Genomic DNA, 288,358 nt, shown 5'->3' on the forward strand with positions numbered 1-288,358 from the left:
TCTTTATAATCCTCTTTCTTAGTCCACTTTTCCCGTCTACGTCTTGCTCTCTGTCTCTCTCTGCCTCTATCATAGTCTCGTGCTCTCTCGTCCTCTCCCTTATTCCTTCTCTTTTTCCATCTCACTGTTTCCATTGTCTCTCAATCTCTTTCTCTTGGTTTCTTTGTTCTCTTTCCTCATTCTGGAGATCCCTGTCCATTCATCTCTCACAATCAGCAAACATCCTCACTGTGGCCATACAGCAGCACCTAGTAGTTCACTTTTAAGAGTGGAAACTTAAAGACACCAGTGCTGTGAACACACAGAGATGCCCACAACTCTGATGCATGCACTAATATAAACATATGATAGAGAGATGGAGCCCAAGATCAAGAAAGAGACTGACATGCAAATTAAAAGGCATGCTTCTTTATTGGAGAGAAGAAGCTACTCGAATTTCCCGGAGTATAGTCAGGTAGGTGAAATTATCCAGATCTCTCTGTCTGGAATCTACAAAGAGGACGATATGCAAACGGTCCTGAAGCCCCTGCTGCTGCACAACTAGAAGAGAGGTGTGGAGTGATCCCGCAGCTTCGAACAACAACAAAAAAAACACCGGGCACCAGCTCCTTTCCAACAATAGTGACTGGAAGCAAATCAGGCAACTTGAACGTGGCCTCTTTGTCTAGTTCAGTTTGCCTGGAATGCAATTCTGATGAGGCCAAGTTCACAAACTTGCTTGTTCTCTCCTGTTTTGTTTCTTTTTCTTTTTTTCATTTCTCAAATAACCTTTAGAAATAACCAAGCGATGCACATTTATGGGAAAACAATAAAACCAAAACTATGGGCAAACAAAATCAGCTTCAATCCTAGCATTCATAATCGTAGGCAAGCATTTTGAACCATACCTTCCCTCTATTTCTATTACAGAAGTGAAATTTTATATAATATTTTGTAAAGTATTGAGCCACTTCTAAGTATATTTCTAGGGTCTTGGGATATATAAGGGAACAACACAGTCATTAAAAAGAAGAAACACTTTGTGGGGCCTACATCTGTTGTTGTTGTTTAGTCACTAAGTTGTGTCCGACTCTTTTGCAACCCCATGGACTGTAGCCCACCAGTCTCCTCTGCCCATGGGATTTCTCAGGCAAGAATACTGGAGTGGGTTGCCATTTCCTCCTCCAGGGGATCTTCCCGACCCAAGGATTGAACCTGCATTTCCTGCAATGGCAGGAGGATGCTTTACCACTGAGTCACCTGGGACGCACTTACATCTGTACTATTTTTTTAATTTTATTTTTACATATTCGTTTATTTCCCCTTTCTTATATTTTGTGGAAGGTTTATATATATATATTTTGTGGAAGGTTCATATATATATATATATATATATGAGACACATAAGCAATCTTTTAATGGCTGAATATTCTAAAACACTCATATGGAAGGTCATGAGTTGTCTCTTCTAGGTGAAAGCCAGTTTTCCCATGGAAATATCAAAAACAGTAAATATTTAGTAAGCTAGTTGTGATGTCATGATTCATAATAAAACTATATTATTTTGCCTCAGTCCCCATTTCTGACACAGAACTTCTAAAACTCCTGGATTTTCCTGTGATGAGATATCAATGAGGTGACTTTGGACCACAACAAAGGGTATAGGCTGATTGCCAAAATACTAACCATGTGATTAGAGGGTTGAAACTTTCAGTCCAACCCCCATGACCTCTGGGGAGGGGAGGAGGGCAGAAGTTTGAATCAATGCCCAGTGGCCAATGATTTAATTGCTCCTGTGTAAAGAGGAGCAATTAGAGATAAAAACTCAAGACAGGGTTCCAAGAGCTTCTGGATTGGTGAATAGTTGGAGATCAAGGAGGGTGGTGCACTCAGCACAGGAAGGCCCCACACCCTTCCCCCATGCCTTGTCCTGGGCATCTCTTCCATCTACTGTCCCTGAGTTATATTCATTTATGATAAACTGGTGATCTAGTACGTAAAAAGCTTCTCTGAGTTCTGGGAGCCACTCTAACAAATTAAACAAACATAAAGAGGAAGTTGTTGAAGCCTCCCATCTATAACCTGTCAGCCCGAAGTGCAGGTGGTCAACTGGATTGGGGCTGACCTTGGAAGTGGGAAGTGCGGGGCATGGTCTTGTGGGACTGAGTCCTCAACCTGTGAACTCTGATGTGACCTCTGGGTAGACAGTGTCAGTATTAAAGCATTGGACATGCAACTGGTGTCAGAGAAACACTTATTGGTGTATAAACTACCAACCTCCCACTCACACACTGGAGACTTGGTCTGGAACCCTACAATGACTATCATGTGCAAATAGTTAGAGATGATGAAAGGCATGACAAAAAGAGTAGACGAGAGTCCTGGCATCATCATAAGAAAATGGAACCGGAATTAAAAAAAAACAACAAAAACATGAATGGAGAAACAGAAGCAATGAGCAACATATTACAAACATCTCTTAGTAAGTCATACTCAAGCATTATTAGTAACAGTAGTAATACTAACAAAATAATGATGATAACAACAATAATAATAGGTAACCTTTATTGATTTCTTGCTATACGGCAGATGCCACTTTCAGCATTTTCATAACTGTTGTCTCTTTTACCCATCAGAATACCATAGAGAAAGGACACCACTATGACTCCCATTAAACACATGAGGCAGCTAAGACACAAAGTTACAAAGCTAACCACCAGAGTTCAGGTATCTAGGAAAGGGAGTTCAAACCAATCATTAAATGTTATGTCATATTTACAACAATATACTCTTTTAGCCACTTGTTTTGCCCAAGGACATATGGACATCCAGGAAAGATAACTGCATAGGATAGACTCAATGACAAACATCACCATCTGCATAAAGGCACCATCTTTCTCTGCCTGGGGCACCTGTGCTGTGCCATTTTCTCTCTCTTTTTCTCTTACAGAGCCTTCCAGCAGGCTCTCACCACTGGGGACATAATTTTCATTGAGCAGGTGATTAAAATGTTGGGCTTCAGCTCTCCTTGCAGAAAAGGAAAGCGTACTGACCTAAGATTGTGCAGACAACGGAAGGGGTTCATAGACCCCAAAACTCACACACAAATTTTAGGAAAATTATTTTCAAACTTTAGTGTTCCTATGGGTATTGAGAAATCTATGTTGAAAAACATAGATTCCCAGCCCCCACCAGCAGATTCAAAAGCAGGTCCCAAAAAGATGAATTGAAAAACGCTGCCCTAGGTGCCAAAGGAGGGAGCCCATGGCCGCTCAGTTAAGAAATCCTCTGTCAATTCAGCAAAATGCATGGCAGGGTAAACAGGGCTGCAGATAGGTTTCTAAGCAAAGTGACAACCGTGCCTAAAATAGCTTTTTCTCCCCTTTAGTGATTTTAATCAACAGTGCATTTTGGAATGGGCAGAGATAGGGAAAGACCTTTTGCTTTTCACCTCCCCCTACAGGCTCTGGAGTAGGATCCACGGCCCACAGTTTTGTGCCTCAATAGCCTCTGCAAGTCTGATTAGGGGAAGACTACTGCAGGCATCAATTCACTGGCTTCAGGGCACAACATGATTAGTTGGTTGTCTGAAAACCTGATTCTTATTAGCACCTCCCTTAAAGACTGTTCAAGTTGTCCACACTGTCACTCGTGGGTCATCAGCCAGCAGGGAGAAACCAATCAGCACATCCACACATCCTCCCAGATAACAAGGTAACACATATTAATAACCCCAGACAAGCCACTCCTGGGGACAGGATAAGTGGAGGGGAGGGCTTTGATCAAGCTCCATCATGGAGCAGGTTATTTCCAAGTAAAATATATCAGGTCACAGACCTCAGATCGGGGTGACATGAAAGGAAGCATCCCAAAGTGGGGCACTCGTGCCAAGAGTTCTCCCACAGTTCTCTGCACTGACTTATGGAATTATCTCTAAAAGAAACTTGGAGGTAAACCCTGATGAAGGGACAGCATGATCAAACAGAAAAGGTTCTGGAGCCAGAAAGGGCAAAAATCAAATTCTATCACTGCCACCAGCTTCGAGCTGGGTGAACTTGGGCCAAATCGTTAAGCCTTGACTTCCTCAGCTTTAGAACAAGGATAATGATATCTAGTGTGTAAGACTGGTGTGAGGATGAAGTGAAATAACATGGTGATGCTCCAGAGTGTACTTCCAGGGAATCTGGTCACTAAATTGGTGGTTATTTATGCTATTATTGTTAAGAGTGATTTCTGTTATAATCAATACAGCTTATCTGGCTGCAGAGAGTCTCCCTCAGATAAGATCAGATCAGATCAGTCGCTCAGTCGTGTCTGACTCTTTGAGACCCCATGAATCGCAGCATGCCAGGCCTCCCTGTCCATCACCAACTCCCGGAGTTCACTGAGACTCACGTCCATAGAGTCAGTGATGCCATCCAGCCATCTCATCCTCTGTCGTCCCCTTCTCCTCCTGCCCCCAATCCCTCCCAGCATCTGAGTCTTTTCAAATGAGTCAACTCTTCGCATGAGGTGGCCAAAGTACTGGAGTTTCAGCTTTACCATCATCCCTTCCAAAGAAATCCCAGGACTGATCTCCTTCAGAATGGACTGGTTGGATCTCCTTGCAGTCCAAAGGACTCTCGAGAGTCTTCTCCAACACCACAGTTCAAAGGCATCAATTCTTCGGCACTCAGCCTTCTTCACAGTCCAACTCTCACATCCATACATGACCACAGGGAAAACCATAGCCTTGACTAGATGAACCTTTGCTGGCAAAGTAATGTCTCTGCTTTTGAATATGCTATCTAGGTTGGTCATAACTTTCCTTCCAAGAGTAAGTGTCTTTTAATTTCATGGCTGCAGTCACCATCTGTAGTGATTTTGGAACCCAGAAAAATAAAGTCGGACACTGTTTCCACTGTTTCCCCATCTATTTCCCATGAAGTGATGGGACCGGATGCCATGATCTTTGTTTTCTGAATGTTGAGCTTTAAGCCAACTTTTTCACTCTCCACTTTCACTTTCATCAAGAGGCTTTTGAGTTCCTCTTCACTTTCTGCCATAAGGGTGGTGTCATCTGCATATCTGAGGTTATTGATATTTCTCCCAGCAATCTCCCTAGTATGTGGCAAACTCTCCTCTGCTCCCTTCTCCCACCTCAACCTCATCCCCACACCCAAAAGTTAGAAGAAGTAGAAAAGGCAATAATAGCTGGTAACTCTATTATAATCCTTGAGCAAATAAAATCCATTGGAGTCAACAAGGCATCCCTTCAGTTTGACTACCGCTGCTCCCCAAAGTTGAAGCTCTAGATTCCTTTGAGCGAGACCATACTTAGTATTATTTTCAACTAGTTTCATAGGCATAAGGCAATTAAAGAGGCAGAAGAGATGGCTCTCCCCCTTTTATCTGCAAGTGCCTGCTGCAATAAGCCTCATCTCTGAAGATCATTAGCACTGGAACACGCATGGTAGACCATTATTGCTGAAGGTTATTGCTGGAGACCTTACTTGCAGAAAAGTCCCATCATCTTCCTCTAGGGTCCCTTTTAAAAGATTTAAACAATGCCAAGAGCATGACTTTTGACCAGGCCACTTGCTCTGAAGCTCAGGCCAAATAACTCAAATAGCTGTGCCTAGAACTCAGGAGCTCCATGGCCAATCCATACTTCACCCCGGGATGGCAACCACTACAGACACAGGTGCATGGGCTTGAGGCAAGCTGGGAAGCTAGAATGCAGCTGCGTCCTAACTCCTGGCTGTGGAAAGCCAGTGGCGTTCCAAGCCGAGAATCAGTCGTGCTGTGTGACAAAACATTTTTGACCCTCCCCTTCCACTAACAGACCCGCTTAATACCAACTTTCCCTCTTTGAGAAATGCGGATGATATTTGTCTTTTCTATGTCCTAGGACTGTTGCAAGAATGAAAACTGAAGTCATCGAAGTAATGTTCCCATCTTTGAAAACTGAGGCATTTTGCAAGGGAAAAGGGCTATCACCAATCTAAAGTGGTATAACAACATTCAGGAGTGCTATAGAAATAGACACAATATCTTTCATACACATGCAAAATTTCATGTAGGAGTTCCTGCAGAGCATTGATGTCTTTTTTCCCCTCACCTATATTTTAGAATAGGCTCTCTTTTTCCTTGTAAACCGTGCACAGTAAGAGTCCAGCTTTGTTTCTCACCAACCCTGTGACTGTTCCATCCATCCCATAGGAGCGGAATGCACACTCCTCCTCGGGAGTAACCACTGCCCTTTCATGGAGCCTGGTTCCACCTCACACTGACCACACCTATTCTCTGCCATCCCTTTGGCCACTTCAGGGATACCGTTTGGCTAGTTTCCCCTCTAGGACACACAGATGCATTCACCAACCTTTCCAGCCAGAGATATACGACAGTAATTGAGACATACACAATGACAGGACAAATATTTTACATACATTTAGTTAACAGAAGCTGTCAGGAAGCCCAATTAATTTATCTTCCAGGCAGCCCAGCCAGTGATATTTCTAATCAAGAACTTAAAACAAACAAACAAAAGTCTGTTGGTGAAAACTGCATGTGAAAAATGTCAGGGTAAAAATGAAACAATGATGAATCCAGCTGATTTAATGTGCAAATAAGGGTAGTTATGCCCTCAAGTGACCATACAGGTTTTTATTAATATTTTCTATTTGGGCTTGGAATACAGCCAAATTCACTAGGAGATGAGTGTGTATATGCTTAAATCATATTTTTGAAACTATTTCTAAGATTAAAATCGTAAACATAGTTTACATTTAACGTAGGTTAATTTCCTTGATATAAATAGGAATTTTTACATCTCCACTCTCAAATTTACTCATGCCATCCGTTCAGCTCAAAATATCCTTGTAATAATATCAGTCTTTCAATTAAAAATTTCTCTGCATTTTAAGGTTCGGCTGAAGCACCTACTTTGCAATAAAGTTTGGAGATCACCCAAGACAAAAGATGCCTGCCTAACCTGTCTATGAACTCCTACAGCATCTGACACCCCAGAGGACACTTACCTTCTGCTGCTGCTTCAGGGCATTCTTTGGGTAGCAGACTGAAAGCTCTTTGAGGGCAGGTATCATTTTTTCTCATCCTTATGCATCAATCCACATATGTTCCTACTATCAGTGCCTGACAAATATTAGGATTCAATGCATATTCATAGAATTAAAAGTAATTCAATGCATATTCATAGAATTAAAAGTAAATATGATACTTTGTATAATTTGTGTAAGCTTCTTACCTTAATGCTGCCATATGACAAGCCCACCTTAAATATGAGCAACTACTATTCTCTGAAATAAATAAGAAAATTGCATCAACTTCTCTACCCTAGCTTATGAGTTTCTGGGATCCTTCTTTAAAAGGATGTGGACATAATTTTCAAAGTCAACACTGATGTCAATTTACTCTAAAAAAAATCCCATTAAAACATCTTAAGGGATCTTTACTTTCCAATTTCACAATAGGTTGCAATTTTTTTGTTCAAAGATACTGGTGGCTCAGATGGTAAAGAATCCACCTGCCGTGCAGGAGACCCAGATTTGATCCCTGGGTTGGAAAGACAAGGGAATGGCTACCCACCCTAGTATTCATCCTGGAGGATTCCATGGACAGAGGAGCCTGGCATACTACAGTCCATGGATCACAAAGAGTCGGACACAGCTGCGTGACTAACACTTTTACTTTCACCAAGGGTCTTAACCTGAAGACATGATTTAATAAACCTCATAAACTATATTTTGCTGCAAATCTACATTGAAATGAATGCCTGCTTGGGTCTCAAATGCCTTAATTTCCTATTAAAGATATGCATATAAACCACAGAAAGGAAGAATCTTGTGAAATGAAAGGCTTGCTCATTCATAGGTCAAGAGTATAGGTCAGTGCATCATTTCTGAATCTTGAATGCTCCCAGTGCACTTTATTTAGATGTAGAAGGTGCAAAATACCTACAGGTTGACAAATTTTTTTAACTGGATTACAGTCTGTAAGGGATTTCCGTGATGTTATGGTATATTCATGTCATTTTACAGAGGGTAAAATTGAGGCTACAAAAGTTCGATAGACTATCAGGACATATCTAACTTTTGTGTATAGCCAAGACTATAACCCAGGGGTCTTAATTACCAGGAGAGATGTATTTCTGCTACACAAAATAAGAAGTACCATTTATTGAGCACTTGCTATGTACCGCCTCTTTGTATATGTGATGTCAAATCTTCAGGAAAAAAAAAAAAAAGATGTGCCCTCCCCATATTATAATTGAGAAAACAGAAGCTCAAAGAATTTAAGGGTCTTGCTCAAAGCAGCATGCTGGGTAACTGGACAGCTAACATTCAAAGTCAACTGTGCTTCCAAACCCATTGCCTTCCATGTCACACTACATTAACACCCATTAACAGAATAAAGCACTGATGAGAAAAGAAGGTATTATGTGGCTTGCTAGAGAAATCTAAAATCCTTTATCATTTCACTCTAGAAAAAGTTTAAAAAATTACATCAAAGTATATAGTCAAATGAAGTATTCATAGGCAACCTCTTTATAAAATCAGATTTGTAATTAACTTAGAAAAGGAATCTATTCCTGAAGAACACCAGATCTGAAAGCTGAATGATGGCACATTACCTCGTGCTCAATGAATCACCAGGTGCGGATCCCATGTCTCAGTAAAGATGAAGATGTGGGTGGATAAAAGAACAGCCAAATCACTACTTTAAGGTAAAGAATGCAATGTGACAGGCACATGTTATACAGTCCTTGCTTTCCTACAAAGAGATGGAGTTTCCAGCTAAGACTATGCCTTCCTCCACCATCATATGAAATCTGTCCCAGACAGGAGTCATTAAAATACAGATCTCCAAGGGTCTGGGTTTTTCTACACCATCTTAACGTCTCTAAGACAAGTCATTCTGTGGGGTTTTGAAGTCAGATCACCTGGGGGTCAGTGTCTGTTTTGCCCCTGAACTGTTATATCTTCTTGGCAAATCATTTAACTTTCTGAAGCCTCAGTTTCCTCATTAATGCAATGGAGATAATAACACCTACTCATAAAATTTTGTGAAAATTAAATGAAATGATGAATGTCAGGCATCTACCCCAAAACCTGACTCAAGTTGGGACTCAGTTTATTCACTAAGGATGGATAGTAAATGTCAAGTCTCAGAACCACAAAAGGCAAAAAAGTACATAAAAACCAACCAGATCATCATTCACTATGATAAATGCAGTATTAAAAATATCATAATAGCAAAATATGTCAAGTAAAAGCCTCTATTAACAAATCTTGTAACACTATTTTTAGCGAGAAAGGGACAAGAGAGTGAACTGAAATATTCAAATTGACTCCAGCATAAAAATATGAAAAAGAGATATTAACACTTGACACCTGCTCAGGGATATCGTAAGGATTAATGAGTATATAACTTTGAAATTCCTTGGATTTAAAGAATAAACACATCCCCACCATACATATGTACAGATAAATATATATTTTAACAAACTAAGAACTACTCTATAAATTTAGATCAGGGCACAGCATGCCTTGGATGAGTAGGGTAGGAACAATATGTTCTTGCTTACGACACCAAGCTCATGACAAATGATTCATACCCAGCACCTTTCATGCCAAAAGATCCCCCCAGGTGTTCTACCAACTTCATCAACACTTTTCATCAAGCTAGACTGCAGCTCAGAGGAATCACATCACACCCACAGATGAGGCAAAACAGTCATATCTTTACCCAACTGCACAAGTCCAACAGAGGAGGGGGCAGGAAGGAGAAGGGAAAGAGTTGCGAGAAGGATCCAGAATTCTTCACAAGTTTGACAGGCAGCCTATAATTACCATACATTTACACCTTTAATGCAGGTGTTATTGTCATCAGAAGCCCTACTTAGCAAAGACTTTTAGCTAAAGGTGAGACAGGTTCAGAGGATGTGTATTGCCTCTGGCCCTGCATGGGTTGCAGGTGGATCAATAAGGGATGGCAGTTAAAGAAGAAGAAAATGAGAGCCCCCCTCTCCCACTCACTGCTGTCCTTAGAGTTAGGTTAGTGGATTTCTTGCTCTGGGGGAACATGCAGAGCCATGAGATGAGAATTACAAAGATGTATATACTACAGTCACGACGCCCTCTTAAGTATATCCTGGCACATAATTCTCAGTAATGAATCTGACAGGTATCCTCCCCTCCTGTTTTAGACATGAGGGAATCCACACTCAGGCAATCAGCTTGTCAGGATCAAACCACAAAAAGGCTGAACTAGGACTTGGGTCTCCCCTCTGCTTTTCACATCACAAAGTTGCCCAGAAAAGTTTCTTTCCACCTTCCTTACTTTCAAAAATATTTTAAACTTTCTCTCTCCTATAAATCTGGGATGGCTTTGTGGCAGATCCTGATCAAACACTGTTTCTCTTCCTCTACTACCTATATGCATACACTGAGAAAAAAACTACAACAATTTGCATGTAAGTGGGCAGGGATGGAAGGTGTGACCTTGTAGAATGAAGACTTAGGATAGAGATCTCATTAGTGTACATGATTTCAATGCTCCAACTTTTAGCACTTTGATTATTTCCTACATCATCTCCAACTTCTTTACATGTCACCCATCCAAGCCCTGACCCATAAGCCTGGCTGGGTTTATAAGAACCATTTAAAAAGGGCCAGCAGGGCTTGGCAGCATTTCTTAAATGGAGTCTAAAATTTGCCAAAGATGTACTCTCCTTTTCTTGCTCTTTCCAAGATCTTTCAAGAGGTGAACTAAAGTAGAGGTCTAATGAGTGAGTGATATTTTACAGCTTGAATTACATTAAAAGCCAGAAATATTTTGAGTCCAAGGTCCTTTACTTCTTGATACAAGATCTAATATGTCTGATGTGTTTAAAATCTGGTCTTAAAGCTGAGGGCTTTGAGTTAATCACTTAAAACAGAGCAAAAGTTATTTAATCAGTTTAAGAAGATTCAAGTTCAAATTGGGGGATTGATTTTAGTGATTATGATATGAAAGATATGACAGTTAAGGTAAGGAATGAGGGCAAGGGTCTCCAGAACTTGAATGAAAAGAATTTCAGTTTCAATTATTTGATTAAACCAGTCCTGGGCACCATAGCTTTGGTCATAAAGGCTAAACTGTAGGGAAAGCCATGCTGATATTCTCAGAGATATGATACAAAATATTATTTATCACAATTTGATTTAATACAATTTATGTCTATGTACCCAAGGAATCCATAATGATAGGCTCTTATTTTAAAATGTTCACAACTCTCATTAATAAAGCTGACAATGAACACAATTTACTAAAGTGGCACTTCCCTGGGAAGGTTTCTGGCAATTACATCACAACTGAAAACATTTTGAAATGTACCAGGGTGCACAGCTTGTGCATAGTACAAATACGACAATCTCGGTAATCCAATAGAAGCTGAGACTTTGATTTTTCTTTTTCATTTTACCGTCCTTGGTTTCTATGTTCTTGTCTGCTTAACAGCAACATGGAGAAGTTTCCATACTTTTAAATCACCTACAGTTATTACCACCAAAGCTCTTTCTTAACTATTTCAGCTCCTTGAAGTTTCTAGGTGCAGTTTAAGTTGGAATAGCTCCCTCAGATTCCAGACATTCAGGTTTTTCAAAAAATCTAAGACCTTCCCGGACTTGGCCGCAGCTCATGGACTTGCAACCATGCTCCCCTCCCAAGTATCAGCCTCCTGGAAATCCAGCAATCCCTCTCCTTCTTTAATAAAGCAAGAGTGAAGTCTTTATTCGAGCTCTTCACTACAGGAGGTCAGGCAATGGAGGAGAACAGGGAGTTGTTGTCACAGAGATATATCTGATCTTCCTGGGACCGATCAAGTCGGAGAACAACCACTCATTCACAGGCTGGAAAGCCCCAGCTCTCCAAACACACTGGCTGATGCTGTTAGAAGATGCTGGAGAGTTCCCGTCCTGAAACTTGCATCCACTTGGTCCCCAGAAACAGAATGCATTAAGGGCAGCTCATTATCCACTGAATTTCTCCTCTGTGCTAGCAAGAAGGGGTTAGGAGCTCTACACAAAAATAAAATTAAAAGGCTACAAATAAAGACTTTAAAAAAAAATCTTACTTGCTCTCAACCTTAAGTCGAGCAAGTAAAAGGAAAGTCACTTGAGGGAACAGGAGGCTTCCTGAAATTTAACCCTTTCATTTCTGCATTCAGAATACTTTAACCCCCTCTTGTTTGCCTGGTCTTGGCTCCATCCTACACCAATGAGACCAAAGAAGCAGGAAAGAGGGATCTGCCTGCCCTGTAAGAAGCTTTGTTAGAGGTTTGGAGAGGGCTCCGGTGTTGCTGGGAAAGGGGTGGGGGTAATCACCTAGTCGGTGGCATTTAACTCCTTGGGGAGAAGGGCAGGGAAGACTAATTTGCAGCATCTTTCAAGTCCCCAAACCCCATTTCCCCAAATTCTCCATCAGATCACACAGATGACTTTAACCCTTTCCATCTTTCACCCCTTCGCCCTCAGTCCCATTTTACTCACGCTGCTGTTGTGGCCAGACCAGTGGACCATGGCTTGGTTGTGTGCTGAGTCGCCCGTCAGCGCGAACGTGGTGCTGGTCAGTTTCAGCTCCTCCAGCCGGAAGCGAGTGGCTTTGTCCGGGTCCCGCTCCAAAGTCCCAGGCTCGAGCTGCCCTCTGTCCCTTAGCACTCCCCGAGGGCTTCTACTCGTCCCCTCTCCTCGCTCAGCCTTCTCTTGATCCTCTCCACTCCGTCTCTTCCGGCCAGAGCGTGGAGCAACCGCCACCGACGCCCCAGTGCCCGGGGCCCGCTCCAGGGACAGCGCTCGGTCTCCGGGGGCCACTGCGAACAGGGGGCGTCCGAGTTGGGGCAGGGGCGTAGCAGGAGCTCTGCCTCGCGGTCCCTGGTGAGGAAGCCCCCCTGGGGTCGGAGCCCAGCGTGGAGCCGCGCTGGGATGCCGCGGGGGACAACAGGAGCCGCCGCCGCAGGAGCCCGGAGCGCAGAGGACCAAGAGCCCAGCGCCCGCGAGGAGCGCGCTCAGCCCGGCTGGGGAGACGCCGCCGGCGCCAACTTTTCCCATCGCGGGAGCGGAGAGGAGCGGAGAAGGGGTCCCGGACCAGAGGCGGCGGTGCAGGGCTCTCAGCTGGCCGGCTGCGAGGGGCAGGCGCTCAGGACCCCAACTCCATCCAAGTTGGGCCGCGGTGGGGGCGGGCCGTGGCGGCGCTAGGCAGGTGGCGGCCGCTTGCCCGGGCTGGGTTGGTGCCGAGCACGGGTTCGGACAGAGTGAGCCGCCGCCACGCGGGGGTGGAGCCGAACTGAAGTCGCGGGCGGAGCGGGCGCTGGCGCGCGACGCGGGAGGAAGGGTGGGCGCTGCCGGGGCTCTGAGCGCTGCGTCCCGCTCCCGAGCTGCGCTGCGCGCGGGTGGCTGCGGGGACTGGATGAGCCACCGACCCTCCCCTTGGGCTCGCCCGCGCCGCCGCCGCCCGCTCCTCGCCTCCGCGCGCTCTGCGCGCCGGCAGCCGCCTGGCTCTGCGCTGAGCCCGAGTGCCCCTCCCGTGGGGGTGGCCAGCGGAGTGGTCACTGTGTTGGGGATTTCCTATTCCTGTTTTATTGTTTCTATCAGTCTCTGTGGCTGTTTCTTTCTTTTTTAAATCCCCCCCTCTGGTCATTTTCAATTTGGAGAATAGGAATGAGTTGGCTTCTCCTCTTCTTAGTCTCAGCGAGTTGGCATCTTGACCTTACCTTGGGAACTGTGTGTGTCCCAGCATCAGCAGAGAATGATGTAATTAAAATATCGCGGGTATGTGTGTGTGTGTGTGTGTGTGTGTGTGTGTGTGTGTAGTCTGAGGGATTTTTTTAATCGTTTATCACTCTTAGATTCCTTCCTTGACCTCCTACAGCACTCACTGTATTTGAACCCAATCTTACTGTATTTTATGGACTATACCTTGGTTTCCTTAAAAGACTGCACACTCATTGAGGACAAGAAGACTATGTTGTGAGCAACTTGGAAGAAGTATCCCGTTCGTTGTTGCCTTTTATCCTTAGTACTTGACACTGTCCTACATGGTAGGAAATCTGTCAGTCATTAATTCAATAAATACTTATTGTAAGATAGATTTCCCAGGTGGCTCAGTGGTAAAGAATCTTCCTGCCAATGCACCAGACACAGGTTATATTCTTAGGTGGGGAAGATCCCCTGGAGAAGAGAGTGGCAACCGACTCCAGGGTTCCTGCCTGGAAAATCCCGTAGACAGAGGAGCCTGGCAGGCTACAGTCCATGTGGTCACGAAGAGTCACACATGACTGAGCACATTTACTGTAAGTCTATTATATACAGTTCTGTGTGCAAATGCATACAGGAAAGGAAGCATGGTGCTCCGTTTTTCCTGTGGCATGAGTGCCTAACCCCGAGCTATTAACACAGGCCTTTAGATTCCTAATAGCAAACTTCATGTGGATGCTGGATGCTCTGCCATTAGTTTGCTGTGGAATCTCAAACAAGCAGTAGTCTCTCAGCTTCCCAGGTTTAAAACAAAGTTGTTGCATTAGATGACCTTTAAAAATCCTTTCACTCCTAAAATTCCATAATTGTATGATTATATGGTCTGCCCGGCCTAGCTCCCCTGCTACTATTCAAAAGTTCATATGAAGATTTATAGTAGGTGAATGGGCTTTGAAAATTACAAAGAATTTCTCAAAAATCCAGGCCACTTTCAAACAGAAAGTTGCTTCTAAGGGTTGAAATACCTTCTCATGTCTTTGTAGTCTTCATGAGCCCAATAATACTTTCTTATCACATGGTAGCTATTAAATTATTCCATGAATATTTACTGATTGAATAAATTAATCCCACAACAAAACAGTACAATTTTCAATTTCTCATTATATGTTTGTTCATTTTCATATTTGCAAAGGTAACCTCACTTTAAAATCTGAATCCTGGGTTTGTGATGGGGAAACCAAATTTGAAAGTAACAGAATGATCATTATTCTTCAATTAATAATACACTTTAATTCTGTCCAAGCAGAATTTCTCTTCTTCTAAGCCAGAGGTGTGCTACAAAACTGTTCAAGTGATTGTTCTCATGATCAATCCAAGAAATGTGCCAATGCAAAATGTACAGTTTCCTCAGCCATTAAAATCGCATACTTAAAAGAACAAAAGAGTGTTCTGTTTGCCACAGGAGACACAGGCTGTTCTTCCAAAAGGACCACCGCTACCCAAACCTCAGTTCAGTTCAGTTCAGTCACTCAGTCGTGTCCAACTCTTTGCGACCCCATGAATTGCAGTACGCCAGGCCTCCCTGTCCATCACCAACTCCCAGAGTTCACTCAGACTCACGTCCATCGAGTCAGTGATGCCATCCAGAATCCTCCTAAAAAAGGACTCCTGGTGGATTGAGTCTTCTAGATGGAGGAGAAGTGAGCCACAGGTTCTCCTACCTCTTAAATTGCAAGTGTTGTTTTTCAAAACCCAGAGCAGTTGTTTTCCTCTCCTCAGAAAGGTTTTCAAAGTTTTGCAGGATCCTTGGCTTAATACCTTCTTTCTATGCCCTGCTAATCTCCTTTCCAATCTGTGAGAATTCCTCCAAGAGAGAAAAACCAGATTAAAGCCTCAGAACCCAAATGAACTCCCATCCAAATATAGGACTGGAAAAAGCAAAATAAATTAGTGAATTCACATTTTCTGGTTTTAGTCTATTATTACCCTACCAAAATTTAGATTGTTTCGGTTTCAAAAGGAAGTTCTTCCTGTCAAGTAGAGCTGACATTTTGTCCTCAAGGAGTTTACAGTGCTCATCTTTTCAGACACCTACTACAGTAATCCCTTTAATGTGAGAGCATTTTAATTCATTTGCTGAGAATTTATAGAGACAGGCACTTTTTTAATGCCTGATTTTAATCATCCATTTGTTAAAAACTTTACACAGATGTAGAAGAAACTGACTTTAACTATTCTTTTTTATAAATTCATTCTCTTATGGCTCTGATCATCGGGGACTTTTGTCAACAAGCAGAAAAGGAAAGTACCAGTAACTCCCTAAACTATCGCGCCTTTCTAGAGGACTCAAGAAATAGGCTACTCATGGAGGAAAGTGGGCTAGTCTACTTCAAAGTGTTTGCAACCCAGCAACCCAACAGGTTTTATTAATATGATCCACTAAGAATGGGTCACTTATTAGGAAAATAGTTGATATCAAAGGCCAGTAGAGAGTGTAGAGCTATAATTCCAACTAGGAGTCTTTTTCATTATGCATATGAAAAATATGCCATCACCTACTGTAGGTTACCATCATTGGTGACTACCCTGGGCTAGTCCAATAGTCTCCATGTTAGTCTCCCTACTCGAAGATTTCTTTGCTCCATCTTTTCTCTACAACAGTTATCTCCAAAGTGGGGTAGAAGTACTAAAACGGCACCACAAGGTGATTCATTTGTGTGCAGGAAGCAGACTAGTTAAATTTAATTACTGATTAACATAAATATTTATGTTATTTATATATTCCTATCTCTATCTAGCTATTGAAAGAGAGAATATGAACATAAACATTTTGGAGTCACATGCTGATTGGTGTGCATGATCAAAAAATTTAGATGCCTTGCCCTACAAAGCAGCAAAGGAGGTCTTTCAAAGCATTAAAAAAATGTATCATTCATTGCCAGTATGTAAAACCTTTCAGTGACCTACTTTTTCAAACAGACTACCTACACTCCTAGTCATGGTCCACCTGGCTAGCAGGAGCTGGGTTCTGCCCATTCGTCAGTCATATTAGACAGCACTCTTCCTCCATATGATTAAGCCATTCTGGAAATCCCTTCCTCCCATGTGCCGAAGTGTTTAGTGTTTTTTTAACTCATGACCTTTACAAATGCTGTTCCACCTACCTGAGAGTAATGTCCACCATTACCCTCATTCACATGGCTGACTCCTTTGAAAACTTCACTTTACCTGTACTTCCTTAGACTTTCCCTGACGCCCTAAACTAAGAAGAAATCCCTTCCACATTTTCTGCATCAATACATTCTTAGTTCCTTCTTAGCATGTTGCAGGCTTCAGTTATTTTACTTGAGTGTTTCTTTGTTAATACTTCCACCAAAAGCTACAGATGGATACGGGCCATGTCTCCCCTATTCCTCTTTCTTTTCCCAAAGCCTCCTTTGGTGCCTGGCTCATGGAAGTGTGCAGTAAATAACTGGCTAGCAAAACAGCAACTAATATAACAGCCTTAGTTTCACAACGACTAAGAGTTAACATTCTGTAGATCAGGTGCATCCATGTACTGGAGACCATGTTAAGGATTTTACATGTACCTTTCTATTTGGTTTTCTACAAAATTTGTCTCAGCTGAGTGAGTAATATTATTGTTTCCACTTTAAGGGTTATGTTAAATAACTATATGCAGTCACATGACAATTTCATGCAAGGCAAGGCTTCAACCCAGGAATCTTATTCTTAATGTGTTCCTGACTCTAATTTTCATGAAGAGATCTCTAGTCTTTCCCATTCTATTATTTTCCTCTATTTCTTTGCATTGATCACTGAGAAAGGCTTTCTTATCTCTCCTTACTATTCTTTGGAACTCTGCATTCAGATGGGTATATCTTTCCTTTTCTCGGTATATCTCTCTAAATAAACTTACTTAGTCAGAGTCAACAGTCCACATTCCATGTTTTCTTTATTTCACATTTAGTATGACTATTTAAATGGGAATATATATATGGATATATGAGTTCACACAATGACAGTGATATTATTTCATGCATTTTGTTCTTACTCCAAATCCAAATAATAACAGGTAACATTTATTGGGGCTTCCCTGGTGGCAATTTACTATTTGTCAGGCACTCTAATTAGCACTTTGAATAATTTTTTAGTAATGTTGAACAATTAGTTTTGAAAACAAGTGAGTGAGTTTATTTAGGCTGAAAGGAAAATGTGTATTCTCCAATTTATATCATCTTTTATTTGGTTAAGGGGTAGGGGTAATGTTATGTATCACATGGTCACAGCCACATACACCTGATATGAATACAGTGGTATATTCACTATAACAGAACCTACTTCACTGACTTCAGTAACTGTTACATTGGTTTCTCTTTTTCCCTTTTCCTAGGTCTCTGTGTCTGATGGATACCTTGGCTTTGGGCCGCACTAAATCACATTATATGTCTCATCATTAGAACAATGTGTTTTAATAGCTCTCAAAATACTTGGCTCCCCTTGGATACCATTGAGACAAGGTGTCTTACATTTCAGATCAATTTCATGTAAGAACCACAGAAAGAAAACTGGGGAGGATAATATGCAGACTCTCCTAGTTGCTTGCCAAGGGGATGGTGGGCTTTTTTTTATATCTGCCCTTTAAAATATATTCAGGTAACAACAAGTACTAGCATAGCTCTGAATTCAGTAATTGTATTTCTTCTCATATACCCAATCTAGTGGCTGTAACAGAAGAGCTTAAGCCCTCTTATCTGTAAAAATAGGTCTAAGATTATCTACTTGACTCATAAGGGTGCTGTGAAATTTAATTCAAATTCTTACACCTCTTGGAGATAACAATACCACCTTGTATTTATATAACACTTATCAGACTTCTAAACAGTTTTTTTTTTTTTTCTCCTAGTTTAATAAATCTTGCAGCAGCTCCAAAAGATAGGTAGGGGGCAGTTTTTGCCTGCATCTTACAGAATATAAAGAAATCTATCCAAGGTCATAGAGTTAGAGAAAAAAAAAATTAGAACTAAATTTTGTTATCCTTTTTCCCTTGATTTAGTCTAAAACCTCCCCCAATTTGTATATATATATGAATTAAAATTATACATTATTTTGTTTAGCAATTATGCACATTTCTTACACAATCATTTCAGGTTTCAAAAAACAGCTTGTATAGTTAAAGAAGAAGAGAAATGCATGAAATAATATCACTGTCATTATGGGAACTCACGTATGCATAGACATTTTTTCCCATTTAAATAGTCATACTAAATGTGAAATAAAGAAAATGTGGAAAGTGGACTATGGACTATGACAAAGTAAGTTTATTTAGAGTGATATACTGAGAAAAGGAAAGATATCCATTTGAATGCAGAGTTCCAAAGAATAGCAAGGAGAGATAAGAAAGCCTTCCTCAGTGATCAATGGAAAGAAGTAGAGGAAAATAATAGAATGGGAAAGACTAGAGATCTCTCCAAGAAAATTAGAGATACCAAAGAAACATTTCATGCAAAATGGGCACAATAAAGAAATGGCATGCACCTAACAGAAGCAGAAGATACTAAGAAGAGGCGGCAATAAAACACAGAAGAACTGTACAAAAAAGATCTTCATGACCCAGATAATCATGATTGTGTGATCACTCACCTAGAGTCAGACATCCTGGAATGTGAAGTTAAGTAGGCCTTAGGAAGCATCACTCTGAACAAAGCTAGTGGAGGGGATGGAATTCCAGTTGAGCTATTTCATATCCTAAAAGATGATGCTGTGAAAGTGCTGCACTCAATATGCCAGCAAATTTGGAAAACTCAGCCAGGGCCACAGGAGTGGAAAAGGTCAGTTTTCATTCCAATCCCAAAGAAAGGCAATGCCAAAGAACGTTCAACTACTGCACAATTGCACTCATCTCACGTGTTAGCAAAGTAACGTTTGAAATTCTCCAAGCCAGGCTTCAATAGTACATGAACCAAGAATTTCAAGATGCTCAAGCTGGATTTAGAAAAGGCAGAGGAACCAGAGTTCAAATTGCCAACATCCGTTGGATCATCGAAAAAGCAAGAGAGTTCCAGAAAATATCTACTTCTTCTTTATTGACTATGGCAAAGCCTTTGACTGTGTGGATCACAACAAACTGTGGAAAATTCTGAAAGAGATGGGAATACCAGACCACTTGACCTGCCTCCTGAGACATCTGTATGCAGGTCAAGAAGCAACATAACTGGACATGGAACAACAGACTGGTTCCAAATTGGGAAAGGAGTATGTCAAGGCTGTATATTGTCACCCTGCTTATTTAAGTTGTATGCAGAGTACATCATATGAAATGCTGGCCTGGATGAAGCACAAGCTGGAATCAAGATTGCTGGGAGAAATATCAGTAACCTAAAATAAAGAGATGACACCACCCTTATGGCAGAAAGTGAAGAAGAACTAAAGAGCCTCTTGATGAAAGTGAAAGAGGAGAGTGAAAAAGTTGACTTAAAACTGGAAATTCAGAAAACTAAGATCATGGCATCCAGTCCCATAACTTTATGGCAAATATGGGGAAACAATAGCAACAGTGAGAGACTTTATTTTGGGGGGCTCCAAAATCACTGCAGATGGTGACTGCAGCCATGAAATTAAAAGATGCTTGCTTCTTGGAAGAAAAGTTATGACCAACTTAGAGAACATGGACATTTCTTTGCCAACAAAGGTCCATCTAGTCCAAGCTATGGTTTTTCCACTAATCATTATGGATATGAGAGTTGGACTATAAAGAAAGCTGAGTGCCAAGGAATTGACGCTTTTGAACTGTGGTGTTGGAGAAGACTCTTGAGAGTCCCTTGGGCTGCAAGGAGATCCAACCAGTCCATCCTAAAGGAAATAAGTCATGAATATTCATTGGAAGGACTGATGCTGGAGCTGAAACTCCAATATTTTGGCCACCTGATACAAAGAATTGATTCATTGGAAAAGACGCTGATGCTGGGAAAGGTTGATGATGGGAGGATAAGCGGACAACAGAGGATGAAATGGCTGAATGGCATTGCTGACTTGATGGACATGAGCTTGAGTAAGCTCTCAGAGTTGATGATGGACAGGGAAGCCTGGCGTGCTGCATGCCATGGGGTGGCAAAGAGTCGGACATGACTGAGCTACTGAACTGAACTGAACCCTGAGCAAGGACTTCCCTGTAGCTCACATGGTAAAGAATCTAACTGCAGTGCAGGAGACCTGAGTTCAGTCCCTGGGTTGGGCAGATCCTCTGGAGAAGGGAATGGCAATCCACTCCAGTATTCTTGCCTGGAGAATCCCATGGACAGAGAAACCTGGCAGACTACAGTCAGTGAGGTTGCAAAGAGTCAGACAGGACTGAGCGTTATGTGCCAAATACCATTATTACAAATTCTTAGAATGTCTTTTTAAAAAATCCATTATAGTCTTAAAATGATCTGGAAATTGTAACTTCCACAATTCTGTCTCTCTTCTGCCCTCTCACCTGTTTCTCCAACATTAAAAGGCTTTGACAGAGTAAATCACAGAACCAGCTTTGTAATACTTTTTCTATTCCAGCCTCCTTGAAGGTACAAATAGGAAGAAATGAACTCAGGGGGAGCTACACTTCACTTCTGTTTCTTTGGGAGTGCTAACTAGAGAAGAGAAGACAAGAAAAATGGAAAGCTTCCCTTCAAATTCTTTCAGGGCCACTGAGATGATAACCCAAAACTTCCCATATTACAAGAAGAAGTCTCATTATTTTTGTCTTTTTTCCAAGGAACTGATCCAAAGATGAATGGAGTTAACACTGAAGCCAAAATCAGTAGATTTCTAGGGCAAAATATTCCAGCAGAATACAACTCTATAAAATGTACAGGAGCCATTGAAAATAAGATCTTTGGGAAACTTCTCTCAGAGCACAAGCAGAGCATGCAAAGAGGAGGAAACAAAGCAAAGAATAAGTAGCACAGTTGGGCATGCTCTGACTACTGTGTGCTGCTTCCCATTTCTCTGTTCCATCTGGATAAAGCACAGACATGCTCCAGCCCTCACGAGTCCAGGTATCCTGACAGTGTGTTAGTCTCTGGTAGCAGTGCGGAAGTACACTGACAAGGCAGGCAGAGAAGTGGCCAAAGCTGGAAGTTACTGTGTCTATCTGTCTCTGGTGCTTGGAGACAGTACAGAGTGTGGATTACAATCCTATACTTTGAAGTCAAGTTTCCAGTTTTAAATCCCATGGAGGCCACTCTGTAGCTGTATATCATCTGAGTTTCTGAAGCTCTGTTGCCTAATCTGCAAAATGGAACTATATCACTTCCCTTGTGTAAAGCTGTTCTATGCTCAATACCTGTTAGTTGTTGTTAAAAGTATTTCACATTGTGAATACCAGTTTCCATTTGGGACCATTCCCTAGGTGGCAGACAAGAAGTTAAAATCCACTCAATTAAATAAAAATGAATTTATTTCCTGCTGTATATAAAACAAAAATTAAAGACCACTGTACTCTATAATACATGACAAGAGAAGCAGATAGCAGAGTGAAACTCAGAAGTTTTGCTTTGGAGGCAAATTGGTTCATGCCAAACCAATCATCATGTGAATCGTGGTACAAGGAATCTGCACCTGAGCTTTACAAGCTTCTAGGAGGTCAGCAGTAATCTGGGGGGCAGACTGAACTTTTGACCATGGACTTGAGTTAGTCTTTGCAACATGAAAATTTAACTTTAGAAAAGGTCAAAGGAATCCCTTATTTAATATATCATGGGGTAAATACATGCCACTTATCATAGAGCTATTACAAAGTCTGAAGACATGAACAAGCTTAGATAAAAGCCCAGATGCCCAGATGCAGAATCAGGAGTGTTTGCCATAAAAAACAAAAATACAAAAAACAACTATTAGGAAATGCTCAACTACCTTTAACTACTCAGTATCACCAGGTATGATTGTTTGAGTCATGTTGTGGGCTGAGGTGTATCCATTTTCTAGTCAGCTATGGTTTCTAACACAGCTGACTAGGTCCTGGAGGTCTAATGAGTCCCTACCTATTAATAAGAAGGTTCATTGTTAAGCTGTTTTATGTCTGCTAGCCAAATGCTGGATTTCTGCAGAGGCTCTATATCAAAATTGTTTATTCCATTCCCCATCTTCTAGACCAATTTCCTGATATTTCTAAATTTTGGTTCTCTGAATTGATAACCTCATGGTGCTTACAAACCATCCTTTGTAGCCTAGTTTGATTGCTGTCTGCATATCCTATGTCATCACACCCTAGATCTTGTCATTTCATTAGGGAATGTTTGAAATTTATCCATAGCTTTTTAAGGGTTCTTATTATGGAAATTATCTTATATATTTCAGTACTATTGTTTTAGTGCTAAGCATGTAACCACTATTTCTTTTCTATGTGCTCTTGGCACCTGGTATCTGTTCTGACACTATTTTTATTATTTTGATCATCTGTCTTACTCATTTATCTCCTCCATTAGACTGCAATCTCCTCTAGGTTATGGGTTCTTTATGTCTGATATATTTATCTCTTTGCCTTAGTATCTAAACCAATGCCGAAACAGAAGACATTCGGTAAATGTTTGTTGAATGAATAAATGACAAAGCTCGTTCTCATTTCTTTGGTAGAATTTCTTAATATCATCAGTTAATAATAACTGGAATGAATCACAGACGTCCACTATCGGTATCACATAATGCTATATTGACACCAAAGACAAAAGTTGAATTAGTGAATAAAGTAAATTAAAACAACATGGACTGAAAAAAATCATATTTTTCCAGCATATTGCTCTTAGCTGCAGTTTGTAAAGAACTCTACTCAATAACAATGACAATGCTTTTAGCATTTAAAAAATTTTAAATTGCTTTGAAATTTAACCTGTATCCATAAGAATATCAAAGTATTAACTAAATTTTTCAGTCATTTTATTTTTATACACACATGCACACACACACACACACTCCCTGGCAGTCAGTAACACCAAAGCATATACACTCGATGAAGAAGGCCTATTCTGACTTCTATAACTATAGATTAATTGTGCTTTTTTTGAGTGTATTTAACAAAATCGATCAGTATATATCTTGTGTTTGGCTGTTATCATTCAATATTATATTTGTGAGATTTTTTTTACCCATGTAATGTGTTCTAGAAATTGGTCCATTTTATTCTTGTGCAGTATTCCATAGCATGCACATGTAACTCTTTATTTATTCCTTACACTGTTGATAGACATTTAAGTAGTGTCTACTTTTGGTTATTAGGAACACAGTGCCATAAGCATCCTTGTGCATGTCATTTGATAGACATAAACTAAATATGCTCTAGGATATATTTTGGGGCTGGGAATCAATGAGTTTTAAGGTGTATGCTTACTTTTACTGTATGGTGCCAGTTTTTCAAAGTGTTTGTTCCAAATAGGAATGTATGAAAATTTCAGTTATTTCACATCTTCACCAACACTTTTTTTTTTTGTTGGCCATTTGGGTGAGTGTAGCGGTATCACATAGTCATTTAATTTTCATTTTCCTGAAGAATAATGATGCTGAGTACTTTTTAAAGTATTTACTGGCCTTTGAATATTCTGTTTTCTGAAGCACTTTTTCCAGGCTTTTGGTCAGTTTTAAAAATATTGGATGATCAGTCTTTTTCATATTGATTTGTAGGCATTTTTTCTGGTGGCTCAGATGGTAAAGAATCTGGTTGCAATGTGGGAGACCTGGGTTCGATCCCTGGTTTGGGAAGATCCCCTGGAGAAGAGAATGGTTACCCACTCCAATATTCTTGCCTGGAGAAGTTCATGGACAGAGGAGTGCAGTGATCTACAGTCCATTGGGTTGCAAAGAGACATGATTGAAGAGACTTAACACACAATCTAAACACAAATTCTTTTCCACACATATTTTAATAGATAAGAGCAGTAATTTCACATATAAAGTTCCAAATTTTGGATTTTTAATATGTCAATTTTTGATGAATAGAAGTGCTTAATATTTATGTAATTCAATTTATCAATTCAAAACTTTTTTGTATGGCTAATGCTTATTATTTTCTGCATAAGAAATATTTTCTTACCCCACGTTCATGAATGTATTCTATTTTCTCTATAAGTTATATTGTTTACTTATCATATTTATTTCTATAATCCATATGTGATTAATTTTGTATGTATGGTATAAAGTAAAGCTGAAAGTTCATGTTGTTTTATATGGATACCAATTAACCCATGACTGTTAGTTAAAAAGACCATTCTTTCCCCACTTTTCTGTTTTGACATACTTATTGTATATCCAGGTGACTATATGTGTCCATTTGTGTTTCTGAACTTTCTCTTCTGCTTAACTGATCAGTTTGTAAAACTGTGCTAATAAAAAATATTTCTTAATTAAAACTTCCGTGATAGCTCAGTTGGTAAAGAATCTACCTGCAATGCAGGAAACACCAGTTCGATTCCTGGGTCAGGAGGATCCCCTGGAGAAGGGATAGGCTACCCACTATATGTGTGTATTTGTGTTTCTGAATTTTCTCATCTCATAATTGATCCACTTATAAAACTCTGTGCTAATAAAATAAATTTCTTAATTACTATAACTTTTTATGATAAATCTTGATATTGGGTGTGAACCCCTCTACTTAGTCCTTCCAGATTGTTTTAGAATTACCTTGTCACTTAAAAAAAATGCTAGACATTTTAGTGGGACTGCAATGTGTCTATAGATCAATTAAGAAGAAATTAACATCTTAAAAATACTGTCTTCCAGTTCATAAATATATTCTTTCTTTTTATTTATCTAGATAGTCTTCCAGTCCTCTCAGCAATATTTATTAGTTTTTAGTGTAGAAATCCTGTACATCTTTTAATAAATTTATTCCCAATATTGGAGGTATTTTGTGGCATTGTGAATATTATGCCTTAATTTTCAAACTAATTATTTCTATTATATTGAAACAGAATTAATTCTTACATTAATTTTGTGTCTAATGACCTTGTTAATTTTACTTATTGAGTCTAATAATTTTTATATTATTTTCAAATTTCTATGTGCCTAATGATATCATATGCAAAGCAAAATTTACTTCTTTCCCTCAAATATTTCTATCATGTGCTTATTAATTTATGTATACAATCATGGATAGAAATGGTGGCAGTGGGCTCAGAAATCACTAGGTAGAATGTTGTTTACTGGGGATTGTTCTCTAAGTGACATGATCATGTTAAATAAACTTATTTTATTCTCAGTTTGCTGACTTTTTAAAAACTATGACTGGGCTTTAAATTTTCTAACATGCTTTTCATGCATCTTTTGAAATGGTTATATATTTTCCTCCTTTGTTTTGATGCTGTAAATTGATTATAGAATGTTTAACTAATCTGGTATTCCTAGAACATTCTCCACTTTAACATAATTTATCATTTTATTGTATTAGTGATTCTGATCTGTTTATATTTTGTTTAGGATTTTAAAAAATTATATTCATGAGATATCTTGTTCCTTAATTTTTCTTTTGTGTAGTGTCCATACCAGATTTTGGAATTAAGATTATGTTGGCTTCATAAAATAAATTGATATGTATTCCCACTTTCTCTACATTCTAGAGGAATGAATGAAATTAGTTTCATTTTTTCCTTATTTGTTTAGGGGAAATAACCATTGTAGTAATCTGGGCCTGGAGTTTACTTTATCGGAAAATTTTATTTACATATACAATTTCTAATACATATCATATATAAAATTTATTTTTGCATTAATTTTGATACATTGTGATTTTCAAATAATTTATACACTGAATCTGAATTTTAAGGCTATCAACATAAATTTGTTTCTATTATCCAATCATACTACTCATTGTTTTATCTACTAGATTTATATTAATATACTCTTGATTCTATAATTGGCAATTTTTGTTTTCTTTCATTTGTATTGATCCATCTTACCAGAAGCTTATCAATTTTGTGAATTTTTAAAAACAACATTTTACTATACCAATTTTGTCTATTTTACTTTATTTCTACTTTAATCTAATAATTTCCTTCCTTTCTTACCTCAGGCTTAATTTCTTATTATATTTCTTTTCTTTTGGTGTAGTTCAGTTCAGTTCAGTTCAGTTGCTCAGTTGTGTCCGACTCTTTGAGACCCCATGAACCGCAGTACGCCAGGCCTCCCTGTCCATCACCAACTCCCGGAGTCCACCCAAACCCACATCCATTGAGTCAGTGATGCCATCCAACCATCTCATGCTCTCTCATCCCCTTCTCCTCCAGCCTTCAATCTTTCCCTGCATCAGGGTCTTTTCATGAGTCAGCTCTTCTCATCAGGTGGCCAGAGTACTGGAGTTTCAGCTTCAGCATCAGTCCTTTCAGTAAATATTCAGGGCTGATGGACTGGTTGGATCTCCTTGCAGTCCAAGGGACTCTCAAGAGTCTTCTCCAACACCACAGTTCAAAAGCATCAATTCCTAGGTGCTCAGCCTTCTTCACAGTCCAACTCTCACATCCATACACGACCACTGGAAAAGCCATAGCCTTGACTAGACAGACCTTTGTTGGCAAAGTAATGTCTCTGCTTTTGAATATGCTATCTAGGTTGGATATGCTATCTAGGTTGAATATGCTATCTAAGTTTATTAACTTGACATAATCAATTCTTCACATCATGTGGCCAAGTTTATTAACTATATTTTTCAAATATCCCATGATATTTGATTTTATTTTTGTATTGTACTTAGTTTTACTTACTAAAAGAAGCAGTCCTGGGATCTCAAAAAAAAAAAAAAAAAAAAAAAAACAACAAAAACCTGTGGAAAGGATCACTCAACTTTAATGGGTCTTGAACTTTTGTTTCCCCAGAACTATATGGTGGCTGAAATCACTCTTTAGTTCAGTTCAGTTCAGTTCAGTCACTCAGTCATGTTCGTCTCTTTGTGACCCCATGGACTGCAGCACGCCAGGCTTTCCTGTCCATCACCAACTCCTAGAGCTGGCTCAAATTCATGTCCATCTCATCAGTGATGCCATCCAACCATCTCATCCTCTGTTGTCCCCTTCTCCTCTCACCTTCAATCTGTCCCAGCATCAGGGTCTTTTTCAATGAATCAATTCTTCACATCAGGTGGCCAAAATATCAGAGCTTCAGCTCCACCATCATTCCTTCCAATGAATATTCAGGACTGATTTTCTTTAGGATGGACTGGTTGGATCTCCTTGCAATCCAAGGGACTCTCAAGAGTCTTCTCCAACACCACAGTTCAAAAGCATCAATTCTTCTGCACTCAGCTTCCTTTATAGTCCAACTTTCACAACTTTCACATTCATACGTGACTCCTGGAAAAACCATAGCTTTGATTAGATGGACTTTTGCTGGCAAAGTAATGTCTCTGCTTTTTAATAAGCTATCTAGGTTGGTCAAAGCTTTTCTTACAAGGAGCAAGCATCTTTTAATTTCATGGCTGTAGTCACTATCTGCAGTGATTTTGGAACCCAAAAAAATAAAGTTTCTCACTATTTCCATTGTTTCCCCATCTATTTGCCATGAAGTGATGGGACTGGATGCCATGATCTTTGTTTTCTGAATGTTGAGCTTTAAGTCAACTTTTTCACTCTCTTCTTTCACTTTCATCAAGAGGCTCTTTAGTTCTTCTTTGCTTTCTGCCATAACCGTGGTTTCATCTGTTTATCTTAGGTCATTGATATTTCTCCTGGCAATCTTGATTCCAGCTTGTGCTTCATCCAGCTTGGCATTTTGCATGATGTACTCTGCATATAATTTAAATAAACAGGGTGACAATATACAGCCTTGACATATTCCTTTCCCAATTTGGAACCAGTCTGTTGTTTCATGTCCAGTTCTAACTGTTGCTTCTTGACCTGCATACAGATTTCTCAGGAGGCAGGTCAGGTGGTCTGGTATTCCCATCTCTTTCAGAATTTTCCACCGTTTATTGTGACCCACACAGTCAAAGGCTTTGACATAGTCAATAAAGCAGATGTTTTTCTGGAACTCTCTTGGTTTTTTGATGATCCAACGGATCACTGTGCAGTTCAGTTTTTTAATGTTTAAGCTGCTGTATATTTCTGCTGATTTTCCTGAAGTTTTATCCTGCAATGTGCAAATCATGAATTGCTCAAAAGGAGGTAACATGCATATTTTTTTTAACTTACTTTATGTGTATCATTTCTGTGTAGTATCTTCCTTTAATGTCCCAGTTTTTTGTTTTGTTTTGTTTTGTTTTTTTGGTCCACCCTAATCCAACTGTTTGTCTCCTTGACCCAGGGTGACTTATTTTAGGAAAAATTCCCCAAGCATGAATTGGCAAATGGATTCAGAAATAAAATCTGGAAATATGGAGTTCAACTCATTGGGTGAGTTATAGCCTTTTTGTCCTCTATCCACAGTTTATTTCTAAGAACTTCTAAAATAATAATTTTTGTTATTGCCTGTTTTACACTTGTTTTCAATGATGGGGTGGGTATTCTTATACCTTGGCTACAATCAGAACTCTAAGATATCATAGTACTCTCTTGTTCTGTGTACCACTGGAACCTTTTAAATACACCACTGGATTTTAATCATTTCCAACAAGAACATAACATTTTTAGGTGAGGATTCATTTTTATTAACTAGATAAGAGGAATTCTTGCCCATCATTGTCAGCTACAGCCCTTCACTTGATTTTCAAAAAGCTAATTGGGAGAAAGATAATAATGAGAAAAAAGAGAACACTGCAAATACAATGACCTGTGAACTATATTTGTAGCTTTTCATCATCAAAGGTGGCATGTTCTGTGCTGCTAAAATAAGCCTTTTTCTTTAGTTGGCAAATAATCTCAAATAATTTACATGGAGACTTTCACTTTTTAAAAAATATACTATTTTTCCTTAAAAAAAAAAAAACTGGAAAGAGCAAGTAGAAATGCTTACTTAACATTTCAAGACAATTTAGAAGTGTCTATTGACATTTGCTTAGTAATGACTGGAAATCTGTTGGAGATGTAAATTCTCATGCCTCACCCCGGACCTACCAGATTAGAAACTCTGGGGGTGGAGCTCAGCCATCTGTGTTTTAGAAAACCCTCCAGGTGATTCTGATTCATGCAAAAGAATCCCTGCTCCATGCCTGCAGTCCAGAGGTCACACTTTGAAAAAGTGATACAATATGTGGTACATACAGGTGATCAATAGACAAATTTATTGAATAGTTAAATAAATAGCAAATCGATAAACAAAATCAATTATGCTGCTGTATAAATTCATTTACAATTTGGAAACAAAGTTCCTAACTTTGAATATAACACTACAATCAACAAAGATGGTAGGAAGGGTTACTTTTGTTAAATCTTTTATATACAGAAATTTTATACTTGTGACTTTTCTATATGTCTCAAATGTTAACTCCCAAGCAGGACCAGAGCAGAGATACATAGGCATCCTCTTATGCTATAGCAGAGAGTGGGACTCAATGTGTGGTCCCCAAAAATACCTGGGAACTTTAAGAAATGTAACTTATTTGTCCTCACCTGACTCACTGAATTAGAAGTAGAAAGTTTACAAAATTTACAGGGGATTCGAATGCACACAAAACTCTCAGAACCACTGATCCAGGATATGGATTTTAATAAGTTGGCAATGAATCACATGGAAAAGTTAATTAAAGGTGGTATTTCAACTAAGTACCTAGGTAAACAGATGGAAAATTCCAAAGTACCTCTCCAAATTGATATATGCAAATGTTCAAAGGAGAGTCTTTAGTTCTACAACTCTTGAATCTTTCAACTAGATAATATATACATAAGGGCTTCCCTGGTAGCTAAGTTGGTAAAGAATCTGCCTGCAGTGCAGGAGACTTGGGTTTGATCCCTGGGTTGCAAAGGTCTTCAGGAGAAGGAAATGGCAACCCACTCCAGTATTCTTGCCTGGAAAACCCCACGGACAGAGGAGCCTCTGGTTACAGTGCACAGGGTCACAAGAGTCAGACAAAACTTAGCAACTGAACCACCACCACCAGGTGTGTATGTATTCTTGAGACCATAGGAAGCCTAATATATGATGTCTGTGATCAAAGATTTCAGTCTCTCTTACCAGTGAAATCCTATAATCCTGGAAGAACTGTTTTGTGTTTTTTTTACAAGTAACCTGCACCCCAAGAATAGATCAGTACAAAGGTCTTTTGGCCCAAAGGTGGGTCATGTGGGAGAAAAACATCTAACCTGGAGTCATCTTAGATCCAGTTTAGAAGTGCCACCAAGACAGCTCGGGAAAAAGTTTCAAAGCCCTGTAGCAAAAAAACCAAGAAGTAACCATGGTTATTTAGGGTTACTGAAATTAGGGCAAGTCCCCGCCCGCAATATGATGCCCAGGGTATTTGAGATCTAGGACAGAGGGACCCAGTAAAGAAACTCTAAACTCTAACAGCATTCAGAGAGAAAAGATCCACTCTAAACAGTTGTCAAGCCTGGGGAGCAGAAAACCAGCTCATGAAACTACCGTTTAAACAAAAATTTCATTTTTCTTTTTCACTCCACCCTCACCCTGCTCCAACTGTGTAGGAGTCAAAACTATCTAGTGAGGTGGAGTGAGGGCAGTGAAAGCACAAGGTAAGGAAATGCAAAAGAAGTCAACCTTGCTCTTCTTTCCTACTGTAGACTTCCCGGAGACACAGGCTTCTGCAGGCTGGGAAGGTGAGACCATTGTAATGCTAAGTCAAATCCAAAGTTTGTATTAATAGCTTGAACTGGGCATTCTGATTTCTGAATTAGGGCCAGTTTGCTTCTTAAAATAGCTCTGGGATATTTTAACCAAAAGAAGCAAGCAAAAATGTCATGGACTTGAAGTTTTCAACCAAAAGCAGAGAAACATTATCACAACTGAACACATTTTAGAAGGATGGTGAGAGACAAAAATAAAGTTGTGTTTTGATTATGTCAGGAGTCGTGCTTGCTCAACATATTGGTTACACACAGACTGAGTCTTAAACAATTTGGTTCAAGTCCAAAAATGCTAAAAAAAAAAAAAAAAGAATGAAACATTCGGGCCTGAGCCAGTTCTGTGCACGTGAAGCCTATTCTATAGCAAGTCCACATGTGGACATGTGCCCAGATGCCCAAAGAAATGTTGGCTGTGAATTTTATGTTTAAAATAGTTTATAAAGATACCAAGCAACTTTGTATGGTCAAATTGGTGTAATAAATACAGATTTTTTGCTTTTCTTTCTGGCACTTTCTTGAAGTACTAGGTCCAACACACATTACTATGTGATATATATAGAGTAAGGCACTAATTCTTTAGGCTTCTGTTTCCTCACCTGTGTTTTAGAGAACTGGGCTTTGTAATTCTAAATGTTGACAGTTATGATCCATGACATCATTACAAAAAACAAATTAATGTGTGAAATTTACATACATGTTCAGCTCTTGAAATTAGCTTGAAATGTGATATTGAGTAGATTTCCGAATTTGTCTATGTTAGGATAACTTTACCCATAAAATACTTGCCTTGCCTTCCTATGAGATGACTATAAAGCTCAAAAAGGCAGTAAGTGTTTTTGTGGTCAGAATAATGACACCCAAAGATGTCCTTGTTCTAATCCCTAGAAACTGTGAATATACTAATTTGCATTGGAAAAGGGACTCTGCACAAGTGATGAACACAAGGACCTAGAAATATAGATTATCCAGGCCTATGTAATCTAATCACAAGAGTCCTTAAAGTTGACCACATGTGGTCAGTGGGAGCAAGGACTATATAGAACAGTCAATGAGATACAAAGTTGCTGGCTTCTAAGATGGAGAAAGAGAGTCCCAAGCCAAGGAATGTGGTGGTCTCTAGAGCTAAAGATGACAAGAACATTTCTTTCCCTGCAGAGCCCCTGGCAAGGAACACAGTCAGGCCAATGCCCTGATTTTAGTCTAGTGAGAACCACTCAGACTTTTGACTTCCTAATAAAGTTGTACTGCTTATGCCACTAAATCTGTGATAATCTGTTATGTCAGCCACAGAAAACCATTACATGTATGAACCTTTTTAAAAAAGTTTCAAGCCCTATGCAAACGCAGGTCCTGCTAGTGATAAGGACAGATATTTAAAAAATGATGTGAAATCAAAATTGATCTTTAGAAAAACATACCAAAATGCTAGCAAGAGTGGGGAGGGAATTCTAAAGGTCATCCAGAGAACCTGCTCCTTCCTCCATATCTCATTCTCCTTATCCAGATGGCATATTCCTTTCTTAAATATCTCATCCACAGAAATGTCATCAATTCCAGAATCTCATAATTTTATTACCATAAAATTCATATCATTTTAATTAGGATGAGTTTTTTAAAAGCACATAATTATTTTATTCTCAGTTATGCTATCATAAAGAAAAAACAAAATCCTCCTTACACATTAATAATGGAAGCTATCTTCAGATTAACGAAGCTTTGAGTTCCTGCCCAAGTATACCTTTTTATTCTTGTTTTTAGGTAACACCTGTGGTTTGCTTTGATATTGGGATTATTTGAATTCAGCATATGGGGATTATCAAGGTAGTACATATCACCTACTCAATGGACATGAGTTTGAGCAAACTCCCAGAGATAGTAGAGGACAGAGGAGCCTGGCAGGCTGCAGTCCATGGGGTTGCAAAGAGTGGGACATGACTGAGTGACTGAACAACCTCTCCCTTTAAAACCTGCCCCCCCCTTTTTCTTTTTAATTTTATTTTATTTTTAAACTTTACAATATTGTATTGGTTTTGCCAAATATCAAAATGAATCCGCCACAGGTATACATGTGTTCCCCATCCTGAACCCTCCTCCCTCCTCCCTCCCCATACCATCCCTCTGGGTCGTCCCAGGGCACCAGCCCCAAGCATCCAGTATCGTGCATCGAACCTGGACTGGTGACTCGTTCCATATATGATATTATACGTATTTCGATGCCATTCTCCCAAATCTTCCCACCCTCTCCCTCTCCCACAGAGTCCCTTTTATACTCTGTAGAGCTAGGCCTGGGGCTGTGCGAATTACAACTCTCTTTTGACTGCTGTTTGCTGGGCTCAGCCAACAGGGGGAGCTAGATGGAGTCTGTGAGAGGAGAATCATGAATGAACTTGCTGCTTAACTATTTGTGTCACCACAGAAACAATTCATCCTCACTGTGGTAGCTGGTTTTGATATCAGTGGTTAATTCCAGTTTGCTTATTTCCGCCCCCCCCACCCCCACTACAAAATTATGCCTCGAGTGCCCGAAAATATCTTGGAGGTGTCCTTGGAGTTCCATCTTGAAGGGCGTGCTTCACTGAGATTCTGAGACACCAGGTGCAGGCTGGTCTACCTCCTCCTCAGAAGACTGAGTCCCAGCTGTGTGGGACCCCTTTTCTCTCATCTTCCTCTGCTTTCCTAGGGGTGTTAGCTGCTTATTTAAGCGAAAACTTCAGTCATACTTCAGAGATCTCTTTTTGCTGTTTCAGTTATCTGAATTGTTTTATATCTTGACTAGAACCTGAACAATACAGAAATTGGTGAAAATGGTCCCAGAAAACAAATCCTGGAAGATGGGAATTTGGGATTTGTTCATCTATGTCGTTGGGCTTGAATACAGTGTTGTGTATTCAACAGGTCTCCTGCATTGCAGGCAGATTCTTTACCAACTGAGCTATCAGGGAAGGATACTTCTGGTGGGCCCTTACTCTTTTAAATAAGACTTACTGGGGTTATGGGCTTCCCAAATGACTCTAGTGGTAAAGAACCCACCTGCCAATGCAGGAGACATGAGACATGGGTTTGATCCCTGGGTTGGGACGATCCTCTGGAGAAGGGAATGGCAACTCACTCCAGTATTCTTGCATGGAAAATCCCATGGACAGAGGAGCCTGGTGGGCAGAGTCAGACACAGTGGAGTGACTTAGCACATATTGGGATAGCACTGGTTTATAACATTATATGTTTCATGTATACAACCTTATATTTCTACATCTGTACACAGGGGAGTGTGTTCACCCCCCAAAATTTAGTTTCCATCTATCACCATGCAAGTAACCCTCTTTACCCATTTCGCCCTTCCCTTAATCCTTCTACTCCAGGAATCATGGCTCTGGTTCCCTGGAACTACATGTTTGTTTCTGTTTGGTTTGGTTATTTACTTTTTTATTTTTATGCTTTCTATATTCCACATGAGAGTGAAAGTATGTAGTACCTGTCATTCTCCACCTGACTTATTTCACTTGGCAGAATACCCGTCCCAAATGGCCATATTTCATCTTTTTTGATGAAAAAAGTGGCTGTGTAGTATTCTATTATATACATATATAAACATATGTGGAGAAGGAAATGGCAACACACTCCAGTATTCTTCTTGGAAAATCCCAGGGACAGAGGAGCCTGGTGGGCTGTCGTCTGTGGGGTCACACAGATTCAGACACAATTGAAGCGATTTAGCAGCAGCAGCAGAAGGCAATGGCACCCCACTCCAGTATTCTTGCCTGGAAAATCCCATGGACAGAGGAGCCTGGTAGGCTGCAGTCCATGGGGTCACTAAGAGTCGGACACGACTGAGAGACTTCATTTTCACTTTTCACTTTCATGCATTAGAGAAGGAAATGGCAACCCACTCCAGTGTTCATGCCTGGAGAATCCCAGGGACAGGGGAGCCTGGTGGGCTTCCGTCTATGGGGTCGCACAGAGTTGGACACGACTGAAGTGACTTAGCAGCAGCAGCAGCATGTATATATATATATATATATATATATATATATATATATATATAATTTTTTAAGGTATATTAAATACAGTTTGATTTAAAATATTTTCAAGTTGCAGTGAGTTTATCAAGCTTAAAGTTCTCTTTTTCCAATGGAAGCAGCCTACCCTCTTGTGTCTGTGTAGTCTGGCTGTCTCTTGTGTGAAGCCCTAGTTTATCTTGAGAGTTGACCTATGGGGGAACGCTTATTATCTTGAAGTTCTACCATATACTTATCTATTACTGCCACTGGACAGTTCAGTTCAGTCGCTCAGTAGTGTCTGACTCTTTGCGACCCCATGAACCGCAGCACACCAGGCCTCCCTGTCCATCACCAACTCCCGGAGTCCACCCAAACCCATGTCCATTGAGTCAGTGATGCCATCCAACCATCTCATCCTCTGTCATCCCCTTCTCCTCCTGCCCTCAATCTTTCCCAGCATAAGGGTCTTTTCAAATGAGTTAGCTCTTCACATCAGGTGGCCAAAGTATTGGAGTTTCAGCTTCAACATCAGTCCTTCCAATGAACACCCAGGACTGACCTCCTTTAGGATGGACTGGTTGGATCTCCTTGCAGTCCAAGGGACTCTCAAGAGTCTTCTCCAACACCATTGTTCAAAAGCATCAATTCTTCAGCGCTCAGCTTTCTTAATAGTCCAACTCTCACATCCATATATGACTACTGGAAAAACCATAGCCTTGACTAGACGAACCTTTGTTGGCAAAGTAATGTCTCTGCTTTTGAATATGCTGTCTAGGTTGGTCATAACTTTCCTTCCAAGGAGTAAGTGTCTTTAATTTCATGGCTGCAATCACCATCTGCAGTGATTTTGGAGCCCAGAAAAATAAAGTCATCCACTGTTTCCCCATCTACTTGCCATGAAGTGATGGGACTGGATGCCATGATCTTAGTTTTCTGAATGTTGAGCTTTAAGCCAACTTTTTCACTCTCCTCTTTCACTTTCATCAGAGGCTTTTTAGTTCTTCTTCACTTTCTGCCATAAAGATGGTGTCATCTGCATATCTGAGGTTATTGATATTTCTGCCAGCAATTTTGATTTCAGTTTGTGCTTCCTCCAGCCCAGCGTTTCTCATGATGTACTCTGCAGGTAAGTTAAATAAGCAGGGTGACAATATACAGCCTTGGCGTACTCCTTTTCCTATTTGGAACCAGTCTGTTGTTCCATGTCCAGTTCTAACTGTTGCTTCCTGACCTGCATACAGGTTTCTCAAGAGGCAGGTCAGGTGGTCTGGTATTCCCATCTCTTTCAGAACTGTCCACAGTTTGTTGTGATCCACACAGTCAAAGGCTTTGGCATAGTCAATAAGGCAGAAATAGACATTTTTCTGGAACTCTCTTGCTTTTTCTATGATCCAGCAGATGTTGGCAAGTTGTCTCTGGTTCCTCTGCCTTTTCTAAAACCAGCCTGAACATCTGGAAGTTCACGGTTCATGTGGTTTACTGTCACTAGTGTCATGAATTAGAATCCTAATGAATTAGAATTCTAGGGTCATAGCTTGGAATCGTCTAGAACAAGCTCGACATCAGATGCAGAAGAAAATAGCTAATACTTAAAAAAAAAAAAAAGATATTGATACATTATACAAGCAGAAACCTGGGGAATATGAGAGTGGATGATTCTAACAGCTTCCGTGGTAGCCCCTTAAGGATAAAGCAGGATAGGGAATTCCCTTGTGGTCGAGGTTATGACTCCTGCTTTCATTGCCGTGGCCTGGGTTCAATCCTTGGTTTTGAAACTAAAATCCTGCAAGCCACTGGCATGGTGCAGACAAGAAAAAAAAAAGCGAGAGACAAAGCAGGACATATTTTATATATGTATATATATATACATATATATATGCAGAAGTTGATAACAGTTCTGATGGTTGATTAAACTTGCACCTAATGTTCTCCCTCATTTAATGTTACCAATAGGCTAGAACTTCTATGGAATCATGTAAAGGAAGGAACACAAAGTTTAGGGATATAGAAATGTGGAATAGAATCAACATTGAAGGCTTGCATTTTATCATTTTCCCACTACATTCCCCAAGAGTACTTAGAAGGTAACAGTTTCAGTAAGGCACTGAGAAATACATTAATGATGAGAGCATTTGTATCCTTGGTAGGCTCTATGGTAGCTTCACTATCTAGAATGCATATAAGGATGGGAAATAACTCCCTTATTTCAAAAGGTATGATAGGATCCCAGGGAGACAAAGGATAATGGATAGCATAATATCACCATGGACAACATCAGGGTATTTACCATAACAAACAGCAAGGATGCAGTAGAAATTAGACTGTTTGGACCTATAGTGAGGTTGCTAACAAATTTTGATGCCTCTAGGAATATAACAGATAGTTGTCCTAATTGTGATTAATTCATCCACTTTTTTTTTAAAGTGAAAACTCCAGTCCTGGTGATTTTTCAACACCATCATGGAGAATCATGGCTATTCACTCTGAATTCAGATCATGCCAGTTAAAAAACCTTCACTGACCAATGGGGGTATCTCTTCTCCTTAACAATAGGTCCTGCTCTTCTGACACAAGTGTGTATATAGATATGACTGCATACCTTCTCCAGAGGACAAGAGATCCTTTAATAAAGGGAAATGGGAAAAGTTAGCACTTATCAAGATCAGTAGACATTATATTTGATCTGGCAATAATTTTGGGGAATCCCAAATGTGACAGCAGTCTATCAGTTAATTAGGGGCAAATAAAATTTAGGCAATAAATGGAGTTTTGGCTCATTTTTTAATGAAAGTAGGCTCAATAGTTTTATCAATAAATCCTATGCATATTTTCTCACTTTTTGAATGATTAATTGTAATAGATATAACAAATACAAGAACCCACATATTGTCTCTGACCCATTGACTGAGGGCTACTGTGAAAGAAAGAACTAAATGGAAGCCCCTGGAACTTCCTTTCTTTTATTAGAATAATAAAAGAAAAAAACCGTATTGTATTCCTAGGAAAATCGCATAGTTCAAGGGCACCAACCAGAACTCAAAATATTCATGAGTGCTGATATCTACCACACCCCATTTAGTTTTCCTAATTAGCCTATGCTAAAGGGAGAAGGATCTCCAATACCTTCTGCGATTATCATAAACTTAATTAGGTGACAACTCCAAATGGTACTACTATTTCAGATGTGGAAAGGTAAATTTAGGAGCTAATCAACACATTTTCTGGTACCTAGAATGCAGCCACGTACCTAGCAAATGCTTTTTACGCCTCTGTTCCAGTTTTCAAAGTTTCTTCATTAAAGGCAGCTTAATTTTACCCCACAATTTATTTCCTAAACTTGCATCATTGCAATATGAATTCTCTTATTGCCGCTCATAATATATTTTTCAGATATCTTGAGAGTGTCCACTACACTTATGACATTGTGCCAATCAGACGAGAGGAACAGGAAACAGCAATGAAAAAAGCGTAATTGAAAAAGGCATATGTACCCCAATGTTAACAGCAGCACTATTTATAATAGCGAGGACATGGGAGCAATCTAGATGTTCATCCACAGGTGCATGGATACAGAAGTTTGGGTACGTATATACAGTGGGATATTACTCAGCCATAATAGGGAACATATTTGAGTCAGTTCTAGTAAGGTGGATGAAGCTAGAGGCTATTATAGAGTGAAGTAAGTCAGAAAAAGAAAAACAAATTTCATATATTAACGCATATATAGGGAATCTAGAAAAATGGTACTGATGAACCTATCTTCAGGGCAGGAATGGAGACACAGAAATAGAGAACAGACTTTGGACATAGTGGGGGAAGGAGAGGGTGGGACAAATTGAGAAAGTAACATTCACATATACACACTACCATGAGTGAAATAGATAGCCAGTGGGAAGATGCTGTATGGGCACAGGAAGCTCAACCTGGTGCTCTGTGACAACCTAGATGGGTAGGATGTGGTGAAGAGTGGAAGGGAAAGTGCAGGAGGGAGGGGAAGTATGTGTACTTATGGCAGATTTATGCCATTATTTGGCAGAAGCTAACACAATACTGTAAAGTGATTATCTTCCAATTAAAAATAAATTAAAAAAAATAAGACACATGTAGACCAGCTGGTAGAAGATTAACTTCATGAATGTTCAGGGACACACTATCTTTGTGGAATGTCTTAATTTCCAATTGTCTGAAGCATGTAAGATATGCAAGATAAGAGACATGTTGCTTCATCATGAAAGTGAAAGTGAAGTCGCTCAGTCATGTCCGACTCTTTGTGACCCCATGGACTGTAGCCTACCAGGCTCCTCTGTCCATGGGATTTTCCAGGCAATAGTACTGGAGTGGATTGCCATTTCCTTCTCCAGGGGATCTTCCCAACCCAGGGATTGAACCTGGGTCTCCTGCATTGTAGACAGATGCTTTACTTGATATTATTAAATAGGAGTAACAGTGAGAGCAATTGTGTCTTGCAGGTAATTTACATATAATGGAATGTGTCACTCTAAGTCTTTCACTGAAAAACTCTTGCTACCAAGTCCAAGCTCATACACCTCACTGCAGGACAGGCCAATAAATTAAGAAAGGAAGTGCTGGAGCAAGGAATAGTGTCTTTATTTGGAAACTAAGCAGAGTGAGAAGATGGAAGACCAGTTACACAAGAACCATCTTGCTTTGTTCAGTGGCTCAGTTGTGCCTGACTCCTCACGGTCCCATGAACTAGAGCACACCAGGTTTCCCTGTCCTTCACTATCTCCCTGAGTTTGCTTAAACTCATGTACTTTGAGTCAGTGATGCCATCCAACCATCTCATCCTCTGTTGTCCCCTTCTCCTCCTGCCCTCAATCTTTTCTAGCATCAGTGTCTTTTCCAGTGAATCAGTTCTTCGCATCAGGTGGCCAAAGTATTGGAGCTTCAGCTTCAGCATTAGTCTTTCCAGTGAATATTCAGGACTGATTTTATTTAGGATTGACCAATTTGATCTCCTTGCTGTCCAAGGGACTCTCAAGAATCTTCTCTAGCACTATAATTTGAAAGCATCAATTTTTCAGCACTCAGCCTTCTTTATGGTCCAATTCTCACATCCATACATGAAAACTGGAAAACCTCAGCTGATAAAGAATCCGCCTGCAATGCAGGAGACCTGGCTTCGATCCCTGGGTTGGGAAGATCCCCTGGAGAAGGGAAAGGCTACCCACTCCAGGATTCTGGCCTGGAGAATTCCATGGACTGCATAGTCCATGGGGTCACAAAGAGTCAGACACGACTGAGCAACTTTCACTTTCATAGCTTTAATTATACAGACCTTTGTCGGCAAAGTGATATCTGCTTTTTAATACGCTGTCTAGGCTTGTCATAGCTTTTCTTCCAAGGAGCAAGCATCTTTTAATTTCCTGGCTGGAGTCACCACCTGCAGTGATTTTGGAGCCCAATAAAATAAAATCTGTCACTGTTTCCACTTTTTAGCCATCTTTTTGCCATGAAATATTGGGATTAGATGACATGATCTTAGAGTTTTTGAATGTTGAGTTTTAAGCCAGCTTTTTCACTCTCCTCTTCACCCTCCTCTTACATGAGGTAGAATTTAGGCTTCTTCTATACTAAAAGATTAGTGGGGTGGTGTGGCTGGTTGTTGCAGACCTGTTGGTAGTGGCCAGATATGGAAGGGGATATGACAATTCTTTGTTCTTTCAACTGTCTGATCTAGTCACAATGTTCCTACAAACCTTCAATAAGACAAGTGCTAGTGTTTGTTCTGCAACTTTTTTTTTTTTCTCAGCATGAACAAAAAATGGTAAAATCTTTAAACGTCAAGTCTGGGAGGCAGAGCTTTGAGAAAGGGTAATTGTGTATATTTCAGGTTATAGGTAACAATTCTTTACAAAGGGGAAGAGCCAGCATGGCTAAGCACAGACAACTGAAAACAAAAGTTAGAGCTAAAGGAATAGATCCAATATGGAATCAGGTTTCTACTCTGTTACACCATGAGACATCAGCTGTTCAACCCCTACTCCTTACTAGTTTGAGTTTCAGCTTCAGGAGAGTTCACCTCCAAGTACTTTTGCTATGATTTTAGTCTAGAAGCAACTGTAAGTAGATAAAGTAGGAGGTCTCCCAAGAAAGTAAACCAGGCATGACTTTGTTCACATAAGAGAAGCCTAAAGCCATTTGCCTAAAGCCATATTGTGATCTAAGCCTGACCATAATGCTTGCCCTTGAACAATAAATAATGATCTTAAGGGGACAAAATAATGCAGAAATGCTATTGGGCAAGAGAAGCAACAATAGCAAAGATAATACACCAGTTGTAAAGACTCATAGTTCTATTTCAGTGATAAAGATTAGTCTGAAATGCTCAACCACCAGATCAACTGGAACCTAAGGGATGATGGTAACCTTTTCTGACCCTTGTGATTTCAATCAACTAAAGCTTGGACTGTGTCAACTGACCAAGTCCCTTAATAAAAATGCATGTTTGTTGTTGTTGTTCAGTCCCTCAGTCAACAGCCATCTCTTTGTGACCCCATGTATTTCAGCACGCCAGGCTTCCCTGTCCTTCATTATCTCCCTGAGTTTGTTCAAACTCAAGTCCATTAAGTTGATGATGCCATCCAGTCATCTCATCCTCTGTCACCCCCTTCTCCTCTTGTCCTCAATCTTTCCCAGCATCAGGGTCTTTTCCAATGAGTCAGTTCTTCACATCAGGTGGCCAAAGTATTAGAGCTTCAACTTTCGCATTAGTCTTTCCAATGAATAATCAGGGTTGATTTCCTTTAGGATTGACAAGTTTGGTACCCTTGCTGTTTAAGGGACTCTCAAGAGTCTTCTCCAGCACCACAGTTCAAAAGTATCAATTCTTTGGTGCTCAGTCTTGTCCAACTCTCACATCCATACATAACTACCATAACTTTGACTATATAGACCTTTGTTGGCAAAGTGATATCTCTGCTTTTTAACATGTTGTCTAGGTTTATCATTGCTTTTCTTCCAAGGGGAAAGCATCTTTTAATTTCTTAACACCATTTTTTGGGTAGTACAACCATTCACCAATGGTCTTAGTCCCACCTCTACAGGGACCTGTTTTGAGGGACAAGGAGTCATCAGACAGTATGTCTTCCTCAAAGACCTGACTTCAGCCACTTCTCCAAGCCTGTACATTCAACAATCCCAGCTTCTTTCTTCCCTTTGTTCACTCAACACTAGGAATAATAGTTGTTTCCTCTATCACAGTGTCTGTCATACCTCAGATTCCTCTCTGCACTGCATTCAGTTCTCTAATATTTATATTACATTAAATATTTTCTATTAAAATAAGTCATGTTTCAGCCTTCTTGTTGGAACTTGATTGAGTTTTAAATGCAAATATATTTGTCAACCTGGTGGTTCAGATGGTAAAGTGTCTGCCTACAATGAGGGAGACCCAGGTTCAATGCCTGGGTCAGGAAGATCTCCTGGAGAAGGAAATGGCAACCCACTCCAGTATTCTTGCCTGGAAAAATCCCATGGATGGAGGAGCCTGGTAGACTACAGTCCATGGAATTCCAAAGAGCTGGACATGACTGAGCGACTTCACTTTAATTTTGCTAAATGGTTTCTTGACCATTCTTATTCAGAAATGAAAGTAGGAAAATGCTTGCAAAGAACAAAATGAGATGATTCACTATTCAAAATGTTAAAAAAACTCAAACCAATTAATAATGATACCATGTGTACAAAATATTCTCACCTAACATCTCCAATGATACATACATATATATATATATATATATATATATATATATATATATTCATAAGCCCACAAAAGTACAGCTAATTCACTCACATTTTTATTTGAGCCTATCTTTTGCTATGAAGTCCATTTAAATCATCCCTGAGTTTAAAAATCTGAATATTCTCCAGAATTTTGACACAACTGGATCTTCTTTCTCCCTTGTATCTTGTATCTGTGACTTCAGATTCCTTGAGTCAGTAAGCAGTAATATCTTCATCATCTGAATTGTTCCCTTGTAGTTTCAGGCTACAAAAATAAAATATACTAGTGAATGCATTGACTTTTATGCCTTAGACCATCTGTCAGAAGGTCTTAGGTCTGATCTAATCTCAAGATGTTTTAGATTTGGAAGAGTTAATGATGGTGATTTTACATTGGTAAAACAACAGAAGTAATTAATTTCAGGGTGGATTTGACATATCTGTGTAGTATAAGGGGCTTCCCTGATAGCTCAGTTGGTAAAGAATCCGCCTGCAATGCAGGAGACCCCAGTTCAATTCCTGGGTCAGGAAGATCCACTGGAGAAGGGATAGGCTACCCACTCCAGTATTCTTGGGCTTCCTTGGTGGCTCAGCTGGTAAAGAATCTGTCTGCAATGTGGGAGACCTGGGTTGGATCCCTGGGTTGGGAAGACCCCTGAAGAAGGGGAAGGCTACCCACTCCAGTATTCTGGCCTAGAGAATTCCACGGACTGTATAGTCCATGGGGTCGCAGAGTTGGACATGACTGAGCAACTTTCACTTCACAAAGTATACTACTGTTAGGATTATTGTTTGTTTAGTGTTCTCAATACTATGATCTAAAAAATATGAGGATATGCCTGGAATCCTACCTTTCAACTTTCTTTTTCTTCCTAGCAAGATTCTCATGCCTGTTCTCACGGAAAGAAGATGATGCTGCCTATGAAAGGCATGAAATTGTCAGAGATGTAGCATTTCCCAAGATTTTTCTTGCAGACCTGGGCCTCCATGATGAGGACAGTATTCTGTTCATTTCTCTTTCCCTCCACTTCTGAAACTGCTGGCAGTAATTCCAAGAAACACACCCAGAAAATTCAGAGACTATAATTACAACACTGGGGACCACCTGTTTCATGGGATTAATATTTTAAAGGGAAGAGTGTCAAATGAGGCACATAGTTTCTTTAAGAATAAGTCTTAAATACTCAGAAATGCCCACAGATTACTATCATTTAAAAGAATGAGGAACATTATTTTGTAAAGTGTGGAAATGCTACTTTTCAAAACAAAATAGCTAAGAGTTCCAGAGAAACCCAGATGGTAACAGGGAGACAGACTACTACATAGTCTAGTAGAATCATTTTACACACTTTCCACACACATTTTTTTCATTCAATTTGTTGGAAGTGTGTCTGTGACTGAGACTTTGGCTGATTTAGAGCAATAAAAAAAAAAAAAAAGCAAAGTGAGTTAAGTTTGAAGTTAAATTGGAGTTACTTAAACTATGGAAATATGCAACTCCCCTAATATACGTGCACAAGAGTGAGCAATGATGGAGAATGCTTTCCACAGCTTATTATTTAGAAAAATGGAATTTGATGGTTAAATATATAAGCTTTAGAATCAGACAGACAAAGGCTCTAATTTCAGTACAAATTCTCCAAGCATGGTCCCTTTATAATAGTTTCTTCAAGGTTATATTTTGTTATGATAACTGTTAAGATGATGATAAAAAAAATACATTAGAGGAAGCCCTGTCCTGCCCCAAGACTACGCCATTCCCTTTCCTTAAGAACTTATTTTTATTGCACAGGTCAACTCTGATAATGTGAGAGTAGTTAAGTCAATTTTCTGATCTTGAGATCCAAAAAGAAAAAAATCCTCATGTTATAACTGGTTTACTTGTCCAGAAAGTGGAGATTGTACTAGTTTTGGTGTTATGAGATTTATGTGAGAATTAATGGTGTTGATTTTTAAATTCATGATGTACTAACAGTGACATGCCTGGTACATAGTCAGATCTCAATAAACCATCAGTATTATTATTTGTACAGAAAAAGATTTGTCTAATCCTTGTCTGACATGGGCCAACAGAAAGCACTGATGCTTGGAGTCCCCAGATTAATAGTGGGCACAAAATCTTATCCACTGGACTAATTATATTTTTAAATTTTCAATATCTTATGATTATTATACTTTTTAACATTTTGCAGTCCCTTGTTTAGTGGGGAGAGACTGCCCCTCTAGCTACTTCTTAGAGATGGTAAACAGCTTTTATATCAGCCTATTTTTCATATACAAACCAACCACTCCTGAGTCTATACCCCACTCCCAACCAAGTCTTTTATCTTACTTTCATACATAAAGCCAACATTTTCCCTACCCTAAATCAACACAGGGACAGATATCAAACAATTAGGAACCAACCCTATGTCCCAAAGCCCACCTGAATTATTCAAACTAGCTCGTCGTACAGTGTTTACCCTGCCTTCCTTCTTACTCACAGAAACCCCAATAAAGGTGGTGCCCATACCTTTCTCTCAATCCTCTGTGCCCTTGACTGACTGTTTTTCCCTTCTGTACCAGTGTGGTGTGCCTTCCCTCTCATTTCTAGAGGAACTGTGAGTAACATTACATTTGACTTTCAACAGCAGTGGCCTTTGGAGAAGGCACTGGCACCCCACTCCAGTGCTCTTGCCTGGAAAATCCCATGGGTGGAGGAGCCTGGTGGGCTGCAGTCCATGGGGTCGCTAAGAGTTGGACACGACTGAGCAACTTCACTTTGACTTTTCACTTTCATGCATTGGAGAAGGAAACGGCAACCCACTCCAGTGTTCTTACCTGGAGAATCCCAGGGACGGGGGAGCCTGGTGGACTTGTCTATGGGGTTGCACAGACTCAGACAAGATTGAAGTGACTTAGCAGCAGCAGCAGCAGCAGCAGCAGCACTGGCCTTTCCACATCATCATTCAGTCATCTATAAAATAAAACCCCATGAGTCTACTTTGAGATGCTCACATCTTTCATTAACAGGTGCACTCAAATCCTCTCCGATATTTATTCAGGCTTGGCCATATTGGCCCTTCCCTGTTAGTAGGCTACCTTGAGATCCTCAAACTAAATGGAAGCTGATCTATCTAAGAACAATGAGACACTTGCACTTTGTAGAGAAGAACTGAGGCATCCCAGCAAACAGGCAACATATGTGACAGATGAGTGAGTGACGTCATTTTAGAGCCACCAGTCTTTCAGGCCATATCTGACTTCAACTGCACCAGTGAGCCCAGTGATCTGCAAGTGAAATCAGCAGAAGAATTGCCCAGAAATCCACAGAATAGCAAATGAGAAATCACTGTTATTTTAATTAACCAAGTTATGGACTGTGAAGAAGGCTGAGTGCTGAAGAATTGATGCTTTTGAACTGTGGTGTTGGAGAAGACTCTTGAGAGTCCCTTGGACTGCAAGGAGATCCAACCAGTCCATTCTGAAGGAGATCAGCCCTGGGATTTCTTTGGAAGGAATGATGCTAAAGCTGAAACTCCAGTACTTTGGCCACCTCATGCAAAGAGTTGACTCATTGGAAAAGACTCTGATGCTGGGAGGGATTGGGGGCAAAAGGAGAAGGGGACGACAGAGGATGAGATGGCTGGATGGCATCACTGACTCGATGGACGTGAGTCTGAGTGAACTCCGGGAGTTGGTGATGGACAGGGAGGCCTGGCATGCTGCGATTCATGGGGTTACAAAGAGTCGGACACAACTGAACGACTGATCTGATCTGATCTGATCTGATGGAGTAGTTTGCTATACAGCCATCCAAAAGCGAGGACACAAAAGAAGCATGAGGGTAATTATATGTGTTATCAAGTTCTCTGTACACACATTCATGGCAAACACACACACACACGTTTCTACATACTGACCAGCTAATATGCAATAAGAGACAAATTGTGAAATGTTCCAAAGATGTATATATATAAGATATACATATATCTATATCTATATATAAAGACCAATGGTCTCTTTACTAGCAGCATAATTTTGGTTAGTAAAATTCCGGGAAGGGATTAATCCAGTTGAGTACCAGAGAGCCTTGTGTAAGATCTTATGGCATTATAACATTACTTTCCCTCATAGGGTTATTTTGATGCTTAAATGAGGTAAAATGCAGACAGCATATAATGCGGTATCCAGCATGTGTTAAATACTGAAATACAGTAGCCATTACTGATACCACTTTACCTGAGATATAAATATGATGACATTTCTATAAATCAATAAGAAAACAACCCGAATAAAACACATGGAAAAACAAATTGAATAGACGTTTCACAAAAGAGGTGTCCGTCAGCTTAGGCTGTCATAGCAAAACAAACAAACAAAAATTGCAAAACAATAACAAATACACCACAGACAACAGGAATTTTTTCTCACATTGTTCTGAGAAGAAACTTTTTCTCACAGTGTTCTCAACAAATACACCACAGACAACAGGAATTTTTTCTCACATTGTTCTGAGAAGAAACTTTTTCTCACAGTGTTCTCAAACCAGAAGTTTGAGACCAAAGGTGCCAGCAGGGCTGAGGTCTGGTGAGGGCTTTCCCCTTGGGTTGCGGTTAATTATCATCTCACTGCTTGCTCACATGACCTTCCCTCAGTGCCTGCCTGTGCAGAGAGGAATAAGGAGAGAGAGAGAGAGAGAGAGAGAGAGAGATGACAAGAGAGAGTGCCTTAGTGTCTTCTCTTACAAGGACTCTAATCTTACCCTAACAGCATTTCACTTTTATGACTTCATTTAACCTTAATTACTTTCTTACAGGCTCATCTCCAAATATAGCCAAGTGAGGGGCAGAGACTCAACGTATGAATTTTGGGGAGACATGCTCAGTCCATAACAATATTCTTGAGAACAGTAAGTTTGTGAAATAACACTGAACATCATATTTGTAGGTAAATGCAAATGAAACCCTCAAAGATACAGCACGCCATAAGACTGGGATGACAAAAACAAACAAACAAAAATGTCTTGAAACGCTAGATGTTGACCTTCAGGCAGTGCAACTAGCATCTTGTTCACTGGTGGTAGTAGTGAAAATGGAAACATATTTGAAAATTTTTTATTAAGGTAAACATGAATATGTACCAAGGTACTTTTCCAAGATAAATGAAAATTAATATACATAAAAACGTGGTGCAAGAATATGTGTTGTAATGGAAAACATATTCAGCAAAATGGAATGATTCTGAGCAGTAAAGAAGCATTGATATTGCTCTACACAACAGCATGATAAACTTTAAAATGTTATATTAAGCAAAAGAAGCCAGACACAATAAAGTATATTCAATATTATTTTATTTATATGGCATCCTAAAACAGGATATATATATATATATATATATATATATATATATATATATATATATATACACATACACATATCACCAACCTAGATAGCATATTAAAAAGCAGAGATATTACTTTGCCAACAAAGGTTCGTCTAGGCAAGGCTATGGTTTTTCCTGCGGTCATGTATGGATGTGAGAGTTGGACTGTGAAGAAAGCTGAGTGCCGAAGAATTGATGCTTTTGAACTGTGGTGTTGGAGAAGACTCTTGAGAGTCCCCTGTACTACAAGGAGGTCCAACCAGTCCAACCATTCCATCCTAAGGGAGATCAGTCCTGGATATTCATTGGAAGGACTGATGCTGAGGCTGAAACTCCTATACTTTGACTACCTCATGCAAAGAGTTGACTCACTGGAAAAGACTCTGATGCTGGGAGGGATTGGGGGCAGGAGGAGAAGGGGACGACAGAGGATGAGATGGCTGGATGGCATCACCGACTCGATGGACGTGAGTTTGAGTGAACTCCGGGAGTTGGTGATGGACAGGGAAGCCTGGCGTGCTGTGATTCATAGGATCTCAAGGAGTCGGACACAACTGAGTGACTGAACTGAACTGAACTGAACAAAAATATATAAAGAAATATTTTGTGTGGGTTGGGGCATAACTGAGTGATAAGGGACACAAGTCAAGTTTCTGGCATGACAAAAATTTAAGCATTTTGAAAATATTGAATTTTATAGGCTTCCCTTGTGGCTCACTGGTAAAGAACCCGCCTGTAATTCAGGAGATGCAGGTTCAGTCTCTGGGTTGGGAAGATCCCCTGGAGAAGGAAATGGCAACCCACTCCATTATTCTTGCCTGGGAAATCCCATGGCCAGAGGAGCCTGGCAGGCTACAGTCCATGGGGTTGCAGAGTCAGACACGACTTAGCAAATAAGCATGCATGCACGCATTGAATTTTACACTTAGTATGTATGAATTTCATTGTATAATTGCAAATGTTTTACCAAAAAGGAGGGAAAAAGAATCACAAGTAGAGAACTCTAGTAGGTTTATTTCTTATCAATGGTATGTTTCCTGTTACGAGACCACCTTCATGTATTCTAAGACTGTGCAAATAAGTAAATATATAGAATGTAATGGGGAGCCGTGGTTCTCATTGCTGGAAAAAGGAGCTGTAAACATGGAAGAGGAAAAAGAATACCTCAATGTACCATATTATTTTGGATTGGAATCCAAAATGTCATTATATATAATAGATATGTTTGTATAAATGCTTATATGTATATACACATATACATAGACATACACATGTGTCTGTGAATGTGCACACATACACACAAAGATACCTAGTAGAATCTGCCCAGCACGAGCCAGAATGTAACCACTCTGAAACACTGCAGCCTAAGCTTTGCGACAACTATTAAACAGCTTTCTAGAAATAGAAGCCAACTATCTAAGGAGCAGTCTTCAAGGTGCCTACCTATGACCTAGGTGACCCTACAGATCTTCAAGCTGCCATATAGCCTAAATGCTTTGATTTCCTCCTATCTCTGGTCTATTTACTGCAAATCCAAACCACTTCAGCCTGGTCAAATCAGGAACCTTCTCTGCTATCCACTGGGCTGAAACATACCTTCTCCAATGAGATCTGAACTCCTTCCAAGTTTATACTTGCGTAAGTACTCTCCTTCAGCTCTAGAGTACCAGACAGATTTTCCTTACATCTTACAGTTACTCTCTTACAACAACTAATAATTCTTTGTGTTAAAACTCTCATGTTTAATCCTCTGGCATTTTACATCTTCTGATCAAGGTCACACTTCTATTAATGTATTATCAAAACTAACACATATCATATAATATGAAAAGCTCTTCATATCAACTACTAGAAAGAAAGATTTTCTTATGCAGGTAATGAAACCAACCAAGCAACCAACCAACCAACAAAAGCAAGCCTTGCTTATCTTATCATGTCTTCTATAAGAAGAATTAAAAATTAACCTCTTAAAAAGTAGAAATGAAAAAAAAATTCCCTTATACAGACCAATTGACATTCCTTGTTATTTTTGGCTCATTTCACACATTTTAACACTTGAGATTGGAATCATTTCAGCTAAAAAGCTTCTCTCAGTTGAGAAGCCTAGATTCATATTTATTATTAGCTTGGCAGCAATGAAACCTGGCCCAGCTTTAACATGAGAAACATCTTTTCCCACAGTCAAGGCAACGTGGGAGGACATTGCCTCAAGTTAGGTATGTCAGGGACTCTCCTGAAATCTGTTAAGCTCGATATATTGAATACCTACAATGTGCTGTACTAGATACTTCTGGTGGGGATGGGGAGGGGGGAAATCTCTGCTTTTAACTAACTTAACAGTGAAAATGTATTAATGGTTTTTAGAAGGTAATACAGAAAGTAACATGTGATATAATTCAAATGAGACAGAGAAAGATTTGAGGAGACAGAGAAAGATTTGAGGAGACAGAGAAAGATTTGAGGATTCAGAGAAAACAGCCATTAGAGTCACCTCAAAATCCATATTCAACAAAAACTCAATGGGTATGGTATTGTAGCATGACCTTGAGGTCTGGGTGGGATTTCAACTGAAAAAAAGGACAAAGAAAAGATAATGAGTTGCATTTGGATTCATGGATATGATAGGACTGGCAAATAATGAGACTCCATTCTCAGGAGACAGTCTGTTCAGTTTAATTAGGAAGACAGAAATTAAGAGTAATAGACTCAAATATTTAATTAGAATGCCTTTGGTATATAGAGAGTACTTACAACTAATTATAATCCAAACATCCACCTCATAAGCCATGAAAAAGTGATTAAAATCATCAGTAGGTAAGATTTTTGCTTGCTTTACTAAGTTCTAAATAGTCCATAACTATATTATAGATAGTTCTGTAGTTTGAACTAGAAACTCAGATTTATATTGGGTGTCATTGGCAGTAATGACCTAGATGGTCAGCAAATGCACTATTCATTCTTTATAAAAATAATACCATTGACCTATGCTCAATAAGTCATACGATATGAGACTCTGCAGGAGTTGTGGCACCCTGCCAGCTGGTCCTCTTTTAACAAAGACCCGCATTCACATCACGGTCATCATAGGAGGGAGTCTGGAACCTAACAGAAACTGGTTAACCCATGAGGCCATGGGACTGGTCCACAGGCTGGCCTTTGTGCTCTAGTATCCAGCTCATGCTGAATGAAATAACTAATGGCCACCAACATAAGCATCATGTTTTCAAGTATCTGGTCACATAATGATGACCTTTACTCCATTATTTTTCTTCTTTGTTATTTTCACTGAAAAGATAATACCTCTGAAGGCCAAAGGCCAATGAGAGATCAGGATGACAAAGATAACCTGGAATTGATTCAAAGTGGACTTTCATTCTTAGGATCAGATATGATGATTTAATGAAATGGTTGGCACACAGGAAGAGAGAATTAAATGAGTATGAATATTATTATCCTCCTTTACTTAATATTTCCCTATGTCCATGAAGTCCCTATGCATTTCTTCCTTCCTACACTCTGGTCTTCAAAAAATTCCACATTGATTTGGAATGTGTCTCACCCCTTAAAGTCCTTCAGTGGATTCACATGTAATATGGACTCAGGCCTCTATAATCTTATGTTGCCCATCCTCTACATATACTGTCATCATAGTGATCCTGTTCCACAGCCCTCCTCTCAGCCCCTGGCAGCTGTCCACATAGGCCTAAGCATGTGGCCATTCCCACCTTTGGACCTCTTAGCTTTTCTCTTCACCACCTGACCATCCCCATTTATCCTTCAGGTCTCAGCTAAAGAACATATTCTCAGGGAAACTCTCCCTGATCTTCCTTCCTGTTATCGTAAACCCTTATGTCACCACCTGCCTCTTCTTCATGAAGTCGCTCAGTCGTGTCCAACTCTTTGTGACCCCATAGACTGTAGCCCACCAGGCTCCTCCATCCATGGAATTTTCTAGGCAAGAGTACTGGAGTGGGTTGCTATTTAACTCATTAAAATTGTAAATCTCTACTTCTGTGATCACTTGACTAATACCTGTCTTCCTTATCAGACTATAAATTCCCTAAGGGCAGGGACAATGCCATTTTTTTTCAATATTATATCCCAGAACCTGGTACAGTTTTGGTATGTTGTAGGTTTCACAAATATTGCTCTGTCCCTTGCAGAACATTACAGAATAGGGAAATGCAAATGTATTTAATATAAAAGTTAATAAAACAGTTTAAATCTTCCACAAAGGAAAGTTCTCTTGTATGACTCATTTTCTTACAAAAATTATTACAAAATTCTAGTTTCCCAGGGACTACAAACTTCTTTATTTAGCCAGAACTGCTTTTGAGACACCAAAACAGTAGTGGAGAGTTGTCCAGCCTTCTAGGAAAATCAACTTAGGGAAATAATTATATCTGTCTCTCTATATCTCTCAATATAGAGAGATAGCTATAGATACATGTGTGTGTTTGCATGCTTAGTCACTCAGTCATGTTCGACTCTTTGTGACCCCATGGACTGTAGCCCACCAGGCTCCTCTGTCCATGGGATTTTCTAGGCAAGAATACTGGAGTGGGTTGCCATTTCCTTCTCCATTATTTTGTGTTGGAGTATAGCTGATTAACAATGTTGTGATGTTTCAGGTGAAGAGTAAAAATACTCAACCATACACATTGCTGCTGCTAAGTCGCTTCAGTCGTGTCCGACTCTGCGACCCCATAGACGGCAGCCCACCAGGCTCCTCTGTCCCTGGGATTCTCCAGGCAAGAATACTGGAGTGGGTTGCCATTTCCTTCTCCAATGCATGAAAGTGAAAAGTGAAAAGTGAAAATGAAGTCCCTCAGTCGTGCCTGACTCTTAGCGACCCCATGGACTGCAGCCTACCAGGCTCCTCCATCCATGGGATTTTCCAGGCAAGAGTACTGGAGTGGGTTGCCATTGCCTTCTCCAACCATACATATTAGTTATACATAATTTAAAGATGCCTATTTAAATTATGTGTCATGGCATAGCTATTCCATATCTGGTAAAGAAAAGCTACCCCATTGACTGTAGCCTGCCAGGCTCCTCTGTCCATGGGATTCTCCAGGCAATAATACTGAAATGAGTTGCCATTTCCTTCTCCAGGGGATCTTCCTGACCCAAGGATTGAACCCACATCTTCTGTGTCACCTGCATTGGCAGGCATATTCTTAACTCCTGAGCCACCTGGGAAGCCCCTATGAAATTTTACTTATACAGAAATAATAGAGCCAAAAGATCAAATGTTAGCTGAAATAGAAGTTTGTAAGCTAGGTTTATTTATGTCGTTTTGGAAGTGTCTAGAAAACAGTATGATTTAGAATGAAAAATAAATAATTGCAAATAAAATATTTTAAGAAAAGGTTTGTTTTCATTAACATGCTTGAAATCATCAATTTGAGTGCTTATATTAATAATTTGTTGAACTGTGGAACATGGAACAACAATACTATAGGACATCTACCTTGGGCATGGAGTTGTAAATATTTCATAGCTTTATAAATGTATGATGATTAAGTGTTCTTCAGTGGTCAACTGAAAATGCTTTACAGCATCAAAATAAAAGTTTCTTCTTTGTCTTTACCTGGAAACTTTAAAATATATTTAAAAGTTTATTTATTTATGTATTAAGACCAAACCTAAAATTTTCCTTAATACCAAAGAGGTAGAGTCCTGGAGTCGCAATCCACAGTTCTTCCTTATTATAGAAGAAAATGCTGCAAAATTTTTGATTACTAATTCTCAACTAGGCTACACCTTTGTTTTGATACTTATGAAAGAATGGTGTCCCCCAAAGAGGTTCATATCCAAATCCTTGAACCTGTTTTACATGACATGCCAAAATGACTTTGCAGATGTAATTGCATGAAAAATCTTGAGATGGCATTTGATGATGGGAACGGGGTGGTAATTAGAGAGACAAGTTGGAAGATGATTTGATGCTAGCTGGAAAATGGAGGGAGAAGACAAGATAATAAATGAAGGTAGCCTCTAGAAGTTAGAAAAGTCAGGAAAGAGATTCTCCTTGCAAGCCTATGGAAGGAATACAGCCCTGCTAGCACCTTGATTTTAGTCCGTATAGAACTATTTCAGACATTGACCACCAGAATCACAGAATATTGTTTATTTTAAGCTACTATTTGTAGTAAATAGTGACAAGAGTAGTAGGACATTGACACAGTAATAAATGATGCAAATTTGGTAATCAGAGTTGCTATTAGTCTATTAATATTGAATGAAGTAATTTTTAATGTTAAAGTAACTTCAAAATTCAAACACACAAAAAACCCTCTATAAATATCTTTAAACATATTATTTTTAGTCTTCTTAGTGGTCAAACATACCTATTTAATCAGTAAGTCACTTAGTCTTCTGGGACTGTGTAAGTGAACTAAGCGAAAGTCACTCAGTCATGTCCGACTCTTTGAGACTCCATGGGCTGTAGTCAATGGAATTCTCCAGGCCAGAATAGTGGAGTGGGTAGCCTTTCCCTTCTCCAGGGGATCTTCCTAACCCAGGGATCCAACCCAGGTCTCCCGCATTGCAGGCGGATTCTCTACCAGCTGAGCCACAAGAAAAGCCCAAGAATACTGGAGTGGGTAGCCTATCCCTTCTCCATTGGATCTTCCTGACCCAGGAATCGAACTGGGGTCTCCTGCATTGCAGGCAGATTCTATACCAACTGTGTTATCAGGGAAGTCCTAGGGACACAGCCCTGGGACTATGTAAATATAGATAAATTCACCTTGTACACCTAATTCCATATATTCATACTAAAGGAGTCTGATTCCCTCTGCTCTTCAACAAATATAGCTGTTTAATACAGGTGATAAGGCACATTCAGAAAAGATTATAATGCAGAAGAGAAGTAATATGGCTACAAATACAAGTAGGGTATTCAGAGAAAGAGAGAGACAGAGAAAGTGCGCTACTGACCAATTATGGAAACCCAGAAGTGATTCTTAGAAGGATGGCAATTGTAAAGGTGAAGACAACTAAAGACAAAAGAAATAGTTTGAATAAAAACGTGATGTTAGAAAATCATGGAGCAAAAACAGAAAACTTGTAGTTCTGAGATAAGAATGGCAAGAAAAAAATAAATAAATAGAAGACCCTAAAAAGCCAAGTTCAGAATTTTGATTTTATTCTACGGGCAATGGAGAAATCCCCCAAATTATATCACATAAAATCTTTTCCTTGTCATCTTACACTAATGTTCAAAGAAGCACTTCTGTTTCTATGACAGAGTTTGGAAAGGAGAGAAAATAAACTCGTTTCCAAGTGCTCTTCCCAACATCTCACAATTTGGAAGAACCTACAGGAGCAGGGAATTGTCAGCTCTGTGATGGAGAAGTTACACACGTGCTTGGGGTTGTGAGAAATTAGCTGGCTTCTTTGTAAAAATGAAGACCTAAAGGGGTAGAGATAATTCTGCAGTACTTCATGCTTTACTCCATCCTTGGTAGGAAGTGCAAGACCACGGTGAAGAAGAATGTGGGCTGGTATGACTGTCACACACAGTTTGCCATTAGATGTAGCCAAGGACTGAGTTTTAGTCAGGGGATTTAAACAAAGTGATCAGGCCATTTCCAGAAACAGCTCACACCAGAAATTCACATGCTTACTCCTACATCAACTTTATTTACCTCTGAGTGAATCAGACCCACAAAACCACAACAATGATCTGGAAAGCTATATACTGAATGTGAGAGAGGTTCCCAAGAAGGAGATGTGGACTTGTATTTGGTAATCACCAGGGCATCTATGATACAGAGAATAAAGTAATAGTTGTCATTTCCAACTAGAATGCCCCAGTATCTTTTGCTGAATAAGGTATTTGAAGGTGCAGAGGCCTGGGGTTAATCCACTTATTACTGGGTGCCCTACAATGATTAGTTTCATTTTTATCAAGTAGCATATTTTCCTCTATGTTATGCCAAAAGAACAAAATTGTGGGAATGAAATGTTCAGCATGACATCTGCTACATTGCTGTTCTTGTTCAGTCAGGTAAGTCCTGTCTGACTCTGTGACCCCATGGACTGTAGCACACCAGGATTCCCTTTCTTTACTATCTCCGGGAGTTTGCTCAAACTCATGTCCATCGAATCAGTGATGTCAGTCAACCATCTCATCTTCTGTTGCCGTCTTCTCTTTAGTCCTCAATCTTTCCCAGCATCAGGGTCTTTTCCAATGAGTAAGCTCTTTGCCTCAGGTGGCCAAAGAATTGGAGATTCAGCTTCAGCATTAGTCCTTCCAATGAATATTCAGGGCTGATTTCCTTTAGGATTGACTGCTTTGATCTCCTTGCTGTCCAAGGGACTCTCAAGAGTTCTCTCCGGCACCACAGTTCGAAAGGCACTCAGCCTTTTTTATGGTCCAACTCTCATATTTGTATATGACTAATGGAAAAACCAGACCTTTGACATATTATATGGATCTTTGTCAGCAAAGTGATGTCTCTGATTTTTAATATGCTGTCTAGGTTTATCATAGTTTTTCTTCCAAGGAGCAAGTGTGTTTTAATTTCCTGGCTGCAGTCACTGTCCAAGTGATTTTGGAGGCCAAGAAAATACAGTTTGTCACTGCTTCCACTTTTTTCCACATCTATATGCCATGAAATGATGGGACCAGATGTTATGATCTTCGTTTTCTGATTGTTGAATTTTAAGCCAGCTTTTTCACTCTCTTCTTTCATCCCCCTCAAGAGGTTATTTAGTTCCTATTCTATTTTTCCCATTAGAGTGGTAGCATCCCCATATTTGAGGTTGTTTATATTTCTCCCTGCAATCTTGATTCCAGCTTGTAAGTCATCCAACTCATCATTTCACATGATGTACCCTGCATATAAATTAAATAAGCAGGGTGATAATATACAACCTTTATATACTCCATTCACAGATTTGAACCAGTCCACAGTTCCTTGTCCAGTTCTAACTGTTGCTTCTTGACCTGCACACAGGTTTCACAGGAGACAGATCAGGTGGTCTGGTACTCCCATCTCTTTAAAAATTTTCCACTGTTTCTTGTGATCCACACAAAGTTTTTAGGGTAGTCAAGGAAGCAGAAGTAGATTTTTTTTTTGAACTCTCTTTCTCTTTCTATGATCCAATGGATATTGGCAATTTGATTGCTTTGTTCCTCTGCCTTTTCTAAATCCAGCTTGCACATCTAGAAGTGCTTGGTTCACATACTGTTGAAGCCTAGCTTGAAGGATTTTGAGCATTACTTGCTACATGTGAAATGAGTGCAACTGAATGGTAGTTTGAACATTTTCTGGCATTGCCCTTCATTGGGAATGGAATGAAAACTGGTCTTTTCCAGTCCTGTGGCCAATGCTGAGTTTTCTATTTCTTCCTGGTTCAGTTTTGGAAGATTATATTTTTCTTAGAGTTCATCCATTTCTTCAAAGTTGTCCATTTTATTGTCATATAGTTGCTGATGGTAGTCTCTTATGATCCTTTGTATTTCTGTGTTGTCTGTTGTGATTTCTCCATTTTCATTTCTAATTTTGTTGATTTTATTCTTCTCCCTTTTTTATTGATGAGTTTGGCTAATGGTTTGTCTATTTTATTTATCTTTTCAAAGAACCACCTTTTAGCTTTGTTGATTTTTGCTATAGTCTCCTTTGCTTCTTTTTCATTTATTTCTGCTCTAATTTTTATGATTTCTTCCCTTCTACCAACTCTGGAGTTTTTCATTTCTTCTTTTTCTAGTTTCTTTGGATGTAAAGTTTTTTATTTTTCTCTCTTTCTTTTTTTAAGTAGAGCTAAATAAAGTATGGTTTGTTAACACAAGGAAAGGCACTATTTGCTTCAAGATTCTTTTTATATTTTTAAATTTATTTATTTTAATTGGTGGCTACTTATTTTACAATATTGTAGTGGTTTTGCCATACATTGACATGAATCAGCCATGGGTGTACATGTGTTTTCTTGTTTCCTGAGGTAAGCTTGTATTGCTATGAACCTTCCTCTTAGCACTGCTTTTACTGAATCCCACAGGTTTTGGGTGGTCATATTTTCATTTTTGTTTGTTTCTATGTATATTTTGTTTTCTTCTGTGATTTGTTGGTTATTTAGAAGTGTATTGTTTAGCCTCCACATGTTTGTATTTTTAATAGTTTTTTTTCTGTAGTTGACATCTAATCTTACTGCATTGTGATCAGAAAATATGCTTGAAATAATTTCAATTTTTTTTGAAATTTCCAAGGCTAGATTTATGGCCCAGGATGTGATCTATCCTGGAGAATGTTCCGTGTGCACTTGAAAAAAAGGTGAAATTCATTGTTTTGGGGTGAAATGTCCTATAGATACCAATAAGGTCTAACTGGTCCATTGTATCATTTGGAGTTTGTGTTTCCTTGCTGATTTTCTGTTTGGTTGATCTATCCATAAATGTAAGTGGGGTATTAAAGTCTCCCACTATTACTGTGTACTGTTAATTTCCCCTTTCATACTTGTTAGCACTTGCCTTACATGTTGTGTGTATATATATGCTCCTGTGTTGGGTGCATATATATTTATAATTGTTATATATTCTTCTTGGATTGATCCTTTGATCATTATGTAGTGTCCTTCTTTGTCTCTTTTCATAGCCTTTATTTCGAAGTATAGTTTATCTGATATGAGTATTGTTATTCCTGCTTTCTTTTGGTATCCATTTGCATGAAATATCTTTTTCCAGACGTTCACTTTCAGTCTGTAGGTGTCCCTTGGTTTGAGGTGGTTCTCTTGTAGATAGCACATATAGGGATGCAAGGATTCTTCAATATTCACAAATCAATTAATGTGATATACCACATTAACAAATTGAAAGATAAAAACCATATGATTATCTCAATAGATGCAGAGAAAACTTTTGACAAATTTCAACATCCATTTATGATAAAAACCCTCCAGAAAGCAGGCATATAAGGAACATATCTCAACATAATAAAAGCCATATATGATAAACCCACAGCAAATATTATCCTCGATGGTGGAAAATTGAAAGCATTTCCCCTAAGGTCAGGAACAAGACAAGGGTGCCCATTCTCACCACTACTATTCAACATAGTTTTGGAAGTTGTAGCCATAGCAATCAGGGAAGAAAAAGAAATAAAAGGAATCCAGGTTGGAAAAGAAGTACAACTCTCACTCTTTGCAGATGACATGATCCTCTACATGAAAAACCCTAAAGACACCACCAGAAAATTACTAGAGCTAATCAATGAGTATAATAAAGTTGCAAGAATTAACACACAGAAATCTCTTGCATTCCTATACACTAATAATGAGAAAACAAAAAGAGAAATTAAGGAAACAATTCAATTCACCATTGTGATGAAAAGAATTAAATACTTAGGAATAACTCTACCTAAAGGAACAAAAGACCTATATATAGAAAACTATAAAACACTGATGAAAGAAATCAAAGATGACACAAATAGATGGAGAAATACACCATGTTCATGGATTGGAAGAATCAATATAGTGAAAATGAGTATACTACCCAAAACAATCTATAGATTCAATGCAATCCCTATCGAGCTACCAATGGTATTTTTCACAGAACTAGAACAAATAATTTCACAATTTGTAAGGAAATACAAAATACTTTGAATAGCCAAAGCAATTTTGAGAAAAAAAGAATGGAACTGGAGGAATCAACCTACCTGACTTCAGACTATACTACAAAGCTACAGTCATCAAGACAGTATGGTACTGGCACAAAGACAGAAATATAGATCAATGAAACAATATAGAAAGCCCCGAGATAAATCAATGAACCTATGGACAACTTATATTTGACGAAGGAGGCAAGAATATACAATAGAGAAAAGACAATCTCTTTAACAAGTAGTGCTGTGAAAATTGGTCAACCACCTGTAAAAGAATGAAATTAGAGCACTTTCTAACACCATATACAAAAATAAACTCAAAACAGACTAAAGATCTAAATATAAGATCAGAAACTATAAAACTCCTAGAGGAAAACATAGCCAAAACACTCTGACATAAATTACAGCAGGATCCTCTATGACCAATCTCCCAGAATACTGGAAAGAAAAGCAAAAGTAAAAAAGTGGGACCTAATTAACCTAAAAGCTTTTGCATAACGAAGGAAACTATATAAGCAAGGTGAAAAAGCCTTCAGAATGGGAGAAAATAATAGCAAACAAAGCAACTGACAAATAATGAATCTCAAAAATATACAAGGAGCTCATGCAGCTCACTACCAGAAAGATAAATGACTCAATCAAAAAATGGGCCAAAGAACTAAACAGACATTTCTCCAAAGAAGACATAAAGATAGCTAACAAACACATTAAAAGATGCTCAACATCACTCATTATCAGAGAAATGCAAATCAAAACCATAAAGAGGTACCATCTCACACCAGTCAGAATGATTGCTATCAAAAAGTCTAAAAACAATAAATGTTGGAGAGGGTACAGAGAAAAGGGAACCTGCTTACACTGTTGGTGGGAATTCAAACTAGTACAGCCACTAAGGAGATCAGTGTGGAGATTCCTTACAAAACTGGAAATAGAACTGCTAAATGACCCAGAAATCCCATTGCTGGGCATACACACGGAGGAAACCAGAATTGAAACAGACATGTGTACCCCAATGTTCATCGCAGCACTATTTACAATAGCTAGGACATGGAATCAGCCTAGATGTCCATCATCAGACAAATGGATAAGAAAGCTGTGGTACATATACACAATGGAATATTACTCAGCTTTTAAAAAACACATTTGAATCAGCTCTAATGAGGTGGATGAAACTAGAGCCTATTATACAGAGTGAAGTAAGTCAGAAAGAAAAACACCAAACTAGTATATTAACACATATATATGGAATTTAAAAAGATGGTAATGATGACCCTATATGTGAGACAGAAAAAGAGACACAGATATAAAGAACAGATTTTTGGATTCCATGGGAGAAGGCAAGGGTGGGATGATTTGAGAGAATCGCATTGAAACATGTATATTACCATATGTGAAATAGATCACCAGTCCAAGTTAGATGCATGAAACAAGGCACTCAAAGATGGTGCCTTCAGGACAACCCTGAAGGATGGACTGGGGAGGGAGGTGAGAAGGGGGTTCAGCAAGGGGGACATATATACCCATGGTTGATTCATGTCAATGTATGGCAAAACCACTACAATATTGTAAAGTAATTAGCCTCCAATTAAAATAAATTAATTTTAAAAAGTAGTTTTAGTCCAACACAGAGCCATTTCACTAAATACTTTGCTTCCCCACTTCCCTTTTACTTGGGTATTGTCAGGAGACTAAATGAACTATTTCTGTTTTACTTGAAAGTTCAATTAAAAATAGGGTTTGCATTTTCTTCATTGAATAGCAGTTTAGGAGAGTAGAAAAGTCACATGATGAGAAGTTATGAGGTCTAGAACCAGATTCACCAACTTTTAGCCAGTTGTGAGATTTTTTTTTTCCTAGACTAGCATCAGTTCACTCAATTGTAAATTTACAATAATGATATTTACTCTGAATTCTCCTTAAGGTTATGAATGGTTAAGTGGTGTGGTTAGATATTTTGTAAGTTATTAAGAATTACAGATCTAAGACCATTTTTATGGTTTTTATAAAGTATTCAGTGCTGTCATTTCACATACTAGGGGAAAAAAATGAACTGAAACCAAACCAAAAAAATCTCTGAGCCCTGTGGAGTTGAATGATTTGCTCAAGGTCATAAGACCAGTTGGACTATAGAGAAAGCTGAGCACCGAAGAATTGATGCTTTTGAACTGTGGTGTTGGAGAAGACACTTGAGAGTCCCTTGGACTGCAAAGAGATCCAACCAGTCCATCCTAAAGGAAATCAGTCCTGAATATTCATTGGAAGGACTGATGCTGAAGCTGAAACTCCAATATTTTGGCTACGTGATGCAAAGAACCGACTCATTGGAAAAGATCCTGATGATGGGAAAGATTGAAGGTGGGAGGAGAAGGGGACGACAGAGGATAAGATGGTTGTATGGCATCACCGATTCAATGGACATGAGTTTGAGTAGGCTCCAGGAGTTGGTGACGGACAGGGAAGCCTGGTGTGCTACAGTCCATGGATTGCAAAGAGTTGGACATGACTGAGCGACTGAACTGAACTGAAAACCCTCTAGATCTCCTGATTTAGGACTGGCACTTTCAACAACATCAACCTAAGTTTATATCCTGAGACTCAATGAAAACCTTTGTCCTTTCTCTTCTTACCACCGTAAAACAAACAACAGTGAAAAGGGAGTCATTCATTGAGTCAGCAGAACTCAAATTTATCTCCAAGGTCTGACTACTCTTCAACCTTTCCTGAATTCCATTCTCCAGGTGAGGGAGGGAAGCCTGTACTTCTGTAGTCCTACTGGTTAGTATCACTGAGAATTTATTTATTTGTATTTCTGTGAAGTTGGAGAAGGCAATGGCACCCCACTCCAGTACTCTTGCCTGGAGGATCCCATGGATGGAGGAGCCTGGTGGGCTGCAGTCCATAGGGTCACGAAGAGTCAGACACAACTGAGCGACTTCACTTTCACTTCTCACTTTCATGCATTGGAGAAGGAAATGGCAACCCACTCCAGTATTCTTGCCTGGAGAATCCCAGGGACGGTGGAACCTGGTGGGCTGCCGTCTATGGGGTCGCACAGAGTCGGACACAACTGAGGCGACTTAGCAGCAACAGCAGCAGCAATGTCAGTTTTAATGCACAAATTCTGCATTTAGGGTAATGACCGGCCTGAAATTTATGAAACAAAAAAAGATTGATATTGGCTTCATAGTGAGTGAGTGAGTGAGTGAGTCACTCAGTCGTGTCTGACTCTTTGTGACATCATGGACTATACAGTCCATGGAATTCTCCAGGCCAGAATCCTGGAGTGGGTAGCCTTTCCCTTCTCCAGGGGATCTTCCCAACCCAGGGATCGAACCCAGATCTGCACTGTGGGTAGATTCTTTACCACCGAAGCCATGAAGCTTCATAAAACCCAGGCCAAAGCAGTATGTTTTATATATCTTGTTATGCTTGCAATTCTAGAAAAATTTACTTGATGGCTACTGAAAAATGTTATAGTTAGTATTTGTGAGGGCAAAAGTAATTTAAAAAAAACAATTAAAAATTCTTTCAAGAGCTATCATTTTTGTTAATAGTCTGAAACTTTTTATGTGACAAAGAAGGATATACTTACTCAAGGTTACAAGTATATTTTCTCCTTTTTGAAGAAAGTGAAAGCTTCTGAGTACATGGCTTAAATGTCAATATGTTGTTTAAAAATTACCTCACTTGTTTATGAATTGGAGACTTGGAGAGCTGAAATTCTTATACATATTCTCCATTCCCCACTGTTTATTAAAATGCTACTGACTCCAAGCAGCGCTTTCTAATGCCCAGAGGAAAAATTTATTAGTATCCCTATTGTGCCTTTAATCAGCTCTAAAGAAGGATTTTGCCAGTATTAGCTCTACCTATTTTATATGTGTTTCAGTTGTATTTCAATAACTTGCACATATCCAACAAATCTCCATTATTATTATTCAGTCCTTAAGTTGTGTCTCACACTTTGTGACCCCATGGACTACAGCACACCAGGCTTCCCTATCCTTCACTGTCTCCCAGAGTTTGCTCAAATGGACTCATGTCTATTGAGTTGGGATGCCAGCCAACCATCTCATCCTCTGTCATCCCCTTCTCCTTTTGCCCTCAGTTTTTCCCAGCGTCAGAGTCTTTTCCAATGAGTTGGCTCTTCCCATCATTTGGTTAAAATATTGGAGCTTCAGCTTCAGCATCAGTCTTTCCAGTGAATATTTCGGGTTGATTTCCTTTAGGATTTACTGGATTGAACTTCTCACTGTCCAAGGGATACTCAAGAGTCTTCTCCAGCACCACAATTCAAAAACATCAATTCTCTGGCACTCAGCCTTTTTTATGGTCCAACTCTCACATCCATACATGACTACTAGAAAAACCATAGCTTTGACTATATGGATGTTTGTCAGCAAATTAATATCTCTGGTTTTTAATATGCTGTCTAGGTTTATCATAGTTTTTCTTCAAGGAGCAAGTGTCTTTTAATTTCCTGGCTGCAGTCACTGTCTGCAGTGATTTTGGAGCCCAAGTAAATAAAGTCTGGCATTGTTTCCAATTTGTCCTATCTATTTGCCATGAAGTGATGGGACCAGATGTCATGGTCTTAGTTTTCTGAATATTGAGTTTTAAGCCAGCTTTTTCACTCTCCTCTTTGCCCCTCATCAAGAGGCCCTTTAGTTCATCTTCCCTTTCTCCCATTAGAGTGGTATCACACCTGCATATCTTAGATGGTTTAAATTTCTCTTGGCAATTATGATCTCAGCTTGTGACTCATCCAGCCCAGCATTTCACATGATGTACTCTGCAGGTAAGTTAAATAAGCAGAGTGACAATATGCTGACTTGATGTTGTTGCTGTTGTCCAATCATCCAGTCACGTCCGACTCTTTGTGACCCTATGACATGCAGCATGCCAGGCCTCTCTGTCCCTTACCCCACCTCCTGAAGTTTGCCCAAGTTCATGTCCATTGCATCAGTGATGCCATCCATCAGTCTCATCCTCTGATACCCTCTTCTCCTTCTGCCCTCAATCTTTGCTGGCATCAGGGATTTTCCCAATGAGCTGGCTGTTCACATCAGATCACCAAAATACTGGAGCTTCAGCTTCAGCATCAGTCCTTCCACTGAGTATTCAGGGTTGATTTCCGTTAACATTGACTAGTTTGATGTCCTTGCTATCCAGGGGACTTTCAGGAGTCTTCTCCAGCAACACAGTTCAAAGGCCTCAATTCTTTGGCATTCTGCCTTCTTTTTTTTTTTTAATTTTATTTTTAAACTTTACATAACTGTATTAGTTTTGCCAAATATCAAAATGAATCCGCCACAGGTATACATGTGTGGTCCAGCTCTCAGAAGCATATGTGACCATTAGGAAAACCATAGCCTTGACTCTACAGACCTTTGTCATCAGAGTAATGTCTCTGCTTTTCAACACATTGTCTAGGTTTATCATAGCTTTCCTGCCTAGAAGAAATCATCTTCTAATTCCATGCTGCAGTCACCATCCACAGTGATTTTAAAGCCCAAGAAGAAGAAATCTGTCACTACTTCCACCTTATCTCCTTCTATTTGCCATGAAGTAAAGGGCTGGATGCCATGATCTTAGTTTTCTTAATATTTAGTTTTAAGCCAGCTCTTTCACCCTCCTCCTTCACCCTCATCAAGAGGCTCTTTAGTTCCTCTTTGCTCTCTGCCATTAGAGTGGTATCATCTGCATATCTGAGGTTGTTGCTGATTCTACTGCCTATCCTGAGTCCAGCTTGTAAATCATCCAGCCCGGCATTTCTCATGATGTGCTCAGTGTACAGGTTAAACAAACAGGGTGACATCATACAGCCCTGTTGTACTCCTTTCTCAATATTGAACCAATCAGTGGTTCCATACAGAGGTTCCAGCGGTTTCTTCTTGACCCACATACAGGTTTCTCAGGAGACAGGTAAGATGGTCTGGTATTCCCGTCTCTTTAAGAGCTTTCCACTGTTTGTTATGATCCACACAGTGAAAGGCTTCAGCATAGTTGATGAAACAGAGGTAGATGTTTTCCTGGAATTATCTTGCTTTCTCTATGATCCAGCAAATGCTGGCAATTTGATCTCTGGTTCCTCTGCCTTTTCTAAACCCAGCTTGAACATCTGGAAGTTTATGCTTTGCATAATGTTGAAGCCTAGCATGCAAGATTTTAGGCATGACCTTACTAGGATGGGAGATGAGTGCAACTGTCTGATGGTTAGAACATTCTTTAGTACTAACCTTCTTGTAATTGGGATTAGGATTGACATTTTCCAGTCCTGTGGCCACTGCTGGGTCTTCCAGATTTGCTGAAATATTGAATGTAGCACCTTGATGCCATCTTGTGATTAATTCAGCCCAGCATTTCATATGATGTATTCTGCATATAATTAAGCAGTATGGCAATATATAGTCTTGACATACTACTTTCCCAAATTTGAACCAATCCATTGTTCCATATGCAGTTCTAACTGTTGCTTCTTGAACTAAATACAGGTTTCTCAGAAGACAGGTAAGGTGGTCTGGTATTCTCATCTGTTTAAGAATTTTCCAGTTTGTTGTGATCCACACAGCCAAAAATTTTAGCATGGTCAAGGTAGCAGAAGTATATGGTTTTCTGGAATCCTTTGCTTTTTCTATGATCCAATGGATGTTGGCAATTTGATCTCTGCTTCTTCTGCCTTTTCTAAATCTTCTATTACCAATTCAATTTGCTTTCTCCAAACTCAAATACAATTTCATCAGGTTTGGTTTGGTCTCAAAAACATTTCTCTAAATTTATTAAGTTGCCATGACTTCTTTTGTTACATATTTTGTTATTGACCACTTTCAGGTTAACTAATGGCATAACTTACTTTCAGTCATATTCTAATATCCATTATCATGTACCTAAAACATGCAGACCAGAAAGATAGCTTAAAATCCATCTCAAACACCAAGTCACAACTCTGGATGCAGGTTTAGATTAAAAAGACATTACTGAAATGCAGCGGGAAAAAAAATGGTCTTTTATATGTTCTGGTCCAATTAGATATCCATATTGAAAGAAAGAAACTTTGACTTTAAGCCTTACCATAAACAAAATTTAAAGGCCTAAATATGAAGAACCAATTTAACAGCTTCAGGAAGAAAGCATAGCAGGAAGCTTTCATAATATTGAAGTAGGCAAAAAAATTCTTAAACATAACCAGAAAAGTACTGCCCTAAGATAAAAGATTTATGATTTAGATATTAAAGTAGACATAGAGATGTGACTCCCAGATGGCCCTTCAAGGAAGGATCTGTTGCCCCAGATACTGAGAGGGCTGTCAGTGGACAGTGCTCAGCTGTCATCTACTTCAGGGACAGCCTCTAGTACAGAGAGCCACCCTGTCCATGGTCATGCTCTTCCAGGGTCAGCTACAATCAATGACTGATCCAGTGAAAAAAGTGAAAGTTTTAGTTGCTGAGTTGTGTTGGACTCTTTGTGACCCCATGGACTTCAGCCTGCCAGGCTCTTCTATCTTTGGCATTCTCCAGGCAAGGCAAGAATATTGCAATGGGTAGCCATTCCCTTCTCCAAGGGATATTCCTGACCCAGAGATCAAACCTGGATCTCCCACATTGCAGGCAGATTGTTTACCATCTGAGCCACCAGGGAAGCCCAACTCATTCAAACAGATATATACAAGCTCTGTCATTTTGTCCCAACACCGGACAACTCTAAGAGGTAATATACACTCCAGAGCTCCCCATGCATTTATTATTAACAGATATCTCTTGTTGTCTCCTCCTTCCCATGAGTGTTGGTCCAATGGACAGTATATAAACAACTTGAACAGTAGGCTTTCTCAGAGCCTGCTTTCTAGAGAACCCAAACACTGTCAGCAGTCACTCAACTTAAAAACTTTTGTTCATTGAAAGATGCCATTAAAATGGTGAAAAAGCAAGCTACTGCCTGAGTGAAAATATTTTCTATCCATATATCTGAAAACTGTCTTGCATCAAGGATAGATGAAGAACTTCTACAAATCTATGAGAAGATGACAATTATTAAAAATGGAGAAAGAACTCAACAGTCCTTCACAAAGAGGATATGCATATTGGTGGTTTAGTTGCTAAGTCCTGCCTGACTTGTTACCCCATGGAGTGTGGCCTGCCAGGCTTCTCTGTCCACAGGATTCTCCAGCAAGGATACTGAAGTGGGTTGCCATTTCTTTCTCCAGGAGATCTTCCTGACCTAGGAATCAAACCTGGGTCTCCTGCACTGCAGACAGATTCTTCACCAACTGAGAGGGAAGCAGTACATAATAGTCTATAAGTCTATTAGTTTATAAATCTATATGCATAATAGTCTGCAAGTTTAGATAAAGGTGCTCAATTCTCCAGTCATTAATGAAATTACAAACAAGCCAACCAAAAGCCCGAAACAAACAACAAAACAATGTAATACAACTACACTCACTTGAAGGCTTAAAACTACAAAGACTGACAATACCAAATATTTATAAAAAGGTGAAAAACTGGGTAACTAATGTATTGCTCCTTGGAAGGAAAGTTATGACCAACCTAGACAGCATATTCAAAAGCAGAGACATTACTTTGCTAACAAAGGTCAGTCTAGCCAAGGCTATGGTCTTTCCAGTGGTCATGTTTGGATGTGAGAGTTGGACTGTGAAGAAAGCTGAGCACCGAAGAATTGATGCTTTTGAATTGTGGTGTTGGAGAAGACTCTTGAGAGTCCCTTGGACTGCAAGGAGATCCAACCAGTCCATTTTAAAGGAGATCAGCCCTGGGTGTTCTTTGGAAGGAAAGATGCTAAAGTTGAAACCTCAGTACTTTGGCCACCTCGTGCAAAGAGTTGACTCATTGGAAAAGACTCTGATGCTGGGAGGGATTGGGGGCAGGAGGAAAAGGGAACGACAGAGGATTATGGCTGGATGGCATCACTGACTCAATGGACGTGAGTTTGAGTGAACTCCGGGAGTTGGTGATGGACAGGGAGGCCTGGCGTGTTGCGATTCATGGGGTCACAAAGAGTTGGACACGACTGAGCGACTGAACTGAACTGAACTGAATGTATTGCTGACAGATGGATTCTAATTTTCATCTGACCCACCAGGGAAGCCCCATGGATACGCTGTACATGCTTAATACTGAGTGAAAGAAACCAATCAGAAAAGAAGATAAACTGTTTGATTCCAGTTATATTAAATTCAGAGACTAGTAAAACTGATCTATGGAGATGAAAATCAGCATCGTGGTTACCTTGCTGGGGAGTATTAACTGGAAGAGAAGCTGGGTGTTCTGGAGTAGTGAATGTGTGTGTGTGTGTGTGTGTGTGTGTGTTAGTCATTCATTTGTGTCTGATTCTTTGCGACCCCATGGACTGTAGCCCACCAGGCTCCTATTTCTATGGGATTCTCCAGGTAAGAATACTGGAGTGGGCTGCCTTTCTCTTCTCCAGAAGGAGTAGTGGAATAGTTCTATTATATTTTTGATTCCGGAGGTAATTATACGAGGTAAAATTCATTGAACTATACACTTTAGATCTGTTTGCTTTTTTGCACATAGGTAATACCAGAGAAGGAAATGGCTACCCATTAGTATTCTTGGCTGTAGAATCCTATGGAAAGAGGAGCCTGGTGGGCTATGGTCCATGGGGTTATAAAAGAGTCCAATATGTTGCTGCTGCTGCTGCTGCTAAGTCACTTCAGTCATGTCTGACTCTGTGTGACCCCATAGACGAAAGCCCAACAGGCTCCCCCATCCCTGGGATTCTCCAGGCAAGAACACTGGAGTGGGTTGCCATTTCCTTCTCCAATGCATGAAAGTGAAGGTGAAAGCGAAGTCGCTCAGTCATATCCAACTCGTAGCGACCCCATGGACTGCAGCCTACCAGGCTTCTCTGTCCATGGAATTTTCCAGGCAAGAGTACTGGAGTGGGGTGCCATTGCCTTCTCCGAGTCCAACATGACTCAGCGACTAAACAACAAAAATATCTCAACAATAGAAACAGAAATCACGTGGCCATATAAATATCTCCAGACTCCACCCTCCAGTGAATGATTTAATTTGTCTGCCTTGCCTGGGGCCTTGTGATATTTTACTTTGTCAATCATCCCTGGTTATTCAACTCTGCAGCCAGTGTTAAGAACCACAGATAAGATCAAACTTTCTCAGTCTATCAATTACAAGTAAAGAAACTCAGCCCTGAGAGTCAAGCAACCTACCCAAGGGGACATACAACAAATCTTATCATTGCCAGAGCTGGCTCCGGGACCATGCGCATCTCAGGGTTTGTATTGCACTTTTGACCATGACCACCTTGTACTGCCTTTTCCTCTTGTTACCAAGTAACAAGTTAATGCTTTCTGAACTCCTTAAATCGCTACTTCACATGAGCGCAAGTATACCCTCCTGAGCCTCTCATCCTGGTTACATTAATTCCATCCTGATGTGCTTTAGGTTTGAGGGACATGATTTGTTTTCCAGCGGAATTAAACTTCATTTCACAACAGAGATGTTTTCATTTGTCCACATTCAATTATCAGCTGACTGTAATCCCAGAGATAGCCACATTGGAAAATCTTTACAAGGACAAACCTTTACTGATCTGGCTTCCTCTCTGGGTTTTATGAGAATTGAAGAGGGCAATGCACATAAAGCTTTAGCACAGCATATATTTAACAAATGGTAATGATCATGATGATAATAATAATTATTCTACTATGTCCAAGGTAAGAGAAACCCAAGTAAGATGGTAGGTGTTGCAAGAGGGCATCAGAGGGCAGACACACTGAAACCATAATCACAGAAAACTATAGTCAATCTAATCACACGGACCACAGCCTTGTCTCTCAATGAAACTAAGCCATGCCCTGTGGGGCCACCCTAGATGGGCAGGATATGGTGGAGAGGGCTGACAGAATGTGGTCCACTGGAGAAGGGAATAGCAAACCACTTCAGTATTCTTGCTTTGAGAACCCCATGAACAGTATGATAAGGCAAAATGATAGGCTACTGAAAGAGGAACTCCCCAGGTCAGTAGGTGACCAATATGCTACTCGAGATCAGTGGAGAAATAACTCCAGAAAGAATGAAGGGATGGAGCCAAAGCAAAAACAATACTCAGTTGTGGATGTGACTGGTGACAGAAGCAAGGTCCGAAGCTGTAAAGAGCAATATTGCATAGGAACCTGGAATGTTAGGTCCATGAATCAAGGCAAATTGGAAGTGGTCAAACAGGAGATGGCAAGAGTGAACATCGACATTCTAGGAATCAGCGAATTCAAATGGACTGGAATGGGTGAATTTAACTCAGATGACCATTATATCTACTACTGCGGGCAAGAATCCATTAGAAGAAATGGAGTAGCCATCATGGTCAACAAAAGAGTCCGAAATGCAGTACTTGGATGCAATCTCAAGAACGACAGAATGATCTCTGTTCATTTCCAAGGCAAACCATTCAATATCACAGTAATCCAAGTCTATGCCCCAACCAGTAATGCTGAAGAAGCTGAAGTTGAACAGTTCTATGAAGATGTACAGGATCTTTTAGAACTAACACCCAAAAAAGATGTCCTTTTCATTATAGGGGACTGGAATGCAAAAGTAGGAAGTCAAGAAACACCTGGAGTAACCGGCAAATTTGGCCTTGGAATACGGAATGAAGCAGGGCAAAGGCTAATAGAGTTTTGCCAAGAGAACGCAGTGGTCATAGCAAACACCCTCTTCCAACAACACAAGAGAAGACTCTACACATGGACATCACCAGATGGTCAACACCAAAATCAGATTGATTATATTCTTTGCAGCCAAAGATGGAGAAGCTGTAAGCAGTCAGCAAAAACAAGACTGGGAGCTAACTGTGGCTCAAATCATGAACTCCTTATTGCCAAATTCAGACTTAAAATGAAGAAAGTAGGGAAAACCACTAGACCATTCAGGTATGACCTAAATCAAACCCCTTATGATTATAAAGTGGAAGTGAGAAATAGATTTAAGGGACTACATCTGATAGGTAGAGTTCCTGATGAACTATGGACTGAGGTTTGTGATATTGTACAGGAGACAGGGATCAAGACCATCCACATGGAAAAGAAATGCAAAAAAGCAAAATGGCTGTCTGGGCAGGGCTTACAAATAGCTGTGATAAAAAGAGAAGCGAAAAGCAAAGGAGAAAAGGAAAGATATAAGATTCTGAATGCAGAGTTCCAAAGAATAGCACGAAGAGATAAGAAAGCCTTCCTCAGTGATCAGTGCAAAGAAATAGAGGAAAACAACAGAATGGGGAAGACTATAGATCTCTTTAAGAAAATTAGACATACCAAGGGAACATTTCATGCAAAGATGAACTTGATAAAGGACAGAAATGATATGGACCTAACAGAAGCAGCAGATATTAAGAAGAGGTGGCAAGAATACACAGAAGAACTGTACAAAAATATCTTCATGACCAAGATAATCATGATGGTAAGATCACTGACCTAGAGCCAGACATCCTGGAATGTGAAGTCAAGTGGGCCTTAGAAAGCATCACTATGAAGAAAGCTAGTGGAAGTGATGGAATTTCAGTTGAGCTATTTCAAATCCTAAAAGATGATTCTGTGAAAGGGCTGCACTCAATATGCCATCAAATTTGGAAAACTCAGTAGTGGCCACAGGACTGGAAAAGGTCAGTTTTCATTCCAATTCCAAAGAAAGGCAATGCCAAAGAATGCTCAGACTACCACACAATTGCACTCTTCTCACATGCTAGTAAAGTAATGCTCAAAATTCTCCAAGTCAGGCTTCAGCAATACTTGAACCATGAACTTCCAGATGTTCAAGCTGGTTTTAGAAAAGGCAGAGGAACCAGAGATCAAATTGCCAACATCCGTTGGATCATGGAAAAAGCAAGAGAGTTCCAGAAAAACATCTATTTCTGCTTTATTGACTATGCCAAAGCCTTTGACAGTGTGGATCACAATAAAGTGTGGAAAATTCTGCAAGAGATGGTAATACCAGGCCACCTGATCTGCCTCTTGAGAAACCTATATGCAGGTCAGGAAGCAACAGTTAGAAATGGGCATGGAACAACAGACTGGTTCCAAAAAGGAAAATGAGTATGTCAAGACTGTATATTGTCATCCTGCTTAGTTAACTTATATGCAGAGTACATCATGAGAAACGCTGGGCTGGATGAAGCACAAGCTGGAATCAAGATTGCTGGGAGAAATATCAATAACCTCAGATATGCAGATGACACCACCCTTATGGCAGAAAGTGAAGAGGAACTAAAAAGCCTCTTGATGAAGGTGAAAGAGGAGAGTGAAGAAGTTGGCTTAAAGCTCAACATTCAGAAAACGAAGATCATGGCATCTGGTCCCATCACTTCATGGGAAATAGATGGAGAAACAGTGGAAACAGTGTCAGACTTTATTTTTTGGGGCTCCAAAATCACTGCAGATGGTGATTGCAGCCAAGATAGCAAATTCAAAAGCAGAGACATTACTTTGCCAACAAAGGTCCATCTAGTCAAGACTATGGTTTTTCCAGTGGTCATGTATGGATGTGAGAGTTGGACTGTGAAGTCTGAGCGCCCAAGAATTGATGCTTTTGAACTGTGATGTTGGAGAAGACTGTTGAGAATCCCTTGGACTGCAAGGAGATCCAACCAATCCATTCTAAAGGAGATCAGCCCTGGGATTTCTTTGGAGCGAATGATGCTGAAGCTGATACTCCAGTACTTTGGCCACCTCATGCGAAGAGTTGACTCATTGGAAAAAACTCTGATGCTCAGAGGGATTGGGGGCAGGAGGAGAAGGGGACGACAGAGGATGAGATGGCTGGATGGCATCACTGACTCATTGGACTTGAGTCTGAGTAAACTCTGGGAGTTTGTGATGGACAGGGAGGCCTGGTGTACTGCGATTCATGGGGTCACAGAGTCAGACATGACTGAGCGATTTAACTGAACTGCCTCCTTGGAAGGAAAGTTATGTCCAACCTAGAGAGCATATTCAAAAGCAGAGACATTACTTTTCCAACAAAGTTCCATCTAGTCAATGGTATGGTTTTTCCAGTGGTCATGTATGGATGTGAGTTGGACTGTGAAGAAAGCTGAGTGCTGAAGAATTGATGGTTTGAACTGTGGTGTTGGAGAAGATTCTTGAGAGTCCCTTGGACTGTAAGGAGATCCAACCAGTCCATTCTAAAGGAGATCTGCCTTGGGTATTCTTTGGAAGGAATGATGCTAAAGCTGAAACTCCAGTACTTTGGCCACCTCGTGCCCAGAGTTGACTCATTGGAAAAGACCCTGATGCTGGGAGGGATTGGTGGCAGGAGGAAAAAGGGACGGCAGAGGATGAGATGGCTGGATGGCATCACTGACTCGATGGATGTGAGTTTGAGTGAACTCCGGGAGTTGGTGATGGACAGGGAGGCCTGGCGTGCTGCAATTCATGGGGTCACGAAGAGTAGGACACGACTGAGCGACTGAACGATCTGAACTGAACTGAATGATTATTATAAGTTCGGCCAAAAACCCCACCTGTCAATGATGGAGACATAAGAGATGCAAGTTCTATCCCCAAATCAGGAAGATCCCCTGAAGGAGGCATGGCAACCCACTCTAATATTCTTGCCTGGAGAATCCCATGGACAGAATATCCTAGTGAGCTATAGTCCATGGGGTCACAATGAGTTGGACATAACTGAAGTGACTGTGCACACAGGCACACACACAAGTTTTTAACATGACTATGACACAATTATTAGCATCAATAAATTTAACATTACTACCATATTTTTACCTAACACTGTGTGTATTAGATAAAAGGGCCCGGTGAAGACCTTAGGAACCAAAGCTGCTATTCTGTCTCTCTCCTTTTTTTCTCTTGATCTTCTTGCCTATTTTCCTGTGCATAGTCTTTATTCTATATACAGACAGATTTTCTGAGTAATTCCATGCACCTATCCCCATTAGGACCTCTCATTTCTTCCATTTTAAGTGCTTAATGGAAACTCATAGGAATTATAGTTTTGAGGGGAGAAATTCTAATTGGTACCTGTTGACTCAGTTGTCCCTACTGATGCACTTCTTGGTAACCCAACGTGCAGGCCCATGTATGTGGTTTTGGATCATCCCAGAAGTTGGATATGGGATAGAAAAAAATATGAAGAAATGTCAGAAAAGAATTTAAATTTGATGAAAATCATCAAGGCAAAAATTTAAGAAAGTCAATAAATTCTAAGCTGGATAAACACAAAGAAAAGCATTGTAAAGTAAATTACAATCACATTTCTGAAGTCAGTGGTAAGGAGAACATCTCAAGGACAAAAAAATGTTTTAAGGTATAATAAGTTTAGAGGAAAAAAGTTAAGAATTACCATAACTACTTGCAAATATATAGCAAGCCAGAAATCTTGAATAAAAAAAATTCTATATAACAGAATTTTATGAAGCAAAAGTATCCTTCAATAAGGGGATAAGGCAAAGTAGTAATTACTTTAAAATTGAAAATAGGTGATATAATTTGTCACCAGTATACTTGAAAAGAAATAGATAATTAAAATAATTTTTCTAGGGGAAAGGAAATGCTAGCAGATGGAAACCAGCAGTTAGTCAGTCAGTTCGGTTACGAGTCGTGTCCGACTCTTTGTGAGCCCATGGACTGCAGCACACCAGGCTTCACTGTCCGTCACCAACTCCCAGAGTGTACAGAAACTTATGTCCACTGTTTCAGTGATGCCATCCAACCATCTCATTCTTTGTTGTGCCCTTCTCCTCCTGCCTTCAATCTTTCCCAGCATCAGGGTCTTTTCCAGTGAGTCAGTTTTTTTGCATCAGGTGGCCAAAGTATTGGAGTTTCAGCTTCAACATCAGTACTTCCAATGAATATTCACGACTGATTTCTTTAGGATGGACTGGTTGGCTCTCCTTGCAGTCCAAGGGACTCTCAAGAGTCTCCTCCAACACCACAGTTCAAAAGCATCAATTTTTCGGTGCTCAGCTTTCTTTATTGTCCAACTCTCACATCTGTACATGACTACCTGAAAAATCATAGTTTTGACTAGACGGACCATTGCTGGTAAAGTAATGTCTCTGCTTTTTAATATGCTGTCTAGGTCGGTAATAACTTTTCTTCCAAGGAGTAAGCGTCTTTTAATTTCATGGCTACACTCACCATCTGCAGTGATTTTGGAGCCCCCCAAAATAAAGCCTCTCACTGTTTCCATTGTTTTCCCATCTATTTGCCATGAAGAGATGGGGCCAGATGCCATGATGTTAGTTTTCTGAATGTTGAGCTTTAATCCAACTTTTTCACTCTCCTCTTTCACTTTCATCAAGAGGCTCTTTAGTTCTTCGTTTTCTGCCATAAGGGTGGTGTCATCTGTGTATCTGAGGTTATTGATATTTCTCCCGGCAATCTTAATTCCAGCTTGTGCTTCATGCAGCCCGGCATTTCACATGATGTACTCTGCAAAAGTTAAATAACAGGGTGACAATATACAGCCTTGATGTACTCCTTTTCCTATTTGGAACCAGTCTGTTGTTCCATGTCCAGTTCTAAATGTTGCTACTTGACCTGTATACAGATTTCTCTGAAGGCAGGTCAGGTGGTCTGGTACTCCCATCTCTTGAAGAGTTTCCCGCATATTTTTGTAATCCACACGGTCAAAGGCTTTGACATAGTCAATAAAGCAGAAGTAGATGTTTTTCTGGAATTCTCTTGCTTTTTTGATGATCCAATGGATGCTGGAAATTTGATCTCTGGTTCCTCTGCCTTTTCTAAATCCAGCTTGAACATCTGGAAGTCACAGTTCACATACTGTTGAAGCCTGGCTTGGAGAATTTTGAGCATTATTTTGCTAGCCCGTGAGATGAGTGCAATTGTGCAATAGTTTGAAAATTCTTTGGCATTACCTTTCTTTGGGATTGGAATGAAAACTGACCTTTTCAAGTCTTGTGGCTGCTGCTGAATTTTCCAGATTTGTTGGCATATTGAGTGCAGCACTTTCACAGCATCATCTTTTAGGATTGACATAGCTCAACTGGAATTCCATCACCTCCACTAGCTTTAATCATAGTGATGGTAGTAAGGCCCACTTGACTTCGCATTACAGGATGTCTGGCTCTAGGTGAGTAATCTCACCATTGCAGTTATGTGGGTCATGAATACAAATGAATGAAGGACAATAAAATGATTAATATGTGGGTAAATATAAAAATGTTATATTATCTTTATAAAATTAAAAAAATTTACTACTGAAAGCAAAATTATTTACTAATTATGATTCATAAAATATGCAAAATTAATATTTATATCAATAACCCCTCAAAGGAAAGTCATGGAATAGAACATATGAAGGTTCTCAAAATATACATGAAGTAGTATAATATCATTTGAAGACTGCCAGTCATGTCTATTAGAAACCACAAGGTAATTCCCTGACAGTCCAGTAATTAGTATTTGGCACTTTTGCTACTGTGGGCCTGAGTTTAGTTCCTAGTGGGAAAACTAATATCTCACAAGCTGCACAGCCACACACAAAAAAATTAGAAACCATATTGAAATAGCTAATAAAAATTTAAAATGACAAAAACTGCACAGCTGATATAAACCAATACTGAAGTTAAAATGAAATACTCAGCAATATAATCAACCCAAAACAAACTAGTGAAAGAAAAAATCTAGATGTATTCAAACAAATAGTGAAAAAATTGACTGAATTCTAACTAGGTTGATAATTACATGAAAGATAAATGTTCTAAACACATTAATTATAAGATAGATAGTATTATACTGATAACAAAAAGAAGAACCACGTATGTAGTCTGTCTAAGAAGCATTTTAAATATGGAGACACTATTAGGCTTAAAAAAAAAGGCTTAGCAATAATATATTTGGAAACACAGTACCTTTTTTTACATACTCCAACTATATTATTATCATTTAAGTATATTTTGAGACAAGATTACTGGGAATAAAGGGAATATGGTTTAATAATAAATCCATTCAACAAATAGATATAACAAGTTTAAATGTGCATATACTCAAAAACAGAGCTTCAAAAAACACAAAATCAATAGTAATAAAACTAAAGTTGCAATAGATAAATACAAAATTATTGTTGGAGATTTAGATACCCTTATCTTAGTTAATGGCGGTGGAAAGAAAACGAGTGTATGTGTGTGTTAGTCATGCCCGACTTTTGTAACCCCATGGACTAAGGCCCACCATGCTCCTCTGTCCATGGAATTCTCCAGGCAAGAATACTGGAGTGGGTCCCCATTCCTTTCTCCAGGGGAACCTTCTGACCCAGGAATCAAATGAGGTCTCCTGCATTGTAGGCAGACTCTTTACCATCTGAGATATCAGAAAGCCCCAGCAAACGTATCAGTTCAGTTCAGTTCAGTCGCTCAGTCGTGTCCAACTCTTTGCGACCCCATGAATTGCAGGACGTCAGGCCTACCTGTCCATCACCAACTTCCTGAGTTTACCCAAACTCGTGTCCATCGAGTCGGTGATGCCATCCAGCCATCTCATCCTCTGTCTCCCCCTTCTCCTCCTGCCCTCAATCCCTCCCAGTATCAGAGTCTTTTCCAATGAGTCAACTCTTCCCATGAGGTGGCCAAAGTATTGGAGTTTCAGCTTCAGCATCAGTCTTTCCAATGAACACCCAGGACTGATCTCCTTTAGGATGGACTGGCTGGATCTCCTTGCAGTCCAAGGGACTCTCAAGAGTCTTCTCCAACACCACAGTTCAAAGGCATCAATTCTTTGGCACTCTGCTTTCTTTACAGTCCAACTCTCACCTCCATACATGACCACTTGGAAAACCATAGCCTTGACTAGATGGACCTTTGCTGGCAAAGTAATGTCTCTGCTTTTGAATATGCTATCTAGGTTGGTCATAACTCTCCTTCCAAGGAGCAAGTGTATAGCTGCCTTTGATTGGAAAATCAATGTAATATAAGAGAATGCACAAGCCAAAAACAATAGAAGAAGCACTGCTTTCCTGTGCTCACAGAACATTCACCAAGATAGACTATGTGTGTGTGTGTGAAGATGCTTCAGTTGTGTCCAGCTATTTGTGACCCCATGGACTATAGCCAGCCAGGCTCCTCTGTCCATGGGATTCTCCAGGCAAGAATACTGGAGTGGGTTGCCATTTCCTACTCCAGGGTATCTTCCCAACTCAAGGATTTAACTCATGTCTCTTTAACATCACCTGTATTGACAGGCGGGTTCTTTACCACTGGTGCCCCCTGGGAAGCCTAAGACTATACTTTGGGCCATAAAATAAGTCTCAATGAACTTGAAAAGATTGAGAGCATACACAGCATGCATTGCTTGAATCAACAGTGTCAGATAGTGGATAGCATCACCGCAAATGAAGCGATCATGTAATTTTGAGGATAGAACAATAGTAAGCAGTGCCCATGAAATCCACAGTCCTATCATAAACTGTTGGCTTGACAGAAGTTTGGGATGGACTTTACAGTAGCAGCTAAATCAACAATTTGAAGATGATATCTTATAAGGCAGAGTTGTGTCTTTCAGGATGAAGTATGTACTTTAAACAGTGTCTCCTCAGTAATTAGAAAACATGAGTCTGGGAACCCAGGGTAAAAGTAGAAATGGACCTATTTACCATCATTTTTAGTGTACTGTTCAATGAATTGGTGCTTCCCTTGTCTGAGCAGTATTTTCCCACAGAAATATAATGCAATCTATGTAATTAATTTAAACTTATCTTGTGTGAAAATTGCTCAGTCATGTCTGATTCTTTGTGACCCCATGGACTATATCATCCATGGAATTCTCCAGGCCAGAATACTGGAGTGAGTAGCCTTTCCCTTCTCCAGAGGATATTCCCAACCCAGAGATCAAGGCCAGGTCTCCCACATTGCAGGTGGATTCTTTACCAGCTGAGCCACAAAGGAAGTCCAAAATTATCTAGTAATCATATCTAAAAAAATAAATAAATAAAAAGAAGTCTGTGAAACTAAGCCTAATAATACATTTTACATAATCAAATATACTCAAAATATTACTTAAACATGTAATTACATTTTGAGTTCCTAGCAATGTATTTTACATTCTTTTTTTCCAAATTAAATCTTCAAAATCTGGCATATATTTTATTACTAAAGGATATCTCAATTTAGATACTAAATTTTCATTAGAGATATTTGATCTGGATTTACATTTTATAATGGAGAAGGAAATGGCAATCCACTCCAGTATTCTTGCCTGGAGAATCCCAGGGACGGCGGAGCCTGTGGGCTGCCATCTATGGGGTCGCACAGAGTTGGACACGACTGAAGTGACTTAGCAGCAGCAGCAGCAAATTTTATAAAATTTAAAGTTGAAAAAGTACAGTGAGCCTTGAACCACATGGGATTCCCTGCATGAGTCCACTTAAACACATCCCCCCCACACCCAAAACTACACAGTGACCCTTGTTATACACAAGTTCTGCATTGCAAGAATCAACCAACAAAGGATCATGTACTGTGTTTATTGCCAGTGGTTGGTTAAATCTGCAGATGTGGAATCTCTGTATATGGAGGGCTGACTATGGGACTCGAGTATCTGTGGCCTTTGCTTTCCTCAGTGGGTCTTGGAACCAGTCCCACAAGGATACTAAGGTACAAGTCTAGATTCTTACGACCAAGTTCCTCCAAACATACTTAAAATGTTTTCAGTAAGTGCATCAAGGAAAAAAATTTTTTTCCTTCAGGGTTTTTTTTGCATCTACATTGACTAGAATTCATCTTTCTTTCAAAAAACTGATTTGACTTTGAAGAAAATGTTTGTCAATTCCAAAATGACATCTATTTATAAATAAAACTGCTAATTCTTGCATCAGCTTGTAGTCATTAACATGAAAATCAAAGGATATGCTATAAATTGAAAAGCAACTCTAAACTTACCGATATTAACAAAGCATTCTTCAAAGTTTTCCTGTAGTTTCTAAAACCATGTATATAACATTGGTGGTTACAGTTATAGCTGTTATAGTCTGCACATTTATCTATGTCATAAAATATATAAAGTAATCATTTTTTTTGATATGAAAAGTGTATTCTTAATAAAAATTATCACATTTGTCTGGGGAGTTCACAAATAAGCTTTCTTTCATTGACTCTTCAAATCTGTTCTTATGCAGTGAGAAAAGTATAAACCACATTGCCAGTTTTGTCTTTGATTAGTTGAGTATTTGGCAAACATTACTACTATGGATTTATTGTTTGTGTTCCTTTCAAATTTAGATGTTGAAACCCCAGTCCACAATGTGATGCTCTTTGGGGGTGGGGCCTTTATAACACATAATTAAGGTATAATGGGTGAGATTAATTTCTGAGAGTGAGGCCCTCACAATAAGATTAATGCCCTTATGAAAAGAGCCAGACCTCTCTGACTCTATCTCCTGGGCCTGTGAGAACACAAAAAGAAGCTGGTTGTTTACAAGTCAGGAAGTGGACTCTCCCCAGATACCAGGTCAGCTGGTGTCTTGATCTTGGCACCAGTCTCCAGTACTTTGAGAAACAAATATCTGTTGTCTACCCAGTCTATATTATCTGTTATAGTAGCCTGAACTAAAAATTACTTCTCTTTCAAAAATCTTGAATTGGAATAAATACATTGAATTTTCATAAAATTATTTCATTAATCTACCAGTTGACATTAATGGGGCCATAAGATTATTCAATCAATTTGCTTTTAACTCTTATAAAAGTTGTACCAACTGGTGATAATGACTCATGGCATTTGCACTTAAACAGTGAGCAATTTTAACCACTATATCCATGATATTTTTCATATAGCTTGCTTTAAAAACCTGTATAAATCATAAATAATTTAAGTGTGTGTCATTCATTGGAATAACACAATAAGGAAAACAGTCTCTTATTTTAAAATCTAATACATCTGGACTTTTGTCCTAACAAAGTTGTAGTACCACTTATTGTGAGAGAACCAACCATTTGAAATATCAATCTGAAATTCTTTTCTTGACCCATGTAAAAGATTAAAATATATCTGTATTCTGAGTTCATTTTTTAGGCCTCAAATTGACAATTGACAATTTCTTTGCAAATTTTGAAGCTGTTTGAGGCAAAATATACCTTAATTATTAATAGGACAACATCTTCTATGTCATACAACTCATTTAATGCTAAAGAAAAGGATCTTCACTTCTTCAGGTATGAATCAAGTAGTCTTTGATATTTTCAGAAAGATCTGGTATTTTATGAGCAACTGTTAAGTGGCCCAAATAGGAACACTTCACTTTTTGTGAAATATTTTCTAGTCTGCTTTTCACAGATTTTCAACAAAATTTCTGTAACAGAAACAATAATCTTTCCATCTAATTTGTGTGTTCATGCATCAGTACAATTTTAAAGTTGGTCAAAGTTATAATTTCAGATCCTGTTAAAAAACCATTTAAAAATTTATTTTTGGATATTTAATTCTGATGTCAGTTTTCTAATTTTGATTGCTTTTTTAAATGGCTTGACAAGAAACTTCTCAAATTTTACTATGTATTTGATGAGAATGTCTCAATGTTGTTTACTTTATCATAATTTTTTTCAAATACACAGAATAACAGATTTATTTTGCTCTATGTCAAAAAATTACAATTGTCATTCAATATGAAATTTATGACACACTTTCTCCCAGTTTCTCTATTTTTTTTTTTTTTTAAAGAAAACTGCTAATTATGGCTCTGGCCCCATTGTATTTTGCATATGTCTACATTTTAAATGTAACATTTCATTCATATTTATTTTTAAATATAATATAATTTAACTATATTGCAATGAAATAATAGGAGCTTTAATTTAATTACCAATTACAATTCACATAGGTATCTCTTAATTCATGCTGTCTGCATAACATATTAAAATAAACACATCAAAATGTTACATCAATGTGTAGGAAAATATACTAATTAAATCAATCTGTTGGGATCATCTATATTGTTAATGTGCTTATGTATAATGCTGAAAATTACACACAAAACTTAAAAATGTACTTTAATGAAATGATAATATCGTATGTGTTTCACTACTAAAGTGAAATGCTAGCACCCAATTTGTGTTTCAAATAGAGAAAGGAGTGCATCAAGGCTGTATACAGTCACCCTGCTTACTTAAATTATGTGCAGAGTACATCATGAGAAACTCTGGCAGGAAGAAGCACAAGCTAGAATCAAGATTGCCAGGAGAAATATCAATAACCTCAGATATGCAGATGACACCACCCTTATGGCAGAAAGCAAGGAAGAACTAAAGAGCTTCTTGATGAAAGTGAAAGAGAAGAGTGTAAAAGTTGGCTTAAAACTCAACATTCATAAAACTAATATGGCATCTGGTCCCATCACTTCATAGCAAATAGTTTGGGAAACAGTGGTAGATTTTATTTTGGGGGGCTCCAAAATCACTGCAGATGGTGACTGCAGCCATGAAATTAAAACATGATTGCTCCTTGGAAGAAAAGTTATGACTAACCTAGATAACATATTAAAAAGCAGAGTATTATTTGCCAACAAAGGTCCATCTAGTCAAAGCTATGGTTTTTATAGTAGTCATATTTGGATGTGAGAGTTGGACTATAAAAAAAGCTGAGAGCTGAAGAATTAATGCTTTTGAACTGTGGTGTTGGAGAAGACTCTTGAGAGTCCCTTGGACTGCAAGGAGATCCAACCAGTCCCTTCTAAAGGAAATCAGTCCTGAATATTAATTGGAAGGACTGATGCTGAAGCTGAAACTCCAATACTTTGGCCACCTCATGCGAAGAACTGACTTACTGGAAAAGACCCTGATGGTGGGAAAGATTGAAGGCAGGAGGAGAAGGGGATTAACTGAGGATAAGATGGTTGGATGGCATCATCAACTCGATGGACATGAGTTTGAGTAAACCCCGGGAGTTGGTGATGGACAGGGAGGCCTGGCATGCTGCAGTCCATGGGGTTGCAAAGAGTCAGACACGACTGAGCGACTGAACTGAATTTGTGTTTCACACACACACACATACACACACAATTTACAGTTTCAGTTTTTAAATTTAACTTACATTTAATGAAATTGAGTAAATTTTAAATTCTGTCTCTCAGTTGTACTAATCACATTTCAAAGGCTCAAGTCACATATGAATAGGGGTTACAGTATTGGACAGGGTGGGAGAGGTCTTGATTCCATGAGTAGGGAACTTACACCAAGAGACACATCATGAGTTTCACTAAACTTAAAGCAATCACTGCTACCTGATCACTTTGATCTTCTCATGACTGTCAACCAGAAGGCAAAGAAGAGAGGCACAATCCTAATGGAAGTAGTGGACCCTCATCCTCATGAGGACATAAGAGTTGTTGCTATAAGGTGATAGGAGGAACAAGCTATCCAGATGATCCATCTGGGGTCTCCTGATACTTCCTTAATGGTTTCTTCCTGAATGGGTAATTACAGTGGACACAGCCTGAGAAGGGAATAGTAACCTGGTGTTTAGATGCCTCAGCAATTAAGGTCTGTATGGTGCCATGTGATCAGTCACCTAGCCAGAGTCAATTCCTAGGCAGGTTGATAAGAAGTCTGGGAGTCCCAAGGAGAGAGGGAGCTGGGGTTCTCAAGGAGGAGGAAAGGACTTTTGTTTTTCCTTCTCTACATTCCTTAGTCTTAGTCACATAAAATGTTTTTTTCTTTAAGCCTGGAACTGATGATTACACAACAAACAACTCAGTTTAAACTCTGTACTAAGGATTATATAACAACGATGTATCCTGCTTTAAGAGTTTCTCCTTCCCGAAAGTTCAGTTCAGTTCAGTTCAGTCGCTCAGTCATGTCCAACTCTTTGCCACCCCATGGACTGCAGCATGCCAGGCCCCCCTGTCCATCACCAACTCCTGGAGTTTACTTAAACTCATGTCCATCGAGTCAGTGATGCCATCCAACCATCTCATGCTCTCTCATCCCCTTCTCCTCCAGCCTTCAATCTTTCCCTGCATCAGGGTCTTTTCATGAGTCAGCTCTTCTCATCAGGTGGCCAGAGTACTGGAGTTTCAGCTTCAGCATCAGTCCTTTCAGTAAATATTCAGGGCTGATGGACTGGTTGGATCTCCTTGCTGTCCAAGGGACTCTCAAGAGTCTTCTCCAATGCCACAGTTCAAAAGCATCAATTCTTCATTGCTCAGCTTTCTTTATAGTCCAACTCTCACATCCATACATTACTACTGGAAAAACCATAGCCTTGACTAGATGGACCTTTGTTGGCAAATAATGTCTCTGCTTTTTAATATGCTGTCTACATTGGTCATAACTTTTCTTCCAAGGAGCAAGCATCTTTTAATTTCATGGCTGCAGTCACCATCTGCAGTGATTTTGGAGCCCCCAAAAATAAAGTCTACCACTGTTTCCCCATCCATTTGCCACGAAGTGATGGGACCAGATGCCATGATCTTAGTTTTCTGAATGTTGAGCTTTAATCCAACTTTTTCACTCTCTTGTTTCATTTTCATCAAGAGTCTCTTTAGTTCTTCTTTGTTTTCTGCCATAAGGGTAGTATCATCTACATAGCTGAGGTTACTGATATTTTCTCCCAGCAACCTTGATTCCAGCTTAGGTTTCATCCAGCCCAGAATTTTCTCATGATGTACTCTGCATATAAGTTAAATAAGCAGGGTGACAATATACAACCTACCTTCTGACTAATCCTGATATCTTCGAAGGTATATTATGGGAGAGGGTCTGGTAGGATCTTTCTATTGTTAAGTTCTAATCCTGTTCTAAAATATAAATTGTGTGAATGGGTCTGGTAAAATTTTTACAACTTTGAGACATTCTTATGATTTATTGTAATAACTGATTTTAAAAGTATATAATTCCCTTGCTAAAGACTAGCAAAGGGGGCACTCTCCATCCCCCTTCTGATGTCTGTGTCAGAAGCTTTTTCTGTCACTTTTCTTACTTTAATAAAACTCTGCTACACAAAAGCTCTTGAGTGATCAAGTCTGGTCCCTGGTCACAAAGCTAAATCTTCTTATTCAGAGATCACGAATCAGACATCATTCACTATAAGCTATCACTAGGTCAACAAGCAAAGAATAAATGGAATGTGAAATAGGTCAGCTAATTTGAGGGGCCCGGAGCATATAAATACCAGTAACATTCTGGAGATTAACTACAGTGTCAGGGGTGTAGTCTTGCTAAACTTCCTTTTGAAAATTTCCCTCAGAAATGGTAGGGAGTTTTGAAGATGCATCATGGGACAGAGTTAATGTAATGTAACAAAAGAGTGTATTTTTGTGGTGTTAGGTGGTAGACTATAGTGGATGTCGGTGGTGTCTTGCTCATATTCTCTTATATTTAGAGATCTTGTATTAGAGATCCTCTCTGCCTTATTTCTCCATGGATCACATCCCTAATAAATTATTTGCACACAACTCTTCATCTCAGGAACTGTTTCAGGGGAACCCCATTTAAGAAATACAAACATGCACAATCTTTATTTTCATTTTCACATCCCTTTAATGTTGTCAGTAAAATGTGTACAATGTGTCTATTATGTGTTCTAAAAATGCAATTTAGTGGAAAAAAATGACCTAAATGCTGTTCTTCTTTTTCTAATTGTCTAGTCTTCTTTTTGGATAGATCACACCTAGAAAGCTAGTGCAGATAGAAAGGCTGGAATTAATTTATTTTTCTCTGAAGAGATCTCAGGTCAAAAGTGTGTGTATGTGTTATCTACATAAACACAGAGATAGAGATAGATATAGAAGGAGAAGAAGAGCAGAGAGAGGTAGACAATTAACAGTCAGAGAGGGGCATACATATTGCATCTATTATTTCTAATGATTTTCAAACTTTATATGACCCTTTATCTTTTATGAGAGACAAAAATGAATGAATTACCCTATCTTCTGAGAATTGATTGTGTAGTAGAGAAAAGATACATAACCTTAGGTAATTCTAACTCTTAGCATTCTGTGAAAAGTGCTCTGATGAACGAAAACAGTTTCATGGTGACTGCAATAGTGAAAAACAGTAGTCAGTGCAGGCTGCCTACAGTATTCTTGGGAGTATGGAATTTAATATGGACCTTGAATCCCAACGTATTATTTCTGTAAGAGCAGGGCTGGTGAGGGACTCCAGAGCTCTGGTTGTCGCACCTCACATGTCAAGTAAAATCTTTTACTGAGTTCTTATTTACACCTGATATTTTTCAGTAGCCAGTGTGAAGTTTTATCAGTGTTTCTGAGTCATTTCCTGAGTTTGCAGTCTGACTGTAAAATAACGACTTTGATTTATTTTAAATCATCAACCATGATTTGTATCCATTTGTATAAAAATAGATATTTTATAATTGTTAATCTCTTGGATTATGTTTTGTCTGTAAAACAGGGGATATAAGACCTTGTCTTGCAAATATTGGACCTTGTGCTTTACTGAAGTCTCTAGCTCAATCCCTTGTATTTAATCTCAGCAAATTTTTGCTGTGCTTTCATTATCATTTCACCATTCTCAGGGTTAATGAATAGTTAATTATATTTTAAGGAGTTATTATCAACAAATAAAACAAAGGCAGTCACGTATATCAGGGCAGTGCCAAGTCATATTAGAGCCTGAGGCAAAAGACAAACCACTAATACCGCTCCTGTCTTTAAAAAACTTGATATCTTGTTCACCAAAGTTTTTGCATTAATTTTGATTTAAAATATTGGACTAGAGTATTATTTTCATGCCCCTTAAATTTTTCTCATGGAGCCTTATGGTCTCATCCTGGTGCCATTCTCATTATCTTACAGTTGTTCCTGTTCTGATGGTGGCTATTGGGATGTGTCTACACTCCCCTGGTTAAGGATTGGAGCAGCCATTCTCTCAAAGGCGAAGAGCTACTGGTGGCTTATCACTGGGAATCCTCCAGAGACTATCCATCACTGATGGTAGATCACACTGCCCTTACCAGGGGCACCCACATATGAGGACTGGTAGACGTGTGAGATGAAGTTCTGGTCGCCTTCCCCCAATCTGGGAAAGCTGTATGACCATCAGAGTTTCTGGGAGGATTTTCTCATGCCTTTTCTTGTGACTGCCTCACAGCTCAAATTCTCCCTCAGTCCAGTCTCATGTTCCCCCCAGAGCTAGTTCCAAGAGTACTTCCCTGTACTTTTCCTGTACTCCAATCTCCATCTCAGACTCTGACTCCCAAGAGCAAAACCTGTGACAGCTGTGTGCAGGAGTGGTCTGAGAGAGAAGGTCCTCCAATGAGAGTTTTTGGAGCTGAAGCACACATTAGCAGGGTGACAATGAGAATCTCATCTCTGGTGTGATGTGGATCAGCGATAGGCCCTGGAATAAGAGAGCAGGACAATTTTAAAACTTTATGCACGATGAACTGAGATGCTACTGTAAAAATAAATGCACTAGCAGCTACAAGATACAAAAATCATTTGAGAAATATTGGGAAATAGGAGCCAGAAGGACACTGTTCCTCAATGCAATAGATGTTCTGAAGAAAGATAATGAAAGGCTGAGGGCCAGTTGACCAGCAATTAAGAGCTAAGAATGAAAGCCAGAGGACCTTCTGAATAGCATTAAACAGATTCATATCTCCTGCTGCTGGAGCGCTGAAAAAGATGAGGACAAGTCCCAGGACTTACTCAGAAGACCAATAGAGCTTCATAGAGTGTGGGATCTCAGACTTGATAGGTTGGCTAAGCAAAGGTCAAGATCCTATTTGGAAAATAATAGGATCCTGATAAATGAGATTGGGTTAATGAACTAAAAAAAAAAAAAGTTGATTCATTAGATTCATTCAGGTTATCTGTATCTACAAAAGTGTATCACTTCTCACTGTTAACCCCACCCCAACTCTTATCTGGAGATTATGTAGAAGACTCTGCCTTGCTAATCATAACCTCCACACTTGACTACTTGATCAATAACTAGGGTTAATGCATGATGTAAACCAGCCAGGGAATGCTGGGGTGATTAAGGGAGGAAAGAAACCATATTTTAAAAGAGCTGTATGATCTGTTAAGCATATATAGGCAGAAATTGGGACAGTATATATGGAACAAAGTTCTGAGGTGCTGGATGAAGGGTGGCAGAATTAATTGGGCTGGATTTTGGAGACTTTACTGAGATGGGAATACTCTGAGGAGTTGCCTGCATGTAAAAGACATGCCAGAATTTTTGTGGGAAAATGCAGATGAAGGACTCAAAAGATTCAGAGAAGTAGGTTTGTTAGAGTTATATGCATATACATTTTAAAAATCCACCAGATGAATATTATTCCTTGGAAAGACTTAAAAGACGATCCATTTACCAAAGCAATGAGGAATGTGCTGATGAGCTGGGTATTAGCCTCACTGAGAAGCTCAAAGATCATTAATCTCTCCTACCCTATGTTATTACATAGTCTGAGGAGACCCGGGCCATCTGGACACCCCACAGAGCATGACACAAATGAATTTATTTGTGACTTGAGGCTAATTAGACCAGATAAGAAAGAAGTGACAAGTTCACTGGACGACTTGGTAAAAGACACACACGTCAAAGAGTAAGAGATAAAGCCCATGAATATTCAGGATCTTGCTGTATCAGTGAATTATTTAGGGATCCAATGAGGCATGCCAGGACATCACTTCCCAAGTAAAGGACAAGCTATTGCATCTCACTGTGCTTATGATGAAGAAGGAAGTGCAATGTCTGGTAGACCTCTTTGGGTTTTGGACACAGCATCTTCTACCTCTGGGAATACTGTACTGACCCACAGTCACATCAGATCACATCAAAGGCATCAGGAAGGGGCCCTGTAGCAAGACCAGGATTTGGTGCAAGCAGCCCTGCTGCTTGGTCTATAGGACATGCCAGGCCCTATGTATCAGAAGTGACTGTGGTAAGAAAAGACCTTCAGGATATTCTGGTACACATAAATAGAAGATTCACAATGTATCACCCTTGGGTTCTGAAGCTAGACCTTATAATTGGCAGTAATGTATTAATCTTTAAAAACAATAGCCCTTGGCTGATACTCGGTAACTTTGGAATTCTTGAGAGACCGGCAAGCAAGGGAAAGAGTCACGACAATGGTCATGACCCTGTTCACTGGGAGGAAGTAGATATAGTTTTCTACCTTGGAAGTAGGGAGAAATATGATTTTCACCCTACTGATCCACATAAGAAAAGACCCTGATGCTGGGAAAGATTGAAGGCAGGAGGAGAAGGGGATGACAGAGGATGGGATCACCAACTCGATGGACATGAGTTTGAGCAAGCTCCAGGAGTTGGTGATGGACAGGGAAGCCTGACGTGCTGCAGTCCATGGGGTCACAAAGAGTTGGACACAACTGAGTGAACTGAACTGATCCACATAGGTGTCTTTTGATACTAACGTGGGTAATTAATAGACAAGCACAGTAGCCACAGCCTGAGAAGTATCTAAGCTCTAAAGAATAAGGATCTGTGTTACCCTACTTAGTACGTCACTTGGACAAGCAAAGGGAAATCTAGAACTGATAACAGAAGAGGGAGATGACAAGTGTATTTGTGACCTTTGGACAAGCAGTGGTAGGCATTCACTGGTCCTATTATCCTTCCTCTTTTGAGCTGACTTTGGGGAAAGCAGCCACCAGAATCCTGAAGGAGCAGCTTCCAGGACATAAGTGGAGGTGAATTTAGATGACTCAAGGTGGAAGCTTCCCCAGATACCACACTGCATCTTCCAATTCCCCTACTTCTGGGCCAAAGTCTTTCTTGCTCCAGTTGCCAACACTTCTGGACACTGAGATTTTACAGCCGAGTATCCCCAAGATCACACCGTAGGCTGAATAGAAACTCCTTTCCCAATGTCACATCCCTTCCCCAGGGGGCTGAGATGGGTGTATGAAAGCCCAGCACTTTCTTACCCCAAACTGAAAGGACTCTGCAGGGTCATCTCAGTCCAGGGTCCTGCGTAAGATCAGCTGAGTCTTGTATTATGACTGCATCCCAACTCATTTTTTCCTTGAAAAGTTTGCTTCCTTCACTGTTGACCTAGTAGTATACCTTCAAATATTTCCTGTACAGTCTGCTTCCTGGGTGCCCTGTCCCTTGACAGGTTATACGTGAGATTCTCTCCGTATACCATCGCCACCTTAAAACTCACTCTATGCTCTAATTCACTTACATGAAGGTTAAATTGTTCGAAATTCCTATTTTTATTATTGCCTCCCCACTGTGATGAGTTTTTTTTTTTTTTTTTTTGGTCATACTTTTTCAGTTGAGTAAACTTGCCCTCTGCAATTAATTCCAAGGTTGAAGTCCCTGTCTCCAAGCCAAAGTAAGAACATGGTGTGTTATTTGCCTATTCAATAATGTCAAACCTCTTGCACCTGATGTGTTTGACGGATTCTAAATTGAGAAGCATCTGAATGGAGAAGATCCGAGCCTTGTAAATGTACTTGTCACTGCTGAGACATCATCCTCAAAGATGGTATGAGTTGAGAATGCACAGAGGGCATACAGCCCAAGCAAGATGAACACAAAGAGGCATTTTGAAATTTTCCTTTGTGCATTCATAAATAAGTAAGTCCACTTTAGCTTATGTGGTAAAATGAAATCAGGGGGAAAGAGTCAAAATATAGCCTCAAGTCCTCATGCAGAGGAGTCACTCCACGTTTTTCCATGGAAAGTCTTGAAAAGATTTAAAAAAATAACTATTAATTTTCTCCTGCATAGTCCATTACTATCACCCAGGGCAGGCCCACCAGTCATTGTGGCTGACATCTTTTCTCTTACAGTATTTAGTGAAATTAAACTGTCAGTCTTCATTTCTCCTGATGGCTTCAGTACTGCACCATTTTCTGACTAAGAGGTTTTTTTTTAAAACACTAAAGAGAGTCTTGGTGGATTGAAAGCCCTTATTTTCAGTTTGGCATCTTCACATGAGATCCAGAATACGGAAGACAAAGACATCAGGGCAGATGAAGGTTGGCAGCATAAAAGCAAAAGCAAGCATTTTCCCCCTTTACCGACTTGACATTCTCTCATTTGGAAGTTTGAGAGAGTCCCAGGCCCAGAAATGGCCTCATCGTTGGTGACATGGGGTGTGGAATAGGTACTGGGCCCCAAGATAACATCAAATAGACTAGACATGAGAGAGCTTCACACCAGAGAGGCAGAGAAGCTGGCAAATAAAATCCATCACCCCTATGATCACCTCCCTGAGATATTCCACCAGAGGCAACCCTGGAGGCAGCATTGTGTCACCCGTCCTATTGTTTCAGCTACCTGAGTTACATCACAGAGTGGGCTTCATTGATTCAGGACCTGACATGGGCTTCCAATCAGTCACTTTCTAGAAATACTTAAAACTATTGCTACACTTACCTTCTCACCAAATCTCCCATTCAGCTTGATACTGATTAAATCGCCCCATAAGCAAGTTTCCTATTTGAGGGCTGCCTGGTTCAATTTCTTGTTTTTTTTTTTTCTTACCTCTCATGTTTTTAGCTACGCTGACACTCAGGGAACTCCTTGTACTTTACATAATGCCACCCCTGACCCATATTCAGTTTCCCTTTGTAGGAGAGCAAAACTCCACTACCTCAAATTTGACATGAGGATTAATTTAGATTGATTATTTTTTAAAAACAGAAGACTCAAGAGATGTTTCTTGCTATGTATGTTCCCTTTCTGCCTAAAAGAATTTAAGTAAATGGCCTCTTTCTGGAGCAGAACTTATCACCAGCGATATCTGCAAAGAATATGACCTAGGATGGTGAGGGAAACTCAGCAAGACCTAGAAATAAGAATTGACTTTGTGTCCCTTTGAACACTAAAAAGAAATAGAGGAAAGCAATAGAATGGGAAAGACTAGAGAACTCTTCAGAAAATTAGAGATACCAAGGGAACATTTCATACAAAGAGGAGGACAGTAAAGGACAGAAATTGTAAGGACCTAACAGAATCAGAAGATATTAAGAAGAGGTGGCAAGAATACATAGAAGAATAGTATGAAAAAGGTCTTAATGACCCAGATAACCACGATGCTCTGGTCACTTATCTAGAGCCAGACATCCAGGAGTGTGAAGTTGAGTGGGCCTTAGGAAGCATTACTACAAACAAAGCTAGTGGAGGTGATGGAATTCCAGCTGAGCTATTTCAAATCCTAAAAGATGATGCTGTGAAAGTGCTGCACTCAATATGCCAGCAAATTTGGAAAACAACATTGGCCACAGGGCTGGAAAAGGTCAGTTTTCATTCTAATCCCAAAGAAGGGCAATGCCAAAGACTGTTCAAACTACTGCACAATTGCACTCATTTCACATGCTAGCAAGGTCATGCTCAAAATCTCTCAAGTTAGGCTTCAACAGTACAAGAATTGAGAATTTCCAGATGTTGAAGCTGGATTTAGAAAAGGCAGAGGAACCAGGGATCAAATTACCAACATCCATTTGGATCACAGGAAAAGCAAGGGAATTTCATAAAAACGTCAACTTCTGCTTCATTGACTGTGCTAAAGCCTTTGACTGTGTGCATCACAACAAACTGTGGAAAACTCTTCAAGAGATGGGAATATCAGACCACCTTACCTGCCCCCTGAGAAAGTTGTATGCCGATTAAGAAGCAACAGTTAGAACAGGACATGGAACAACAGGCTGGTTCAAAATGGAGAAAGGAGTACAATGAGGCTGTATATTGTCACCCTGCTTATTTTACTTATATGCTTGTTACAACATGCTAAATGCAGGCTGGATGAAGCAAAAGCTGAAATTAAGATTCAGTTCAGTCGCTTAGTTGTGTCTAACTCTTTTCGACCCCATGGACTGCAGCACGCTTCCCTATCCATCACCAACTTCTGGAGCTTGCTCAAACTCAAGTCCATTGGGTCGGTGATGCCACCCAACCATCCTCTGTCGTCCCCTTCTCCTCCTGCCTTCAATCTTTCCCAGCATCAAGGTCTTTTAAAAAGAGTCAGTTTTTTGCATCAGGTGGCCAAAGTATCACAGCTTCAGCTTCAGCATCAGGCCTTCCAATTAATATTCAGGCCAGATTTCCTTTAGGATTGACTGGTTTGATCTCCTTGCTGTCCAAGGGACCCTCAGGAGTCTTCTCCAACACTACAGTTCAAAAGCATCTATTCTTCAACGTTCAGCTTTCTTTATAGTCCAACTCTCACATCCATACAGGACTACTGGAAAAACCACAGCTTTGACTAGATGGACCTTTGTTGGAATGGAATCAAGATTGCTGGGAGAAATATCAATAACCTCAGATACGCAGATGACATCATGCTTATACCAGAGAGTGAAGAAGAACTAAAGAGCCTCTTGATGAAGGTTAAAGAGGACAGTGAAAAAGCTAGCATAAAACTCAGCATTCAAAAAACTAAGATCATGGCATCTGATATCATCACTTAATGGCAAATAGATGGATAAAAAATGGAAACAGTGACTGATTTTATTTTTTAGTGCTCCAAAATCACTGCTGATTATGACTGCAGCCTTGAAATTAAAAGACTCTTGCTCCTTGGAAGAAAAGTTATGACAACCTAGACAGTGTATTAAAAAGTAGAGGCATCACTTTGCCAACAAAAGTCCGTATACTCAAAGTTATGGTTTTTCCAGTAGTCATGTACAAATGTGAGGGTTGGACCATAAAGAAGACTGAGCACTGAACAATTAATGCTTTCAAGTTGTGGTGCTGGAGAAGACTCTTTAAAGTCCCTTGGACAGCAAGGAGATCAAACCAGTCAATCCTAAAGGAAATCAACTCAATATTCATTGGAAGGACTGATGCTGAAGCTGAAACTGCGATACTTTGGCCACCTGATGCAAAGAGCTGGTTCACTGGAAAAAACCCTGATCCTGGGAAAGACTGAGGGCAGCAGGAGAAAGGGGAGACCTAGGATGAGATGATTAGATGGCATCATGGACTCAATGGACATGAGTTTGAGGAACCTCTGGGAGATAGTGAAGGACAGGGAAGCTTGGCATGCTGCAGTACATGAGGTCACAGTGTTGGACACAACTGAGCGACTGAACAACAACCCGCTGTCTCTACAAAGCCCAGTAAACATGTGTTTACAAAGCATTTCCCTTTCCATATCCATGTAAATTGCCTTCCTCCTCTTTGAAATCCCAAACCACAAACCTCAACATCCTCTTTGGTCTTTAGCTGAAGATGGTATTTAAGGTGAGGGGTTAGGTCATTTTTGTGACTACTTAGTTTTCCTGAGTTTCTCCCAGATATACTTCTTGTCAAACATCTTTTTTTTCCTCCTGTTAATCTGTCTTATGCCAATTTAATTCTTAGATCAGCTAGAAGAACCTAGAGAGTAGAGAAAAATTTTTTCCCTCCCCAACATTCCAATATTGTGATGTCCTATAACTCAAAACCATAACCCTTTACTTTCCTAGCAGCCAAATTTGCATGCTCTAAAAGAGGATATCCTCAAAGTGCTACAGCTATACCTCTGTATCAACTCCACTGAAACCAGTTTATTTAGCTAAGGCATAGAGGGAAGCTAACTAATAAGAGAGATTAAGCTTGAGGTAATCATGAAGTTTTAAATGAAATGTGTGCATGCATACTAAATCACTTTGGTCATGTCCGAGTTTTTGCAGCTGTACCCCGCCAGGCTTCTCTGTCCATGGGATTCTCCAGGCAATACTAGAGTGGGTTGCCATGCCCTCCTCCAGGGGGTCTTCCCAACACAGGGATCAAACCCACATCTTTTGCATTTCCTGTATTAGCATACAAGTAGGTTCTTTACCACTAGGGCCACCTGGGAAGCCCATTTATGAAGTATTTACTTTCTAAAGAGGAGCACATGCTAACCAAAAATGAGGTTCCCTAAAAACATATCTCTGTCATACTCATGATTCTGTGTCATTTGGTATTTACTATACTGCCTTTTCCAGTAGTCATTAATGGATGTGACAGTTGGACTGTAAAGAAGGCTGAGCGCCAAAGAATTGATGCTTTTGAACTGTGGTGTTGGAGAAGACTCTTGAGAGTCCCTTGGACTGCAAGGAGATCCAAGCAGTCCATCCTAAAGGAAATCAGTCCTGTATTCATTGGAAGGACTGATGCTGAAGCTGAAACCCCAATACTGTGGCCACCTGATGAGAAGAGCTGACTCATTTGAAAAGACCCTGATGCTGGGAAAGATTGAAGGCAGGAGGAGAAGGGGATGACAGAGGATGAGAGGGTTGGAAGGCATCACCAACTCAGTGGACATGAGTTTGAGTAAAGTCTGGGAGTTGGTGATGGACAGGGAGGCCCGGCGTGCTACAGTCCATGGGGTTGTAAAGAGTCAGACATGAGTGAATGACTGAACTGAACTGAACTGACACTGCCTTGAGTAAGTGGGGAGTTCAAATACATGTTGAATTTGCTATGATCACATGAATTCAGTTACTGAATGAAACTCTATGGAACACGCTTCATTTGGCTGCTTACCTTTTTTGTTAAAATCATAAATGTTAAGGTCAGAAAGGCTCAGACTCCAGTTTTTGGCTATCATGTACTTGGGAAAGTGTGCTTTATGGGCCAATTATGTGGCATTGCTGAGTTTCAATTTCCTTATCTGTAAAATGGGCATGATAGCATTGTATCTCTCATAAGGTTGATGAGGGGATTACAGAAGATATTTTTCAGGAACTTTGCACAGTGACATTCATATAGGTAATGCAAGCTAATAATAATAACAGTAACAGTAGTAGTAAAACAAAGAATTTGTTCCTAATTCTCATGACTGTGGATTTAACAGTTAATTTAGTGGGCTAACTCTCACTTACTTCTTTGATTCATTTGAACTGCAAGGAAAAATTATAACATTTAAACTCCCAGAAATAAATATTTATGTAAATAATGTAAGGGAATAAGATCATTATGTCTGAAAGTGAAAAGAAAGTGTTAGTTGCTCAGTCGTGTGCAATTACCTGCCACCCCATGGGCTGTAGTCCACCAGGCTCCTCTGTCCATGGGATTCTTCAGGCAAGAATACTGAAGTGGGTAGCCAGTCCATTTCCAGGGGATCTTCACAACCCAGGGATCAAATCTGTGTCTCCTGCATTATAGGCAGATTCTTTACTGTCCAAGCCACCCATTTCTGTAAATAAAATAAGGGAACAAGATCATTATGTCTAAAGCTCCTTAGAATAGAGAAGTTGGCAATTTTTTCCTATAAAATGCTAAGAGTAAATACTTTAGGTTTTGCAGGCAAACTATAATCTCTGTCATAACCATCCATTCAACTCTGCCATTGAGTCATAAATGGATGGGTGTAACTATGTTACAATGGAACTTTATTTCCAAAAACAGGTAGTGACCTGAAGGAGGCAAAACCAGAGGAAAACTGAGTGAGTGAAGTTCACCATTGAGTGATGTTTCATTTGAGTGCCTTTAAAGGCTTGTTTTCCATCCAGCATTCATGAGATGCCACTGCATCTTTGTAATACACAGTTCATGTGGGTTTATAAAAAATAAACAAACAACACACACAAAATAGAAGAGGCACTTGGCTGGATTATGTCTCCAGGCTATAGTGTACAAAGAGTATCTGATGTCACAGTAGAAGAAGTGAGTCATAGTGGATTCACTATAATTTCCACCAAGAACCAACAGAGTTGCGGGGCGGGGTGGTGGTGGTGCTTTAGAGGCCATCCTATCCCTTCATAGAATCACCTAGTTATATCTAGGACTATATTCTTGGCACAGAGGCTAATGAGAAGTACATTTCTAATGCAGGTAGTAAAAGCAAATGGATTTGATAATGAACTTTTAGTGACTTATCAGCCTACTGTTTTCATGTTCTCTTCCTTTGTTGAGAAGATGGTTGCTTAGGAAATCAGTTACTGCAGTGGGCTTACAATTTTCATCCATAGACCTTAAATGGAAAAGAGAGAGTAGAAAGGTTTTGCTGTTTTATTTACTCAGAAAAATAATGAAATAGAAGCCAGGGAGGATAAAGTCTTTGTATCAGGGGCTACTCTCTAGTTGTGGTGCACAGGCTTCTCATGGATCAGTAGTTGTGTCTCCAGGTTCTGGAGCGAAGCCTCAATAGTTGTGATGCATGGGCTTAGTTGTTCCATGGCATGTGAGATCTTCCTGGATCAGGGATTGAACCATAGTCCTGCATTGGCTGGTAGATTCTTCACTAATGAGTCACCAAGAAAGCCCTGTATCTGCATTTTTTAACTGAGATTAAAAGGCTAGAGGAAAAGATGAGGGAGGTCAGTGGTACAGCTAGAGGTCTCCTATGTCTCTCCTCAGTGTTACCAGAACAACTATGGAGCCTGTGAACCTGGGAACCACAACTACTGAGCCCATGTGCTGCAGCTACTGAAGCCTGGGCGCCCTAGAGCCCATGTCTGCAACAAGAGAAGACATTGCCATGAGAAGCCTGTGTACCACAACTACAGAGTAGCCCCTGCCCACTGCAACTAGGGAAAAGCTCATACAGCAATGAAGACCCAGTACAGCCCAAAATAAATAAATTAATTAAGAACTTTATTAAAAAAATGCAGCTTCAAAATAAGTCATTTAGCCTCCCACTCACTTCCTAGCAGACACTACCCACATTTTTAAAAAACAGAAAATCAATGTCACCAACCAAGAATAATGGCCACAGTAGCCAGAACGGGACCATCAACAATGTACAAGATTCCATCATCTCTGATCAGCCTGAGAGAAGCAATTAAAGGGCCAAATTGTGAGCTAATTGCTTCTCAAAGGTTATTTATACATCCTCTTAAACTAGCTCAATTTGAGTTTGATGATGATAATAGATTGAGCATGAATATAAATTATTCAACCTTATTCAACTCAACTTAGCCCGAGCTTAGTTTGTATATTCCTATGACCAGATGACAGAACGCAGGTTAGTTTTCCTCTGAAAAATTTGAGGCTGTGGTTGGGAACACAAATTGCCAAACAAAATCAAATTGCACAAGCAGTCTATCATAGCTTCCAGAAAATCATAAAGGACATTAAACTTGAATGAACATTATAAAAGCTGAAGCCCAGCTTGAACTGACGCATTTTCATTCCAATTGCATTTGATTATTCTTGTTATGTTATTACCATGTTCATAACTGTTGCAATTTGTCAGTACAGAGCAATTTCTTCCCAAATGGAATATGACTTGAAATAAAAATGCTAATGATTTGCTGTGTGCACCCATTTTAGAGGCCATTGCTCATACAGTATTTCATTCAGGAAACTGAAGGTAGTATGTTGGTCAGAGTTTAAACACACAACTGGGGGAAAATATCCTGTAGAGAGAGCACTGAATTTGAACATAAGCTTTGTCTTTAAATATTTGCATGACCTTGGGCTGATGCTCCAAACTATACATAACCACCTGGCCTTTGCACAGGTGTTATCTCTATTAAAAATGCTTCCCTTCCTTTTCCCCAAGGTCGTCTTGATGAATTACTCCTCTTTCTTCAAGTTTCATATCAATAAGCATTCCATCTGATTTCCCTATGTAGAGTTGTTTACCAAAATTTTTGAATAATAATACAGTAACATTTATTATTTTCATGCATGTAAAATGCTATGGTGTTTAAGGGTTCCTATGCCATCTTGTATTTTAATTTTGTTTATATATCTATCTTTGCAACAGACTATTGATTTATCAAGGTGGGAAATGTGCTTTGCTCGACTTTATATTTGCAGCATTCAAAAGAGTGGTGCCACAGAGTAGACATTTAATAAATATTAATTAAAAAGTTCCTATCTCTGTAAAATGGGGATAATGGTGCCTCTGCTTTCCATCTTAGACAGTCGTTGCAAGAATCAAATGAAATGATCTGTATAAAAATTCTGTGTCCACTAAAATATACTCTATATATATCGGAAGTTATGATGATTTCCCAACTAAGCAAATATATTCTGTATGAGAAATTGCAAAGATGCCCATTAATATAACTGGGATCTAGGTATGGTGAGAAGGCATGTTCATTACTTCAGCTGCTCAAGAACATAAAAATTTAATGCATCCTGTGTTAAAAGGGGAAAAAACATGTCCATATATTGTTTGGTATTAGGAAGATGAAAAGTGTGGAGATATGGGATGTGGCATGAAGATGAGATATTTTGAATACAAATTTTCATTACATATTTATTTACATATGTTTTTTTCTGCAACTTGTACTTTGATGAGCAGGTTTGATTCTGAAATTCAGGATTTTTCCTCTCCTCTGAAGGACTCAGTAGAAGAAAGAATGATGACAAGGACTTGCTCTTCCACCATGATGTCTGAGAATGTACACCAGCTTGAGTGTCTATACAAAATGAATGAAGCAGTAAATTATGATCTATAGATGCAATGATGTGCTACACAACAAAATAAACTATTATTAACAGGATAACTTAAGTGACTCATACAGACGTGATATTAAACAGATCAGCCAGTGCCTTCAAAGAATAACACACTATATGACTCTACATGCTGCTGCTAAGTCGCTTCAGTCCTGTACGACTCTGTGGGACCCCATAGACGGCGGCCCACCAGGCTCCCCGGTCCCTGGGATTCTCCAGGCAAGAACACTGGAGTGGGTTGCCATTTCCTTCTCCAATGCATGAAAGGGAAAAGTGAAAGTGAAGTCGCTCTGTCGTGTCTGACTTTTTGCGACCCCATGGTCTGCAGCCTACCAGGCTCCTCCGTCCATGGGATTTTCCAGGCAAGACTACATAAATGAAATTAAAGAATAAGCAAAGTACTACACAGTAGGTCCTTATTAGTTACCTATTTTATATAGAGTAGTGTGTATTTCACCCCACTCCAGTACTCTTGCCTGGAAAATCCCATGGATGGAGGAGCCTGGTAGGCTACAGTCCATGGGGTCGCTAAGAGTCGGACACGACTGAGCGACTTCACTTTGACTTTTCACTTTCATGCATTGGAGAAGGAAATGGCAACCCACTCCAGTATTCTTGCCTGGAGAATGCCAGGGAGAGGGGAGCCTGGTGGGCTGCCGTCTATGGGGTCGCACAGAGTCGTACACGACTGAAGCAACTTAGCAGCAGCAGCAGCAGCAGTGTGTATTTGTCAGTCTCAGTCTCCCAGTTCATCTTACTCCCAAGCTGCTCCATGCTTTTCTCCGTGGTAACCATAAGTTTGTTTTCTACATCTGTGACTCTACTTCCATTTTGTAAATAAGTTCCTTTGTATCATTTTTTTAAATTACATATTTAAGAATATCATATATTTGTCTTTCTCTATCTGACTTACTTCACTCAGTAGGACGGTTTCTAGGTTCATCCATATAGCACAGGGAAATCTTCTCAATACTTTAGTAAACTATATGGGAAAAGAATCTAAAAAAAGAATGGATATAGGCATAACTAATACACTTTGCTATAAGCAGTAACTAATGCAACAATGTAATCAACTAACTTTAAATTAAAAAAACAAGAATAGGCAAAAATAATACATGGTGTTCAATATCAAAACAGTGGTTAATTCATGGCATGTTTTTCATGGGAGAGCCTTAAGGATACTGGAAATGTTCTATACAGATATGAAAAATTACTGAACTTCCCATTTAAGATCTGGGCACCTTCCGCCATGTATGCAATTCCTCAATAAATAGTGTAACAAAGCCAAGGAAAGTAAAACTCTTGTTGGGAGATGGGACGCATAAAAGATATATGTGTGAAATATACAGATTCGCTCTCCTTTCCTATTCTGTTAGACTGCATGCCCACAGAGGGAAGAGATGACAGCCAGCTTAGCTAGCTCTGTGTCACTATTAACACGCATGTTCCTATCTTGGGAAATATTTTTGGCTGTTTTCAATTTGCACTATTAGAAATGGAGCTTCTATAAACATTATTTACATGTCTTTAAAAAATGTGATCATGTGTACCAATCATACCAGACCACCTTACCTGCCTCCTGAGAAACTTGTATGCAGGTCAAGAAGCAACAGTTATAACCAGTCATGGAACAATGGACTAGTTCAAAATTGAGACAGGAGTTATGTCAAGGTTGTATATTGTCACTGTACTTATTTATCTTATATGCAGGGTACATCATGTGAAATATTGGGCTGGATGCAGCACAAGCTGGAATCAAAATTGCCAGGAGAAATATCAATAACCTCAGATATGTAGATGATATCACCCTAATGTCAGAAAGTGAAGAGGGACTAAAGGGCCTCTTGATGAAGGTGAAAGAGGAGAGTCAAAAAAGCTGGTTTAAAACTCAACATTCAAAAAACTAAGCTCATAGCATCTGGTCCCATCACTTCATGGCAAATAGATAGGGAAACAATGAAACAGTGACAGACTTTATTTTCTTGGGCTCCAAAATCACTACAGATGGTGACTGCAGCCATGAAAGTAAAAGATGCTTGCTCTTTGGAATAAAGTTATGACAATCTAGGCAGTGTATTAAAAAGTAGAGGCATCATTTTGCCAACAAAAGTCCATATAGTCAAAGCTTTGGTTTTTCCAGTAGTCATGTACGGATATGAAAGTTGGACCATAAGGAAGGCTGACTACTGAAGAACTGATACTTTCAAACTGTGGTGCTGGAGAAGACTCTTCAGAGTCCCTTGGACAGCAAGCAGATCAAACCAGTTGATCCTAAAAAAATCAACCTTGAATATTCATTGGAGGGACAGATGCTGAAGCTGAAACTCCAATACTTATGACTACCTGATTGGAAGAGCCAGCTCATTGGAAAAGACCCTGATGCTAGGAAAGATTGAGAGCAAGAGAAGGGGGCGACAGAGGAATGAGATGGTTGAATAGCATCACCGACTAACTCAATGGACATAAGTTTAACCAAACTCCAGGAGATAGGGAAGGACAGGAAGCCTGGCATGCTGCAGACCATAGGGTCACAAAGAGTTGGTCATAACTTAGCGATGAAACTGGAGTGGTATGTGGTACACAACAGTTTACAAATATTTATTACATAAAATAAGTAAGTGAGGAATTGAATGGATAAATTATCTTTCAAACAGTTCATGCAGAGAGGAGGGAACTTGGCTCTTTTCAGGGGGAAAGTGTTGCAGGAGAGTAGACAGTATGGAAGGAATGAGATGTTGCTTCTGCAGAGGACAGGGCATCAACAGCCCAGGGACTGATTTCCCCTATGGAAGAATATTCACTGAATCTGCCTTTATCCAGAGATTCAGGATGGAGCAAGAGGGATCAACCAGAGTCAGCCAGCCCGGATCTGCCCCGCAGCCATCTGTGCTGTCTCACTATTCCTGTGTGGGTCAGGGGAAGAGAGTAGGAGAAAGAGGAACCCAGATTCAGCTCTGCCCATAGACACTGTGTAGTCTGGATAACTCACTTTAGTTTTCTGAGTCTCCTTTTTCGTCATCTCAAAATTGGAAAAAGGCAGCTTAACTCTGCTTTCCTGACATATCCTGATGCAAGAAAGAAGTGAAGTGTGGGATTCAACCTAAACAACTTACAACAATAAGTAAAATTTCTTGCAACACTGACATATTTTTCAAACATGCAAATTGCTCATTTGAATTTATAGCACATTTTAACATTTTAATATAAAAATAATGTTTATTTTCAAAGGCTTTTAAGAGCATAGAAACAACCCTGGAAGCTGAACTATGCTTACCCTTGCCGTGTCCCCTGCATTATCATCACATAACTTGAATGCTGGTGATATCAGAACCCGAAGATCTCCAACTTCTCAAGGAAGTAGATGACTCTTTCCCATCATCCTGCCTCCTCTTTCTCCATACCCACCATCCCCCCGAAAATAGACCTGTCATTAGTTCTCTTCTATACCGTGATTTTGTAGTCTAGAAATTGAGTTCAGTAAGTACTGACTGATGATATCACACCTTTCTGGTCATCCTGCATCTTAAAATCTGTGATTAAGTAGAGTAGACATTATTCAGTAAGACATTTCTCCAGTTTAAAAATAATGCTATGATCATTTCTTTGTGTTTACAACAGTTAGGCCACTTGTTTTCTGACAATGAGCTGTTAAAAAATCTCATCTAAAATTTTTATTTCATTTTTTTAATATCTTAGTAATTAGATTCATAATTGCAAGACTTGCTCTGACACTGGTAAACAACTCTGTTTGACATTTAAGAAGAATGCCTGGGATTCTGAGATTAACAAATGGTAATGAGTGCCTGGATTGTGTAGGAAAATAATGCATTCTACTTCTACAGTTCCTAGGAACACTTGGCCATCTTCCCTCCATCTGCCCTCTTACACTCGGAAAAACCTACTATGGGCCAAAAAGGAATTCTTCCTATTTTGCACTTCTTGGAAGAACACTTCCAAAAGGAAGACAAAGATATTACAGAGGCTTGAAATCAGAATGCTGTCTTAAATGCTATCTTAAATCAGAAAGCTATATCTACCACTTGGGACTAGAAGGGAGGAGACCTATTCCCAGGTACGTGCATGAATTTGCTTAAAAATTTTTAAAAGCAAGAACACAATTCTCAGTTTAAAGGACCATCTCAAAGACACATTTCTTAGTAGTTATAGGTGACAAATGCATGCCACAGGAAATAATTTTTCATCTCCACAAAACCAAATCATCAGTATGTTGTCTGTTGAGAGAAACATTTCTACATGAGAAATGGGAATTAATCTCAAGGGGAAAATGTAGTGTTATCCTCTGCATTTATATTTACATGCCATAATTACCCATATGGAAACAATTCCCCAAAGCCTACTTATTTCTCATGTAATAGTGTCTTACAGCGATAATAACCACTGCTATAGCAAAATACCATAGATTGGGTGGCTTATAAACAACAGAAGTTTATTTCTCATATTTCAAAGGCCAGAAAATTCAAAGTCAAGGTGCTTGTAGGTCTGGTATCTAAAAGAAGAGCTGTTTCCTAGATCTTAGACAGCCTTCTTTGTGCTGTGTCCTCACATGGTAGGAAGGGTGAGAGGGATATTTGTGATCTCTTTATAAAAGCAATAATCCCACTCATGATGTCTCTATCCTCATGACAAAATCAGCTCCCAAAGGTCCCATTCCCATTTTCACATTGAGTGTTAGCTTTCAACATATGAACTTGGGAAGGGACACAAATATTTAGTCTATAGTAAATAGTAATCTATAATTATGAATCATTGCTGACCCAGTTTTTCAACTACATGGATAGAATCTTCTTTGCTGAATGGAATGACTTCTTAGAATCAAAATTACATATTTTTTGCTTAAGTTGACTCAAAGTAATTAAAATCATGAGATGGGCACCAATTATTTCTAGACTTCTGTAAATCTAGAACATGATGTCTAAAATTAAACTAAAGGAGGGTGGCAATTTCTTGGTTATATTTAAACTAGAAATTTAAATTTTATTTATGAATTTGAATCAGTAACTAATTCTTTTATGATAAACATGTGAAGACTATATCCAAAATAGGAGTTATTTGCCTCCAATTACAAGCTGGAATCATATTAAAAATAACTATAGCTATATAAATACATATATATAATATATGTAAATGTATGTATATATACACACAAACTTAAATATATTGTTAAGGAGGAAGAAATTTTTTCTACTTTTAAGTTCTTCAGGCTGGTCTAAGAAATTGATTGACATGAGACAGCTTAACAGGAGAAAATCAAACAAAAGTTTAATAACATGTATACACAGGAGAGACCCAGAATTGAATAACTCTTCCAAATGACTGAAACCCCCACCTTAAATACCATTTTTAGCTAAAGACAAAAGAGAATGGCTAGGATAGTAGTTTGGCCTTCAAAAGGGAGAAGGGCAATTCACATGGAGATGAAAGCAAGCCTTTGGTAAACAAATGTTTGCTGACCCTTGCAAAGACGACAGGACACAGAGTAATATCTGATCCCTAGGTCTTGCTGTTTCCCTACACTTAGACCATTTATTTGCAGATATATATCTCTGGTGATTTCCTTCTTGGAGGGAAATGGCAACCCACTCCAGTGTTCTTGCCTGGAGAATCCCAAGGATGGCGGAGCCTGGTGGGCTGCCATCTATGGGGTCGCACAGAGTCGGACACGACTGAAGTGACTTAGCAGCTGGTGATTTCAAGAACAGAACTTCTTTCTACATTTTTTAAGACAGTGTAACAAGAAAAAAACTTCTGAAATCTACTGTTTCTTAACATTAACAGCGTAAATTAATCCCCATGCCAAAGACACACACCTTGGGGTAGCAAATGTTGTTCCCCTATCCCTCCTTTTTCTTTCTTATGTGGATATGAAGTGAGTTTAGATTCCCATAGGCTCTCACAGCCATATGGTCAGGCACATCAAGTAACTGGAAGTTTGGGAGTTAAAATCTGAGACATTTATATAGTCATGTCTCTCTTTCCAAAAGTTATAGTATCTACAACTGGTCGACGGAGTATAACAGGGTCTTTCTCTATGATGGCTTCTTAAAACATGTCTTCCCTACAAATGTATATGTCTGTGACTGCCATTCATAGTGTTCACATCATTCCCATGTTTTCTTGAGACTGAATTCTTTCTCCAAGTAACTGACATGTGCTCCTGAAGAAAAATGCATCTCTGACTTCATGAAAATGCAAATTAGGAAATTAATTCCCAGCTTCACAGGCTGGACATATTCTCAGGCAATAAAGCATGTCAGAGCAGCATAAAATTAGTAGGAAAAAAACCAATATGAATCTTGAAATAACACCCAGACACCTGAGTGCTTCTTTCAGAAAATAGGGACTCTAAGCCCCATGCTTAAAGGTCTTAGAAATCCTAAAACGTCCCCAGTTCTAAAGAGCTATTTATCCTTGTTATAGCACTGTAGAAGATTTCTCATATGCAAAATAAATATTATACAGCTTGAAAAACTAAGTGATTTATACCTGAAACCACCGCCTGCATCTGCTTAGGCATTTCCATCTCCAGCTTCTCTAACATTCCCTGAACAGTGGTCCATCGTGTTCTCTATGTCTTGTACAGAGATCTTTAGAGATGTAACAACTGATGATAGAAAGGGGTCATAAATGAATACCTATGATCTTGCAGGCACTGACTATTTATAGTTAATGACTTCACGACAACCATATGAGGCATGTAGCATTCTAATTTGCTTCCAAAGACAAGGGAGAACCTGAGACACAGGAAAAGCAAGTATTTGATTTTAATTTTACAAAGTTAGGAAGTTGAAAAATTAGGTTTGGAAATGAAGACATTCTATTATATGAAGCCTAAACTGTTTGCCTATCTAGAAAACCAATTTAGTTTTGCTCAAGGATAGCGAGTGTCCCGGAGAAGGCAATGGCACCCCACTCCAGTACTTTTGCCTGGAAAATCCTATGGATGGAGAAGCCTGGTGGGCTGCAGTCCATGGGGTTGCTAACAGTCAGATACGACTGAGCGACTTGACTTTCGCTTTTCACTTTCATGCATTGGAGAAGGAAATGGCAACTCACTCCAGTGTTCTTGCCTGGAGAATCCCAGGGACGGGGGAGCCTGGTGGGCTGCCATCTATGGGGTCGCACAGAGTCGGACACGACTGAAGTGACTTAGCAGCGAGTGTCTAAAGCTGTGAACTTTTCGAGAGCAAGGTCCTGTTCACTGTGTAGTGTCTTGGATCTAGTCCAGTACTTGGCATAGACTGCTGCTGCTGCTGCTGCTAAGTCGCTGCAGTCGTGTCCGACTCTGTGCGACCCCATAGACAGCAACCCACCAGGCTCTCCCGTCCCTGGGATTCTCCAGGCAAGAACACTGGAGTGGGTTGCCATTTCCTTCTCCAGTGCATGCAAGTGAAAAGTGAAAGGGAAGTCGCTCAGTCATGTCTGACTCTTCACGACCCCATGGACTGCAGCCTACCAGTCTCCTCCATCCATGGGATTTTCCAGGCAAGAGTACTGGAGTGGGGTGCCATTGCCTAGGTACTCATTAATTAATTGTTTAATAAAAGGAAGGTGAATAGTGAGGATATTTTAGGTAGTATAGGATGTTTCAATGTCCTACTCTCTTAACTTACTTATATTCAAATCTGACATCTCATTTATAAACTGTATCTATTATCACCAAGGAATTAGAAGTATTCATTTTCCTCATGGTAGGTTGGAGGTACCAGATGATTTCCTTTTATTGAATACTTGCTCTCAGGCCAAGAGAGTAACAAAAATATATAACTATTTTTGTATTTTTACCTGCTGACTTTGCTTTGCCTCCATTGTTAAATCAGTGCTTATAGGAAACTATAGCTATAAATGGGGCTTTCCAAGTGGTTCAGTGGGTAAAGAATCCACCTGCAATGCAGGAGACTCAGGAGACAGGGATTCAATCCCTGGGTTGAGAAGATCCCCTGGAGGAGGGCAGGGCAACCCATTCCAATATTCTTGCCTGGAGAATCCCATGCACAGCCTAGTGGGTTACAGTCCATAGGGTTACAAAGAGTCAGACATGATTGAAGCAACTGAGCACGAATGCAATTATCTTTAAATGCCTATGTCAGAAAATGAAAAAAAAAATCTAAAAATCAATAATTGAGACTCTCACTTGTGATGAAGGAAAGAGAACAAACTAAACAGAATAAAGAGTAGGGGGGAAATAATAGAAATGTAGAAATCAGTGACATAAGAAAGATTTAAGATGTATAGAACAGTCTTTTGGACTCTGTGGGAGAGGGAGAGGGTGAGATGATTTGGGAGAATGGCATTGAAATATGTATAATATCATATATGAAACGAGCCACCAGTCCAGGTTCGATGCACAATGCTGGATGCTTGGGGCAGGTGCACTGGGACGACCCAGAGGGATGGTATGGGGAGGGAGGAGGGAGGAGGGTTCAGGATGGGGAACACATGTATGCCTGTGGTGGATTCATTTTGATATATGGTAGAACCAATACAATATTGTAAAGTTTAAAAATAGAATTTTTTTTAAAAAAGAAAGATTTAAGAAATAGAGAAAATCCAATAAAATCAACATCTGGATTTTTGATAATAATATTAGTAATCCTATAACTAGAATAATGAAGTAAAAAGAAGGAACATACACATTATCAATATCAGAATGAAAAGTGGTATATTGTAGTCTATATAGGATCAGATCAGATCAGTCGCTCAGTCATGTCCAACTCTTTGCAACCCTGTGAATCACAGCACGCCAGGCCTCCCTGTCCATCACCAACTCCCGGAGTTCACTGAGACTCACGTCCATCGAGTCGGTGATTATAGGATAGTAAGTGAAATTGCTCACCCCTGGAACTGCTGTAGGAGATCTGTGGACCCACTCCCCAGTGAAAGAGCCCTGTGTGCTAAGTCACTTCGGTCATGTCCGACACTGTGCAATCCTATGGACTGTAGACCACCAGGCTACTCTGTGCATGAGATTCTCCTGACAAGAATACTGGAGTGGGTTGCCATTTCCATCTCCAGGGAATCTTCCTGGCCCAGAGATCAAACCTGCATCTCTTAAGTCTCCTGCATTGGCAAGCAGGTTCTTTACCACCTGGGAAGCCCAAAATTTTTATTATTTATATAAAAAAATAACAACAACAATTTAAATTCTATGGAACTTATCCTATGGGCATATAGCAATGGGAGAAACATTTATTCAAGAAAATCAATTAAATCTTAGTAAGGACAATGAGTTCTTGAGCTATGACCCTTTCCCTCCAGCCCCATCTCCCAGATCAGCATGAAGAAACACTTCAGATGATGTGTGAGTGAGAAAATAGGTTTCCTCTCTGCTAGTTCTCAGTCAAAGGATAAGGTATCTCATTGGGAGGGGCAGATCTCCAGTATGTCACACTATCTTCAGCTGCAAGGTGCAGAGACTAAATTCCTAGAAAGCATGGCTAAGAGTTGGTGTCTATAAATTACTCATTTTAAAGACTCACATATGCTGAAAGTACAAGGTTGGAAAAAGACATTTTTGCAAATAGTAACCAAAAGAGATCAGGATGTCTATATTTATATCAGACAAATTAAACACTAAGTCAAATACTGTCACAGGAAACAAAAAAGGACATTATATAAAGATAATGGGTCAAAACTCCCAGAAAGATATTGCAGTTAGAAATATAAATACACACACAGTATCAAAGCATCGAAATATATAAACATTGACAGGATTGCAGGAAGAAATACACAGCAATACAATAATAGTGGGAGACTCCATTATCTCACTTAATAAACAGAATAACCAGATAGAAAAATCAATAAAGACAAAGAAGACTTGAACAATGCTGGATGAATCACAAGTTGGAATCAAGAGTGCTGGCCGAAATATCAACAACCTCAGATATGCAGATTATACCACCCTAATGGCAGAAAGTGAAGAGGAACCAAAGAGCCTCTTGATGAAGGTAAAAGAGGAGAGTGAAAAAGCTGGCTTAAAACTCAACATTCAAAAAATGAAGATCAAGGCATCTGGTCCCATCACTTCATGGCAAATATATGGGGAAAAAGTGGAAACAGTGACAGATTTTCTTTTCCTGGGCTCCAAAATCACTGCAGATGGTACCTACAGCCATGAAATTAAAAGATGCTTGCTCCTTGGAAGAAAAGCTATGACAAACATAGACAGTGCATTGAAAAGCAGTGACATAACTTTGCCGACAAAGGTCCATATAGTCAATGCTATGGTTTTTCCAGTAGTCATGTGTGGAAGTGAAAGTTGGACAATAAATAAATCTGAGCACTGAAGAATTAATGCTTTTATTTATTTTTTTTTTAAATGATATAAATGAATTTATTTACAAAACAGAAACAGATTCACAGAAATAGAAAGCAGGCTTATGGTTACCAAAGGGGAAAAGGAGTGGGGGAGATGGATAAATTAAGAATCTGGCATTAGCGGATACAAACTACTGCATATAAAATAAACAGAAAGGTTCTACTGTATGACACAGGGAATTATATTCAATATATTGTTGTTCAGTCTCTAAGTCATGTCTGACTGTTTGCAACCCTGTGGACTGCAGCATTCCAGGCTTCCCTGTCCTTCGTTGTCTCCTGGCGTTTGCTCAAACTCATGTCCATTGAGTTGGTGATGCCATCTAACCATCTCATCCTCTGTTGCCCCCTTCTCCTCCTGCCCTCAATCTTTCCTAGCATCGGTGTCTTTTCATCGGCTCTTTACATCAGGTGGCCAAAATACTGGAGCTTCAGCTTCAGCATCAGTCCTTCCAGTGAATATGCAGGGTTGATTTCCTTTAGGATTGACTGATTTAATCTCCTTGCAGTCCAAGGGACTCTCAAGAGTCTTCTCCAACACCACAGTTTAAAAGCATCAATTTCTAGGTGCTCATCCTTCTTTATGGTCCAACTCTCACATGATTACTGGAAAAAACATAGCTTTGATTATATGGACTTTTGTCACCAAAGTGGAATCTTTGCTTTTTTTTTTTTTAAATTTTATTTTATTTTTAAACTTTACATAATTGTATTAGTTTTGCCAAATATCAAAATGAATCCGCCACAGGTATACATGCGTTCCCCATCCCGAACCCTCCTCCCTCCTCCCTCCCCATTCCCTCCCTCTGGGTCGTCCCAGTGCACCAGCCCCAAGCATCCAGTATTGTGCATTGAACCTGGACTGGCAACTCGTTTCACACATGACATTTTACATGTTTCAATGCCATTCTCCCAAATCTTCCCACCCTCTCCCTCTCTCACAGAGTCCATAAGACTGCTCTATACATCAGTGTCTCCTTTAAACTGTGATCCTGGAGAAGACTCTTGAGAGTCCCTTGGACAGCATGGAGATCAAATCAGTCAATCCTAAAGGAAATCAACCCTGACTATTCATTGGAAGGACTGATGCTGAAGCTGAAGCACTAATATTTTGGCCATCAGATGCAAGGAGCTGATTAATTGGAAAAGACCCTGATGCTGGGAAAGATTGAGGGCAGGAGGAGAAAGGGGCAACAGAGGATGGATGGTTGGCTGGCATCAACATCTCAATGGACATGAGTGTGAGCAGACTCCAGGAAAGGACAGGGAAGGCTGGCATGCTGCAGTCTATGGAGTTGCAAAGAGCTGGACATGACTTAGGAACTAAATAACAACAATGTAACAAACAGATCTTACAGACATACATACAATATTCAACCCAACAGCAGCAGAACAAGTCATGCTTCTCAAGTATATACGAGGTATTCTACACAACAGATCATACAATAGGTCACAAGGATTAATAAGTTTAAGAAGACTGAAATCATACTATGTGGTTTTTCTAACCAGAATCGAAAAAAATCTCAAAGTCAACAGCAAAAGGAAAACCAAAAAATTCACAAATATGTGAAAATTAAATAGAATACTTCTGAACAACCAATGTGTCAAAGGGAAAATCAAAAGGGAAATTACAAAAAATTTTAAAGCAAATAAAAATGAACACACATACCAAAATCAATGAGATGAGGTAAAAGTAGTACTAAAAGTTCATAATAATAAACATCTACATTAAAAAAGAAGAAAGATCTCAAATAAAGAACATAAATTCATACCTCAAAGAACAAGAAAAGGAAGAGAGAATTAAGACTGAAGTTAGTAGAAAAAGGAAATAATAGAGATTAGATCAGAGTTAAGTAAAACAGAGAACAGAAAACAACAGGAAAAAAATCTCAACAAACTGAGGTTCTTTTTTGGAAAAAAAACATAAAATCAACAAACTTTTAGTTAGAATAACAAAGAAAAAAGTTAGAGTACAGAAACAAAATCAACAAATGAAAATGGAGATATTACAACTGATGCCACAGAAATAGAAAGTATCATAAGAGATTGCTATGAACAATTATACACCAAAGAACTGAATAACTAGAAAACTTGGATACATTCCTAGAAATATACAGAAAAATAACTCGTAAGGAGATTGAATCAGTAATCAACAACCTTCCAAAAAAGAAAAATTCAGGGCCAGATGGCTTCACTGGCACATTCTACTTAACATTTAAAGAATTAAAGGCAATCCTTCTGAAACTCTTTCACAAAATTAAAGAGGAGGGAACACTTCAAAACTTAGTTTATGAAGCTAGAATTACCCCGATAACAAAACCAGACAGAGACACTACAAGAAAAGGAAATTACAGCCCAACATTCCATATGAACACAGATGCAAAACCGAATAGATCATACACCATGACCAATTGGGATTTATCCCTGGGGATGCAAGGAAAGATCAACAAACAAAAATTCATTTAATTTGATATACCACATTAAAAGAATAAGGATAAAAATTATACGATCATCTAATAAAAGCCGAAAAGGCATTTAGCAAAATCCAGCAATCTTTAATCATAAAATTAACAAACTAGGAATAGCAGGGGATTAAATAAACATCTATCGATCTATATTTGCTCAGTCATGACCAACTGTTTGTGGCCCCATGGACTATATCCTGCCAGACTCCTCTGTCCATGGAATTCTCTAGGCAAGAATACTAGAGTGGGTTGCCATTTCATTCTCCAGGGGATTCTCCCAACCCAGGGATCAAACTTGTGTCTCCCGCATTGCAGGAAGATTCTTTACCATTTGAATAAAGTTCATATACAAATAGCCAAGAGCTAACATTCTCAACAACAAAAAACTGAAAGCTTTTCCAATGAGATCAGGAAGACAAGGTTGCTTATCACACCGCTTATCTTTAGCATAGTATTGTAAGTTCTAGCCTAGGAATGAGGCAAGAAAAATAAGTAAGAGGCATCAAAAATCTCAAAGGGAAAAGTAAAATTGCCTCTATTTGCACATGACTTGAACTCATATATGAAAAGTTCACAGTCTCCATCACAATACTGTTAGAACTAATAGATGAATACAGTAAAGTTTCAGGATACAAAAATCAAAATATCAAAATTATTAATAATAATAATGAAATATCTGAAAAAAGAATTACAAAAGCAATTCCATTTATAATAGCATTAAAAATAATAAAATAGTTAAGAATAAACCTAAGGAAGTGAAACACTGTACCCTGAATATTACAAATCCTGATGAAAGAAATTAAATGAGATGCAAACAAATTGAAAGTAATTCCATGTTCATCTATCAGAAGACTTTATATTGTTAACATGTTTATATTACCCAAAATGATTTACAAATTCAATGCAATCCTTATCAAAAATCCCAAAGACATTTTTACAGAAGTAGGAAAAATGACCTTTTTTTTTTTTTTTTCAATTTTTGGCCCCACCTCATGGCACATGTTCCCCTTGGAGTGGAGTGGAAGTGCAGGTCTTAACCACTGGATCAGCAGGGAAGTTGCTAAAATTTATATTAATTTTTAAATTTTAAATAAAGTGCCTCTAAGAGTAAAACAAAAAAGAAATCCTGAAAATGGACAATTGTGTAGGCATTACACAGGCTGATTTCAAAATACATTACTAAGCTGTAGTCACTAAAACATGCTATCAAGATAAAGACAGACATAGGTTAATGGAACAGAACAGAGAGTCTAGAAGTAGCCCCACACATGTGTGGCCAACTGATGTTCTACAGGAGTGTCAAGAGTACACTATAAGGACAGGATATTGTCTTCAACAAATGGTGCTGGGAAAAGCGAATATTCACCTGCAAAAAAATCAAACTGGGCCTTTGTCTTATACCAGAAACAAAAGTCAGCTCAAAATTTAAAGACTCAAACATAATATTTGAAACTGTAAAATTATTCAAAGAAAATATAGGGGTAAAGCATGGAATTTGTCTTGCCAATGATTTCATGAGTATTCATGATTTCACCAAAATCACAGAAAACAAAAGTAAAAATAGATGAATGGGACTGCATCAAACTAAAAGGCTTCTACCCTGGAAGAAAATAAGCAAAGTGGGTAGATCATCTATGGAGAAAGCAAAGATACTACAATTCATATGTCTGATACAGGGCTAATTTCCAAAATATTAATATTAAAAATTACAAATGAAAGAAAAACTAATTACATGGTTTAAAATGGACATTTCTCTAAAAGACATACTAATGTCCAATGTATATGAAAAAATGCTCAATGTCACTATTTATCAGGGTAATAAATTCAAGTCAAAGCCACAGTGAGATAGTGCCTCACACCTGTTTGGATAATTATTATCACTAAAACAAAAGATATTAACTATTAATGATAACATGGAGAAATGGAACTCTTGTACATTGCCAATGGGAAAGCAAAATGATGTAGCCACTAAGAAAAACAATGCAAAGGTTCATTAGAAAATTAAAAACATAACTATTATATGACCTAGAAATCCCACTTCTTGGCATTTATCCCAGAGAGTTGAAATCAGCATCTTGAAGAGTAGTTTGTACTCTATGTTTGCCGCAGCACTATTGACCATAATCAAGATGTGGAAAGAATCTAAATGTTTATGAATAGGTGAATGGGTTATAAAAAGTAGGTATACACACAATGTACATCATTCAGTATCAAAAAAGAAAAAAAATCCTGCAGTACTGACAACTTGAGTGAACCCTGATAACATGTAAAATGTAATAATCAAGTCATAGAAAGACAAACGGTGCATGACTCCACCTATCTGAGGTATCTAAAACAGTTAAACTCGTAAAAGCAAAAATCAGAATAGCAGTTGCCAGTAGCTGGGTGGAAAGGGGGTAGGTGGAGTTATTAATCAAGGAGTATAAAAGTTCAGTATTCAAGATAAATTAGTTCTAGAGATCTGCTGCACAATATTCTGCCTATACATAACAATATATTGTACACTTAAAACCTGCAAGAGTGGATATCTCATAAGCGTTCTTACCACAATTAAAAAAATAAAGTTTAATCTCTCAGGGAGATATAATAATTATAAATATACATGCAGCTAATAATAGCATGCTAAAATCGAGGAAGTATAAAAACTGACAAAATTGAAAGGGGAAACAGACAATCCAACAGTAACAGTTGCAGACTTTAGCACCCCTTTCTAAATGACAGAACAATTAATCAGAAGATCAACAAGAAAATGGAAGCTTTGAACAATACTATGATCCAACAAGGACTAACAGACATCTACAGAACATTCGAAACTGCTATGTGAATATTCATGTCTACAAAGAAGTTATACAATTGTCCAATAAGCAAATGAAATGATATTCAATAATACTAGCCACAGCGAGATACCATGTCACACAGAGTAGGATGCCTAAAATAAAAAAGACAGGATAACAAGTGTCAGCAAGAAAGCGGAGGAACTGGAATCATTCATTGCTGGTAGGAATGTAAAATGTTTCAGCCATTTTGTAAAACGGTCTGGTTCTTACTCAAATGGTTAAACATAAAGTTGCGATGTGACCCAGCAAATTCCACTCCTAGGTATTTATCCAAGATAACTGAAAATATGTCTACACAACGACTTGTACACTAATGTTCATAGAACCATTATTCATAATAGGTAAAGAATGTATACAATCCAAATGTCTATCAGCTAAAGAATGGAAAAATTAAAAGTGGTGTATTTGTACAATGGGATATTATTCAACAATAAAAAAATGAAGTTCTAACATGTGCTACAACATGGATGAAACTTTAAAATATTATGGAAAGTGGAAGAAGTTAGTTAACAAAAAAATATGACATCCTGCATGATTTCATTTATATGAAATGTCCAGAATAGGAATATACATGGACAGAAATCACATTAGTGGTTGCCTAGGACTGAGGTTCTCCAGTAGTCTTGCCTGGAGAATCCCATGGATGGAGGAGCCTGGTAGGCTGCAGTCCGTGGGGTCGCGAAGAGTCGGACACGACTGAGCGACTTCCCTTTCACTTTTCACTTTCATGCATTGGAGAAGGAAATGGCAACCCACTCCATTGTTCTTGCCTGGAGAATCCCAGGGACGGGGGAGCTTGGTGGGCTGCCATCTATGGGGTTGCACAGAGTCGGACACGACTGAAGCGACTTGGCGGCAGCAGCAGCAGGACTGGAGTTGGTAGGGAGAACTGCAAAGCGACATCTGATGGGTACTAGAATTCTTTCTGGACTGACAAATGTTGTAAAACTGACTGTCGTGGTTCATAAGGAATAGAGCAAATTTCCAAAATGAAACAAAACAGAAAATTTTGAATTGTACATTATATAGGGTTGAATTACATGATATGTGAAGTATATTTCATTAAAGCTGCTATTTAGATGGGAGAAAAACTGAATATTATGAAGAAAGCCATATCAATAAATTTGAAAGCTTAGTTTTACTGTAAACATTCCATAAAAGACACAAATGATGAAAACTAGCACAAGAAGATGGAGAAGGCAATGGCAACCCACTCCAGTGTTCTTGCCTGGAAAATCCCATGGACGGAGGAGCCTGGAAGGCTGCAGCCATGGGGTCGCGAAGAGTCAGACACGACTGAGCGACTTCACTTTCACTTTTCACTTTCATGCGTTGGAGAAGGAAATGGCAACCCACTCCAGTGTTCTTGCCTGGAAAATCCCAGGGACGGGGGAGCCACCAGGCTGCCGGTGGACTGCGGTCTTTGGGGTCGAACAGAGTCGGACACGACTGAAGCGACTTAGCAGCAGCAGCAGCAGCACAAGAAGAAGGCAAATTCCATTTAGTTTAACTGGCTTCCCTGACAGCTCAGTTGGTAAAGAATCTGCCTGCAATACAGGAGACCCTGGTTTGATTCCTGGGTTGGGAAGATGCACTAGAGCAAGGGATAGGCTACCCACTCCAGTATCAAAGAGTCAGACATAACTGAGCTTTCAACAATATATTATCTTCACTTTCAATAATATATTAAATATATTCATTTATATATTAATTTTTGTTATATATTTTATAAAATTAATTTATTTGTGATATTAATATATTTATATAATTAGACAATATATTAAAATAATATACTAAACAATATATTATTTTCACTTTCAGCAATACATTAAGCTTCAAAAATCCTTTAGGTGAATTCTATCAAACACATAAAGGGGAAATAATATAAATTCTATACTAACTCTTTCAGAACATTAATTAGGAAGAAATATTGCCCAACACATTTTATGGGACCAAGTTTATTCTTATTCAAAAAATAGACACTATGAAGAATAAACATTACCAACACATTTTCCTCATGAAATTAGACAAAAATATCTTTAAGATAATATTAAAAAATAAAATCCAGTATGTAAAACTGATAAAAATAATGACTGAGTAGAATTTGTATGAGGAAGCAAGGTTCTTTTAACATGTGAACAGCAATCAATTCTATTTACTTTATTAATGAAATAAAGGAGAAAAATATGATTATTTTATATATGCTGAATTTGTTGTTGTTGTATAGTTGCTAACTCATGTCCAACTCTTTGCAGCCCCATGGACTATAGCCCACCAGGCTCCTCTATCTATGGGACTTCCCAGGCAAGTATATTGAGTGGGTTGCCATTTCCTTCTCCAAGGGAAAAATGTGCTAAATAGCATTTGCCGAAACTCAACACATATTCATTGTACAAACTAAGTAAAGAATAGAAAATAACTTCCTAAAACTGATGAAGGACGTTTATGAAAAATTTACAGCTAAAATCATGTTTAAAGGTAAAACAATGAATACCACTTGCCTAAGACTGGGAGTTATAGATTATATACACTCACCACTTCTATTCAGTATTGTACTAGTGATCTTATGTCAAATACAAACAGCGTTGTGTTTTTTTTTTTGCAAGGTACAATTTGTTAAAATATTTTGTGAAAGCGTAAATGATTTAAAATGTAAAAAATAATCTTGAAAAGGCTGGGGAACCACACTACCTAGCAGTATTTAAGACAATGTCATATTTGCATCAAACAGATAGATTAACTGAACAGAACAGTAAGGAGAGAAGTGGAAATACACACACATACCCAGTTGATTTTCAGTAAAAATGTCAGATGTCAAGATAATTCAGTGTGTGAAAGAATAATCTTTATAAAATTCAGCTGAAAAAACAGAGTATCTATTTAGAAACAAACAAACAAACAAACTTTGACCCTTACCGCACAGTAGATGTATAAATTTACCCAAAATGGATTATTTAACTCAACTAAAACCATCCAACATAAAATAATTATAGGAGAAATAATCAGGGATTTTGGGAAACCACAATTTTCTTAGATGGGTCCTAATAAGGAAGAACTACAAAAATAATTTGGATTTTATGAAACTTAACTTTTGTAAAACTTTTTAAAATTTGCATAGACTCTCCTCTTAGCAAGGAGGGTAGGAGCTACCTGGAGGGATGTTATGAGTATAAGGGGGCACAAGACAGGGGCTTTTTGGCAGTAGTATTAAAGTTCCCTGAGGCTGGAAAATATATTTTAACAGAGATGACAAACATTTGGACTTCATTTAAACATTAAGGGCCCATTTAATTTCTTTAGGTGTAGGAGGGCTGGGGGTTTAGAACTCAGTATTTTCATGGTTTTTCAAAGGAGGAAGAGGAACATTCTTCCTAATTGCTGTCAGCATGAATATTACTTGTTATTTACATAATTACTGACCTTGCAATCAAAACCTGAGAAAAGTGACAAGGTATATTAAACAGTTAACAAGCTTAGGCACAGTGTTATGTGATTTATAAGTATCAAATCAGATAACCTTTATGGAAACCCTGTGACATGGTAATGTCCTTAATTTATAGCCAAAGGAGCTGAGGTTTAACTAGCGCAGCTCCAATCATATGTGACTCACCCTATAATTGGTCCCATGTCATTCAGTCTATGTTTGTTTCATTATAAATGTTTATGAAATTAGCTGGCTAAAAAAACTCAACTTCATCCATCAATCAGTAACTCAGATCTGATTGAATCAATGCCGTATGGTAGAAATAGCAATGAATCAGGCATATTTCATCCTTGGAAAGTTTCAGGATTATGTAAAATGCTTATTTCCCTTTGGCAAAATTTTGGCAAATTAAAATATCTGTAATATCTTATAGAATCACAAAAGTATTTAGCTGAAAGAGAAAGTGATATTTCCTTTTAGAGATGAGGGGCCTTGTGTCCCGAAATGTGAAGTGTAAAATGTTTTTCCAAAGTGATGTTGGAAGATGAGAGCTTTAGATTATCAAATTCCAAATTCTGCCCTCTCATTGTTATTCCAAGTGTCTCCAGGATTATGCTGGATATAAAATCTCAGGAGGATCAGAATGTACAGTGAATCAGAGGAAACATGCAATCCTGGTGGCATCCCTGACTCTTCTTAATGCACACTGAGAAGAACATCAAGAATGCAACAGGAGAAGAACAGCAAGGATGCAACGGGAGTTGACATCAAGGCAGCAGGAGCCTGCAGTATGGAAGTGGCTGGACCTAAAGGCAAGTATTATTAGTATTAGATGTTGGATGGACAACTTATTGATTTTATTTTCACTTTAGTCATGATGCACATCAGTAAATATCAGATCATGTCCTGGTAGCCAAATTGGAACATTGGCAACACTCGGGAAAACTAAAGCCTTGAAACAGAAGGATTGTCCGAAACATCTCATGTCCATAATCCCTCATGAGCAGTGTTTATGTCAGAGAAGGTAACTTATTCTGGCATTCTTCCAAGAACTGCATGGCATCACAGCTTCCTGCCTGTGGTTCTATAGTTCTTCCTAATACTCACAGGTAGATAAAAGGAGTAGTAAGGAAGCCTGTTCATCCTTTTCCTGGGAGGAGACTACAGCAGGTATACTTTCATTACCATCTGGCAAATGGAGGGTGATTCTGGAAAGTCTACGAATCCTCAAGTACCCTCGTTATAATCTCAGTCCTACAAACCCAATGCCTTCCAAGGGAAAAAAAACCAATCTTGGGCTCTGTAAGTTCAGAGGTATTCATTTCCAGACAGCAGCAGTGCTACTAAACTGCCCGCAGAAACTGTTGTCCATTCTTTCTCAGCTTCTCAGACCATCAGGCAAGGAAAGGAGTCACTGCCATGACATGTGTATTTAGAGGGAGTTCAGACTACTATTGTAAAACAGGGTAGGGAAACATGTTTGACATCTAAATGATCCATTCAGGAATCTGCTGACTGGCTACGATGGTAAATAAACAAACATAGCATCGTGATTCAAAGACAAAAGCCTTGCTGACTCAGCCAGGAATGAGGAATTGTCACCCCACCAGGTAATTCACCTATACCAGGAGAGAGGAATCTAGAATCAATGGTAGATGAAGATAGGAAGTTTTGGCCTAGAATGCAGCTGAATAGTTAAACTCTAATACCATAAATATTCTCCTTATACAATTCATCCAGGGGGGGAAAAATAGTCTACCAGAATCCTGAAGAAGTTGCTCCACGAACTTTTAAGATCCAAGTACAGACATGCTTCATTTTATGGTGCTTCACTTTATGTTGTGTTTGTGTGTGTGTAAAGTCGCTCAGTTGTTGTCTGACTCTTGTCCATGTGCGACCCCATGGACTGTAGCCTGCAAGGCTCCTCTGTCCATGGGATTTCCCAGGCAAAAATATTGGAGTGGGTAGCCGTTTCTTTCTCCAGGGTGCTTTACTTTACTGTACTTCAAAGATAGTGTTTTTGTTTTTAACAAACCAAAGGTTTGTGGCAACCCTTCTTAAAGCAAGTCTACTGGTACCATTTCACATTAGCCTTTGCTCACTTTGTGTCTCTGTGTCACATTTTGGTAATTCTCGCGATATTTTGAGCTTTTTCATTATTATTACATTTGTTATGGTGATTCATGATCACTGATCTTTGATGTTACTATTTTAAGAAGATTATGACTCCCTGAAGGCTCAGATGAGGATTAGCATTTTTTTTGTTTATAAATAGTATATTTTTAAATTTAGAATGTACATTGTTTTTTTAGACATAATGCTATTTCACACACCATATAAACATAACTTCCTATGCACTGGCAAACCAACAAGGTCATGCCAGTCACTTTCCTGCAATATTCATTTTCTTGAGATGGTCTGGTCTGAACCCTCAACACCTTCAGGTTATTTCTGTAGATTCAAGTACCTAAGAGGTAAAACTGTACTAGACATGCCATTGCACTGCCCAGATCTAACCTCTTCAGGACTGAAACATTCATTCACTCAACAGCTCTAGTGTTAATAGCTAACAGCACACAGCTTGGTTTCTCTCCATATTGTTAGTTAAACTGGGGTTCCTGTTGCTTGCTGCTCAAAAGCCAATAAAGAGGCAAGGATGGTGGAAAGGAACGCTTGCTTTATTTCTGAGGTTGGCCACTAGGAGCAATGGTGGACTCATGTCCAGAGGCCAACTCCATGTCCTCCCATCCCCTCTTCTGACAACTGGCAGGCAAGAAATTTCGAAGAGTTAAAGGGGAGTTTCCAAGGGGAGGGGCTATTTAGGTGGAAGGAGGGGGTTACATGGAGAAACACCATTGGTTCTGACAGTCATCTTGAAGTTGGTTATGCAGTGGTCTGATCAGCGTCATCTTGATTGTCTTAAGTACAGTTAATCTTCATGTCCAAGATTGGTTCATTCTCATTTCCTTTAGGCCAATTCCTGGAATGGTAGCAGCTTATGTCAGATAGCCTGAGCATCATGTGGTCAAACTTCTTCCATCAGGTGGGCATTTTAGTATATACAATGCAGCTCAATGTATATCAGTCAGAATACTATCTATCTATAGCCCTTGAGGAGGAATTTAAGATCCTTGACTTTGCTTAATGACTATTTTTATTTTGTCCTATTTGCTCTCCTTTGTTTCTGCATTTTCTCACTTCTCTGATTAAACTGACTCTTTGGCTAAAGTTTTTCTACAGACAAAAGGCAGACAGAGGACATGAGGGGAAAGGGCCGTAGCACTCTGCTCCATTTCAATACCATTTGTCCTTGGTTGAAAAGAACTATCTTGTTCAAGATCACTTCCCCCCATCAGCCCACTTCCTGGGGCAGACTTCATCTAGAGAAGGGAGGAAAAGAGAGTAGAAGGCCACAGAGCATTAACTGAGAACTTTGTTTTTACTGTTTGGAAGCCAAATCCCTCTACCCAATAGTGCTTTTTTTTTTTTAATTTAAATTTATTAATTTTAATTAGAGGCTAATTACTTTACAATATTATATTGGTCTTTCCATACATCAACATGAATCTGCCACGGGTGTACACGTGTTCCCAATCCTGAACCCCCCCTCCCACCTCCCTCCCCGTACCATCCCTCTGGGTTATCCCAGTGCACCAGCCCCAAGCATCCTGTATCCTGCATCGAACCTGGACTGGTGATTCGTTTCTTATATGATATTATACATGTTTCAATGCCATTCTCCCAAATCATCCCCCCTCCCTCTCCCACAGAGTCCAAAAGACTGTTCTATACATCTGTGTCTCTTTTGTTGTCTCGCATACAGGGTTATCGTTACCATCTTTCTAAATTCCATATATATGCGTTAGTATACTGTATTGGTGTTTTTCTTTCTGGCTTACTTCACTCTGTATAAAATAGTGCTTCTTTTACTCTCCAAAAGTGTCAGGGAGCACACAACACAGTGAACTTTCCGTATACATCCTAAAAAACTAACCTGTGACATCCTCATTTGTACCTTTCTTGTGTGCTTCTTTTTCTTTTTCTTTGCGGGGAGGGGGGGTAGCTCCATATTTATATCTGGGATAATTATTTTTAAGCTTTGGGTATATTTTATAGACAATTTCTATAATTTTTAGCTTGATATATTTTCATGTTTTGAATTTTTTGTTCACAATTCTCTCCTTCCTTTTTTTTTTAATGTATTGAATGTAACTATTTTAAAGTTCTTTTCTGAAAATCCTGATTTCTTTTTTTAATCTTTTATTCCTTGTTTTCTATTGATTTGATGTCACTTAGTGTTTATTTTTGCCATGTATGTATCGTAATGTATTGATTGGATCCTGGATTTATGAATTAAAAAAAAAAAAAAAAAGGAAATGTTGATGATGTTTTCTTTCTGCGAAGACACATTTTCTCTTGTCACAAAGGTAGTGTTGCAGTAAATGACCTTTGTCCTTTTAAGGACAGTTTTCAGCTTTATTGATCTCTGTTAGTTTTGTGTTTAATCCTAGGAATCGTTCTCATTTCTAATGCCAAGTCCTTCTGGGGTCTCAGCACAAATCCCCAGGTGTTTACTAAGGGCCCTCTTGGCAGTGTTTGAACTGCGCCCCTCATCACCCTGGCTCTGAGTGACACCAGAAATCTGTGCTTTTCTTTCATTTACTAAGCTTTTGTGCTGGCTTTCGTGGAGTTTTCCTGTTGTGTGAAGGATTTGAAAGTAATTCAATGACTTGAGGATATTTGTATGCAGATTTTTAGACTTGTTTCTCTGTGATTCCCTCTGCTCCAAAATGTCACTCACATTTTCGCTATTGCTGGCCTGAGGTTTGGTCTCTGACTCTTTAGACTCTTCAGTTCCCTTAACTGACACTTAGTGCTTGGGGCTCTATTCCCTGCACTGCCAACCAGAAAATGTCCCCAGAAAAACTCAAGATCAGTGTGTCCTTCATCTTGTGTATCACCCTTATTTCAAGTACCATGCCCCTTGCTCTTCAATACAAACATCTAACCGTATATATCATACATGTATATATTTTTGTATGTGTATTAATGTGTATCTATAGTTCTTTTCTATAGGAAGGTTAATCTTTTTTTTAAATTTAATTTTATTTTTAAACTTTACAAAATTGTATTAGTTTTGCCAAATATCAAAATGAATCCGCCACAGGTATACATGTGTTCCCCATCCTGAACCCTCCTCCCTCCTCCCTCCCCATACCATCCCTCTGGGTCATCCCAGTGCACTAGCCCCAAGCATCCAGTATCGTGCATCGAACCTGGACTGGCAACTCATTTCATACATGATATTTTACATGTTTCAATGCCATTCTCCCAAATCTTCCCACCCTCTCCCTCTCTCACAGAGTCCATAAGACTGTTAATCTAATTCATGTTTTGATAAACTGTATCTCTGCTCTCTTGCTAACTTCATTCTTTAATTTCTATTTCAATGCAGCCTATATATCAGTATACTGAAACATTTACTATTCTCTGAACATTGCTCCTTCTTATTTTTGTTTTTACATACTGTCTTCCCTCTTTCTTTTTGGTACCTTTCTCTACTTAATTGACTTTGTTCATGTCTACTTGTCTTTCCAGTTACTACTCAAACATCCTTAACTGTCTCTTTGTTTCCTGACCATGGTGATTTGGCTAATTCTTGCATATGATACCTTGAAATGTCCCTAATTGTCCTCTTACCATTTTCATAATACATTATAATCAGACATTTATTTGTCTGCTTTCCCTCCCGGATGGTGAGTTTGCTTTTTTGTTTGTTTTGAAGACAGAAAATTGCCTTAAATGGAACAGACATTTCAATATCCTCAGGCTTTCTAGTACAGTGCCTGACGTATAGCATATGCTATACCATGTCTCAGCGGCCTTATGAATAAGTATTTTCGTCTCCATCATCATAGACTTTACAGTCAGAGTGACTGTTTTTTAAAGAGGTAAGTCTTTGAGCCCAGCTATTCATGAAACGGAAAGTTGGTGAGGCGAAAAATCTGTCACTATAAATGCAGAGACTCTCCCAGCTGACACTAATCCCAAACCTGTGTGTGTGTGTGTTCATTCACTGAGTTGTGTCCAACTCTTTGTGACCCCATGCACTGCAGCATGCCAGGTTTTCCTGCCCTTCATTATCTCCTGGAGTTGCTCAAATTCATGTCCATTGACTCAGTGATGCTATCCAATCATTTCATCCTCTGTTGCCCCCTTCTCCTCCGGCCCTCAACCATTCCCAGCATCAGGGTCTTTTCCAATGAGTCGGCTCTTCACATCAGGTGGCCAAAGTATTGAATCTTCAGTTTCAGCATCAGTCTTTCCATGAATATTCAGGGTTGATTTCCTTTAGGATTGACTGATTTGATCTCCTTGCTGTCCAGGGACTCTCATGAATCTTCTCCAATACCACAATTCGAAAGCATCAATTCTTCAGTGATCAGCTTTCTTTATGGCTCAACTCTCACATCCATACATGACTACTGGAAAAACCAGAGCTTTGACTAGACAGACCTTTGTTGGCAAAGCAATGTCTCTGCTTTTTAATATATTATCTAGATTTGTCAAAGCTTTGCTTCCACGGAGCAAGTGTCTTCTAATTTCATGGCTGCAGTCACCATCAGTTGGAGCTCAAGAAGATAAAATAAGCCACTGTTTCCACTTTATCACCATCAATTTGCCATGAAGTGATGGGACCAGATGTCATAATCTGCTGAGTTTTACTGAAAGCTTACTGAATCTTACTGAAAGCTGAGTTTTAAGCTACCTCTTTCACTCTCTTCTTTCACTTTAATCAAAAGGTCTTTAGTTCCTCTTCACTTTATGCCATTAGAAAGGCATCATCTGTATATCTGATGTTGTTGATATTTCTCCCAGCAATCTTGATTCCAGCTTGTGAGTCATCCAGCTGGCATTTCACATGATGTACTCTGCAGAGAATTTAAATAAGCAGGGTGACAGTATACAGCCTTGACATACTCCTTTTCCAGTTTGAACTAGTCTATTGTTTCATGTCAAGTTCTAATTGTTGCTTCTTGACCTGCATACAGGCTACTCAGGAGGCAGGTAAGGTGGTCTGGTATTCCCATCCCTTTAAGAATTTTCCACATTTTGCTGTGATCCACATAGTCAGAAGCTTTAGTGTAGTCAATGAAGCAGATTTTTTTTTTTCATTTGTTTGTTTGTTTCTGGAAATCTCTCGCTTTTTCTGTGATCCAACAGATGTTGGCAATTTGATGTCTGGTTCCTCTGCCTTTTTTAAACCCAGCTTGTACATCTGGAAGTTCTCCATTCACATACTATGGAAGCCTAGCTTGGAGGATTTTGAGCATTACCTTGCTAGCATGTGAAATGAGCACAACCTTTATGTTGGTTGAATTACTTGGACACATTAATTTTGGTTAGATTACTTTCCCAATATCAGCTTACCTCTTTAATGCCTACCTACTACCCACCTCATTTGTACATCTCTAAAAAAATGCAACCTACTAATTTCATCTTAAATAACACTGTTTATTCTCCTGTATAGTTCTTTCCTCCACACTTAGGCAAATTCAACATATCTTTCAAGGGGAAGACTATATTTCCTCCATTTCATGAAACCTCTCTGGTTTTTTCTATGCTTTTTTCTTCTTGTGTCTGATTTACCATCTGAGCCTCTCAGATTCACACTCAATTTTTTTTTTTTTTTTTTTTGCCAAATTTTCTATGGACTTTATCTTGCCTGCACAAGAGACTATTTATTTCATGACAATGGATAGTAGGTATTTTATCTTCCCCTGTGTTGTCAAACATTAAAGGAACCAGCACATTGGTGAGTTTGTAAGAGAAATCACAAGAAGTACTGCTTAATTAAATGTATAGTCGTCTGTTTTAGTTGGAATTGTTGCAATTATATTGATTTATAAAGGATTTTCCTCTTTCCAGAGAGTATTCTCATAAGAGCTTAATAACTTTTGCCTTATCCAAATTGCTATAATTTTATCGCACATTTACTTAGCAGTACTTCCTGACATTATCTTCAAATTCTTTCTTTCTCTGTCTCTGTCTCCCCAAACTTAGTCTCATTGAAAATATAAAATTATGAGTTAAACATACTATTTAAACTTCATTTTTTCCTGATATCTGTGAAAAAATATTAAAAAAAAATATTTCTCTGTATTATCTCAACTCTCCTGCAAGTCACCAAACTACACTGTCCATATGGAGTACAGGTCAGCCTTAGTTTATTTTCTTGTTTACTATATTTTATCTATTTTAATCTGTCTTCTTAGAGAGACATTGTTTCATTACAATTACATGTCATCTTGGTGCCAATCAGCTTGGGCAATGAATCCAGGCTCTGCCTGTAAACTTTTGCCTGTTCTGCTTCAGCTTTTATCTCTTTGGGATAATTTTTGTATCATTAGCTTTGACTCCAAATTCTGTCTAAGCCATTTAGATTGATAACTCAGTTTAGCAGTCTGCCTGGCCTTTTCATTGGGTTCCTTCTCATTTTAACCATGGATCTCCTTTCACTTTCCCTGAGCCCAGTCCTCATCCATCATAGTAGTGGTTATGAAATGGGAAGGGCTTGGACACACATGGCTCAAAGAACTCACCAACTGTGAAAACCAGTCTCGCCTTCTCACCCGGCCCAGCAGCAGCAGAAAGTATTTGCTTATGAATCAGGCGCAGGTCTGTGTGCATATAATCTTCAGAAATATACGTAACTTCTTTAAACTCAGTTTTTTTCTTCTGAAAAAGATGTGAATATCCATACATGCCCGCTGGGCTCGATGTCTTAATTAAGTGAGAACATGAATTAATGTTTTTATTATTCCTATCACAGCAACCTTTTCTCAGGGAACCAAAGACAAAAATTGAGAATTTTTTTTTTCTTTTCTGAGATGAATCTTTGTTAAAAATAAAAAGACTGGACCAGTAATACAGAAATTGCTAACTGGAAAAAGAGATATACAGTAGATTAGAGAAACAAAGCTACATGGGCAGGTGATCAAAACAGAACCTTTCTGCTGGGGAGATGTGAAGAATGAATGTAGAGCAGTTCATCATTGAATGATGAGTGAGTGGAGGTCTGATTTACTTTTTTACTGAGGCATGCCCTCTTCCTAAGCAGTGTTCATGCTATTCAGAGTATTCATTCCATGTCCACCAGTTTGCTATTTTTACACTTTTCATCCTCTAGGGCAGGGCTGTGAGGTTTTTGATGGTCATCTATGGTTGGAAGAAGGAACCAGTCAGTTGTAGGAGACAGCATGCTCTTGCTTATGACAGTGGGATGATAGACATTGCTTGGACCTTCCATTGACTTGAATCAGTCATAAGTTGTTCCTACCCACACAGGTGTTTTCTCAGAGCATGTGGGAAAGCCTTTAAGTGGTGTGATCTCATAGTAGTAGAACCTGATTTGGTCAGGGAGCCAGGGACAGAGAGTCCTTCAAACCGATCATGATGATGATTAGGTACAAATTTAACTTCTTAATCCCAGTTGCATAAAATCCAAAAGAATTTTCATGAGAGATATCCTAAAATGATTTAGCACAGCATGCAACCTTTGTCACATCCTTGAAATACAGTCAGCAAAAACAAGACCAGGAGCTGACTGTGGCTCAGACCACGAACTCCTTATTGCCAAATTCAGGCTTAAATTGAAGAAAGTAGGGAAAACCACTAGACCATTCAGGTATGACCTAAATCAAATCCCTTATGATTATACAGTGGAAGTGAGAAATAGATTTAAGGGCCTAGATCTGATAGATAGAGTGCCTGATGAACTATGGAATGAGGTTCGTGACATTGTACAGGAGACAGGGATCAAGACCATCCCCATGGAAAAGAAATGCAAAAAAGCAAAATGGCTGTATGGGGAGGGCTTACAAATAGCTGTGAAAAGAAGAGAAGTGAAAAGCAAAGGAGAAAAGGAAAGATATAAACATCTGAATGCAGAGTTCCAAAGAATAGCAAGAAGAGATAAGAAAGCCTTCTTCAGCGATCAATGCAAAGAAATAGAGGAAAACAACAGAATGGGAAAGACTAGAGATCTCTTCAAGAAAATCAGAGATACCAAAGGAACATTTCATGCAAAGATGGGCTTGATAAAGGACAGAAATGGTAGGGACCTAACAGAAGCAGAAGATACTAAGAAGAGATGGCAAGAATACACAGAAGAACTGTACAACAAAGATCTTCACGACCCAGATAATCATGACGGTGTGATCACTGACCTAGAGCCAGACATCCTGGAATGTAAAGTCAAGTGGGCCTTAGAAAGCATCACTACAAACAAAGCTAGTGGAGGTGATGGAATTCCAGTTGAGCTATTTCAAATCCTGAAAGATGATGCTGTGAAAGTGCTGCACTCAATATGCCAGCAAATTTGGAAAACTCAGCAGTGGCCACAGGACTGGAAAAGGTCAGTTTTCATTCCAATCCCAAAGAAAGGCAATGCCAAAGAATGCCCAAACTACTGCACAATTGCACTCATCTCACACGCTAGTAAAGTAATGTTCAAAATTCTCCAAGCCAGGCTTCAGCAATACTTGAACCATGAACTTCCAGATGTTCAAGCTGGTTTTAGAAAAGTCAGAGGAACTAGAGATCAAATTGCCAACATCCGCTGGATCATCGAAAAAGCAAGAGAGTTCCAGGAAAGCATCTATTTCTGCTTTATTGACTATGCTGAAGCCTTTGACTCTGTGGATCACAATCAACTGTGGAAAATTCTGAAAGAGATGGGAATACCAGACCACCTGATCTGCCTCTTGAGAAATCTGTATGCAGGTTAGGAAGCAACAGTTAGAACTGGACATGGAACAACAGACTGGTTCCAAATAGGAAAAGGAGTTCGTCAAGGCTGTATATTGTCACCCCGTTTATTTAACTTATATGCAGAGTACATCATGAGAAATGCTGGACTGGAAGAAACACAAGCTGGAATCAAGATTGCTGGGAGAAATATCAACAACTTCAGATATGCAGATGACACCACCCTTATTGCAGAAAGCGACGAGGAACTAAAAAGCCTCTTGATGAAGGCGAAAGTGGAGAGTGAAAAAGTTGGCTTCAAGCTCAACATTCAGAAAAAGAAGATCATGGCATCTGGTCCTATCACTTCATGGGAAATAGATGGGGAAACAGTGTCAGATTTTATTGTTTTGGGCTCCAAAATCACTACAGATAGTGACTGCAGCCATGAAATTAAAAGACACTTACTCCTTGGAAGGAAAGTTATGACCAACCTAGATAGCATATTCAAAAGCAGAGACATTACTTTGCCAACAAAGGTTCATCTAGTCAAGGCTATGGTTTTTCCTGTGGTCATGTATGGATGTAAGAGTTAGACTGTGAAGAAGGCTGAGTGCTGAAGAATTGATGCTTTTGAAGTGTGGTGTTGGAGAAGACTCTTGAGAGTCCCTTGGACTGCAAGGAGATCCAACCAGTCCATTCTGAAGGAGATCAGCCCTGGGAATTCTTTGGAAGGAATGATGCTAAAGCTGAAACTCCAGTACTTTGGCCACCTCATGTGAAGAGTTGACTCATTGGAAAAGACTCTGATGCTGGGAGGGATTGGGGGCAGGAGGAGAAGGGGAAGACAGAGGATGAGATGGCTAGATGGCATCACTGACTCGATGGACTTGAGTCTGAGTGAACTCCGGGAGTTAGTGATGGACAGGGAGGCCTGGCGTGCTGCAATTCATGGGGTCGCAAAGAGTCGGACATGACTCAGCGACTGATCTGATCTGATCTGATCTGAAATACAGAGCCCAATTTGCCTGAGACCTCAGGCTTGGGCAAATTAGAATTTCAAGTCTAGGGAGAAAAAAAAAAGAGAGAGAGAGAGAAAAGAGTCAAAGAGACATTTTAAATCTCAAGCAGAAAACTATGAGATCTCTCTCTGTCTGTCTGTCTGGACTTAGCTGTGTCTCAGTGTGTGTGTCTTTGTTCTGGATAATTTGAGGTTACTTTGTAAATTAGGTCTATTTCAATTCTTTGGAATTCAAAGTTATTATCTACTTCTGGATATTGCTTTAATACCAAAGGCATTTCTGTATCTCCCCTTGGATGATTGCAACTACAGTATCTTTGGTTCCTCCTTTCCAGTCAGTGCTGGGGAATGCTTCTCTTGCAGAATTAGGTGGTAGAGTCTAGCAATAAGAAGTAAAGACATGACATCAGAGCTACTATCTATTAAAAACAACTGTAGTTGAAGATTTGTGTATATGAACTGTTTATTTCATCAATGTATTGGAGAATAGGACTTCCTTTATGGCTCAGCTGGTAAAGAATCTGCCTGCAATATGGGAGACCTGGGTTCAATCCCTGGGTTGGGAAGATCCCCTAGAGAAGGGAACAGCTACCCATTCCAATATTATGGCCTGGAGAATTCCATGGACTATCAGTCCTTGGGGTCGCAAAGAGTTGGACACAACTGAGCGACTTTCACTTCCCTTCACTATCTTGTGCATTAAAGCTGTTTGCAAGTAGACAAGCACTAATTGCTTCTGGGGTACTGGTTAAAACATTGTATTTATGTTTGTGGTTGTTTGGCCAGGCATATACAGAAGATTAGGGTAAGAGGCAGTGAGAATTAGCAATAAAACACATCTAAATATTTCTGAGGTTCCAAGGAAACTTGGGAAGGGCAGAAAATATCACAGAAAAAAGATAGGGATTTGATTTATTGATCTGTGTTTGAGTTTCAGCTCTCTTACCAGTTGTGCAAGATTGAGCCAATTATTTCCCCCAAATAGACAACCTAAAGCTTAAAAATAGGATATAATTCTTCAGGTTGAGATAATAATAATAATGTCTACTTCAAGAAGCTGTTTTGCTATTTAAGTGAAAGGATGCTTATGAAAGAGCCTGTATTAGTTTACCATTGTTGCTGTAGGCAAGAATCCCTTAGAGAAATGGAGTAGCCCTCACAGTCCACAAAAGAGTCCAAAATGCAGTACTTGGATGCAATCTCAAAAATGACAGAATGATCTCCGTTGGTTTCCAAGGCAAACCATTCAATATCATAGTAGTCTATGCCCCGACCAGTAATGCTGAAGAAGCTGAAGTTGAATGGCTCTATGAAGACCCACAAGACCTTCTAGAACTAACACCCCCAAAAGATTTCCTTTTCATCATAGGGGACTGGAATGAAAAAGTAGGAAATCGAGAGATACCTGGAGTAACAGGCAAATTTGGCCTTGGAATACTAAATGAAGCAGGGCAAAGGCTAACAGAGTTTTGCCAAGAGAACACACTGGTCATAGCAAACACCCTCATTCAACAACACAAGAGATGACTCTACACATGGACATCACCACGTGGTCAATACTGAAGTCAGACTGATTATATTCTTTGCAACTGAAGATGGAGAAGCTCTGTGCTACTACTACTGCTGCTAAGTCGCTTCAGTCGTGTCCGACTCTGTGCGACCCCATAGAGGGCAGCCCACCAGGCTCCCCTGTCCCTGGGATTCTCCAGGCAAGAATACTGGAGTGGGTTGCCATTTCCTTCTCCAATGCATGAAGGTGAAAAGTGAAAGTGAAGTCGCTCAGTCCTGTCCGACTCTTAGCGACCCCATGGACTGCAGCCTACCAGGCTCCTCCGTCCATGGGATTTTCCAGGCGAGAGTACTGGAGTGGGGTGCCATCGCCTTACGGCTAACAAAAACAAGACCAGGAGCTGACTGTGGCTCAGATCTGCTGCTGCTGCTGCTAGGTTGCTTCAGTCGTGTCTGACTCTGTTCGACCCCATAGACGGCAGCCCACTAGGCTCCTCTGTCCCTGGGATTCTCTAGGCAAGAAAATTGGAGTGGGTTGCCATTTCCTTCTTCAATGCCTGAAAGTGAAAAGTGAAAGTGAAGTTGCTTAGTCGTGCCCGACTCTGAGCGACCCCATGGACTACAGCCTACCAAACTTCTCTGTCCATGGGATTTTCCAAGCAAGAATACTGGAGTGGGGTGCCATTGCCTTCTCCAGTGGCTCATATCATGAACTCCTTATTTCCAAATTCAGACTTAAACTGAAGAAAGAGCAAAACCACTAAACAATTCATGTATGACTGAAATAAAATCCCTTATGATTATACAGTGGAAGTGACAAATAGATTCAAGAGATTAGATCTGATAGACAGAATGCCTGAAAAACTATGAACAGAAGTTTACAACATTGTACAGGAGGCAGTGATCAAGACCAGCCCCAAGGAGGGGAAAAAAATGCAAAAAGGCTGTCTGAGGAGACCTTACTAATAGATGAGAAAAGAAGAGTAGCTAAAGGCAAAGGAAAAAAGGAAAGATAAACCCATTTGAATGCAGAGTTCCAAATAGCAAGGAACGATAAAAAGGCTTCCTCAGTGATCAATGCAGAGAAATAGAGGAAAACAACAGAATGGGAAAGACTAGAGATCTCTTCAAGAAAATTAGAGATACCAAGGGAACATTTCATGCAAAATGGGCTCAATAAGGGACAGAAATGGTATGGACCTAACAGAAGAAGAAGATATTAAGAAGAAGTGGCAAGAATACACAGAACTATACAAAAAAGATCTCAATGACACAGTTAACCACGATGGTGTGATCACTCATGTAGTGCCAGACATCCTGGTGTGTGAAGTCAAGTGGGCCTTAGAAAGCATCACTATGAACAAAGCTAGTGGAGGTGATGGAATTCCAGCTAAGCTATTTCAAATCCTCAAATATGATGTGGTGAAAAAGCTGCACTAAATATGCCAGCAAATTTGGAAAACTGAGCAGTGGCCAAAGGACTGGAAAAGGTCAGTTTTCATTCCACTCCCAAAGAAAGGCAATGCCAAAGAATGTTCAAGTTCAGTTCAGCTCAGTAGCCGATTCTTTGCGACCCCATGGACTACAGCATGCCAGGCTTCCCTGTCCATCATCAACTCCTGAAGCTTGCTCAAACACATGACCATCGAGTTGGTGATGCCATCCAGCCATTTGATCCTCTGTCGTTCAAACTACTGCAACATTGCACTCATCTCACATGCTAGCAAAGTAATGCTGAAATTTCTTCAAGCTAGTCTTCAACAGCACGTGAACTGAGAACATCCTGATGTTCAAGCTGGATTTAGAACAGGTAGAGGAACCAGAGATCAAATTGCCAACATCTGTTAGATCACAAAAAAAGCAAGAGAATACCAGAAAAACATCTACTTCTGCTTCATTGACTTAAAACCTTTGACTATGTGGATCATGACAAACTGTGGAGAATTCTTAAAGACGGGAATACCAGACCACCTTACCTGCCTCCTGAGGAATCTGTATTCGGGTCAAGAAGCAAGTTAGAACTGGAGATGGAACAATGGATTTGTTGCAAATTTGGAAAGGAGTACGTCAAGATTGTATATTGTCACCCTGCTTATTTAACTTCTATGCAGAATATATCATGTGAAATTCCAGACTGGATGAATCACAAGTTGGAATCAAGATTGCAGAGAGAATTATCAGTAACCTCAGGTATGCAGATGATACCAACCTTATGGCAGAAAGCAAAGAGGAAATAAAGAGCCTCTTGATGAAGGTGAAAGAGGAAAGTGAAAAAAGCCGGCTTAAAACTCAACATTCAAAAAACGAAGATCATGGCATCTGGTCCCGTCACTTCATGGCAAATAGATGGAGAAACTATGGAAACAGGGACAGATTTTATTTTCTTGGGCTCCAAAATCACTGCAGATGGTGACCACAGCCATGAACTTAAAACATGCTTGCTCCTTGGAAGAAAAGCTATGACTACCCTAGACAGTATATTAAAAAGCAGAGACATTACTTTGCCAACAAATGTCCATCTAGTAAGCCATCCTTTTTCCAGTAATTGTGTATGGATGTGAGAGTTGGACTATAAAGGAAGCTGAGCACCAAAGAATTGATGCTTTTGAACTGTGGTGTTGGAGAAGACTCTTGAGAGTCACTTGGACTGCAAAGAGATCCAACCAGTCCAGCCTAAGGGAAATCAGTCCTGACTATACATTGGAAGGACTGATGCTGAAGCTGAAACTCCAATACTCTGGCCACCTGATGTGAAGAACTGATTCACTGGAAAAGATCCTGATGCTGGGAAACATTGAAGACAGGAGGAGAAGGTAACACCAGAGGATGAGATGGTATCACTGACTTGATGGACATGAATTTGGGTAAGCTCTGGGAGCTGATGATGGACAGGGAAGCCTGGCATGCTGCAGTCCATGGGGTCACAAAGTGTTGGACATGACTGAGTGAGTGAACTGAACTGACCGAGCGCGTGAGCACACACATACACACACACAAAATAACATAATAGGATCCAGGATTAGGATGTGGATATCTCTGGGGGAACATTATTTTGTCTTCCACAGAGTTTCATAAACTATGAGAGCTATGCATATGGTACTTTGGCTTATCAAAACATAGTATTTTTTTAACTGAAATTTTTTGGAGGGATGAGGGCTCTACTTACCATACTTTGACCATTGTCATAGAAAGCCACTTCACCTTTCCTTGGACCTAGACTTCTAGGCAACAGGGACACTGATTTACCTCAACACATTGATGCATGTAGCTTGCATAACTGGGGTCACAAAGTTTTCTTTACTGTCATGTAATGCTGGTTTTGAGCTGTCGGATGAGGAGACAGTAGGTCAAATTGGAAGTTAGTGATCAAGCCTTTCTTCCCTTCTGAGACAGTAGAGGCAAGAGATTAAAAAAAAAAAAAAAAAAAGGATCAGCTCCACAATGTTCCATCTTCCCCACAGAATGGGCCCTGGATTGGCTCAGATGATGTGCAGCACAGAGGTGGGAACCGTCTCACTATGGAGGAGCTCTGCAGAAAAGGCTTCCCGCCTTTTTACAAGACCTAGGATCAAAGGGAGGGAAGAGGTAGGCATGAAGATGAACTCGGTCAGAGTGAGGAAAAGTACTTAAGCCAAGACCTCTGATGAGGAGGTGTTGGCAAAATCTCCTGGGAAGTGCCTCAGCAGAGGCTTTCAACATGGAAACCTCTGAATACAAGTTCCTGAGCCTGAGTCCTTGACTACAGCTTGCTCCAGTCCTTGAGGAAAATGCCCTGACAGTGCACCAAGTCTGTACGGGGAGGACAGCTACCTTCCCCTCCCCCAGGGCCTGCCAAGCAAATCTCTGGAATTGCCAATGACCAGACTGAAAGATCACATAGGATTTTGGTCTGGAGCCAGACTTTCAGCCGATATATATTTAAAAAGAAAGAAAGAAATACATAAATAGACTCAGAGTAATTGCTATAATACCTTGTATACAATCAGAAAATAGTGTGGATTTTTTTTTTTTTTTTTGTGGCATGAAAGCATTACTGATTTGTGGATAAAATTTGCAGGAAGAGATGTATAATATAATTAGGTACATTTGTAGAAGTGTTACATACTGACCTTTCCCATATCATTTCCATAGGATTGCTACAGAATTGGGAACAGGCCCAGAATTAGAACTTGGATCTGAAATTTTTTAACTGAGCATCTATGCTGCTTCTTGATCACTGAAGGAAGAATTGCTTTTTCCCCTAGTATAAGGAATGTGGCAGCAGTGAAACAAGAAATTTTTTGTTTATAGATAATAGCTGATTTGGGGCTTCCCTGGTAGCTCAGACAGTAAAGAATCCATCTGCAATGCAAGGGATCCTGGTTTGATCCCTGGGTTGGGAAGATAACCTGGAGAAGCAAATAGCAAACCACTGTAGTAATCTTGCCTGGAGAATCCCATGAGTAGAGAGGCTTGGCAGTCTACAGACCATGGGATGGCAAGGAGTCAGATATGACTGAGCAAATAAGCACACATATAGCTGATTTTAGCAGGGGCTTCAGAATTCAGCTTAGAGAAAAACTGAAATGAGGATAGAAGCTAAATCTTTTATGTTCACTTTCTTCATTCTCATTTGGCTAAGCTCTGACAGTCCTGGTAGCACATTTTCCATGACTCTTTGTCCAGTTGAGTTTTAGTAATGCAGATGACTGCCCTCTTACTATACCTCCTGGGATTTTATTCTATCATATAATGGAGCTGACTGTTAGGGAGTTCACAATATGATATTCTTGTGTTGAATTCTGGAGACATTTCCCTTTACTCAATCTTACCACCATAAAAAAATCAGTAAGAATAAAAATTTTGAAAGTCAAGAAACAAAGCAAAGCAGCATCTAGTGAAGCGAGGAAATTTTTTTGTTTTGTTTGTTTTGATAGGAGGAGGCAGAGAGGAAGCTGGTAGTACCGGGACACATTGTAAGAAAGGGTGAGTTCAGAGTAGACAAAAATAAAACATGTCCCCAATACCCATCAATGGAGCTGAGGAGGCAGCAGCAGCTGAGAATCAATAGCAAATCTCCTGTCTAATTCCTCTCCCTCTCTGTGTGAAATGAACCTCAAGCTGCTAATTTAGGTAATTTCTATGGATCTGGTCAACTCTCAGGTTGTTAACTTCAAATTGATATTTAATCACTTAAAAATCCACTTCTATGCAGGTTAACACTCACAACAGAACTTTGAGCATTTGTGCTAGAGGGGTTGGGAAATCTTGGTGAGGAGCTAACTGAACTCTCCTCCAGATTCTAAAACTGGAACAAATCTGCTGTTTCTGTCCACAGACAACCACTCCCCTCCCATCCCCCACCCCTAAAACATCTTCCTCTCCATCAGTTTTGGAACTCCGCATTCTCAAAGTACTGGATTCCTGCAACTAATAAGAGGCTGAAAGGTAGCACTCAGGAAGTCTCTATTGTTCCCAGAGACAAAAAGCATCAGATCTCCCCCACCCATCTGTCAGGATAGTCTAGAGAGTCCTGTCCAGATGGACACCACAAAGATAAAACCATCTGATGATATTCTTAGCATTTGGGCTTTTTTTTTTTTTTTTGGTAAAAACATGCCCAGAAATAGGAGTGATGCTCAAAGAAGTATTTCTTTATATCACCCCCAAAGCAGAAATGCACTAAATGGAATCAAGACCTGCTTCATGTTATGTATGCTTAATGCCATATTTTTGAGATCCTCAGGGGACCTCTCATCATATCACTCTCCCATTTACTTTTCCTCCAACCCCAATCCCAATGACTATCTTACTTCTTGGAATAAAATTCAAATTCTACAGTACTGTCCCCCAGACACTTCCTGATCTGGCTTTTCCTTGTCTCTCCAGCTTCATCTCTGGCCATCTTCCCTTCTCTGGCATTCTGTCCACAATGATCAACTTTCTAAAATGTGTCACCCCTCAGTGCCTTGGAGATTTATATGTGCTACAGTTCCCTCGGCTTTTACTGTACCTTCCAATACTCTTCTCTTTCTCTAATTAAATTCCATTCAAATTTTCTGTTATTGTTTAATTATCACATCTTCAGAGAACTTATACTTCCATTCTACATCAGTTTCCTGCCATGAGTGCTCATAACACCCTGCACATTCCTTTCACAGCAGATCACACCACTGCGTGGGTAAATATGCAGCCATATCAATATCATTGTTCCTCCCACTTGTCTGTTTCATTCTCTTTCACCAGTAGTTCTTTGTGCAGTACCTGGTAGAGTATGTTATATAGATTTCTGTTGAATAAATCACTTTGTACATTACATCCTGGAGAATGAACAGAGAGTAACCATCCAAATTCAGAGACCTGTGGGTGGCTGTTCAAAATACTTGAACTGAATAAAAAAGTGTTCTCAACACGGAAATTTAATTGCTGCCTTTTTAACTCATCAAAGCAATATTTTAAGCATGTGCAAATACCTTGTAATAGACTTCTGTTTTTCTTATTAAACATGATAACATGCACAGCACTTTCCATATACTAAAATATCCATACTGATAATTACCTTTCTACTGTGAACTCTGAAAAAAATCCCCCTATGCTTTACACCTTATCACAATATATATGAGTATATGCATGTTTTGTGTGCATATGCTCTTTTTCCTCATTCAAACTGTAAACCCATTGAAAAATAATGACACCTTTATTTGGTTACAGCAAAAAGTGCATTGTTAAATAATGCTTATTCACTGGTGTTGTTGGATCCACCTCATATGGGCTCAAAAGAGTGGATTGTGAGCTTCTCTTCCCAATTCTGTGTTCAGTCATCTCAAATATGGAGCTTTAAGTCAGACATGGTGGGACTATTTACACCATGGAAATCAGTAAATAGTAGAAATCAGGACTGTTTACCTGGAGAGCTGATTGTTAAATATTTACCAGTAAAAACTGATGATAATACTATTTACTAGTTAAGGATAACAACAATTGACTGTATCTTGAAAAAATTAGGAGGCTCTCAGGGCAGTTCTGGAGAAGGCAATGTCACCCCACTCCAGTACTCTTGCCTGGAAAATCCCATTGATGGGGGAGCCTGGTGGGCTGCAGTCCATGGGGTCGCGAAGAATTGGACACGACTGAGCGACTTCACTTGCACTTTTCACTTTCATGCATTGCAGAAGGAAATGGCAACCCACTCCAGTGTTTTTGCATGGAGAATCCCAGGGACGGGGGAGCCTGGTGGGCTGCCATCTATGGGGTCGCACAGAGTTGGACACGACTGAAGCGACTTAGCAGCCGCAGCAGCAGCAGAGCAGTTCCCTGTTAATGGCTCACTAACTGTGATATGGCTAACTGTGATATTCTAATTCATGTTGATATAACGACTGGCTGAGAAGAGTGAAGAGATTCCCTATTAGGAATAGGAACAATTCCTCAATCATTCAGAAGCTGAATCACTCAAGGGTATGAATAAATTGGCAGTGGTAACTTTAGAATCCAACATTTGCAGGTATCAGTGTAAAAAATAAGTGATACTAGTAATCTGGAGGAAAGAAATCTATTTCAGAGTTATTGCTGGGGTAAAAAAAAAAACAAAAAAGACTTGGACATTTGTAGAAATAGGAATAAATAATGTTTGATGGCCTTTGTTAGGAAGACACAGGAGCTTGAAAATCATGTAAGTAGAAGAATATAAACAATCAATGTGCTAAGTCTGGGCTGATAAAGAGTATTCCACATAGACTAATCATTTGAAAGCACAATGAGGAAATCTCAGAAACAGTCTTAGGGTCACCATTTGTAGAAAACTTCCTGATTGGATTTAAGTGTTTAGCAAGGATAATACCAAAACAACCTATGTTGACCTATCAGGGTCAGGACCCAAAGATTCCAATAAAAGATAATCAGAATGGGAGTGCAGAGTTCAAGTCAGAAATGTGGGGCCTGGGAAGCCCTCCTTCAACTCCTTAATCCTAGTGACCTCTGTTGACTGAAAGTCTAATGCACTCACTGCCTAGTTCTCTCACAAATCATTGAGATTTGATGATTCTGGTAATAACTACCTGTGAATATAGCATCTTGAGCCATTCTCTTTGTTACCTGTATGCATGGTACAAAACATGGTACTTACAGATGTCTCAAGTTTGAAAACATACATTTTCCACATCTAAGTCACAAGCATCATTCTCACATATGGTGCTAGCAATCACCAGGCTCATCCTCCAACTCACTGTATATTTTGGTCCTATATCTGAATTGCCAAGTACTCAGCTGTAAATGTTCAGGCATAGTTACTTCATGAATACAGCCTCTCATGGGACATTACAGCAAACACAAACTATCTCTCTTGGAGCTAACTGAAGCTTTGATTTCTTATTTTTTTCCTTTTTCTCTTTTATTCTATCAATTTGAACAAACTCTAGGTCTCAACAATGCAGGTGGTCTAGCTTTGTACACTGCTATGTGCTTTAATTAAGCCTGTTTCTGGTTCATACTGCTGGTTGCCTGCTGAGTATTCCTGGGTCCTGAGTTTTGTGGGGGTTTTGGGAGGGCCTTTCTATTCTCTTATTGGATCCTGTGGTGGACCCTTCAAAGATAACTGGAGTTTAGAGATATTTGGGCTCTATGAATGTGTTTAATTCATACTGATTTCTGAAATCTACTCACAGTCATTTGTATTTCTGTCTCCTGACTACAAAACTTTAGATTTAATATCTAAGTACATCATCTGGAGCCAAGAAGAAGCTGGAAAAATAGACCACTTTGTTTTTATTATCTTTGTTGTTTATTATTGTAGTTTTTGCTGAAATTTGAAATTTGCTAAATTAGCAGGAAACTAACCAAAGAAATTTGTAAGTTCTTCATTTTCAGACACTAGTTTGGATGACAAGGTGAAACACGGGGTAAATAGAGTATAACATCAGTCTTGTCACTACCAGCTGAAGGACCTTGAGCAAGCCGTCTCATCTTTCCAGTCGTCTGTTCTTTCATCTGGAAAATGAATAACTCTAAGGTTTTTTCTGGTTCTAATATTCTATGAAGACATAGCACAGGCGCCATAAAGCCCTGGAGAGGGACAGAACTGTTTTAGTCCAGTGAATACCTGGATAAGACTGAAGATCAATAGATATTAAAATGTCAAGAGGTAAGGCCTTCATTTTCCCCTAAAAAGGTATATCGTCCATAGTGTATCCATCCATATATAATGTTAGTGCAATAAAGCAAGATAAGAGAAGATAGCAGAGGAGATAAAAACAAATCTTTTTGCTAGACACTTTGCTGACCTCTTTGCATGTATCATCTTCTTATAAAACAATAGCTCTAAGAAGTAGGCATTATTATCACTACCTTAAATATGAGCCTTAGAGACGTTAAGCAATTTGTTTCATGTCAGACCACTAACAAATTACGTATATTGTATAACGATTCAAATCTTCTTGAAGTAAATAACACTGCCAATCCAAGAGGGAAGAAAACTGGTACCAAACCATATTCTTCACCAAGTTGCTAAGTTTAATACTTGGATATACACTGGAGGAACTCCACAGGCCAACCATCTGAGGAAAGACTATAGGTTTTGTTCTGCAGTGGGTAAAGAAATCTGGAATTCATGTATTCCTGTCAACAGTGCATCTTTGATTAAGTAAGAAAAAAAGTCTTATTCATGTCAAGTAGATGCAAAATGGAGCATCCCTCTGCTTGTCCTTTCCTAAGACCTCTCTGCCAACAATATCCCCAAGGACAAGACTCTTTAACGTGCTTCCCGGTTTTCTGAGGAAGTGGAGAGTAGGTTGCAGCAATTGGATAAATTGTCCAGAAAAAAACAAAAATTACCCTCAAGTTGTTTGTACACATAATTCAGTCTTTGAAGATGATGTGTATAAAATAAACTGATTTTGCTTTCTGTTCATTATATGGCTTACCATTCCTTTTTTTTTGTTTGTTTTTGCTTGCATTATAAAAACACAATAAATCTTGAGTTAATGTGCTTAATCTGGACCCTAAAAGAATGTACATAGCTGATGCCTAGATAATCATCATGCTCTTCTGGAAGGGCATATACACTTTGACTTGTTTGTGCGGTGCAGGCTTATGTTGAGTCATCCTCTCACTTTTGGGTAGTCTCCACTAACACTGTCAACCCGTGTGAGTGTGACAAAGGCACAGATCCTTCAGGATAGCCATACACCTCGAAAGAACCTCTTCTAGAGCTTCTAAGCTAGAAGGGACTCAAGGAATCCTCGATCTGGTCTAGCTTCATATACCACCCAGCAAGGCTCCAACACCGGCTGTGTGTCCTAGGTATGTGTGTGCTCAGTCACTTAGTCATGTCTGACTCTTTGCCACCCCATGGACTTTAGCCCACCAGGCTCCTCTGTCCATGGAATTTCCCAGGTAAGAATTCTGGAGCAGGTTGCCCAATCCTCCTCCAGGGGATCTTCCCAGCCCAGGGGTCAAACTCGAGTCTTTTGTGTCTCCTGCATCAGCAGGCACATTCTTTACCACTGCACCGCCTAGGAAGCCGTGTGTCCTATAATTCAACTTAATTTTGACCCTGCTATCTGTGGTGTTGGAGAAGACTCTTGAGAGTCCCTTGGACAGCAAGGAGTTCCAACCAGTCTATCCTAAAGGAAATCAGTCCTGAATATTCAATGGAAGGACTGATGCTGAAGCTAAAACTCCAGTACTCTGGCCACCTGATGTGAAGAACTGACACGTTGGAAAAGACCCTGATGCTGGGAAAGATTGAAGGTGGGAGGAGAAGGGGATGACTGAGCATGAAATGGTTGGATGGCATCACTGGCTGGATGGACATGAGTTTGAGTAAACTCCGGGAGTTGGTAATGGACAGGGAAGCTTGGCGTGCTGCAGTCAACGGGGTCGTAAAGAGTCAGACACAACTGAGAGACTGAACTGATCTGCATCCCATCTCACAAGTTAAGGGCTCAGTCCTACTAGACTACCCCTCATAACCACTTCAGAGTCTAGGTCATCACCACAAACCTGGAGTGGGTTGCCATTTCCTTCTCCAGGACATCTTCCCAACCCAGGGATCGAACCCAGGTCTCCCGCATTGCAGGCAGACGCTTTACCATCTGAGCCACCAGGGAAGCTCACCACAAAGCTAGGTCACCAGTGCTTCTGATCTACCAGATAAAAGACTGGAGGTTTCAATGACCCCCATCTTGGGTTTGTTTAATTTTTTAGAATGGCTCAAGATCTCAGAGAAACATTTTTCTTATTATATCACCAACTGAAGATGAAATAGCTCAGGGATGGCCAGATGGAAGAGATGCCCAGGGCAAGGTACATGGAAAAGGATTCAGTGCTTCCATGCTGTCTCTGAGTGTGCAGCTTTCCCTGCATCTCTGTGTGTTCACCCACTTGAAGCCTGCAAAACCCTAGCTTTTTGGGTTTTTAAGGAGGCTCTGATACACAGACATGCTTGATAAATTATTGGTCATTGGCAACTGAACTCAATCCCCAGCCCTTTTTCCCTCCTGGAGGTTGGGGGTGGGACTGAAAGTTCCAAACCTTAATTAAATGGCTAACTTCTTTGGCAATCAGCCCTGTTTCTTTGGTTACCTAAGGCTAGGTTACAAAAGCCATCACATTAACATAACAAAAGATACTTTATCTCCTCTGTTAAGAAATTCCAAGTGTTTTAGGAACTCTGTCAGAAATGGAATTGAAGACCAAACACATATACCTAATTTAAAAATAAAACTGAAATATATTTTAAGGTTAAGGAAAGGGTCTTAAAGAAGCAGAAGAAAACTTCGGAGCCTCAGGAAAGAATTAAAAACTGGAAAGGGAAGTGTGTCAAGAATCAAGGGAGTCCTCTGTGCCTCTCACACTTTGCTTTATGCAGTGGTTGTTCTGCTTCATTCTGCTCTTTCTCTTTTCCCTACCCTCAAATTCAATTATATAGCAGAAAGGACTGTCCTTCAGTTCTTTAGATCAAAAGTAACTGTTCAATCTCAATAAAAGCTATCTGATTGGCCTAGTGGGTTGGACTCTATGGTAGATTACATTGCTGTTCTTGCTCCTGCTGCTGCTAAGTTGCTTCAGTCATGTCTGACTCTGTGCGACCCCATAGACAGTAGCCCACCAGGCTCCTCTGTCCCTGGGATTCTCCAGGCAAGAATACTGGAGTGGGTTGCCATTTCCTTCTCCCATTGCTGTTGCTAGAATTTGTTATTTCTCTATAGAAGAATAATAACATTCACCACTTTGTGATGGCTTCATGGTGAGCAGAGAGTAGTCTCTGGGCATGGCATGTAATATCTTTTTGCCAATGGTATTTAAATTGATATGACAGAAGCATAAGTTTTAACTGTGCTCAGAAGTTTGTCCTTCTATGCTTCAGTGATTTGCTATTAGAAGAACATGCTCTGAATAGCTACTGTTCCTTCCATCTGGACCTCAGAATAAACATATATGGGCCTGGAGCTAAGTCAGTCTCCACCAGCTAAACTGTAGGCAGTGTACAGACTCATAAAATAAGAATAGGTACTGGTTGTTGTAAGCGGCTGATACTTGGGAAGATTTATTAGGCAATATTATTGTGCATTAGCTGACTGATACAGAAATTTGTATTGAAAGTGGTGCATTACCATAACGGAAGTCTAAAATATTGTCTCTGGGACTGGTAATGAACAGTGAGAAAACAGTTAGAGGGTGCTGAGAATGTGGCAACCCAAGTTATGCAGCGGCAACATATTTGGCATGTCTATCACCTGGGGTAACTTGGAATATACAGGATGTTATTAATTATCTTGAACCTTCAGCTAAATGGTTTTGAGTTGTAATATTGAAAATGTGAGCTGGTGGCTACTAGGTGAATTTGATGAGTTCAGATAAAAAAAGATTTGCAAATATAATTGGCAGGGTCTATATACAGCCCAAACATTTCAAGCTTTCAAGACAACAATCAAATTTTTCAATCATTTCAAATATTTGTCCATTCAAATAAAACTTTAGGGCAAAGCCCAAACTCTGGACACTGCCATTAAGATACAACCTAAGGGCAAAGACTTGTAGAATGTGCCTGTCACATTCTACCTTAAGAAACTCTGAAAGGATTAAGGTGATACAACTCTACTTTTTCAGCTGGGCAAATGGATTATCAGAGGAATTAAGGACATGACCCCATGAAAGCCTGATAAACCCAAAGTTTTCTTTAATTAAGTCTAAACTTTAAAGAAAGAATGAGATATATCAGAAATGAATTGTGAATTTTTGGCATTTCATGTACTCTGGAACTCGACAGAACACATTTAGAATACCTGCAGACTTTAAATCCTTTACATTCAGATTAAAAAAAAAAAAAATGGCATCTCAAAATTGCAATTGGCCAAAATGTTTCAGGTGTCTTTGTTCACCAATTTCTCCCAGCCCTCTTTCTGTCACCAAGTCTGACTTGTGTTTTTCTGACCCAGGAAAATGATGGGCACAGCTGCATTTCTTGACCATACCCAGTCAGAACCCACATTTTTGCTGAAGTGTCTTTCTCTTAGGCCTAAATATATTAGAAGACAGTGAATAAGAGAACAGGTTGGGTGAAATACCTACAAGCTTCTAAGAAGGAGATGACTCTAAGACAGAGGAGACAAAATCTTGGCATTTTGTTGTATTCATAAAAATCATCAGAATATCTAGAGAGACCTTTATATAATAATGAGTTCTGGCTAACAAAATGCAAAACAAAGCATTAATGAGAAAGTTCTCATCAATGATTAATGCTTCCAAGTCAACTCCCCACTTGATAAAAGCCTGCCTTGGGAACCACAAACATTTGACTGTAAATAATAGGCAATAGGATGCTCTTGTGTTTTCACATCAAGGCTCCACTAATCTGCTATCAGATAGCTGATTTTGGGGTACAATGATCTGGGATGTGAACAATTAACAAACAGAAACTTCAATTATGTAGAGTCAGAAAACCAGTAGGGGGAGCTCTCACTTCCAGTGATTAGCAGAGCCACCAGGAAGAAGGAGTATTTCTCTTCTCTGGCAACAGTTCAGCCCAACAGCCAATGAAAAGACACATATTCTTTGCTGAGCATAGCAGTCCCAACTTTCTTTTCTCTCTATAAAAGAGTTCTCCTTCCCTTGCTGTGTAGGGGCTTGCAAGTGGCTGGCTGTGGTTGCAGACTCCAAATTGCCAATTGCCCACTGATTCCGAATAAACTCATTTTTTGGTTTTACTTTGTTTTTTGTTGAAGAAATAACAGGCAATCTATTTATTTTTGAGCTCAGCAGTAAAGACTCTACCTGCAGTGCAGGAGCCGCAGGAGATGCAGGGGCTTGATCCCTGGGTTGGGAAGATCCCCTGGAGAAGGGAATGGCAACTCACTCCAATATTCTTGCCTGGAGAATGCCATGGAAAAAGAAAATTAAGTGATTATCAGTCCGTGCCCCAGAGTCTCAAAGGCTGGATTATAGTTTTGCCCATTGGATATGAGAGATGACTAAAGGCAGAGAAGCTGGAATTCTGAACCAAGGGGATTATTTGGGAACTAGCAGGAAATAAGACAGGGCCATTAGACCCCAAACATGTGGTTGGAGTTAGTAATAAAATTACTTGATGGGGATATGTTAAAATCTATAGAAGAGAAAACTGATAATTTACTATCTAGGAACACAATTTAGGGACACTGGAGGCATTTTAAAGTGGGCAGTAGAGCAGAACATGCTGTCCAAATGACTCCAGTCGTCTCTTCTAGCAGTTATCAGGAACTAAAATAGAATTTTTTTTTTCTTTCTTAGATTTAAAAGAAAAATGTAATTTACAGAGGATAGCTAACAATATGTTTAAAACCGGTAAGTCCCAACATAGAAATTCGAAGGCAAAAAATATCAATTTTAACTGAAGGGTTAAAGCAAGAAAGGGATGACTGTCTGATGTCCAGTGAGATGTTATGATTATAAATGATAGGAGCAGATTTTTTTTCAAAATGTTCCAGTAGCCAAATATCATAGATATTTTATAACATAAATGTATTCAAAACAAATACCTGTTGCTTTTTGGATCTCATGACTTGTAGCCAAACCTCAGCTGCACCCTTTCCCCTTACTAACCATAATGCAGGGTTGCTTGCTTCCCAAAGCATAAACTACTGCAAAATACTGAAGAGCAAGCATTTTGCACCTGCTAGCTTTCCCACCACATGTGCTTTGCTTTCCTTGTGTGTTCATATGCTCTTTATAAATGTTCTAGAATGATTTCAGTACACTTTTTTTTTGCCACCTTCCCATAAAGTTTCAAGGTTTGTTAAAAAAAAAAGGTAAACAGGAATTTCATTTCTTATATTGCCTTCAAAAAGTGGAATTCAGGTAAATATTTGTTATCAGTTCTGAATTACATTACTGCATTTTACTGTAACTTCATAATATTGTTCAAGTTTTTCCATTATTTTTTCTTTGTTTTCCCAACAAAATGCTTATTTTAATAAAAAATATATTAAGTTTCAAGGCATTTTGGGAGGTGTAGAGGTGATAAGAACCCAGTCAATAACCTCACAGCATAGCACAAGAGAAAACTATAACATATATCTAGTTTTTTCATCCAAAGCTGCTTATAATGCCCAAATTTGAGCAAACAAATCTGTCTGCTCACAAGAGCAAGTATAGCATCTTCATCATCTCTGGTCTTCAACATCAAGGACAGTCCTTGGCACACAGTAGGTGTCCAGTTGTACCTGTGTTTTGGGAGTTGTGTGTATGCTTAGTCGCTCAGTCATGTCTGACTCTTTGTGACCCTATAGACTATAGCCTACCAGGCTCCTCTGACCACGGGATTCTCCAGGCAAGAATACTGGAGTGTGTTGCCACTGGAACTATCATATAATTCTGCATCCAGACAGAATGCAGTTGGGTATGCAAAAATGAAAGCCCTGGGCTGCATCTAATAATCCTCACCACAGTCCCACTCCTTGATCATAATAAACCAAAGGTAGTTGTCCCCTGCTCTTTTTTCTAAGATATTTTTGTACCTGATTGGGAGAATATTCTGCTGTCACCAAAAAGTCTCATTCTGTGAGCAATAAACATTTCCATACCCTCTTGGTAAATGTGTAGCATCCAAATCAAATGTTGACATTCAAACCAAATGTTGCATCAGGTGTCCATTTCATCTCTGCAAGATGACTATAAACAAGGGCATTATGCTGAGCAAAAATAGCCAATTGCAAAAGTGACATGGTATATGACTCCATTTATATGACACTGCAGAAATGACAAAATTATAGTGATAGATATAAGGTTGGTAATTGGGGCTATAAAAGGGTAACATGAGGTAGTTCTTTTGTGATGATGGAATTGTTCTGTATCCTGTGTTGCTAGTTACATAAATCTACACATGTGATGTGATTTCATAGTACTACAGATACAGACATACACATGCAGTGCATTTAAAACTGATGAAATCCAGTCTATAGTTTAGTTAGTGGTATCAATGTAAATTTCTTGATTTTGATAATGTACAGGTGTTTATATCATGGAAGGCTGCTTGAAAGGTATACAGAAACTGATAGTATTTTTGAAAAATTAAAAGTAAAACATAACAAATATATATATGTAAATATATAAATTTTAATTTACACATTTAATTTATATCTATATCTATATCTATATATATATATATTCCTCTTCAATGAGAAAAAAATGGAGAAACAAACATTTCTCATTTATTTAGAAGAAAATCTGGAACTAGACCTTGGAGTTTCTACATGATCTGTTCCCATCTTCTTCCCTAATCTCATCTTCTGCTATTTCTCTGTCTTCTGCTAGCTGGGACATGTCAGATTTATTAATACTTTATGGCTTTTAAAATAGCTTGCCTTTTTTGTCTGGAATATTACCCCCTTAGATTTGTATTTAGTACTGAGAAAACAATGCTAAAAATGCATATATACTTTCAGACTCCTTATTTACAATGGAGAGGAAAAGATGGCCATTGATAGAATGATTCCAATAAGAAACAAATGGTAAATGCTATAGGGGAGTGGTGCACAGGAATTTCAGCACCAGGAGTAGGGAGGTTTGCCCCAGTCCGGGAAGGCGGGGAAGTCTTCCATGAAGAAGTGACATGTGAGCTGAGATGTAAAGACTAAGCTTGATTTTACTATGTGATGAGCAGTCAAAGAGAGTTCTAGGTGAAAGAACACATAAAAAGACCCTGTATTTATTGGACGATGGTTTGAGAGGGGAAAAAAAAAGAAACATCACAGTAGAATATAGGGTCTGAAACCTGGGGAGAGGCAAGATCACTTTGGATCTTTGAGATCACATCAAGGGTGATTTCACTGGATCTTGGACAACTACAGACTCCTCACAGGTTAAACTGAAACTAATTCCACTTTTAGCAATTAATGCTTTTAGACTTAGGGTTTACACAAAGATAAATCCACTGACATCTCAGTGTCAATGATGTCTCTGAGAGCAGATTGTACTGGGAGAGAGGTAGATGGATTTTCCTAGGAGAGCCTTGAGTGAAAGAAACACAATTACCAGGGGAGGGTGGGTTATTTCATAATTTGATCTTCAGAGGCCCTTATAGCAATGCCTTGATAAAAGTAGGAGAGCAAAATAGCTCTCATTTGCTCTTACTCGCCAAAGCCCTCCTCTTCTCCAGAGGGCAAGGGGTTCACTGAGGGGACCTGTGGGTCAGGAAGCAGTAAGCCAGAAGCTGCCTTTTTGGGGTCCAAAGAACCAGCTGAAGCTCAGGCAAGTGTGCTATGGGATGTCTGCCTAGCTGCCCTGAAGTCTGGGGTTTTTTTTTTGTTTTTTTGTTTTTTTAATTTCTACAAATGACAGGGAGAAAAACAGTGATTTCTTAGTGATTCTGAACATTTGAAAATAAGAATGACATTAGATTTGAGTCAAGTCTGCCAGACTGCTGAGCAATTTAGACACAATATGCCTTCTGATTTTAACTTCCTCTTTCTCTTCTGATTCCCTGATTTGAAGAGTTCAATTTCTTTTTTCTTTCCCTCCTCCTGTCCCTCTTGCTTCCCTGTTTCTTCTAATCTTCCTCCTGCCCTTTCCCCTTACACTGAAAATGAAAGGTGTAGGCGTTTGATAGGTCAGTGTTCACTGTACATTTCACAATCCCTAGTTTGAGCGTCAGGTTTCCAAGTCTTACAGATGATCCCTGTTACAAGGATCATTTATACTTTCAGGAAGAGCTGGGAGCTTCTTTCTTTCAATAATCACATGAAATATAAATCTCTCCTCATATATTATCCCACACAACTGTTTTTCCAAGTCTCGGTTTTTTTATACACTTTGAGGCCTCTGATGCAGTGATAAAACTCATAACTGTGCCCTGAAAATCAGTGGCAGTAACAGGCTGTCCCTCACTCCCCTGTCCCAGACCCTGTAGTTCAGGGGGATGAGTTGGCTAGAGGCCAATGGCTCACTTTAATGAGCAGGATGTATTTCCCAGTGATTGATCACTTCCTCTATAAATTAAGGAAAAGCACCTCCGCTGAGGCCAATGACTTATTAAGAAGTCTTTCAAGCAGTAAATCCCCTATCTCTCCATTCTTTAGGCAGTAATGACATTGTTTAAGTCACAAAGAAACGCAGGGCTACCCTCTGCTGAAATGATAACATTCTTAAAAAGCAAAACTTTTTGCTAAAGTCACAGCAGGGAGGACTTTGGGCAGGGCCCACAACTTCCATCAGCTACATCTCCCTTAGTTATCATTTAGCAGAGACTCTTGAGTGACTCAGAATGGGATCCAGACTGGGCTGTTTGGGGAAAGAAAAAAAAAGAAAAAAACTATGGAGAAATGACTCCTGAGAGCACTCAATTGAATAAACTAACATGCACAGATTTTGCTTCATTAGGCTTTGATTTGGGCAGGAAGTTATTTAATTGTTGCCTCCCAGGTATCTCAGTGGTGAAGAACCTGCCTGCCAATGCATGAAATGCGGGTTTGATCTCTGGGCTGGGAACATGCCTTGGAGAAGGAAATGGCAACCCACTCCAGTATTCTTACCTGCTCAATACCATGGGCAGAGGAGCCTGTTGGGCTACTGTCCATGGGGTTGAAAAAGAATTGGACACAACCTAGTAACTAGACAAACACAACTTTCAGTTGATATGGGGGGGATGGAAAGAAAGAGGAGGATGCATCCCCTTGTCCAGTCAGTTGGTCCAGTTTTGAGGACCAACTGAGGTTCCTGAGGAGAGACTAATTAAGAGAGATGGTGAAGGAGCTATTTTAATGGTAGCCACATGAGTCTATAGCCCAAGTAATGTTAACGCGGAGTTTAGAAGACAAAAGGCTGTGTAGAGCAGGTAAAGACAATTTCCTCCATGCTGTAGAGAAACCTGTCGTTCCCTTCAGGGCTGATGAACTTTGTAGCATAAGGGGCTGGTACTCCAGACACAGACAATGGTGTTACCATAAAGACGTTAAGTGGATGAAATTGAGAAAGAGCAGGAAAAGATATCAGAACAGATATTCTGGCTAATATTCAGGGGCATTCCTGGAGACTCCTAAAGATTCTTGGGAGGACTCTCATGAGGTACTTTATCTGGTTTATTTTCTTATATGGAAGCAATAATGAGAACCTGGGTGAGATTAAGCAGAGCTTGGGGCTCTACTATAGTAAGAATTTAAGCCAAAAGACCAAAATTTCATGTTAAGTTTCTGCTTTCATTAGTAATAACATGCAAGCTTTTGAATACATAATATTCTGGGGGTGGGCAATAATTTTATCATCTTAAAATGAAAAATTTGAGGTGAAAGCCCTATTAACTACCTCCAGTTCCAGGAGTCTTTCTTGACTTCTTAGCTAAAAGTTTCCTTGAAAATATTAAAAGCCTCCAGATTATGTTGTTTCCATGTTTAAAACTGTTCAATTATTTCACATGCAATCTGCATATGGAATGAAACCCAAGCTTGAGTCATGATCTCAAGATTCTTCCTATCTGGTTCTTGCCTCCTCTTTCCATTTCCTCTCCTAACATTTCTTGTTCCCAAAAGTCTTTTGCTTTTCTAAGCTTGTCCTCACCTCAAAGATTTTGAATTTGCCTTCTTCTCTTCCTGTAAGCCTCTTCACAGAGATTCTCTCAAAGCTAGGTTCTTACCATTTAGAAACAGTTCAGTTTTTTTTTTTTTTAAGCTTTCCTTTGACTTCTAATTTCATTTAAAAAAAATTAATTTGAGCATTGCTGCTTTACATGTTATGTTAGTTTCTACTGTACAGCAAAGAGAATCAGCTATATATATATACATGGCGGTGTTGGTTTCCTCAACCAAGTCGTGTCCGACTCTTTGTGATCCTACGGACTGACCCTAGCACCAGGCTCCTCTGTCCATAGGATTCTCTAGGCAAAAATACTAGAGCCAGTTGCCATTTCCTCCTCCAGCAGAATCTCCCCAACCTAGGGATCAAACCCACGTTTCCTGTGCCTTCTGTACTGGCAAGCAAATTCTTTACCACTGAACCACCTGGGAAGCCCGTGCTGTAAGTAGGTTCCATTGTGTGCGTCTTCAGTCACTTAGTCGTGTCCCACTCTTTTGCGGCCCCATGGACTACAGCCCGCCAAGCTCCTCTGTCCACAGGATTTGCCAGGCAAGAATACCAGAGTGGGTTGCCATTTCCTTCTCCACGGGGATCTTCCTGACCGAGGGATCGAACCAGCGTCTCCTGCATCTAATGCATTGAAAATGGATTCTTTACCCACTAAGCCACAGGGGAAACCCTAGGTCCTCATTAGTTATGTATTTTATACACAGTATCAACAGTGTATGTATGTCAATCCCCCTCTTCCAATTCATCCCACTCCTTTTTCTCCCTTGGTATTCATGTTTGTTCTCTTCTTTTGTGTCTCTTTTTCTGCTTTGTGAAAACTAGAAATAGAACGATCATATAACCCTGTGATCCCACTACTGGGCATATACCCAGAGAAAAACCATAATTTAAAAAAAAACACATGTGCCCTAATGTTCACTGTAGCACTATTTATAATGGACAGGACATGGAAATAACCTAAACGTCCACCAGCAGAAGAATGGATAAAGAAGATGTGGTACATATATGCTACAGAATATTACTCAGTCACAAAAAGGAGCAAAATTGGGTCATTTTCAGAGATGTGGATGAACCTAGAGACTGTCATACAGAGTGAAGTCAGAAAGAGAAAAACAAACATTGTATATTAACATATATGGTGGTGGCTTAGTCGCTAAGTCATGTCTGACTCTTGCACCCCATGGACTGCCAGGCTCCTCTGCCAATGGGGTTCTGCAGGCAAGAATATTGGAGTTGGTTGCCATTTCCTTCTCCAAAGAACATATATACATGAGTTCAAATATTTATCAAAGAATCTCATCAATAAAATTATATCCTCCACCTAAACACTGTCTCTCAGTTTTCTGATTTAGTTCACAGCGCTCTTGAATTTCTATAATGATCTTCTTTCACTGTTTATTCATTCTGACTATCTATTATTAGAATTGAAGCCCTTCAAAAGTAAGAGTCTTGATTTTTCTTACTTAGTACTTTGAACAGTCCCTAGTCCACAGCAGTTTTAAAAAGTACTTTAATGTATCAAATAAATTAACAATAACTAAACATCTTGATTGTCAACTGGGTATGAGAAAGTCTCACAAGTGGTAGAATCCATAAGACTTGAAAAGGAACCCTTCTGAGCTATACCTCATATCTGAGGATACCATTTACTTGGGTAACAGCACAGGAAAAAGTTGACTTATTTACCCAGATTCTAGCCAAAGTGAAATCTGAAAACAAGGGAAGGTTTTGTAATCAGATGGCTAAAAGCAAGGTTTGTTGATTACCTACTTCAACCAGGCCCTGTGCAAGGCCCATTAGGAATGTTACTTCCTTTACTCCTCATAGCAAACTTGTCATTTAGATGGCTTCATTCTCATTTTTCAAATGAGAAAACTTGGACTCTGAACCATAAGTCACTTGCCCAAGCCTCACAGTCAGTAATTAGCAGGCTGAGAATTAGAAATCAGGGAAACTCAAGACTTTGAGTCTCTATCACCTGACCTTCTACAGACTTTCTATGTTGCTGTTACCCCTGAAAAAACAAAACAAAACAAAAATGGCTTGTGACATTTTAGGTCCAGGTAATCTCTGTTGAGAAGACCAATTTGTCTTTCCCTACTTCTGGCAGACAACTGGGAGAAGGGAGATGTTGTCATTTAGAGGACACATAAAATCAAGGTCTTTGCCACTTATAGTCAATAAAATCTTCATGATGCATTTTCCATGGCTGTTCTGGATAAATTCCAGTTGGAGCGATTAGCTTTAACGTCTCGAAATGTCTCCAATACTTTAAGTTGCTTAGCATATTGCAAATGTCCAGCTAATTTTCAATACATTACTGACTGTGAACTGTGAATGTCAACGTCTCTCCTAAGCCCCAGAAGAGAACTCAGCCCAAGGAGAAAGAAATACATGTAGCCAATATATTGTGGTAAGCATGAAGGATAAAAACTCAGGAGGGCAGAAGAGAGAGAGGGGATGAAGGAGCAAGATACAAAGGAAAGGTGGGAAAGCTAAAGAAGGAATAAAATACAGTCATTAAAATAATAATTATCATCATAATATCCATTTATTGAATTTGAATCCTTATTATATTCTAAGTATTATTCTATTAATTTTTAAGCATTAATTCATCTATTTTTCAAAACAATCAATGAGTTTGGTAATATTTTCTCTAGTTTGCAGGTATGCTAAGTGAATTATAGAGAATTTACTAACACACCCAGAGTCACTGATCTAATAGCAAGGTGAACAGGGCTCAGAATCCTTAAGCACTGGATTCAGAATTTGTATTTTGAAGCAAAATGATGTAAAATCTGATGGTATGTTTAATCTTAAATATGTATCTTTGGAGTGGAGAGATGGGGAGATAAATGCTTTTCTATGTCTATGGTACCTGAACTAAGTCTCCTAGCCTCAAATTTCTCTTGCACTAGTCTATTAATGTAAACAAAATGGCTTGTAAGTTGTTTTGTCATTGTGATAACTAAGGGTATTCTTGCCTGGAAAACATTCCAGTCCATTGGGTCCCAAAGAGTTGGACACAACTGAGCCACTAAGCATACGTGCATGCAAGGGTTAACATCCTATTTCAATGTAAACACTGTTTAGTCTGCTTAGTTTGCTCTGCATATTGAATAGTTTTGAGTATCTCTCCTCTTTTCTGGGTTCTAAAAAGCAACGAGGAAAAAGGAGATACAACAATAACAGTATACGTGAAATGGAGAGAACCCAACTTTAGATCAGAGGATGGAGGAGGGTTTTCTATTGCCACTGAAAAGGACTGAATCATCACTGAGGGATCTAATGACAGCCTGGTGAGATGGTGGAGTCAGTCTACTCAATCAGTCCAGTCTCAATGAGAGACACAGACAAAGAAGATCCCTATGGCTTCCACTCCATAAAGCATGCAACAAAGGCAGGGGATTTAAAGTAAGTGATTGAATATACTCAGGGAGATAAATCACTATCTTGTAGAAAAACAGTGAAGTGGGAGCCTGGCGAGCCACAGTTCATGGGGTGGCAAAGAGTCAGACATGACTGAGCAAACACGCACATACAGCCATGGACGATGAGCAAGACATTTTCAGTATGTTTTATCTCATCACTGGAAATGAAAGAGCAGGATAACTAACACTCTCCCCATGAAATCCACCGGTTCTTTTCAATTGACTTTCATCTAAGAGATGGTAGCAATGAGTGTACATAGAACTAAAATCAGAAAGAGTAGGTGTGGAGCCATGTGAGATGTCCTGCATGTGAATACTGACTGGAGAGGCCTGGACTGTATGTGGATCCTCTCTGGGTGTCTAAAACACAACATGAAGACGATATTTGGCTGTGATGTGTCTAAATGTGATACCACATGGAGCAGCTTTGAAAGGAGAATCTGGGAAATGCTGATGATAACCTTATCTTCTTAATTTCACTGGTAATCTCTGACTCTAGGATACAGAGTGGACCTGATGTGAATCACATGATATGATATGGATCACATGATATGAAGAATAACTACTTCAGCAGCTACATTTTTTATATTTTTCTAAGCAGCAACTCACATTTAGTTACTTCTGTGTATGGACACTAAAACATCTGTCATAACAATCAAATAAGTAATTAATCTGACCATAATTCTCAAGGTACTTGTCATAATATTGTTAACATATTAGCTACTTTTGGTGGCAGAGTACCCAGGAGATAATGTATCACTCCCTAGTAGTCCACTGTCAACTTATGATAAGTAACTGAACTGAGTACAAAGCATGAATATTCCAAGGTTGTTTATAATAGTGATAATGAAAATAAGCTAAAGTTAGTACTGTAGACATTAAACGTTACTCAAATAATAAAACTATCATGAACATAGGAAGGCCAATTTACCTCACCCAAAACATATTGAGCTTTTGTTTTCAGATAGATTTTGCAATCTCAAGTGGTGAATCATTTCACTAAATATTTTTTATTATTAAGTGTTGTTTAGACATTTTGTTTTAGGAATTTATATGCACTGATCATTTTGAGATTATATATGCAATTAAGGTCAACTGGCACTTTATTTTTCAGATCAACACTGTCACATATTTCCTGAAAAATACTGGTATTCCTCTCTTGATGAATTTTTTAGCTGGAATAATAATTTTGGAGGGCAAGGTATGGATGAGTTAATGTGGCCACTCTGTAAAATTGTAATAGTGTCTTCTGGTGTTTACGAGCTAACGAATGTTGAGACATTAGCTTTTCTTTCTGTTTTCCTTGACTTATGTGGGCAACATGAATTAATTTCACACTTGGCATCCCAGTTAACGGGAATGTGTGCTCTGTATGCTCAATTTCATAGAGAAAGTGGGATGGAAAATCATGTTTATTCAAGAATCATGTTTATTTTTTCACTACATGATTACTAGAAGTTCATGTAATAACAAGGCACTGATTAAAACCATTTTATTTTTATCCATTCTATTAGCAAAATTTGACTCTTTTTTCTAATTTTCTTCTTCTGTTCATTTGTAGCGAACGGGCGTGTGGACACCATCGGGGAGGGAGAGAGCAGTACTGATGGAGATGGTAGCATTAACGTATAAACACTGTTATGTGTAAAATGAATAGCTGGTGAGAAGTTGCTGTATAACAAAGGGAGCCCAGTCAGGTGTTCTGCACTGGCCTAGATGGGAGGCGGGGAAAGGGAAGGTAAAGAGGAAGGCGATATATGTATAATTATGGCTGAGTTGCATTGTTGTATGGCAGAAACCAACATAACATTGTAAAAACTAAAAAACAAACAAAAAAATTCAACACAGATTAATTAGAGGATTGGCAAACAAACAACCACAAAATGCTAGGTTTTTAAAAAATTTGGAGACCAGCTGTTTCTTCAGGTTGCAAAACCCTCAGAGTGATTCAAGGCCACATTTTAAGTTAGAGGCAGAATGGAAATTAGGACTCAGTTCTCTGGACTCCAGAGTATTTCCATTACACTATTTTTTAAAGACTATTTATCAGAAGGCAAAGTAGGTAAACATGCATTTATTTATACGACTAACCCCCTATCGTGTGCCAAGAACTGTGCTAGAATGTGTACTCAGAGCTGGAGTCCAGCCAACAGACTGCACCACATTTCAGGGACCCATTCCACCAGTGTTTCTGAAAGATTAGAGAGCGTATGGCAGGGAAGAACACATAGAGATCGTGAGGTTATTCAGCTGCAGACTACAACCTCACTAGTTTCCTCTTAGATGGAAGCTCTGGGAATTTGTCAGGGAGAGAAGTCAGCGGTGCTTTGTTTCAACAGATAGTTTTATTCTAAACATCTGCAGGAAGCAAAGCCATTCTTCCCTCCCAAATTACGAAGACCCTTATTTATCTAGCTTTGTTATCACGTTTTCCACAAGATATTGGAGGCTGTTGTCGGGATATGGTGTTTACTTTCTAGATTTGTTTTTCTTATAAACATTCTTGCCTCTCTAATTCTGTACCTAAAGGTCAAAGAAATGATTTGGGAGCACAGAAAACAGAATTTCATTTTAGCTGTTCTGATAGGAAGTCATGAACAAGACTAACTACAATGCCTAACTACATACCATCATTGTCTGCTATCTTTGGGGAATTTGGCAAAGATCTTGCCTAATTTTCCGAACTCTAATTCATGATGGTTTGATACATAATGTTTCTGCCCTTGACCAAGAAACTTTGTGGCTATTGTTGCCAATTCTGTTCAATCTAAATTTATCTGCCTAGGAGTACATGTTCTCCTTTCAGGGGTTTGTTTATTCTCTCCAATCCACCATTATTTTTTTCTTCCGAAAACTCTCTTTTCTCTAAGCAATCTGATCTCTTCGCTGCCTGATCTCTTTGTCAAAATTATTTAATTTCTTCTTTATTTAGAGAGCAAATTTAGTTGTAGCTAATAATACACACACATTTGTTGTGGAAAACTGTACAGTCATTAATGAGCCTATGTGATAGCCAGTGGCTGGTTGTCCTTATGGGCCATGCTGAGCATTTACTTTACTTCACATGATACAGTCAGTGCCTTCCAGGCTAGTGGCAGTGAGGAGAAGTGTGCTTTCTCTGTCGTCTCTTCGTTCCCCCACCTGCCAGCTGGATGATGAGAGCATAATTTCCAAATCATGTGTTGAACATAGTGGAACCACAACCTGGATATCTGTGGTTTCTGACTGCTCAGGAGTGTTACACAGTCAAAAGCATCTATGTTAGATGTTTCATATACAATGCTACAAAAACTATTGTCATAGAACTCTAATACTGGAGACTGATACAGAAATAGCCTGTTCTGAAAAATGTGGTGTAGTTCAATGTTGAGAGAGTGAACTGATGCTGTCTCTCAGATTCTTACCCTTAATTAAGTGAAAAAAATTAACTCCACTCCCTAAAAAGCAATTGTTAAGGGTCAAACAAGGAGAGAGGCAGAGAATGATGTAGTAGTAGTTCTAAAACTTATCTGCTTATTAGAATTTACCAAGTAATTTTTTTTTTTTTAAAGGATGCTCACATCTCAACCCAGATCCATTTTCTGAGAAACAGAACCTAGGTATTTACAGTAAAAAAAAAAAAATTCCCAAATGAGTCTCATGAATCTAGGGTTTGGAACTGAAATTGGTAGTTTTCAAAAACAGGTGGGACATGAAAGAAACAGGAGATTCTGGACTGAAGCCGGGAGCTACAGTGAGACTTTGATTCTTGCTTGGATCCCCAGAATCCTAAACATTCTCAGTGTGTCAATAAAATTCTGAGAATTCTTACTAGTACACCCAACTGGGAAAGAAGCACAATTAATATTTATAAGTTTCACCTTTTTTTGACTTAAGAGAATCACAGACTTGTGAAAAAGGGAACAAACAGGCTGTCTCTGACAAAACAGTGAAATTTTAGGGTGATGCAGTGAAGTGTGGGACTGATAAAATTTCCAAGAATTCCCTAGATCAAGTAACCTAATTGAAAGAAAAGAAATAAAATAAAGACATGTTGAAGAATAAAAACATTCAGATCTAAATTAAAAAGAAATACATTTCAAGGAATATAAGGAAACTGCTTGTCTTTTTTTTCATTTGATGTTACTACATAAAAACAATTTTAATTCATTAAAATAAGAACTGATCACTGATAAACTGACAGTTGATAAACACATTCCAAAGTAAGAATAACTGGAGTATTTGAGTAAATATTAAAGAGAAAATTCATTCAGCTACTTAATAAAACATATCCTAAAAAAAAAACTGTATCCAAATATTGGGTACAGTATATCTAAATATTGAAAGATTGTGAAACTGTCCATGAAAATGTGATACAAAATATACAAGCTACTCTTTAAGCTCTTTAAGAGTAAAGAAAGACACTTCAGACATTAAAAAAAAAGAAAAAAGAAAAACACAGGCTAAAAAAAAAAATCTGATAGACCTCAGATTCCTCTACAGAAACAATGTTCTGAAGATAAGAAAGTGTAATTCAAGAATATTCAAAGTCAATAGGCAGGCAGTCTGAAATGTGAAATATCTCAGGGAATAAAACACCTGTGAATCCTTCTTGAATTAAAAAAGTTCTAATACTGTTATTTAAGATACTTTAAAAACCTCTCAGGAATAGATAAACTGTGCCAAAGGACTGATGTGAATAGTTAATGAATTTATAGGTCAAACTATATCAAATTATGCTCTAGAACAGACTTAGAATTGACAATGTAAAGTGAAATATCAGAAGGTAAAAGGGAAGACAAGGAGTCAATTATCCTTGTCTCTCACAGCAGTAGTGAACTGATACTACCTTAAACAAACACAAAGTTAAAGAAACATATTATATTTCTACCCTCATTTTTTTCTTAATCTTTTATTCTTTAGAGTTTAAGCTACAATTTAGGAAATAATGTCTCTGTGGTAATGCATCACATGCTTTAAATTCAAGAGCTGCTTTAGTTTACTCTCTTCTGTTATGCTTTTTTTACTAAAAAGAGCATCAATTTGCATTATGAGGACACACTTGGAAAATAATTCTGTATATATACCTAGGGGTCTCTTTGTTTACAGTCTTAAGAAAACTTTTTGGAATGATGTACACCTAATATAAAATATACTTGCTTTCTGGGCTGTGTGCTATGGCAGGTTATTGTCACTTATCTGTGTTGTTCCACAGTGTTTAAGATTTTTATAATAAGCATGTATTATATTTTTGAATGATTAAGTGGAAGCAAACAGCAACAGTTAACAGTGGGTGATTATCAGTGACAGTAATATGAATGCTTGCTATTTTTTTTTCCTGTATTTTTAATTCTCCCTCTTAAAAAAAAAAAAAAAAGATTAAATACCCTAAGTCCTCTTTGTAAAGAATCCGCCTGCAATGCAGGAGACCTGGGTTCAATCCCTGGGTTGTGAAGATCCCCTGGAGAAGGGAACAGCTATCCACTCCAGTATTCTAGCCTGGAGAATTCCAAGGATTGTATAGTCCATGGGGTCATAAAGAATTGGACATGACTAAGTGACTTTCTCTTTCAAGCCCCCTTTGATGACATTAAAATCTTTTTCTCATCCTGAGATACTCATTGTTACCACCTAGGGGTTTCCTTCTAGACTCTTTTCCAGTGTATGTCCTAGCATATTAACACACATAGCTTCAGTTATATTTGTGTATGTGTAATATGGTACTGCATATTTTGTTTTGCTCTTTTAAATGCTGTTTTGAAGATTTAAAAAGATAGCAAATATCTATCTTATTCTTTGAATTCTAGTATAATATTTAATAGACATATCACAATTTAACTATCTCTCCATTCTTTGTCATTTAATTTGTTTCCAAATCTTCACAATTTTAATAAATGCTAAAAGGAGTATCACCCTGCAGGCATTTTGAGGTGTAGTTGTTTCTCTAAGGCAGATGTTGAGAAGTGAAATTGATGGATCATTAGGAACACACATCTAAGCTGTCCCCTTTAGCGTCTGCCTGCAATGCAGGAGACCTGGGTTCAATCCCTGGGTTGGGAAGATCCCCTGGAGAAGGAAATGGCAACCCACTCCAGTATTCTTGCCTGAGAATCCCATGGACAGAGGAGCCTGGTGGGCTACAGTCCACGGGGTCGCAAAGAGTCGGACACGACTGAGTGTTTTCACTTTCACTTAGGAACACACACTTTTCTTTACATTGCTATCCAAAGTGTTATGAATTTTCATCCTCATCGAGCAGAATTGTACCTGTCTAAATGAGTTCTTTTCATTCTTCAATGCTTACTCCATATTACCTCTCTACTTCGACTTACATTTTGCAGATTTTATACTAAAAATAAATTGATGATACATTAAATGTTTATTTCTCTCTCTGTCTTTCCTTCTGTATCTGGTAGTCTCTGGGGAAATAGAAATACTTATAAATAAATAACTTAACCATCATGTGATGAATGTTCTATTGATGTGCAAGAGAGTAAAAGTATAAAAGGAAATATTCGACTCAAATTTTAGAGTATGCAAAACCATGGTTGAATCATCTTTAAATATAAGAATATATTCTCTGAGTGTAGCAAGAGGATAGACCTTTATAGCAAAGAAAAAAAGTGACATTTGAAAAATGTAGCTTGTGATCTTAAAAACACAGAGGGGCAAGGCAGGTATTATAAATAGTTAAAAGTTAGGCAAAGATAAGAAAAACAGCATCAGAGAGAAGATAGTATCCTGGTCCCACTGTTGGGAGACAACAGGGAGAAGTGGGGACAGCAGCAACTTGGAGAATTTTAGCTTTAACTCTGGAAAGAATAGCTGCCATTCAAATACTTATGAGGTTTTGAAGGCCCCATGTTGCCAAGCATGGTTTTACAAAAGAAATTCAAATTCTAAATAACTATGTAGAATTTCTCTATTTTAATATGTGGGATATTATTCAAGATATCAATTTTTTTTTTAAATACTGTGTAGTTCAAAGAAAAAAACTAGAGTGACCAACTTATCCTGACTGACCCTGGATAGACCCAGTTTTAAAACTGAAAGTCCTGCATCCAGGGAAAACTAGAACTGTTGGTTACCCTAATTAAAAGACCTATATATGGCCTATATCCAGCCCAAGGTCTGCCATCCTGTAACCTCAGAAAACAAATACTTTTTAAGGAAGTATGGGGGTTTCATCTACATTGTGAAGCATTAGTGGAAAGTATTTTAGGTTGGAGTCAGAGATACTGATAGAGGAAAATTCACATGTGTTCATTATTTGTCACTTAAAGAATTATGCCCTGGAAAATTTGACTAGTCTGAAATTTAACTGCAAATTTCAAATGTTTTTTTTTATTTCAGTAGTCCTCACTCACCACCTATTTAATTGGTTCACTGCTAAAAGTAAAGAGGTAAATTGTCCCAGAGTTATAGAAAATCACTGACCCTTTGTACAAAATTATTTTTCAATGATTAAGGGTGCCACTACCTTGTATTCCTTTGTCTCTGCCTCTCCTTCTCTTACTGCAGGGGGTTTCAGCATGTGTTCGTGCTCAAGTACTACCAGTCACCAGTTCATAGGTTTCTCTACTTTCTACAAGATATAACATGAACAATAAGAATTATTTTTGATGAGAACAAAATTCAGCACTTCTATCCGAGCATTCGAGTTGCACTGATCACCATAGTAACCAGACAAAAATATAATTTGTATAATGTATTTGAAAATGATGTGATGCAGAGGCCATGCCTGAGAGAAACAGAAGAAAAAGGGTAGGAGTGGAAAACAAAATTCAGTAGAATAATGTAAATAACTGAATTATATAGTACTAGTTTTGCATCAAGAGTTCATTTCACAATGGAAGAAAATGACATCGAGAGATGTTACATGACTTTTTCAAGATCACTTAGTAACTAAAGCTTGGGCCTTTTCCCCTATCTTTTAAACTCAATGCTTTGCTTTTTTTTTTTTTAAATGAACAGTTGCCATCAAAGGCACAATAAATGCATTTCGTGACATATAGTTTTTTGTTGTGTTTAAAAATATATGAAGCCAATACTGCATATAGCGCTCTGTTTAGTGTCCCTCCAGAAGCCAGTGTTGACATAAGGATTCTGTCAGAGGTGATTCTAAGACACTCTGGTAGATAAGTGGGGATAAGCTGTAGGTAAATGGAAGCAATTAATAGAAGATGCACATGAAGCAAGGTACCGCTGGGTGTACAAGGCTTATTACTTTTGGCCAACTCTGAAGCTAGTGCCATGCATGTGTCTCAGATTTATCACACCCAACAAATGAGAGGGCATTTGTATACTACTATCCATTCCTCATTTGTTGAGGGCTGCTCCCAGGTGATACTGACTCTCTAGAATGTTCAGCATACTTGACATGTAGGCAAAGCTGGTAGAAGTGACTTTCAAGCCCAGACATACATATGAGGATATTTGGAGGAGAGCATGGTTCTGTGCTGAGCAGCACAGTGTCTGCTACAGTCCATCTTCTTCACTATGCATCCCCTCAGCACCATATTAAATTTAGCTCATCTTGTCATTGATGCTTCAATGATGTATGGCCTATTACATTTACGAGAGAGAGAGAGACAGAGATAGAGACAGAGACAAAGAACATAGTTTCTTCTGCAGCACTTGTTGTTGGGATATCCTCTGCTTTGAACACCCTGTTCTCTGCCAAACATTCTAAAATCCCCTTAAAATTTCTCCTGCACTTTGGCTCCTCTAGATTGATTACCCTGTGGCATAAATCAGACATGTATTCCTACAAGGTCTGATCTATTTATTATGCCCTTATTAAGCTCTTGTTGTTATTGCCCCTTCAGGGCTATTGCTGGGGATAGAAGTACCAAAATATATCCCAGCAAATATCCTAAATTACAGGCATCTCTTCCTACCCATTATCTAATAGCAACCAGATCTCATCTCATGATAATTGAGAAGATTATCCCTATCAGAATAGCAGCTCCTTTCTTTTCCTGCTTATATCACACAGGAAGAAGCCAAATGACCAACAGCATCTATGTTGTCAGGTTTAATAGAACTTTCATTTCGTTTCTTAGTGGAAGCATCCTCATCTTGGAAAACTGAACTAATACAATGGAGAAGAGAGTTCCCAGATGTATCTTTGAGAATGATGATGAGTGAATACATTTCTAAATCCATCTTCTGATTTCCTTACCCACACTTTTTACCTGTTTGGGAAACTACCCCACATAAAGACTGTTGTTTCAAAGTATAACATAAATTTTAAAGGACAACACCTCAGCTCCTCAGAGGGTCATCCTAACCTCGTGCCTCAGATAAACTTTAATGAGATTATATCAATACTCCATTAGCAGGTAATGTCTGAGAGGTAGTATATGGCACAATGAGTGGATCCCATGGTCAACTGCATTCTGCTTACCTCCTTCACAGTAAAATAGACATCACGATAACTCAGGACATTAAAGACAGCACCAATCATCCTTTCTTGATAGGCTTATGGTCAGGTGTGCTTAATAAACCCAAGATTAGGTAGCACAGCACACACTTCATTCATTCATTCATAAACTCTTACTTCCTTTTTCCCCTTTATTTAAATGAAAGACACAGTAAAGTATCTTATGAACATAACTCAATACATTTTTCATATATAATCACCTGGGTAAACACAAAAACATCAAGGAATAGACTCTTTCCAGACGCCCACAAAGCCCTGATGTCTAAGTCAATACTTCCACAGAGGTAATTTTTTTGAGCTAGAATTCTAATGGACAGATTATTTTAATCTGTTGTTAAGCATCATACAACGGAGAAGGCAATGGCACCCCACTCCAGTACTCTTGCCTGGAAAATCCCATGGACGGAGGAGCCTGGTGGGCTGCCGTCCGTGGGGTCGCTAAGAGTCGGACACGACTGAGCGACTTCACTTTCACTTTTCACTTTCATGCATTGTAGAAGGAAATGGCAACCCACTCCAGTGTTCTTGCCTGGAGAATCTCAGGGATGGAGGAGCCTGATGGGCTGCTGTCTATGGGGTCGCACAGTCGGACACGACTGAAACGACTTAGCAGCAGCAACAGCAAGCGTCATATAAGCAGAAGTGTACGACATGTATCTGGCCTCTATAGCTGAACATAAACTTTGTGAATTTCTTCCATGTTGTCATGTGTATCAGTACTTAGTTTTTTTGATGGATGTACAAAAATTTATCCATTCTACTGCTAATGGACATGTGTAATTTCTAGGTTTGAGCCATTATGAATAAAGGTAAATTCATATTTTGGTGGATTTATGTTTTTATTTCTCTTGGGTATGTTTCAATGCACTTATATGCAGAGAACATCATGAGAAATGCTGGGCTGGATGAAGCACAAGCTGGAATCAAGATTGCCGGGAGAAATATCAATAACCTTAGATATGCAGGTGACACCACCCTTATGGCAGAAAGCGAAGAGGAACTAAAAAGCCTCTTGATGAAAGTAAAAGAGTAGAGTGAAAAAACTGGCTTAAAACTTGACATTCAAAAAACTAAGATCATGGCATCTGGTCCCATCACTTCATGGCAAATAGATGGGGAAACAATGGAAACAGTGAGAGAGATTTTTTTTGGGCTCCAAAATCACTGCAGATGGTGACTGCAGCCATGAAATTAAAAGACACTTGCTCCTTGGAAGGAAAGCTATGACCAACTAGACAGCATATTAAAAAGCAGACATATTACTTTGCTGACAAAGTTCTGTCTAGCCAAAGCTATGGTTTTACCAGTAGTCACGTATGGATCTGAGAGTTGGACTATAAAGAAAGCTGAGAGCCGAAGAATTGATGCTTTTGAACTGTAGTGTTGGAGAAGACTCTTGAGAGTCCCTAGGACTGCAAGGAGATCCAACCAGTCCATCCTAAAGGAGATCAGTCTTGAATATTCATTGGAAGGACTGATGATGAAGCTGGAACTCCAATACTTTAGCCAACTGATGCAAAGAGCTGACTCATTTGAAAAGACCCTGATGCTGGGAAAGATTGAAGGCAGGAGGAGAAGGGGATGACAGAGGATGAGATGGTTGGATGGCATCACTGATTCAACGGACATGAGTTTGAGCAAGCTCCGGGAGATGGTGAAAGACAGGGAAGCCTGGCATGCTGAAGTCCATGGAGTTGCCGAGTTGGACATAACTAAGTGACTGAATAACAGCAACAAAGTTCCCATCATATATTGGTCTGTTTTGGGACTCTATTATACTCTCTCTGCCCACTTGTCCTCATTTCTTCCATTAGAACACTGAAACAATTATTGTGTTTTATATTGATATCTAGCAGCACAATTGCTCTTTGCTCATCTTTAAGATTGTCTTGGTTCTTACAAACATTTTTTATTTCCATGTAAATTTCAGATCCAGAATGCTGATTTTAATACATTTACAAAATATTATTTAATTATATTTACTATTATAAATTTGAGTGGAATGGTTTGAACCTATAGATGAATTTGAGGAAAACTGACATTCTAACATTGTTTAGATTTTTGATTCATGGGCATTACTTATCTTCCAAATTATTTAGTTATTCTATAATTTCCCATAGCAACATATTCTAAGTTTCAGTGTAGAAGTGATTTTTTTTCCCTAGATTTATTCATAAATATTTATTTTTATGTGGTAAATTTCATTTATTGAAATTGTATTTTCCATCATTTTTTATTGCTAACATGTAGAAATACATTTGATCTTACAGTTGGAAATGTATTCAGGAACTTTGTTAAATTTGTTTACGATTTTCAGTTTGTTGGTAGATTCCTTTTTAAAAAACTTTCAACACAGAATCTTTAAAATTGATTAATAAAGGTTTTTTCTTTATTTACTGACTTTATTTATTTACTTACTTTATTTATGTATATCTGCCATCTCTCTATCAGATAGTAGTCTACTTTATTGCTTTATTGTATTGGCTAGGACATCGGGGGCACTACTGAAAAGAAATTCCCATCTATTCTTGCTGACAGTTTTTGAATGGGTGGTGAAATTTATCGAATCCATGTCCATCAATTATGGTAATGTATGTCTAAAAAAATCTTTGATGTGTAATGCAATCAAGCACTTTCAAATGATTAACCAACACACTGCTAAAACAAATCCCATGTGATTGTTGTGAATGTTAATATTTTAACTAAAACTTCCTTATAGTAATTTTGTTAATAATTATTTTAGTAATTTTGAACCTATGTTAATATAGATTGAACCTTGTCATATTATTTTACTGTTATAATTCTACCAAGTTTTGATATAAAAGCTATACCTGCCTCAAAGAAATGAGAAGTGTTTTTTATTTATTTTATTTTATTTTTAAACTTTACAATATTGTATTAGTTTTGCCAAACATCGAAATGAATCTGCCACAGGTATACCCGTGCTCCCCATCCTGAACCCTCCTCCCTCCTCCCTCCCCATACCCTCCCTTTGGGTCGTCCCAGTGCACCAGCTCCAAGCATCCAGTATCGTGCATCGAACCTGGACTGGCGACTCGTTTCATACATGATATTATACATGTTTCAATGCCATTCTCCCCAATCTCCCCACCCTCTCCCTCTCCCACAGAGTCCATAAGACTGATCTATACATCAGTGTCTCTTTTGCTGTCTCGTACACAGGGTTATTGTTACCATCTTTCTAAATTCCATATATATGTGTTAGTATACTGTATTGGTGTTTTTCTTTCTGGCTTACTTCACTCTGTATAATAGGCTCCAGTTTCATCCACCTCATTAGAACTGATTTTAAGTGTTTTTCTTTTTCTCTGAACTTTTTGTATAAAACTGGCACTATTTATTCATTAAATAAATGGCAGAATTTAGAAATATTCTTCCATTTGACAGCTGAGCCAGGTAGTTTTGAGATAAATATATTTAATTATTTAATACTAAAATATATATTTACATTTTTAAATAAAGGAGTATGCAATTTCTCATTTCTTCCTATCACTTTTTGTGTTTTTCAAAATAAATCTGTACACTTTGTTTTAAAATTTACGTGCACATAGTTTTTCAAAATATGTTTTTATTTTATTTGTATTGTTTACAGAATCTGTAGTCTTATCTACTGGTATGTATTGTTAATTCTCTCTCTCTCTGTCTCTGTCCATTTCTCCTTGATCAGAATTTTAAGGCTTTACTATTTCTTAGTCCCTATGAAGAAACAACTTTTGGCTTTTTTGACTTATCTGTTGAGTATCTATGTTAAAATGTACACAATATTTCATTGTATCTTTCGTTAACTATTTTATTTATTTCCATTTCAATTTTTATACTTTAACTTTTTTTTAGGTTTCTTCCACAACTGGAAAGTGAGATACTTGGTTTTCACTTTTTTTTCTTTTCTAAAATTTGAATTTTGACTATAAACATCTCTTCTAGTCACTTTAATAGTATTTCCAACATTTTACTGTAATTATTTGGAAACAAACAATGATGATTAAACATTTTTGCAGTAAACATCACCTCATGCACGTTTAGATTTTACTATTCACATTTTTCTATATTTGTTGATAACATTACTTCTATTCTTTCTTCCTTCCCCCTTCCCTTTGTTCCTTCATTCTTTTTTTTCCCTTTTCCATTATGATTTAGCACAGGATCTGAATATAGTCTCCTGTGCTATACAGTAGGACATTGTTGTTTATCTGTTTTATATGTGGCAGTGTGTATCCGAACAGTCTTCTTTAAATGGAAAAGCAGGAATGTACAGAAGAAAGAAAATCATAATTGGAATGCTCCTTCATTCTTAATCTCCCCCACTCGGCATATACTACCAGTTCTGGGAGTCTGACAAAATGGGGGATGTGGCGGTGCCCTCACATGAAGTAGTTAGCTACTGGACAACTGGTAGCTCAAGACCTTGTTTGGCAATTGAATAAAGTCAAACTAGCTGGGCTAATCAAGAGCAATACTATGAAGTGGTGAAATGTAACTTAGGGGTTTTCTATTCCTTTCCTGATTTTAGCTTTGACTACAGTTATTAAGGTTGATTACTAAGGCTCCTACCATTACTAAAAATGTATGATCAGCACACAGTTGCTGTTACCTACTCTGGTTATAAATATTAGAAGTAGTTGAGGGTAGCTTTCTTCTATATTGTGTTTGATCATAACACAGAATTATATGCAGCTGTATCCAAAGTCTTGATGGTTTCTCGCTCATGTAGCAAAACCTACTGTTTACAATGGTCAGAGTATATTCTACTCATGCTTATGCTGTTACAGTCCCATCAAGATTCTGCCATTTTTGTTGTTTTAGATATTCAATCAAATTTTATATTTATCTTTATATTGTCTATGTTCTTTCTTTACTACCTTTTCATTCTTCCAGCCACCCAAAAAGGGAACATCATTACTAATCTTATGGGCATCAAAAAGAAAATAAATCCCTTTATTTTATGAACAATTTATGCCAATATATTTAATAAATTGAGATAAAAGAAAATACTTAGAAAATGAAACTGATCAAACCTTATAGTAAAATGAATAGAACTGAAGATTCTTAAATCTGTGGAAGTTGAAAGTGTTATTTAAAAAATACACCTCCTCTGAAGAAGAACCAAAAACTCATATGAATTCACTGGTAATTTAAGAGAAGTACTTAAGACAGGGGTATCATCAATCTTCAACAGACATTTCTAAAAAGAAAGGAAAAAAAAAAAAGAATGCAGGGCAAATTCTTAATCGTCCTTTTCTGAGGCCAGCTAACTTTGATTCCAAAGTGTGACAAGGACATTCCACAGGACAGGAAATTGTGGAGTGTACTGGAAGTCCTAATTAATGTCACAGAGAAACAAACGAAAGGAAAGCACATAGTTTAAAAATGGAGCAAAAAAAAAAAACCAACAAAAAACAAATCTGTCATTATTCTCAAATGATTTGATTTTTGAACCAAGAAAATACAAATACAAATCTAAAAAGAATTAATTTTAATAAGTGAATTAATGAGGTCTATGGATTCAAGATCATTACAGAAATATATAATTTATTCAGAAGCCTAAAGACAAAGGAAAATGAGAAAAAGAAAAGGATTCTCAATTTCAATTAAAATATCTCAATTGTAGAATAGTTTTGAATAGACCAAAAAAAACAAAAAACAAAAAAACCCCACAAAAATCCCACACCCAGGTTCCCTTATTATTTTTAACATCTTACATTAGTATGGTACATTTCTTACAATTAATGAACCAATTCTGAAGCAATATGACTACCTAAAGACTACATCTTATTCTGGTTTCCTTTTTTTTTCCCCCCTTTTAACTTAATGTGCTCTTTTCTTTACTTTTTCCTGTTTTGAATCCCATGCAGGATACCACACTGCATTACACTGAATTATGATTTCTCCTTAGGCTTCTCTGAACTATGAGAGTTCTTGGACTTTCCTTGATTTTTTTATGACCCAAACAATTTTGAGGAGTTCTGATCAGGTAGAATGTCTCACAAACAGAAATTGCATGATATTTTCCCCATGATTAGACTGGTATTGAGTTTCTCTGATGCCTCAGTGGGTATAGAATCTGCCTGCGATGTAGGAGATGGGAGTTTGATCCCTAGGTCAGGAAGATCCCATGGAGGAGGAAATGGCAACCCAGTCCAGTATTCCTGCCTGAAAAATCCCATGGACAGAGGAACCTGGCGGGCTATAGTCCAAAGGGTCACAGAGAGTCGGACACAACTGAGCAACTAAGCAGAGACTGCTATTATGAGTTGGGGGAAGAAAGATGAAAGTTGAAATAAAGGGTCATTTTCATTAAATTGTATCAATGATTAACATGGCTATCATGACTGACATTGACTTTCTCCACTTGGCTGAAGTCTTGTCAGATTTCTCCACTGTAAAATTGTTCTCCCCTCCTCCTCTCTCCTTTTCATACTGGACTTTTTGGAAGAAGGTCATTATGTGCAGCCCATATTTAAAGAGTAGAAAGCCATTTCACACCTGGAGAGGACAGAGTATGCACATAAATTATTTGGATTCTTTTGCTTGGGAGATTTGCTTCTTTTTTTGCTTATTTACTTATTCAATCATTTATGTCAGGATGGATTCATGATATTTATTTTATACTTGGGGTTGTAATCCAGAACTACCCTATCTTGTTGCCCAATTGTTCCCACTTTGGCTGTTGAACCCTTTTTTCAGCTGGCTTCGAGGCATTAGAGATCAAGTAATATGTGCATCATGGGCTTTCTATCATTTCTAAGCCCTCCCACCTGACAGAGCAATTAAATACATGTATATATTAGGTTGGCCAGAAACATCTTATGGAAAAACCTGAAGGAACTTTTTGGCCAGTCGAATACTAACTCATTCATATACTCACATCTGTAGATATATCTGTGAGTAACCATTTGTATGATGTTAATCTAAACATTACTGTATACTGAGCTCTCCAACACTAATCCATTAACACACAGATCTGTCTAGCTTCTCCCCCTTGCTTACCTTTAAATTTCTACTCCAACACTGAGAAATTTTGTTCCTGTCATGCATGATCCAATTTGCTAATTTTTAAGTTCCAGTAAACATGTATAGTGGTATCAAATTGTGAAATCATACTAACGTGGGAAGTAGCTTTATCAACTAAAGTATGGTACTTATATATTGTTTCTTTTGCTTTTAGTGTTACAGATATCACTAATTGCAAAAGTTACTTGGATCAGCCTCTTTCCCCCCAAATTTTTCAGAAAAGATGATTCACATGTTTGCAATAAAGTTACATTGTTTATCACACCTAGAGACAAATGAAAATGAAAACATGATGATTCAAAACCTATGGGATGCAGTAAACGCAGTTCTAAGAGGGAAGTTTATATTACATTCTTTATTATGTCATGGGATCACCAACTTCTGAAATGACTAACACTGGCATACATTAAGGTTCAATCTCTGTGCTATAAAAGTCTATGAGTATTGACAATTATTATGCATAGTGTCATGTATCTGCTATTACAGAATTATAAAGAGTAGTTTCACCACCCTAAAACTTCCCCTGTGACTCATCTATTTAACCTTACTCCCCGCTTCCCTCTGCACGGGTTCCAAACACTCTTGATCTTTTTGCCATATCCCTAATTTTGCCTTTCTCAACATCTCATGCAACTGCTATCATACAGCACGTAGACTTTTCTGGTTAGCTTTTATATATGAATGTACCAAAGTTATCTATTCTACTGTTGAAAGTCATTTTGGTTGATTCCAGTTTTGATTTTATTTTAGTATTAAAAATAAATCACCTAGGAACAACTCTTCTAATACTTGTGCAAGATATCTATCCCAAAAGTTATGAAACATAAGTAAGACAAGTTAAAGAAGACCCAAATAAAATGAAAAACAATCCCTGTTCATAGATGGGCAGACTAAGTACCGCAAAGATGTCAGTTCCTCCAAAATAATCTATAAATACCATGTAATTACAATAAAAACTCTAGTAATTTTCCCAGAAACTAATAAATTCTTTAAAAAATGTATATGGAAATGCAAAAGGTCAAGTATTATCAAGATAGTCTTGAAGAAGAACAAAGCTGATGGACTTATACTGATAATACCAAGACTTTAAAAAATCTGCTACTGCAGCTAAGTCACTTCAGTCATGTCCGACTCTGTGAGACCCCATAGATGGCAGCCTACCAGGCTCCGCCGTCCCTGGGATTCTCCAGGCAAGAACACTGGAGTGGGTTGCCATTTCCTTCTTCAATGCATGAAGTGAAAAGTGAAAGGGAAGTTGCTCAGTCGTGTCTGACTCTTCGCGACCCCATGGACTGCAGCCTACCAGGCTCCTTTGTCCATGGGATTTTCCAGGCAAGGGTACTGGAGTGGGTTACCATTGCCTTCTCCTTAAAAAATCTACTACTTATTATAATAACACATTATTGTCTTGGCACAGAATAGATAAAATAAACAATGGAATGAAGTAAAACACCTAGAAATGCACTCATTTTTATTTGGTAACCTAACATACAACAAAAGCGGGAAAGTATGGTATTTTGTAAACTGATGCTATCTCTGCCAATTAGGTTAGTTGCAATCTACATTAAGAAGGAAAGATAGAAGCTTTAAACGACAGCATCAGAGAAAATGTTGTGGTTGACTAGATTTTCTTAAGCAGGATAAGCAAAGAATTAACAACAAGGAAATAATAAATTTTTCTGTGTTAAAATTGAGAATGCTAGTTAACTAAAAGATGCAAATTAAAAGACAGAAAATGCACCCTGCATGGAGTAAGAAAATTTGGGTGAGACGGGTTAGACAGACTAATCATATTTATTATTGACTCCTAAAATTCAATAAGAAAAATACAGAGATAGTTCAGTAGGAAAGATAGAAGAGAATTTGAGACACATCAGAAAGTAAGATATTCAAGGGGCTAATGAAGCTATGAAAAGTGCTCAGATTTATCACCAGAGAAATGCAAACTTAAAACAATAATAAAATAGCACTAAAGAATCATCAGAAGTGTCAAAATGATAAAGATGGAAAAATACCTGGTTATTATTTGAATATTCAATCAAAATTCTTATATACTTATACTTGGAGGGTATCAGTATAACTACTTTGAAAATCTGCCTTATCTACTCATGTTGAGTATATTTCTCGTAGTTGTATGCTCCCTGTCTACAGGGAAATGTAGACTGAAAACTACAGTTTTCAGTTGAAACTCTGTCCCCATTAATCATGAATCCCTCATTCCCCTCCCGACTTCCCCACCTGGGCCCCTAGCATCTACCAATGTACTTTCTGACTCCATGACTTTGACTATTCTAGGTATCTTGTATAAGTGGAATCATACCAGTGTTCCTACAGATTGTACTTTCTTTTATTTTTCACTAATTATCAGCAAAATGCAGATCAAAACTACAAATGAAATGAAATGCAAATGAAAATGTATAATGTATTCTTTTTAGTCCCTGTTATTTTTTTTCTTACCCACATAACACTCAACTCTTCTGTTCTCTGTCCTGTTCCCATCTATGTGGAGAAATAAGGTTTGCACACATCCAGACATGATTTTAAATGAAGCCACTGTGTTTATAAGGGACCCCCAAGCCATAAGAATCTCCGGACACGACTGAAGTGACTTAGCAGCAGAGACAGAGAACTAATTTATCCACGATAGGATCTTCATGACCACGACTCTCTGTAGACAGCAGGAGGGAACTGGAAGCTGGCTTTACCAGCCCCCTCCACCAGTTTGGTATAGTTATTGTTCTCTCTTCAGTCAAAAGATGCTTGAATTTGGGGGGGTGGCGTGGCCCCTGATCCTTATCTTCACAGATCTTCTGACATTTTTCCCAATACCTCTTTCCCATAACCTATTTGTGCTCATGTGGTGACAAATGAAGGATGTTTCACACCCTCCCCCAGGAAACCATTTCTTCATACTATGAAATATACATCTAAGTTGCATCGCCATTACTAACATAATTCATCTTACCCCAACTATTTATTAATAGTACAATGTGCAATCCCCAAATGCCTTGGATGACACTGCTCTGACTGAGTGTTATTTAAAAGCATGCTTTAGGAAAAAATGCCATAAATTATGCCTCCTCGGTTATTTTAATTTTCTTTTATTGCATCTTGGCAATGCACAGGAAGCATACATTGAAGTAATGAGACACTATACAGCATGGATTAATTACCACAATATTAACAGATCCTGTGGCTATGGCTGTGGCTGTGCCCTTAGATCTAACAATGGCCAACGGGGGCAAAATTTTTAAAAATAAATAAATAAATTACCTGGTTTTTTTCCCCTCTGAAACAGAACAGATATTATAAATATTTTCTAAAGATTGACTTTCTTTTTATTTTATTCTTCATGCATTTTCTTCAGTTCTTCCAAAGAGAGCAACTCTTAAAAGATGCAGTGTGTGTGTATAGATATAGATATGCTGCTGCTAAGTCACTTCAGTCATGTTCGACTTTGTGGGACCCCTGGACTGCAGCCTACCAGGCTCCTTGATCCATGGGATTTTCCAGGCAAGAGTACTGGAGTGGGGTGCCGTTGCCTTCTCCAGATATAGACAGATGTAGATATAAATATGTGTGTGTGTATGTATATATACATATGACTCAAAAAACTATTAGCTATCATTATACTATTGTCAATTATGGTAGTACTGCATAGTTGACCTTATGGCGGTCCCCTTTGCCCTACACATCTTGACATGCACATCCCTAAGAGCCTCATACCTGCTGGATGATGGGATGGTATTCTTCTCTAGTCCCTTTTTAATTAGTGTGCCAAAGTACTTATAAATGATGTTCTTAATTTCTTATTTATTGTTATAATTCAGATGGTCACTGAGAACCTCACTGTCACTAAGTATCCAAGGCAATGATAATTTAAAACTAATTTAAATTAATTTAAACCCCTACCAATTGGATATATGTGTTCTTTTCTAAGATTTCCACCAAGCACCATGGAGCTTCAATTCTGAGTTACTTCTGGTTCTGTGTTATGAATAATCACATTTCTCCTTCTCTGTGTGAATGCTCTTTCCCTAAGAACTAAAAATTTGATAGGAGACTCATGCCTTCTTGTGACTTCTAGAAGATTTTTTTTTTTTTTTTTTTTTTGATTTCCAGAGTGAACTTGAAAGGGACATAGTTCACATTATGTCTTGTACAACTTGCTACCACTTTTTTGACTCTGCCCTCCTCTGCCAATTTTAAATTTCTTTCCATTCTGTTCTGGGTATTTCCCAAAATTCAGAATAATTCTCTGTCTCCAGGGCAGTATTTTTTCTCTGTCTGATATCTTAATACTGTGTCACCCTCTATTCCCTTCTATTCAACACAGTTATCAAGACACTATTTTCCAGATAAAAGACAATGTTTGCTTCAAGAGAACATCAAGTATCAGCTATTATTGTAACACTATTTTTTCTGCTAAGAATGTATGCTTGGAAAACTGCATACATCCCCTCTAGACAAAAAGGTAAACTTAAAAAGTGTAGACACTGATTTTGTTTTGTTTTTGCATTCAAAATCATCAAAAGTTTCGTTTCCCCTAATCAACTTAAAAATTTTGTGTGGTCCCAAAGAGTATCGACCAAGTTTTTATGGACTTAGAAAGTTGATTCTAAAATCCATAAAGAAAAATAAACATACAAGAATAGTTGAGAAAATATTGAAAATAAAGAACCAGGAAAGAGAATTACTCTATGAGCTATCAAAACATGGTACAAAGACTTTCTGTGTAAATGCTATGATACTGGTGAATGAATTGGTAGGGGAATGTAATAAAATGGAATAGAGCAGAAATTTGAGAATATACCCAACTTCCTTTAGAAATCCAGTATGTGAGAAAGATTGTATCTAAAATGAATGAATCAAGGATAGACTTTAAAATAAATAATAACAACTATTTTAAAATATAAAAAATTAGTTACTGTCCATAAATAATTTGTTGTTTGTAGTTAAGTGGCTAAGTCATGTCCGGCTCTTTGCAACCCCTTGGACTTTAGCCTGTCAGGCTCCTCTGCCCAATGGGATTTTTCCAGGCAAGAATACTGGTGGGGTTGCCATTTCCTTCTCCAGGGGATCTTCCAGACCCAGGGATCAAAGTGGCATCTCCTGCTTGGCAGAAGGGTTCTTTACCACTGAGCCACCTAGGAAGCCCCTCTTATATTACAGAGAAGTAAAAATGTGAATCTATGCAATACTAAGAGAAAATCCAATTCCTTTATAATTTAAATATAAGGTAAAGCTCTCTAACTATGACACAAATTCTATACTAAATAAAAGTAAACATGGATAAATTTGACTGCATAAAATAAAAATAAAAATGACTGTTTCATGAGAAAATCTTTACAAGCAAAGATAAAATATAAATTAAAAATTAGAATAAAATATTTGCAACATATGTAGAAAATAAATGTTAATATTCCTAATATAAAAAAGAACATTTACAAATTGAAGAAAAATACCAAAAGTCTTGTAGAAGAAGGGCCATAGACTCAAAAAGTTGGCCACAGATGTGAACAGCTAATTTGCCATAAATATATAAAATGGTGTTTAAATTTATGAGATGTACAAATGTAAATTAAAACTATATTGAGATATCATTTCTCAACTATTATACTGGCAAACAATTTAAATGTTACTGCAGCTTCGGGCACAAAATTCTGCAGTATCTAACAAAGCTACATATGCATTTACATTTTCTTTAAGAAATGACTCTTCTAGGAAAACATTCTGAAGAAAAATCCTCAAAAATAAAAATTTCATGTGGAAAAACTTCAGGATTATTTTTAATTGCCAAATATTGCATGCCTAAATATCTAGACAGAGAAATTGAGTTGAATACACTATGGCATATTTATCAAATGGAGTACTATGAAGTTTCAATTGAAAGTAAATAAAATAAAATAAAATGGTGTGATTTTTAGTATGAAGAAAGCAAACAACAGAAGATCATATATAGTATGTAAGAAATTAGTGGAAATAATTATATACATAAAATTAAATATAATGTAATACATAAAACATTTTACAATTATATATTTACAATTTTTTCTTTACAATAAAAGAGGAAGGACAAAGCAGAAAATGTTGAAGCAAACACCTATCATGAGTTCAGGGCATGTGTGGGAGAAATAAAGTAAAAGACATTATAAAATACAAAAGGGATACATTTATATAAAGAGATGCCATGCTATCTCTTTTGATTTATGGAGGCATCTGATGTTCTAATACAAGACAAAATAAATAAACCAAAAAATCCCACTAAGTCCATTAAAAGGAGAGAACCAAAACAAATCATACTAAGACAAATATACCCAATTTAATCCTAAATAGACAATATGGCCACATTAAAGGAAAAATGAACAAAATAAAACAAAATAATGTAATTCAAGTGAATTTGTATGCACAGAATTTGATTCATTTACCTGTTTATGCTCATTTGGGAGGGGAGAAAGTTAACTAAGCTCCTTGTCTTAAGTTTGTTTAAGTGGTATGGGTGAAGCAATTCTGAAATTATTTTAGTGTAATGTAAGAATGTGCAAATAAGGAAAATTACTGATACTGGTTAGACTCTGAGTTCGAACTATGGACAAAAATGGGCACAAATATGGAGTGAAGGAAAGCAAGAAAGAATTTTGTGGAGATGAGTCAAACAAGAAGTTTTAACACTTCTTCTGGGAAGAGGATCTCTAAGTAACAAATGGCTCCAGAATAAGATAAAGTATTGATTATTGCATGTAAAGGACTTCTTTGGTAGCTCAGCTGGTAAAGAATCTGCCTGCAATGCAAGAGACCCTGGGTCGATTCCTGGGTCAGGAAGATACCCTGGAGAAGGGATAGGGTACCCATTCCAGTATTCTTGGGCTTCCCTGGTGGCTTAGATGGTAAAGAATCTGTTTGTAATAAAGGAGACCTGGGTTTGATCCCTTGGTGGGAAGATCCCTTGGAGGAGGGCATGGCAACCCACTCCAGTATTCTTGCCTGGAGAATCCCCATGGACAGAGGAGCATGGCAAGCTATAGTCTTCAGGGTCGCTAAGAATCAGATACGACTGAGCGACTAAGCACGCATGCACACTGCATGTAAAACTCGGTCTTATGGTAGAGGTACATCAAAGGTGTGGTTGTAACATCTCTTGTTAAGGCCTCAAAAATGTTTATAGTGCTGTTGTGCACATACTCTCAAGTAGAAAATTGGAGGACTACCAGTAACATTAAGCATAATGACCTACAACACACACTGACAATCCCAAGTTAGAGAGGGACCAGTCTCCAGGATATTAGTGAATGTAACTTTTATGTAAGATGTAAATTATAATTTGATGCTTATAAATCCTATAATATTTTAATGAAGCTGTTAATGGTACAGAGACAGTTCAAAAGAAAAGTCTTCTGAATTCCCCATCTTCTGCAAGGAGGAACAAGGCTATCCAGTAGCAACACAGGGTTTCACTCATGGACAAGGAAGAATGACTTTGATTGGGAAGAAGAGTTCAGAGCCCAAGAAAAAGAGCTGCGGAGAATTGCTTTGTGTATGCGTGCGTGTGTGCGTGTGTGTGAATATGCGTGCTTATGTGTGTGCGCGTGTTCTTGCATCCATTTGGGGAGATGGGGGAAACAGTCACTGTCAAACATATTGTTTCTGTTTGATTTGCCTTCTCCCTGCCACAGTCACGCACTTTCCTAACATTAAGAAATAGTAGAAACTGCTACTTGTCTGTGTCATTAAATACCTAAAATATTTAGATCCTCAATCTTAAATATTTCCCAGTGGTTATTCTTGAACAGATCTAAAAGGTAACATACAATTACACTGTATTCTCACATATTTATAAAAGTAAACCATTAGATTGTTCTTTGAAAAATTAGTGTGGAAATATGCTGTTTAATTATGTAATTAATTGGATTAGAATACTGGGAGTCATGTTTCTCTTAAATTGAAAAATGTAAATAAAAGTGGATTAAAAAGCTAACTAGGATAGGATATTCTTTCTTTCTCTCCTCCTTTTAAAGATTCTTTCCCATACACTTAATCATACAGACCAGACACTGTGTATTTCACATATTATTTTATATATATATCATAATATTTAGTTCACAATACTCTGGTATTAGTTATTAGCTTAGACTTACAGATGGTGACTACATGTCTCTGAGAAATCAGTTTATTTGTACAGGATTACTGTTGTAGGCACAAAAGTGAGATTTGATTGCTTGATTTGAAAATCCATTTTCACAGTTGAATCAGGGGAATTCTGTGGAAAAAGTGCCAGGTTCCTGTCCCTAGTATTCAAGTCATTAGGCCCCCTTGCTCCATATCTTTTGTGTCTACACTATGAAAACAAGCACCCCTTCTGATGGTATCTCACACAGGAACAAAGTGAGAAAACAGTAGCATCGCGTGCTCAGGTTTATCAACCACGCTGGCTGGCCTTTCGTGGTGACTGTAATGATCAGAATAGTCCACGAGGTCACCTCCTCCGGGATTTGTAGAAACAGGAGCCTGCTCCTTACTGCACTGTATTTATAAATATGCCCTCCTCTCCTGTTTTAGTTCCTTTATGTTACTTTACAAAGACTGTTTGGGGAAAGAAAATAAAATACACATTGATTCAAAAAACTGTGCAATTCTCTGTTTCATTAAGGTTAATTTTAAATTTAATCAACAAACATTGAATGGAAAGAGAACCTAATACTTCCTCCTGGATTTTATAAACCCCCAATTTGACCTACCCAACCCCTATACCACTGTTCTGAAAAATACAGCTGTTTATAGTGATTCCTGGCCCTTCTTTCACTTTATTCCACTAACTCCCTATTAGAATTTACCTATCACATTAGAGTCTCAAAATGGATATTTGTGCCTATCCTTTGCCATGCTATTTCCTCATCAACCCTATGTTTAAAAACTTGTTTTGTATGAAGACAAACAGATGCTGAATTACACTGTCTTTTCAACTCTACTCTCACATACATGTAAAAAGAAGGGTAGGTGATTTGAAACTAAATTATAATGGCAGCATTATAAATTTGGACAGAGGTGAAAATAGCAATGATGTTTCCTGATCCATGACTGATGAAGCTGTAAGAAGCCAGACATAAATTCCTAAGATGCTATCAAACTTAGAAAACTAAGTTTCCTCAAGTAGAATAATGAAGCTCCAGAATGACTTCTGAGAGTTTTCCTAAGTTTGATAAATACTCATATCTTATAATCATAGCTACTTTAAATACTTTATAGAAATTACTCTTAAGTAGTATTCTAAACTACTAGAAATGTCTCAAAGTTTTCTAGATATCTGTCAGTGTATGTATTATCACTGTAGATTTCTGTAAGAGGTTTCAATGATAGAAAAAGCTCAGATAATTTTTCTGAGGATAATTTGAGTTGCAACATTTAGTTTTTGTTTTTCTATATGACTCAGGTTGGTTACACAATTGTCTACCTTTTTTCCATCAAAACCCATTGAAATTACACATTTTAAATTGTTGAGTATTGTATATGTTATACTTCAATTCAAGTGGGGAAAAAAGAAGGGGCAATTATTCAGTCACTAGATTATCAGCTAACTGAAGAACTCATGAACACAAAATCAACCAATTCCAACAAAAATTCCCATAAAGAATTATATAGAGAATTGTACAAGATGAAAATCAACCAGATTTGGGCTGTGGGAAAAATGTATAAGTGGAATCAAAGAGAAAAGAGAGTGAAGAGAGTGGAATTTGATATCTGAAGACAAAATGCTTAAGAAAGTATTACACTGTTAAAAGATACATCTAAAAACAAAAGGAGCTCATCAAACACTAAGGAGGACACACATACACACACACACAATGTGAACTTTGGTATATCATGCAAACAATGCTGATAATCAGAGAGAAAGAAATATTATTAAAATTATTGATATTATTAATATCAATAATAGACACTATCTTTAAAGGAAAAAATATAACTAATTTTCAAGTACATATGGTCAGGATAAGAAAATAGTCAAAATGTAGTTAAAGAAAATAATATCTGACTTAGCAGATAATCCATGGAAGACATCTTAAAAATGAGGAAGTACATACTGTTTTAAAGTTGTAAAGTTATAATAGGAAGAGTAAACGGTAAAAGTAATGATTTTCATTAGATTGTAATCAGTCTAGGATGCATTCTGTCATTTCTAAAATACCTAATAAAATTTACAAAAATTTCACTAATGTATTAATAAAATGAAATAAATAATTTAGATGTTAATTCAAATGAAGAAAAGAAAGAATAACAAAAAGTATCAGAAAACACAAGACAAATGGAAAATAAAGATGGGAGCCATAAACCTACTATCTCATTAATAATATTAGTTATAATTGGGTGAATTATTCCAGGTGACAGTTTTCAGATTTTCAGATTATTTAAATCAAAAATCAACTATATACTACTCTTAACTACAGACAAACATTGTATGTTTAATGTTACAGCAATGATCTCAGGAAGAAAAAGGTCCACATTCCCTCATGCTGATCAACAATCATTCATTTCTTAAAAGAAAAGCAAAACAAAATGAAACAAAATGAAACGAACAAACAGAATATCAACTAAAAAATGCTTTGGTTTATTTGAAGCAAAATAATAAGATACAACTACATTTTCTTTCGAAGTTCATTCGTTTACTTTCTTGGAGTATTTATTTATTTAGGCATCTACTTATTCTCTTCTTTTAGATATTTAAAATTCTCTTGACAGGAAAACCCATATGACATGCTATGAAGGCATTAACATCCCCATCACTTATTTCCCCAGCGTTTCAATGTTTCCTTCATGAATATCTTTTTATATTTTTGTTATATTAGCAAAAACAATTTTATATGCAGCTCAGAGGATAATTTGAATTCCATTTTGAATTTAGCATGATAGATCAAATTCCATATGAAATTAAAAAACTCAATTTATATAACCAGGTGACCAGTTATAGAGTAGCTTTCAACAATGGAATTTGGCACCTTTTCTCTCTTACTATACGCAGATCAGACAAAGTCTCTCTAATAAAGGGCTTAACAAGCAGGAATTACAGCTTATGATATTTTTAGGAGAATGCGAACTTTCCTCAAGTTTATCTATGCAATTGGCTATAAATGAAAAATAAATTTCTGATGTCCCAGTTCCAGCAATAGAGAGTTAGATGTATTGAAAATATATTTTCTCACTAATTCTCTAACATGTTTTAAAGTTACACTGACAAAAACAAACAAAACAACTGCAGCAGCTTTTAAACTAATAAAAACAAACGCATGGATAATTTCCTCTAACTAGCTCAGAGATGTGAATGAATAGATCATAGCAAGAAACAATTTCACTCAATGAGTTCTACCTGCTGGAATCTCAATTCATTACAGATTAAGTAAGAGCTTTTATTTGAAATATGACTCTCAACCTGGCTCTGGAGCAAAACCTAATCCTGAGAGGAGACAGCTATGAATATATGCAGAACTTTTCATTCTCCGGGAAGGCCTGTATTCCAAACATCTGTCTTCTATGCACAGTAACTTGGTGCAGTATTCCCGTGACATAAATGATTTCTTACAATTCTGCACAGGTTTTAATATCCTTACTGTGGCTTGGCTTTTTCCTGAGGAGCTACCATCACCCAAACATTATAACAATATCCCCTTTTCATTTTATCTCTGTCTTCTCTTTGATATGGCACAGATATATGAATGTCTGTCAGTTAAGTAAGGAACCCTAACAAATTAAATGCCTGCAACTCCCCAGAAATTTGCAGAGAAGTTAAATGCAGCCCAACTCCAGAGAATTTTTGTATTTTTGGGTGCTTTTTGAAATATTTTCAAAAAAATTATAAAGAGACTCTTGCTTTTACACCAGCATTAAAAAGTAATAGGTGAATCTCTCAAGTTAAAACAGAAATTGGGCAGGTAGTACTATTCACCATTCATGCATTGAAGAAGGAAATGGCCACCCACTCCCGTGTTCTTGCCTGGAGAATCCCAGGGATGGGGAAGCCTGGTCGGCTGTCGTCTATGGGGTCACACAGAGTTGGACACGACTGAAGCGACTTAGCAGCAGCAGCAGCAGCAGCAGCAGTACAGTTCACTGCTCATTGCCTCACTGCTCCATCACTTGACTGATGTCTGAGGTAGGAACAAGATACCTTCGATGAGGAACTTAAGATTCAGGGAGGTCAAATGATTTATACAAAGTTAAACCTAGACCTCCGAGTTTCAAGATTCTAAAGTAAGTCTTTTAATGTTGCTTCTACATTTATCAGTCATATGCTAAGTCTTATCACGCCTGGTATTCTTATATTTCCTCAATAATTATGTGTTAGTTTCCTATGGCTGCCAAAACAGAGCCACAATCTGTGAGACTTACAATAAACATTTATCGTCTCAAATTTCTGGCGGCCAGGAGTCTGAAATCAAGGGGATAGCAGGGCCAGGCTCCCTTAAGCCTGTAGAGGGCGTATCCTTCCTTGTCTTCCCCTGGCTTCTTGTGGAGGACACCTGTCTTGTTGGATGAAGTCCCACCCTAAAGACCTTATCTTAACCTGAGTAAATCTACAAAGAACCTATTTCCAAATAAGGGCAGATTCACAGGTAATGGGGGTTAGATCTTTCACATATCATTTTAGGGACACAATTCAACATGTAATATATCATAAGTCCATTACAGACAAAGGAGCTGCTCTTGCTCTCTTTTGTGTCACCTGTTCTGTGTGTATGTTAAATCGCTTCAAGTCATATCCCCCTCCTTGTAACGTTATGGACTAGCCCTCCAGGCTCCCTGTCCATGGGATTCTCCAGGCAAGAATACTGGAGTGGATTGCCATGCCCTCCCCCCAGAGGATCTTCCCGACCCAGGGATGGAACCTGCATCTCTTATGTTCTTACACTGGCAGGCGGGTTCTTTACCACCAGAGCTACCTGGGAAGCCCAAGTCACCCATGTCTGTTACCATATTGAGATCACATATTTGATATTTGATGCACTACAGACTATCAATTCTGTTGAAAACTGACTTATGGCAGCAAAAGTGGCTCACAGATGGAAAACTGCTTTGGACAGGTGAAAAACAAGTTTAGGGGATGCTCAAAGACATAATAAGGAGCATCTGTTAATGGGAGAACCACAGACTCGGACAAGAAGTCAGACTATTTGGCTGTGGCCCTATCTGTGATACTTACTAATTTCATGACCCTATAACTGCTTCTTCATCAATTGTAAGAGATAATATCTCTTCTGCCTATCCTACTTAGATACTGTAAATGTAGAAGACAGTGGATGTAAAAAATATTTAATGCCAAGCAAATTCCCAGGCATCAGTACTAACATGATACTACACTACCAAAGTGCTCTCTGGGTGCCAGAAAAGCTACAGAAGTGCAGCAGATGCTGTTGGTGCTCTTCCCAGATTCATTCTAATCCCCTTTACTGCTCCCCTGGAATCATATTTGAGCTTCTATTAGCTTTCCTGTTAAGGGCTTCCACCAACAACTTTCTTTAGAGTATGCCTTTGGGCTACCAGGGGCACTTAGTTTTTATGAAGTTCTAGAGATTTCCATGAGTCATACCACCCACCCTGTTTCACAGCAGCTCACGACCAGTAAATACTTGGTAAATAATACAAAAGCTCAACTTTTATTGATGTAGGACGAATTCTGAATTGTTTAGCTTCTGATGCTTCTTGTGAAATCAGATGGAGAACAGGGCTTCAACTAGAATTGAATTCTAGCTTGGCTTTATTTTCATTGAGGTAATTTCCCCACCCACTTACTAGTTTCTCTGTGAACGTTTACTTAATAAATCCACTTTAATACATACTCTAAATTTGGGGGCTCCTTTTAGAAAATCTGACCTAAGACAGCTGGTTCTTCTAAGGAGAAGACTCCGGAGGTGAAGCACTCTTTGGCTAGCTGGCAACCAGGCGTCCATTACTAGTGGGAAGTGGAATACTGGTAAATAACCACTGGCATGCAATTACACTGGCAAAGGCTTTTATCTCTGCTGAACTGCGGCAAGATACTGATGGGAGGAGTTGTGCAGTACCTCCAGGATTTGACAGGTAAGGGAAAAATAGTAATTACAACCGCCTTAGAACAGGGTGATTACAGCTGAGCACCACTGAACCACTGAAAAGAGAAATGACAGATGTGACCAAATAAAACTTTAAGGTAATATATGGAATGACGGAATGTACATAACAGTATTCCTTGTAATAGCCCCAAACTGGAAACTCCTCTATTGCTAATCCATGGTTGAATATGCAGACATATACACAATGATATTGATATTTATTGAACTAAAAAAATCACATGAAAGAGTAAATACTGCATAGTTATACTCTAATGTAAATTTTAAAAACAGTCAAAACTAATACATGTTGTCAGCAAGGAGGTTACATTTATACAATAGGGACCAATGGGGAAAAGATCATAAGCGAAAGGACGCTGGTGCTGGTGGAGGTCTGTTCTTAATCTGAGTGTTGACTGCATGCGTATATTTGGTTTAGAAAAAAATCCATGAGCTCTGCACTTACATGGGCATGCAGGTATCTGGATAGTTATTACATGTCTGATGTATATATATAAAGATTATGTGAAGTGAAGTGAAAGTGTTAGTCGCTCAGCTGTATCCAACTCTTTGTGACCCCATGGACCTCTTTGTAGCTCACCAGGCTCCTCTTTCCATGGAATTCTCCAGGCAAGAATACTGGAGTGGGTAGCCATTTCCTTCTCCAGGGGATCTTCCAGACCCAGGGACTGAACCCAGAATCTTTTGTAAGGTAAATCCAATACTGGACTGTATTACCCAGTTTTCTTTAAGTGTAAAATGCACAGTCATAAACTGGCTGCAGTCTGTTATTATGAAGCTAATGGAGTTAGTGTGGTTCTTTCTCTTATAGTGTGAGCTTCTGTGATGACACAAATCTGCCCCACAACAAATGTTCAAGTGGCTGAAGAGCAACACTCTTAGATCTTCCTTTTCCCTCTAGTCAAAAATCAGAATGACTAAATGCACCTCAGTATTTCCTCCCACTGTACATTATAAAGAGAAGTTAAATCTGCCATCTGCTGTTCTTTTGTTCTGAGCTAGATCATTTTCATATTTCTTCTGATTACTGCTCTTATTTATGCTTTGCTGCACAGATGACATTTAGAGATGAGAAAAAAGAGCTATTATTTCCCTAGAAAGGGGGTAAGCAAGATCTATATGGATATATTTCTTAACAGGAATTTGTAACTGACGAATTCTGCATGCAGTAAGGAGCTTACCCTCAGTAAGGAAAGCCACAGTTCTTATTTTCTGGCTCAACAGAAATGTTGAATTTACTCCAAGTTTATTTGCTTAGAGAATCCTCTATCATTGGCTGACAACCATTAATAATGACCCTCAAATAATTTTTTCTAATAAACTTTTTAATAGGTATGTAGAAATTTTCAGAGCCTTTAGAATATTAATGGTTAACCTCTAAGCTATGGTTTTTCCAGTAGTCATTTACAAATGTGAGAGTTGGACCACAAAGAAGGCTAAGTGCTGAAGTATTGATGCTTTTGAACTGTGGCACTGGAGAAGTCTCTTCAGAGTCCCTTGGATGGCAAAATCAAACCAGTCAATCCTAAGGGGAATCGTCTTGAATATTCATTGGAAGGACTGATGCTGAAGCTGAAGCTCCAATACATTGGTCACCTGATGCAAAGAGCTAATTCATTCGAAAACACCCTGATGCTGGGAAAGATTAAGGGAAAGAGGAGAAGGAGATGACAGAGGATGAGATTGTTGGAAGGCATCACTGACTCAAAGGACATGAGTTTGAGCAAACTCTGGGAGATAGTGAAGGACAGGGAAGCCTGTCATGCTGGAGTCCATGGGGTCCATGCAGAGAGTCGGACACAACTTAGTGACTGAACAACAACAAATAATAGATATAGGGGATACTGAATACATTTTTACCCCCAGATATGTTCAGTAGCTCAGCTGGTAAAGAAGCCACCTGCAATGCAGGAGACCCCAGTTCAATTCCTGGGTCAGTAAGATACCCTGGAAAAGGGACAGGCTACCCACTCCAGTATTCTTGGGCTTCCTTGGTGACTCAGCTGGTAAAGAATCTTCCTGCAATGCAGGATACGTGAATTTTATCCTGAGGTTGGCAAGATCCCCTGGAGAAGGAAAAGGCCATCCACTCCAGTATTCTGGCCTGGGGAAAAGTTGCAAAGAGTTGGATATGATTGAGTGACTTTCACTTTGATGACAGAACTCTTTCAGGTGTTTCTGTATCTTGACAAAGATGTGTTGAAAAACACTTGTCTAAGCTAACCCTATTAATATGTAAAATGGGAAATTTAAGTATAGAGAAATGGAGTTATTTATCTAAGGTCACTCAGTTGATTAGTGAATGACACCAGACAGCAGGGAAAGAGGGAGAGCACTTATTGACTAACATTTACCCAAACATTACCCATGAAAACACACAGTCATTTTTTATTTTTTAAATTTGTATTTATCTGAAAACAAGTTAATATCCAAGGTATATAAAGAGTTCATATAACCCAATAGTAAAATCCTCAAACAATCCATTTAATCTTTGTCTGGCAATGGCGCCCCACTCCAATACTCTTGTCTGGAAAATCCAATGGACAGAGGAGCCTGGTAGGCTGCAATCCATGGGGTCCCTAAGAGTCGCACACCACTGAGCGACTTCACTTTCACTTTTCACTTTCATGCATTGGAGAAGGAAATGGCCACCCACTTCAGTGTTCTTGCCTGGAGAATCGCAGGGTCGGCGGAGCCTGGTGGGCTGCCACCTATGGGGTTGCACAGAGTTGGACACGACTGAAGCGACTTAGCAGCAGCAGCAGCAATATCTGGGTAGCGGTCGCCTCATAAACTGAGCTTGGAAATGGTTCTCTTGCTGTTTTCAAAGATTTTTTTTGTCTTTCCTTTTTGACAGTTTGATTTTAATATGTATGTGTGAAGTATTTTGGGGTTTAACCTAATTGTATATTTCTTATCTTCATGGACCAGGATGTAAATATATCTCACCAGATTTGGGAGATTTTCATCCTTTCTTTCATTCTCTCTTTTCTTTCTTTTTGGTCTTGCTGCTTGACTTGAACTCAGGCCCTGGGAGTGAACACAGGCTCTTGGCAGTGAAAGCAAAGAGTTCTGACAACTGGACCACCAGGGAATTCCCATTCATTATTTCTTTAAACAAAATTTCTGCCTCTTTCTCTCACTCATCTTCTGAGACTACCATTATAAGAAGGTGTACCATAAAATCCCTAGGCTTTCTTTTGCTTGATCCACCCTACTGCTAAGGGTCTCACTAATGCATTTTTTATTTTATTCACTGTATTCTAAGCTCTAGAATTTCTGATTTTCTTATGATTTCTATTTTTTATTGAACTTCTTTATTGAATACATTTTGTTCACGTATTGTTCTTTGATTATGTTGAATTTCTATCTGTGTTCTCTTGAAGCTCACTGAGCTTCCTTAAAACAATTATTTTGAATTCTTTGTCAGGCAAATTGCAGATCTCCATTTCTTTCAGATTGGCTACAGGAACATAATTTTGTTCCTTTTGTGTCATGGTTCCTTGACTTTCCATGTTCCTTGAAGTCTTTAATTGCTACCTTGGCAACTGAAGAAGCAATCATCTCCTTCACTCTCTCTGATTTAGTTTTGGGAGAGAAACACCTTTACCAGCCGACTGGCCAGGGATCTAAGACTCTCTTACATTTCTTTCTCATACATCAATGTGTTCATTCCACATCTCGTGAGGGATTTTTTTTCTTAAGATTGAATACCTTCTCTATTCTGCAAAGCAAGAATGTGTGTTGATAATCTCTTATTTCTTTTTCTATGTGATTTGCTCAGTTTTGTGTACATTTTCTCAGTCACACAGAGTCAAGTTGTCTGCGACATCTGTTCTCAGTGTCTACAGGGGTGTACTTGGATCCAACCTTGGAGAGGGAGAAAGTGAGGGACACAAAGCATTTGACATACTCATGGATCATGTGGGATAGGTTCAAGATCAAGGTGTCCCAAGTAGCTCATGGGCAGGTTTCCCGTTGGAGTCTATAGTGGAATTGGGGTGTGTGTGTGTGTGTGTGTGTATGTGTTAGTTGCTTAGTCATGTCTGACTCTTTGCGACCCCAGAGACTGTAGCCTATCAGACCCCTCTGTCCATGGGATTTTCCAGGCAAGAACACTGGAGTGGGTTGCCATTTCCTTCTCCAAAAGGAACTATAGAAAGAAAGTGAAGTCACTCTGTCGTGTCCAACTCTTTGCAACTTCATGGACTGCAGCCTACCAGACTCCTCCATCCATGGAGTTTTCCAGGCAAGAGTACTGGAGTGGGGTGCTGTTTCCTTCTCCTAGTGGGATTGGTAGGGTGTGCAACTTCTCTCCTCCGGTCTCAGCCTGTCCCAATGACTTGGTGGTGCTGATCTCCTCAGTAATCTGGCTGAGGAAAGAAGGAAGTGACATCTTGGACAGTGTCTGTAATGGCCGGGTCATCCAGGGACTCATTCACCCTGTGCTTTCACTTTCACTTGTGGGAGAAATTACAGGCTAAGAAGGTCTCTCTAGGCACTGACCTATGCTACCTTGGAGAAGAGGTGACATAAGTAAAGTAAAACTGTTCTTCTTACCCTCTTTGATGCACTGATTCTCGATGTGTTTGCTCCAAAGTTGTGCTGGAATTTCACTGCTAGACTAGATAGACTCCCACAAAAGTATGAATCTGAATTTCTCCAAAGAAGATATATAGATGACCAAAAAAGACATGAAAAGATGCTCAACACCACTAATTATTAGAGAAATGCAAATCAAAACTACAATGAGGTATTACTTCACACCAGTTAGAATGGCCATCATCTAAAAGTCTACAAACTATAAATTCTGGAGAGGCTGTGGAGAGAAGGGAGCCCTTTTACATTGTTGGTGGGGATGTAAATTGATACAGCCATTATGGAGAACATTACAGAGGATCCTTAAAAAACTAAAAATAGTACAACTATATGACCCACTCCTGGGCATATACCCAGAGAAAACCATAATTCAAAAAGGTACATTCACCCCGTGTGCACTGCAGCACTATTTACAGTACCCAGTAAATGGAAGCAACCTAAATGCCCATCAACAAGGGACTTGATAAAGCTGATTTGTTACATATATACAATGTAATATTACTCAGCCATAAAAAGGAACTCAATTGTGTCATTTGCAGAGATATGGATGAACCTAGAGGCTTTCATATAGAGTGAAGTAAGTCCAAAAGAAAAACAAAAACAAATATATACTAATGCATATATGTGGGATCTAGAAAAATGGCAAAGATCAGAAACACAAATGTAGAGAAGAAATGTATGGATACCAAGGGGTAAGGAAGGTGGTGGGATGAACTGGGAGATTGAGACTTGACATACATCCACTCAATTCAGTTCAGTCACTAAGTTGTGTCTGACTCTTTGCGACCCCATGGACTGCAACATGTCAGGGTTCCCTGGAGTAGGTCCATCACCAACTCCTGGAGCTTGCTCAAACTCATGTCCATCAAGTTGGTGATGCCATCCAACCATCTCATACTCTGTTGTCCCCTTCTCCTGCCTTCAATCTTTCTCAGCATTGGGTCTTTTCCAATGAGAAAGTTCTTTGCATACAATACATATATATATATATATATATATACTACTATGTATAAAATAGATAACTAATAAGAATCTACTCTATAGCATGTGGTTACCTATAAGTGAAGGAAATCCAAATAAAAAGGGGATATACATATATGTATGGCTGATTCACTTTGCTTTACAGCAGAAACTGACATAGCAGTGTAAAGTAACTATACTCCAATTAAAAAAAATATACTTCTGTTGAGTGGTAATGGTAGCTCATATTCTATCATCTTACTGACATTACTTCTTGGTTCACATTTCAATGCAATATTCAATGATCAGTCACTAGGTAGATTAAAAAACTGGTAAAGACTTTCTGGTTCTAAATTTAGTTTTGGAATGGCCACCATCTGACCTAAGGCAAAATCATAGTCTCTCTAGACCTCAGTTTCCTCATGAAATATCGCTAATTTATGAGGATGTTATAAAATAAAAATACAAAAGCATGTGAAATATAACTCAAAATTAAATAGCTTCTCATGAAGCAAAAATGAAAGCTGAATGAGCAGCTGGGTTTGAAGCTATCACAAATACGGGTGGCTTAATAACATAACCTCGGATGGGCTCAGTGGCATCAGACATTTTTTGGAAAATTATTAGAACACTGAAATACCACAACATTGAACTTTCCTTTGCCTCTCAAACTAGATTATTTATGGACAGAGGCAAAAAAAAAAAAAAAATGCTGTCCCATTATGTTCACATGAACAGAAGTCATTTTGGACATTGTTACCTCTAAAATTATACAATGCATTTCCTACAAAAACAATGAAACAATATCAAGCACAACAAATTGTGGGGTTTAAGGAGATTCATGGAGGACAATGGCACAACGATTTTTAAAGGCAGCCAGCGATGTTATAACAGATACAAGTATAGATATCAGTACTGATAGGTCCTCCCTGGTGTTCTAGTCATTCCTTTAAGTGGTAAGTAAATCCTGTTTATACAATCCTTCAAAAATGGTTGTCAAGTACCCAGAACTCTCCTATAGTAAATCACTTGGTTCTCCACTAAGAAGAAAGATATCCTCTGGTATAAATATATATCTTCATAAATAAAAAGTTCTTAAGGTAGAAACATAGTTAGAAGTATTACCTTACACAGGATATCATAATGACTGATTAATACAGCTCCTATCACTGATATACCTCTAAGTGAGTTGTGATATTTTCATGAAAGACATACTATGAATGAAAATCACTCTTGGTGCAGGATTTTAGGGCACTGTAAGAAACATTTGAAATAATCAGAGGTGCACAGAGGTGTTAAGTTAATAGATATCTCTTCATCCTGGAAAGGAAAGTGAAGGACTCAAAGAGGGTTTTGTTTTTCCCATGTTCTTGCTTCACATTCACATTCTTTTAACTTTATCTAGGTCTTTGAGAGACAGCCTATACTATGTGCTAGTGTTTAAAGCAATATCTTCACTTTATACACGGGTTCTTCTACATAAATCTTCCAAAACCATCCCCAAGAAAAAGAAATGCAAGAAGGCAAAGTGGTTGTCTGAGGAGGCTTTATAAATGGCTGAGAAAACAAAAGAGAAGTGAAAGGCAAAGGAGAAGGAAAGATATACGCAACTGAATGCCAAGTTCCAGATATTAGCAAGGAGAGATAAGAAAGTTTACTGAATGCAGAGTTCCAGATATTAGCAAGGAGAGATAAGAAAGTGAACAATGCAAAGAAACAGGAAAATAATAGAATGGGAAAGACTAGAGATCTCTTCAAGAAAATTGGAGATACCAAGAAAACATTTCATACAAGGATGGTCCTGATAAATGACAGAAAAGGTAAGGACCTAACAGAAGCAGAAAATATTAAGAAGAGGTGGCAAGAATACACAGAAGAACTATACAAAAAAGGTCTTAATGACCTGGATAACCATGATGGTGTGGTCACTCACCTAGAGCCAGATCATCGAGTGTGAAGACAAGTGGGCCTTAGGAAGTATTACTATGAACAAAGCTAGTGGAAGTGAGAAACTTCCACTGAGCTATTTCAAATCCCAAAAGATGATGCTGTTAAAGTGCTACACTCAATATGCCAGCAAATTTGGAAAATTCAGCACAGCCACAGAACTGGAAAAGGTCAGTTTTCACTCCACTCCCAAAGAAAGGCAATTCCAAAGAATGCTCAAATTACTGTGCAGTTGTGCTCATTGTGCTAACAAGGTAATGCTCAAAATCTTCAAGTTAGGTTTCAGCAGTACATGAACCAAAAATTTCCAGATGTACAAACTGGATTTAGAAAAGGCAGAGGAACCAGAGATCAAATTGCCAACAATTGTTGGATCATAGAGAAATCAAGAGAATTCCAAAAAAAAAAAAACTACTTCTGCTTCAGTGATAATATTAAAACCTTTGACTATATGGATCATAACAAACTGTGGTGAATTCTTAAAGAGATGGGAATACCAGATCACCTTATCTGTCTTCTGAGAAACCGATATGAGGGTCAAGAAGCAACAGTTAGAACTAGACATGGAACAATAGACTGGTTTAAAATTGGAAAAAGAGTACATCAAGGCTATATATTGTCACCCTGCTTATTTAACTTATATGCACAATACATTGTGCAAAATCCCAGGCTGGATGAATCACAAGCTGGAATCAAGTTTGCCAGGTGAAATATCAACAACTTCAGAAATGCAGATGATGTCACTCTAGTGGCAGAAAGAAAAAGGAACTAAAGAGGCTCTTGATGAGGGTGAAAGAGATTGAAAAAGCTGGATTAAAACTCAACATTCAAAAAAACAAAGATCAGAGCATTTAGTCCCATCACTTCATGGCAAATAGAAGGGGAAAAAGTGGAAACAGTGACAGATTTTATTTTTCTGGGCTCAAAAATCACTGCGGATGGTGACTGCAGCCATGAAATTAAAAGATACTTGATCCTTGAAGGGAAAGCTATGACAAAACTAGACAGCATATTAAAAAAGCAGAAACATCATGTTGCTCACAAAGGTCTGTATAGTCAAAGCTATGATTTTTCAAGTAGTTGTGTATGGATGTGAGATTGGATCATAAAGAAGGCTGGTATTTTTGAATTGTGGTACTGGAGAAGACTCTTTAGAGTCCCTTGAACAGCAAGGAGATCAAACAAGTCAATGTTAAAGGAAATCAATCCTGAATATACATTGGAAGAACTGATGCTAAAGCTGAAGCTTCGATACTTTGGGCACTCATGTGAAGAGCTGATTCACTGGAAAAGATGCTGATGCTGAGAAAAGTTGAGGGCAGGAGGAGAATGGGGTGACAGAGGATGAGATGGATGGACAGCATCACCAACTCAACAGACCTGAGCTTGAGCAAACTCTGGGAGACAGTGAGGACAGGGAAGCCTGTCAGGCTACAGTCCAACAGGTTGCAAAGAATCGGGCATGACTTACGGCTGCAGTCTACAGGATTGCAAAGACAGGGCATGACTTAGAGACTGAACAGCGACTACTATATAAAGTGAAAGTAAGTGTTAGTCGCTCAATCATGTCTGAATCTGTGCAACCCCATGGACTGTAGCCGGCCAGGCTCCTCTAACCATGGAATTCTCCAAGCAAGAATACTGCAGTGGATAGTCATTCCCATCTCCTGGAGATCTTACAGATCCAGGCTCACATCCCATCTCCTGCATTGCAGGCAGAGTCTTTACTGTCTCAGCCACCAGGGAAGCCCAACAACTACATAAATCTTACATTATTGTCTTAATTTTCTTGTTGGTCTTGTATTTCCCAGACTAGATAAAGCCCTTTGAGAACAAGGGCCATACCTTATACTTCTCTTATTTCTCTTAGCATTTAAGAGGCTGATTTTAGACCTAAGCTCTGTTTTAAAATGTATTTTATATATATATATATATATATGTTTTAAAATGTATTATATATATGTTTTAAAATGTATTATATATATACTGTATTATATATAGTATATATACATATATTATATATGTTATATACATATGTGTGTTTTATATATATATATATACACATAAAATGTATGGTACATATATACAATGGAATATTCAGCCATAAAACAACTGTGTGTGTGTATATATATATAAAATGAGTAGATGGATAAATGAGTTTATTAAAAATCATAATTTTATTTTTCAGATTAAAGTTTTACTATTTCCCAATAAAATATATCTGTGAGTCACTAAATTTACATCATCTAGACACCTAGATAGTGAAAATATACATACATCTCCTTTTGTATTCAGTAGTAACTATTATATTGAACTTGATGTTTTCATTACCATTCATATTTAAAGTGCTTATTTCTTATTTATGGATGTCTAATAACATGCATCACTGTTCATGTTTTTAAATGTTGTACAGTAATTGCACTGTGCTTTTCTGTATTCTTCTATAACTTGCTTTTTGCTTCAACATTATGTTAGGAAATGAAATCACTCTGATGCCTGTCTATCCTGGATGTTCTGGTATGCTTCTTACATTTTCTTTCAGAAGTCTCAGAACTGAGCCACTCAGGAATTATGTGTGTTGTTGTCTACTTGTTGCTCTCAGTTGAGACCTTCTCCAGGGATTGCTTTTTCCAGGAATTGACCTTAGCCAAAGGTGGGTATCTGCCTTGCCCTGGGTCACACTTTCCCAGGAGCAACTATCCAATAATTAGTCAGTCAAGGTTCAGAGGTCTGACCCTTATCTAGATTTTGGATAACTTTGAAAATTGTCCCCATGTCAGAGCCCCACATGGGGTTAACTGAGGTCTCTGTTATGGCTGTATCACAGCAGAAAAATTTTCTGTCCAGTTCTGCTTCATTTATTCCCTAACAGATGTTGTTCCCAAGAGCAATCCCCGGTAAACTTCCTATGTGAAATGTGTGACTTGGAGTCTATTTTCTAGGATATCCAACCTTAGACTGTACTCTTAATTCACTCATTTTCACTTCTGAATAGTGCTTCAGTGTAGGACCACACTACAATTTATTTATCCATTCTACCATTGATTAGAATCTAGATTGCTTCACTTTAAAAAATTATTGAATGCTCTTATAGATATCTATGAGTGAAAATGTGAGCAAGTTTCTCTAGGGATAGCCCCAGAGTGTCACTGCCAGGTAACAGATTTTCTTATTCTCAACTTTTCAAGGTACTATGAAGTAATACTTGAAAAGTGTTGTGCAATTTGCTTTCCTATCAATCCTCATAATACAAATGTTAGTTTTCTAACACCATGTCTTGGAACTTTGGGCACTGACTTCTGTGAGTGGATACTTTTTGCTGCTTATCTTGTCCAAGTGCTGTGCCTCCATGCCCTTAATAAACTTTGGTATCTGTTCAAGGACGGGGCTTCGTCCTAACTTTAGGCAAAGGATTCCTATTCATCCACAAGAGTTGCATGATCTGAGACTACCATGGTTTCTAAGCGTCTGGGTATAAGAATTTGTTTCTCTTAATCTTCAACTATTCAAATATATATATATTAATTTTAGAAAGATGATAATATAATTGATTTTTGCCTTTAAGATAAAAATAGGGTGCTTATCTAAATGCTGTCTTAACAGAAATTTGTGGATCCAGTTCATATTCTCCCAGTCTTCCTGTTGCCTGACACCCTTAATATTCTGTGATTTTATGTTGTGGAATCATAGCATCCTAAGCAACAACACTGCTGTTCAAATTCTGTGGTCATTGTCACTATCTGGGTTTCAACTTAGTGCTTCTTATCTCTATTATTATTCTGGTGTTCAGAATAAAGTTTATTAGAACAATTTGAACTCTGCAGTGGTCAGGATATAGTTCAAAGAGAAGCCTATGGTAAATGATTATTTAAAAATTTATTGCCTGCAGTAGCCCACTCTATTTCAGAGCTAAGGGTATTAATGATATTCCTTTCTTTACTAATTCTTAAGTTTATTCCCAGAATTCCTATACCAGCTGGTAATCCCTACAAACAAAATGAGAATTCCTAGAGGGTTTGAATAAATTATTTTTACTTTTATCTTCATATGTATTTACACTTTTTTTTTCAAATAAGTTTCTAATTTTGCTAATAATATGTCTGATATTTAAGCAGATTTAAATGTGTTTTGGGCTTCCCAGGTGGCACTAGGGGTAAAGAACCCGCCTGCCTGCCAATGCAAGAGACCTAAGAGATGCGGGTTTGATCCCTAGGTCGGGAAGATCCCCTGAAGAAGAAAATGGCAACACACCTCAGTATCTTTTCCTGGAGAACCCCATGGACAGAGGAGCCTAGCAGGCTACAGTCCATGGGATCACACAGAGTTGGACACAACTGAAACCACTTAGCACACACAAATGCGAATTAAGTAAACGATTCCTTCTATATGTGACTCCACTGAGACCCAAAGGGAAGAAACCTTCCTTACTGGGTCCTTCCATAAGACAGTAGAAGATTTAGGACTAGATCACTGGCCTTCTGATTCTCCGTGTGTTCTAAATTTGTTGTGTTCCATTATCACTCTTCTGACCTTCTCTTCCACTGAAATGTAGCCCTGATCCTTGAAATGGCACCACTTTACTTCTATACTACGGAGACCAAGTCTATCCCATTTCCAATCATGCTGCATCACTTCCTTGTCTGATGTCTCTCTTAGAAAGAAACTATCCTTCTGAGAAGGATTGATACAGCATTTAGTACTTTATAGATAAGGAGTAAAATATGGGAAAATAAAACATGATGATAAGTTTTATTAACTGATATGATAAGAATACTATACAGTGTTTTGTTACATGTCTTTTCTGAGAAAAAATAATCAGACGTGTCAGTTATGGGGGAAAAAAGCAAGCCTTCAATGACTTATTAGGAAACAGAGCATATAGAGCACACTCAATTTTTCTGGCTCCAAGCAAAGCTCTTACTTACTGTGACACCAAACTCTGAATATTTTGTTGATTGAAAATTCAGTAGAGATAATATTAACGTTTCAGAGAGAGAAACTAGAATTTTAATCCCAATTTTATCATGTATGAGCTGTGTCATCTTAGACAAGTAAACTAAGCTCTCTAATGTTCAAATTCTTTTACTGGAAGACATAATATTTACTTAAAAGTACATGGTTAGCTACAATGAGATACCACCTTACACCAATCAGAATGGCCATCATCAAAAACTTTACAAACAATAAGTGCTAGAGAAGGTGTGGAGAAAAGTGAACCCTCTTGCATTGCTGATGGGAATGTAAACTGATACAGCCACTATGGAAGATGGTATGGAGATTCCTTAAAAAAATTAGGAATAAAACCACCATATGACCGAGAAATCCCACTATTAGGCATATACCCTGAGGAAACCAAAATTGAAAAAGACACATGCGCCCCAATGTTCACTGCAGCACTATTTATAATAGCTAGGACATGGAAGCAGCCTAGATGTCCATCGACAGATGCATGGCCAAAGAGACAGTGGTACACATACACAATTGAATACTACTCAGCCATAAAAAGGAACACATTTGAGTCAGTTCCAATGAGGTGGATGAATATAGAGTCCATTATACAGAGTGAAGTAAGTCAGAAAGAGAAATATAAATATTGTATACTGACACGTATATGGAATCTAGAAAGAGGATATTGATGAATTCATTTTCAGGGCAACAATGGAGAAACAGACATAGAGAACAGATCTATGGACACAGGGGAGGGGAGGAGGGAGAGGGTGAGATGTATGGAGAGTAACATGGAAACTTATAATACCATATGTAAAATAGATAGCCAATGGGAATTTGCTGTATGACTCAGGGAACTCAAAGAGGGACCCTGTAACAATCCAGAAGGATGGGATGGGGAGGGACATGGGAGGGAGTTTCGGGAGGAAGGGGCCTTGGGTGAACCTATGGTTGATACTTGTTGATGTCTGACATAAAACCACAAAATTCTGTAAAGCAATTAACCTTCAATTTAAAAAAAAGTACATAGTTGGGATTAATGATAATATACAAAATAATTTATCCCAGTGCCTTACTCATAAAAGTTCATTGGTAAATGAGCACTATGTATAAAACTAATCATGTGAACACAATTATTTGCAATGCTTTTATGAATATCCTAATTTTATCCTTGAAACTCAAATAGGATCTACTATTCTCCATTCTTGGCAGCTGTCTCAAATAAGATGGTATAAGCAGTGAGGGCCATTGCTCATCTCCAGCAGGGAGATTCAACTGACAGAAGAGCAATCTATTCCATGTAAACAAGGAATGATGAGTGTGCCATGTCTCTGGGAACACGGAAAAAAAATAACCCTCATGGAACTGTGAACAAAAGCCATGCTTAACTAGAGAGCATACAGAGAAGATGTCCAAAATCCTCTCTGAGTGGCTCCTATCTTCCTAGAATCAACATGGCAGCCTGACCTGCTGGCCTGCCAACACTTTCCTGTAATCATACTGATGCATGGGCCCGCATGAAGTTCCACAGAAACATCTGCCTGCCAGAGGTGGTGCTCTGCTGTGTGACCCTGTAAACTCCTGGAGCGTGTCACTGAACAGATACAGATTTTGTGTATGGACTCCTTTCCTTCTGTCCTTCTTTTTCCCTTTGTTACCCTCGCCTCACCCTTCGTGACTTCACAATTGCACTCTGAGTTCACATGTCTGTTAGAGGCCCAGCAGGAAATCAAGAAACCTCAAAGTGGACATAAACGCAGCTGAGAAAGTTGATAGGAACTGACTGGAGTGACAAAGCTGCATTGGCTCACATTCAGGGAGGAAATATCCATTTCCCACCTTGCCTGGCCCTGCTGTGATTTCTCTGGGACCTGATTCACAACCCAGAGAAGGGTGATGCTGTGAAAGTTCAGACTGCTAAACCGCTGCTCTTTGCTTTGGGCACCTCTTGGTCCTCAACTGATTCAGAACAAACTGGGATCCTGGAGTATTTCTGAGTATTTCCTGTGTGGAGTCTTCATCTGCTGAGAGTTTCACCTCTACATCCCACCATTTTCTCCCACCTTCCAAAATAGAATGCCACTTCAAGACCAATAATTTTCTTTTCCTGATAATTGTGCCTATTCACATACAATTGCCTATTTTTATTTAAAGGACACTAGCCTTGGATGTGGGTTCTGGCATGGATTTTAGTTCTATCATTCACTTAATCTATATGACTCTGGGGAAGTCATCACTCAGCCTTTCTCTGAATCTCCACTTCTCTTATCTTTGAAATACCAATAAACTCTCACCCCCAAGGTAGTAGGGGGTATAAGTGCTGCACATGAAAATGTCTGCTATATAGGAAGTAATTTATAGGAATTATTCAATGTTAATGTCATGTCACAGTTCTGCTCAAGGGCCTATATGTTAGTTGCTCAGTCATGCCCAAGTTTTTGCAACTCCATGGACTGTAGCCTGCTAGGCTCCTCTGTCCAAGGAATTCTCCAGGCAAGAATAGTGGAGTGTGTTGCCATTCCCTTCTCCAGGGGATCTTCCTGACCCAGGAATCGAAGCCTGGTCTCCTGCATTGCAGGCAGATTCCTTACAGTCTAAGCCACCAGAGAAGGCCAAGGGCCCATTTAGTGACTTTTTACTTCTAGGTATGGACCCAAATTCCTTTGCCTTCTATCTTCTAAAATGGGCATCTACAATCACAACTTCCCTCTTGGTGGACAATGGCTTTATTGACTCATTTTTCTTAGCGGTTAAGTGCAGAGGTGAACTCTGAGGGCCTGATGCCAAGTGATGGTAATACTCAACTCATAAAAGAAAAGGACTTGAAACTCCCAAGACAGCCCTAGAGGAGGAGACAAGGAAAGAGATAGTAGGATAGAACTTCTAAGGATTCAGGCTGAGTGTGTACTCAGAACCCTTCCTCTGATTTTCCTAAAATATCCAGTAAAGTATATTTCACTTATAAATGTGGGGTGTGAACAATGTTCCTTTCTTATGCTTATGCTGCTGGTCAAGAACCACTGTCCTTTGAATTATCATAGATCTGTTTGTAAAAGGATGAGCAGTGATAAACCATGGGAAGACTATCGAGATAGGTGGCAGGGTGGCTCCAGCGATTTTGTGAATTTACTTAAGTTTGTTCTGGGTTACCTGTTTCCACAATCATTATCCACTCAGAAATGTCCACTGCCATATATTTGTTCAATGTAGCCTCAGAAGTACCATGGGCCCCAAATTTACGATTTTGACATCTCATCCCTCAAAACTTTCATGGGTCCTGTGATTTACTTCCCACCAATGGCAAGTACAGAAAATCTGTAATTATGATTCCCATTGAGCATTTAAGAGCCATCCCCAAATTCCTGGGACACCATTCTAAGGAGTACAGTTCACCCTGGAACAACACACACATTAGGGGCACCAACCCTACACAATCAAAACTAAAAAATCCTCAATGTTGTGATCACGACTGAGGGCCTGACATCCTGCAGCGTGAACCAAGTGGGCCATCACTACAAACAAAGCCAATGGAGGTGATGGAATTCTAGCTGAGCTACTTAAAATCTTAAAAGATGATGCTGTTAAACTGCTGCACTCAATATGCTGGAAAATTTGGAAAACTCAGCAGTGGCCACAGGATTGGAAAAGATCAGTTTTCATTCCAATCCCAAAGAAGGGCAATGCCAAAGAATGCTCAAACTACCATACAATTGTGCTTATTTCACATGCTAGCAAGATAATGCTCAAAATCCTTCAAGCTAGGCTTCAACAGTATGTGAACTGAGAACTTTCAGATGGACAAGCTGGATTTAGAAAAGGCAAAGGAACCAGAGATCAAATTGCCAACATCCACTGGATCATAGATAAAGCAAGAGAATTCCAGAAATTCATCTATTTCTGCTTCATTGATTATGCTAAAGCCTTTGACTGTGTGGATACAACAAACTGTGGAAAATTCTTAAGGAGATGGGAATACCAGGTCACCTTACCCGCCTCCTGCAGAAACCATATGCAGGTCAAGAAGCAACAGTTAGAACTGGACATGGAACAAAAGACTGGTTCAATATTGGGAAAAGAGTATGTATAGGCTGTATGTTGTCACTCTGCTTATTTAAGTTCTATGCAGAGTACATCATACAAAATGCCAGGCTGGATGAAGCACAAGCTGGAATCAAGATTGCAGGGAGAAATATCAATAACCTCAGATATATAGATGAAACCACCCTTCTGGCAGAAAGCAGAGAGGAACGAAAGGGCTTTTTCATGAAGGTGATAAGGGAGAGTGAAAAATCTGGCTTAAAACTCAACATTCAAAAAATTAATATCATGGCATGTGGTCTCATCACTTCATGGCAAATAGATGGGAAAACAATGGAAACAGTGACAGATTTTTTCTGGGGCTCCAAAATCACTGTGGACAGTGACTGCAGCCATGAAATTAAAAGACACTTGCTCTTTGGAAGAAAAGCAGTGACAAACCTAGACAGCATATTAAAAAGCAGAGACATTACTTTCCAACAAAGGTCAGTATTGTCAAAGCTCTAGTTTTTCCAGTAGTCATGTACGGATGTGAAAGCTGGACAATAAAAAAGGTTGAGAACCAAAAAATTGATGCCTTCAAACTGTGGTGCTGGAGAAGACTCTTGAGAGTCCCTTGGCCTGCAAGGAGACAAACCAGTCAATCTTGAAAGAAATCAACCCTGAATATGGACTAATGCTGAAGTTTAAGCTCCAATTCCTGGCCACTTGATGCAAAGAGCTGACTTACTGGAAAAGCCCCTGATGCTGGAAAAGATTGAAGGCAGGAAGAGAAGGGGACAACAGAGGACAAGATGGTTGGATGCCATCACAGACTCAATGGACACGAGTTTGAGCAAATTCCAGGAAATAGGAAGGACGAGGAAGCTGTCGTACTGTAGTCCATGGGGCTGCAAAGAGATGGATGTGACAGAGCGAATGAACATCAACAACCTAAAATATTTAAAAGATGACTTTTTAAATAGAGATAAAAATAACTTATCAAGAATGTTATAAGGTGAATTTGATGTTTCAAATTTTATTAGAGAATAATAGGGAGAACCTAAATATATTTTGTTTTATATGACAAAATTCATTTTAAATAGTAGCAGATGATGAATTTGGGGAAATTCAGTTTGGGGAAATTTGGGGAAATGAGTTTGAGCAAGCTTCAGGAGTTGGTGATGGATAGGCAGGTCTGGTGTGCTGCAGTCCATGGGGTCACAAAGAGTCAGACATGACTGAACAACTGAACTGAATTTGGGGAAAAATCTGATCTGGCAGGACTCTGTCTGCCAGCCCTTGTAGAGCATTAAATTGGGCTTCAGTAAATGCAAACAACTCTGATGCTGGGAGGGATTGGGGGTGGGAGGAGAAGGGGACGACACAGGATGAGATGCCTGGATGGCATCACTGACTGGATGGACATGAGTCTGAGTAAACTCCGGGAGTGGGTGATGGACAGGGAGGCCTGGCGTGCTGCGATTCATGGGGTCGCAGAGTCGGACACAACTGAGCGACTGAACTGAACTGAACTGAAATGCAAAACTGGTGTATGTCTTCCTTGCCACCTACTTCTCCTGCATCTCCCTCAGCTTCATCCTAGGATGTATATATTTTATTTCTATCTTAATTGCTGCCACTGCAGGCAAAGCCACTATCCCCTCTCATCTAGGCTAGTCCAGCAGCCTCCTAGCTGTTGTCCTGTAACCACTCATGCACTCTCTAATCCACCCTTCTCACTGGGATTAGTGTTACCTTTTCCAAGCATAAACATGATCATAACAGGAAGCTGCTGCTGCTAAGTCACTTTAGTCGTGTCCGACTCTGTGTGACCCCATAGACGGCAGCCCACCAGGACCCCCGTCCCTGGGATTCTCCAGGCAAGAACACTGTAGTGGGTTGCCATTTCCTTCTCCAATGCATGAAAGTGAAAAGTGAAAGTGAAGTCGCTCAGTTGTGTCTGACAGAGTCTGCTACAAAATCCCTCCATGACTTCTCACAGTTCTTAGGGTAAAATCCCTATCCTTAATAAGCTCTCCAAAACTCAATATTATCGCTCTGTCCATTTGCATCCTGAAATCGCAAAAAATTTTCTGCCATCCATTAACTGCTTTTTTTTTAGTGTCTTAGAGGACCTTGTTCCAGCCTCCACATGACCTTTGCAAGTGTTTTTCCTCTATTATCAGGAATACTTTTGATTCACCCTCTCCACTTCCTCTTTACATAGCTATTTTTCTCTTTATTCTTTAGATCTTTGTTCATTCTTTTCCCAGATAAGCTTTGGCTTATCTTCTTCCGAGGTCACATCTCAATTCCATACTGTTTTAATATTTATAAGATATTTACACATGTACATTTCCTAAAAGTAGAACACTTCTCCTCTTAAAGGCTACAATCTCCAGTGCAGGCACATGTCTGTTTGTCCTTGCCACTGAGTCCCATTTACCTGACACAATGGTGGTACCCACGCCAGGACTCTTGCCTGGAAAATCCCATGGACGGAGGAGCCTGGTGGGCTGCAGTCCATGGGGTCGCTAAGAGTTGGACACGACTGAGCGACTTCACTTTCACTTTTCACTTTCATGCATTGGAGAAGGAAATGGCAACCCACTCCAGTGTTCTTGCCTGGAGAATCCCAGGGACGGGGGAGCCTGGTGGGCTGCCGTCTATGGGGTTGCACAGAGTCGGACACGACTGAAGCGACTTAGCAGCAGCAGCAGCAGCAGCACAGAGAAGGCATTCAATAAAGAATCATGGAAAGAATGAAACCCATGTTAGTCCTCTCATTGGCTTTTTATGATAATTGGCTCATTGTCCTCCTACTCTTGGTATTTGAGAGAGACTTGAGATTAAGTATAAGCTCTCATAGTAACTATTCCTAGTTCTGTTATTCATTAATTCAAAATATGCTTTCTGAAGACATGTATAATAAGCATCCTTTCTGCCTATAAGGCATTCCCAACTTCATACTTACTGACAGAAGACAAGTTTCACTTCCTACTATCAGGATGAAAATACTAGATGCTCACTCTCCCAGCTTCTTTTATGGATAGGATGCAGGGCTGTGACTTAGATTCTCAAATCAATTGCATCCACATACTCACTTTGACTCTTAATATAGTGAGTCACAATAACAACACAAGTACATTTTCGAGTCAATTTTGTTGACGGCAGCAGCAGAAAGAGCCATATTCAGGGTTCAGAAGTGGGCATGCCAGCAGTGATGACAGGTTAGCTCACCGTGTAGCATCAAAGCACAATGGTATCATCACAGGACAAGTGGCATGACTTTGGGCATTTTGTTTCTGGAAGGAGGGTAAACATTTCTCATCCGCCCACTATCCCACCTGTGAACTGCAGAGGCTAAATTCCTGGTAAGAGTGGCTCCTTTCTCCTCCCACAAATAGAGACTCTACATAAGGCATAAAGTCTAACAATATTAGAGCCACAATTGCCCTCCTGCAGCTCACTCATAAGGGCAGGGGCTCCATACCATTAGAGGAAAGTAGAGGAAGCCAGAAGCTACTGCTCCAAAACAGCTCCCCTGTTACAAAGTGGGTGTATCTACAAGAAAAACAGACTACTGCTCTGAGCCTTTGGCTCCAGATCAGTGGCTCTGAGAATTTCCCCAGGGATGAAGGAAGTCCATAAGAGCAGACAACCCTGAAGCTGTCCTTGAAGAAATTCACTTTATGTAAAACAAAGTATGGAGCAATTCAATTCTAAGGGAACTCTACTTCCCTCCCCAAAATGGATATTATGATGATCAACAAATAAGAGAAGGCATGTAACTTCCTGAGAATAAGAAGCTAAACCATGCTGCTGCTGCTAAGTCACTTCAGTCGTGTCCGACTCTGTGCGACCCCATAGACGGCAGGCCACCAGGCTCCCCGGTCCCTGGGATTCTCCAGGTAAGAACACTGGAGTGGGTTGCCATTTCCTTCTCCAATGCATGAAAGTGAAAAGTGAAAGTAGAGTAGCTAGTTTACCCATGAGAACCCAGGAAAGAGACAACTAAGTAAAGTCCACCACTAGGTCAAAACAAATCTCAAGGACTGGTCTCAAAATCTAGTTCAGTAAAAGGTCACAAATTTAATTGGCTCAGGTTGTGTGGAAATATCAATTGAGCAGTATCAATTGTGGCATTGTAAATGTCAGCTGAGCAATGATCCAGAAAAGAATAGAGACTAACAGGTAGATGTCATACTAAAAGAGAGAATTTAACAAAAATGTAGGGAGAGAGACAGTCAGAAAGAGACCGGCTACAAACACTGTCATTTCGGGGTGATCTTGCACATGCCCAAGGCAGTGCCCTCTGAAGATTAACTTCAGAGGCTCAGTGGCTTTTTTTTAAGCAACTAAATTTAAGATGGTTTGTTTTGCAGCCACTTATAAAGTATAGAGCATTTGTGAGATTAAACGAATTTTATAAAGCATTTAACAGAGTGCCTAGCACAGAGTACGTGGTCAGTAATGTCCACTGCTCTCAAGTCACTGAAATAAAACAGTTTATAGATTTAATGACAGATATGTAAACTTTTATCTATAAATATATGCCATACATTATGCTGAATCCCAGAGGAGGAGAGAAAAAAAAAGTTTTGTTTCTATCCCCTAAGAGCACACATTCAATCCAGGCTGAGAGTAAATGTAGTTTAATACAAAATGATAATCACAAAGGCAGAAGTACAGAACCCAGTGGAAACATGGGGAAGAGAAGAAAAACACTGATCTGGGGATGGGTGACTTCTAGGAAGGATTTAGTGAAGATATGGAACTTGAATTGTGCAGAGGATGCTGTCAAAGATGGAAGACACTTTTTTTAAAAAATTCATTTTTGATCCCACCTCCAGAGGATCCAAATGATCATTGAGATAGGTTAGAGCAGGCAGAAATCAATAAAAAGAAGGATTTCATAAGAAAATTGGAGGCTGCATCCTCATGCCTATAGTATGTTTTGACTGCTACTCATTTATATCCCTACCATTTTTCAAAGATTACAGCAATCAATGTGGGCCTCACCAGAACAGAAAAATCCACTCTCTACATAATTCTTTCCAGGAATCACCCTCAGGAAGCTCAAATACTCTTTAAATCTGCAAAGAATTAACTCCTATTTCTACTCCTTATTTTTCATACTGCTCGTCTTCCGATGATTGGGAGGGAAAATACAGAGGGACAAATGAGACTGTCAAACACAGCCCTTATATTTGCTAACAGACATGGAGAAAATGGCCTTTGTGCTGCTATTGGTCTTGCTCAGGCCTGAGATTCTCAACCTCTGATTGTGTAGTGCCCTATACAGAGCTATCATTCTCCCTCAACAGGATGAGATGGAGAGGGTATTAAAGAATTATTAACTATTCTTCATTCTATATGATGAGTATAACCATCAAAATAGTAACACAAGAAATAAAGATAACTGCCAGGAACTATGAACTATAGGTTCATCAAATATACTCCTCCTAATTCAAACTTTAAATAAATATATTTGCATGATTTGAAAGGATTATGTGTTTGTATTAGTCTAATTTCCCTAGGAGCAGACTCTGAAACAAAGACTCTAGGCAAAAAATTAATTTGGGATGTGATCCTAGGGAAGTGGGGAGTGAGACAGAAAATGGAAGGCAGCTATGTAGCGAAATTTGCCAAAGAAGTTACCATACATCTTATTGTATATAAGGATTCAATCATGCATAATCACCCATCACATATATTTATCTATGTTCGTATCTTTCAACATACTATGTTTGTAGATATACCTGTCTATATATACCACATATAACACACAAAACTCTGCTTTTAGGATATGTATTATTATTATTCTTACTCTCATCTAATGTCTTGGAAAAACTGCAAGGAGAGGTGAAAAAGCTTATACAAAAATATTTATAATTAGTAACAGCGAAAATTATCTGAATCAGGAATATTTTGTGGTTTTCAATTCATGAACTTCCTAGTTATAAGAGTTTGATCTAAATCTCACAACCACTATAATGGCCACTTTAAAGAACAACAAAATGTTCTTTAAAGTGTTGCTGAGGATGTGGAGGATTTAGACCCATGACCACTGTAAGTAAGAATGTATAAATGGAACGGAAATTTTCCATGGACTATGGAAAACAGTATAGAAATTCCTCAAAAGAATTAAAACAATTACCAAATAATTCGGAAATCTCACTTCTGGATAATATAAGTAAAATAAGTGAAAACAGGATTTCAAAGATATACTTGCATGCCCATGTTCATAGCAGTATGTTGACAATAGCCAAGAGGAAGAAGCAACCCAAAGGCCATCAATGATAAACATGATGTGGTATATACACACAATGGAATACTATTCAGTATCAACAAGGAAGGACATCCTGTGACCTGCTGCAACACTGACGAAAGTTGAGGACACTATGCTGGGTGAAACAAACCAATTACAGGAAAGACAAATATGTAGGATTCCATTTATATGAGGCATTTATGGAAACAAAAAACAGAATGGTGATTACAAGATCTGGGCAGAAGAAGAGGGTGTAGCGTTGTTTGTTGGATATAGAGTTTCAGTTTTGCTGAATGTGCTGGATGAAAGTGCTCTGTAGAGCTGTTGCACAACAGTGTGAATTGACTGAATACTATTGAACTATACAATTACAAATGGTTAACATGGAAAAATAAATATATCAAATTATATATTTTAAGCATTAGAGTTTATCATATGTAAATTATATCTCAATAAATTTATTATTAAAAGTTTAAACTAATTTTCTAGTCAGCTTCTTAGAACTGGATAAAGCCTTGCTCTGCATCTAGTCAAATCACCCACTATATGCAGGAATCTTTTCTTTATAATTCACCGCCTACAAAGACAAATGAATCTATTCTGGACAATTCCAATTATTTAAAAAAAATAATCACCTTATACTGAGCTAAAATTTGTAAGTAGTTGATAGTTACCACTCACATGAAGAACTAGAAACAGTGCCATAATCCTTGGTCCATATTAAGGCTGGTCCTTTAGAACTCACTTTAGAACACATCTTCTGTTGCACGGCAAATCTCCTATATTAAGGCAAACATATATGGGAGTAAAAAATCATAGATGAGATAGTTGACCACATGTTTAAGGTTGTTCAGAAACAAGATATCGCCCCCATACAATAATATATCATAAATGAATCCAGAAATGAGGGTAGGAAAAAGTATGCAGGATACATGTTTCTTATACAGCAAGTCTGTTGTGCTTGCTGCTGTTTAGTCGCTAAGTGGTGTCTGACTCTTTTGCGACCCCATGGACCAAAACCTGTCAGGCTCCTCTGTCCATGGGATTCTCCAAGCAAGAATACTGGAGTGACTTGCCATTTCCTTCTCCATGGGATATTCTCGACCCAGGGGATCGAACTTGAGTCTCCTGCCTCGCAGGTAGATTCTTTACCACTGAGCCATATGGGAAGGTCCATACAGCAAGTTAGTGAGAAATTAATAATCCAAAGGACCAATGGATTTACAGGGTGCCGATATGATGAAATGTTAGGTAACAGAGTTTGCTGCTTGTTGTTTCCCAGTCTTTCACTTAATAAATCTGTCTACCAGAAAACATTATTTTTATCAGCTGGCCATGACTTCAAACCTAAGTCCTCAAATTTGCTTTCTGTATCCTATGCTTCAATAAAATTGATATAATATCTATGTCCTTAGTAGAGTAGTGTTAATTATAATGTGTAGAGTACTTCAAGACCTTTTTCTTAAAGTCATGAGCCATATTATTACTACTATTAAACAGCTGAAAAATAAAAGCAGATCCTTCCTTTAGTCATTTCTACAGAAGATTACTGTTTCCAGTTCCACAGTGCTCATGATAAGGTGTAACATAAGCAATCCAGGAACAAATTTGATTATTATTTTTATTCTGGAATAAAGATTTAGCTTCTTTAGGAACAACATGAAGTTAAAATGAATATAATTTTTTTCATATGTCAATTCCACATAATTTGAATCAGGAATAGTAGACTTTTTAAAAAAAAGTTTCCAATTCTCCACAGACATAAATAAATCAAGATAGAGACTAGATATCTTTTGTACCAAATATATTTTATTATCTAATCTTAAAGGCTGGAAGATGATTTGTATCAATGTCCAACAAGTTATCCCAATTGCAAAAGGTTCTCTGCATGCTGAGAGGAATTGGAAATGTAATGTTATAGTAGGATATTATAAAACAATTGAAAGCCAGAATTGATCAAAACTTAAAACCCCTAAAAGTACTGAGGCCTAGTTTTCACAATTTTGTTGAAAATTGGGTAATATTATCAGTGTGATTTGGGGCAAGTTGCATAATCTCCGAAAACTTCATTTTTCTCAAACTACTCTTATTCATGTAAAAATCAATTGAGAAAATGCTTGCCATGGTCCAAAGAAAAACTCGATAATTGTTAGCTGTTACTGGGGAGCAGTTTATGATAGTGGTTACAACGATAGGTTCTGAAGTTTGCCTCCTCAGATTCAAGTGTAGGTTATGACATTTATAAGTGGTGTGGTCCTAGGGAGGTTATATAATATTTTTGCCTCCATTTTCTTTTCTGTGAAGTTGAATAGTGATTTGATGAGAAAATTAAGTGAGGTATTGTTGATTCATGAACCTTCTTAGGAAATTATCAGGTGTAAAATGAAACAGACTTCTTTCCTTATGCAGAGGACAGGGAGAGAGCAAAGAAAGAAGCAGCCCTGCTTCTTCAGATTTGTAAGTGGCAGGTTTAATAAGCAAAGGAACTGACTTACAAGGCTTGTTTTGGGTGGCCCCAAGGTGAGTGGATTTCTCCATCTCCCCCACTCTCAGAATCTTAAAATTTTATATAGAGGCCTTAAGTGGGTTCAGAACAGTACAGATAGTCTCATTACCACAGTATTATCTCAAGGCTATATCCTTAGGGAAACTTCTGGGAATGGAAAAGGCAAAGGGGAGGCATATTCTAAGGATAGGAAAGAGGGTGATGAGCCTCCAGTTGTCCAGGTCCAACTCGCAGGTCAAACTCTTGGTCATATCTTTTCAATGACTTCCCCCAACTGGCAGTATGTGGACCGAGCTAGAATAATGCCTGACACACAATAAGCACCTGCATATTTGTCATTATTATACTGCCATCATAGCATTACAAATGCATTTTTTCAGGATAAATAAGCTATGGTATTATATACAATGAAACAGTATTCATCAATTAAAAAACACTATTTTGATATACATGATATGGATGAATCTCAAATGCATTATTCTAAGTGAAAAATTCAGACTCAAAATGTTGCTTCCTGTATAATTTTATTTATACAACAGTGAAAAGCAAAACTACAGGAATGAAAAACAGCTCAGTGGCTGCCAGGGACTAGAATAGTGTGGAGGAGATTGAATATAAAAGGGCACAACAAAGGAATTTGGAGGGGGTGGAAGAACTGACCTGTATTTTTATACAGGTAGTAGATACAGGACTGAATATGTTGGTAAAAACTCATGTTAGTCTATACCAAAAGCAGTGAATTTCATTTTATATAAATAAATTCTAAAAATCAACTTAAAAAGAGTAAAAAGAAATGTCAATTACCAGTGTACTTTAGCTCAAATGAGAGTCTTTCGAGACATGCCTTTAGGTATGTTTAAAAAATGAACTTATAACAATACTTTATTAGAGAGAAAACTCTCTCTTGTAAAAATAGTAGGGCTACTTTCCCAAATTCTTTGCAACTGAGCTGTTGACTATCAGGGCTCCCAGTACCAGACAGTAGGCACTTAATGCTGCCCTCTGAGTCTCTCCAATGTCTCACATTGGGACTGAACTATTCAAACAAAACTTTTAAGATGGGAGGACTCTCGGGTTATGGCACTTCATGCATTTAGTAATTTAGCCATTTTTAATATAGAAGTTCCTAAATTATTAACATTTCCCAAAGTGATATTTGATGGCAAAAGTAATATCTTTGTGAAGTATTAAGTGATTTTATGAAAAAGTTGAATAAGCTGACGGAGTAATAATTACACTGTCAAAAAATATGAGATTCCATTTTCTCAAAGCCATCTATATTGCCTAGTTTTGGTTTCACATGCTGTCATCAAGATAGCAAAATTTATTTCTCCTCTAATTACATCATGGCAGCTAGTTTTATGCAAAATATATCCACGGTGTCCACTTTTTCAGAAGAATGCAAAATCCATGGTGTCTCTTAAGTAGATAATCATGCACACAATTAAGACAATGGCTTGCGTGCCATGGACCTAGAGAATAAAACCTTTACGGAGCCCTGGAGTGCTGTTCAGATGTTTTGAAATATAAAACAACTGGTGATTTATTTATTAGTCGGAAGATGAAAAGTATGCTCCTTCTACAATAGTTTTTCCGGACTCTAAGCTCAAAGGACCTGCCCACCAGAGATGTGAGTATGACCTCATTTGTGTAGCGTAGTCTTAGAACCTTGGAAATTTCACACATAAATCATTAGAGAAGTATAATGATTTGGTTCTTAGAAGCAGGGATTTTAGTCAATAGAGTTGACTGTGACCTTCGACCTCCCACTTGTGTCACTGGACGACAGTTTGGCTTCTCTGCCTTTACTCCAAAACTTTAAATGCTCATTTCTTTTCAATATAAGTTGTTGAATGGAATTTATGTGACACCTATGGGTAACTAGTTTTGGACTAAAAACTTGGGGGAACACACTGAGGCATATGATATGACTTAGTCCAAAGGACACTTTCAGAATATCATTTGAGAATTAATATGTTTATGAAAAATTGAAGGATACAATAAAACTCTGAGCTGTCCAGTGCTAAATTGAAAATAATTAGGTATGTCAGTGGGTGGCACAGTAGAGCTTAGCTGCTCAAAGTGCAGTTTTCAGCATCAGCATTCTTAGGTCTGATTATGAGTTTTATCTCTAACTAGTTGTGTGGCTGTGAATCCATTAGTTAAGCTAACATTTCTTCATCTGTAAAATGAGGATTATATTACCTGTCTCATAAGCTGTTGTATAAGTTCAATGCAGTTTTCCCTGTTATGAACTGGCACAGTGCCTAGGATTGCTCTAATTTAGACTATGGATGACTTCCCAATTGTGTACATCCTATCACTTATAAGAGCATCATCATTTGATTCCTTCATTCACATCTGGTAGTGTGGAATTATTCCTACTTTCTGAACTACACTTTAATGCAGCTCTTAAATCATTCTCACCTATTAACCCTGCCACCACTCTGACTGTGACTTCCAAATGTGTTTTTTATGCTCCTCTTTTTCTCATCTTGAACACTGGCATTCTCCATCGTCCACTCTAGGTTATCTCTCCTTCTTGTCTACTTAGTGCCCCTGAGTAAACTCATTTGCAATGATTATATAAGGGACTAGAGATATGGCCATTCAAATCAATATTTACATGTATCTGTATCTCCAGCCAGAGGTCTCTCTCTATAAATCAGGACACTCAAGCACTCTCTGGGCATCTTCACCTAGGAGCTTTAGAGTGAAATCTAACTCAACATATTCCAAAAGCCCTTTCCATACCCATAACAGACTGCACTGTCCTCAATCTTACCTTTCTCAGTGTGTGCTATTTCCCCCCATCATCCAGTGACGCAAGCCATCAAATTGTGATCTGTATTCCATTTCTTTTCTGGTCTTTCTCCCAACAAATCAATTATATAGTATAGCTGATGCTGACTCCTAGCTGATCTTAATCCACTGTCTTCCTCTTAAATTTCCTCTCATAGGTGCCACCACATCACATCCTCCTAATCTTGGCTGCCCGTCCAGACCCCACTCCTTTGTAGTCTCTACACAATTAATTTAGTGGAAGCACTCATCATTTCTACCCAGACTACTGCAACAAACTTCTAACTGAGCTTTTGTTTCCTAATATTGCCTTTTTCTGTTTCTTTCTGCAGAACTACAGCTGATGCAAAGATCTAAGATTCCTATTTTAAAATATTTCAAAAGCTTCTTACAGTTTTTAAGACAAAGAGAAAGAAAAGTCCTTCATACTGTAGTTCCTGCAATCTTATAAACTCCCTGGGTGAGCAAATGTATTCCTTACTTTTTAGTTACAAAGCATGACACAGACTGTGTCTGAAATAAACATTTTGTTGACTGTATTAGAGAGTGAATGTCAACCCTTCAATTTATTTCCTGTCTCCTCTAATTTCACAATGGGCATCCTTCATTCCAGCTATAAAAATACTACTTGTAAGCTTCTTACATGCCTTACTGTTTTTTCCCCCTTCATGGCTTTGCATACACTACATCTTCATTTATTCAATAAAGTTTTATTAAGTATTATACCATATTTTTGGGACTAATGAGTAAACAAGATAAGCACAGCTGTTGTTCTCAGAAAGATTACAGTTTACTGGGAGAAAATTAAACAAGTACTTAAAATGTAAGTGGAAATAATGTTTCCTACAGATTTGGTTACAAAAAAGGGAAAAATATTAATACCCTAAATATTCATAACAAAATAATTTAGTGTATATCTATTCCAGAAACTACTTGTACCGAATAAAACTGATGAAATTCAGTAACTGACACAGCAAGATGTGAAATGTTATTTGGCAAAAACATTAGGCCATTAAATATTTACTTCCCTATCCCTGCCCCAACTTACTTACCACTACTCATTTTTTAAAAAGACTTTAACAATCACTTTCTCTTGGAAACATTCCCTAATTATCCAAGTCATCCTTTGTACCCTTGCCACACTAATAGAAAACATAATGTATAATTTAGAATAAAAATTTTATTTTTGAATAATTTTAGATTTATAGAAAAGTTTTAAAAATCATACAGAGAAAAGCCCGTGTACTCCTTCACCAGTTATCATCTTAAATTATCCTGGTGCATTTATAAAAATAATACTAGACGTTGAGTGATGAACACTTAAAAAAATGGTTGGAGTTCTATGAATTATTGATGTAGCACAGACACAACCCCATGTCCCCCCACCTCCCACACCCACCCACACCCCTCTAGTGCAGTTTGCCTGAGGTTGGTGGCCCTTGAGAATGCAAATGCTCCCCCACCACTGGGGTCGAGTCACTTTTGTTGTTGTTCAGTCACTAAGTCGTGTCCTACTCTTTGTGACCATGTGGGCTGCAGCACACCAGCCTTTCCTGTCCTTCACCATCTCCCTGAGTTTACTCAGACTCATGTCCATTGAGTCAGTGATGCCACCCAACCATCTCATCCTCTGTCTCCTGCTTCTCCTCTTGCCCTCAATCTTTCCCAGCATCAGAATTACTTTAGAACATTTGTTTTTCTTGACCTCAGTTAAATATGTTTTTTTTTAACAAGTTATTGTTGTGAGTTAAGCAGTTTACACGTCTCTGCCTCTTTTACCACATTCTATAAAGGGGAACACCAAGGTCTACTCATAAGTGAACCTTATCTGAAGAGATAATCATTGAGATCATCTCATTTTTGTCCCAGTCAAGAGCCTGGACATTTACTTCTGTTGTCCAGTTCCCTAAGTACTGTATTGATCACCAGCCGTTTTCAGGCTTTTCTTAAAAGTAACAAAAGCAGTTAAAGTAAAGTCATTTGAGGATATCTGAAGGGTCAGAGCATATTCAAGACCTTGTGCTTTCAAGCAAAGCTTTCATACAGTTTATACAGCATCTAGTTTTAGTTGTCATTTATTTGTATATACATGTTTGAATCAAGTTATTCATTCTGATTTTTGAATATAATATGGATGTTATACTTGACTTATACCTAACTGGGCTTCTGAGCCAATGTTTTCCCATGGTCTTTCCAAATCAGCTATATAAGCATTTAACAATAGCAACAGAGAGCACCTGCTCTGTGAGGAGCCAAGCACCAGGTGCTGGGAAAAGTCATCTTTAAAAAAAAAAAAAATTCTCTGTCTTTGAGCAGAAAGCTAAATGCTAGCAATCACTAGGTTTTTCTGAGGTTGAGTATCTTATTCTGTTCATTGGGAATTTAAAAATCCACTCTACTTACTTCATAGTATGTTGTTGCAAGAATTATATGAACTAACATGTAATACTGATAAAAGGTTAATACAAATACTAATAGCAGCTAAAATTTATATAGGACTTGCTATGTGGCATGGTTTAATTCAAGTATATTGTGCATATTGATTGACTTAATAAGAAAAATATCTGTGAACTTCCAAATACTATAGTAAAATTCAAAATGTGATTACTATCCCTGAGTAAGAACATATGTCAAGCAGAAGCTAACCCTTCAAGGTGAATGTGTTTCTGAAATGAATTTTGTGGTGGTACACATTTTCATGCTGAAGAGGGTCAGAGATAATGGAGGCCAAAGAAGCCTGGAGAGACTGGCCAGGCCTCAGTGCTATATTTGGAATACAGAGCTAGAAGGCCCCGAGTCTGCAACCTGACCAAAGTCGTTTATAACACCATCGTTATTCCCTTGTCATTGTCATCCCTCAGCACCATCATTATCATTGCTTCCACCATAAAGGCTCTTTCCATTTCAAGAGCACCTACTTCATGTCCATCACTTTGCATGCATTATTTCATTTAATCTTCACAAAAGTTCTGGGAAGCAGATACTATAATCCTCATTTTATGGATGATGCAGAGAGAATACTCTATTACACAAAATTATAAAGTTATTGAGTGTACAACAAGAATTTGTAACTGTACCTGGATGACTTTGAATCAAGGTTTTTTCCCATATCTTAGATGGCCTTCTATTAAGAATACTTAATAGAAGAATGGAAAAGAGGTTGGAAATGGCTTTCCAATCAGTTGACATATTAAATTGAAGATTAAGGCAAGTTCAATGAAATGGCAATTGCCTGTATTAACACAAGAGTAAAAGGTGCAAAAGGAAATATATAAAGAAAGCTGTAAAGTCAATCACAGGTTAGATGACAATAATATTTATAAACCAAGTCAATGCATGTTTTGTAAGCTGGAGAGTGGCTCATAATTGAGCTTTGGTAAAACTTTTTGGCCATGATGTGGAGAATTGGTTGGTTTATGGCAGGATTTGAGCCCGCAAGACTTGTTCACAGTTTGTAGCAGGAATACAGGTAAGAGAGGCGTTATGGCCTCAGTTGAGATGAAAACAGTTGTGGGAATGGGGATAAGTTAGAAAGACTTGATAAATACTATGAGGGAGGAAACGAGTGAGTCTAGTGACTGATTAGCTGTGAAAAACAAGAGAGATGGGAAAGTCAAGATAAATGCTCAGGTTTAATGGCTTCAACTCCAAGAGAGATGGTAGAAATCAGTGGTGAAAGGGGAAGCTTGTTGGAAAAAAGCAAGGGCCGTTGTGTTGATTTGGAAGTGAAGATGCCTAATTGATGGCCATTTGGAGATGCCCAACAACGAAGTAGAGTGATTTGTCTGAAATCAAGTAAAGAGGATAGAACTCAATCTATAATTTTAGGATCTATCAGAACATATATTTTAATTAAAGTGAAAAGTTTAATAAAATTGCTCAGCATAGGGATATTGAGAAAGAAGAAAAGGAACTGGAAATTAGACCCCCAAAATAAAATATTTAAGCAGAGGCAGTGGACAGTCTCACTGAAAGGATTCTTAGAAGGAAGACAGAGTACGAAATCATATAAGCCAACTACACAGAGTTTACCAAGAGACAACAAGAAAAACAAAACAATTCAGAGAAATCAATGAAGGATATTTAAAAGTTTGTATATTATATGGAAAGATAAAAATGCAAAATAGCTGACACAGTATTGAAGGAGAACATGGTGGAGGCTTGAAACTACCTGACATCAAGAATCACAATAAAGATACAGTAACCAAGACTATGTGGTGTTGGTGAAAAAATACACGTAGATTAATGGTACAGAGGTCAGAGATAAACCCACAAAAATACAGCCAACTAGTTTTGACAAACAAGCAAAAGCAAAGCAGGGCAAATATAGTCTTTACAAGAAATGGTGCTAGAAAATCTGGATATCCCTATGCAAAAAGAAAAAAAAAAAAGAATTTAGACACAGATCTTATATTCTTCACCAAAACTAACTCTAAGCGAATCATACACATGAATGTAAAACATACAATCATAAACCTTTTAGAAGATAGACAGATAAAGACCTAGATGATGGTGGGTATAGGGGTGGCTTTTTCAATGCAATGCCAAAATCAAAATCCATAAAACAATTAACCAATAAGCTGGACTTCTGCTCTGTGACAGTATCAAAAGATGATAAGCTACACATTGAGAGAAAATATTTGCAAAAGATATGTGATAAAGACTGGTATTCAAATTATACAGAAAACTCTAAAGTCAACAACAAGAAAACAATTTAATAAAAAATGGACCAAAAATCTCAACAGGCACTTGTTCCAAGAACATATAAAATTGCAAATTAGCATATTTAAAGATGCTCTACATCATGTGTCATCAGGGAAATGCAAATTAAAGCAACAATGGGATACCATTACATAGCTACTAGAATGACCTAAATCCAGTACACTGACATCACCAAAAAATGGTAAGGATGCGAACCAGCAAAAACATATTCTTACCATATGATCCAGCAATTACACCCTTTTGTATCTATTTAAAGAAGCTGATAACGTATATCCACTTAAAAACCAACAAATATATGGTTACAGCAGCCTTAAACATAATTGTCCAAACTTAGAAGCAACCAGGATGTCCTACAGTAGATGAGTGGATAAATAAACTATGAAATATAGTAACAATAAACATTATTTGGTACTAAAAAGAAACCATCAGGCCATGAAAGATATGCAGAAAACCTAAATGCATATTAACAGTTTAAAAAAACCAATCTAAAAAGACTATTTACTGTACTATTCCAACTAAACGGAATTCTGAAAAAGACAAAAGATTGTCAGATGTTGGAGACAAGAGAAAATACTAATAGGCAGAGCCCAGAGGATTTTTAGGACTGTGAAAACACTCTGTATGACACTATAATGATGGACACATGTCATTCACATTAAACCCACAAAATGTACAACACCAAAAATGGACCATAATGTAAATTATGGACTTTAGATAATTACAATGTGTCATTTCATCAATTTCTAGGAAATCTCAAAACCTTCTTTTCAATGTTGCTGTGAACCTAAAACTGCTTAAAAAATGGTCTTTTTAGAAAAGAGGTGAGCAGTGAAAATTCAGTACTGCTCTGACAGATGGAAATGGAATAAGATAGGGAGGGAATCCAGGTAATTGAAATAGGTTGAACAGAAGTGAAGAGGAAAAGAGAAAAGCACCCTTCGCAGTTTCTCAGCTGACTAGTAGGCCGTCCTATTGAATGAATAATTTGTTGACAAATTAATTGACTCTAAACTAAAACAGATTTCTTTGGAAGGAATGATGCTAAAGCTGAAACTCCAGTACTTTGGCCACCTCATGCGAAGAGTTGACTCATTGGAAAAGACTCTGATGCTGGGAGGGATTGAGGGCAGGAGGAGAAGGGGACAACAGAGGATGAGATGGCTGGATGGCATCACTGATTCGATGGACATGAGTTTGAGTGAACTCCAGGAGTTGGTGATGGACAGGGAGGCCTGGCGTGCTACGATTCATGGGGTTGCAAAGAGTTGGACACGACTGAGCGACTGAATTGAACTGAACTGAACTGAAACTAAAACAGGCATCTTCCCATTATTGTAAACACTATGCTTACCACCCACCATCACATGCAATAATATCTTTTACTCCAAATCTGTTTCAGTTCCATACAATTAAAAAGTTCTAAAATCATACAATATTGGAAAGGTAATAACCTGCCATCAACATTTTCCAAAACTTATCATAAGTACCCTAGTGAATAGCAGTTTCTCTGTACAAGTAACTGCTGTACTGTTCATGGGTTGGAACTTGCTATTACTATTCTGAGGTTTATATTATAGAAGAAAATGCGAATTATATTCAAGTGATTTTAAAAAGTGAATTTAAAACATTTTGTTTCTAATCTAGCTTCTATTCCTCAAAACCTTTCAACAGCAACTTTCCCTTGAATGGATTCATTTATAAAGATAACTTACTTCTTAATAGGTCTTTCTGAAATCATGATTATGAGATCAATGCTTTCCATTAATAACTGTGCTTTTCTTCTCAGATACAAGGTGTTCATTCTTCTTTTGTAATGTGATTATCTGCAAGTATGAGTGTGTGCATGAAAGCTTGGTTTATAGAAATAAGATCAAATGCTGTTACAAAGCAACTCTGGCAGGTACTGGGCAAGATCTGACCACAGATGGCTACTGTTTGGTTTACATGATTCTGCGCAGCACGATATTTAAAATTATTTTCCAGTAACTTTAAGTGCATTTAAATTTACGATACAAAGCTCTGTATTTCTGGCTTCTTATGAAAAATGTGGAGAAACAGGGACATGAGCTCATGCCTCCCTGGTAACAGTTGTCAGGAACTGAGTCAGTCATCACCTTTGGTGTGCAATCTCTAGTCTGTCACTTTCTCCATCTTGCCCAATTTCCCTGAAATCCTGAGTTCCAGTGATAGTTGTCCTTTTTTGCTACAGCTGTGCTTAATTTTTCCAGTAATGTTAAGTGAAATATTCGTTGGACATATGCTTAGCAGGCATGGATAAATTGAGCTAGTGTGAGTGCATTACACATTTCATTTAAAAGCAGAAAGAAAGACTGGACAATAAATAGAGGAAGATCATGTAAATCTATGGAAAGAAAAGACCACTGTGTGTTTACTATGCAAATCAAGTGTAAGTATGCAAGAATAACAATTAGACCAAGCTTACTTCAGTAATTTATATTTCTGTATTAATCAGGAGCCAGTTGAGAAACTGGAAATTATATAGCTATAAGCAGTTGCCACCCCTGGGGCTGGGAGAAAATCAGGAAAGAGACTGTACTTGTTAAACCTGAAACTCTGTGGGAGGGCCCCTGCAGAGATGAAATCAACCTCTGAGGCTGCAACCTGGACTTTTGCAGAAAAGGGCATTGCCTTGTGTGGGTGTCTGGAGGAGGTATGATGAGACAATCTGCAAAAGTTTGACAATTTGCAAACTGGAATTAACTGCTAGTTCTGGAATGTACTGTGGTTACTGAGGTGGAGAAATGCTATGCTGGTAGTGATAAAATCGGAAATGCAGAAGTAGGAACAGAACAAAAACAGGAATTGCAGTAAAATAGGAAAAGGAAGCAAAATAAAAAGAGTAAATTATTTGATCCTCCTCTAGCCTCTCAGTTTCCTTTTGTTGCTTCTGTAGACAGAGTTTGCAGTGGCTTTTAAGCTAAAATACTGTTTTCATAATCGAAGGTTACAAAACAGTGTAAAGAAAGGTGGGTTGGAAGTTAAGAATCAATAGCATAATAGCTGGCACAACTACCTAACTGGTCCTTTAAAGACTAGACCTCGTGATCTTTGCCTTAAAGACAAAATCAAAATGGTATTTTAAAAACCTTTATGTTTTATATAGTAAATTATGGTCTATAATTTACTTCCACATTTTTTGGGGTCAATTTAATGTATCCCAATTCCACAATTAAGACAGACAGAAATGGTGGATATGATCATCTCAATTTGCCTCATGAGAAAATTGAGGTAAATAGAGGGCCACTGATATATCATAATCATATGTGTCACAAAGTCAGAATCAAAAACAAGACACCCTGTCTACCAGCTCAATGTCCAATCCCTGCAGCAGGTGACCTCTATAAATTCACAGGTAACTGGACTCCTAGAATTAATGAAGCCCATGAATCCCACTGCCCTGGGGCAAAGAACTCTGGTGTTTGGCATGGCTCACTGTCTCAGGTCAGAGATGAAACCCATCTGTTTGCTGACTGGTTTTATTATGATTCTAAAGAAGAGAAAGAAAAAAAAAATTGTCTCTGGTTGAAGGTATTGAGGTATGTGAGGGCAATTGAGTTTAATGATTCCTGGAACACCAGTTTTATGTCTTTAAAAAACCCTCAAGGAATACAACTCAGCTTATTACCTTAAAAGAACCATGTCCTGGTTTGCAGAATTTCTTCCACTGCCAGTGAAGACCATTACCACTCTAAAATGAGTGGTAATATTTTCATTGCATCTGTAAAGGATGAATTTAGGTGAGTTGCAGGGGGGAGGCATCCCTACCTTAAGAAATTTTATTGCCATCTGCCGGAAAATTGTTGTAATAGCTACACAAATTTAGGAGAAGAGAAAGGCAACAGTCATCCTCAACTTGCAGTGTACAACTTGAGCAACAGTAGCTTGTGTTTCCTGACAGTAGTCCCATAGCCTACTAAAAAGTTTTATATGGGGAAATCAGTGATATATAGTTATGTTTAACGAGTGTGCTTTGTTTCCATTTTTGTACTTGCCACATCCTTTAATAAGCTAATGGCTTTTATAGATGTCCAAACAAGAGGACAATCGTATTCCTCAGTTTTCCAGGACCAAATGTGAGGGGGCAGGGGAGGATAAAATCTTTTCCTCAGTGACTAATTCCAGGGAAAATGTTCTGTGAAACAGATCTGGAACAGCAGTTATCTAAAGAAATAACACCCTCCTCTCCCCTGATATTTACTATCCTTTACTTCAGTTTTGCTACGAGAGGAACTTCACTCCTTCCCAAGTGATGATGTGTGAGTTCTTGTTGAGACACGGGTGGGGAATGTCTCATGCTTCATGATTTCTGGAGAATTTTGTTTCATCTTCCTGAATCCGCACACATTTGCACACTCCCAAACACAATACACTCCAAAATTGGCATTACTGAGAGAATATTTTATTTCATTTGCCAATTCTCTCAGTTTCTGATCCTTCTAAAAAATCTAATTTAGAAAGAGATGCTGGGGAGACTCTAACATCAACAGGGTTATGTTAAACAGAAAGGAATGTGTACTGAACAGGAATCTTGGGAGTAGGGGTCCGCCTTCTTTGTTTCTTTGTCTTTGAGTGTTGAGTACCTGCCCCAGTTACAGAGCCTTGTGACCAGACCCTTTCACTCTTTTGTCCTCCTCCCCAACATGCAGTCAACCTACCATTCCAAGTCTGTTCATTCACTTATGACCTGACAGGTAAATTCAAATATTAAGTTCTGAGGTGGGAAGCCATAAATGATTTTCCAGTAATAAAATGAATGCATCTCACCTTAATTTCCACTAGATGTCTATTTTTGGTTTCCAGTTACTCATTCACTGACACTAAGGTGGGTGACTGTAAGATCAGCCCACCTAGAAACTCAAGAGGATCTGCTGGGTTTCAACCTCACTCTGGTTATAAAATACATTTTCTATCCTAGAAATGTCATAGGCTTTCTAGTAAAGTTGGTAGCTCCCTTATCACTGAAGAGATTACAAAAATAATGAGGCAAGTGCTTGTCAAGTACACTGCAGAGACATTCCGAATTTTGGATGTTGAACTGGGGAACATTAAAAGTTGTACATAATTCTAAAAACCTGTTTTTGCGGATAAATTCCACTAAATTTTAACTCTAAAAGTTCCAAATAAATATAATCACGAGAGTCAGGATGCACTTAAGAGAATGAACTTGGAAACAGATAGTCTTGTGTTTGGGTCCTAGTTCCACCACATATTTTCTCTGATACCATAAGAAAGTTACTCCATTTCTCTTAGTCTCAGTATCCTAGCCTATGAGATGGGCACAATAACAATATTACTACATAGAAAAGTTTTGAGAATTAAATGTAATAATTAAATTATAATTTATTAATTGTAAAATTAAATTGTAATTTTAATAATTACATGTAATTATTAAATGTAATAATTGCCCAGTGCTTGCCATATTGAAAGTGGAATTCCCTCAGTTGTGTCAGACTCTTTGTGACCCCATGGATTACATAGTCCATGGAATTCTCCAGGCCAGAATACTGGAGTGAGTAGCTTTTCCCTTCTTCAGGGGGTATTACCAACCCAGGGATCGAACCCACGTCTCCTGCATTGCAGTTGTATTCTTTACCAGCTGAGCCACTAGGGAAACCCAAGAATAGGGGACCCAGGAATCGAACTGGGGTTGCCTGCACTGCAGGTGGACCATATTGAAAGCACTCAACAAATACTAGCTCTTATTATAACTGCCAGTTTTATCAAATGTAATGAAAAACTAAAAGGACAATAAAAATTTATCCAGAAAACAAAGAAGTAAACAAAACAGAAGCATGGTTCTTTTAAGAAAGCAAAGGAATACAGATCTTTTCTTGTGTTGGAATGTAAAAATTTGGGAGAAGACTGTCACCTCAGCTTCATCTGTTTGTAATATTCACCCATGTTTATAATCTGTGTACTACCTTGCATTCCTTGTTCTGCAAATCTACAAAACTCTGTTGAAAGGCCTTTCTCTAAGCACCAAATGAGAGTTATGAAATCTGAACCTAAATACATACCAACCATTAGTCATCTGTCCCCTTTCAACAAAATATTTGTTAATATTTATTAATATCTATGTAACAGTCAATGGAATAGGCACTAAAGACCAATAGGAAAACACTGTAGGCTTGGTCCCTGTCATGGTGTAATGTTACCCACATCAAAAGTGGTGGTAAACAGGGAGAAAATACACAGACACACCTCTCTATCCTCCTTCTCTCTGTATATTTAGCAAAAGTGGAAACATTCCTTTGTAATATGCCTTTGCAGTTCCTCTTAATAAAAAGGGGCATCTCTTACTCCACTGTTACTCTGGGCTTGCCCGTGTTACTTGATTTGGTCAGTGGGATATTAGAAGAATGGTTCTCACACAGAGACGTGTGGACTAATGTGCCTTGCCATCTCCTGCTGCTACTGGGAGCCTTGAAATATATGTCTACATAAGTCAGAATAGTACTTACCTCTTTGAGCAGAAGTGTATTGACTGGGAAGTGGCACAAGAGAGACTTCTGAAAATATTCTATATCTTTGGATGGTCATTACACAAATGTGTGCATATGGAAATAAATCACTGAATGGAAGTGCTAAGTATTTAATTTTATGCATATTGTCACTACTTCATATACACATTTGTGGGCATACATACGTGCATGCATGTGTGTGTGCACACCCATGGACTAATGGAATGGTCCATAAGTTATAAAAAAAATTGAATGAGTATGGTATCACAGAAGTTAGAAGTAGTAATGGTCAATTATGTGTGTTGAATGTGGTCAAAAGATTAAGATGGAAACTGAAGTCTGAACTGGATCAAGCAACATGGAGGTTGTTGATTTACTTAATGAAAGTAGTTTTCATGGAAATAGAGAGTTCCCATTTTATAACAGGTCTAATGGTTAATAACAGGTGAGGATTTTGAGATGGTATCATGTTTAAAAGACTTGAAAACTCTATTAAGAATAATAGAGAAATGAATTAGTAACAAAACTTAATCCAAGAGACAGTGTTTAAAGATTGAGGATACTGACATTTGCTTGGAGACAAGAAGAATTTGAGATAGAAAAAAGAGAGAGGAGTAAATGGAGAGAATAAATAGAGAAAAAGGTACTTTTCTCAATTATAGACTTTTAAGAGAACTGGCCTTCATATTAAGTATTGACTATCCGTTCTATTAATAAGGTTGGTGCAAAAGTAACTGCAGTTTCAGAGAGTGCATTTTAAATCATTATAACCAGGTTCAAACAAATGCCAAAGAGAAATGCTTGTTTATTGCCGTAGCATAAAAATCCATGCTTTGGGATTTGACAAACTCTTGGGAAGCATTTTCTCTGTCCTGCTGTTTACAGAATTATTTTCTCTGCAAAAAGTTGTCAAGATGTTTGAAGAAGTGGTAGTTGGTTGGCAAGAGGTCAGAAGAATATAGCAGATGAGGCAAAACTTTATAGCCCAACTCGTTCAACTTTTGAGGCACTGGTTGTGGCGCGTGTGGTCAGGCACTGTACTTGAAAAGAATCGGCCCTTTCTGTTGGTCAGTGTCGGCTTCAGGCGTTGCAGTTTTCAGTGCATCTCATCAATCTGCTGAGCATACTTCTCAGATGGAATAGTTTCACCAGGATCAGAAATCTATAGTGGATCAGAAGGGCAGCAGCCCACAAGGGACCCTGACCTATTTTTTTGTGTGCAAATTTGGCATTGGGAAGTGCTTTGGAGCTTCTTCTGAGTCCAGCCACTGAGCTGGTCATCACCAGCTGTCATGTGAAATCTACTTTTCATAACAAGTCACAATCCAATCAAGAAATGGTTTGTTGTTGTCCAGAATAAGAGAAGATGATGCTTCAAAACCAAGATTTTTTTGATTTGCCATCAGCTCATGAGGCACCCACTTATTGAGCTTTTCACCTTTCCAATTTGCTTCAAATGCTGAATGACTGCAATATGGTCAAAGTTGAGTTATTTGGGCAACTTCTTGTGCAGTCGTAAGAAGTTCAGCTTCAGTGTTGCTCTCAGTTGGTGGTTAGCAACTTCTGATGGCTGCCAACTATGCTCCTCATCTTCAAGGCTCTTGTCTCCTTTGCAAAATTTTTTGTTGTTGTTGTTAATATAAATTTATCTATTTTAATTGGAGGCTAATTACTTTACAATATTGTAGTGGTTTTGCCATATATTGATAAGAATCTGCCTCGGGTGTACATGTGTTCTCCATCCTGAGCCTTCCTCCCACCTCCCTCCCCATCCCATCCCTCTGGGTCATCCCAGTGCACCAGCCCCGAGCACCCTGTCTCACGCATCGAGCCTGGACTGGCGATTCATTTCACATGTGATAATATACATGTTTCAATGCCATTCCCCCAAATCATCCCACCCTCGCCCTCTCCCACAGAGTCCAAAAGACTGTTCTATACCTCTGTGTCTCTTTTGCTGTCTTGCATATAGGGTTATCGTTACCATCTTTCTAAATTCCATATATATGCACTAGTATACTGTATTGGTGTTTTTATTTCTGGCTTACTTCACTCTGTAGAATAGGTTCCAGTCTCCAAAGAAGACATACAGATGGCTAACAAACACATGAAAAGATGCTCAACATCACTCATTATCAGAGAAATGCAAATCAAAACCACAATGAGGTACCATTTCACGCCAGTCAGAATGGTTGCGATCCAAAAGTCTACAAGCAATAAATGCTGGAGAGGGTGTGGAGAAAAAGGAACCCTGTTACACTGTTGGTGGGAATGCAAACTAGTACAGCTACTATGGAGAACACTATGGAGATTCCTTAAAAAACTGGAAATAGAACTGCTATATGACACAGCAATCCCACTGCTGGGCATACACACTGAGGAAACCAGAATCGAAAGAGACATGTGTACCCCAGTGTTCATCGCAGCACTGTTTATAATAGCCAGGACATGGAAGCAACCTAGATGTCCATCAGCAGGTGAATGGATAAGAAAGCTGTGGTACATATACAAAACTTCTTAACCACCACTATACCGTACATTTGTTAGCAGTTCCTGGGCCAAATGCATTGTTGATGCTACAAGTTGCCTTCGGGGTTTTGCCACCCATTTTGAACTCAAATAAGAAAATTGCTCAGATTTGCTTTTTGTCTAACATCATTTTCATAGCCTAAAATAAATACAAAATAAACAGCAGGTAATAAATTAGCAAGAAAAATAAAGTAAGAAATGTGTGTTAAAATGATGCATAACAAACCACATTTAAGAATGTATTCCAATATCAAGTGGCAAATTTCAACAATGCAAAAAATACAATTATGTCTGTACCAACCTAATAATAGGGCTTTAATACACGCAATACATGTCCTCATTTTTATTAGTCATGATGTATACCTTTAGTGACTGGAGGACACAGACCCAGTCAACTCCTCTATAACTCCTGTTAAGGAAAAGGCTTGGTATCAAGATCTCTTAAATCTATCACAGAGCTACCAACTTTCATTTCTTTTTTTCATCTTGGTTACTATGAGTAACATGCAACCATTTTTCTCATAAAGGACATAAAAGATTACAGGCAGAAAATAGGTTAAACAACTCCCCCTGGAAATCTAAGAGTTTTCTTAGGGTAGAATTGTCTTTAAAGTTCCCCAAAACACCATGTAAATCTTCAAGTTTTAATCTCTCACTTTCATTCCCACAAAAGGAGTACATTTCCTCTTTTCCCTGTAAAATTGTCTTGTCACTTGTGACATTAATGTACAGAGGAAATTTGTTAAAGGCAGTCCTCGCTTCTCTTGATCTTGCAGCACGCCTTAGCTCAGACATCCCTCAAGTGCCAAGATAGATAAAGGGGGAGAGAGTATAGGCTTTGCTTTCTGGATTTCAAGGAGGCTGGGGGAGGGAGAGAGGAAGGGTAATTGGCCAAGATGCTTCTATCTTTTCATTTCACACTACTTTCTCTTACCTGGATCAAAGATTATCAGAGGGGAAGGTACTTGGGGGATCTTCTAACCTACTCTCCATTCTTCTATAGATGAAGAAACAAAGTGGAGAGGTGATTTGCCTAAAGCCTCAGCTTGCTGGCAGAGGAGGTCCCAACCTCCTCCCCTATACCTCATTGTTTATTCGTTGGAAATATTGCTTCAGGAGGCTGGACTGTGATGAAATGCAAGTGATGCAAATTAATGGTTCCCAAACTCAGGTGATCATCAGACATATTAACAAATCTTTTTTTTAATATAAATTTATTTTAATTGGAGGCTACTTTATAATATTGTATTGGTTTTGCCATACATCAACATGAATCTGCCACGGGTGTACATGTGTATTAATAAATCTTTAAAAAAACAAGGGTAGTTGAAAATATGGCAGGAGAGTTGATGTGACTCTACCTACCTCATATGCCTGGAATACTTCTGGGACTACATCACTACTCAACCCATAAAATTTGGCACGTCCATAAATTTTGTGGTTATAAAACATAAACAGGCTCCCAACATCACTCCCCTCCTGTTTCAATGTTTCTTTTCGCAGAACACCCCTCTCCTGTGGTGGTTATTTTGAACTTTGTCTACTTGTCTTGAAAGTCCATCTCAACCTGCTCAGAGAAGACAACTAGTCCTCGCACACTGGCTACCATTCTCTTTCCCTCTAGTGATACTGGAGCCAAAGACCCTCCTGCCCAAGGCTAATCCGGCCCGTGCTCTGCATCCCATCTTCTCCTGCCTTATCATGGGCCCCTGCTATCACTTATTTCACTGTCTCACTTGTTCATAAACTCTACATCTGTACTATTTCCCCTCATATATGAACATTGACTTCCTTCTCATAGAATAAAACGTAAGCTCCATGAGATGACACTTGGTCCTGTTGCCTACTCTATTCACTCTGTCTAGGATAGTAACTGACTCAAAGAAGTATCAAGAGCTAGGCTGAGTGAATGAGTGAGTTGAGTATATTAAATAGAGTGAGGGAGAATCACCCAGGAAATGGGAATGGTAACACAGGAGGCCTTTCTGTTATTTGGGTATTATACATTTTACAAGGAAGACATAAGGATAATTATGGAAAGGGGAATCCAGGGCAAAATGCTGGGAGCAGGTATAAAAGTACATGCATTTAATGTCATTTCTTATTTCACTGTAGATATGACAGAATAAAACTGGACTAGAAATCTCTATTCAGGAACAATTATTTTCCAGAAATCTGAGATGAGAATAGCTTTCCTCCATGGCATCTTGTTATTCAACACTATGACCAGCAACAAAACTCTTTTACAAGTATCTACTGCATGTAAAGGAATTCCAGGGTCAACCAAGTACTAAGGAGAAATATAAGTAGTAGTTAAGTCGCTAAGTCATGTCCAACTCTTTCAACCCCATGGACTGTAGCCTGCCACACTCCTCTGTCCATGGGATTTCCCAGACAAGAATATTGGAGTGGGTTGCCATTTCTTTCTCCAGGGAACTGAACCCAGGTCTCCTGCATTGCTGGGAGTCTCCTGTATTATAGCCAGATTCTTTACCAATTGAGCCACCAGGGAAAGAAGTAGTTTTAAAATGTGGGCTCTGAGATTAGACAGCCTGGGATCAACACTCAACCCCACCATTTTATTAGATGTGTACTTTTGGCAACTTCTCTCTTCCTCTATTTTGTCATAGGTTGAGTTATTACAACTATAAGACTAGATAATCCATGCAGAGCATGTACAACAGGGATTGTCAAATAATGGAGGCCCAATAAATGGGCACTATCATTATTTATCACACAAGACACTATGAATTATGCTGTGCTGAATCAATCACAATGCCAAGAAAGATTATTCTTTTTAATTTAAAAGTATTGTTCAAAATATATTTGTCTAAATCTTAATACTTGCTAGGTGGCAGCCTATACAATGTAGGTGACAAAAAATTAAAATGACCTTTCCTTTTCTTAGGGAGGAGGCAATATGGGTAGGAGAGTAAGGCATGAGTACATGTTAATGAATCACAAGCAACTCTATGAATGATCAACTGCCAAACAATCTGAATAAAAACTTGGGCTTAAAATTCAGAGGAGAGATTGGTGTGAGCTAAGGATGGATCATATGTGGGGGAAAATATAAATTATTCCTTATAGGATGGATACATCTAGCTTAGATGAAAGGAGAGAAAAGATATTCCAAACCTAGTAATAAAATATTCAGGATATAGCATTTGGAAATGTAAATCCTATTGGGTGGAACAGATTCTTCTTGTTTAGATGAATAGAAGAGAGAATAAGGTAAATACTGGAATTTGGGCCTAGAGGAATGTTTGAGCAAAGGTGAAGAATTTTTCCAAAGGAAAAAATTTGAGATTTTGAAGAGAACTCAACACCAAAATCATAACAGGGATGTCCAGACTTGGCTAGAAGAGGGATGAATGACTTCTAACATTTTTCTCAAGCCCAAGTTCTGTGGCTGTGCTATGTAAGTCCCACAGAAATGGGTATATTGGTCTAAAAAATCTGTTTCTGAGCTCTCCCTCTCATCGTTCCATGGCTATGTTCCTTTCCCTGTCTAGTGGGCATAGACAGAACAGACAATATGGATAATGTGGGCAAATTTTCCCTCTAGTGTCTCTCTCACTTTGATGGCTGTGAAGATTAGTTTCTAGGCATTTCTATGAAACTGCCTTGCAAATTGTCATGGAGAAGGTCAATGCAAGATTGAGAGAAGCAGAATAAACTTGATATTTTAAACTCACAATAAGCTCTGGACATAAGGCAGCGGATACAGCCAGAGTTCAGTCTCCTGCCTACTTCCTCTCTGTCCCAGCTCACACACGTCATCGCCTCCGGTCACATGTGCGCCCTCATTTCATTCTCCTTCTCTTCAGTCACAGAATACTGTGTATTTGTGACATGTTTATTTACCTCCTCCTCCTCCCAAATTTCCCATGAAGTAGGCATTATTTTTACCTCAGTTCTCGGATGAAGAAAATGGTACTGAGGTAAGACATGTAAACAGCCCAAGGTCATTGATGACATGGCCTTGAATCTACTGGATGCAAAAGTCTGGCTACAAAGTTTTGCTATAGGGCTTGTATGGCTACACCACAAAGCCCTTGCAGCCAGAGGCCTGATTCTCACATGCTGCTCCTTGAGCAGCAGGGTACTCCTTGGCATCAGGGTACTCAGAGCTCTCCACTGTGCTATCTTCCTTCTATCTGTGTCATCTTTGTGCCACCTAAATATTACTTTCTCAGTCAACTGCATGTTCCTTTGAAAACTTAACATGATCATGTCCTCTTCTCATTGACAGGAAAGACACAGAAAATGGAACTTTCTGGAATAAGTGGCCTTGTAGGATGGCGCTCGAAAGAGCAATGATGGGACTCTTCTGAGAGCAGCTTTCAGCTTCGGCTCAGGTACTCACTTGCTAAGTTCCTTCAAACAGATATTTTAAACTCTTTGGGCCTCAGTTTCTTCATCTATAAAAGAGGAGAACATTTCCTGCCTTCCTTATTCATCAGGGCCACTGTAAGGTTGAGGTCAGATCATCTATACGGTGAGAAGTTTTAAACTGTAAAGCACTAAACAAATGGAAAGTGTTATTTGACAGGCAGCTTTGCTATAGAGAAGCGATTAGATTAACAGGAGCTGAATTCACCTCTGAAGTGATGCCACTGATTGTCAGAGTAAGCTTGTGCATGTCACTTCAAGTGCCTAAGTGTCAGCTTTCTAATCTGAAAAATGGGGGCACAAGGTTTCTCATGGGATTTCTGTGAAGATTAATTAGGGTGTTTGCTTAGAAATTAGTTGTTCATAAATCATTCTAATATTTACCATAATTGGCAGTTGGCAGGAAATAAAGTATAAAATGCAAGTAAATATACACAAAGATTAGAGATGAGTAAGATTTGCTGAAAGGACTTCAGGCTGCTGGGAGTCTTGGAAGCTGCCACGGCAGCCTGTATAAACACGGAGTAACCTGGCCTAAATGATTAGACTGCTCCACAGTCTGAGCAGGCTACCAAAAGGTCAACTGTCTGACATGAAAACTTCCATTCAGTAATGGGGTTTAGAAAGACTTGGTGGATGAAAAACCCTTGACTACTACTAATAATGTCACCTTGACAGGCAAACGAGTTGGGCAGGGCCCTGCCGTTCCTGTTGTCAAGAGGAGGGAGCACAGCGGATCTGCTTCCATCATCCTCAGCCTCTTAACCCTTGGGGGAGTAGATGTAGCAGTGTCTTGCTGTGTAGGGTGAGCTGGGCAGACCAAGAATTTGGAACTTCCCTGACACCTGTGGTGTCCAGTTCCTTCATTTTTGGCTGCACTTAAGGCTCACTCGTTGGCTGTAGTCTGAAAAGGGACAGTCTTAATCCTAAAATTTAGATTCTAGAAATAATGACTTTGGTTAACAGCTATGGCTTTCTCAAAGAAAGAAGCAATATAAAAGGTGTATGTATATCTGTGGCGGATTCATTTTGATATTTGGCAAAACTAATACAATTTTGTAAAGTTTAAAAATAAAATAAAATTAAAAAAATAATAAATAAAAAAATAAAAAGTTAAAATGCAATAAATAAATACATAAATAAAAGGTGTAAACAGGTTACACTTGTGTTTAACGTGGGGTTTGGATCTGGATATATTAGGCATAAAACCCAGTTCCTGTTCACTGTCTTTATATTTCTAGACAAATGATCTATTCTTTCTGAGTCCCAGTTGCATCATCTGTTTAAAGGGGATAATAATGCTAGCCTTTCTGGTTTGCTGTGATTAAATGTTATTAAATGAGAAAATGTAGATAATGAGAGGAGTACTGTGATGGACACATACTTAATGGTCAAATATGAAAGCTATTTCTTTGACATTTTCCTCTTTGGGGAACATAGATACAAACACAAAATATGTACTGTGCTTCTGCTTGCTTGTGTCAAAATGAAGGCCTTTGTTTAGTACTAATCTCAGACAAGGCAGTTTGCTGGAAGCTGTGGGGAATATAAAGATGTTCACTTAATAGTAGCCCTTGTCCTTAAATATTTTCCAAGCCAGTGGAACATAAGTAGGAAAAAAATGAGTTGCAAAAGGTTTTAAGGTTTTATACACATGGGAACTAAGAAATGATCAAGATAGTACATGCTATAGGAACTCATATGAGGAAAATGAATGTTCTTAGATAACATTTCACACACACATACACAAAAACATGGTTCATTTATCTGCCAGTTAGTCTGCCAATCCCTAATATTAGTGAATGGCAATACTGTCCTAAAAACTGTGCCAGGGGTTGTGCTTGAGTTGGACTAAGTGGGAAATACAGAGAGGAAAGAGAAATCAGGATTCATTTCTTCATGTTTTTAGGCAAGTAAAGCAACAAAAGAATTCCATTTATTTTTTCCTTAGCCGTGGCTTAAACTACCTACTGGTAATTACTGTATGTTTGCCTTCACTCCCAATTCTTCTCACTGGTTTTAGGAGTGTAGCTCTTTCTGGATATCCTAATAGTATCTCAAATTCAATACATTCTCATGTATACTGAGATTATTACCTTTTCTTAAAAAATGAGCACTATGGAGTTCTTATCTTGACTAAGTCATCACTATCTGTTAGGAGAGGCTGCCTGTCATGGCCCTGATGTTCTTACCCATTCTTGGGTATGCCAAACCTCAAGGCCTAATTATCCTCTGATCCTGAGCCATTTCTGCTGCTAGTTGTGTAGGCAATTAGTTTGGCCAAGCCTGAGGTAGCATGACCTTAGTTCTACCATTTACTCCCTGGAGACTGGGGACTGTCCTGTTTACCTGCCCTTGGTCCAGCTGCAGTACAATGCACTCAGTGTGTAAGTGCCATCAAGCCCATCACATCACGCTGCGAACCTTGGGGGTAGGAGATCAGTGCTACTGTGTTCATAGCCTGGCTATTTCCTTGCTGTGCATTGATTAAAATCCTGTCTTACTCAGGTCCATTGAGTCTCCCTGTCTACTTTTTGCACCCATGCAGCTAATGCAGGGCAGCCTGCTTGCTAGCTTATCCATGTTCTTATTCTTTCTGGCTTTATGAAGTTGGGGTTCTTCTCTGATACCATCATTAAACAGTTCTAGTTCTAAACACAAAATGATCCCCAGTTCTTCCCTCTTCCTGGAACTTGCCACCACACTGCCATATAATTAGAAAATCAAAATCTTGCAACTCTGAAGTTACACCTTGTACCTTGATTCTTCACATTGTTCCTAGGTTTATTCTCCTTAGCTGAGGCCTGTTCATTTCAGAAGCTCTTCTAATTTAGCGATTCCATGTAGGATCTGAAGAAAAAGAGTCTGGATTTGAATCTCAGTAACATTATTTGCAATCCTTATGACACTGAACAGTGCTTTGACATTTTAATGTCTTGTTTTCCTCTGATATGAAATGGGGTGAGTAGAAATAACTGATTTACTGGATTGTATGATGATTACATGAGTTAAAACATGTAAAACACTGTAACAACAGCCAGATAATAGCAGAAGTACAGTAAATGTTCTTGATCATTATTCTTATTTTCATCATGAATTGCTGCCTTATGGTATCCTAGCCACCATATAGTCCTCAGAACCAGATCACTCACATACTTAAAAGCCTTCCTGCTGACTTGACTACAGATTTTTGGCCTTTCAGTGTTTGGATTCATTCTTCTTTTCATTAAATCCTTCTACCCTCATGCAACATTTAATATATCTTCAAAAGTAACACATTTGTTTCCTTTATATGAACCCCTTAGTGTTTTTCTGAGCATTTTTTCCCCTTTGTCTTTAACTACCTATTATTGGTCTGTGTCTCAGCACAGTGAACAAAACACTAAAAATTTAATAAATAGATCCTTAATCAATAGGTGGATAAAAAAGAAAGAACTTTAGAACAGCCTGTTAAGAATTTGTAAATAGAGCAAGAATTATTTTCTAGAAGATCACAATGACTTCAGAGTTTCTTATGGTCACTGTCCTCATAAAAATTCACTGATACATATATACACACACATGTATTCACAAAATATTTTATATTAGGAGGAATAAAAACCTCACTGGATAATACTTAAGTTCTTCATAAGTATTATCATACTTATAATTTTCATACTCATACTTCACTTTATTGTTTTCTATATTCTAAAGAGACAAAATGAGAACTGGGTATTATCACTGGGATTTGAACAAATAGTTTCTGTATAAGTTCACATCAAAATTTTGTATTTACATATAGGAGAAAATATGCTCAGCTTTGTCCAGGAAAGTCATGGTTTACGCATGTTATTCAGTGTAATTATTAACAGTTATTTCACTCTCAAAAGTATGTCACTTGAATAATAAACCATACTCTTATACTAATCATAAGGAAGATTTATGATTAAGATTGTATAAGAAATAGAAAATTATAGTCAGATATTATTTGCATGGTGTGAGATATATACCTGATCCATCAAAAACATTTATTGAGTTTTCTCTATGTAATAACTCAGTATTATATGTCCCTTTGAATGATGACTGGATAGGAATATATCTTGCTCCACACATTTTCTCTTCTCATCTTTATCTGGAACTACTTTATCCAACCTGGATAAAAAGGGGTGTGTGTACACTCACTTGTGTCTGCAACCCTGTGGATTGCAGCCCACCAGGTTCCTCTGTCCCTGGAATTTTCTAGGCAAGAACATTGGAGTGGGTTGCCATTTTCTGCTCCAAGGAACGTTCGTGACCCAGGGATCAAACCCAAGTCTCTTGTGTCTCCTGCATTGGCAAGTATATTTTTTACCCCTGAGCCACCTGGGAAGACCAAAAAGTTAGGTAAAAAGGTTCAAATCATTTATTTTTATTCTGATTCTCAGAAAAGCCCACTTGCACTTTCTTGAAAGAAAAGTGGACATATTGCCTACATCAATAAAATGTTCAAAGCTGCTTCAATCAGGAATAGTTGGCTTTGTGTGTTCAAATAATGTTATCAAGAAGCTATCTCTATGTCTCAGTTTTGCTTTCTACTATGTTAGCACCAAAGAACGTGCTAACAATCTGACAACTGCACTCATCTCCCATGCTAGTAAGGTCAAGCTTAAAAGTCTTGCATGCTACACTTCGCATTATGCAAACAAAGGACTTCCAGATGTCCAAGCTGGGTTTAGAAAAGGCAGAGCAACTAGAGATTAAACCGCCAACGTTTGCTGAGTGATAGAAAAAGCAAGGGAATTTCATAAAAACATCTATCTTGGTTTCATCAACTATGCTAAAGCCTTTGACCGTGTGGATCATGACAAACTGTGGAAAACAGTTCAGTTGCTCAGTCGTGTCCGACTCTTTGCAACCCCATGAACTGCAGCACGCCAGGCCTCCCTGTCCATCAGCATCTCCCGGGGTTTACCCAAACTCATGTCCATTGAGTCGGTGATGCCATCCAACCATCTCATCCTCTGTCGTCCCCTTCTCCTCCTGCCCTCAATCTTTCCCAGCATCAGGGTCTTTTCAAATGAGTCAGCTCTTCACATCAGGTGGCTAAAGTATTGGAGTTTCAGTTTCAACATCAGTCCTTCCAATGAACACCCAGGACTGGTCTCCTTCAGAATGGACTGGTTGGATCTCCTTGCAGTCCAAGGGACTCTCAAGAGTCTTCTCCAACACCACAGTTCAAAAGCATCAGTTCTGCGCTCAGCTTTCTTTATAGTTCAACTCTCATATCCATACATGACTAGTGGAAAAACCATAGCCTTGACTAGAGGGACCTTTGTTGACAAAGTAATGTCTCTACTTTTTAATAAGCTCTTAGAGAGATGGAAATACCAGACCATCTTACCTATCTCCTGATGAACTTGTAGGCAGGTCAAGAAGCAACAGTTAGAATGTATGGAATAACTGATTGGTTCAAGATTGAGAAAGGAATACAACAGGGCTGTCTGATGTCACCTTGTTTGTTTAACTTGTAAACTAAGCACATCATGAGAAATACCGGGCTGGATGAGTTACAAGCTGGAATCAAGATAGGTGGGAGAAATGTAAACAACTTCCAGTTTGTGAATGATACCACTCTAATGGAAGAAAGCTAACTAAAGAGCCTCTTGATGAGGGTGAAGGAGAGAGTGAAAGAGCTTGCTTAAGACTAAATATTAAAAAAAAAAAAAAACCAAAAAAACAAAAAACTAAGATCATGGCATCTGGCCCTGTCCCATTACCGCATGGTGAATAAAAGGGGAAAAGGTAGAAGTAGTGACAGATTTCCTCTGCTTGGGCTCCAAAATTACTGTGGACAGTGACTACAACCATGAAATCAGAAGACGATTCCTCTTGACAGGAAAGCGATGACAAACTTAGACAGTGTGTTGAAAAGCAAAGACATCACTCTGCTCACAAAAGTTTGTATGGTCAAGGCTGTGGTCTTCCCACTGGCCACATATGGTTGTGAGAACTGGACTGTAAAAAAGGCAGAACACTAAAGAAATGATGCCTTCAAACTGTGTTTCTGAGGAAGACTCCAGAGAGTCCCCTGGACAGCAAGGAGATCAAACCAGTCAATCTTAAGGGAGATAACCCTGAATACTCACAGGCAGGAATGATGCTGAAGCTGAAGTTCCAATATTTTGGCCATCTGATGCAAACAGATGACTCACTGGAAAATTCCCTGATTCTGGGAAGATCCAAGGGCAGAGGAAGAGAGGGCATCAAAGGATGAAATGGCTGGATGGCATCACCATTGCAATGAACATGAACTTGGGCAACTCTGGGAGCTGGGGAAGGACAGGGAGGCTTGGTGTACTGCAGTCCATAGGGTTCACAAAGAGCTGGACACAACTGGGCGACTGAACAGCAATGTTAGCTTCATTCTCAAGAAGCCTTTTTTCCTCATAGAGACCCCCTGAAGATCCAGCTTGACATTCTTGTAACTACTTAGCCATTGGAAAGATTCATTTTGACTGAACCCATTTTTTGATCATGAATCCCTATATAACTAAGAGGCTGAGAGACTGAATATGCTGACTATACGGGTCTGAATCATGTATCATCCCTGAATATGGAGGATGTGGGGGTCCATCGATCCAAATCACATCGAATGAGGTTTGGGATTGTTTTCTAGGAATAAAGAGGACTTTTAAACCAACCAGCAAACAAAAAACAAACAAAACAAAAAAGAAGAATGGCAAAAACTGGAAGATCATAATCAACCCATGAACCATGCTGGTCAGGCTTGCTACTGCTAAGTCACTTCAGTCGTGTCCGACTCTGTGTAACCCCATAGTTGGCAGTCCAACAGGCTCCCCCGTCCCTGGGATTCTCTGGGCAAGAACACTGGAGTGGGTTGCCATTTCCTTCTCCAATACATGAAAGTGAAAAGTGAAAGTGAAGTCGCTCAGTCATGTCTGACTCTTAGCGACCCCATGGACTGCAGCCCACCAGGCTCCTCTGTCCATGGGATTTTCCAGACAAGAGTACTGGAGTGGGTTGCCATTGCCTTTTCCAGGTCAGGTTTACTATCGACTATTCTATAATCATATATTTGTCATGGTAGACTAATTTCTGTCTATTTTAAATTTCTTAACAAAATGAAAGCTGATTTCTTACGCAATCTACACAATCTACAAGCTGAGAAAGGTTTTCTGAATGCAAGCGACTAGACGTGTCTGTTTCTAATTTTTTTTCCTTTTTTTTTCTTTTCCTGAATGACTCTCCTTAAGGAGTAACTCAACATTCTAGGCTTCTATTTTGAGACTCACCATTTCAAATTTTTATCCAATCACCCACAGCTAGGGAAAGGTATGGAGGATGGGAGTGTGCATGAGACAGTATTAACAGGCAAGCCTGGGGGTCATATACGACTTCCTCTCCCCTACATTTTATTGGTCACAACTTAGGAACATAGCTAAATCTAAGTGCAAGGGGAAATGTAGCTCATCCCTGAACACAGAAGGAACTTGGATTTCATTCACTGAATCGAATAAGTTAGTTCTTCTGGGTTCCTGGGGGTGGTTGGGGGGAATCTGTGATCCAGTCTGCAAAACTAGCTTCTTGCCTTGTTCTCTTTATTTGAATCCCAGTCTTTATTATACTTTTAGTACTTTGAGACAGGAAAGTCTGTAGCTTTAGAAAGAGTTACTCGGCTACTATTTGTCTAGGGACTAGCTCTTAGACCCCCATATTGCAAAATCTGCCAGCCTAGACTTCCAACCGATCCTTGTCTTATTCTGGAGGTCATGTCTTCAAGCCAGGGTGAGTCTGTCCTCATAGGCTTACCCTTATTACAATTCTGTCCCCAAACTGACCACAGTAATTCTTATTATGTTGGTTGCTATTTACACACTTATTTTTTACTGCAGGAGCCATTAAGTATTTACTCTCCCATGTTCAGCAATTCTTATGACAAAATTTCTAGCCTTGCTTTAGTTTACAGGCTGTCAACCCCTTGATAACAATCCCAATTTATCACTAAGCTGTAAATACGGTCTCCAGGCAAAGCTTGGCCTACATGGTCTGTGCCCTGGAGCAATTTTATTTTTACTCATTCTAAATAAAACTTGAATTACTTAGAGTGTGTGGGTGGGTGAACTGAAGAGGAGGGTGAGAAAGGAGAAGCAGGGGGTTTCATAGCTTGGAAATCTTTCAAAGAAGGAATAGGAGAAAAAGGGTACGACCTCCTGGCAAAGGATAAGGGAAGTGAGAGAATTAAACAGGAGGAAAATAAAATAGAGAACGAAGAAACAGTGAAGGACAAGTCATAACAGAAAATGTACAGAGAACAGATTATTGAAAGAATTAAAAGATGGATCAAATAAGAAGACTGTGAAAGTACATGTCTCTGTTTTACCATTTTCTCTTTCTCACCAGCCACCATGAATTGGTCAACAAGCATTGCCTGAGAACTTACTATTTGCTGGGCATATATGTCTCCACAAATGTATGTTTTGAGGTACTTATGCCATCTGTGCAATGGTAGGTAAGTGGCAAGTGTGTAAGACAGAATCTCTGAAGAGGGAGCTGTCTATGCCAGCTGGAGAACTAAGAAAAGGATTCATGGTAGAAATGGGGATCGTTGATTCATGAAGTCTGGGCATCATCAGAGAAACAGAGACAAGGGCAGAGGACACTTTTAACAGGTAGAGCAGTGTAGAGACACAGAAAGTCTGGGCTCAGTCAGGAAACCCATAGTCCACGAGCTTCAATTAACAGAAGTATTTGATGGAGCAGATTGAGAAAACAGATGAGATAAAGCAAAATAGAAAAGAAGAATAAGAAATTAAGGTAGAGAGAGTGAGGGAGAAAGGAATAAAAGAAAAAGACATGGGTAGAGAAAGTGACAAATAACCTTTTAGATGCTTCAGATGTTTATTTTTGAATTCACACACAAAAAATGAAAAATTATAATACAGCAAAGCTAATAATATTCTCATAATGAAAAGTCTTATTTTGTCTATCCACTGCCTGCCCCATCCCTACAACCTAGAGTAATTGTTACATTAACTTCCAGTATTATAGATTACCATTGTCTGTAATCAAATAGTATGTACTTTGCTCAGTATTTACTATGAGATGCACTCATATGGTTGTGTACAATTATAGTTCACTCATTCTTACTGATGTTCAGCTCAAGGTAAAAATATATCATGATTTATTTAACTATTATTGGAAATTCTTGCACAGATCTTTTGAAGTTTCAGAATTTCTTTTGGATAGATACCTAGGAATACGATCATTACTTTATAAAATATGCACAGATTCAGTTTTGCTTGCTGCAAAGTGTTTTAAATGTTTTAACCGATTTACACTGAAACCAGCAGTAAGAGAGTTTCTAGATTCATTATCATCTATGCTTACTATTGTCTGTCTTTATCATTTTACTAATTTTGTTTAGTACATGTACAGGTATTTCACAAGTTTTAATTCACATATCACAATGACTTAGGAATTTGAACACCCTTTTTTTATGCAATTATTTGCCGTATCTCATTCTGTGAAGAAGTGCTTCAATTATTTTATCTATTTTCTACTGGTATTAACCTCTAAATGATAACTTTGAAGGAGTTATTTATGTATTCTGGTAGGAAGCCATTTATTAAATATATTGAAAAAAATTTTCTCCTTGTCTGTAATTTTCTTTTTCACTATTAATAATGCTGTTGGATGAATAAAAGTTCTTAATTACTATGTCTCCATTACTAGTATTTTCTTTTGTGATTTGTCCTTTTCATGCCACAATAGCTCTGTTTCCTTCTTATATTCTTTAAGTGTGATTTTGCTATTCCTTTACTCTTAAAATGAAAGCATTAATCAAGGTCATTTCTACAAAGATTTCTATTTACCAAATGCCTGACTCCTTTCACTTCTAAATGGTGTCAGTCCTGGATTCCTCTCTGCTGCCAAACTTCCCAAATTCCCATCTTGCCTGGACCATAGTCTTCAAGTTCTCTAGCTATCTCAAGACTGATCTCTCAATTCTTTCATCTGGATGTGTCCTCAGAACCCAAAGTATGGATCTGTGTTCAGAGCAGCCTAGCCCTTTCTGCTATAAACTCAGTTGCTAGCCATGCCCAAAAGTAAGTACAATCCAGTCATTGTCATCATGATAGAGAGGCAGACTGTGAGCACTCTTTTCTCTTAAAGCTAAGCATGAATTGTACCTCCTCCATCTACTCTAAGTTATGAGTTCTTCTATGAGTGTACAGACAAACACGCGGAAGTGATTGTGAGCAGGGCTGTGCTAAGTCCTTGGAATATACAGTGAGTAAAGCTAATGTCTGGCATAGATGAGATACCTCAAATAAAAGAAAAAAAGAGTAAATAAAAGCCTGACTGGAAGGATATGAAGGTATCTTTTTGTGCAAACATTTATTCATTTATTCAACAAACACAATATGAGTGCATGATGAGAGCTCAGCTTCAGACACAGAAAGTGGAAAAAGGTAAAGTATGTATAAATACGTACAAGATGCAAGTTTTTTCTTCGATTGATTTATTATTCAATAAAAAAGGAAAAGACTTACATATAATACATAGTAACATGAGAATATTGCAATATGAATCGTATAAAACATGCATGATGGCAATAAGTATATTCATTTATATATGTCTTGTATTTAATCAATTTGATTGAATTCCTAACATATGTGAAAAACTGTGACTATCACTGTTGCAATAAAAGAGTATAGAAATATCAATGATTTAATCCCTGGCCTAAAATGACTTAGCATCAAAACAGGAAGAAAATGTGTGCTCCCAAGAAACGTAAGGCATAAAAAAATGTGCTATATCTATATACTTATATGTGCTGTAACTAAATAGGATCAGATCAGATCAGTCCCTCAGTCGTGTCCGACTCTTTGCGACCCCATGAATCGCAGCAGATCAGGCCTCCCTGTCCATCACCAACTCCTGGAGTTCACTCAGACTCACATCCATCGAGTCAGTGATGCCATCCAGCCATCTCATCCTCTGTCGTCCCCTTCTCCTCTTGCCCCCAGTCCCTCTCAGCATCAGAGTCTTTTCCAATGAGTCAACTCTTCGCATGAGGTGGCCAAAGTACTGGAGTTTCAGCTTTAGCATCATTCCTTCCAAAGAAATCCCAGGGCTGATCTCCTTCAGAATGGACTGGTTGGATCTCCTTGCAGTCCAAGGGACTCTCAAGAGTCTTCTCAAACACCACAGTTCAAAAGCATCAATTCTTCGGTGCTCAGCCTTCTTCACAGTCCAACTCTCACATCCACACATGACCACAGGAAAAACCATAGCCTTGACTAGGCGAACCTTTGTTGGCAAAGTAATGTCTCTGCTTTTGAATATGCTATCTTGGTTGGTCATAACTTTCCTTCCAAGGAGTAAGCGTCTTTTAATTTCATGGCTGCAATCACCATCTGCAGTGATTTTGGAGCCCCCCAAAATAAAGTCTGACACTGTTTCCACTGTTTCCCCATCTATTTCCCATGAAGTGATGGGACTGGATGCCATGATCTTCGTTTTCTGAATGTTGAGCTTTAAGCCAACTTTTTCACTCTCCACTTTCACTTTCATCAAGAGGCTTTTGAGTTCCTCTTCACTTTCTGCCATGAGGGTGGTGTCATCTGCATATCTGAGGTTATTGAGATTTCTCCCAGCAATCTTGATTCCAGCTTGTGTTTCTTCCAGTCCAGCGTTTCTCATGATGTACTCTGCATAGAAGTTAAATAAGCAGGGTGACAATATACAGCCTTGACGTACTCCTTTTCCTATTTGGAACCAGTCTGTTGTTCCATGTCCAGTTCTAACTGTTGCTTCCTGACCTGCATACAAATTTCTCAAGAGGCAGATCAGGTGGTCTGGTATTCCCATCTCTTTCAGAATTTTCCAGTTTATTGTGATCCACACAGTCAAAGGCTTTGGCATAGTCAATAAAGCAGAAATAGATGTTTTTCTGGAACTCTCTTGCTTTTTCCATGATCCAGGGGATGTTGGCAATTTGATCTCTGGTCCCTCTGCCTTTTCCAAAACCAGCTTGAACATCAGGAAGTTCACGATTCACATATAGCTGAAGCCTGGCTTGGAGAATTTTGAGCATTACTTTACTAGCGTGTGAGATGAGGGCAATTGTGCGGTAGTTTGAGCATTCTTTGGCATTGCCTTTCTTTGGGATTGGAATGAAAACTGACCTTTTCCAGTCCTGTGGCCACTGCTGAGTTTTCCAAATTTGCTGGCATATTGAGGGTAGCACTTTCACAGGATCATCTTTCTGGATTTGGAATAGCTCAACTGGAATTCTATCACCTCCACTAGCCTTGTTCATAGTGATGCTTTCTAAGGCCCACTTGACTTCACATTCCAGGATGTCTGGCTCTAGGTCAGTGATAACACCATTGTGATTGTCTGGGTTGTGAAGATCTTTTTTGTACAGTTCTTCTGTGTATTCTTGCCATCTCTTCTTAATATCTTCCGCTTCTGTTAGGTCCATACCATTTCTGTCCTTTATCGAGCCCATCTTTGTATGAAATGTTCTTTTGGTATCTCTGATTTTCTTGAAGAGATCTTAGTCTTTCTCATTCCGTTGTTTTCCTCTATTTCTTTGCATTGATCGCTGAAGAAGGCTTTCTTATCTCCTCTTGCTATTCTTTGGAACTCTATGTATCAGGCACTCTATGTATCAGATCTAGTCCCTTAAATCTATTTCTCACTTCCACTGTATAATCATAAGGGATTTGATTTAGGTCATACTTGAATGGTCTAGTGGTTTTCCCTACATTCTTCAATTTAAGTCTGAATTTGGCAATGAGGAGTTCATGATGTGAGCCACAGTCAGCTCCTGGTCTTGTTTTTTCTGACTGTATAGAGCTTCTCCATCTTTGGCTGTAACTAAATAGCTATATGTAAATATATAGATATACCTTATGTGCTATATATTAGAGTCTATCCATTGATTTGTTAATGCAACTAGCTTTCATTATGTTTCAAGTTACATCGGATATATGTGCTAGGCACTAAGACATACTATTCATCTGAAAAGAAAGGACTCTTGCTTCTGGAGGCAGGCAATCAAGGTTCTGGGAGGCAATATTTGGTAGGATAGTAGCTACATAAGCAATATGAAAAGAGAAGGCATTCAAAGTAGAATAAACGACATGTAAACCTGCAGAGACAGAAGAAAGTAAGTGCCTTGATACATATGTTGTTTAATTTGAATGTGGGATAATTATAAAACAAAAAATAACAAAGGGAGTTTCAGAGTAAGAAGAAAGAATGTTAAGATCCCAGTCTTTTCATCATTATAGAATAATTCACTCTACAGTTAATTTACTGGCATTCATGGCACTGAATATTTTCAGATCAGTTCAATTCAACACAACCTAATATAAACAATTTAGTACAATTTGATCAAATGCAATATTTTAAAAAAATAATGTTGTCATAATGCATGTTTTATATTACCTACTTAGCAATTAGCAGTTAGCATTCTCAGGCCAGTTAGTATAAGTTGAGCTATGACTCTCACTTAGGTCTTTTTTCATAGTGACACAAAATGAAGGAGAGCTATCTACAAGGGGCCCTGAGGCCACACTGCCTCCATTCTGGCAGGGAAATTTTCTCTGGGAGACAAGATGCTCAGAGAGTCATATTTCTTCCATTTGACCAGGTCTTATATGACAGAAGAATAGACTTAAAGGAGGATAAATTTTGAAGTCAGAATGTCACAGAAGGAATCCTTAAGTGTTTGCTCTTTTTCAGGAAAGAGATGTGAGTGGGTGTAGAATGACTCACAATCAAAATGAATATGACATTTCTATTGTAGCTCCCATGCAAGAGAAGCTTTGTTTTCTCTCCAATTCTGGACAGCGCATGGGTGGGTACCATGACCCCAGCAGAAAGCTGGAAAAAAACAAATCATGAATTATTCAGATGATCACATTTTAATTCTAAAAGCTAGATATTAGCTTAACTAATTGGCTCTCAGTTGGAAAAAAAATTTTTAAGGTTCTAGATTTCATTATTTGTTAGCCAATTGCAAGTAGTAATTCCAGCAAAACCTAACTAAAGAAAAATATCTTAAATACTCAAAATATCCATTGATATGTATTTTGCATAAAATTACATATGCATTGAATGAAATTTAAAAATAATGATAAAGCCAAAAATAAAAATTATTATTAAACACACAATATAAAAATAATCTGTTAATTTTGATGTGTAAGCTTCTACATATTTTTCTCTCTGTAATTTTTCTTTAAAAAGTGGACTTATAAAATAACATCTTGTAACTTATAAAAGCAATTAAATATAAATATATTTCTACCTCCATAAATATATTTACATAACATAATTTTAATAGCTTTATCATATTCTATTGTATAGATGTCATAATTTAACTAATTAGTTATCACTGGACTGTACTTTGGTGCAGATTTTCTAATATAATCAACAATGCTGTGATGAACATTCATATACATAGTCATATATATATATATGTATTTCTTTACACACTTCTCCAGTTATATCCTTAGGGTAAATTCCTAGGTCGAATTATTGGATTAGAAAGTATAAAACATATATTTAATTAAAATTTCAGTTAACTAATACTTTAATACTTTTTATTTTCTTTTTTTACCATATGTTAATTCTGTATTTTTAACTCATGGCATGAGTTCATGCATAGATACGTAAAAACATGAAGTAACTGAAAACTATAAATATAAGACTAAACATTTAATTTCTGTTTTCAAATTATGAATAATCTTGGTTAATTTACTTCTGACATTCATCTCTCTTTGCTAAATTGATGAGATAATCCCTTTCCTACTAGCTGCTGAAATAAGCAGTATTTGTGATAGTATTTGGACAAAAGGAGATTTAAAAAACAAACAAACAAAACTTTGAGAAATCACTACTTAACTCTGGACCACAGATAGCTTGTGACTGACATTTTAAAGAGCTGCATGAATTTGAAATTTCTGTTTGAGGTATTAACACAAAACTCATCTAGAATCAATGAATTCCTAGATTCCTGGCAGAAGAGATTTTAAAACTCAGTAGAAATCCATGAGTGCATGGACCAGCCACAGGAAAACAAAACAAAATGGATCACCATACGGTTGTTTCCCAAATTTTCTATTTTTGTAAAATGCACAAACAAAAAATTTACCATATGAACCACCTTTAAGTGTTTAGTTCAGTGACATTAAATACATAAAAATTATTCTAACATTACCACCATCCATCTCCACAACTCTCATCTTGTGAAATTTCAACTTTATACTAGTTAAACAAGAACACATCAGTCTTCCCGTCCCCTCAGCTCCTGACAACTACTGTTCTATTTTCTGTCTCCATGATTTCCACTTATCTAAGTACTTCATGTAAGTGGAATCATATAATAACCTTTTTGTGACTGGCTTATGTCACTTAATGTAATGTCTTCAAGGTTTATCCATGTTGGAGCATACATCGAATTTCTTTTCCTTTTAAGACTGCACAATATTCTACTGTGTGTATATACAAAATTTTATTTATACAGTCATTCACTGATGAACACCTGGGTTGCTTTCACAACCTTATTATTATCTTTAAAAATAAAAATATGTTAAAAATGAGATGAGATTAAAATATAAATATTAAATAGAATTTATAGAATAAAATCAATCATCCTTTCTAATAAATCAAAAGAAAACAGAGTAAAAGAGACTACAAAATAACTATTACAATTTTCAAATGAATAAGAAGACAAAATGGCAAATATCTATAGAAAAAATAAAGTAGTTGAAAGAATTGTAGAGAAATCTTTAATAGTACAATTCAGGAAGAAAAAGATGGTAAAGACAACAGAATGTAGGAAGAAGGGAAGGAGGGGAAAGTGAGATAAATGATGAAACAAAATAATAAAATTGAAATATAAATGCAATGGTAAGTTAATAAATTTAAAAATGTGTTTCAGATTTTTAAATAATCATTTCATATACAGATTATAAGAGATATACCAAACAGAAATAACACAAAAAATAAGCCAAATAAATATTAAGCAAAAATTCAATATATTAGTACTGACATCAGAGAAAATTGATTTGAATATAAAGTTTTCCAATATATGATATGCATTATGAAGTTGGATTTGATGTTCAAATGCACTCTTTGGTTCCAGAGATCCTGATATTAAAATAAGTTTAAACTTATGAACATATCTGTACTTAAGGATAGCCACCTAATTGCATTTTACCAGTAACAGCCAATCTATAGGAAAATACATTATGCACTTCAGGAACACTGCATACTGGGAAACTAAAATGGAAGAAAAAAACATTAGAGAGATTCATTGCACCAGCAATGAGGGACAGATCCTTTTGATGACATCTAAGTATTCCATGCAGACTAAGAATTCTTATACAGGAAAATATCTCAGGTCAGGGATGTCAGAGGAAACTGTTATCTCTGTCTTGACTCTGATTCTTACATAGTATTATATTTCCACAGCACTTAAAATAGTGCCACCAACATAGACCTTTGATCATTCATGCATTCACCTTTTTAATTCTTTGCTTATACATCTGGAGCCTTGGCTGTGAAGGACTGTTAAAGTTTTGTTTTCTCCAGTGGTGACAGTAGGGATCTAAGATGCGGCCATTCTGCAGAAATTTCTCGCAACAGAAAGGATAAATGATTCACTCTGAATAAGATCGGATAATTTGTCTAGTTCAATCTCCTTACTTCACATATGGGGCAAAATTCATACCTAAACCTTTCACTTAGCCTCTCCCTTACTGAATCACATAGCTGATTTGTAGCCATGTGTGGAAAGATCCTTATTACAAGTTTAATGATGCACATAATGGTTAAGAGTTTGAACAATGAACCCAGATTTAAAATCAATGACTTGAAGCTTGCTTTGTGACTTCAGTCATTATGTTTATTTCTATTTTTTAGATTTATAATTGGAGTTTCAAGAAATTAAAACATTTGCAAAATTCACAAGGGAATGATGAAACAAGTTGAGCTTTCAAACAGTCTCTGGCACTTGATAAATGAGGGCTATTGTTAATATCATGATTATTATTTTATTAACATTACTACTAAGACATCAGCTGCCCATCTTTAGTTGGTTTAACTTCTTCTAATTATCAGAATTCAATATTTCCTTTTTGTTTCTTCTCACATACACACTGGAGAATTCTTTCTCAGCTTGATTTCCATTTCTGAGTCACATTCACTTCCTTTTAAAGTCAATTCCATTTGTGCCCCCAGCATCAGCTCCTGAGCTACTGAGCTTTTTGGGGGGCTTATGAATTTTGCTCATTAGATGCTAAATTACTGCCACCAGAAAGTGACTAGTCTTAGTTTGCAACCTCTTTGCCGCAATAAAACTCACTCAAAAACAAAAGGAGTCGTAGAGATGCAGAGTTTCAGGGATCATAAAGAATATCTATCAGTTTCAAGCAGTTTGTGTTTAGAAAAGTGACAGCAGAGTGAGTTAGTGTTAAGAAAACACACAGCTTCAGTTAATGAGATATATTATTTAGGAAAAGAGAACTGTCACTATTACTTGTCACGTAAAGCAATAAATTTGTTATTTTTGAATGCTGGCTGCATTAGCAAATGCATCATTTATTCATATTGAGATGTTCCCCAGAGCTGCGCTTCGGTTAATAAGGATAAAACCCTTATGGTGGTTGTTAAATGTTATCTTCCCATCCTGGGAACCCTTCCAACAGCAAGCTGGGCATTTATTCTCTGAGATGATTTGCTTATTGTGAGATCTTCCCGTGTACTGTGGAACCTGGGTGGGTTCTCTTAACTGATCGTTGTGGGTACCACCTATGAAAACCAAAAATCCACATCTGGGAGGTGTGATTAAAGCAGGGAACTAAACTAAATGGAGAAAAAAAAAAAAATTAGAATCTCAGACCCAAAGAAAACTTACATGTTTTCATTGAAAAATTATCCAACTTTTAATCTCCCATTTTCCTCCTTTCAGCCAAACTTCCCCCATTTGCCTCCACTTCCTCACCTCTCCCTCACTCCCCAGCTTTTATGGAGTTCAAGAATGGGATCTGTTTAACTAAATCAAACGAATAGTTTTGGTTCTTCTTTACTTGTTTTATTAGAATTACTCAACACTATCTGTACATTCATTACTGCTTCTTTCAAAACTACAGCCAATTAGTTTCCATGGCATTATGCTATTCTAACTTCCCTCTTAAAGCTCTTGCCAGGCTTACTCGCCTCCACCCAGTCATTTCATGCTGCTGCCCGTCAAGGCTAAATACCAGCTCTGCTCTTTTCCTCCTATTATACTCACTCTCCCTAGAGGATCTTACCTACCAACGCCTTTGAATACCAACTATTTGCAGGCAACTCATAAGCTGGCCTGCATCTCTGACACACACATCTCTTGCACTCTGGATTCATTTGACTAGGTGTATCTTTGACATCTTCCAAACGCTGTCTCAATAACTTTATAAATTCTCAAAATGTCCAGTCCAAATACTTGAATTTCCTCCCCAAACATAGTGCAGTGAAGTGAAATTCGCTCAGTCATGTCCAACTCTTTGCAACCACATGGACTACATAGTTCATGGAATTCTCTAAGTCAGAATACTGGAGTATTCTTTCCCTTCTCCAGGGGATCTTCCCAACCCAGGGATTGAACCAAGGCTTCTGCATTGCAGGAGGATTCTTTATCAGCTGAGCTACAAGGGAAGTATGTTTTGTTTTCACAAGCCAGAAACTTGTGTATCATCCTAAAAATAGCCTCCTTACACTTCACATACAATTTATAAAGAGGTACTGTACATTATAGCACTTAAATATTGTTTATAGCTATCTACATCTTTCTACTTCTAGCCCAGAATCCAGGGCATGACACAGAGAAAGAACTTAAAGTTAAATTTTGAATTAAATAATCTATATCATAAACACACCAGTACAAACTTTGCTTGGATTAAGAGTTTCTGAATCAACTACCTCAATTCAAGTATGCCCCACTATGAATATAAATTTGTGCGGCTAGTATGGAAAACAGTATGGAGTTTCCAGAAAAAACTAAACAGATTGGCCATGTAATCCAGCAAACCCCTCCTGGGCATATATCCAGACAAAACCGTATTTCAAAAAGATACATGTTCCCCTATGTTCATAACAGTACTGTTCAAGGCAGCCAAAACATGGAAACAGCCTAAACACCCACTGACAGAGGAATGGATAAAGATGTGGCACATATATACAATGGACTACTACTCAGCCATAAAGAAGAATGAAATAATGCCACTTCCAGCAACGGGGATAGACCTAGAGATTATCATACTAAGTGAAGAAAGAGAAAGACAAATACCATAAGATATCACTAGTATGTAGAATCTAAAATATGCCACAAATGAATGTATCTATGGAATAGAAACAGGTTCACAGACATAGAGAACAGACTTCTTATTGACAACTGGGAAGGGAGTAGGGGAGAGCTGGACTTGGAGTTTGGAAGTAGCACATGCAAACTATTACATACATAAGATGGATTTTTAAAAAGGTCCTACAGTATAGCACAGGGAACTACATTCAATACCCTGTGACAAACCATAATGGAAAAGGATATGAAAAATAATGTATACACATGCATAACTGAATCACTTTGTCATACAGCAGAAATCAACACATTATAAATCAACTAGACTTCAATATATGTATTTTTAAGCTAGTCCCACTCTATCAGTTCTTCATTTGACAAATAATCTGGTTGCTTACAAAGCAAAACAAGATCATGTCATCTCCCTTTCTTCACTTTAAATGATTTAATTTTTGCTTCAAGAACCACATCAATTAGCCACTCTCTCTCTCTACAGGCCCCTCACATACCCCTTCTGCCCTTTCTCTCAGGTGACAGCCGACTAGTATGTCTGCCTCTGCTCCTTACAATCACTGTCCTCCACAGACACAGTGTCTTCTTTTTGGTCTACAGTTCTACTCTCTTTCAATCATCTCCTATTTAACACATACTGTAAGTGGTAGCCCCTTTCTTATTCCATTAGAAATAGTCACAATAACTTTGCTGACATGATTATCCTCATCACCGTATCCTCAGGAACAACCAGTTTAATAAGTTTAAATATAAACATTTATGGTTACATTTATCTAATATATAATTGCCGCTTACCTGTCTTGCCACGTGGTGGGCCACTTCCAGGCTCTGCCTGCAGAGGGGCTTCTGCCCAGCGCTGTCAAGGACGCACTGCGGACACTGGCCATCGGACCATGACCTGGTGGCTCAGCAGAACAAACCTGTGAACAGGAACAAGATGGGCCATCCCAGTGGCTGGAGGGCGTGCCCTGGCCAGTGGCCCGCGACAAGACCTCGCTGGGCAGCCTGAAACAGGCCAGCGTGGACAGGTAGCTACCAACCCCCCGCAGCTCCACAGGAGAGAAAGGAAATTGTCAGCTGCACACAGCCCGCCTCCTCACGCCCTCCTGGATGACCCCGCCCACCAGCACCTGGCGGTTCATGTGCCCCGAAACTCGCCCTCGCTCGACAACCCCGCCTACCAACTCGTGGCTGTCCACCTGCCGTGCAACGCCTCATGGTCCCAGAAGCTCCTCAGCCAGGGGAAGAACTGGTTGATGAGGCCAATCCTTGGTATCTGTGGGCACCTGTGGGTGCCTGCAGAGCCTGGGGGTGGAGGGAGGAGGAGGAGGGAAGGGAAAGGGGTCCAGTCCCAACCTCTTTGTACTTAAAGGTCTAGGCACCGCTGGGGATTGGGCCCTGTGTTAAAAAATAAAAGTTTAAATGTATATGGTTTATTTTATTTTATACATGTATATGTAAAATGTGTATATATATGTGTGTATTTATCTGTTTTTATCCCCTGGAATAGGGCATGGCAACCCACTCCAGTATTCTTGGAGGATCCCATGGACAGAGCCTGGCAGGCTACAGTCTGTGGAGTGGCAAAGAATGGGAAAAGACTGAGTGACTAACACAGCTGTTTATATACACACACATTATATATTGATTTTGGACAATTTGGTCTCTTTGAAGCTCAATTTTCCCATTTATTTAGTGGCATTAGTCATTATCTTTGAGGTCTTTTCATGTCTAGATTCAGTAGAATAGAATATTAATTTAACAGCAAAATAATAATTGAATGGCAACATTTTCTTATATTCAAATTAAAAACACAGGTGAAACCAAATTTGCAATGTATATCTCAAATGAATTAATATTCTTGATGTAAAGAACTCTGAATATGTGTGACAAATTGCCCAAAGTATGACAAAGAAGAGGCAATACACATTTTCAAATAATTCTCAGGAAATGTATAAAGATATGAAACTATATTTAATCTCTCTCATACTGGCAAAACAGAAAATAAAACTGTGCTGGGTTACCATTTCTTATATATAAGATTGGCAAGAATAATAAATATGGTGATATTTCACAATATCACAGAATGGTGAATGTTTCAAATTCTCAAAAACAAAAAATAATGTGTATGAGGGGATTTCTGAAACACAGTACAACTAGAAGCATTTTACAGGCTATATCTGGAGAAATAATGTAACCACATTGCAGAGAGGGAAAAAAAAATAAACTAAATCAGGTAACTTTTCAGTATTTAGATTATATGCCTCAGGCAAAAGACGAAATTAGTTCTAAAATATGTTGGACTTTGGTTAGGTTTCTTTTTTACAAAATGATATGTTAACAATTCTGAAAACAACTTTCTGTGTTTTCTAAGACTAAGCAAATTAAACAACTATATTGTAGCAAATTGGAGGCAGGTTTCTCATTGTCATAAGAAGTGATTGAAAGGGAGAAAAACATTATGAACTCTAGTATTTCATTGGAATTGGTAGTATCAGTATGAAATTATGATTTTAATATAAACAAAGAAATAATTATAGATGTTTTGGTTCAGTATGCATATTCATATATATGTGTGTGCTTGTGTGTATGTAGGCTTGTATGTGTATAGATACATCAATAAATATAGATACATTGAGAAATACATAGAGGTATAAATGCATGAGTGTTAATGTACCTGTGTATACATATTTGTATGTACGTATAGTTGCTAATGCTGTGCATTAAGAGAGCTTAAAAGCAGTGATCCCCAAGTAACACTGAGCACTCATCTTGATTTCTTATATCATTTACTATTTAAAGGATCTAGGATTACAAACTAATGCAATATTGTAAGGCAACTATACTTCAAAAAAATTTATTTAAAAAATAATCTAGGAAACTTTGGAGAAGTGGTTGATTTCAGAGATAGAGTAGAACAGAACAAGATATGCCTATAATATTATTTTGTGCCATAAAGTAAAGAAGTGTTCAAAGAGTACCAGCTTCATGGGCACCATTTGCTAAATCTGAGACCATTTGAGTATATTTAAAAATATAATGATAGTAAAGAATTGCTAACCCATATGCTAAAATAATTAATGAGTCCACTTCTATATAAATAAATGAAAAGTTCTTTCTTATTATACAGTAAAAACCTAAGTAGTAAGTATAGAAAATTGTTAACTGGCAATAATCATTATAAATATTTTTTCAAGCAAAATTCATTAATAGATGTTAAAATTAGTGTGTAAAATAGTGGTGAATAAGATGTGTCTGTGAGACAGACTTTCTTAGATTTCACATACAAGTGAGTTAACACAGTATTTGTATTTCTGTCTCTGACATTACACTTGGTGTAATGTCTTCCAATTCATTCATGTTGTTGCAAATGGAAGAATTTTGTCCCTTTCTAAGATTGAATAATGTCCCATCATAGATACAGATATAGATAGATCTATACCACATGCATCCTTCCATCAAGGGACACTTAGGCTGTTTCCATATCTTGGTATTGTGAACAATGATGCAAAAAACATGGGAGTGCAGACACTGATTTCATGTCTTTTGGTTATATACCCAGAAGTGGGACCACCAGATCATATGGTAGTTCTGTTTTTAATTATTTAAAAGTTTAAAAAAATACACACATGTATAAGCATGTGTTGGAGAAGGCAATGGCACCCCACTCCAGTACTCTTGCCTGGAAAATCCCATGGACAGAGGAGCCTGGTGGGCTGCAGTCCATGGGGTCGCTAAGTGTTGGACACGACTGAGAGACTTCACTTTCACTTTAATGCATTGGAGAAGGAAATGGCAACCCACTCCAGTATTCTTGCCTGGAGAATCCCACGGACAGGGGAGCCTGGTGGGCTGCCGTCTATGGGGTGGCAGAGAGTTGGACACGACAGAAGCAACTTAGCAGCAGCAGCAGCACCAGCATAAGCATGTGTAGAGATAGATTATAGGCAGATATATAAACACGTGAAAGAGAAAGAGAAGAGAGAGAAGGTAAGGCGGAGGGAGGCATGAAGAGGGAGCAAGTAACAGTGGCAACACAGTTGTATGTGTATGCACAGAGAAAGGGAAAACAAAAGAGACCATATTAATATTTGGGAATGATATATACACCTTCTTTGTACAATTCTTATAACTTTTACAAGCCTGAAATTATATTAGAATAAAATTTAAAAGAGCATAAAAAATATCCTATGATATTATGTATTAGGAAACAGCCTTCTAATACTGATTAAAGCTCAAATGGTAATATCAGTTGAGTTCAGCTCAGTCGCTCATTCATGCCCGACTCTTTGCGACCCCATTGACTGCAGCATGCCAGGCCTCCTGGTCCATCACCAACTCCCAGAGTTTACTCAAACTCATGTCCATTGAGTCAGTGATGCCATCCAACCATCTAATCCTCTGTCATCCCCTTCTCCTCTTACCTTCAATCTTTCCCAGCATCAGGGTCTTTTCAAATGAATCAGTTCTGCATATCAGGTGGCCAAAGTATTGGAGTTTCAGCTTCAGCATCAGTCCTTCCAATGGAATATTCAGCACTGATTTCCTTTAGGATGGATTGGTTGGATCTCCTTGCAGTCCAAGGGACTCTTAAGAGTCTTCTCCAACACCACAGTTCAAAAGCATCAATCCTTCAGAGCTCAGCTATCTTATAGTCCAAATCTCACATCCATAACATGACTACTGGAAAAACCACAGCTTTGACTAGACAGATCTTTGTTAGCAAAGTAATGTCTCTGCTTTTTAATATGCTGTCTAGGTTGGTCAAAACTTTTCTTCCAAGGAGCAAGCATATTTTAATTTCATGGCTGTAGTCACCATCTGCAGTGATTTTGGAGCCCCCCAAAATAAAGTCTATCACTGTTTCCATTGTTTCCCCATCTATTTGCCATGAAGTGATAGGACCAGATGCCATATCTTAGTTTTCTGAATGTTGAGCTTTAAGCCAACTTTTTCACTCTCCTCTTTCACTTTCATCAAGGGGCTCTTTAGTTCTTCACTTTCTGCCAAAGTATAGTGTTGTCTGCATATCTGAGGTTGTTGATATTTCTCCTGGAAATCTTAATTCCAGCTTGTGCTTCATCCAGTCTAGCATTCCTCATGATGTACTGTGCATATAAGTTAAAAAAGCAGGGTGACAATATACAGCCTTGATGTACTCCTTTCCCAATTTGGAACCAGTCTGTTGTTCCACATCCAACTCTAACTGTTGCTTGTTGACCTGCATACAAGATTTCTCAGGAGGCAGGTCAGGTGGCATGGTATTCCCATCTCTTCAAGAATTTTGCACAGTTTATTGTGATCTACACAGTCAAAGGCTTTGGCATACTCAATAAATCAGAAGTAGATGTTTTTTGGAACTCTCGTGCTTTTTTGATGATGCAATGGATGTTGGCAATTTGATCTCTGGTTCCTCTGCCTTTTCTAAAACCAGCTTGAACATCTGGAAGTTCATAGTTCACATACTGTTGAAGCCTCGCTTGGAGAATTTTGAGCATTACTTTGCTAGTGTGTGAGATGAGTGCAGTTGTGCCGTAGCCTGAGCATTCTTTGGCATCGGCTTTCTTTGGGATTGGAATGAAAACTGACCTTTTCCAGTCCTGTGGCCACTGCTGAGTGTTCCAAATTTGTTGGCATATTGAATGCAGCACTTTCACAGCATCATCTTTCAGGATTTGAAATAGCTCAACTGGAATTCCATCACCTCCACTAGCTTTGTTCATAGTGATGCTTTCTAAGGCCCACTTGACTTCACATTCCAGGATGTCTGGCTCTAGGGGAGAGATCACACCATTGTGATTATCTGGGTCATGAAGATCTCTTTCATGTAGTTCTTCTGTGTTCTTGACACCTTTTCTTAATATCTTCTGATTATTTTAGGTCCATACCATTTCTGTCCTTTATTGTGCCCATCTTTGCATGAAATATTCCCATGGTATCTCTAATGATATCTCTCTTGAAGAGATCTCTAGTCTTTCCCATTCTATTGTTTTCCTCTGTTTGAATTGATCACTGAGGAAGGCTTTCTTATTTCTCCTTGCTGTTCTTTGGAACTCTGCATTCAAATGGGTATATCTTTCCTTTTCTCCTTTGCCTTTCACTTCTCTTCTTTTTATAGATATTTGTAAGGCCTCCTCAGACAACCATTTTGCCTTTTTGCATTTCTTTGTTTTGGAGATGATCTTGATCACTGGGAATATCACTTCAGCATTATCAGACAATTTGTTAGAAACAAAGGTTAGTGTAGAGACAAGTCTTGGGTGTTCTTCACATTCAATAATACATGGCATCTGGTCCCATCACTTCATGGGAAATAGATGGGGAAACAGTGGAAACAGTGTCAGATTTTATAATTTTGGGCTCCAAAATCACTGCAGATGGTGATTGCAGCCATGAAATTAAAAGACGCTTACTCCTTGGAAGGAAGGTTATGACCAACCTAGATAGCATATTGAAAAGCAGAGACATTACTTTGCCAACAAAGGTCCATCTAGTCAAAGCTATGGTTTTTCCAGTGGTCATGTATGGATGTCAGAGTTGGACTGTGAAGAAAGCTGAGCACTGAAGAATTGATGTTTTTGAACTGTAGTATTGGAGAAGACTCTTGAGAGTCCCTTGGACTGCAAGGAGATCCTACCAGTCCATCCTAAAGGAGATCAGTCCTGAATATTCATTGGAAGGACTGATGCTGAAGCTGAAGCTACAATACTTTGGCCACCTAATGGGAAGAACTGACTCATTGGAAAAGACCTGGATGCTGCGAAAGATTGAAGGCAGGAGAAGGGGATGTTATAGGATAAGATGGTTGGGTGGCATCACCAACTTGATGGACATGAGTTTGAGTGAACTCTGGGAGATGGTGATGGACAGGGAGGCTTGGCATGCTGCGATTAGGGGTTGCAAAGAGTTGGACACCACTGAGCAACTGAATTGACTGACTGATTAGCCAATGATATAAGACATCGGCTTCCACTCCTCCATTCTTATGCCTATGGTAGACATTGATAGTCAATTGATGGTTTCCTTCATCCCTGCCCCACCTGGGACATAGTTTCCTATCTTCCTCAGTACATTACCCCAGGCAGCCTTTATTGATCAGTGGAGGCATCCAGGTTGAAACCTATTTCTCATTTTAAAGATCAGATATCACCCACTCTAATTCATACTGAAATGGAAAGACCCCATACCAAAAATTTTAGAGTAGTATTTCTTATAGGGGTGACAAAAATTGAAGAAATAAAATTCTCTACTTTGAAAGTAAGATGTGAGCTATAATTAAATATAATAAATTTCAGTAACTAAAGGCCAGTCTTTTCCCTTCAAGTAGAATTATGTTGGTGTGAATGCATGTGAAAAAGCCCTTATCTCGTGCCACTGATGGAGCTGTGTCAACACAGGATTCTCCTATTTCCCACTAATGAATCATGAAAAAAGACTAATGTTCCTTTAAAGTTTGGCTTAGAGTTCTAAGAGATTAGAGATTGTTTTGAGAATAAGGGATGACTAAACTTAGAGTAGTCCTTGATAATTGATCTTTGCACCTCCTTCAAAGCACTTTACTCTCTACCAAAAACCCCACTTTGAGTGTAGAAATCACCTCAGAATCTCTCTTAATGAAGTACCCTAGACCATCACCACTGATTTCAGTTGACACTCGTAGTAAAACTCATGCTTTCACAATGACTCCACCTTCCTAACTGAAAGTGACGATATAGGATAAGGGTTTCCCAGGTGACTGACTCAGTGGGTAATGAATCCACCTGAAATGCAGAAGATTCAGGAAGTGTGGGTTCAACCCCTGGGTTGGGAAGATCCCCTGGAGGAGGGCATGGCAACCCACTCAAGAATTCTTGCCTAGAGAATCCCATGGACAGAGGAGCCTGGGAGCCTACAGTCTGTGGAGTTGCAAATTGCTGGACACAACTGAAACCACTGAGCACACAGCACACATATGGGGTAAATGGCTTATACTAGATCTTTTCTTGGTGTGTTTTTTCAATTAGAAGTAGGAGTGAGGATGGGTTTCCCTGGTGGCACTAGTCTAATGCAGGAGATGTAAAAGACACCTGGGTTAGGAAGATTCCCTAGAGAGGGCATGGCAACCCACTCCAGTATTCTTGCTTGGAGAATCCCATGGACAGAGGAGCCTGGAGGGATTGTTTTTTGATTGATGTAAAGACCATCACTGATGGTCAGGAATAGGAAATCTGAGAAACGTGCCTCAAAATCCCCCCAAAATCATCTGCTGGTTTTATAATATATTAGGGTTTCTGCAGTAGAAATCTCCATTCACGTCTTAAGATCCAGTTTAGAATTAGCCATCTTGGATTAGGGCACATTTTTGCAGCATAATCTAGCCTCAGGCAAAAGGCAGATATTTTGCTCAAGTAGTCAAATCTTACGGAGAAGGCAATGGCACCCCCACTCCAGTACTCCTGCCTGGAAAATCCCATGGACAGAGGATTCTGGTAGGCTGCAGTCCATGTGGTCACTAAGAGTCAGGCACAACTGAGCGACTTCCCTTTCACTTTTCACTTTCATGCATTGGAGAAGGAAATGGCAACCCACTCCAGTATTCTTGCCTGGAGAATCCCAGGGACAGAGGAGCCTAGTGGGCTGCTGTCTATGGGGTGGCACAGAGTCAGACACGACTGAAGTGATGCAGCAGCAGCAGCAGTAATATCTTGAAGCAACATGTAATAGGTTTCTGTCCTGCTTCACTGAAGGTCATATTTTGGCTGCCTCAATGGAACAAGTTTGTGGGTTGTTTGCATGCATTCAGGCCAGTACAATGCTACTTTCATGAAAGGGACTGGTCCTTAGTTAAGAAATTTATTTAATAGCAGCAAAAATCTTGCAAGGGAGTCAACACATTTACCCATTAATCCTTTAAGTGGTAGTCTCAATCTCTAGAAGCTTTGGAAAATGCAAATTGGCAGTCCTTACAACTTCAATCCAATTTCTCAATCTAATTTCCCAAATTCCCTCCATTGGCAGCTGCAAGTGCCCCAGGGTGCATATTTCACATAATTGAGCTTATAGTTGGAGCCTGTTCTGAGAGGGTCAGCTGCCTGCATCCTATTGAAAATGCAGAGAGAAGAGGAAGTACTTGGCTGATTCACACTGTGGGATGCTCAGAGCCTGCCCTGGCTGCTCCATGGTTTGAAACAGCTCGAAGAGAGACTTTAGTTTTGTGAAGGAAAATAATCAAAATATAGGACACCACATTCATGAGGATGGAAGCAGAGCACTGGTTAGGACCCAAAGAGTGTGAAAGGCTACTCTTCCCTCTTCTGAACCTTTAATACACATACCATCTGAACCAGGGGTCACATAAATTAGTGTTGCCTTATATTTACAGTAATTTAATGTATCTTACCATATTTTATCTTCAGGACAAGTCTGTAACTGATTCACTATTTTTGATGATTTTTCAGATTAGAAAAATGAGATTTAGAGAAACCCGTGGCTTATTCTGTATCATCCCACTAAGATGATTATAAGGTCAGCTTTTGTGACTATAAACTGAGTGAGTTATATTACTACACTGCTTAATAACTTTGCTTTTCTTAACTCAATATATTCCCCCCCCCTCTCTCACACACACACACACACACATCACCACACACTCTACACAGACTATAATCTTTCAAGGTACAAGAATAGCACACAATGACCCCATGTCAGATAAGATGCTAGTACAAGGCTGGTGGTCTTAGATTAGAGAAATAAAAACTTTAAAACTGGGACAAGTGACTAATATCAGAGAGGAGACATCAACAGACAGAAGCTCTAGTTATCTCTGACTTCAAGGCTGATGGTGGCTCAGACGTTAAAGCGTCTGCCTGCAATGCGGGAGACTTGGGTTCAATCCCTGGGTAGGGAAGATCCCCTGGAGAAGGAAATGGCAACCCACTCCAGTACTCTTACCTGGAAAATTCCATGGACAGAGGGGCCTTGTAGGCTACAGTCCATGGGCTCACAAGAGTTGGACATGACTGAGCAGTCGCTCACTAACTCACTCACTCACTCAAGGCTGATGAGATAGATTTGGGTCCACATATTTAACTAAATCTTGGATGAAGATTGTCTCCTGGAACACTAAGGGTTCTATATCCCCAGGACATGGCAGCCCCCAATGAAGATGGTACTGAAGAAATCAGAGAGATTACCAACAAAGCACTAAAGCCAAGATTTGCTATTTAAAACCCAATATTAACTGAAGCCAAACTTTTCTTGAAAACACAAAATAAAGATCTATTCACTGTAATTGAAATAAGAATAATGGGTTGTAGCTGTACAGGTTTAATCCTCCATAAGAAGGGCACACTGGATCGTTACAGCACCTCTCTTATCCCCATCCTCTGGTCTCACTCTAGCTCCCCCAAGAGTATCACAAACTGTCTTTACTAAGAACAATCGCTTGACTTTAAAGTTGCACAATTTTTTTTTTAATTTTATTTTATTTTTAAACTTTACATAACTGTATTAGATTTGCCAAATATCAAAATGAATCCACCACAGGTATACATGTGTTCCCCATCCTGAACCCTCCTCCCTCCTCCTTCCCCATTCCATCCCTCTGGGTCGTCCCAGTGCACCAGCCCCAAGCATCCAGTATCGTGCATCGAACCTGGACTGGCATCTCATTTCATACATGATATTTTACATGTTTCAATGCCATTCTCCCAAATCTTCCCACCCTCTCCCTCTCCCACAGAGTCCATAAGACTGTTCTATACATCAGTGTCTCTTTTGCTGTCTCGTACACAGGGTTATTGTTACCATCTTTCTAAATTCCATATATATGCGTTAGTATACTGTATTGGTGTTTTTCTTTATGGCTTACTTCACTCTGTATAATAGGCTCCAGTTTCATCCACCTCATTAGAACTGATTCAAATGTATTCTTTTTAATGGCTGAATAATACTCCATTGTGTATATGTACCACAGCTTGCTTATCCATTCATCTGCTGATGGACATCTAGGTTGCTTCCATGTCCTGGCTATTATAAACAGTGCTGCGATGAACATTGGGGTACTCGTGTCTCTTTCCCTTCTGGTTTTCTCAGTGTGTATGCCCAGCAGTGGGATTGCTGGATCATAAGGCAGGTCTATTTCCAGTTTTTTAAGGAATCTCCACACTGTTCTCCATAGTGGCTGTACTAGTTTGCATTCCCACCAACAGTGTAAGAGGGTTCCCTTTTCTCCACACCCTCTCCAGCATTTATTACTTGTAGACTTTTGGATCGCAGCCATTCTGACTGGTGTGAAATGGTACCTCATAGTGGTTTTGATTTGCATTTCTCTGATAATGAGTGATGTTGAGCATCTTTTCATGTGTTTGTTAGCCATCTGGATGTCTTCTTTGGAGAAATGTCTATTTAGTTCTTTGGCCCATTTTTTGATTGGGTCATTTATTTTTCTGGAGTTGAGCTGTAGGAGTTGCTTGTATATTCTCGAGATTAGTTGTTTGTCAGTTGCTTCATTTGCTATTATCTTCTCCCATTCTGAAGGCTGTCTTTTCACCTTGCTAATAGTTTCCTTTGATGTGCAGAAGCTTTTAAGGTTAATTAGGTCCCATTTGTTTATTTTTGCTTTTATATCCAATATTCTGGGAGGTGGGTCATAGAGGATCCTGCTGTGATGTATGTCAGAGAGTGTTTTGCCTATGTTCTCCTCTAGGAGTTTTATAGTTTCTGGTCTTACGTTTAGATCTTTAATCCATTTTGAGTTTATTTTTGTGTATGGTGTTAGAAAGTGTTCTAGTTTCATTCTTTTACAAGTGGATGACCAGAGTTCCCAGCACCACTTGTTAAAGAGATTGTCTTTAATCCATTGTATATTCTTGCCTCCTTTGTCGAAGATAAGGTGTCCATATGTGCGTGGATTTATCTCTGGGCTTTCTATTTTGTTCCATTGATCTATATTTCTGTCTTTGTAAAGTTGCACAATTTTTTATAAAGGAGAGTCACCATCCTTTAGGGTACACCAACCAAGTATGTATATGTGTGTGTGTGTGCATGCACACATGTGAGTGCTAAGTTGCTTCAGTTGTGTCCAACTCTTTGTGACCCTATGGACCATAGCTTTCAAGGCTCCTCTGTCAGTGGGATTCTCCAGGCAAGAATACTGGAGTGTATTGCCATTCCCTCCTCCAGGGGATCTTCCTGACCCAGGGATCAAACCCAAGTCTCCTGTGTCTCTTGCCTTGGCAGGTAGGTTCTTTACCACTAGGACCACCCAACTGTTTACCATGGCTGAGCACTGAAGAATTGATGCTTTTGAACTGTGGTGTTGGAGAAGACTCCTGAGAGTCCCTTGGACTGCAAAGATACCAAACCAGTCAATCCTAAAGGAAATCAACCCTGAATATTCATTGTTAAGGACTGATGCTGACACTGAAGCTCCAATACTTTGGCCACCTGATGCAAAAACCTGCTTCATTAGAAAAGACACTCATGCTGGGAAAGACTGAAGGCAGGAGGAGAAAGGGATGCTAGAGGACAAGATGGTTGGATGGCATCACTGACTTAATGGACATGAGTTTTAGAAAGCTTCGGAAGTTGGTGAAAGGCAGGGAAACCTGGTGTGCTGCAGTCCATGAGGTCGCAAAGAGTCAGCAGTGATTGAGAGACTGAACAATAATATAAATGGTTAAGAATATATAAATAAATAAATATATATATATATATATTATGTCTATGTACTACATATACATATGCATACATATAAAACACTTATATATATATATATATATATATATATATATATATATATAATTTACTCAGATGGTAAAATCTTGTTGATGGTGAACCTTCCTAGACTGAGGGATCATCCTAGATTATATTTGTTGTGTTCCCTAATTTCACCTATGTCAAGAGCAATTAAAGTTGGATTAGCAACTAAAAAGGCTGTGATTCATGCCAGTAAGTCCTATAGGGAAAAATCAGGCTGATAGATTTGTGGGACTTCTCCACTTTGAAAAGAGACTTCACTGGGACACAGGTGGCAATATAATCTACTCAATTCTCATACCTCAGGGCCTTATTTTATACTACAGGAATAGGCTTTAAAACCTGAATCTCATTTTACCCATCATGGCAATTCACTAGCACAATTCAATATTTGAGGGAAAATTGCGATGAATATTCTGAACATTTAAAGGCTTATTTTGTTTCATTTTTAAAGCAGTTTACTGAGATATAATTCACACACCATACATCATTTCAATGGCTTTCAATATATATCCACACAAACAAGCATCCATCACCACAACTAATTTTAGAACATTTTCATTGTCCCCAAAATAAATGCTACACTACTTGGCCTTCAACCAAACCTCCTCAGCCCTTCTTAGTAATCTATTTCAGTCTCTATAGATTTGTCTGTTGTGGATATTTTACATAAACAGAATTTAAAATATATGCTTTTTTTGTGTTTGGCCTCTTTTGCTTTTTATGTTTTCAAGGTTCATCCATGCTGTAGAATCTATCAGTACTTCACATTTTTTTTTAATTACCAAACAATATTCCATCAGTGGTTATACCACATCTTACTTATTCATTCATCAATTGATGGACATTTAAATTGTATAAAGATTTTGGTTATCATAAACAATGCTGCTATGGACATTTATGTACAAATTTTGGGGTGGATACATGATCTTACTTCTCTTGGGAGTACACTCTGTTGAGGAATTTCTGATTTATATGATGATTATATGCTTAACTATTTAGGGAAGTTACAAATTATTTTTCAAAGCAGCTATGCCACTCAACATTCCTACCAGCATTGTATGAGGTTACCAATTTTTCCACATTCTTGTCAACACTTTTTACTTGTATTTTTAGTACTTTTGTATTCTGAAGAGGAATGGCATTAATATTTGGATTTAGTTGTACAAGTTTAGATTTTCACACTGAAGTCAGAGTGCCTCCTGACCTTACTACCAGATCAGTTGTGCTCATTTACAGGGTGGGGGTTGGATGATAAGTAATAGTTTCAATTTACTTGCAGAAATGTCATCCCTTAAGTTAGCATTAATGGAAGGCCTCCACTCCCCTGTAGGATACAGAAACTCACAACTGAAAATTATGTGCATGCGTGCTCAGTGGCTCAGTCGTGGGGACTCTCTGTGACCCCATGGACTGTAGCTCTGCCAGGCTCCTCTGTCCATGGAATTTTCCAGGCAAGAATACTGGAGCAGGCTGCCATGTCCTAGGCGATCTCTTGTGTTTCTTGCATTGGCAGGTGGATTCATCTGGGAAGCCCAGTTGAAAATCGATCCCACTTTAAAAACAAGAACAAGACACATACATGCAGGAACCTTGCCTATTTTTATTTATCTTTATGAATTCATCAGACAGAACTGGGACTGTTAAGGCAGACTGGAAAAGGGACAAAATAGTAAAGTCAAAAGAGACAGTGGAACCTGGGACCCGAAGAGAAACATGGTCATTTCGGAGTAGAGCAAGTCCTATGTCCTCAGTAAAGAGCCTTGACCAGCCCTGAAAGCTGGGCTCATCAGAGCCAGCCTTAGGCAAGAAGGCCTTATATGATTTTAAGAAACTGGTCCATTCTCTGAACCTCAGGCTGCCTGGGACCTTAGAAGAGTGCAGTTTTGCGGGAAGGCTGTGATATATAGGAACCAGTCCAGTTTAAATCCATAGTAGAAGACTGGGCTAAGAGTGAATGGGCTGGTAGACTGAAAATCATTTACTGAAAAATATCTTTTATCCAGTCAATGAGATGTGCCCAAATGGATCTAAAACAGAGCGTGTGGAAGCTGTACAAGGACAAGCCATAGTCCTTCTCTCAGGGGCTCCTGGTCAGTGGTAGCATGTGGTCAATGGAACAAGTTTTATCAGAATCTCTTTTTAATTAGAAGTCATCTTTTAAAGAAATGCTGAAAGTATTGGAGATTGAGGGGGCAGAGCAGTATCCTTTTATAACTATTTTGATGAAAATTCTCCTGAATATATTTGTTCTTATTTAGGTGGTACTTAGTGGTAAAGAACCCACCTGCAAGTGCAGGAGACTTAAGAGACGCAGGTTCGATCCCTGGGTTGGGAGGATCCCCTGGAAGATGGAATGGCAACCCACTCCAGTATTCTTGCCTGGAGAATCCCATGGACAGAGGAGTCTGGCAGGCTATAGTCCACAGGGCCGTGCAATATGACTGAAGCGACTTAGCACACACGCACAAGGTGTAAGTTGCCCATGATTATAAAAAGATATAACTGCATGAGCTTACAAAAAATAGGAAAAATATAGAGGAAAATGAAGAGTAAAGGGGCCTCTGCTCTGGGCCATGATAATAATGAGTGTGCACAATGGAATTTAGCCTTGGATCTGAATCCCAAGGATCTGAGTGACTATTTCTTAATGACAAGTGATTCAGATACCAGGAAAAAAGTTCCTGTGCTTAATGTATGAATATGTAAATATATGAATATGAATATTCATAACCTAAATATATGAACATGTCATATATATATATGCATCACAGAACACAAAAGCCACTTTTTCATGTAATTGAATGTCTATTTAATCACTGAAATCTTTTTAGACCTTATATTCTGATTAATATTTTTCTCAGAATTCCTTTAGAAAACTCCATGATTTAAACATTCAAAGAGGTTTTAGCAGTCAGCAAAATATTTAAAAAATAGTGGGTTGAAACAACAAGCATTTGCTATTGCTGAAGAGACTAGAGGTCAGTGGGAAGTGCCACAGGGCTTGGTTATGCTGCACTTGGTGTGTCAGCTGCTGGCTAGTTGCTTTGGAATGGCCTTGTCTGGGCCAGCAGGGACTTTTATCCACATCACTTTTCATGCTCCAACAGATTAGCCTGGACTTCTTATCATGGTAGTGGTGATGTTTGAAGAGACAGAGAGTCGAAGTATGCAAGACATCTTGAAACTTCAACTCAGAACTTGTGATGACTTCTATCATCCAAAGTAAGGGAACAGTTAGCCCAGATTTAAGGTTGGGTACTCCTACTGCAATACTTTGTCCATCTGATGCAAAGAACTGACTTATTTGAAAAGACCCTGATGCTGGGAAAGATTGAGGGCAGGAAGAGAAGGGGACGACAGAGGATAAGATGGTTGGGTGGCATCACTGACTCAATGGACATGGGTTTGGGTAGACTCTGGCAGTTGGTGATGAACAGGGAGGCCTGGCATGCTGCGGTTCATGGGGTCACAAAGAGTTGGACACAACTGAGTGACTGAACTGAACTGAACTACTGCTCATGATGATAGGAGGAGGTACAAAGGGACACAAATGTATCAAAGGATGGGGATGCCAGGAGGAGAGGACCACAGGAGCCATTTAAAAAAATCCTGTGTATGTTATCATCATTATTAGGTAAGTGGATATTATCATCATTATTAGGTACTAATGTAAGCAGATATATTACTAAATATTCCAGTACTACAACCTAACCTTTATAACATATCAGTCAATATGTGTGGCATTTAACCTAAATACCCATCTTATGATTAAATTTCTTCCCTACATCTGCACTAAGGCAATCTTTCCTAAGGTAAAAAAATCCCAATACATCCTGGGTCATTGCACAATTGAATTCTAAACCCATATATTCCTGCAAATATCTTTACATGGATGACCCAGAAATTCCTCTTGACTTGGAAAAAATGTAAACATTACTTCCTTCTAATGCTGTCCCTCTTCTTTCTATAATCCATATTTTGATGAATGACACAATTATCCAGTTGCCCAAACCTAACACCATGGAACCATCCACAATCCCTACTTCCACTCACCTCTCTCCACAGTTGTTCCACAAGTCCTATAACTCTACCTTTAAGTGACTAAAGGAGATCACTCCTGGGTGTTCATGGTAGGACTGATGTTGAAGCTGAAACTCCAATACTTTAGCCACCTGATGCGAAGAGCTGACTGGTTTGAAAAGACACTGATGCTGGGAAAGATTGAGGGCAAGAGGAGAAGGGAACGACAGAGGATGAGATGGTTGGATGGCATCAACAACTCAATGGACATGGGTTTGGGTGAACTCCGGGAGTTGGTGATGGACAGGGAGGCCTGGCGTGCTGCAGTTCATGGGGTCGCAAAAGTAGGACATGACTGAACGACTGAACTGAATTGAATTTTCGTTTAATCTCTACATTCCACAACTCCTGCTTCATGATGGAAATCATGTCCATCAAGTCAGCGATGTCATCCAGCCATCTCATCCTCTGTCATCCCTTTCTCCTCCTGCCCCCAATCCTTCCCAGCATCAGGGTCTTTTCCAATGAATCAACTCTTCACATGAAGTGGCCAAAGTATTGGAGTTTCAGCTTCTGCATCCATCCTTCTATGAACACCCAGGACTGATCTCCCCTAGGATGGACTGGTTGGATCTCCTTGCAGTCCAAGGGACTCTCAAGAGTTTTCTCCAACACCACAGTTCAAAAGCAGCAATTCTTTGGTGCTCAGCCTTCTTCACAGTCCAACTCTCACATCCATACATGACCACTGGAAAAACCATAGCCTTGACTAGATGGACCTTTATTGGCAAAGTAATGCATTTTAATATGCTATCTAGGTTGGTCATAACTTTCCTTCCAAGGAGTAAGCGACTTTTAATTTCATGGCTGCAATCACCATCTACAGTGATTTTGGAGCCCCAGAAATAAAGTCTGACACTGTTTCCACTGTTTCCTCAGTCTAATTGCCATGAAGTGATGGGACTGGATGCCATGATCTTCGTTTTCTGAATGTTGAGCTTTAAGCCAACTTTTTCACTCTCCTCTTTCACTTTCATCAAGAGGCTTTTTAGTTCCTCTTCATGATCTGCATATCTGAGGTTATTGATATTTCTCCCAGCAATCTTGATTCCAGCTTGTGCTTCTTCCAGCCCAACGATTTTCATGATGTATTCTGCATATAAGTTACATAAGCAGGGTCACAATATGCAGCCTTGACGTACTCCTTTTTCTATTTGGAACCAATCTGTTGCTCCATGTCCAGTTTTAACTGTTGCTTCCTGACCTACATACAGATTTCTCAAGAGGCAGGTCAGGTGGTCTGGTATTCCAATCTTTTTCAGAATTTTCCACAGTTTATTGTGATCCACACAGTCATAGGCTTTGGCACAGTCAATAAAGCAGAAACAGATGTTTTTCTGGAACTCTCTTGCTTTTTCAAGGATCCAGAGGATGTTGGCAATTTGATCTCTGGTTCCTCTGCCTTTTCTAAAACCAGCTTGAACATCTGGAAGTTCATGGTTCATGTATTGCTGAAGCCTGGCTTGGAGATTTTTGAGCACTACTTTACTAGTGTGCGAGATGAGTGCAATTGTGCGGTAGTTTGAGCATTCTTTGGCATTGCCTTTCTTTGGGATTGGAATGAAAACTGACCTTTTCCAGTCCTGTGGCCACTGCTGAGTTTTCCAAATTTGCTGGCATATTGAGGGTAGCACTTTCACAGCATCATCTTTCAGGATTTGGAATAGCTCAACTGGAATTCCATCACGTCCACTAGCTTTGTTTGTAGTGATGCCTTCTAAAGCCCACTTGACTTCACATTCCAGGATGTCTGGCCCTAGGTGAGTGATCACACCATAGTGATTATCTTGGTCATGAAGAACTTTTTTGTACAGTTCTTCTGTATATTCTTGCCACCTCTTCTTAATATCATCTGCTTCTGTTAGGTCCATACCATTTCTGCCCTATATCGAGCCCATCTTGGCATGAAATGTTCCCTTGGCATCTCTAATTTTCTTGAAAAGATCTCTAGTCTTTCCCATTCTGTTTTTTTACCTCTATTTCCTTGCATTGATCACTGAGGAAGGCTTTCTTATCTCTCCTTGCTATTCTTTGGAATATTCTGCATTCAGATGTTTATATCTTTCCTTTTCTCCTTTGCTTTTCACTTCTCTTCTTTTCACAGCTATTTGTATGGCCTCCTCAGACAGTCATTTTGCTTTTCTGCATTTCTTTTCCATGGGGACAGTCTTGATCCCTGTGTCCTGTACAATGTCACAAACCTCCATCCATAGTTCATCAGGCACTCTGTCTATCAGATCTAGTCCCTTAAATCTATTTCTCACTTCCACTGTATAATCATAAGGGATTTGATTTAGGTCATACCTGAATGTTCTAGTGGTTTTCCCTACTTTCTTCAATTTAAGTCTGAGTTTGGCAATAAGGAGTTCATGATCTGAGCCACAGTCAGCTCTTGGTCTTGTTTTTGCTGACTGGATAGAGCTTCTCCATCTTTGGCTGCAAAGAATATAAGCAATCTGATTTCTGTGTTGACAATCTGGTGATCCATGTGTAGAGTCTTCTCTTGTGTTGTTGGAAGAGGGTGTTTGCTATGACCAGTGCGTTCTCTTGGGAAAACTCTATTAGCATTTGCCCTGCTTAATTTCATATTCCAAGGCCAAATTTGCCTGTTACTTCAGGTGTTTCTTGACTTCCTATTTTTCATTCCACTCCCCTATAATGAAAAGGACTCCTTTTGGGTGTTAGTTCTAAATGGTCTTGTAGGTCTTCATAGAACCATTCAGCTTCAGCTTCTTCAGCATTACTGGTTGGGGCATAGGCTTGGATCACTGTGATATTGAATGGTTTGCCTTGGAAACGAACAGAGATCATTCTGTTATTTTTGAGATTGCATCCAAGTACTGCATTTCGGACTCTTTTGTTGATCATGATGGCTACTCCATTTCTTCTAAGGGATTCCTGCCCACAGTAGTAGATATAATGGTCTTCTGAGTTAAATTCACCCATTCCAGTCCATTTTAGTTCGCTGATTCGTAGAATGTTGACGTTTACTCTTGCCATCTCCTGTTTGACCATTTCCAATTTGCCTTAATTCATGGACCTGACATTCCAGGTTCCTGTGCAATATTGCTCTTTACAGCATCAGACTTTGCTTGTATCACCAGTCACATCCACAACTGGGTATTGTTTTTGCTTTGGCTCCATCCCTTCATTCTTTCTGGAGTTATTTCTCTGCTGATCTCCAGTAGCATACTGGGCACTTACCGACCTGGGGAGTTCCTCTTTCAGTATCCTATCATTTTTCCTTTTCATATTGTTCTTGGGGTTCTCAAGGCAAGAATACTGAAGTGGTTTTCCATTCCCTTCTCCAGTGGGCCACATTCTGTCAGACCTCTCCACCATGACCTGTCCATCTTGGGTGTCCCCACACAGCATGGCTTGGTTTCATTGAGTTAGATAAGGCTGTGGTCCATGTGATTAGATTGGCTAGTTTTCTGTGATTATGGTTTCAGTGTGTCTGCCCTCTGATACCCTCTTGCAACATGTACCATCTTAGTTGGGTTTCTGTTACCTTGGACGTGGGGTATCTCTTCTTGGCTCCTCTAGCAAAGCGCAGCCGCTGCTCTTTACCTTGGACGAGGTCGCCCCTGCTGACCTTGAATGTGGAGTAGGTCCTCCCAGCTGCTCCTGCGCCATCACAGCCTGGCGCTCTCGGTTGTCGCCTGTGACCTTGGGCATGGGGTAGCTCCTCTCGGCCGGGCTTGTGTGTGGTTGTGCGCGGTCCATCACAGCCGCCGCAACATTATACTAGAGGTCAATCACTGACATGAAAAATAAAATCACTGATACAGAAATACAATCAATAATATAAAAAATAAATTAGAAATAAAAAATAAAATGAATTGAAATTTTCATCAACAATTTTATAAAATTTGCAAAACAACTGCTAGAAGAGGCAAATTGATTTATCAAAATCACAAGGTAATATTAATCTCTAACAATCAAAGTGCATGTGCATGCGTGCTAAGTCGTATCAGTCTTATCTGATTCTTTGCAATTCTATGGACAGCAGCCCCACTGGCTCCCCTGTCCATGGGATTCTCCAGCAAGAATACTGAAGTAGGTTGCCATAGGTTGGGATCTTCCCAACCCCAGGGATCCATCTCATGTCTCTTGGATCTCCTGCATTGGAAGACAGGTTCTTTACCACTAGCACCACCTGGGAAGCCCCCTAAAAATCAAAGTATTATATATATATATATATATATATATATATACATACATACATACATATATATATATAAAATAGCATATATGTAAACAATGAAACAAAATATTTATACAGGTTTGAGTAAAAATGCAGTATGCGTCCACTTAATACTCTGATTAGTAAAGAGTGATAAATGGTAAAGCACACACAGTAAAATATTTGTGTCAGAATGTAACTGAGTCTACTGAGGTTCAGAGTAAGCTTGAATGCGATATGTTTACCAAGTAGGTACTTTGAAGGACCTCGTCAGTGAAGTCCTTCACTACTATGGTTGTAATAGTAGCTTTAAGGACTATAGGAGCAGTAAGGCTATTTGTGACTGTACTGGAGAGATCCCAAAGAGAAAATCATAAGCTCTGACTTTTAAACCTCTAGTTTAAATGATTATCAAGGGATTCGAGTGGATGTTTGATGTTCCTGAAAGATTCTCTAATTCTTTATCTGCAAGGATGACCCTACTGATAATTATATTGAAAATACATTTGTTTGAGTTTCAGAATTACAATGTAAGTTAAATTTACACATTTGAAGAGTCTGTTATGTGATAATCAAGGCATTACTAAAGATGAAAGGGGTTATGAAAATTGGTGAGAATAGTGAATAGATTTGAGTGAGGCTAAGAATTGTGAAACGTTGAGTCTTTTTCCTTAGTCTCTGAGTCTCTTCATAAGCATCCTGACTTTCAGTATCAAAGGAGGCTAACCTCCCCTTTCTCTGCCTTAATCAGTTTAGTTCAGCCACTCAGTTGTGTCCAACTCTTTGCGACCCCATGAATCGCAGCACGCCAGGCCTCCCTGTCCATCACCAACTCCCGGAGTTCACTCAGACTCATCGAGTCAGTGATGCCATCCAGCCATCTCATCCTCTGTTGTCTCCTTCTCCTCCTGCCCCCAATCCCTCCCAGCATCAGAGTCTTTTCCAATGAGTCAACTCTTCTCATGAGGTGGCCAAAGAATTGGAGTTTCAGCTTCAACATCAGTCCTTCCAATGAACACCCAGGACTGATCTCCTTTAGTAGTAATTTCACACTGTTGAAATAAGTAGTGGAGTTTTAATTCCTGATAGCATGCTGACTAACACACAATTCTGATAGATCTCTTTTTTATTCTTCATAAAACAGTATTGAGATGTGGGGAAAAGTGATAATAATAATTATTCATTTCCTTCCTAATGTCTGGATATTATTTATATTGTATTTCCAGACCACATTGCAGATCACACTTTACTAAAGAGTCCAGTATGTTAAAAATATAAAATGTCATATTTCTTAAATATAAAGATCATCTGTTGATATAACACTGGCAACACATACTTGTTATGATGTCTTTTATATTTTTTTTCTTAATTGCAACAATAGCAGGTTTTTGCAGAGCCAACAGATCCAATTAAACTCATTACATTTCACCCACTTTGAAACCGCTTCTTGTGTTTCTTACCATCACAATTACAAATATGCAGAATAAATGTCAGCAAACATCCCATGAAAACCCATAGGGTAACTATTTTAGACTTGTAGACTGGAAGGTCATATGGTCTCTGCTATGACTACTCAAACTCTGCCCCTGTAGCACAAAAGCAGCAATAGACCATATGTAAACAAAGGGGCATGCCTGTGTCCCAAAGAAATGTTATTTACAAAAACACGCAGCTGGCGTCTGGGAAGTAGTTTGTCTACCCCTAATGCACGCACTATATCTGGTAATCATTTCTAACTTCTATGTCTACTCACATTCCAAATTCAAATCAGTTTAACAAACATTGATTGAGTACATGCTATTTACATGTCATGGCACACATCTTATCTGAAGCAAGTTTCAAATATCTACTGAGAACTCTGGGAGTTGGTGATGGACAGGGAGGCCTGGCATGCTGCGATTCATGGGGTCGCAAAGAGTCGGACTCGACTGAGAGACTGAACTGAACTGATACACTGTTATATTATTTAAACAAGGAAACCATCAGACTGAGGTTGCTTGAGTTTTTTAGGCAGCAATTTCCTTACATAAGTGAACCAAAACCCGTCTGTAATACCTCAAGGTGAAGAAATGAAAATCTATAGACAACCAATCACAGCCAAGAAGGCTTTCTCAAATAAAGTAACTGCTTAAGCTACCACCAATCAAATAATTTCCTTGATTTGCTTTTGTCTCTTTTCTAGGGAGTATAGAGTCTCTCCCCTAGCTCCTGTCAATGGAGCATCTCCGACCTCTTCTGATTTGGGACTGTCCAATCCAAATAGATTTTTGCTTAAATAAAATCTTAAAATTTTTAATATGCCTCAGTTAATTTTTCAACAACACTTTTACTGTATCATTATAAAAGGTCTCCAACTTGGTTTTCTATCTAATCTTTTTCTATACCATCCAGATTACATTCATTAACAAGATCTGAAGATAGTTTCTCTTGATATTTCACAGATACTCTGCACTTCAAAGATTATGTCAACATGGTCCAGTTCATAAAGACAACTGTCACCATGTGTCAGAGGCCTTCTGATTTCCTTTGTTGTTGCAGTCTTATTTCTGAAGAACATCGAACCTGGGTAAGCAAAACTATACTGTACAATTGTCCCATTGCTATTTTCAGAAAGGTCAATCTCTACTATAAAAGTATTATTCAAAACATTGAACTATAGTTATAATGCTATTATATGAGTATATGTGTGTGTTTGAGCTGTTACTTCAGTCATGTCCAACTCTTCGTGATCCCAAGGACTATAGCCCACCAGGCCCCTCTGACCATGGAATTCTCCAGGCAAGAGTACTGGCATGGGTTACCATTCCCTTCTCCAGGGCTCTTCCCGACCTGGGGATCAAATGCATGTCTCTTACATCTCCTGCATTAACAGGCGGATTCTTTACCACTAGTACCACCTGGGAAGCCCTATGATATGCTATTATGTGAGTGTATATATATATATATACATGTATATATACATATATATAGTTGTAGTATTATTATATGACTGTGTATATATATGTGTGTGTATGTGTAAGTCACTCAGTTGCATCTGAGTCTGGCTCTTTGTGACCCCATGGACTGTAGCCTGACACGCTCCTCTGCCCATGTGGATTCTCCAGGCAAGAGTACTGCCATCAGTACTCCCCTTTTCCAGCGCATCTTCCCAACCCAGGGATCGAACCTGAGTCTCTCACATTGCAGGCAGATTCTTTACCATCTGAGACACCAGGGAAGCCTATATATACATACATACATATATACACACACACACACACACACACACATCAGTTCAGTCAGTCGCTCAGTCGTGTCCGACTCTTTGCAACCCCAAGAACCACAGCACGCCAGGCCTCCCTGTCCATCACTAACTCCTGGAGCCTACCAAAACCCATGTCCATTGAGTCAGTAATGCCTTCCAACCATCTCACTCTCTGTCGTCTCCTTCTCCTCCTGCTCTCAATCTTTCCCAGCACCAGGGTCTTTTCAAATGAGTCAGCTCTTTGCATCAGGTGGCCAAAGTACTGGAGTTTCAGCTTCAACATCAGTCCTTCCAATGAACACCCAAGACTGTTCTCCTTTAGGATGGACTGGTTGGATCTCCTTGCAGTCCAAGGGACTCTCAAGAGTCTTCTCCAGCACCACAGTTCAAAAGTGTCAATCCTTCGGCCCTCAGCTTGCTTTATAGTCCAACTCTCATATCCATACATGACTAGTGGAAAAACCATAGCCTTGACTAGACAGACCTTTGTTGACAAAGTAATGTCTCTGCTTTTTAATATGCTGTCTAGGTTGGTCACATACATGTATAAAATTGTACATACATACATATATAAAATTGGCTTTTTTCTTGGCTGGCTTTCCAGGTGGCTCAGTGGTAAAGAACCTGTTTGCCAATGGAGGAGATGCAGGTTTGATCCCTGGGTCAGGAAAATCCCCTTAGAGTAAAGAATACTTCAGTATTCTTGCCTAGGAAAATTTCATGGACAGAGGAGCCTAGTAGGCTACAGTTCGTGGCACTGCAAATAGTCAGACATGAGTGAGCATGCACTCAAAGCTGACCTTTTATGATTCTGGTCATGTAACATGAGCCCTGCTGATGGCATCTGCCAGAACCTCCATTTGATTAAAAAAACTCCAAAAAACAAGAAAAAAAACAAAGAGCTTGAAGCAACAATACTGGATGTTGGTGTTTGTTGTTAATGAAGAAAGAGCCGTAAGATCTGACTGACCTTTACTTATCCAGAATTATTTTTAATTTAGCAAAATTTGTTCTGCTTTAGACTGAAAAGAAAAAGTCTTTCTTATTTCCATTGTCCTCTCCTGGAGGGAAAATGAAACTAAAGAGTTTCACAGAGCCATCTGATCATCATAAGTTGCCCTTGTTGACTTTATACAGCTGAGGAGGCATCAGAAATGGAAATTTGTAAAGCCATGAGCACTGCCCCTCCTCTGAAGCTAGTCACCATGACTGTGTTTGTTATTGAGCATGCTTTATGTATTCACCACATTCCTGCTCAATCAGCTCCTTTTCAGAAAATTCTGTGTGCCTCTTAGTGAAGATATAGGCAAGCAGCCAAGGCATTAATCAGATAAATATCATTGCATTTGGAAAATCTTTTTTCCCCCCAAAGATTCTTCTTTTGCAGCTTCCTTCTTCATAATTTTTGTCCTTTGAATTAATTTCATTCATAGGCTATGGGAGGCTCTGGGTGCTCTAGGGTGGGTTGGGAGACAGGTAATCATGACTGTTCTGGGTGAGGCAGAAGACTTTACATGAGCCGTGGCTCACAAAGCTACCAAGTTACTATCTTCCCGGAGTCACCTCCTTTCTGCTATTCCAGAATCCCTAATTCCAGGGGCAACTTTCTTCTTAAATACAATGCAACATGCATTTGGCAGCATATGTAGTCATTTTCCTACTCCATCACTGTACCGTGCTGTGTTGTGCTGCTCAGTAGTGTCCGCCTCTTTGTGACCCCATAAACTGTAGCCCACCAGGCTCCTCTGTCCATGAGATTCTCTAGGCAAGAATACTGGAGTGGGTAGCCATTCCTTTCTCCAGGGAATCTTCCCAACCAAGGGATCAAACCTGAGTTTCCTGCATTGCAGGCAGATTCCTTACCATCTGAGCCACCATGGAAGCCATTGCTTCTCTTAAACACAAGTTCTAGGCTCCCTCTAGACCTAGTGAATCAGACTCTCTTATAATTCCATGTTTCAAGATCTTGTTGATTCTGATGAGCAGTCAGGTTTGTAAATTGGCACTACATTCACCCTGCCTTTTAATGCTCAAATGCCTCCTTCAGCAGTCCCAGTGTGTTCCTCTAGCTTTGCTTTATATATTTTTAGTGACAAGGAACTCACTATTTCTTGGCACAGACTTATCTACATGTGATACTTTTGAGAAGCAAAAGCTGACTTTGAATCAATACTAACTCTAACCCTTAGATCTATCAAGGAAAATTTTGAATCTTCTCTCCATTAAAACAACCTATAGCTATTTGAAAACACTTAACTTCCTGAGTCTCCTCTCCCAAATGGCTATGCATTCTGACAAAATCGTTTACCTAGAATACTAGCTTCTTTTTTAACAATTTTCTCAAACATATTTCTACTGGTAGAGTTTTAGTGACCTTATTCTTATAGTTCTCTTATAATTATGCCTGAGTAGGTTTAATTTTTTTTTAATATTTTATTTCCAATTGCTTCTAGCCGGTAGGAGTATGTTCTTTCTGTGAGCTTTGGCAAAAGAAATTCCGGATCAATTTTATCAATTTTATTTATGCGATCTCCATATCCTCAATCATATCAATAAAGTAAGTTGCTCAAGATCAAGGTTATGATTTCTCATATTCTATAGAATATAAAGATTTAGAATGGTCTAGAATTGAAGATGTTAAGAAAATATACATTGAAGATACCTCACACTCAGATCTATTATAGGGACAAGACCTCAGAGATCCTGGTTGGCTAAGAGATTTTCTCCTGTCTTCTAGTACAAAGCCTACTTCTATGAATAAGGCTACATTTGTATAATGCATAGAAGTCAGGCTAGCATTCTAGAGAAAAAAAATTTTTTTTATTTATCAGTCTTTTTAGTTAATATTTAAAATTCAAATATTTCACATACTTTTCCAGAAAACAACATTAAGAGATCTTGCAATTTTAGATCAGCATTTCCACATAATGGGTTGAAGGTAAATGCTTCTTACCTTTGAACTGGAATTATATCCTCCATATTATGTGTCAGGGCACTGTAGGCATTTAACTTTACCTTGCTTTTCTTGCATGATTTGTTTTACTTGAAATATAGGTTAGTCCTATGCAGTACTCAGAATATAGGTACCTGTATATAATATAGCATATATATAGAATATAGCATATAGGTACCCCATATATAATAGATGTATATAGATTAAGTTATCTGAGATCTCTAAAATGTGAAGCAGTTACACAATATTGTAGTAGTTTGGTGTAGTCTCTGAGTCAACCTGCCTGCTTTACATCACCATTTTACCACTTATAAGCTCTGCACTATTAGGCAAATCATTTAATCTTCTGTAACATGGTTTCTTAAGCTGCAAAATGGACCATGGTAATTGTGTTGGGAAACTCAAATGAGAAAATGAATAAAAATTTTTAGCAAAGAGTCTAACAAAGATAGCTATTGTTAATTTATAGAGACTGGACATCAGGACTCATGTCTCTTGGAATCAGCATGGCCCATTGATATTGTAACTATTCTGCTACCATTCTCCTGAGCCTCCCTGGTCCATACTCTCTGGAGCTTCACAAATGAAAACCTCACTGGAGCTGTTAGTGGGCACTGGATGAGCCACTGAAACATCTCAACTTCCTACTTGACCCCCAATGCTTCTTATAAGGTAAATAAATATGAAGAAACCTATACCTGTGAGATGACCCCACTCTCCACCCCCATTTGTGTTTCTAAATGGTGATAAGTAATCCAATCTGATTCATAATCATATTACATGATTTCTTTGGCAAATGATAGCCTGGGATTCCAGCTAATATTCTTTGAAAATTCTGATGGTGTTGTACAACTGATTGGCCATCCAAGTATATGACTCTTCTCTGTGAACCCTTCCATCAGGACAATTCAGTTGTGAGAGAAATTTGGGTCACTCAGCATCTACAGGCCCAGAGGCAGAGAGGTGTCTTTAAACTTCACATTCAGAAGATAAATCTCTTCTATTTTCAGGCTTAGCTCTTTTTAATGCTCAAAATTTTGGGGGTTGTGTGGCTGTGTAGATAGCAGGATGTTCTCTCTCTCTCTCTCTCTTTTTTTTAGGACAACAATTTACTAATGACTCAGGAATACACTGGAAAGAATAAATTATAAGTTTCATATGAACATTTTTTCAGAGTTCAGTCTTGAGTCATGAGCCTCAGAATAATTTTGGTTAATTTTATAAAAAGGAAAGCACAGTACCTGAATCTGTCCAAGATCTTCTGAACTGAAATCTCAGGAATAAATCTCAGGAATGTGTAATTTTCTCTTTTTTCGATCCCCCTGAATAATACTGAAATACATCAAATTTGAGAATTAAGAAATCAGTAGTTAGAGAAATGTGATAATGTATAGGGAAGCAATTGGGGTCACTATAGCAACAAATGTTATTATAATGAGGAATACAAAATTGTAGGGCCAGCTCATTAGGTGTGTGGAGGTGGCCTTGGCTCTAAAAATGTAAAAACTAAAAAAAAAAGCAAAAAAAATACACAAGAAAAAAATTCATGATGAATCACGCTGATAGTCAGGAAGTTCCCCTGAAGGAGGAAATGGCAACCTACCCCAGTATTCTTGCCTGGGAAATCCCATGGATAGAGGAGCCTGGTGAACTACAGTTCATGGGGTTGCAAAGAATTCAGACACAACTGAGCACTGTAAACACAAATCCTATAGGGTATCAGTCATTAGCTATCATAGAAGCTAAGGTTTGAGAAGGAGGGGATATGATATGAGGCAGGTCTTAAAATGTGATCAGGATGTAGATTGGATGGATGAAAGAGAAAGAGATATTGCTGTAGGAAAAGGAATGGTATGAATAAATCTGAAGTTGTAATTAAGTTTAGATTAATGGAGAGTTGAAAGGATGTATTTGGCTCAGGGAAAAAGAATCTGTCTGCCATGCAGGAGATGCAGGTTCGTTTCTGGGTTGGGAAGATCCCCATGAGAAGGAAATGGCAATGCACTCTAGTATTCTTGCCTGGGAAATCCCATGGACAGAGGAACCTGGTGGGCTACAGGCCATGGGGTTTCAAAAGAGTTGGACATGTCTTAGAGACAAAAAACAACAACAATTGAAGATGAAGCGCATACACATTTGTGTAAGTGCTTCCAAAAGTCACAATCACAGGATCTGAGATGCAGTGATTTCAAACAGCATTGGTTTTTGAGAAAAGGTGGTCTCTTGATCCAACATAGAGAACACACGCATCTTTTTATAGTAGTGAAATCTGACCACACATTTGACCAACAGAGTCTCTTGTCCTCACCTCGACCCTGGTCTGGAATTATGTGGACTAGCTTCATTTTGAGCAAAAGGAGATAGTAAACATATCCAAGGCAGAGGAAGCATTTGTGAGACAATGTGACCCTATGGAAAAAGCAAGTGGATGTGAAAAAGGGAAAAATAAGTTGATAGTCAGAGATTTACCTGCCTCTTCTTGATTCTTTAGCTGCGTCTCAAAGGACCACTCCTCTGCTTTGGAAACTCGAGCAGTACCTCTCTGGTAATCCATGTGTGCAGCAGGATCAATCTACAAAGCAGAGCTTTATAAAATATTGTTGCTGAAATGGGAACTGGCAGCCTCATTCATTTTAAATAAGACTAAAACATAGATTCACATTCTGTTTCAAGGTTTCAGATTGCATTTAATATTTCTTATGCTAAATCCCAGATCGTGGTTGAAAAACCCATAGAAGATTAAACTCATGTTCTTTCTTATACTCTTGTAACACTGGAAAAATAAAGTTTTTCCTCTTTCTTGTTTTTTTTTTTTTTTTCTCCATCCTTTAACCAGGTTAGTGTCATTCATCCACCCTGCTCTGGGACTGTGCTAGGTGGCCAGACTGCACTAAGGCACAATGTGGACAAGACTGGGTTGCTAAGAAATTTGGTTGAAAGGAAAAGGAAAGTGAAAGTCACTCAGTCACGTCCGACTCTTTGTGACCCCATGGATTATACAGTCCATGGAATTCTCCAGGCAAGAATACTGGAGTGGGTAGCCTTCCCTTTCTCCAGGGGATATTCCAAACCCAGGTATTGAAACTAGGTCTCCCACACTGAAGGCAGATTCTTAATTAATTTGGTTGAGATCCTATTTGAATACTTCTGTGGCAAGAAAGATGTGTAAGAGAGGCTTCCAGTGGGCATAAAAGACTCGTGTGTTGTAGAGTGGTCAAAAGTCTCCATAATCTTAGAACGCTATTATCAGCCTTCTCTCATGCCTTGGCCTAGGAATGATACTGATTCCTATTCCACACATGGTTTAAGAGAGAATATTCATGTATGTGCTGTGTTCTGCAGTGAATGTCTATCATTATTTCAGCCATGCATCTTAGAATTCCCCTTTGATAAAAATGTCATTTCCCTTGGAGGAACTGTAGTTTCTATTATCTCAAGTGCCATGCCCTGGGAGGGGCTGACCCCACTTCCAGCTCCAGAGAGAGGCATGTGATTTAGGATTAAGCCTTTCCCTTAGCCACAAAATTAGATGCACAGATAGGTAACAAACTTAGAACTGATAAAACTAATCTTAGGATGTATTTGGAATGAGCAAGAGAGGGATATTTGTTTGTTTCTTTTGGAAATTCTCTAGCCATCTTTCATCACAAAGTAAGAGTTTGTTTGAAATGGGGTCAACACGGAGAAGAAAGTGGCACCCACATATAGGGAGAAATCTAAATTGATAATATTTGCCTCTTGATGTATATGGCACATGAAGATACATGGTATCTTTGATTTGATTTGTGTGTGTGTGTGTGTGTGTGTGTGTATGTTTATGGAAAAATAGATTTTATTTCAAGTCATTAGGATAGGATTCAGAGGTATATTGTTAAATGTCAGTGGTATGCTGGCAAATGTTTATAGCTGGCTCTATAGAGAGGGAGGGGAACTAGTATGGGAGTGGAAATAAAGCTCCAGTTTATAATACTTGTCAATGGTAGAACAGTGTAAATGTTGTACCATGCCAATTTCAAGCTACCAGCCTGATGTGAATAAACATGGACCTGGAAAAAGATATGTATAATTGGCTCTTGCAAGCTCATAAGAACTGGCTCTCAAACGTTACACTTTTTTTTTTTTTCCCAACCTGAAAAATCTTGCTATGACAAGATGATACCTGGAACACTTTCTTCTTAGTTTGTCAGGAGAGGATGAATAATAATATCTCCATTAAAACTGCACTGGCAGTAGATTTAGAATAGTTGAAATAATTCACAAAACTTACATTAATGGAAGGTAATATGTGTCAGATGCATAAGCATGGGGGTTGGTCAGACTCAAACTGTGTGTGGCATTTAGATTTCTCTGTCACTCTAGGAACCTGGGAAAGTCAGTTAAATTCTCTGAGTCTCATTTTACACATCTATAGAACTCGGGTGTACTAATACCTAAAACATGGAGTTGATAGAAATAAAAGTGGCATTCTATATAAAAGGGCTTTAGTCTAATGCCTACAACATGGTAAGTTCTTCAGTTCTGTTCAGTTCAGTCGCTCAGTCGTGTCCTACTCTTTGCGACCCCATGAATTGCAGCATGCCAGGCCTCCCTGTCCATCACCAACTCCCAGAGTTCACTCAAACTCATGTCCATCGAGTCGGTGATGCCATGCAATCATCTCATCCTCTGTCGTCCCCTTCTCCTCCTGCCACCAAACCCTCCCAGCATCAGAGTCTTTTCCAATGAGTCACTCTTCATATGAGGTGGCCAAAGTATTGGAGTTTCAGCTTTAGCATCAGTCCTTCCATGAACACCCAGAATGGATCTTCTTTAGAATGGACTGGTTGGATCTCTTTGCAGTCCAAGGGACTCTCAAGAGTCTTCTCCAACACCACAGTTCAAAAGAATCAATTCTTCAGCACTCAGCCTTCTTCACAGTCCAAATCTCACATCCATACATGACCACTGGAAAAATCATAGCCTTGACTAGACGGACCTTTGTTGGCAAAGTAATGTCTCAGGTTTTGCATATGCTATCTATGTTGGTCATAACTTTCCTTCCAAGGAGTAAGTATCTTTTAATTTCATGGCTGCAATCATCATCTACAGTGATTTTGGAGCCCAGAAAAATAAATTCTGACACTGTTTCCCCATGTATTTCCCATGAAGTGGTGGGACCGGATACCATGATCTTATTTTTCTGAATGTTGAGCTTTAAGCCAACTTTTTCACTCTCCTCTATCACTCTCATCAAGAGGCTTTTTAGTTCCTCTTCACTTTCTTCCATAAGGGTGGTGTCATCTGCATATCTGAGGTTATTGATATTTCTCCCAGCAATCTTGATTCCAGCTTGTGCTTCTTCCAGCCCAGCGTTTCTCATGATGTACTCTGCATAGAAGTTAAATAAGCAGGATGACAATATACAGCTTTGACGTACTCCTTTTCCTATTTGGAATCAGTCTGTTGTTCCATGTCCAGTTCTAACTGCTACTTCCTGACCTGCATATAGGTTTCTCAAGAGGCAGGTCAGGTGGTCTGGTATTCCCACCTGTTTAAAAATTTTCCACAGTTGATTGTGATCCACACAGTCAAAGGCTTTGGCATAGTCAATAAAGCAGAAATAGACATTTTTCTGGAACTCTCTTGCTTTTTCTATGATCCAGCAGATGTTGGCAATTTGATCTCTGGTTCCTCTGCCTTTTCTAAAACCACCTTGAACATCTGGAAGTTCACGGTTCACATATTGCTTAAGCCTGGCTTGGAGAATTTTGAGCATTACTTTACTAGTGTGTGAGATGAGTGCAATTGTGCGGTAGTTTGAGCATTCTTTGGCGTTGCCTTTCTTTGGGATTGGAATGAAAACTGACCTTTTCCAGTCCTGTGGCCACTGCTGAGTTTTCCAAATTTGCTGGCATATTGAGTGCAGCACTTTTAGAGCATCATCTTTCAGGATTTGAAATAGCTCAACTGGAATTCCATCACCTCCAGTAGCTTTTTTCGTAGTGATGCTTTCTAAGGCCCACTTGACTTCACATTCCAGGATGTCTGGCTCTAGGTGAGTGATCACACCATCATGATTATCTGGGTTGTGAAAATCTATTTTGTACAGTTCTGTGTATTCTTGCCACCTCTTCTTAATATCTTCTGCTTCTGTTAGGTCCATACCATTTCTGTCCTTTATCGAGCCCATCTTTGCATGAAATGTTCCCTTGGTATCGCTAATTTTCTTTAAGAGATCTCTAGTCTTTCCCATTCTGTTGCTTTCCTCTCTTTCTTTGCATTGATCGCTGAGGAAGGCTTTCTTATCTCTATTTGCTATTCTTTGGAACTCTGTATTCAGATGCTTATATCTCTCCTTTTCTCCTTTGCTTTTCGCTTCTCTTCTTTTCACAGTCTTAATGCATGATAATTATTGTAAGTCTCAGTAAGCAATCCACTACTTTTCCCTCCTTTCTTCTAGGGGTTCTATTATATACATGGTAAGTCACTGGTACTCATCTCACAGGTAATTGAGTCTTTGTTCATCTATTTTTCACTCTTCTCAGATTGAGTAATTTCTACTCATCATTATCCCAGACCCTATTTTCTTTTGCTGTTGCAATTGACTGTTAAGACAATTGGTCCATTTTTCTAATTCAAATATTTCACTCTGAGATCCTAGAATTCCCATTTAAGGAATTAATCTGTTGACTTTTCACCTTGAGGTCACTTCTTTTCTGCTAAGAATTAATTTGTTTTACAAGAATTAATTTTTACAAGAATTAATTACAAGAATTAATCTGTTGATTTTTCACCTAGAGGTCACTTCTTTTCTGCTAATTTGGCAACTCTGTCATAGTGACACTTTTTCTATTGACTGCTTTTTCTCTCACTCCTAGCTAAAATAGTTGTTTTTTCACATTTTTTAAAAGTTTTGATGGTACATTAGACATTTTAAATGGTACACTGTAGACTCTAGCCTCTGCTATCTTCCTTTGAAGTGTTCATTTTATCTTAGCAAACAAATTATTAGTTCATCATATTGAAATTTTGCATTGCTTATATTTGTTAGTTTTTTTTTTTCTTCAGATTTGCCCTTAGTCTTATGGTGAATTATTAGTCCTGTGATCCAGCCTCTATTCATAAGGCTTAGCCTCTCTGATGTTTCAATGAAAACCTCAGTGTTTTTACCACACCTGTTTAATTTGTAGGATTCAAACTCCAAACTCTTCATTCATCTTCCCCTGTTGTGAGTGATTGAGTGAAAGTCCCTCAGTCGTTTCTGACTCTTTGTGACCCCATAGACTATAGCCCACCAGGCTCCTCTATCCATGGATTTCTCCAGGCAAGAATACTGGAGTTGGTAGCCATTCCCTTCTCCAGGGATATTCTCAACCCAGGAGTTCAGCTAGGGTCTCCTTCATTGCAGGAGGTTCTTTACCATCTGAGCCTTCAGGGAAGCCCTCCCTTGTTGTAGTGAGCAGCTAAAATTTCTACTTAGTACTTTCAGTTTTTCCATGATTGCTTTCTGTTGAGTTTCTGGAGTTTTCCCTGTACATGTGAAATTCAGGGGCTGGCTATGGATTTGAGACTAGTTCATATGTAAATATTGGAGCTGCCCCAACTGTGGCTCTTTCCTTTTTTGAGTTATTCTCTCAATTTCCAGTTACTATGGCAGCTGCAGTTTCTGTCATCTGCCACATCACACCTATAATCCTATAGTTTTCTAAAGTAGAAGTATGTCATAATAATGTGCAGTGCCTCCCAAGGATAAAATCTATAAAACAAAGATGTCACACAATGTTTTTTCCTTCATTCAAAGCTCAATTAATCTCACATTTTTGCCTGCTCTTTCTCATTCTATAATACTTGTAAATGCATTTTTATGATTTTTTTTCTAGAATTTAAAATTTTTACTTAAGGAAGTTTAATATAATACAAAGCACTCTGGTGATACTAAAACTGGAATCAGCCCTTTCCCTTTTAATTTCTACTATTACTTGGAAGTTTCTTTGTTACTGATCTACTTAGCTTTGTCTTCATTGTATTTAAGAAACATTATGCTTTTAGAAATATTATCTTCTGTATTTCTGAGATTGAGAGTAAGTGAGACTATAGCTTATGCTTAGCATTTTAGATGAATAACACATTTCAAATATAGTTATTAAATAGCTCTATTTGGTAAACATTGCCTCTAATTGCATTGAAATATTTTTGTGTTAATGAGTTTATATAAGTATCAGCTTTTTTGACTACTGAAAAAAATTAATTTATTTTTATTATGATCTAAGGTCCTTATGGAGAAGGCAATTGCACCCCACTCCAGTACTCTTGCCTGGAAAATCCCATGGATGGAGGAGCCTGGTCGGCTGCAGTCCATGGGGTCGCTAGGAGTTGGACACTACTGAGCGACTTCACTTTCACTTTTCACTTTCATGCGTTGGAGAAGGAAATGGCACCCCACTCCAGTGTTCTTGCCTGAAGGATCCCAGGGACAGGGGAGCCTGGTGGGCTGCCGTCTATGGGGTCGCACAGAGTCGGACATGACTGAAGCGACTTAGCAGCAGTAGCAGCAAGGTCCTTATAACCATTTCCTAAAGAATGATTTCTTAAGAATTTTGAGAGGAGTAATGACTTCACTTTTATTATATCTAGGGTACAGAAGTAAGTAACATTACCTTGTGCATGCCATACTAAGTCGCTTCAGTGGTGTCTGACTCTTTGCAACCCTATGGATTGTAGCCCGCCAGACTCCTCTGTCCATGGGATTCTCCAGGCAAGAATACTGAAGGGGCTTGCCAAGACATCCTCTGGGAGATCATCCCAAAACAGTGATCAAACCTGTCTCTCATGTCTCCTGCATTGGTGGATGGGTTCTTTACCACTAGCACCACCAGCTAGTCATGACTTATTCCTT

At 38.7% G+C, this 288,358-nt stretch overlaps 1 protein-coding gene across 2 annotated transcripts in view; it reads right to left on the minus strand.

Annotated features, from left to right (window-relative positions):
- Positions 1 to 13,401, minus strand: part of SORCS1 (sortilin related VPS10 domain containing receptor 1) — a 579,121-nt gene extending 565,720 nt beyond the window's left edge. For both annotated transcript variants that reach the window (XM_055560720.1, XM_055560719.1), the window contains exon 1: positions 12,510 to 13,401. In XM_055560720.1, the coding sequence (XP_055416695.1) occupies positions 12,510 to 13,067 (558 nt within the window). In that variant the 5' untranslated portion in view covers positions 13,068 to 13,401. The remainder of the gene's footprint in view (positions 1 to 12,509) is intronic.
- Positions 13,402 to 288,358: the final 274,957 nt, after the last annotated feature.

The sequence above is a fragment of the Bubalus kerabau genome, chromosome 22, assembly GCF_029407905.1.
Source record: "Bubalus kerabau isolate K-KA32 ecotype Philippines breed swamp buffalo chromosome 22, PCC_UOA_SB_1v2, whole genome shotgun sequence".
Classification (NCBI taxonomy): Eukaryota; Metazoa; Chordata; class Mammalia; order Artiodactyla; family Bovidae; genus Bubalus; species Bubalus kerabau.